Raw genomic sequence first — 229,144 nt, forward strand, 5'->3', positions numbered from 1 at the left:
TCTATATAGTGCATTTGGGTAGTGCAGCATTGGTTTGCGGTTTTGCTGCGTCACCTCAGCTAAAATGTCCCCTAATTAAGATACATATTTTTTGTTGGAATTTTTGTCATTGATCCCCCTCTAGTATGTCACTGTCCATGTGGTGGGACTATTTGTACACTTCTACTAAGTATTTGGTGGCTGCAAATATGACCTGAAGGTTTTTCAGGTTCGCCTGCCATTAAAGTGAATGGGGCCCGCCGCGAACTTGCGGTTCACGAACATTTGATCGCGTTCACGAACCGTCCTTGCCAATGTTCGTCCATCACTAATGGGCACCACGTTTGCCTTGCGCCAGTTCAGCAATGACTGAGACGAGCTCTTTAAGCACTGTTGGGTGTAATCCATCTGGACCCGGAGCCTTGTTCACATTTACCCTATTTAACTTCTCTTGGACCATATCTACAGTTAGCCAATTGAGTATATCACTGCATGTACTAACAGCCCCGGCACCACAGATATCAGCTCCTTTCTCTTCTTTTGTATATACAGAGCTAAAAAAAACATTTAATAACTCTGCCTTTTCCTTATCTTCAGTGACTAACACCCTTTACCATCATTTAGTGGACCTACCTGCTCAGACCTAGGTTTTTTAGCATTTATATAGTTAAAATAATTTTTGGGATTTGTTTTGCTCTCTTTTGCTACCTGCTGTTTGTTTTGTATTTTTGCTAATTTTATCTCCTTTTTACAGATTTTATTAACCCTTTTGTAATCTTCAAACGCTACAGTTGACCCCTCAGATTTGTATTTTTTAAATCCCCTTTTTTGTATTTTTTTTTTTACAGTAGCTGTAAGCCATGGGGGGGGGGGGGGGGGGTTAATTTTAGCCGTTTATACTTGTTACCTAAAGGGATACATTTTTTAGTGCAATTACTCAATGTGGATTTAAAGCTCTCCCATTTATCCTCAGTATTATTTTGTGACAGTAGCTGCTCCCAGTCTATGCCCTGGAATGCTGCCCTCAACCCAGGAAATACCTCAAAGCGCAAGGAAATTCTGATTTGCTGCAAATCAACGTTTTCCTAAACTCCGGACCGAATTCCGGATCGAATGCTTCACTTAACACTAGCTTATGGAAATCCAGATAAGAGATGAGGAGAACACAAGTGTGTGTAAATGAAGTGAAAATGGCAGTTTTAATGTACTGCCAGCAGTATGCCTCCCTTTAAGTACACTGGTTGAAATGGGTTTTCCTGGAGTACAATATTGATGACCTATCCTCAGATAGCTTGATAAAGGCTCTAAGCCGAAACGTTGCATCTGGAATAAATCTTCACTAGAGGAAGATCCATTTTTTCTTCTCTTATGCAGATCATTTGATCAATGTGGGGAAGCTTACCACTTCCCTGGAGATGTGCACCCATTACCTTTTAAACCAGGTGTGCTGTCCTCCCTTCTTTTTTCTATCCTCAGATAGATCATAAATATCTGATCGTGGGGATCTTACTCCTGGCACTCCCTCTAGGATTGAGAGAATCGATCTTCGGATCATAGATCCAAAGTCGATTCATACCAAAGCCCACTTCAGATTTCTATTTCAAACTGCTTTAAAATACGCAGATATGAATACTGTAGTAATTCACCAAAGTCTCGTGCGACTTCGGACAATATGAACTTTGCCTACATGGAGCCAATACATTTTAATACTGTACGGAAACAGCGTGAAAAACAAAGGTTTGAATGAATCGACCTTAGATCTATGATCTGAAGCTCGATTTGCTCAAGCCTAACCCCCACCTATCAGCTGTTTGATGAGGCTGCTGCTCCCCGGTGAGCTCTGTGGCCTCTTTCTAGGCCAGTGACATCACTGGACTGCCACTAACCTGAGACTGATGACCTATCTTACAGATAGGTCATAAGTATTCTACTCCTGGAAAACCCCTTTAAATGACCCATAGAATCCCCATATTTTAGGGTAACAGCAGACCTCCCAAGTGTCCATCTTTTGGAGGGACAGTCCCTATTTTTGGACAGTCCCTCTGTCCCTCTTTGCTCCATAAATGTCCCTCTTTTTGATCTGAGGTATAGATTTGTATTATTACATTTACAACATTGACCCAGAAAATGTTGGTCTGGTTCCTCTCTGTATATTCGAGTCCGTCTTGTATATTATTTCATTATTTGATGCAATTGGGATTTTAGAAATGTCTAAATTCTGATTATTTTTGCGCTGTTTCGTAAGAGAGAACTACGGAAGTGTATAGATATGCAGGGAAATCTTGATCTTTCGCACAATGAACCAAAAGTGTCCCTCTTTGACCGTCCAAAAAGTTGGGAGGTATGGTAACAGTGGTGACCAGGTTCTCATTAAGGAATTCTGTCACTTTTGATTGCATAAGTATGGCAGCATGTGGTATCATACTTGCTGTCAAAACAATAGAAACATTGATAGAACCCTATGAATACCATTATAAGTCCAAGAGGTTTGTCAGGCGACAGATCCAGTCGCCATGATACCAGTGTGAACAGAACCTAACCTCAAATTCAGTAAACTAGGGTAGTGAATATTTTTTTTATTATTGTGTTACTTTTGAATATATAAATAACCTGCTTCTCTTCATATGTAGATTGTGTTCAGAGAATTCTGTACAAAATAAGAGAAAATAGAAGAAAAAAAATATAGTTTACGATTCCTTATATAAAATATTTGACAATGAACTGGCCTTGTAGATATTTACAGTACAGTGCCCTCAGCAACAGATGCACTGTTTAACATTCCTTCCCAGACACAGTTAGGGTGCCCTTCTCCTGCCATCTCTCAGAGGGCATAGGAGATTATGGAAAGCTTATTTCCAATGGAATTTAGCCACCAAATGTCATTCTGCTGTCACCTGACAGTCTTGCGTAGATTATTGTAGCATCACAGAGAAAAGAAAATGTTTAGCTTATTGACTATGTGCCTCCTGATAGAACTTCATCCACTCAGTTGAGGATTTGGATCCACACAGTAACAATCTAGCAATAATTTACACATCCCGGAACTGAAATTGTGCCATCTTTTACACAGCGGTGCATTAATCACCTTGTGGAAACGTCCGGTCTAAATTGTAATTAGTTTTCTTTAAGAGGTCTGTTCTGTCCTTGGCTTGTGGTAATCAAGACCCTTTTACAGTGCTACAGAAGTGCAGTAGTGCTTGAGGGTACATGGTAGGATCCCCCTGTTGATCTGGTGAAACTCAACCAACTGGATAAGGTCTACAAACTTGGTTTGTCCATCATCCATTGAGTAGAAAGGCTTGGCATCTTCCTCACACTAAAATAAAATAAAATGTAGTTAAATACATGTGTTTAATATGAATCTACCATATACTATTACGTGCATACACATACATACTTATCCAATATTGATAGCTCTACACATATTCATGTATTGCCTGATATTTACTTTTACCTTCCATCATGCCACATCTTGATCCCCTATGGTACCTAGAGACAGAACTTGCAGTGCTTATGGTAAGCATACATAATTACATTAGACTCATCCTAATTTACACATCATACTATATTGATTTTTCATGTGGCAAATGGAGATGACAATTGGCCTGTGTAAAAGAATTGTCCTACCAGGTCAAACCCTGTCCATATTAAGAAATATAGACATTATGGAGGTGGTGGGTGTCCTTTGGCAACATTTTCTGGTTCTGACAGCTGATCAGCTTGGGTCCAAAATCTTGACCAGCAACAATCATCTTTACATTTCTAATAATTGCAACCATGGAATGCTATTTCACTGCATACTGAAATGCATTATATGGTCTCATGAGGGTATGATCTTAATACACCTGTGACACAAATGATAAAATCCCTGATAGGTCATGTGAGGGACAACGTAAAAAAAAACTAAAGTTGCTGAGGGATAGGGTTGGTAAGACAGAAATTAAAGGGGTCATGGAGGATAATCAAAACATGGCAGCTCCCAGTGTATGTTCACATGTACATCCGAAAAAAAACATTAATTAAAAATGCTAGTCAAGAAATATCTATGGGTGTGAAAGGGAGGGAGAGCCAAGACAGGAAGGTGCAAGGAAAGCAAGACCAGAGTAATGAAATTCTGTGATAGATAAACAGGTCAAAAGGCTTGTAATAAATAAAATATGCTGCAATCATTATAACTGGTTTATCTGACAGAGGGGACAGAATTAATGTCACATTACATAATTCTTATCAATCTGAGGCTGTGGTAGAACGAGCTCATTAACTCCTAATTGCTGGACACATTGCAGAGCTGCAGTCCATTTTCTCCTGCTGCGCTAAGCTCAGTCACATACCGGCAAGATGAGGTAGTGCTTGATCTTCTGTAAGTGACACAATGACAGGACGAATCCTTTGGGATTTCTAGTACTTTCTCGCACTAGGAAAACTCTGCAAAGAGACAAAGCAAGAGTGTTTAGTTATCTGGAAGACTGCTCAGCGGTTCAAAAAGAACTTTTTTTATTGTCATTGCATTGTATATGTTTGTATGTTATACTGTGTGCATATGTTTTGTGCATCTTTAGGTCTTGGTTTGCCAGACTGGCGGGCTGTTGTACTCTGTAGCGCTGCCATGCCCCATTATGGTAGCTGACAGCGAGAATGAGTAGTTTCTCATCTGTCAGCTAACAGGAGGAGGTGTTAACATAATGTTACGGTCACAAGGTCAGGTTTCATGATGCAGTTTTGGAAGCTAAAACCAGAAGTGAATAAAAAAAAAAACAAGAGGAGAAGCTGCATTTGTCCTTTATACTTTCTTTACTTTTATGATCTATTCCTGATTTCAGCTTCCAAATCTCCATGCAGAAACCTGACCGTGTGGCTGTACCCTAAGAGAAAGCCCAGAAAGAGGCCGACATGGGTATGTGCCATGACGAAGCACTGTGGTACAATGATAATAGTAGAAGGGTCACAGAGGAGCTGACAAAGGGAATGTTTGGCACCAAGTACAGATGATACAAATGAGTTGACAAGTAGACCTGCAACTAGCCTGAATGAACAGTTCCCCCTGGGACCTGTCTATTGAAGGAGCATTGTTAAACTGAAGGCTAGAATGGGCTTGTACAATGGTGGAGCATCGTTGGAATGGAGCACAGGAGTGGCTCGTGTATTATAAGAGAGGCAGTGGGCTGGAGGCTGTGATGTAGGGCCTGTGTAGACAATGTGTGGTGGGTGGGTGGTGCTAGCCTACAGATAAAGGTCCCTGATACAGCAGGCGATTGTCGGGAAGGAAGTGTTTCTTCCTGGCAATCACCTGCTCGTCAGCGGAGGAGACCGTTGCGTTTACATGCAGCGATCTCCCCCACAGTATGGTGAGGAGCGATCGCTAAGACAGTCGCTCATCCCCATACAGACTCGTTGTTTGCCAGCAACAGAGTGCTGTTTACACAGCACGATCTGCTGCCGGTAAATAATAATCTTTGTGCCTGCACAAATGATCTATTACCAGATGAATGAGCATTTTCCTCATTCACCGGGTAATCAGTGGCACTTTTACACAGCCAGATAATCACTAACAAGCATTCCTATGAACGCCAGTTAGCGATTATCTGGCGGATTCTCTGTCCACATAAAGGGCCCTTAAGACTTCAACCTGTGAAGGGCTAGTGAACAGTTTGAAGCAGAAGGTTAACTGCTGTGAGGCCTGTAGTGTGACATTTTTTATATGGTTCTGTGGGGCAGTGTGATAGGAGGAGTCGGATGAGGAAGGGTCAGGAGAAGTAGAGACCGTCTAGTTTACTGCAACCACAAAGCTTTGGTGCCTTCTATACCTTTAGTAACCATCAAGCATGTTGTACCACTATTGAATGAAAAACTGGAAAGTAAAAATCTTCTGCTTTAGCAAATAAGGTTTGCAACTATTTCGTTACAAGTGCCATCCTCTTACTAACTTTTTTGTTGATTGCTCAAATAAAAGTAGTGAGAAACCATCACTACCCATGGGAGTATTCCAATAATACACATGTAGGGCTGTGGGAACATCAGACTCCTTACCTTTGTCCTGCAAATATATTAGATGGACAGCTAGATCTGTAATTGTACCCAATTTATAGGACAAAGAGCTCTTGTAATCTGGTCATAGGACTATAAAGGACAAAAAGTAATCTAAGGGTTAATAGTAAAGCGTGCATAGATTAATGACTCAGTCTGAAGTGGTGATATATTTTGTGTGGCTAGGCAAGGCAGAGTAGAATAATTTATGTCCTGATGACAGGTCTACAGCTACATCACTGCAAATAAGAAGCTTCTCGAGAAAGCAATGTTTACAGTAAACAGGATAACAATATGATATGATGATTGATATTTAATGGTCACTACTACCTTACTGAGCAAATACGTCGCAAAACGGGGAGGCTGATGACAACATGATTACATGGATCTTACCCGTCCACCATTCCTTGTTGCGTTATGAGGCGCTGAGTCTCATCTCGGGACAGACGCCCATGATACCACGGCTGGGTCTTGTGTATCACTAACAAGATGGAAATACAATGGGTGTAACTATGGATGAACAGTGTCATAAGAAGGGCAAAACATAGAGGCAAAGTGGAGTAATACACAAACATATATACACTGCTCAAAAAAATAAAGGGAACACTTAAACAACACAATGTAACTCCAAGTCAATCACACTTCTGTGAAATCAAACTGTCCACTTAGGAAGCAACACTGAGTGACAATCAATTTCACATGCTGTTGTGCAAATGGGATAGACAACAGGTGGAAATTATAGGCAATTAGCAAGACACCCCCAATAAAGGAGTGGTTCTGCAGGTGGTAACCACAGACCACTTCTCAGTTCCTATGCTTCCTGGCTGATGTTTTGGTCACTTTTGAATGCTGGCGGTGCTTTCACTCTAGTGGTAGCATGAGACGGAGTCTACAACCCACACAAGTGGCTCAGGTAGTGCAGCTTATCCAGGATGGCACATCAATGCGAGCTGTGGCAAGAAGGTTTGCTGTGTCTGTCAGCGTAGTGTCCAGAGCATGGAGGCGCTACCAGGAGACAGGCCAGTACATCAGGAGACGTGGCGGAGGCCGTAGGAGGGCAACAACCCAGCAGCAGGACCGCTACCTCCGCCTTTGTGCAAGGAGGAACAGGAGGAGCACTGCTAGAGCCCTGCAAAATGACCTCCAGCAGGCCACAAATGTGCATGTGTCTGCTCAAATGGTCAGAAACAGACTCCATAAGGGTGATATGAGGGCCCGACGTCCACAGGTGGGGGTTGTGCTTACAGCCCAACACCGTGCAGGACGTTTGGCATTTGCCAGAGAACACCAAGATTGGCAAATTCGCCACTGGTCCCCTATGCTCTTCACAGATGAAAGCAGGTTCACACTGAGCACATGTGACAGACGTGACAGTCTGGAGACGCCGTGGAGAACGTTCTGCTGCCTGCAACATCCTCCAGCAATGCCAGCATGACCGTTTTGGCATTGGGTCAGTAATGGTGTGGGGTGGCATTTCTTTGGAGGGCCGCACAGCCCTCCATGTGCTCGCCAGAGGTAGCCTGACTGCCATTAGGTACCGAGATGAGATCCTCAGACCCCTTGTGAGACCATATGCTGGTGCGGTTGGCCCTGGGTTCCTCCTAATGCAAGACAATGCTAGACCTCATGTGGCTGGAGTGTGTCAGCAGTTCCTGCAAGACGAAGGCATTGATGCTATGGACTGGCCCGCCCGTTCCCCAGACCTGAATCCAATTGAGCACATCTGGGACATCATGTCTCGCTCTATCCACCAACGTCACGTTGCACCACAGACTGTCCAGGAGTTGGCAGATGCTTTAGTCCAGGTCTGGGAGGAGATCCCTCAGGAGACTGTCCGCCACCTCATCAGGAGCATGCACAGACGTTGTGGGAGGTCATACAGGCACGTGGAGGCCACACACACTACTGAGCCTCATTTTGACTTGTTTTAAGGACATTACATCAAAGTTGGATCAGCCTGTAGTGTGTTTTTCCACTTTAATTTTGAGTGTGACTCCAAATCCAGACCTCCATGGGTTAAAAAATTTGATTTCCATTTTTTTATTTTTGTGTGATTTTGTTGTCAGCACATTCAACTATGTAAAGAACAAAGTATTTCAGAAGAATATTTAATTAACTCAGATCTAGGATGTGTTATTTTTGTGTTCCCTTTATTTTTTTGAGCAGTGTATATATATATATATATATATATATATAAACCAATGACCACAACGTGTGCAGGTTTGAACGTGTTACGCCAGTTGATTTGTGACTGTGGTGTGAGAAACAATGGCTGCCCCACTTGTGATTTGCATGAAAGAAGAGCAGGGTGCAGTGATTAGTTTTTTTGTGGTCTGAGGGTGTGTCTCGTGCCGATATTTAAGTTTGAGCACAATATAGAGAAAGTGTTTTGTCATGAAGTGTGTATAAATGGATAGAGAAGTTCAAGGAAGGTCGCACAAGTGTCAGCCATGAAGAAGGAGCCGGGCCGCTGTCCTCGACTGATGACAACATTGAGTGTGCAGGTGAACAGATTCTGTTGGGTAGATGAATGACAGTGGATTTTGTGGCCCTACGAGGACAAAGATTCACATTGATGAAGAGTTGAAGACAGTGGTACATTTGTAGCTCGCAGCTCAGCCAAAATCATTTTTTTATGAGGAAATGGAGAAAGTGCATTGAAAAGCAGGGAGATGGAAAAATTATGTATCTGTCTTTTCTGAAAGTTGATCCTTATAAATTCTACAGTCAGAGTGCGGATAATTTTTGACTCACCCTGGTATCTGTTTTGAAAGGGGTGTAGCAAGGAGGGCAGTCGGGTCACTTGCCACTACCAGTATTATAGAAAGCACATGGTACGGTAGGTGGGGTCCCTGCTACAGATTTTGCGTTGGGTCCCAAGATTTTCAGTTAGGTCTCACACAGGCATTATTGGGGTCATTTATCAAACTGGTGTAAAGTAGAACTGGAATCTGATTGGTTGCTATAGGCAACTAAGCCAGTTCTACCTTACACCAGTTTGATAAATGACCCCATACATTTTTACACTGCAATTGGCAATGATATTCTTATCCTACTCAACATACCTGCACTACTCGGAGTTGTCTGGCACGGTGTCGGTAGACTATACCGGTGAGTTGTTTTCTTCTGTAGGGAAAAAAAACATCATTTGATATATACGTAGACACTGATGGAGTTAAAAACAGTTGGTCACTCCTGGTAGTGATACGAGGAGCACAACTCAGCAATACCTGCAAGACATCCTGTGCCCACGTATTGCCTCTCATGGCCGGGCTTCTAAGTTGCATTCTTCAGTAGGATAATGCTCACCTACACACAGTAAGGGTTTTGCAGGAATGTCTCCCCAAAAATGCAATATTTCCTTGGCCTGCCCAGTTACCAGATTTATCCCCAGTGGTTCAACCGACAAGTGTGCAAGATCTACAGGCCCATCTGCAACATCTGTTAGCCAATGTGCTGTAGGATGCCATATGGAACCTGTATGCCTCCATGAACAACCACATCTCATTTTATATCCAGGCTAGTGGTGGCTCAGCAGGTACTGGAGCCTCCTTTCAATTGTACAACAACTCCTTCTTAGTGCGTTTTTTTTTTTGTCAATAAGAATTCCAGGTGATAGTACCTATTATTAGGCAGGAATTCGACCGAATATCCATCATTTTGGTTTAAGGAATAATAATAGTAAAGCTATCCATAAGCAACACAAAAAAAAACTAAAAAAAAACATATACAAGGGAACGCATCTAGATTTATGTTGATGACCATTTTTTAGGACCAGTTGTGCACAGTCATTGCCCTACATTAAAGGGGTTTTCCTGGATTTTTGATGGCCTGTTCTCAGGATAGACCATCAATATCTGATTGGTGGGGGTCTGACATTCCGCAGGTCTGCTGATAAGATGTTCCCTATAGTTTCAGTGGCTGAATTGATACACAGCTCCATTTGCTGTGTAGTGGACAGAGCTAGTACTGCAGCGCTGTTTCCACGGATGTTAATAGGAGCAGTATTGCAGTAATCAGCTCCGTCCAGTACACACAATGCTGCAGAACAGCTAATTGGCAGGAGTGTGGGATGTCAGACCCCCGCCGTTCAGATAAAGATGGCCTATTTTGAGGATAGGCCATTAATATTAAAATCCTGGAAAACACCTTTAAGCAGTTCTGGCTCACCTTTTATTCTTACATAATGCATATATTAGCATAAAACAGTGAATGTAATTTTCTAACCTGCAGACAAAGACATTAGTAGACATTTGTATTACAACTTTACCATGGTAGATCATACATACCCTCCAGGTCTGGGCCTCTTCAAGGGCCACTGAAAATGCTTCAAGAGGATTTTCTATTACGCGACCGGTACACCCCGAAAAATCCATGGGAACCAAAGTGCTATCAGATACACTGCGCTATGAAGAACAAAATAGTCCGTGACAGACTTTTATAAACTAAAAGGGACATTGCTTTCTTCCAACCATGTTTTTGGAAACTTCATAATTAATGTGGAATTGCCATAAGAAATGTATATTGTAATAGTGGCAAATCACTGTGCACCTGCTTGTCACGTGTACTCCTGAGCGGTACTCTTTGTCTCCAGCGTGGTCAAACACCTTGGCCATTTGGTGGCAGCACTTTGATGATATGTAGAAAGTGCAAATCTGACAATATTAAAGGAGCCAGTGTACAAAAAAGTATGTTGTAGGGCCCAATAAAGTGTTTGCTTGTTCATCGGGCAATCGGCGGCAGTATTAAACTGCCTGATCATCGTTAACGAGCGTCTCCTGTCTAATACACCCCTACACCTTGGTTTTTGACACTTTTACTTTAATTCATTTATTAGGCTATTATTATTATAGCGCTTGCAAAGTACTATACAGCTATTCCTTATATTCCTATATATTTATTTATGGTTCTCCAGCCTGAAACCACTTAATGTACAGACTCTGTTCAAACTGCATTTCAAAGCGCTCAGTGCTGAGAGGTGTGCTGTATATTTCTGGAGGGGGGCTGAGCAACTGACATATGGGGGGCTGAATAAACAAACAACTGATATTGGGGGGTCCTCCTGAGTAACTGATATGGGGGGGGGTGTCCTGGGCAACTGACATGGGGGGGATGAATAAATAAACAACTGATATTGGGGGGGTTCCTCCTGAGTAACTGATATGGGGGGGGGGGTCCTGGGCAACTGGCATTTGGGAGGGCAGTCTGAGCAACTGATATGGGGGGGGGGTTCCTCCTGAGTAACTGATATGGGCAGGGGGGTCCTGGGCAACTGGCATATGGGAGGGCGGTCTGAGCAACTGATATGGGGGTGTGAATGGGCATCTGATAGGGGGGTACTGAGCAACAGATATGGGGGCCTATCTGAGCAAGTGACATATGGGGGGCTGCCTATTTTATATACTGTAATATGCAAAATAACAGTTTTATATACTGGCAGACATGGGGGCACTATGGGGGGCCCTATATTATATACTGGCAGACATGGGGGACACTATGGAGGGGGAGGAGCTATATGGGGGGCCCTATCTTGTGTACTGGGACACATGGGGGGCACTATGGAGGGGGGAGCAATATGGGGGTCCGATCTTATATACTGAAACACATGGGGGGCACTATAGAGAGGGAGGAGCACTATGGGGACCCTATCTTATGTACTGGCAGACATGGGGGGCACAATGGAGGGGAGGAGCACTTTGAGGGCCCTATCTTATATACTAGCACACATGTGGGGCATTATGGAGAAGAGGGAGCACTATGGGGGCATCTACTGGGGACCCTATCTTATATACTGGCACACATGGGGGGCACTATGGAGAAGAGAGGAGAGGAGCACTATTGGGGTCATTATATAGAGAAATTATACTGGCACATATTATGGGGGCATTTTATTCTAGCACATTGTCAGGCACCATGGGGATAAGGGGAGCCGCACTATTGGGGCACGATATAAAGTATTTTATACTGGCGCAAATTATAGGGCACTATGGGGACCTTGTCTCAACTGGGGGCACTAAAAGGTTTTTTGGGCACACAGTAAGGGGCATTGGCCCACATTATGAGGGTACTATGGGGACATTGGCTCTACAGTGGGCACTAAGAGGTGGTATTTTTTTATACTGCCACACAACAGGACACTTTTATTTTTACTGTAACACATTATAAAGAGAATTATTATTACAGTTGAGGGACTATAAAGAACATGAATACTAGTATGAGCACTATGGGAGCATTATTACTTCTGGGACACAGTGGGATTTTATTACTGTAGGGGCACTATTACTACTACTACAGGTTGTCTGGTAGATAATTATTTCTATAGGTGGGACTTTGGGGGGCAGTATTACTGTAGGGGGCACCCTGGCACGATATCAGCTGAGCACAATTATTTTTGGGGAACATTATGTTTACACTGTTAGTGTCAGGGACTCTATTTCCTGGGCACAGTTATTTTTTAAAACACTGTGTGCCAATAATTATTAAAAGGGAACTATCTGTGTGTAACCTGTATAGGGAGCACAGCGGGCACAGTATTGGGGGTGGCAGAATGGGGTGTTCAGAAGGTGGGAGGATGATGGAAAAGTGGGAAACTAAGATGTCTGTCTTTCAAACTCTGCAGAGAGAAGAGATGGCTGAAAAATCATCATGGGGGGTCTGGTCTGAAAGGAGAAGATGAGGACAGAGAACATCTACATCAAAGGGGAAGTCACTGGATGTACGAGGTATGAGGCGCTGTATTAGGCTACTTTCACATCTGCGTTAGTGATCCTGGCGGGCTGTACCAGCAGAGAACAGCCTGCTGGAATTCACTGGATCTGGCACTGCTGGATGCAGACAGAATGCCCGCCGGTCCCATTGACTATAATGGGGTACGGCAGAGATCCGGCCACAATATGACAAAAATGCAGAGAATCAGCGGGACCGCATGCTGCGGTTTGTGTCCAGCCGATTCCTTGCATTTTCAGTCGGATCAGGTGGCCGGAGCGTAGTGTCGCAAGTGTGAAAGTAGCCTTAGGCCTCTTTCACACGGGCGTTGCGGGAAAATGTGCGGGTGCGTTGTGGGAACACCCGCGATTTTTCCGCGCGAGTGCAAAACATTGTAATGCGTTTTGCACTCGCGTGAGAAAAATCACGCATGTTTGGTACCCAAACCCGGCCCAGGGGGCCCAGGCACATTCTTTGCACAGGGGCCCTCTGCTGTCTGTGTCCGCCCCTGCATGAAATACTTGATATGATGTACTTTTTTAGAGAGACCATTATTCTGTCTGCCTGCATGGAAGCATGTACTTCTGGTAATATGTAGAGGATACTGCTGTAGGTGTGGGATTTAAAGGGAACCTGTCACCTGGATTTTGGGTACAGAGCTGAGGACATGGGTTGCTAGATGGCCGCTAGCACATCCGCAATACCCAGTCCCCATAGCTCTGTGTGCTTTTTTTGTGTAAAAAAACCGATTTGATCCATATGCAAATTAACCTGAGATGAGTCAGAGCTTGAAAATAAGACTCTTCTCTGGTCACACAAGTAAGATATGAATCTTTTATGTCAATTTGCATAAAAGGCGGGAAGTACAAAAATGCATAATACTTATGTAACTTGTCTGCAAATGAAATTAAAAGTGTAATTTATATGTTATTGCATTGTGTGGTAATACTGTGTGGTATTGCATACCAAAAGTGCATAAGTCACTGGTGGACCCACCTGGGCGCCCCGTCATCACAGGAATTGGCTCAGTTACTGAGCCTCTTTCCCAATATATTGATTGGCTTTTATGCCCCTTATTCAAGGGAATTCCCTCATTTTTTAGGGACACACCAATATATATAGAAAACCGACCTCCACGAATTCACTACTGCACTACGATTCCTTCCATCCACCTCATGTAAAGTCATCTGTACCATACGGCCAATTTTTGCGACTCAAAAGAATTGTGTCAGATCAGGATGACTATTTTGAGCAACCAGAAATACTAAAAAAGCGTCTCTTGCAACGTGGCTATCCAGACAAGGTAATTGATAGAGCATATATAAATGCATTCAGCCCCCAAAGAGGTTAACCCTAGGTCTGAAGCTAATAAGGATAGAGCAGTGTTCACATTTGACTACTCCCCTATGGCTGTCCCCATAAGGAGTGCGATGCTTAACAATTGGCACATTTTAACACAGGATAATGTCTTGAAAGAAAAAACACTATGTAATCCTATAGTCAGCTTTAGGAGAAGTAAAACAATTAGGGATGTCATTGTGAGGAGTAATTTCCAAACACCAGAAGGAAATTGGTTAGAAAAATGCCCCCTAAAAGGTAACTTTGTATGCGGTCACTGCTCCATGTGTAAATACATGCATAGAAAGAGAGGTACTGAGTGCGGGGTCAATCAATTTATCTCTTGCAAAACGCAATTTGCAGTTTATGCAATTTTCTGCCGCTGTGGGAGGTTCTACATTGGTGAAACCATTAGATTCAGAGAACATAGGAGATCTATAGTGACAAGAATTGGGGCTACTAGATTGATTGATCACATACATGAAATACATGGAGGTAACAGTAACGTTTTAAAATGTGCAGGGATTGAAGTTGTCCTGCCCCTAATACGGGGTGGTGATAGGTCGTATTTTACTCCAGAAAGAAGCAGCCTGGATTATAAAAAGTGGAGCCATGGGCCCTCTGGGGTTAATGATAAAAACGACCTAGCAGTGTTTTTATAGTATTAGTAGTTTGTGTGTTTTTTTGTTTGCCTTGTCTTCTGATTGGTCTTCATACATGTGTCATTCATTTAATCAGTGACCAAGGTGTGAGAGTATTTATGAACCACGCCGATTCAGTCACTGATGGCTTGAAAAAGCGCAACAAGCGCAAAACGGCTGTTGCTTTCTAGCTGTGTTTTGCCCACATGGCGCTGAGCTTTTTATGTGAATAAAGCCGCAAAGAGTATTTTTGGGTGAGTGCCGCATTCTTTTTTCTTTTCTCTGCTTTGAAGCATGCACTTCTGACTTATGGATCAATGTGGTAGACTTTGACCTGTGTGCTCAGTTGTATTCATCATTTGACCGGTAGTGTAAGTGCTGAGTTAGAAAGTGGCGCAGCTCCATTATTGAACAGATGTGTAACCAGAAGCTGTTACATATTTCGCTTAGGCTTTAAGCACTTCATTATATCAGAATGTAGCCTGCTCGGTAATGTGTGCCATGTGCAGTCAATCATCATGGTAAAGATATCGGCAGAAGAGGAGTGGGCTGGTTTTGTTGAAGGCAGTTAGCTGTCCATTAGTAATCAATTGTGTACAGATAATAGAAGCAGACACTATGGGCCAGATTTATCATGACTGACAGCTCACTCCACTTTCACATATGGCTAAAGTCAGTTTTAGCCAAGTCAGATTTATGATCGGCCCTTTAAGACTATAATAAATGTGGTTTGACGGTAGCAGTTTATCCGTCAGTAAGCAGCTTTACAAAAGTCGCACATCTTTATGAAAAAGTCGCACGTTTTTATGAAAAAGTTGCATGTTCTATTAAAAAGTCTCATAAGATAAGCATGGTCCTCACTGGAGTGAAATTGCGACTTTTTTGCGACTTTTTAAATAGTCCCAATAGTAAATCTGTCTAGAGATTCATTTACATAAGAAAACACGCCCACTCTCAGAAAACTGGCGAGCATAGTGCAGAGCAGAAAAAAGTCGCAAATTTGTGCGCAGTTTTAGCGTTTGGGACTTTTTTGGGACTTTTTCACTCCATTATTCTGACCTGAGCTAATGATAAATCTGGCCCTATGTCTACTTTGGGGCTGGAGAGAAATGGGCTGTCCATCAGAAAAGTCAAAAGCCTGATCTCTATGATGGCAGGAAGCTTAGGTTTGACCCCATTCTTACAGTGGTTATGGGTCTTGTCTTCTCTACGTATGCCTCTGCACATGGGCAATGTTTTATATTGCCGGCAGTAGCTTGATTAGAGGACAAAAAGGCTACATGAAATTACTCATGTTAGATATTATAAATAAGCAGTCTAAAAATCTAAACTGCATAATTTACACACATCTACATCTACAACCACATCAATGACCTAGCGGTTCATGTAAACATCATTGCCATCTTCAAGTAATTCCGAAAATACCTGTTTTTTTAGATCTGCCCAAGAGTGTGCACTGCGCCTGGAGAGCTGGTAGTTTTTATAGAGCTGTGCTCCATACTTCAAAAAAAAGAGAAAAAGTTGGTGAGAATAATCTTTTAACAGTTTAAAGACGCAATACTGTCACAATCAGCATATATTGGTCATATTCTATTTTGGATCTGCACAAAGCTTGTTAAACATCATCGGGAATAGCTTCCTGCACAGCCATGGTATATGTGGCTTCCTGGACAACCACAGGAAATAGCTATCTCTACAGCCACGGAACATGCCGTCCCGGACAGCCACGAGACAAGGCTTCCTGGACAGCCACCGAACATGGCTCCCTGGAGAACTACAAGGCATGGCTTCCTGTAAAACTACAAGACATGGCTTTCTGAAAAACTACAGGATGTGATTTTGTGGACAACCCTAGGACATGGCTTTGTGGGCAACCCCAGCACATCTTTCATGTATACCACAAGACATGGTTTTCAGGCTGACCTTAAATAGACGGATAGCAGTAAGCCAGCAAGTACGAGACTGTTCATCATCACTGCACAAAATCTTCAGCCCTTTAGTGCCGCTCCTCATCTTGTAAGGCTGAAAATACCATAACATTAAAAATGATATGACCAAGAGAGGACAAAACGTTTGGAAAAAAGAAACCTGATAAATTCCATTGCACTTGCCTTCAAACAGAAACCAAACTCTGTGGGGGCGCTATAGAGCTTCTTTCCTTGTGTCAGGCAATAGGTATTAGATTCATTCACATCAGCTAAATACTGTAAGTGGCGAGGGTCCTGAGAAAGAAGATAAACGGAACAACAGTGACAATTAATCTGATGCTTGGATGGAGACCACATGTAATTTAGTCTTAAAGTGCACAGTTTTGTTGCATGTCTATTACTTCTTTGTCTTGGGCCGAGAGCGGTCCGTGGCAACCCGGCCGGGATTCCTGCTGACAGCAGGAGCGCACGGCGTTATTGGTTGCTATGACGCCGTGCGCTTCATGCAGCCGATGCTGTACAGTGATACACTCGTATAGATCATACCAGTGTATTACTGTACAGCAGCGGCTGCATGAAGCGCTCGGGATTAGTAAGCCTGTTTTTTTGCTGATCGAGGTGGTAATGTTGAAAAAAGATCAACATCATTCATCATTCTAAAGCCAATGAACGTAATACATTAGTCATAATTAGGACTATATACATGTATTTATGGATTAATTGTATGTATATTACTATTGCGTAATTTGAGCTGCAGTTGCTTCAGTGCTCCACATTATATACTCTATCTAATAGGCAGTGCTGCTAGTTGCCATATCATCATGCAAATATACCACCCCATCTTGGAAAATGCATATCGCACATGGGTAATGCCATTATGCAGTGTACCAATCCCACTTCTAGAAACATTTGAAAATGCTTGTGATCATACATATGCCTAGCTAAGTATAGAGCAATGTCTCAAATAGTCTGCAATCTAAAATAATGCTTCAAGGCGACCATACATGACAATCACAGTTATGAATTTCATTGGAAAAAATGATTGTTAAAAGAATTGTGTTTTTTTTAATTGTCTTTTTATTGAAGACTTCAGTAATCACTTTCGAGACAAATCAATAGATAATAATAGACAATAATCAATATACAAATAAAAAGTATACAATAGTCAAAAATGGAACGTGGAATAAGTGACATTCGTCAAATGATATCACAAGCGTGGTATTTATAAAAGCTTGTTATTAGGAGTGAAAAAAGTAATGTAGTAGCAGGTTATATAGTCTAGGAACCTGAGGTTGTACATGTAGCTGATGGAAAAAAGACAATAAAGCTATGGAGATATATATTTTCAATAGTTCACACACTTGTTGTGAATGAACAGGATGATAAAGATTGTATGGATGAGGTAAACAAGGTAAAAGATATTTGGGGGGGGTTAGGGGTATAAACCCGAGATCAAAATCCATATAATAGCAGTTGAAAAGTGGTGTAGCATGTAGTCAGTTAGGGTTCGTCTTTCACATAGAAAAAGGCTATCAAGAGCGACTTTCCATTGATCTATAATTAAGGAAGGAGCATGTCGTACTATGTGTACGATTGGCGAATGCAGCCACTTCTTTAATGTGATATCAATTTATCAACTTTAAGTAGCCATTGAGATATAGTGGGACATTTTGTGGTGCTCCATAGAGGCAGGATAAGGATTTTAGCCGCAGCTAACAATTAAAAGAGGAGCGGAACGCTTCAACACACCCCGTTGGCCCTAAGGCAGTGTTCATAGGGACAAATAGTCCTAGAGATCTCCAAAACAGAAGTCCAGTATGATACCAATTTAGGGCAGGACCACCAGGTGTGCAGAAACGTTCCCCTCCCTGAGCCAGACCTCCAACATGTATCCAGGACAGAGGGATACCATTTGTTGGTTTTAACCGGTCTAACGTACCATCTTGATAGTATTTAGTATGAATTTTCCTGGATTTGAATAGGATGGATGGCCCATAAGAACATTTATAAATGTAAGAAACTTCTGCAGGTGATAAGACAAGCCCTAGGTCTCTTTCCCATAGGGAGATATACGCCTGTTTTATTGCCACTGACTTAGTAAGTATAAGGTGATAGACAAGACTAGACAAAACCTTGGAGGGTGGCTAAGTGAGTGCTATTAGTGTCTCAAATTGTGTCAGATGTCGATCCAGCAGGCCCCCTGGAATATAAGAGCTGAAGGCTGCCTTAAGTTTATTGTATTGCAGGAAATTCAACTTTTATAGGCATAAAAGATCATTCAAACAAGATAGGGATTTAGGCTACTTTCACGCTAGCGTTCAAGTTTTCCGGTATTGAGTTCCGTCATAGGAGCTCAATACTGGAAAAAAACGCTTCAGTTTTGTCCTCATTCATTGTCAATGGGTACAAAACTTAACTGAACAGAACGGAATGTTCCAAAATGCATTCCGTTCCGTTTAGTTGCGATCCCAGACCGGAGAGCAAACCGCATGCTGCGGTTTGCTTTCCGTCCTGGGAAGCAGAGCAAGACGGATCCCCAATGCAAGTCAATGGGGACGGATCCGTTTTCTCGGTTACAATCTGACACTATTAACCGGATCCGTCCCCCATTGACTTTCAATGGAGTTAATGACGGATCCGTCTTGGCATTGTTAAAGATAATACAACCGGATCTGTTCACAATGAATGCAGATGGTTGTATTATCAATAACAGAAACGTTTTTGCTGAACCCTGCTGGGGTTTCACACTCGCATTTTGGGTCATGGATCTGCAAAAACGGATCCGTTACAATAATACAACCGCATGCAACCGTCATGAATGGATCCGTTTGTATTATCTGTAACATAGCCAAGACGGATCTGTGATGAACTCCATTGAAACTCAATGGGAGACGGATCAGTTTTCTATTTTGTCAGAGAAAACGGATCCTTCGCCATTGACTTACATTGTGTGCCAGGATGTTTGGTTCAGTTTCGTCAAGCGGACAGCAAAATGCGGCAGGCAGCATTTTGGTGTCCGCCTCCAGAGCGGAATGGAGACTGATCGCCGGCAAACTGATGCATTCTGAACGGATCCTTTTCCATTCAGAATGCATTAGGGCAAAACTGATCCGTTTTGGACCATTTGTGAGAACCCATGACGGATCTCACAAACGGAAAGCCAAAATACGAGTATAAAAGTAGCCTCAGGTGAATGGAGATGTTGTCTGTCAGCATACGGCCCAGGTAAGTCTTTCACCCTTGCCAGTGGTGAGGAGGTGGGGAGAAGATAAGATGCGTGTGATGTCCACATACTGTATGTACCGCAGTATTAGTGAGGTTGTTCCTGAATGTCAAAGTGTTCAAATAATGTTAAAAGAGTTGTCTGAAGAAGACATTTATTATAGCATACAGTATAAACATCATTGAATAACATTCAGTGGTCAAGGACCACTCTATCAGTTAGGGCAGAAGGCTCCCACTTTGGTGGACTCAGTCCAATCATGTAGTTCAAGTTCTCCAATACGTTTAAAAGGCCAGCATGTGATACTAACTTTCCCTGCAGAGGCAGTGTGGCAACTTGCCCTAAAATTATTAGTTGATCATCAGGTGTTTCAGCAGTTGGGCAATCAGCCAGGGGTGGACTGGGAACTTAAAGTGGCCCTGGACCAAAAAAAAACTAAAAGTGGCCCCATGTTGTAGGGGTGTCCTAAATAACATATGGCGGAGCAACACAAATAGGCAGGGCCGACAATACCATAGCGCAAAATCCTGTCCTAGCAGAACCATATACCACAGAGCAGCACAATATACAGTATTGCCCCAAAAGATGCCCTTCTGTTGTGGCCATCAGTAGATGCCCTTTTCTGTCCTCCTCCTCCAGTTGTCTCCTATTAAGATATGGATCAGGGGTCTTAGATTAAATGTGGTCCAGCAGCTGTTGAATTCAGAGGGCATGTGTGATTCTCACAGCGTCAATTACCGCTGAGAGCTCATTATGTACCTGACCAGTGGCAGAGAAGTGGGCTTGGGTGGCCCCATGGGCATCGGCTCACCGGGAAATTTCCCTTTAAGGTCTATGGCCAATCTGCCCCTGCAATCAGCTAATTGCTGTGGTGAATAAAAAAAAAAGATATTTGTTGAGCTGACAGTCACAGGAAGGACTGTGTGTGGTCCAACTTTCTTTGAAGTTAATGATCTGCAGAAACCTATTATGTAGTAAACACACCTAGATTATATACAGTACAGACCAAAGTTTGGACACACCTTCTCATTCAAAGAGTTTTCTTTATTTTCATGACTATGAAGGCATCAAAACTATGAATTAACACATGTGGAATTATATACATAACAAACAAGTGTGAAACAACTGAAAATGTCATATTCTAGGTTCTTCAAAGTAGCCACCTTTTGCTTTGATTACTGCTTTGCACACTCTTGGCATTCTCTTGATGAGCTTCAAGAGGTAGTCACCTGAAATGATCTTCCAACAGTCTTGAAGGAGTTCCCAGAGATGCTTAGCACTTGTTGGCCCTTTTGCCTTCACTCTGCGGTCCAGCTCACGCCAAACCATCTCGATTGGGTTCAGGTCCGGTGACTGTGGAGGCCAGGTCATCTGGCGCAGCACCCCATCACTCTACTTCATGGTCAAATAGCCCTTACTTTCAAAGTTTTCCCAATTTTTCGGCTGACTGACTGACCTTCATCTCTTAAAGTAATGATGGCCATTCATTTTCTTTACTTAGCTGATTTTTCTTGCCATAATACAAATTCTAACAGTCTATTCAGTAGGACTATCAGCTGTGTATCAACCTGACTTCTCCTCAACGCAACTGATGGTCCCAACCCCATTTATAAGGCAAGAAATCCCACTTATTAAACCTGACAGGGCACACCTGTGAAGTGAAAACCATTTCAGGTGACTACCTCTTGAAGCTCATCAAGAGAATGCCAAGAGTGTGCAAAGAAGCAATCAAAGCAAAAGGTGGCTACTTTGAAGAACCTAGAATATGACATTTTCAGTTGTTTCACACTTGTTTGTTATGTATATAATACCACATGTGTTAATTCATAGTTTTGATGCCTTCAGTGTGAATCTACAATTTTCATAGTCATGAAAATAAAGAAAACTCTTTGAATGAGAAGGTGTGTCCAAACTTTTGGTCTGTACTGTATATTATATATACACTGACCAAAAATATGAACGCAACACTTTCAATTTTGCTCCCATTTTGCATGAGCTGAACTCAAAGATCTGAAACATTTTCTACATACACAAAACACCCATTACTCAAATATTGTTCACAAATCTGTCTAAATCTGTGTTAGGCCTCATGCACACGACCGTAATTTTTTTGCGGTCCGCAAAACGGGGTTCCGTTTTTCCGTGATCCGTGACCGTTTTTTCGTCCGTGGGTCTTCCTTGATTTTTGGAGGATCCACGGACATGAAAAAAAAGTCGTTTTGGTGTCCGCCTGGCCGTGCGGAGCCAAACGGATCCGTCCTGAATTACAATGCAAGTCAATGGGGACGGATCCGTTTGACGTTGACACAATATGGTGCAATTTCAAAAGGATCCGTCCCCCATTGACTTTCAATGTAAAGTCAGGAGTTAATGAGTTTTCTCCAATCCGATGGTATATTATAACTTGAAGCGTCCCCATCACCATGGGAACGCCTCTATGTTAGAATATACCGTCGGATTTGAGTTACATTTTGAAACTCAAATCCGACAGTATATTCTAACACAGAGGCGTTCCCATGGTGATGGGGACGCTTCAGGTTAGAATATACTAAAAGAACTGTGTACATGACTGCCCCCTGCTGCCTGGTAGGTGCTTCCAGGCAGCAGGGGGCAGCCCCCCCCCTGTAGTTAACTCATTGGTGGCCAGTGCGGCCGCCCCCCCCCCTCCCCTGTAGTTAACTCATTGGTGGCCAGTGGGCCCCCCTCCCTCCCCTGTAGTTAACTCGTTGGTGGCCAGTGGGCCCCCCCTCCCTCCCCTGTAGTTAACTCGCCAGTGGGCCCTCTCCCTCCTAATTAAAATCTCCCCCCCTATCATTGGTGGCAGCGGAGAGTACCGATCGGAGTCCCAGTTTAATCGCTGGGGCTCCGATCGGTAACCATGGCAGCCAGGACGCTACTGCAGTCCCGGTTGCCATGGTTACTTAGCAATTTGTAGAACAATTATACTTACCTGCGAGCTGCGATGTCTGCGTCCGGCCGGGAGCTCCTCCTACTGGTAAGTGACATGACCTGTCACTTACCAGTAGGAGGAGCTCCCGGCCGGACGCAGACATCGCAGCTCGCAGGCAAGTATAATGGTTCTACAAATTGCTAAGTAACCATGGCAACCAGGACTGCAGTAGCGTCCTGGTTGCCATGGTTACCGATCGAAGCCCCAGCGATTAAACTGGGACTCCGATCGGTACTCTCCGCTGCCACCAATGATAGGGGGGAGATTTTAATTAGGAGGGGGAGGGAGGGGAGAAGGCCCACTGGCCACCATCGAGTTAACTACAGGGGAGGGAGGGGGGGCCCACTGGCCACCAACGAGTTAACTACAGGGGAGGGGGGGGCGGCCGCACTGGCCACCAATGAGTTAACTACAGGGGAGGGAGGGGGGGGCCGGCCACACTGGCCACCAATGTGTTAACTACAGGGGGGAAGGCTGCCCCCTGCTGCCTGGCAGCACCTGCCAGGCAGCAGTCATGTACACAGTTCTTTTAGTATATTCTAACCTGAAGCGTCCCCATCACCATGGGAACGCCTCTGTGTTAGAATATACTGTCGGTTCTGAGTTTTCACGAAGTGAAAACTCAGCTCTGAAAAAGCTTTTATGCAGACGGATCTTCGGATCCGTCTGTATAAAAGTAACCTACGGCCACGGATCACGGACGCCAATCTTGTGTGCATCCGTGTTCTTTCACGGACCCATTGACTTGAATGGGTCCGTGAACCGTTGTCCGTCAAAAAAATAGGACAGGTCATATTTTTTTGACGGACAGGATACACGGATCACTGTCTCGGCTGCAAAACGGTGCATTTTCCGATTTTTCCACGGACCCATTGAAAGTCAATGGGTCCGCGAAAAAAAACGGAAAACGGCACAACGGCCACGGATGCACACAACGGTCGTGTGCATGAGGCCTTAGTGAGCACTTCTCCTTTGCCAAGATAATCCATCCTACCTTACAGGTGTGGCATATCAAGGTGCTGATTAGACAGCATGAATATTGCACAGGTGTGTGTGTGTGGTGGGGGGTCAGAAAACCAGTCAGTATCTGGTGTGGCCACCATTTGCCTCACGCAGTGCCACACATCTCCATCGCATAGAGTTGATCAGGTTGTTGATTGTATCCTGTGGAATATTGATCCACTCTTCTTCAATGTGCGAAGTTGCAGAATATTGGCAGGAACTGGAACACGCTGACGTATACGCCGATCCAGAGCATCCCAAACATGTTCAATGGGTGAGTATGCTGGCCATGCAAGAACTGGGATGTTATCAGCCTCCAGGAATTGTGTACAGATCCTTGCAACATTGGGCCGTGCATTATCATGCTGCAACATGAGGTGATGGTCGTGGATGAATGGCACAACAATGGGCCTCAGGATCTCGTCACGGTATCTCTGTGCATTCAAAATGCCATCATAATATGCACCTGTGTTCGTTGTCCATAACATACGCCTGCCCATACCATAACCCCACCGCCACCATGGGCCACTCGATCCACAACGTTGACGTCAGCAAACCGCTCACCCACACGACGCCACACACACTGTCTGCCATCTGCCCTGAACAGTGAAAACCGGGACTCATCCGTGAACAGAACGCCTCTCCAACGTGCCAGACACCATTGAATGTGAGCATTTGCCCACTCAAATCGGTTACGACGATGAACTGCAGTCAGGTCAAGACCCCAATGAGGACGACGAGCATGCAGATGTGCTTCCCTGAGACGGTTTCTGACAGTTTGTGCAGAAATTCTTTGGTTATGCAAACTGATTGTTACTACAGCTGTCCGGGTGGCTGGTCTCAGACGATCATGGAGGTGTACATGCTGGATGTGGAGGTCCTGGGCTGGTGTGGTTACACGTGGTCTGTGATTGTGAGGCCTGTTGGATGTACTGCCAAATTCTCTGAAACGCCTTTGGAGACAGCTTATGGTAGAGAAATGAACATTCATTGCACGGGCAGCAGCTCTGGTAGGCATTCCTGCAGTCAGCATGCCAATTGCACGCTCCCTCAAATGTTGCGACATCTCTGGCATTGTGCTGTGTGATCAAACTGCACATTTCAGAGTGGTCTTTTATTGTGGGTAGTCTAAGGCACACCTGTGCAATATTCATGCTGTCTAATCAGCACCTTGATATGCCACACCTGTGAGGTGGGATGGATTATCTTGGCATAGTAGAAGTGCTCACTAACACAGATTTAGACAGATTTGTGAACAATATTTGGGAGTAATGGGTCTTTTGTGTATGTAGAAAATGTTTCAGATCTTTGAGTTCAGCTCATGCAAAATGAGAGCAAAATCGAAAATGTTGCGTTTATATTTTTGGTCAGTGTATATATAATATATATAATCTAGGTGTGTTTACTACATAATAGGTTTCTGCAGATCATTAACTTCATGCAAAATGGGAGCAAAACCGAAAGTGTTGCGTTTATATTTTTGTTCAGTATATATACACACACACACACACACATGTGTGCTAATTTTTCCATACAATTTATAATTACCTTAGACGTCCCCTTTGCAGAGTAATACAGGCCAGAGCGGCGCAGGAAACAAAAGAAGCGCTTCCATACTTTTCGGCCGCTCTCCTTCATATGCAAATAGCCTTGGATCTCGGGCCAGCTGCCTGAGTTGAGGAAGTTCTGTCAGGGAGAAAAATCATCAGATTTCAGCCAGGTGATGTGTATAAAGGGCTCTTGGATACCTTTCCATAAGTAGTCCAGACTTGCATTAGTTGTCAAGTCTCTGTAATCCTAATCCTAAACTTGATGCTTGCTTCAACCGTCTCTAAACTGTCCACTCACTGTACATAATGTCCAGGACACTGTCACACTATCAGCTACAACTGAGAACCAAATTTTAAGCATCTTAGATGTCCTGGACATGGCAGGTCAGCTCTTTGTTGGTACTTCTCAGTTACCTACCTGTATAAGCTCTGAGTGAGACAGTCCTTTGTGAGATTCTACATTTCCAGCAATCATGTCCTCCGGGAATAAAGCATACTGTGAGAGAAAATACAGGACTACTTTTAGTCATAATTCAAGAATATGTTCTCCTTCTCCAGGCAAGAGGTGGGTTTGAGAACCCCTATCTTCCTAATACGAAGAGTTCCCTGATGTACCTACAGGTATTTAATATACATGTTTATTCTTTCTATACTTAGGTGTCCAGTGGGTGACTGGCATGCTCCCTAATAAAATGCGAATTCCAGCTCACCAGCAGCAGATATAGCTCTGTGTGCATGGACGGTGCAAGAAATGTCCAAAAAAAAAATCTTCCTTCATTCAGAACATGTTAAAATCAACCTCTTTCGTGTTTTAAATGGTTTATCATCTCAGGGACAGGACTCATCTCAGGTTAATTTGCATATGTATCAAATCGGTTTTTACACAATAACAGCACACAGAGCTATGGGGACTGGATATTGCGGATGTGCTAGAGGCCATCTAGCAACCCATGTCTTCAGCTCTATACACAAAATCCAGGTGACAGGTTCCCTTTAAGCATGTTTTAGTCATAGTAGTGTATTTATCGCAGTATTCTATAGTGGATTTTAACATGTTATTAATAAAAAGATTGGTTTTAACTACTTGACCTTTTTCAGACATTTCTGGCACCCTTCTTAGGGCTCGTTCACACGAACGTTTTTTGCGTTCCATATACGGTCCGTATACGGAACCATTCATTTCAATGGTTCTGAAAAAAAAAACTGAATGTACTCCGTATGCATTCCATTTCCGTATTTCCGTTCAAAGATAGAACATGTCCTATTATTGCCCGCGAATCACGTTCCGTGGCTCCATTCAAGTCAATGATTCTGCAAAAAAAAAAAACTGAACTCATACGGAATGTACTCCGTATGTCTTCCTATCCATTCCGTTTTTGCGGAACCATCTATTTAAAATTTTATGCCCAGCCCAACTTTTTCTATGTAATTACTGTATATTGTATATGCCATACGGAAAAACGGAACGGAACAAGAAACACTACTAAAACAAAAAACAGAAAAACTGATCCGTTAAAAACAGCCTGCAAAACACTGAAAAAGCCATACGGTCGTGTGAATGAGCCCTTAGTCTGAGTATCTAAATGGGGACGGTCGGCAATCACTGATAGAACCACCCACTGGACTCCTAAGCATAGAACAAAGACTTAAATTGGTGAAACACAAGCCCTAGTTCACACAAAACTATATGCCAATCTCCTCAACAACATGCTGCTGGTAGATGAGGCTTTACGTAAAACATGACAGGTTCCCTTTAAGGGCTTCCACAAACTATTCCTCTCCAACCATTCCCACACACTCCCAGGAGGAAGCCATGGGAGTTTGATAATGCTCCTGTAATATTTATCACTAGAGTTTGAAGCTCCATTCTCTCGTCCCTATGCTAACTACATTCTCAGCAGGAAGTGCCACCAAATATCTAATATACATGCCTTACTTAATCTACACAATATAAGATGATAATACTGGTGGGGAAACCTATTTTTTTTTTGTCCTTGAGCCTCCACCAATCTTTGGTTAGTCAATGATGACACTACACTTTAAGGGCTCCTTCACACGGCCGTATGAACGGATCCGCACCCGTTCCGCAATTTTGTGGAAGGTCTGCGGATCCATTCATTTCTATGAGCCCTCAAAAGATGCGGACAGCACACGGTACTACGGCAATCACGGACAAGAATAGGCATTTTCTATTATGGTTGTGGCCATGTGCGGTCCGCAAAATGGGGAACGCACATGGCCGGTATCCGACTTTTGCGGATACGGAAAGCACTACGGCCGTCTGAATGGGCCCTAACTCCAGTTGATGATTTCAGTACATGTATATCCCACAGAATGAATACTTGTGGGAAGTCCAGATGCATGGACACTAATTATATCACCTGCACAATACTAAGGAAATCCTGAAAACATGACCGGCAGGTGGGCCCTGAGGACTGACGTTAGGAACATTGCTTTAAAGAGATCTATAAAGGGTCATGTTAATAAGGTTATAAGAAGGAGCACTTGTAGTGCTTTAGGCCGCATGCACACGACCGTTGTTCTGGTCCACATCCGAGCCGCAGGTTTTGCAGCTCGGGTGCGGACCCATTCACTTCAATGGGGCCGCAAAAGATGCGGACAGCACTCCGTGTGCTGTCCACATCCGTTGCTCCGTTCCTTGGCCCTGCAAAAAAAATATAACATGTCCTATTCTTGTCCATTTTGCGGACAAGAATAGGCATTTCTACAATGGGCCGCCTGTTCCGTTCCACAAATTGCAAAAGGCACACGGGCGGCTTCTGCATTTTACGGATCCGCAATTTGCGGACCGCAAAAAACGGATCGGTCGTGTGCATAAGGCCTTAAAGGGAGCCTGTCACTTCACTTTCACCAATATAACACTGCCCCACAGAAGATTTCAAATGCATTCCAAACATACCTGTGTGTGCATTCTGTCTGTATTGGATGTCCAGGAAAACACTTTTAGGGCTCATGCACACAAACGTATTTCCTTTCCGTGTCTGTTACTTTTTTTTTTTGTGGACCGTATACGGAACCATTCATTTTAATGGGTCCACACAAAAAAAACTGAAGTTACTCTGTGTGCATTCTGTTTCCGTATGTACATGTCCTATTATTGTCCGCATTACGAACAAGCATAGTACGGTTCTATTAGGGGCCAGCTGTTCCGTTCTGTTCCACAAAGTACGGAATGCACACGGAAGTCATCCGTATTTTTTGTGGTTCCTTTTTTTGCAGACCGCAAAATACATATGGTCGTGTGCATGAGCGCTTACTCTGCTGAAAAACGGCTCCCAAGTGCCCAGCTTTAGTTATATTGGTGAAAGTGGTGTGACACACTCCCTTTAAAAGGGTTGTCTGGGTTCAGAGCTGAATCTGGACATTTCCCCTTTTTCACCCAGGCAGTCCCTTACTAGGCTACCTAATAAACCCTGCAGAGAATGCATCCTTAAAGAATAACTTTTGCACTGTAGCTGCCACCATGTCTTGGAGAATGGTTGGAGAATGTTTTGAATGGAAGAAACCCATGTGAACACACAGAGAACATACCACTACAGTGAATGATGATCATGCTACTATGTGTGGTGCTATATTTGCGTAAGTCAATGCAGTTAAGCTGAAATAAGTTAATAATGGTATTTTGCCACTAGGGTTATTTACGGAAGACTCAGCGTGTACTGTTCCCCCTCCTCGTGATCAGTGTTGCTTAAAACATTCAGCAATGTAGAGGAGTCTGACCAGGACTTATTTGAATGACAGGACAGAGAGGAACGTGTAATTATCTGAACAGGCCCTGCCACAACCATTAATCTGTTTTACTGTAGACATATGATCCTTTGTACTCACTGGAGATCCCCGAAACAATTCATACTTGGTAAAATTCTTGCGAAAAATGAACTTGCTGTCTCCTCCAGCAGGCCACATAGCCTGCACCTCCACCACAGACTCGTGATCTTCAAGGCACCTTTCTACAAACCAAGTGAGAACATTTTCATGTAGCCAACTCTGAGATACTTTTCTGTTTTACACAGCTAATAAATGATGGGTGTCAACCACTAATGGAAGCCATTGGTTTGGCCAAAGAGTCGATGGAGTGATTTTCATAGATCAAGAACGTATATATTTATATCATAAAGGCTCATGTCAACAGACAAGGAAAGGATCTGATCCTCTACTGTGGGATCAGGAAATACTTTCCTAAAGCAAGTAATATGCAAAGAGGTATTTCTCAATAAACAAAACCATCCACCAGCACCACCACCTATTGGAAGTGGTCCCCTATGAGTCAAGATCTGTCTTTCCAACTAGCCTTGGTATTTGACAAGGGAATATAACCACCCATCCATAGACAGCTGTTTCTGTCTTATGGGTAACTGGTTTGGTTATATTCCCTTGTCAATCCCAATACCTGAAAAGTCAGGTCTCGACTCGTAGGGAGCCACTTCCAAGAGGTGGCGCTGGCAAGATGGTTCTCTCTCTTGGGAGACAGCTCTTTGCACACTCATTTCCCATGGCGCACTGACAATAAGTCTCCATACCATGCAGTATTTCCATTAAAACTCCATACAGGACTGGTCTCTGGTATTCCCATCACAGACAATGGGAGCATATCGCTACCCACCTCTGGGACCCACACCTACAACGAGAACAGAGCGGGGAGAGCTGTGGCTGGAGGACCCCAGATTTCCCGGGGTCCATCCACCACCAAGCACTTCTCCCCACTGCTCCCATAGAAGTGAATGGGAGCGCCAGGCTATTTTTGGCAGCCCCATAGAAATAAATGGAGGGCGGCTGCGCATGCGCAGTGCGCCCTCCGATTATTTCCCTGCTCCGTTCTCATTGTCTCACCTCTAGGACCCGCACCTATCAGACAATGGGGGTATATCCTAGCGATATGCCCCCATTGTCTGTGATGGGAATACCCCTTTAAGGAGATTCAGCTCCCTGCCAAAAGCAAGCAAAATATATGGCTGCATGCACAGAGTCTTAGTTACTTCATGTAGCCTCTTTTTACTGTCTGCGATAGGCTCTAAATAGGCCTCCAATAGTCCCCATCTTCTGTTAGTTAGCCAGAAAGCTGTGAGGCTTCTGTTATCAATGGAAGCCATGACACAGATGGACATGCAGCCTAAAAGCCATTCTTCATTGTAGTTCTGACATTCTATTCATGAATCAGTTCTCATCTTCTTCTACTGAAGGGCTATTATTATATTGAAAATACTGAATAATACTCAGTATGCTGGTGCCTAGAGAAAGATTCTTCTCTGCATTGTCTTAGGTCTCATGCTCATGGCAAAGCCACAGGTACAAAGCCTGTGAGACGGTAGATAAAGTCCTATGTTTCCTTATTTCTAATCATTGGAGGTTATGTATTCCAATATATGCTGCTTCCATGGAGCACTTAATTCTCTTGTAAAATGAATGATTTTATGCGTGAATGCATCTGTAATACTACCTGCATTGGAATATACAGACTCTGTTCCCTCAGGGTTTCCAGATAAATGTGTGGTATGGCATGGGTGTGTGCATTTGCCCTTAAAGAAAACCTGTCAGGCGGTTTACACTGCCCTGAAAACAGCATAGGATAGAGAATAAAAATCAGAACTCTGTGGTATGTAGTTTTATAGAATTTGGAACAGGATTTTTAGGACAAAAGTAGAGTAAATCCTGACAGGACTCCTAGTACAGACAGTAAGAGTCCTGCTTACTCCACACATGCAGCGATTGACAATCTTCTGTGTACACGTACTGATACTTTAGCTGTCAATCATTCTAAGGGTCCATTCACACGTCCGTGTGTGTTTTGCGGATCCGCAAAACACAGACACCGGCAATGTGCGTTCTGCATTTTGCGGACCGCACATCGCCGGCACTTGATAGAAAATGGCTAATCTTGTCCGCAATTGCGGACAAGAATAGGACATGTTCTATTTTTTTGGGGAACGGAATTGCGTACCCGGAAGTGCGGATCCGCAGACCCAGATCCGGGCAGCACATCGTGCGGCCCCATAGAAATTAGTGGGTCCGCGATTCCGTTCCGCAAAATGCGGAATAGAATTGCGGATGTGTGAATGGACCCCAAGTGGGTGGGGTAATTGGGACTCTGTGTCTCTCCTAGGAGTCTGGTCAAGATTTACCTAGTGTTTTACTCATAAATCCTGCCCCAAATCATATAAGCCTATACATCAGAGTTCAGCTTCTTTCCCTCTATAATATCCTGCCCCCCAGATAGTGCAGCAGAAATCACCCGACAGGTCCGCTTTAATGGTTAACCTTATTTCTATAAGGAGCATATAACAACAATTACATGACAAGTATCGCTGAGAAGCCACGACCCTAGAAAAGACAATTTACTGTAACTCTGTGGGTTGACAGATCACTAAAGATTCTTATATATTATATCTGTTCCACTCACCAAGCCCCAGATGTGGGTGAAGCTCCACTAAGGACCAGCTCTCATCACTTAGGCAATGAGCCCTCTCTACCAGCATATCACACAGATGCCGTGCTGTGGCTCCCGCTGTCACCTCTAGTGATCGGCATGTGCCATCCTCACTGTATACTTTCACCATCTGCTCTTACAGAAAAAAAGAATAATCATTTGCAGTTAGTCCATGTAAAAACAAAGAGATGATAACAGTCAATAGCCATGTATAGACTGAACCAGTATGGTACTCACATGAGGACCCCCTTCCAGCGGAGAACTGCTGTTGGGTGTGGGGCTAAGGATTGGGGAAGAGTTGCAGAGTTCTGGGAATGGGTTTGGGATGTCAGGGAGTGATGATGATCGTGACTCCTCATCTCGTAATCTCCTACAATAAAGAGAATATTCAGAAAGAAGTTTTCTGGGTAGCATAGACTGCATGGCCTCCATGTGACATACATCCTGAAAACTTTCCTCTAGTATGATAATATAGGAATATGGTCGAAAACCATCAGACACCACTCCAACACCTTATAATAACCTACCCCCATCTTGCACTCTGTATTAACAGCGGCTGTGACCGTTTCACATCTAAAGACAGCAGGTCAGCTTTTTCTGGGAGCCCCTTGTGTGGTGTCAGGCCACGGCTTGTGCGTCCCTCCCTTTCATACAGGTTGTCTGGTGCCGGACTGTGACTGCTCTCCAAGGCCTCCAAGTCCATACTGCCCCCTAGAAGGAGAAAAAAAAGAGAGGTTTAATAATCTTCTAATGCCCAGTAGCACTAAACTATCTCAGTTTCTGGTTCTCGATAATTTGCTATGCCATTATTAAATCAATGGTGGTAAAATATATATTTTTTCCTCTGGGTCCGATGACGGTCCACCAAATATTCAGTGTTCTCATGCCCCCAAGTTCTACACAATATTTCATAAACCAATATATATTACCAAATTTGTAGCCGCTACAAGCTAATACTAGAGATATGTTTTGGAGTGGACCATATGGACAGGTAGCAGCTGGCAGAGCAGACCCATGGTCCTACCTGCACCTTTCACATTGGGACAGTTAACAGGGCTTAAATTGATATAGACCTTTAAGAGGAAACTGGATGCAGTGCTGAGTGGCGATGTGACAGACGGACAATTTCCATGTGGGCTGTGTCTTTAAGCCGTAAGGTTGCTGTTTGGCTTTTGTTGTTGGCATGGATTCTGCTTCTTCAGCCAATTTTCTTTCCCGCTCTGACCTGCACCCGACCTTATTTGCTCCTCCTTCTGGGTTTAAAATGTAACTCTGAGGGAGGCAGGCTTTTCTGATACCTGTATTATTAACACATTCAGCACAGCCATCAGCCTCTGCACATGGCATATCTCAGCTTAAGGTGTGGTAGGGAGTAACTGTATCATACTTCAGTACAACACGCAAAGGTGCTTACAATTATTAGGCCTGCAACATGTGTATTGCAAAGTGGGGGAGACTACAATCCCCATCATGTCCTGCTGGGACTTGTGTTTCCACAAGCAGTTAAAGGAAAACTCTTGAGTTCATCTGCAGCTGCTTATGGCACTATGAGCCACCCGTATGAATTACATGGGTGTCTATAGGATCTGTTGACAGTCGATTATCTGTGGTCACATAGGATTCTGATTGACCATAGAAAATAATGCAATTTGTTGAATTCAACCTTCATGGAAATTGAAGACAACCAAATTGATTTCTATCACAACAACAAAAAGAACACATTGGGGCATATTTACTAATAGTGTAAATGGTTAGACTTAGGCTGTTCCAACAAGTTTTGGTCTATGGCTAGGTATTTTTGTCTAACTCTTGGTTGGCATACTTTGAAACGGAATTTTATTGCAGAATTTTGGCATCATTTTAGTGCAAAACGGAGCAGATAATTTTTCTACAACAGTTTACACCAAAATCTAGGTGCCCTCACATTAGAAATGTTGGCCATTTTGGTCTCCCTCAGCAACACGACATGAATGTCTGCAAATAGTCTCTAACCTTACAGCAATGCTTTACTCGACAGTTTTTGTTAGACATTTTCTGACTGAAAATCCGTTCCATTAACTTGAATGAGGTGGGTTTGTACAAGCCCCATTTAGAGGAATGGGACGGATTTTCAGTAGCAGAAAATCCCTGTGACGGCACCCTTAAAGTGAAAGCTTTTACAGCAGTAATTGATATGTCAGGCAAACTGATGCTAATTGGTGCATTTTGCACAACCATACAGGATGCCATATTGTATTAGATTTACATACGGTTGTGAGCAGAAGAGCTTATGGAAATATTTGAGCAATGACTAATGCTTTTACTGACGTACAGGAGATACTAGATGCCAACTAATTTAAGGAATGAAGTCTGCACTCCCATTTAGCATGAGAGAGGGGCATACTGTTAGATTCAGTAACCATTAATAATGCCCTCAATCAGGGGCGGATTGGACATAGACCTTACAGGGAAATTTCCCAGGGGGCCGCCTGAGCCCTCCTCATGGCCAACAGGCGAAAGTTTTTGGGGATGTATTTTGTGCTGCTGGCGGCAGTATTTTGTGATGGACTGTGGTATTTGGCTCTTTGGGGGTGGTATAATGTGCCACAATATGGTGTTGCTGGCCTTGCCTTCCATCAATTTGGACCAGACTACAAAACGGGGCCACTTTTAGTATTTTTTCCAGGGCCACTTTAAGTTCCCAGTCCGCCCCTGCCCCCAATGAGAGACCTTGGGTGGACATCACACATCCGTCAACAAGCAGTCAGTCCCTCTTATGCAACAAGACTGTTTTGTGAGTGTACTGCAGCAATGAGTGGGAAGCAAAATGATATGACTGGCAATATACTGTAAGCCTAGTAAAAAACGTATTATGTGTGTGCAGCTTCACTTTAAGGAGTGGAACCTGGTTTGATTTGGAGAACTCCAGGACTGTCATCTAGAAATAATAGCTTTATTCACACATAAAAAGAACAGGTAGAACAGCCAGTACAAGTAATCCTCAAAACCTTAAGGCATGCTCCATCATTGTTATTATTCCCTTTTATTTAGATAGCACATAGAACAGGATGGATTCTTTCACATCACCGGACATAGCTATTTACCTCCAGCTAAAGCCAATTCCACCAGCCATGGGGTTAAGTATGAAGTTGAGGCTGCATGAGTCAGCTGGGAGGAGTGTGAGAAAGTTCTAACCCTCTTTCTAAATATTGAAGCCCACGATTAATGTAAAAATGAAAATCAGAGATTTTGTATGTGACAATTTCTTAATAACAAAGCTACAACCAACCCTGTACCTCAGATGGATCCAGAGAACTCTCAATTTATTGTTCCAATTGCTCTGCTAAATATGTTTTACAATTGGCTGCGTCTAACAGTGAGGTGGACAAAGAAATAAGGTAAAAAACAAACAGCAGGTGGCACTATACAGATAGATTTTATTAATTTAGTGGCTATATTACACTTTTAATTACATGCAATTAAAAAAGTATTGAGATTTAAGTGCTGCTTTCAAAAATGTAGTATATTTTTCATGGAACAACTTTAAAAGGGAGTCTGTCACCAGGAAATGCATTGTTACACCAGGCATAGTGCCTTGTAGGGCTAGATCAGCTGAAAGTCATGAAACCTTTCACTTAGCAATCTATTGTTTCAATTTGGAGAAAAAGTACTTTAAAGGGAACCTGTCACCGGGATTTTGTGTATAGAGCTGAGACCATGGGTTGCTAGATCGCCGCTACCCAGGGCCGGTGCAAGGATTTTTGCCGCCCTAGGCAAAGATCCATTTTGCCGCCCTCTCATGTCACTCACTGACAGACAGACACACATGCACTCACTGACAGACAGACACACATGCACTCACTGACAGACAGACACACATGCACTCACTGACAGACAGACACACATGCACTCACTGACAGACAGACACACATGCACTCACTGACAGACAGACACACATGCACTCACTGACAGACAGACACACATGCACTCACTGACAGACAGACACACATGCACTCACTGACAGACAGACACACATGCACTCACTGACAGACACACATGCACTCACTGACAGACAGACACGCACTCACTGACAGACAGACACGCACTCACTGACAGACACACATGCACTCACTGACAGACACACATGCACTCACTGACAGACACACATGCACTCACTGACAGACACACATGCACTCACTGACAGACACACACGCACTTACTGACAGACACACACGCACTCAGACACTCACTGAATGACGTACACAGAAACTCACTGACAGACACACATACACTCACTGACAGACATACACCTACCCACTGAAACACACACACACACGGAAACTCACTGACAGACAAACTTACACATACTCACTGACAGACACAGACACTCACTGACCGACAGACATCCACACTCACTGACATACACTCACTCACTGACATACACACACAGACACTCAATGACAGACACACATACATTTACTGACAGAAAGACAGACAGACATACATACACTCACTCACTCACTGACATAAATACACAGGCAGACACTCACTCAGTTAAACACTTAAACACTCACTTCCCTGGGGTCCAGTGTGGTGCAGCTCCTAAGTCCTCCAGCGCACCGTTTAGTATGCCAAGGCCGGAATGACGTCATATTCCGGCATCACAGGGGGCACACGAGGGAGGAGTGGGGAGCTGCTAGAACAGCCTCCCTTGCCGCCCGCCTCCTCTCCTCCGGTAATTTACTGGCAGACCAGGCACCTGCCATCAGGGTAAGCAGATGCCTGCTCTGCCATATTTAGGAAGGACCTCCACCTCCTGGCCCCCCTGTAACGGCGCTGGGGGCGGCTCAAGAGCCGCTCGCCCTGTCGCCCAGGGCTGCAGCCCCAGTCAGGGGGAGCCCACCAGGGCGCCCCCAGCAGGCCGGCGCCCTAGGCGAACGCCTAGTTCGCCTATATGGTTGCGCCGGCCCTGCCGCTAGCACATCCGCAATATCCAGTCCCCATAGCTCTGTGTGCTTTTATTGTGTAAAAAAAAACATATACAAATTAACCTGAGATGAGTTCTGTCCCTGGGATGAGTCCTGTATGTGAGATGAGTCAGGGACAGGACTCATCTCAGGTTAATTTGCATATGTATCAAATCGGTTTTTTTACACAATAAAAGCACACAGAGCTTTGGGGACTGGGTATTGCGGATTTGCTAGAGACCATCTAGTAACCCATGTCCTCAGCTCTATACACAAAATCTTGGTGACAGGTTCCCTTTAAATCCATATGCAAGGGAGCAGTTCAGTGCACCAAGGGATGGCCTGAGCTACTCTATACATCCTTCCTCTTCCTCTTCCAGCCCCTACCTCTCCTTCTTGATTGACAGGGCCAGACAAGATGACTGTGTAGGAACCTGACCCTGTCAGTGATCTCCAGTTGGTTTCTATCCATTTTACCCAAGGCTGCCATGCGAGTTGAAGGAGTCTTGAAATATCTATATCTATCTATCTATCCCCTGTATATACACTAGATATCCTGGCAGTAAAGGATCAGGAAACAGTAGTCCATATAATTGTTTCATTTTCGTATGATACTCTGACAGGGATGTTTTTTTTACCTATATTATCTGGGACACAGGTTGACAAGGTACAAAAAAAAGTCTGGTCTTAAGGAAATGTTGTTTAGTGTCACCAAGGATGTGTCTGGCGTTAAGAGGGTTGATAACTGGCAAAGGGCCACATGACAAAAGATCCAGGCCCCCCTAAGCCTAACAACATCATAGATCTTGGGTCTTATAATGACCCCTCTAACAATCTAGCCAAACATGGCCCATTTCATCTTGAACCTGTAATAATAGTTATGTTAAAAAAGGAGAGATATTATGCATGCAGCTGGAATGTCTTCTCCGACAATACAGAAAACTTTACTGTATGGAGATAACACTATGGCATTTTTTAAAAGTCAAGCTTTTAGAGCAAGTGAGGTTAATACAGGTATGTGACCCAAATGCTCCGATGGTTCCCACACAAAGGAAACGAGACAGTTTACATTTTTTTCTGTCTTGGTCCTCTTGCAGGAACTTTAAGTGTCTGCAGTTGTCAATCCTGTTTAACCTTATCCAAGCCAAACCTGAGAAAGAAGAAACCTCCAAGAAGTCTTTGCATGTCTGTACAATTTCTGGATAAGGATATAGATCTACATCTTTAAAGGAAATGAGTCATAAGAAAATGACCTATTGTTTAAAAAAAATATGTAACGTATTTTTAAAGAATTTTTGATGTTATTTTTAATTTTCCATGTCACTATCTATATTTAAACAAAAACCATAAAATCCTACAGTTTTCCCACTGGCCACTAAGCCTAATAATAGGTGCCACTGCTGCTTATCGATACACAGAGGTGATATCATTACAGGAATGAATAGAATGACAAATAAGACAGGATCCACCATTTATAACAGGCGATTGTCAAAGTTTATCTATTCTTCACTTGTCCAATCACCTCTGCACAGGAAACTTTCCTATTGAAGTCAAAGTGGTCTCCTCCAGACCATTGTGTCTATGGCCCATGTGGCTGTCGTAAAGCAATTGCTTTCTAAATGCTGTTAAGAACAGCTCAGGCAAGATGGCCGCCCCCATAATTATGTTCAGGAGATAGAATACAAAAATCTATAATCAGAAAAGAAAAACAAATTAGAAAAAAAAGGATATGTGTCACTGTCTGGTAACTAGCAGATAAAATGTTTGGTTACACATTTGTTTTTCCTAGTGTCCCCATTGCCGTAAGTTTGTGATAGTCCTCAAGGTAGGATTCTTTTTCACTCTGCCCATTGTGTTGTTTGTCTGGTTAATTAAACCTTGTGTGGTATTCTGGGCTAGGCATGCTCCTCGCTCTCAGTGGAGCAAAGCTTGCCATGCATAACTTCTGTTAAACATGACCTTTTATAAAAAGCTATTGAAATATTTTAAAGCAAATATTTAATTTACAACACGCAAGAATCTCATCTGCCGCTTTATTCCCTGCAAGCATCTGTGATATGTGGAGCAATTAAGAGTGTGTAACTTCCCGCTGAAAGGCTTATTAAACTTGCTAGCATCTCTGATTAAGACCTTTAATCGGATTGCATGGAAAATCATTTGACTGCCATCCCTCCATTTCCAGGGCTTGTTTTTCCTAATACCGTATTTGCATAGTGGCTCAAGTAATTGTATCATTTGCCTTAATGTGCAACTGAGCAGAGCACCATAGCAGTGCTGAATAATGCACTATAGATAGCAAGTGCTATTTGAGCCAGGGCAGTCAATTAAAGGGGTTGTCCGGGTTTAGAACTGAACCTGGACATATCCCCTTCGTCACCAAGGCAGCCCCTCTGAGATGAGCATTTGAGCATTTCATGCTCCGATGCTCTCCCTTGCCCTGCACGATATAGTGCAGGGCAAGTGCTTTTTTGTTAACAAATTTACACTCCTAGTCGGAGGCTTCCGTCTAGCAGTGTTCCCGGTACCGTCAGTAATGGGCGTGCTTTAGCCCTGCCCTAGTCATTTTACAGGGTAAGGCAGCGCTAAAATGCGCCCATTAGTGACGATGACGTCACTGGGAACACTGCTAGTTGGTAGCCTTTGCCTAGCAGAGACCCAGTATGTCACTGGATCTAATGAAAAAGCCCTTGCCCGGTGCGGTTCGACGCAGGGCAAGGGAGAGCATTGGAGCATGAAATGCTCCGATGCTCATCTCAGAGGGGCTGCCTGGGTGAAGAAGGCGATATATCCTGGTTCAGCTCTGAACCTGGACAACCCCTTTAATTAAGCATTTGCTTCATGAGTTTTCTGCCAAACATGTTAAAGGGGTGCCGGACATATGTAAAATATCTATTGAATATGTGATAAAAGTCTAATGTATGGCATAAATGTCAGGCTTGAGGGGGGGGGGGGGTGTGGCCTATGCTTTAGCCACAGCATGCATCAGCCGTTTGGCAGATTCTATGGAGCTTGTTGGAACTGGAACCTTGAACCAAATCAGAGTCCTCAGGAACCACTGTAGTGGCTTAGGGACGGAAGCTTGTTTTGGCACTGAATCAGGCATCTGTGTCTTGGCTAGCTCTGGTGAATTTTCCACTTCCAGGAGCTGTGCTGGAATACGTTCTACTAATCACAACTATAATCTGTTCCAGTGCACAACTTAAGTATCTCAGCCTTCCTGGGTGATCTCACAAACATCTGGATATGAGGCGGCAGTCACAAGATAGGGCTCTGTTTCCCACTGTCTAGCTTACTAGAAGGAAGGTTGTTTTTGAGCCAGATTCAATCTCCCACTTTCAGTGGCTCAACTCTAGCATTTTGGTCGTAGTCCAGTTTTCCTTTCTGATAGACTTTCTCCATTCTGGAATCAACAATTTCTCTTATGCCTTATTGACAATGATGTGTCTTGACCCACTTTATTTGAGGTAGTGGATTCACAGTGTATGGTATGGCTCCATCAAGGGCTACGTCGGCAGATAATGTTGCCTGACATCCAGACATGGAGCAATGAGTGGTGTTATTGTAGAGGTATACTGATTCTGGTAAAAGCATTGGCCAGTCACTTCTCTTTTGAGGTAGTATTGCTTTCAGCATGCTGATCAAGGTTTGGTTCATCTTCTTGCATAGGCCATTACCTTGAGGGTGATAGTCATTAGTCCTTAATTTTTGGCAGCTATACAAGGCACAAAGTTCCTGGAAAAATTGAGATTCAAATGTTGAACCTTGAGCTTTGAGAATCTTGTCTGGACAACTGTAGGCTAACAGGAAATATTCCCATAAGGCTGTGGTTTTGGCTATTAAGCCTGACAGGTACAGCAACCACAAATTTGGTATAGAGGTCAATGATGGTCATTGCATGAATGTACATGGACTGACTTGATTCAAGTTTGACGTGATCTGTAGAAAAGATGTATGATGGCAGCTTCAGTTTTCTGAGTGCCAAAATGTCATAATCTCTTGTGATATATTTCTAGGACCATTTTTGCATCTCTGCAGGGTAACATGACTTAATTTAAATGCTCATTAGTGATAGCATCAAGGGTTCTTCTAAGCAGTAGGCCTTTCTGGATGAAAAGTTTACCACCATAGGAGAATCAGTTCTGGGTCAGCTCTTCCTCTGGCATTCTTCCTCTTGTGAAGTAATCTTGCAATGGCTCTCAGTCTGGAGTTGGATCCAAAGTCCTTTTTCCAAAGACTGTTCAGGATTGAACTGTGGCTGGTAGTTGTCGCTTTTGGAGTTTTGCTTTTGGATTGATTGGTATTTTGCTGGGAGAATCTGGAGTAGAAAGGTGGCATTTATTCTTCTTCTCAGTTGTCATCTGATGGAATAGAGTATTCTTTTATAGGCAATCTGGACAAGGTATAGGTGTTCTCATTGGATTTGCCGTGTGGTACATGATCATGAAGTCAAAGTACATGATCTTGAAGCTTTGCTCTAAGGCTCCTACTCACGCAGTATGGATTGTTGTCCGTGTAAACGGTGAAGGATGTGGAAGCTGGCAGTCCTTGAAATCTTCTGTTACAGCCCAGAATAAGGCAGGAAATTCTAACTTGAAAGAGCTGTAGTTTTTGTCATTCCTTTCTGCTTCTCTCAAGGATCAGCTAGCATAGGCAATGACTCTTATCTAGCTTGAGCTTGCGATAGGAAAGCTCCTAGGCCTTACATGCTTGTGCGTGTATACAGATGGAATGGCTGGTTGCAATCAGGGTAGCTACGTATTGGCAATTCTGTGAGCTTCTTCTTGAAAAGTTGTAAGGTAATCTCAGTTTCTTCACCCCACTCAATAGGGATCTTGGTATTCAGGTAGACCTTAGGATGGCCCTTCAGAAGTTCTTGGAGAGGCTCAGTAATTTGTACTAAGTATGGTATGAATCTTCTGTAGTAGTTTGAAAAGCCAAGGAAACTTCTTACTTCCTTTACACTGGTTGGAGTTGGCCAGATCTGAACTATGGCTACTTTTCATGGATCTGGTTTCACATCTTCGGCACTGAAAATGTGTCCCAGATATTTGAATCTAGGTTTAACCACCTCAGCTCCCCTAGCTTAAACCCCCTTAATGACCAGACAACTTTTTACAATTCTGCACTACACTACTTTCACGGTTTATTGCTCAGTCATACAACTTACCACCCAAATGAATTTTACCTCCTTTTCTTCTCACAAATACAGCTTTCTTTTGGTGGTATTTGATTTCTGCTAAGATTTTTCGTTTTTCCGATATTAATCAAAATAGGCCGCAATTTTCTCAAAAAAAGTGTATTTTTAACTTTCTCTGGCTAAATTGTTCAAATATAATTACATTTCTATACAAGTTTGTGTCAGAATTTATTGTGCTGCATGTCTTTGATAAAAAAAAATCCAATAAGTGTATATTTATTGGTTTGCGCAAAAGTTATAGCATTTACAAACTATGGTACAAAAATGTGAATTTCCACATTTTGAAGCAGCTCTGACTTTCTGAGCACCTGTCATGTTTCTTGAGGTGCTAGAATGCCAGGATAGTATAAATACCCCCCAAATGACCCCATTTTAGAAAGAAGACACCCCAAAGTATTCACGGAGGGGCATGGTGAGTTCATGTAAGATTTAATTTTTTTTCACAAGTTAGCGGAAAATGACACTTTCTGAGAAAAATAAATAAATAATAAAGTTTCCATTTCTGCTAACTTCTGGCAAAAAAAAATTTAATCTCCCACGGACTCACTATGCCCCTCAGTGAATACCTTGGGGTGTCTACTTTCCGAAATGGGGTCATTTGTTGGGTGTGTTTACTGTTCTGGCATTTTGGGCGGGGCTAAATTGTGAGCAACCCTGTAAAGCCTAAAGGTACTCGTTGGACTTTCGGCCCCTTTACGCACCTAGGCTGCAAAAAAGTGTCACACATGTGGTATCGCCGTACTCAGGAAAAGTAGGGCAATGTGTTTTGGGGTGTATTTTTACATATACCCATGCTGGGTGAGAGAAATATCTCTGTAAATTGACAACTTTGTATAAAAAAAATTAAAAAGTTGTCATTTACAGAGATATTTCTCACACACAGTATGGGTATATGTAAAAATACACCCCAAAACACATTGCCCTACTTCTCCTGAGTACGGCGATACCACATTTGTGACACTTTTTTGCAGCCTAGGTGCACAAAGGGGCCCAAATTCCAATGAGTACCTTTAGGGTTTCACAGGGCATTTTTTACGCATTTGGATTCCAAACTACTTCTCATGCTTTAGGGCCCCTAAAATACCAGGGCAGTATAAATACCCCACAAGTGACCCCATTGTGGAAAGAAGACACCCCAAGGTATTCCGTGGCATGGCGAGTTCCTAGAATTTTTTTTTTTTTGGCACAAGTTAGCGGAAAATGATTTATTTATTTTTTTTCCTCACAAAGTCTCCCTTTCCGCTAACTTGTGACAAAAAGTTCAATCTTTCATGGACTCAATATGCCCCTCAGCGAATACCTTGGGGTGTCTTCTTTGCAAAATGGGGTCATTTGTGGGGTGTTTGTACTGCCCTGGCATTTGAGGGTCTCCGCAATCATTACATGTATGGCCAGCATTAGGAGTTTCTGCTATTCTCCTTAGGCCTCATGCACACGACCGTTGTTTGGGTCCGCATCCGAGCCACCGTTTTGGCGGCTCGGATGCAGACCCATTCATTTCAATGGGGCCGCAAAAGATGCGGACAGCACTCCGTGTGCTGTCCACATCCGTGGCTCCGTTTCCCCGGCCCCGCTAAAAAAAATATAACATGTACTATTCTTGTCCGCGATTTCCGTTCCGCAAATTGCGGACGTTCAACACGGGTGCCTTCCGTTTTTTGCGGCACGGTCGTGTGCATGAGGCCTTATATTGAGCATACGGGTAATCAGATTTTTTTTTGCCGTTCAGCCTCTGGGCTGAAAGAAAAAATGAACGGCACAGATTTCTTCATTCGCATCGATCAATGTGGATGAAAAAATCTCTGCTAAAAAATGTGCAAAAAAAAAAGCTGCGATCGCTAATAAAGATCCAAAAAGCTCAAAAGAGATCTTTAGAGCGCCGCAGCGAGTTTACGGTGTTTTTGCAGTGATCAGAAAAAAAACATTTCTGTCACTGCGGTGGGGCGGACTGAACTCAAGTGTGCGCACAAGATCAGGCCTGATAGGGCGAACACTGCGTTTTTTGTAGAGCCTAAGGTGACCCTAATGTACTGATATAGATCTGATTGCGATCAGTCTTGATCACTTACAGATACTATATAGTACTAGTGCTGATTAGCGACAGTGATGACGCTAATCAGCGACTAATCAGTGACTGCGGTGCGGTGGGCGCTAACTACCTAACAAGTGGCTAACTGGCGGTGATAAGGGACCCTTAGGCCCCATCCACACGTCCGCAATTCTGTTCCGCATTTTGCGGAACGGAATTGCGGACCCATTCATTTCTATGGGGACGGACTTTGTCCCGCTCGGATCCGGAATTGCGGATCTGCACTTCCGGGTCCGCACTTCCGGAATATAGAACATGTCCTATTCTTGTCAGCAATTGCGGACAAGAAAAGGCATTTTCTATATAGTTCTGGCAATGTGCGGATCCGCAAAATGCGGAAAGCACATTGCCGGTGTCCGTGTTTTGCGGATCCGCGGATCCGCAAAACACATACGGACGTCTGAATGGAGCCTTACAGGGGGGTGATAAATGACAGGGGGTGATCAGGGAGTCTATATGGGGTGATCAGGGGTTAATAAGGGGTTAACAAGTGACAGGGTGGGGGTGTAGTGTAGTGTGGTGCTTGGTGCTACTTACAGAGCTGCCTGTGTCCTCTGGTGGTCAATCCAAACAAAAGGGACCACCAGAGGACCAGGTAGCAGGTATATCAGACGCTGTTAACAAAACAGCGTCTGATATACCTTTCTGGGGTTAAAAAAATCGCATCTACAGCTTGCCAGCAAATGATCGCCGCTGGCAGACTGTAGATCAACTTGTTTACCTAGCGATCCTGTGAACGCGCGCTCCTGTGTGCACAGCTCAGTGTGTTATTAGGTTGATTCCCAAGGGAAAAGTCATTGGTTGGAATCCAGGAGCAGAAACGAAGAAGATTTCCCAAAAAAAGAGAAATAGCATCATCTAGCTCATCGATAGCACTATCTCAGCCAAGAAAATTTCCAAACTGCATCATATGAGTGCCATGACAGTTGGAAGAATACGAAATGAAGTCCATCCATTCCAAAGACAAGAGGTAGATGTCCAGGCAAAATATCGGAGTCGACAAGTCGGCTTATCAGAAGGTCTATCAGTTCTGTCGTGACAAGGTTGCAGTGGTGGAGGTGGCTCGTATGCTTTGTAATAGTGAGATCACAGACATCCATGCAAGCTCCATGGAATAGTGGCCTGAAAAAAGGTGAAGAAGCCTCGACTTCAATATTGTTATAAGAAACATCAGCTTGAGTTTGCAAAAAAGTACAAACGGTGGACAGTAGAAGATTGGAAACGGGTGATTTGGAGAGATGAGACGATTGGAGTTTGATGAGTGCAAATGGGTCTGGAAGAAACAAGGGAAAAGGGGGCTAACGGATTGAGAAATTGAAGGAATTGTCAAGGTCAATGGAGGAAACCTGATGATATGAGGTTGTTTAATAGCCAAAGGCGTTGGATACTTTACCAGGATCAATGGTGGTCTCAATCCTGAGCTATATTTGAGTATCCTACAAGATGAGTTACTTCATACACTCGAGTACTATGGGTATGAAAAGGATGACATAGTGTTCCAGCAGGACAAAGACCTAAAGCATACGTCGAGATACAGGAAGGATTCAGGCAGGCAATGTTGAAAGCCAAAGGTAGATTTAAAAAATACTAACAAAATAATACAAATTTTAATTTAGAATTTTAGGAGATATAAATGAGGGACATGAACATGTGGAGTCACTGTGGGTAGAAATACATGGAGGCAAAAACAATAATAAATTACTAATAGGAGTTTATTATAAACCACCTAATATACCAGAGTCCACAGAAAATCTGCTACTAAATGAGATAGACGAGACGGCAAATCATAATGAGGTGGTTATCATGGGGGACTTCAACTACCCAGATATAGACTGGGAAACTGAAACTTGTATATCTCATAAAGGAAACAGGTTCTTGCCAATAACCAAAGACAATTACCTCTCCCAACTTGTTCAGGACTCGACTAGAGGGTCGGCCAAACTGGACTTAGTATTAACCAATAGAATTGACAGAACAACAGATGTGCAGGGCGGGGGACACCTGGGAAATAGTGACTATAAAGTAATAACCTTCCAATTATCATTCAAAAGAGTGTTTCTTCAAAGAGGAACAAAAATACCAAACTTCAAAAAAGCTAAATTTAGCCAACTAAGAGAGGCCATAGGCCTAACTAACTGGGACAAAGTCCTCAAAAATAAAAAATACAGCCACAAAATGGGATATTTTTAAAAGCATCCTTAAATCTAATTGTGAGATATGGGAATAAAAGGTTAAGGAACAAGAAAAAAACCTATGTGGATAAATAGAACTGTAAAGAAAGCAATAAATGACAAAAAGAAAGCATTTAAAGTAACTAAAAAGGAAAAAAATAGAATATGTAAAAAACAAATAAAAGCAGCCAAACTAGAGACCGAGAGATTAATTGCCAAAGAAAGCAAAACTAACCCTAAAATGTTTTTCAATTATATAAATGCTAAAAAGTATAAATCTGAAGGTGTAATGAGGGGGGAGTTGCAGAGAGCGATGAGGAGAAAGCACAGCTATTAAATATATATTTTTTCTCCACTGTATTCACTGAAGAAAATAAGCTGTCAGATGAAATGCAGAATGTAAAAGTTAATTCCCCATTAAAAGTGCCCTGTCTGACCCAGGAAGAAGTAAAGCGGGGTCTTAAAAAGATTAAAATAGACAAATCGCCAGGACCAGATGGCATACACCCCCGTATTCTAAGAGAATTAAGTCAATTAATGTCATAGCCGGACCCTTATTTCTGATATTTAAGGACTCTATACTGACAGGGAGTGTTCCAAAGGATTAGCGCATAGCAAATGTAGTGCCAATATATAAAAAGGGTCCAAAAACAGAGCCCGGAAACTATAGGCCAGTAAGTTTAACATCTGTCGTGGGTAAACTGAAGGTTTTCTAAGAGATGCTATCTTGGAATACCTCAAAATAATAAGCAAATAACGCCATATCAGCATGGCTTTATGAGGGATCGGTTATGTCAAACTAATTTAATCAGTTTCTATGAGGAGGTAAGTTCTAGACTTGACAGCGGCGAATCAATGGATGTCATATATCTGGACTTCTCCAAAGCATTTTACACTGTACAGCATAAAAGGTTAGTATATAAAATGAGAATTCTTGGACTGGGAGAAAACATCTGTATGTGGGTAAGTAACTGGCTCAGTGATAGAAAACAGAGGGTGGTTATTAACGATACACACTCAGATTGGGTCATAGTCACTAGTGGAGTACCTCAGGGGTCAGTATTGGGCTCTATTCTCTTCAATATATTTATTAATGATCTTGTAGAAGGCTTGCACAGTAAAATATAAATTTTTGCAGATGACACTAAACTGTATAAAGTAATTAACACTGAAGAGGACAATATACTACTACAGAGGGATCTGGATAGATTGGAGGCTTGAGCAGATGAGGTTTAACACTGACAAATGTAAGGTTATGCACATGGAAAAGAATAATGCAAGTCACCCGTACATACTAAATGGTCAAACACTGGGTAAGGCTACTTTCACACTAGCGTTCGGGGCTCCGCTTGTGAGCTCCGTTTGAAGGGGCTCACAAGCGGCCCCGAACGCATCCGTACTGCCCTAATGCATTCTGAGTGGATGCGGATCCGCTCAGAATGCATCAGTCTGGCAGCGTTCAGCCTCCGCTCCGCTCAGCAAGCGGACACCTGAACGCTGCTTGCAGCGTTCGGGTGCCCGCCTGGCCGTGCGGAGGCAAACGGATCCGTCCAGACTTACAATGTAAGTCAATGGGGACGGATCCGTTTGAATTTGACACTATATGGCTCAATTTTCAAACGGATCTGTCCCCCATTGACTTTCAATGTAAAGTCTGGACGGATCCGTCTGAAGCTAGTTTCACACTTAGATTTTTTTCTACAATATAATGCAGATGGATCCGTTCTGAACGGATCCCAAGTCTGCATTATATGAGCGGATCCGTCTGGGCAGACCCCAGACAGATCCGCTCTGAACGCTAGTGTGAAAGTAGCCTTACACTGACATGGAAACGACCTAGGAATTTTAGTGAACAGCAAACTAAGCTGTAGAAACATGTGTCAGGCAGCTGCTGCCAAGGCCAATAAGATAATGGGTTACATCAAAAGGGGCATAGATGCCCGTGATGAGAACATAGTCCTACCACTTTACAAATCACTAGTCAGACCACACATGGAGTACTGTGTACAGTTCTGGGCTCCTGTAAACAAGGCAGACATAGCAGAGCTGGACGTGGTACAGAAGAGGGCATCTAAAGTAATAACTGGAATGGGGGGACTACAGTACCCTGAAAGATTATCAACATTAGGGTTATTCACTTTAGAAAAAAGACGACTGAGGGGAGATATAATAACTATGTATAAATATATCAGGGGTCAGTACAGAGATCTATCCCATCATCTATTTATCCCCAGGACTGTGACAAGAGGACATCCTCTACGTCTGGAGGAAAGAAGGTTTGTACACAAACATAGAAGAGGATTCTTTACGGTAAGAGCAGTGAGACTATGGAACTCTGAGGAGGTGGCGATTAGTGTTGGGCGCAAATATTCGAATCGTGAATATAGGCACTTCGAGAATTCACAAATATTTAGAACATAGTGATATATATTCGTAATTTCAAATATTCTAGATTTTTTTTTCATCAGTAACCTCCCTTCTTGCTTGTGGGCCAATGAGAAAGCTGCAATGTCTTTGTCTGAGCTTAGCAACATCCCTAGCAACCAATAGGAAAGTTGCCTACCCCTTACTATAAAATAACCTCCCTAGCAGCACTTTTCTACAGTTTTTTAAAGTTCTGAGAGAGACAGCAGGGTCATTGCTGTGCTTTGTGCTTTCCACACTACATTAGATAGATAGTTTGATAGCTTATATATATATATAATACAGATAGTTAGTGGGAGATAGTCAGTGTAGGTTATATCCTGATATAGTCTAGCTGTTGCAGTGTAGTGCAGTGTGTTAGGTAGTGTGATAGGTTCTGCTGTCCATACATACATGCAGACCTGCTAAAATGTGAAGTTTCACGAATAGTGCCGATTAGCGCAATCGCGAATATATTGGAGCACTCTAACTGCATATAAAGCAATTTTTTATGTTCTGCCGTGCCAACCATTTTCTCCAGTCTCAGGAAACCTCTAGCAGCTTGGAAAATGTAGCAAAAGTGACCCACGCCTGTATTTGGCGCGCATTACACGAATATTACATTGCCGATTTTTCGAAATCAAGAAAATAATCTTGAATTCGCAAATATATGACGAATATTCGCGAAATATCGCAAATTCAAATATAGCCCCTGTCGCTCATCACTAGTGGTGATGGGGAGTTCACTAAAAGAGTTCAAGAGGGGCCTGGATGTATTTATGGTGTGTAATAATATTACAGGCTATAGCTACTAGAGATGGGTCGTTGATCCAGGGAGTTATTCTGATTGCCTGGTTGGAGTCGGGAAGGAATTTTTTTCCCCTTAAGTGGGGAAAAATTATACCTCATAGTTTTTTTTTTTGCCTTCCTCTGGATCAACTTGCAGGATAACAGGATGGACAAATGTATTTTTTCGGCCTTATATGCTATGCTACTATGTTACAGTAACAATGCATTTACATAAAAAAATCTGCATAACTAATCATATGCTGAATAATTGCAAGTCCAAGTTATGTATGAGATAGCCAAGATGATTGTCTATAAAATGATGATAGTCTCACGTTCGAAACTGTAGTGGATGGTGAGATATGGGGCCTGAAAGTCAAAAGTTCAAAACATTGTTACCCTTTTGCTTGTCAGTGTATTTCCCACAGGGATGGAGTCAGGATTGTTAACCCTGACTGATCCATACTGGGTTATACACTACATTAGAACAATACACAAGAAACAATTAGCAAGTACCTAATTCTGGTGTACTGCATCCCCATACATCCCTAGTAATTGCTGATGCCGCCATACACCTGCATAATTGGCTCAGGACACCATATACACATTAGAAGATCAGCAGGTCCTACAGAAATTGGGGTCTACGGCCAACATTAATCTAAGATGTATGCATCCTTATAAGTTAGTATCTGGAGATAAAAAAGAATGGTAGAAAAGCCCAGCACAGTTATAGAAACTGGAACTTCCCTCAAGCTGAGAAATGTCCTATAGTTCAAAGTTAGGCCAATAATACTTAAAGAATGTCACCACATTTCTAGTACCCTTTACAGGCATGAGATTAATGCTCCTCAGTCCTACTCAGGTTTTAGTATTTCAGATTATTCAGTGACCATTCCAACATCACAGTTTATGATTTTTTAGATTTTCTCTCCAAATATGCTGTGAAATCTGAATGATGTAGTGAAACTTGTAGTATATACTAAATATTAAGACCATGGGAACTCTGTACTATACAGCTTGTCAATTTTAAAAAGTAAAGTCACTAGGGTCAAGGAGACCTATAAAGCTTCAGATGGCAACTTGAGCTACTTTGATGTTCCAGAACCTTTCAGTTGATGTCTGGTTTCTATTGCATGAGAAAGTGATACTTCAGCTACTTATCTGAAACACTTCATTGTAGCCCATAAGGAAACATATAGATTAAAGTGTAAGATAAGCCATTGTCATGCATTATTATGCAATGCAAACATTCTCAATATATAATAAAGTAACTTGAATCAGAACATGAGTTATATTCCAGATGCTGTAGCTTGTATGATACATTTACTGGTTTATAGTGCCTATGGCTTGAATTTCTCAGAAGTGGAGATATTTGACATAGAGTAGTCATTGTGAGGAGTTACTTTTTATGCACCTTCTATCAGTAATCCTAAGAGGTACCCTGTAGCCAACCTCTCCTGGAGCCTAAAAAGGCTACTTACAGTAGATTACATTTAACTGCACATAGCATGCAGATATGACAGACTTTAGGTTTGCCATCTATAATAATTGTTACCACTGAAGACACTACAGGTAATGGGGAATCTCTTCAATGGGAGTCTTGGGTATGCTTTCGGGATCTATGGTTGATTTATATGACCTAGCTTGGGCTGAGGAACACAGTCCATGTATCGCTACATCACCCAGATCAACTGCAGCTCCCCTGACCCAAGCTGGCTGCATCACAGTGTTTTATGTTGCAGTGCGATCCTATCTGATCACAGGGCCATCATTAAACACTATGATGTAGTCAGTTCGGGTCAGGGGAGTTGTAGCCTGTTAGGGAAATCCGGCCGACACATGGACCATGTTTCCCGGGCCAATAACATTCATGTGAATCATCCCAACAAGGATAGTATAATTTTGATAATATCTGATTTTATGTGCTTGGCACCCCATCTATATTCTGGCATGCCTACTCCCTAGCCTATAATTATAACGTGGCACAGTGGTTCCTCCTTTCCCCCATCAGATTGGTTTTTTGGGGCCTCCACACTTCTCTCCCCTCCGTTTCCCTTTCTCTCTTCTGTCTCTCTTTTCTTATTCTGTATTTTCTTCACTTGCCTCATTTTACATTTTATTTCTGTATTTATCTTCCAAGGTGCGTCAACATCATCCATTTGAGACAGACTCCTTTTACAAGTGGTTACTCTTCTTGAACACTTTTATATTATCTTGTTTTGCTATGTCATTGTTACCTCACTGTAATGTGGACCTATGTTCTTTTGCAGCCCTGGAAGTTTGGTTTGCTTCTACATGATTGTACTAACACCTGGTTTTATACTTATACTTGAAGATTTAATGAAAGCCTTGAATAAACAAAAAGGACAAGCTGCTTTTCCTCACTTCTGCAGGTGGCATCATAGGGTTCCAGGTCAAATTTGAGAAAGGCTTACCCTATAACAGAGAATCAATTATAATGGCTGATCCAAGGAGAACTTCAGGCAGTTCCTGTTATTAAAGGGTAACTGTCATATTTTTATTTATTTACTAGTTTATTAGAGCTAGGCACGTATACCTTAGTTAGTCTGTCAATGATTGTCAAAAGATCTGTAATTAACTTATAATAACAGCTTTCATTAATGTCCTCTGTCCCATTCCACTGTTCCCTTAAAAGACTGTTGTTGTTAGGGCTCGTCTGTCTTCCTTTTAGTATAAACAGAAGAAGACAGAGGGGCGGTCTTCCACATTGCAAGCCTGAATTAGGCTTCAGAGTGAGGAGGCGTGTGTCTCTCAGTAATCCAATCTGATTGGCTGGCAGGGAGCTGCTGGCTACAGCAAGTGTGTATGCAGGGCCGGACTGGGGATAAAAACCAGTCCTGGAAAAAGTTGCATACCAGCCCCACAGCTTTGCGTCATTATTTACTAGTTTATAATAGGAGAAAGCATTCATTTTAAAACACGTGTGTAAACACGAATATGAACTTTGCCCCACGATAGCTCTTTTGTAGAACCCCCATTGTTCATATTATCACAGTGTTTTCCCAACCAGGATGCCTCCAACTGTTGCAAAACTACAACTCTCAGCATGCTCAGACAGTGTTTTACCACGCCCTTTGACCCGCCCCTTTTTTGTTGGCCACCAATTTAATGATTGTTGCATGCAACATTTTACTTGACCAGCTATTCTAGATATTCTACGGCAGTCCTGTTACAATCCCCACTCCCCCTAATGAGCCTTTCGACCAAATATTATAAATATATGCACTGGCATCTGATAGGCTGCCGGCCTAGTGCTGGCAGCCTATCAGAAGAACAGGAGGGGACACACCTCTCCCTCCCCTGCCGCAGCATAGACATCTGTATCGCCGTCCTGAGGACAGCAATACAGATGACTATGGATGTGAGTGCTTCCACAATGGAAGCGCTCATCTCCTGCTGCTGTGCCCTGCCGCCGGCCGCCCCCACTTGCCACCAGGGACGCGGCCTTGCGGGAAATTTCCCGGTATCTCGGCAGGCCAGTCCGGCCCTGTGTGTATGGGAAATGAGGGAAAGCAGTTTTGGCCTCATTGGACTGGCAGAGGTCCTCATATTGCAAATGTTTAAACAGTCGTAACTAAGGGAAAAACTCAAGAAAAACAGCGGTATGTGAAGAAACTAAAGATTGCTTTATGCATAATGCTGCTGCAGCAGTAACATGATAAAATTTATTTTTTGATGAAAACATTACAGTTACCCTTTAATGCTGGATGTAACTAAATTTTGTGAGCAAGTTTCACCAGCATGGATACTGTCACCCCATTATTTCTACAGTTCCAGTTATTATGTAGCTACATTTAAACAAATACACATATCCTGTGTATCAGTGTTCACTTGGATTGATGATTGGCCAAATGAATGTTCCTACAAATGTTCATTCCCAACTCATCAGCCCATGTAAAAGGGCCTTAAGTCACAGGTACTTAAACCTGTTTCCTCTCCTTATGTCTGTTTTGGTAACAAACTTGCAATAGAAATTCGGGAGAATCTGTTCATATGAATCTATCTTGTACAATGTTTCCAATAGAAAGAACCCAAAAAATAATTTACTGGAGACTGAACATTGCAGAGCATGCCGTAATTTGGGTGTCTCAGATACCTGAGTTGTGTTGTAAAACGCCTCCTTGAGTGAGACCTTGACATATAGGTAATCATGAAAAGTTTTCTTCCTTTTTGAGGAGAGCTATTCATACAAAATCTCTCTGTAGTTTCAGTTACAGCCTGCCATAAAGAGTTTAGTATATAGCCTGCCCAGAGATAAAAGCTACTGATAAAATAAAAAAGAGAGTGACCACTGATTATACATAGCTGGTTGCTGCTGATACTGCCCCTAAAGACAACCACTTTAAGTGTGCAGAAGGGGTAACCTGATCTGCTCCTTCTACAGTGGGTCCCAAGTCAAACCCATCTTTGGCCTGACAAGTGTATAACATATTTACCCACAACACCATAGATCCCCCAAGCCCAATGGGACCTGGCATCTGCCCAGGTTTTCCTGGTGCCGATGCTGGCCTTAGCTGTATGCCAAACATCTACTCTCCATAGGAGTCACAGGTCTTCCTCACATTTTCTGACCAATAGTTGTCCAATGAATCTCCATGGTGCAGAATTCAGCAAACGTAGGTAAACATAGATACTGGGCTGTATTTTGACAACTTATTTCCTTTAGATGCCCGAACAGAATATCCACTTAAGTTAGATACTAATCTTGAGCATGCAAGTTTTCTGGCAAAATCCTTAGACACAATTGAAAGGATTCTCCAGGAAGGTTCTCAAGGACTGAGTATATATAGAGCAGTGAGTACATACCGTACATGTACTCATATTGTGTCCTCTCCTCAATAAATCACACCCTTTCACATTAAACCCAGAACTGGAATTCTCCTAGACTGTGTCCATTATACCTGTATAGCCTGGCCAACAAAGGGTTAATAAGGAAGAAAATCTGTTGTATAATACTGTCTGAAAGGAACAATACAGACTTGTCGCCTGAGCCTTCGGAGGGTGTGCCACTGCCCCAGGTATACAAAACACCCCACACAGCCACAAGAACGGGTGTGTCTTCCTCTGCCAGGTGCCAAAACATCCTGATTTATACAAGAATGATTCATTGTTGGCAACTGTAACTGGTCCCATCATATGAACTTCAGAAATCTTTTTTCTTGGTAACTGCTGTTATTCCATTATTATTATAGAACTTTATTAAATACTATAGGAAATATCTATACAATAATGCATATTATGTTGTAGGAGGCACTGTCCACCAGGGGCACAATGAAAGTACCTTATCACCCCTGGTAACTTGTCATCACGTAAAGGGGTTGTTTGGCAGGGATCAGCAAAAACACTTCTGTTACTCATAATGCAACTATCTGCATCCGTTATGAACGGATCCGTTTGTGTTATCTTTAACATAGCCAAGATGGATCCGCATAAACTCCATTAAAAGTCAATGGGGGACGGATCAGTTTTCTATTGTGTCAGATAGTGTCATTGTGTGTCATTGACTTGCATTGTGGGTCATGACGGATCCGTTTTGCTCCGCATCCCATGACGAAAAGCAAATCGCAGCATGCTGCTGTTTGCTCTCCGGTATGAGAATGGAACAGAATGCATTTTGGAGCACTCCGTTCTGTTCAGTTACGTTTTGTCCCCATTGACAATGAATGGGGACAAAATGGACGTGTTTTTTTCCGGTATTGAGACCCTATGACGGATCTCGATACCGGAAAATATTAACGCTAGTGTGAAAGTAGCCTAAGAGTGAATGGAGGGCTCTTTGCGGCCAGGCCCTATACTAGCATTTATGCCTGTAAAGCTAGTAATTTCAACTATCTAAGGCTACTTTCACACTCGCGTTTGGTGCGGATCCGTCATGGATCTGCACAGAAGGATCCGTTCAGATAATACAACTGTCTGCATCTGTTCAGAATGGATCCGTTTGTATTATCTGTAACATAGCCAAGACGGATCCGTCTTGAACACCATTGAAAGTAAATGGAGGACGGATCCGTTTTCTATTGTGCCAGATTGTGTCAGTGAAAACGGATCCGTCCCCATTGACTTACATTGTGTGCCAGGACGGATCCGTTTGGCTCAGTTTCGTCAGAAGGACACCAAAACGCTGCAAGCAACGTTTTGTGTCCACCTCCAAAGCGGAATGGAGACTGAACGGAGGCAAACTGATGCATTCTGAGCGGATCCTTTTCCATTCAGAATGCATTAGGGCAAAACTGATCCGTTTGGCTCAGTTTTGTCAGAAGGCAGTGTTTTGCTGTCCGCCTCCAGAGCGGAATGGAGACTGAACGGAGGCAAACTGATGCATTCTGCGCGGATCCTTTTCCATTCAGAATGCATTAGGGCAAAACTGATCCATTTTGGACCGCTTGTGAGAGCCCTGAACGGATCTCACAAATGGAAACCAAAACGCGAGTGTGAAAGTAATGAGTTACACATTTCCTCAAGGCAGCATCGATGGACAGCTCAAGCTCTGCATGTTTACAGACCCGTGGTATCTCCTCCCATAATAAATGACTTGTATAGACATATATTACTATAGCATGGGTGGCATAATCTTGACTGTAACTTTTTAAGGAAAGCAATAAATCACCTGATTATAGGGTTTTATGGAAGTGTCTATTAGATTGAAGGTAGAGCTGAGGCTGGGAGAAGAGGCTGCATGGTTATTATCTAGGATAAGTAACAATTGGCTTTTTTAAAAATATATATATATCCTTTACAAAGTCTACATGTACAGTATAGAGAAGGCTTCCAGACACTGAACGTCTTCATTGTGACTACCTTTTACAGTATATAACATCTTCTTGAAGGAGTTCCCCAAGCTATATAAAAACTCGGGCTACCCCTGGAAATGGTCTAAAATAACAAATGTTTTCTCCCCTGCTTCTTCTAGCACTGAGCTCCGGTCTTCCTGCTGCTGATGTAATCTTCTTGGCTGCAGCAGTTGCAGCGTCCCACTCAGGACACGTGGGAACTGCAAAATTACTGTAAAACTGTATTACTGTGTTGCATGTCATTTTGCATTACATCACCTGTTGTATCCCTGTTCATAGGCTGGTTAAGTGTAATTTATAGATCCCACCACTAGATGGGGATAGCACTTAGGTCATATAAATACCTTAGTCAGGCCTAGTGTGAAAAAAGTTGTTGAGGAGAATAGAGTTGGTTTGGTCAAGCGAAGACTACACATCACAGAGTAGTGGGTGAAGTCAGAAGCAGCAATGTAGCAGTGCCAAGGTATGAGGAGCAGGAGAGCGTTTTCCTCCTGTGATCCTCTTAGTTCCTTTCATCCTACAACCAGAAGATAGAGTTGCGTCCCTGGAAGAAGTGAACCAAGCAGAGAGTCATCGGTGATAACAGCCACTACCTAAGGCTTAATGGGCACCTTTGCACATGGTGGAGGACAATCTAGCTACAGGCAGCCTGACCATACATTATAGAAGACAGATTAGCTACCTGTTCAAGGGCTTGGAAGATACAGAAATTATAGGACTAAGCATAGCCGAAAAGAGTACTACAGAACCACAGCCTGAGTCAGAACCCAGCCAAACCAGTGGATCAACAGAATTCCTATAAATATCAAGAAACTGTATTCTGTCTGGATGTATATGCCGCAACTAAAACCAGCTACAGTAAAAGTTGTGAGTTGTATCCTACCACTGTCTACCTCATTCTTCAATACTACTACAACTGGTTGTACCACCATAAACGGTATTGGCGTCACGACAAATACCACCAAGGGACCCAGCTGCCACAAGCACCCTAAACACCGCCGTCATCAAGGGCACCTCAACCTCCATCTAGGCTGGTGCTTCCCTACCACAGAGCGTGCCCCAGAGGATTTCGTGCTGTCTTCCTTAACACTGTGCTGCCAGCCTAGGGAGCCTTTCTGCTAACCGTGAGTAAACCGATGAACTATACTGCTATTTCTCTCATTGGCCCACCGTGCACCTCACGTGTCGCCCCTGCGGTTCTGGCTGGCTGCACAGTGCTGTTCCATGCACTCAGGTCACTGCTGCAGCCAATCACTTGCCTGTGACATGTACACAGAACGTCACTGTGGCGGCCAGGAAAACAAAGAGTACAGCATTTAGAGAACTACAGAAGCCACATGGGCCATAGACAGAATAGTCAGGAGGGGACCTCACTGACTTTTATAGGAGAGCTTTCTAGGCATGCTCTGTGACCTGTGCAGAGGTCAGGAGGAAGCAGATAAGTTTGGACAATCACATGTTGTGAATGGTGGATCCTGTGTTATCTATACACAGAGGTGATATCATTACAGGCAGGATTAGAATGACAGATAATCATATAACTGCAATAAAGTGATCAATGCAGTCCAAGAAGTGGCAACTATTATTAGGCTTCATGGCCAGAGCGAAAGCTGCAGGAGTTTATGTTTTTTGTTGCTTACTGACATGAAAAATTAAAAATAACATTACCAAAAATTCTTAAAAAATATGTTTAACATCTGCATATCCCAGAAGTGCATGGCAGTCAGTTCTTTTTAACCCATTCCAGCCCTGCATAGACAATAGTCCCTCAACCACATCCCCAGCAATTCCACAAATAAATAGCACTACAATATATAATTTGCTCCCAATTTCCTCCTTCATTGCGAATTCAGACGTAGGGACAAATAAAATGAATGAATGAACCAATGAATTAATTAAATGAATGAATTAACGAATGAGTGGATGAATGGTGTCTATGCTGCTTCACCTGCTTCTCTATGAGATGACCACTCCGGCACTGAGAGGAGGAAGAGAGTACGGAGAAGGTGCATCAGAAATTCAGCCACAGGAAAAAATAGCAGGGGGCGCTACCAGAGAGAGAGAGAGAGAGAGAGAGAGAATATCGTACACAGGCGTGTGCCTTTCTGCTGTCTGAGGCGAAAACTGAAACGGCGCCCCAACCCCCCCCCCAATGCCAATTTCTTAATCTAACCCCTTCCCTCCAGCCCTATTGTTAAAGACATACTTGGAAAACATTACATACAGACTTACAAAACATACAGGGTAATATAGCGCCACATACTGTGCCCATTGTGCTTCCCAATACTATACTGAAGAAACAGACAATCCCCCTTCCGCTGCCTCCCTCTTGCCCCTTCCTGGTGCTGCCTGAGGCAATCGCCTCACCTCGCCTCATTGGTGGTGCACCCCTGATCGTACATGCCACTAATATAAAATATCATGGATAATTTTCTGCATAAAAGCACCTACATACGGTGCTCTTTTTGATGGGAGGAAATAACACCTCAGGGAGGCCTAGATTTACATTGTGTGTCTCCAGTATACCTCCCCAGAATCCCAAGAAAATATAGTCTCTTAGGTATGTTCTTTACCACCAGACAGGCAATTACAGTCTTCTGGGTATGTTCTGTACTGTGTCTCCTCAGTATGAAGTGCATGCTTAGTAAAAGGTTGGCTGCTAAATTAAGACAGTAGAGTAATATTCTTTACAGGCTGTTGATGAATGCAACGAAGTGATCAGGCACTCAGCCCATTCATCAATATACACTCAAAGTACTAAACAGAGATGCATAAGAGGAATGGCACCTGTCAACAGCGACTTACTGATGGTTTCCAGTAGAGATGAGCAAAGTTATGTAACACTCTATTCGGCTGCTTTGCCAAATTTTTTTTTTAAATCCGCTTTGTGACCAATTACTTTGTCACAAAGCGCATTTCTTTGTAAATAGCGGGTGCGATAACAGGGAATGGCGACTGTGCCGCCCCCCGTCATTGAACCCCTTTAGATGCCTCGTTCATTGCGGATCGCGGCACCTGAGATCCATATTAACGCATTTTACTGTTTGCATATTAAAAAAAAAATAATTAAAAATCATACTTCGCTCACCCATTTGATGGCAAAGAGGCCGCCACGGCCATCTTGCTTGGAGATCCAGTGTGAAATCTCATGCGGCACGTCATGGGTGAGGTAAGTATCATTATTTTTATTTTTACCGCCATTTCAGGGAAAATTTAGTAAATTCGGCATAGTAGCGAATCAAATTTTTCCTGAAATTCGGATCGAAGTCCACTTTGTGAACTTCGATTCGTTCAAAACTAGTTTCTAGGTAGGGATAGTATTCTACAGTGCTCTGCGAAAACTGTCAAAACAGCAATAGCGGTCAATGGATTTGCTGACTATACAGCCAGTGGTGGACCTGGCATTGGGATATCCTGCCAAAACAGAAAGAGTGGAGCCAGATCCCCAATAGATGCAGATCAAGAACAGAAACATTTAATTCAGTGCCACTTCACATGGTGCGTGGTGCACAAGGTAGCAGTTTTTCTCATATGCCATTCCAATGTATGCATTAAACTCTTGCTGAAATATTCCTTACATCATTCATGGGCACAACCTGCACTACTTACTTTTTCCAAATTTATCATGTTTATGTTCTATGGAGTCACAGGTTACAGTAAGGGTCCATTCACACGTCCGCAACTTGGGTCCGGATCCGTTCCGCAATTTTGCGGAACGGGTACGGACCCATTCATTTTCAATGGGGCCGGAACGGATGCGGACAGCACACTATGTGCTGTCCGCATCCGCATTTCCGGATCCTCAACTCCGTTCCCGAAAAAAGTAGAACATGTCCTATTCTTGTCCGCAAAGGCATTTTCTATTATAGCGCCGGCAATCGTGAAATGCGGACTGCACATTGCCGGTGTCCTTGTTTTGCGGATCCGCAATTTGTGGACCACAAAACACCTACGGACGTCTGAATGGACCCTTACACATATCTACAAACTTCTGGGTCTGTCGCAAGGACCTATTTCTCTGCTATGGGCCCCTGGAGAGGGAACCATTCTAGGTTTGACTCGTTCCGATTTGAATGGGTGGTGAGAACCTTCACAGGGATGTGTAACATTATCGAAACAAATATGGAAGTGTCAGATATACTAGACTAGAGTAAGCAGTGCGAGGGTGTCAAGCAGCACCCGAAAGGGGCCTCATTTTAATCGTTGTATGAGGTCTGGTATCGTCTATGTATGGCCACTCATTGGTTGGTAGTAACATTTCGGTCATTGTAGGCCTGTCATAATATATTGGAATCCTGTCTATGTTGTGATGTCAGCGAGACGGATTCATATGCCATTCAGTGAGTTCTGTGTGCAGTCTCCAGGCTGTTTGTTTTAGCCTTTCTATGCCACACATGCACACACACACACACACACACACACACACATACGCACACGCACACAAATCCTAACAGATGTGGACTATGAGACTATCAATGATTAACCAGCTACTAATAGAAAGTAGAGATAAAGGCCACTAGGTGCTTAACCCGTATGTGCTGGCATCACTGCCTTCTAGGGGTTAATTGTTAGGTTTGGCTTCTCTTGTCTATCAACGTGTGTGGCAGGAGTTAATAATTGACTTGATATTCCTCATGCATGAATTGACCTCTTGTTATATTGTAAGCGACAGCAGAGGGAGGTAGGGAAGGCAGCAATCAGTGAAGCGACTGATCCAAAGTCTATCTATAGGGAAGGCAATGGGAGGGTGCTGTGACGCAGTCAGTGCCATTTCAATGCCACCCCTTCACCCAGTAGTTATGTAAATTCCCTTTACTTGTGTTTCTCCTGCAGCACTAGGTCCATTCTTGCAGCAGATTCATCCTGACAGGTGCAGCACTCAATAATGTCTGTTCCACGTCTTTCTGCCATTCTATAATCCTGTGTACACTTTCCCATGGTGAAATGGGATAACAGTCTCCATTAGGGTCTTGTTACGGGGGCATTAAGGAGGGCTAAAGCTTAACACAAAGAAGTAAAGCTGGATTTAATCATAAGCTTAACGCTGCAATACCGTTGGATCGGTTTTGCTTTCTTACAGCAAATTCTGTTATTTTCTTTGCAGCCTTCTAGATATATTCTTGCTTCAACGTCCTGCAGTGGTTTACAGGTCATGATTCCATGAGCCTATATGTCTGATATGCTTTATCATATTCTTACCTTTATCAGTTAGCCCCAGGCCTGAAATAAGTTTGTCACTGTCCCCCAGGCAAAATGATATCAATTAAATTGAGACATGGAAATGCATATGGTTTACTGATAAATATGTTCTTGTACGGCTCCTTAATCTGCCAGGCCCCAGGCCACTGAGTTCTTCTTTGGTGTTCCACACCCATTATGGTCTTTGACTAGGCCTGATATATACTGCTCTATTCTGTAGGCACACACCTTGAGTTCTCCAGGCCTAACCCCATCCTGTAACCTCACCTTGTTACCAAGAAAATGTCACTTCTTTTCTAGGTGTTTTACAATGTAGCATATACCAAGTCTACACAATCGATTCTCAGCAGGCTGTTTTTTCCCAACACAATAGGACACGTAAAGTATGCCAAGAATGTGCCAACTTTTAACTCCTACTATATATAGACATGTACTAAAATTAAATTCAGATTCAATCTGAATAGACTTGGATGAAGTACAATACAAATGCCCATGCCATTACAATCTGGAATGTAGTATGTATCAATTGTATAAGGCCCCTTTCACACGAGCGAGTATTCCGCGCGGATGCGATGCGGGAGGTGAACGCATTGCACCCGCACTGAATACTGACCCATTCATTTCTATGGGGCTGTGCACACGAGCGGTGATTTTCACGCATCACTTTTGCGTTGCGTGAAAATCGCAGCATGCTCCTCTTTGTGCGTTTTTCACGTAACGCAGGCCCCATAGAAATGAATGGGGTTGCGTGAAAATCGCAAGCATCCGCAAGCAAGTGCGGATGCGGTGCGATTTTCACGCACGGTTGCTAGGAGACGATCGGGATGGAGACCCGAACCTTATTATTTTCCCTTATAACATGGTTATAAGGGAAAATAATAGCATTCTGAATACAGAATGCTAAGTAAAACAGGGCTGGAGGGGTTAAAAAAAATAAAAATCATTTAACTCACCTTAATCCACTTGCTCGCGATGCCCGGCATCTCCGTCTGACTCTTTTACTGTATAGGACCTGTGGAGAGCATTAACTATAGTTTAAGGACCTGGGAATACGTCACTCCGGTCATCACATGGTACGTCACATGATCTTTTACCATGGTAGTTAATGCTCTCCACAGGTCCTATACAGTAAAAGAGTCAGACGGAGATGCCGGGCATCGCGAGCAAGTGGATTAAGGTGAGTTAAATGATTTTTATTTTTTTTAACCCCTCCAGCCCTGTTTTACTTAGCATTCTGTATTCAGAATGCTATTATTTTCCCTTATAACCATGTTATAAGGGAAAATAATACTATTTACAGAACACCGATCCCAAGCCCGAACTTCTGTGAAGAAGTTCGGGTTTGGGTACCAAACACGTGCGATTTTTCTCACGCGAGTGAAAAACGCATTACAATGTTTTGCACTCGCGCGGAAAAATCGCGGGTGTTCCCGCAACGCACCCGCACATTTTTCCGCAACGCCCGTGTGAAAGAGGCCTAAGTCACAAGTTTATAAAATTCGCCATAAATTACAGCAGATTTGTTCCATTTAGGAAGATCTACAAAAAATCTGTATGAGCTCAGCATGAAGACCATCCAAGGTGACAATGTGGAAAGAAGGTGACCAGTGCCATGCCTATTCATTGACACTGGATAGGAGAAATTTGCAGTAGGAGAGTACAATCCTTGTTGATTTTAAAAATAGAAAACCAGAAAGCTTCCACTTAGGATAAAGTTTATAAAGAGACTGTGTTCGGAACATGTCTTCTCTTCAAATAATGTTCAGTGAGCACTATTATAAAAAAAAAAAAAAAAACATGCTGGGCTATAACCCCTCTTACCCCACCTTGGTACCGATGAATCATTGGTGGTTTAAGTGGTTTCAACACGCTGAGCCTGCTCCATATCTCACAGCAAACCAAGCCAAAATGGAGGAAAAACTGGCAACCTACACCACTCGGCCTGGCAGTGAGCTGGCTGGGCTTTTCTCCTCGGCGATCGCAAGCCGACTTCCTCCCCTTCTGATCCACAGCCTCAGCTTCCTCCCACCGCCCCAACCCAGAAGTAAGGGAATTTAGCACGCTGGCCGGCGGCCGGACATGCGAACACTGCCACAGAGATTTGCAGGAGCCCAGAAATACCAAAACCTTCCCAGGACCTGGAAAGGAGAACGGAAGTGGTAGGGAGAGAGAAGGGAACCCAGACTTCTGCAGTGGCTCCCAAAGGAGTCTTATGCCGGACAGGGTAACTCTCCTCACACTATAACAATAGCCGGGGCCCCCGCAGCTCCATCTAGTCTTATTTCCAGCGGATCCGATTCCCTCCTGCCACTTAGGACAGGAAACAGAACTGGAGGTAGAGGGGATGATCCCCCTTTTAAAAGGCGGTTCTGGTTCCTGTTTCCTGTCCTGAGGAGGTGGAGACAGTCTCTCCAGGGGTGCTGTCATAGGCAAAATAGAAAATTGGCCAGAGCATCACATTGCCTCCATTGTCTTTCCTTCTTTCCATGGTGCTTCCTGGTGTCATCTCTTCCCCAATTTCCCAGCCACCTACATTATGTAAAAGGTAAGTGTGATTCATCAAATTTTCATTACTCAATAATCCAGTTTTGATGCTCATGTGTCCATTGTAAGCACTTTTGGTGGTGGTCTTGGGTCAACATGCTACATTATCTCTTCTGTGGGATTGGACCAGACAGGTTAGTGTCTGTTTCCCACATGCATCAGTGGGACTGGGGCACCCATGACTCTTTCCTTCCTTGGACCACTGCATATCAAGAACACCCCACAAGACCTGCCATTCTGGACATGCTTAGACCCAGTCGCCTAGCCATCACAATTTAACCAAAGTCACGCACATCCTTAGGCTTGCCCATTTTTTGTAGCATTAGTAATGAAAGTCTGTGAGCTGCTGTTATTGAAGCATATACTTAACACCCTTGATACACAATAGTTACCACTATAACTTATTTGCTCAGAAATATTTTATAGCTACTATTGCCATATGTCAATAGACGTGCAACAATATGTTCATTTACTGAAAGGGTGCTTTGTCTTCTCTTCGGCTTTTATTCCATAAACCACCAGAACTCCTGCTTCCCTATCCACTCTTAGAGACAGCCTGTGAGTCATAGAAAAATCCCACACACTTAGAGAAAGCCTGTGAGTCCTGCTTCCCCTGCACACACAGTGATTGAAAGCTTTTCCTGCTTACAAACTGATAGAAGAGACACTGTCAATCACTGTATATGGGTGGAGTGGTGCAGGACCCTGAGAATTCCTAGTCCTAGCAGCTTTTAAACAGCTGTATATCCCCAAGCTTAGCATCTCCTTCTGTACCCAGTGCTGCCCTCAAATAGGAGATGCAGAACTGCTTTTAAACAGGCTCTTTTAAGATGAGGGTGTCATTTCTGGGCCCAATGCAAAATATGCATGTGCCATGTACTGTTGTCCTTATGTGGCATAAGGACTTTTGGGCACCCTCAGGCACCAGGCCTGGGTGCATCTCCTACTTCTGCATCCCCTATAGATATGCCCCTGTCCAAGAGTTGGAGATTCTTGGAGAATATTGCTGCACCACTTTGCAGTACACATAAGTCTGCTATTGTAGATAACAAGTATTATTGTCCCCATAAAAATGCCATCCTTGTCTTTTCTAATCTTAAAGGGGTTCTGCACTTTGTTTAAACTGATGATCTATCCTCTGGATAGATCATCAGCATCTGATCGGCGGGGGTCCGACACCCGGGACCCCCGCCGATCAGCTGTTTGAGAATGCAGCGGCGCTCCAGCAGCACCGCGGCCTTCTCACTGTTTACCGCTGGCCGAGTGACATCACGACTTCTATCAACTGGCCTGGGCAGGGCTAAACTCCATTCAAGTGAACAGAGCTTAGCCGCGCCCAGGCCAATGATACTAGTCGTGATGTCACTGGGCCTGCGGTAAACAGTGAGAAGGCCGCGGCGCTGCTGGAGCGCCGCTGCCTTCTCAAACAACTGATCGGCGGAGGTCAACCCCCGCCGATCAGATGCTGATGATTTATCCAGAGGATAGATCATCAGTTTAAACAAAGTGCAGAAACCCTTTAAGGACTAGATTTTTTTTAAAAATTACTATGAAAGCAAATATTAGACATTCTGTAATCTGATCTACTGTATAAACTCTTTTTTTATGACAGACCAAGAAAAATACCTTCTATGAGCCTTGTATCTCCAGAAAAGGCAGATTCCTCTTGGTGAAAGACTCAGTGCTTCAGAGGTACATTTCTTAGAGAAGCTGCTGCACTTTGCTGTTACCTTGAGAGCAGTCTTCATACATTCTTACACCTACATTCTCTGCATTCATGCACTTCTAACTTTTGGGCCTATATCCTGTTCACCATTCAGACTGTTGAATCACACTCACAGATTGCAATATACTCACTGCTCATTTCCCTCCTACACTTCCTTTTATTGCATATCATTCCCTCCATGATCCTTTGTCTAACATATCTTTGATTGCTTCCGCTTATCGTCTTTTTCACATGCCCCCTACTTACACTGAATATTTTCCTTCACATTGTCCCACTCCATCGGCTAGGTTCACATCTACAGGTGGAGTTTCCAGTTGGAGCCTTTGTTACACATTACACACAGCGGAATTTGGCATGGCAAAATGTCGCTAATCATGCTGGACACTCAGTGGGCCCCATTATATTATTATATTATTCTTTGCTTTTCTTCTATAATCATCTTACACTCCCTACTGTTCTTCAAATACCATGCTCTTTCTTCTTCTCCTCCATATGCATCTTAAACTTAAACTGGCCATTTGCTTAGAATGTTGGGTCAAACGTAAACTCTGAGTATTGCCAAGGGTGTAATGCGCTTTCACTCTGGAAATCATTGAGGATCGTGGACTTTACCAGTTGAATCTTTTCACATGTATCTATGTCATATCAGAATATGATTTTGACTACATTGCTCATTAAATGTATTCCATTGTTTTGCATAAATCCATAAATTGACCTGCTAGAGCTGTATATGAATACCACACTGGGTAGGACTGTCCCACTACAGCAACAGAAACTCTCTTGGTAGGCTCAGGCTCTGACACACTAATAGGCCCCAATGCTCCAGCAGAAGACAATTCCTTTGGAAGCTGACACTGGGGCCAAGAACCTGCAACTAGAACAACTTTTGCTTTTCACGTACTGCACTCAAAGCGCAAAAAGAATTTTAAAAAATTAACAATTCCCCAGCCTGCTTGGTAAGAATGTAGTTCTTCTAGAGAGGGAAGTCATGCACAGGTTCTTGACACCCAATAGTAAAGGTAATAGGAACAGCGAGAGTTGGAACCCTCTTTCCATGGGCCCAAGAGCTAGTGCCCCTTTAAACAGGTTTTCCTGGAGTTAAATATCGATAACCTATTCTCAGGATAGGTCATCAATATTAGGTTAGTGGAGGTCCAATTCCCGCAACCTCCACCAATCAGTTGTTTGCACAGGCCACAACACTATACAAGTGCTGAGACTTCTTCATAGTATACCAAGCACAGCACCATACATTATATGGTGGGTATGTTTGGTATTGCAGCTCAGTCCTATTCTCTTGTATGGGACTGAGCTGCATGAAGCACATGTGACTGTTATGTCACAGGCAGTGGAAGAAGCAATAATGCTCCCTCAAGTGCAGCAGCTCCTTCCAAGAAATGGAGTACCAGGAGTCTGACCTCCAATGATCAGATATTGATGGCCTATATTCAGTATAACACCCAGAAAACCTCTTTAAGTTCAGTAAAACAGTCTTCAACTGAATGCAGATACAGTTGAACACTATTGTGGAGCAGGAAACCACTGGCTCTTTGCTATGACATACTGTACACTGTCAGCACTTCAGTCCTTTGGCCCATGATGTTCCGTGGTTCTATGCAGGTGGTGAATGATGCAATGACTTCACTGTGCCCACTTGCGCAATGCCCCTAAATGAGCAGTCCACGGGCTTAAAGAGGCCTGCAGCCTCAGCTGCACCATTTATTGTGAGAATGGAGACAATTTTATCTGTGTGTGTGGCACCATTATTGTAACAGCAGTAAGAGGTCACTATAACTTTGAAGAGGGCACTAAAGGGATACTATTTCTAAGAGGCTATTATTACTGTGTATGGCCAGTAAGGTGCACTAATACTGTGAAGAGACCAGTAAGGGGCCCTAATACTGTAAAAGAAAAGTCACAATGGGGCATTATTACTGTATGGGGGCACTACTACTGGTTTTGGGGCACTATTACTGTGTGCGGACAAAAAGTAGAGCATTGTTACTGTGTGAAGGCTGTAATAAGGCACTATTACTGTGTAGGGAGAACAATTATTTGTTGATTCAACTCAGGGAGCACCATTAAGCTGGTCACTATTACAGTGTGTGGTACGAAGGGAGGCACTATTACTATGTCAGGCACAAAGTGTGTGGGGTAATATTACCACTGTTTGGGGCACAGTTATTAAGATGGGCGTTTTAGACGTCGGTCTTAATAACCCCTATACCTGGCGGTGGATCCGCTGGAGTTATGAAGAGGCGCGGGCCTCTACATAACTTCGGTGGATCCTCCGCCACTTCTAAATCTAAAACAGCTTCCTAGCAGGCGTAGAAAATGATAAATGAGTCGGCCCGTCCCCTTCCACGCCACGGCCACTTTTTTTAGACGTGAGTGGGGAGTAGTCGCAGATTGCGGCACAAAGGACCTTTACACTGCAATCTACGCCAGAAAAATGCCTAATTTAGGCGTATTTCTGTTTGATAAATTATCCCCTAAATTTTTAGTGGTAACTATAGTTTTAAGGCCACTGGAGCAGCAGCGGGCATAGTATTTGGGGAAGCAGTAGGATGGTACTGTTAAAGGGGAAGGAGGATGGGAAGTTTATGTATATGGTGGGCATTAAGTTAAAATGTGCTGAAAGAGTGAGGTACCAAAGACATCTAGGCAGCAAACGCTGAAGAGACAATTCGTGGCTGAAAGAAGTAATCATGGTGGTCTGATTTGGAAGGAGAATAAAAATGAACAGAGACTCCGGTTGGAGAATATGTGACCTGGGAGTCAAAAACTTTCTTATTAATGATCATGGGCCTAAATTTATAGACTTTTTTTTTTGAATATTTGACTGTAAAATAAAGAACACTCATGACACCTGCCACCAATGCGGCAGCAGTTAGTGATTCCAATGAATCTTGCAGCTTTGTAAATATCTTTATATGTATCTCTATCTATTATAAATATCTACCATTTTGTATATACAGCTCCTGTGCAGAATCGTGTCTCCATGGTTACAGACTACAAACAAACCCTGTATAGTCTGATCCTGCAATTATTCTCTCTTCTATTTGTCTCATACCTTTTGCCAACTCACCAAATGCACCACATCTCAGTCACAGCAGTGCTAGATAGGATCACTGATGTGAGAGCGCACTATGTGAGCGCTTCTCTCTCCTCTTTCTAGCGATCAGTGAGGGTCTCAGCACTCAGACTCTCACTGATCAAAACCTTTGATACGTTTCTTTGACATATTAAAAGTTTTGTGAAAGCTCAATGACCCTTAAAAACCATCAAGAACATTGTAACATAGTAAGGCTGAAAAAACACACACATCTGAAAAAAAGATCATCAAGTTCCACCTATTATTCAACAATGCTGATAGTAGTCAATTACCTCATATTAGGAAAAAAAAAAAAACTAAAACCTTCCTGACTACAAATATGCCATCAGCATAAATCCTTTAATCAACAACCCAGCTTGTTGACAGTTTCCATGTGACAACAGGAATTGTTTACCAAGTTGATCACAGTAAAAACAAACAAAAAAATAAGTGAAAACCGCAAAAGTATTTCTATATATTCTGTGTGTATATATATATATATATATACATATATATATATATATATATATATATATAATTACACACACACACACACACACACACACACTAAACATAAAGCCAATATGAATACTACATGGAGCTTCACTTTAAGTGTATGTGAAATATATCTGAAGCAATGTGATATAAAGAACTACTGGTCTTGGTATGTCTGACCATAAGACATCTGCTTTGCAGGAGACAGGCAACTCGCTGCCCCCATGCCCTCTTTCTTGGGCTATATATTTAGCTGTTGGCATGACGCTGCAACAGCTTTGATTTCACAACATACATTCCAAATAGAGGTAGACGCTCATGTCAGAGTTGGGTTACAGATTGTAAGAGAGCCAATTCTAGAGGGCACGTACACTGCCCTTCCCAGTCAGCATCCTGCAGGGCCAGCAATCGCCACATCAGACAACATTATTGTAGACTGTATATGTTGCCTAATAATGGCTGAATAGTGAAGACTTGCAGGTCATAAGCCTTTTCAGGACAATCTAATGTTGCAATCCAGATGGTATGCAGGGGGGGTTAGTGACTAATTCAATAACTAAGAACTTGAATTTCTATGAGATATTGCAACATATTTATAGAATGGTTAAATGAAGCATACGCATATTATATGTGAAGCTGTATTCTTTTTTTTGTCTTTATTATATGTACAGTATCTACAAGCTTAACATCAATATTTTAGTAACATAATATCTGTAGACGTGACCAGAAGTCATGTCACATTGTGAAACCTACAGTAAAATACTTGATTACATTCAACGGTGGCTGTTCTATTCCTAGTGGAAATTCCATAAAATGGTCTTTTAAAGGGAAAAGAGAAACCACAGTGGAAGTAAAACTTTTATCACGCTCGTGTGTGGGAGGAAAACACCACACCGAGCATAGGAGGGAAAGGGGATACCGGAATAAGGCCTGGAAACTAGGGAAGGAGAATGGACGCCTCCTAGAGAAAACCCTAACTCCAGTCCTGACTGACTACCAGTATGAACAGGCCCCAAAGGTAGACAAGTTCATACACCGGATACCTAGAATCCTATCTCGCCCTATAGAACCCTGTCAGTACTGAGTCAACCTGTTCCTCCAAAGGGAAGGACGAACAGGAGTCTCTCTCAGGCCTAATGACAATCAGGGAAAGACAATACACAGCATACAAAAGGGAACGTAAACACTTATCTTCAATGAAGCTTTGGTAGCACCAGGAACTCAGCCGAGAACCGAACACAAGCTAACCACAACTCCAACAGAAGCTATAAACCGCACAGCATTGTGGGAGAAACAATAAATAGGGAAGGTTAAATGACCACAATAGCATCACCTGGGGATAGAAGGTGTGGCAAGCACCAGAAACACAGACGTCATTTGATCCAAAAGGAAAACATGTCAGATCAAACCACGTGTTGCCAGCCTCACAGATCTCCTGCCACCTGTCGTGGGAACGTCCATTCCATATGTCTCGGTACGTCCCTGACAACTTTACATGGTGTCCATTCAAATGCAAGGACATGCACCCACTCTTTGGAACTCCCACCTTTCCAGAGAATGAGGGCGACTTGACTGCTGTGCCGTTCATAAAGCCAATGTAGCCAGGGACAGCCACATATACGGTGTGTGTAGCTATTTCCATAGCTCCTACAGATCTCAATACTGCCGCCACATATGGCTTGCTGAACAGGCAAGAGTGCTTGGTCCCATAGCAAAAGTGAAAAGTGAATGGACACCCCATGGCATTCACAAGATCCATTTAAAATTTAGGGTGAAGTCATACTAGGCAAGTCCCAATGAAAATAACTTGTGTGAAAGTAGAACTCTCAGCATGGCCTGACAAAAGATCAGAGCATGCTGGGACCATGGTTCCCAGTGGAGTAGCTATAAGGGAAGCATGGGAAGCGGCTACTTGGGGGGCCCCAACTCAGAAGGGGCCCAGGAGCAGTACTAAATGATTTTGTCATGGCAGGCCCCCAGGAGCACACCTTCAATGAGACAATGTCCTAACAGTAACAGAGTGTTTGCAGGACCTTTGAGAGAACAAGTGGATCGTGGTGACCTCATATGAGCATGTTGGGAGAATCAGGTCAGTAAAAGGATGTGTCTATCAGACAGCCTGTAGGCGCACCGCATGTCAAGAAACAAGTGCAGGCCCTGAGCAGAGGCCCTTCCCACCAGCTATGGCCGTTCTACAGAGCTCCAGGCATGCTATACCACCATTCTGCTTTCCCCTCACTTTCCTGAAGAACCTTCTTGCAGACTGGAAGATTCTCTTTGTCAGAACCAACAGGAAGGGAAGGGGAGGTTTTCTGGTCTGCCTTCCTACTTGTGTAAGTGTAAATATGGCTGTAAATGTTTGTATATATGTGATTGTGTGTATAGGCCTTAATGGCTGACAGGCGCTGTTGCCATATGCACAAGCTGGAAGCCCGACTGGACACGGCACAGTATCCAAAAGTGGAAGGCTATTCCTATGGGGGAAAGTGAATGGTGAAACAGACTGAACCCCTACACGATGGAATGAAGATTTCAGATCTACTTAGAAGCTAAGTCCTCTTTTGTGCTAACATGTTTTCTGCGAATCCCCTGATGAGTTGGCCCAGGCCAACGAAACGCGTTGAGGGAGTTACTTGGGAAAGTCAATTGATTAGCATTAGGGTACCTCTCTTGCCACCCACTCCTGACGAAGATGGGTAGTCAATCGGCGCTATGTAGGGTCTAAGAGGGACATCTAGGTAGACAGGAGTGACACAGTGGGGTCGTCCTCTTTAGCGTGAGCATTTTGCCCCCTGGGTTTTGAAATTTAGACCAAGCTGAGTAGGGTTTTATATGGGAAGAGACCCAGCACTTGGATCCCCACCTCCCCCTATGTATATCCTGACTATGAATTACTCACTGGCTATATCGCTCCTTTTTTAAAGTTTGAAGTCATATGTGTCTACGTAATGTTGTGCGTCACTGTTTGTCAATTTTTTTTATTAAAATGGGCTACTATTTTAATAGACTAATAAAAGTTAAGTATTATTTAAGGTCACCTATCATTTTCTGTTTATACTTGTCTGAGGACCTGGGTACCCATTTGCGTGAAACAGTACTAACCATTTAACCCATGGTGGTATGATTAGTTGTGTTTAGGAGGATGTGCCTAATTTATGACAAGCTGTGCACTTCGTCATGAACTAGGCGCATTCTCTGGAAGCACAGGGGATATCAATTCTGGCATAGAGAGCGCTGGTCCTGATAAACCCCAAAGATGTGCGATTTGTCTGGGGCTGGTCTACGAAAGAGATCTTGACTAGACACCGGAGTGGGGGTTACACGAGAGGAGAGGGTTGCAAAAAAGTTGTTGTTGTTGGTGGTGGTATAAATATTTGCTGTGGGACCCAGTCAGTTCTAGCTACACCCCTGATGGTACCACATGCACTATCAGCATCCTAAGCCTAGACCACTTCCCAAGATAACTACATACCCATGCCTGGGAGAGATGTACAGTATATGCAGCTACGTACACTGTCCTGATACTGGCAGCAGGAATTTATGTTCAAGGCGGCCTTTAAGTCTGTGGGTCCTGTATCAACCATAGCAGTTGTAGTCACAGGGCTTCATGTGGCAGGAGACATCCAGATCTCCTAGGATTTGCCCAACTGTGACCTCTGTGAACAGGGGATCGCCATTTTATCAATATATGGTGGCTCTATAAAAGAGAACCCCATGGTACATGCAGCTGAGGGTTTTTGCTGCGCAGTTTTCAAGACTGGGCTAAGAATATACAGGGTGATTCTTGGCGTGGTTACAACATCGAGAGGAGCTTAGTTGTAGACACCTGACAATTGTGCAGGCAGAGACAATTATCATACCACAGACTCAGTTCTTGGCCTAGAAAATTTGTGTCATGGAAATAACTTCTTCTTGATGCCACATTGTAGAAAATATGCAGCAGCAAATAACAGGAGGTACACACACAAACAACTGGGGCTATGCGACTGCTGGAGTCAATGTCGTCTAAGCATCAGGAGTACTGCAGGAGCACCATAGAAAATGGCGCAGGAGTAACAGGTGACTATATGCTGGTTTTATGGATTTTAATTTTAAGACATTGAAGAGGTTGAGGTTTTTAATTATAGAGATTTTTTTTATTATATTGGACATCCCCTTTAAGAAAACACTAACTTTAGTGGATGTCAATGGGGAATGTTACAAATGAGACATTCCACATCTCTTGTAACACCCAGTCAGTACATGGGGGTGTATATTAACAGTGCTGGAAGTGCAATACTGCTGCAGGCTATTAGCTGAAAAGGTTACACAAAGCATCTAAAGTGACTGCTATCAGGCTGGCAGAACATTCTTCTTCACACAGCTGTGCTTTTATGTAAGAATTCCCATTCCAAAACGCAAGAAAACAGCGTACATACTCACGTGGCTGCGAAACTAGCAATACAAAGTGCACGCACAACTAGTATAAACATGGTGATAAAAAAAAAAAAAGAGTATATTCATATTCTAACCTAGTTTTACAATGCACGTATTTGTCGCCCTATAAGACGCACCTGCCCATAAGACCCTAGGTTTTTTGAGGAGGGAAATAAGAAAAAAAAATTTTTTAATCAGACCCCCAATGTTAATCAGATCTTAGATCAGATCCCCAATGTTAATCAGACCTTAACCCAGACCCCCAATGTTAATTAGACCACCAAGCAGACCTCAGATTTTGGAAGCATTAGTATTCCCACATAAGACGCACTGATATTTTTCCCTCACTTTGGGTGGAAAAACTTGCATTTTATAGGGAAAAAAATATGGTAATTTACATTTGGCACATGATCCGCTGGCATTCACCAAACTTAAATCTACATCAGCTCCCTTGGTGTAGATTTAATAGATTTTTTTACACCAAAAACACATAGAAAATGATAAGAGACGGGCCTGCTGGTCCACCCACACAACCGTTTTTGGCACTGGCGTGAGCGGTGTAGACGGGTCATAAGACGCAGATTTTTCCATAAAAAACCTATCTGCAACAGATATACGCCAAAAAGTGGCGTATATCTAATCATAAAGGATTCCCTATATACTTATATATCCAATATACTTATGGGTTCATTTATCAAACTGGTGTAAAGTAGAACTGGCTTAGTTGCCCATAGCAGCCAATCAGATACCAGATTGGAACCGTAACCAGAGTTTGGTAAAATGTTTTTTTTACAGTAGAAATTCATTTCTGAAGTTATTACCCCAAGTCCCGTGAGACTTAGCGAAGTAATAACTTCGGCTCATAGGAGCCAATACATTCTAATACTAAACGGAGTGCTCGCTCCGTACAGTATTCTAATAAAGGTTTATGTGAATCGACTTCGGATGTTTAATCTGAAGTCGATTCGCTCATCCCTATCCTCAACCTGTGTAAAACACATGAAACTGTCATTTTCTTGGGTCTGCGCCAAAACTCAAAAAATTTACTTAAAAAAATGGCACATTGTGCTATTGATGTGTATGCTCAGGTGAACATGGAGCTCTCCTACAGACTTAAAGGGGTTGTCCAAGTTATTTTTATTGATGACCTGTCTTCAGGATCATCAATATCAGATCGGTGGGTTTCCGAAACCTCCACCGATCAGCCGTTGAAGAGAAGGTGCGGGCCATGCCAACGCTGCCTCCTCTTCATAGGATCGAGGCATCTTGTATAGATATGAGCTGTTGCACTGAAATGAATGGGACGGGTTAGGTGTAATTACACCTGCTTACCACTGCGGACATCGGTAACCTATCTTGAGGATAGGTCATCAATAAAAATAACTTGGACAACCCCTTTAACTAGATGCTCTAGTCTAGATCCTATAATGTTCCAGAACAATAAATCATTCCACATAAACTACTTACTAAATGCCACATTCAGCATAAGGATTTCTTACACTGGGTTCAGACCTGAGCGTATTTGATATGCGCGTTTAACGCGTGTTTTTGTCGCACGTTTTTGTGAGCGTTTTTGTCCATAGTCAACACGCGCGTTTGTGTGATTGACAGCAGTGTCCTATGGCCGCAAACGCGCGACAAAACGCCCCAAAGAAGCTCAAGAACTTGTTTATGCGTCGGGCGTTTTTCAGCGCGTTCAAACGCGCTGTAAAACGCGAAAATGTGAACCAGTCCCATAGGGAAGCATTGGTTTGCATCGGTTATGTGTTTTACAGCGCGTTCGAACGCGCTGTAAAACGCACAAGTGTGAACTTAGGGTTAGGGTATGTCCTAAAAACTACAGAGGATTGCTGACTTGTAATATGAACTTGTCTTCTGACACATTCATCAAATGTCAGGTTCCCACACCTCTTCTTTTGATTTGACGAAGATATTTTTCATATTTTTGGAAAGTTGCTTATGTGACAAGTGTGAGAACACCGATTATGTATAATGCTAACAATGACCTGTCATGGAGTCTATGTGAGTTCTACGCCTATTTTCATGCACGCTTTTTCTAAATGTTCTCCTGTACTTTTTTCACTTTTAATCATTAGCCTCAAAGTGGTATTCCGGTTGTGAGACATTATCCCCTATCCACAGGATATGGGATAACTATTAGATCAGGATCATGAAAACGGGCGCACTGTACCCCTTGCGGCCCCCCCAAAGTTAACTGAACAACAGATTGGGCATGAGTATTGCCGTTCCATTCATCTCTATGGGAGTTTCGGAAATGGCGGAGCACTGTACTCGGTTGTCTCCAGAACTCCTGTACTCTAACATGCCTGATCCTCCACCACCACCTAACTGTTGTGTGAAGGCCTCCATACAGGGCTAGAGTCCTGCGGGAACGGCGTTCCTGCACTTTTTTCATAGCAGGAACGCTGTTCCCTTTCAGGGCCGCCCGTCTTTAACACCGGGCAAAAGGACCAGGAAGCAGTAAAGGCTTTGTACTCACCGCTTCCTGGTCCTCGGCTGTCAGCTGTGCAGGGCTGCGCACAGGCATGAGGCGCTCTGTGACATCATGCTATGCGCAGCCTTCACAGCACAGCTGACAGCAGGATCATCGCGTAGGAGGAGAGGAGCGGCGGCGTCCAGGAGCAGGAGAGGGTAAGTGTTTTTTATATTTATTTTTCTGGTGAGAGGCACTGGGGGGCCTCTGGTGAGAGGCACTGGGGGGCCTCTGGTGAGAGGCACTGGGGGGCCTCTGGTGAGAGGCACTGGGGGCTGCTATGAGGCATAGGGCTCTTATCTGAGGTCTGATTGGGGGTCATTCATATTGGGGTCTGAGCTGAGGTGTGATCTGAGGTCTTATTGGGGTCGTATTAACATTGGGGATCTTATTGGGGCTGTTAGCTGAGGTCTGATTAACATTGGGGGTCTGATTGGTGGTCTGACCTGAGGTGTAATGAAAAATATTTTTTTTCTACAGCAGCTTGGAGAAAAAAGGCCTCACAGTCTCCCACACTCCTTCTGCCCGGCCAAGCCAGCCAGCACCCCTGAGGCTAAGCCTGCCAGCACTCTGAAGCCAAGCCACCCAGCACCCCTGAGGCTAAGCCACCCAGCACCCCTGAGGCCAAGCCTGCCAGCACCCCTGAGGCCAAGCCAGCCAGCAACCCTGAGTCTTCAGAACTTTAAGTAAATTATATATAAGGGGAGCTTATAATATGAAAGAGACGAATTAGGCCTGAACAGACATATAGCGCAAATCCAAATCAGTTCTTTTTAGTTTATTTATTTTTTATTTATTTATTTTTGGGGGGGGGGGGAATCGGGGTGGCAGTGGATCTTGGGTGAGTTCCCACACTTTTTTTTCCCAGGACTTGACCCCTGCCTCCATACATATTAGATATTTGTCTGATCCCACAGGATTATTCGGATTTAGTCTCTTCTACTATCTGTAGACTAGCAAGAACAGGGGGAAAATTCATGAAGTAAGACAAGAGGTCCAGGAGTGGAGAATATCCATGCTGTTTTATAGCACATTTATACCCGGTTGATGGCACAAGTAATGAAAACACTGTCACAATTTCATACATACATGGAAAAGAAAGCGTTAAAAACCACCCAGTATGCACCACTAATTTAGAGATATGAACACAATAAGGCCTCATGCACATGACCGTTGTGTGTTTTGCGGTCCGCAAACCGTGGATCCGCAAAACACGGATGGCGTCCGTGTGCGTTCCGCAATTTACGGAACGGCACGGACAGCCATTAATATACAGTAACTGCCTATTCTTGTCTGCAAAACGCAGACAAGAATAGGACAGGTTATATTTTTTTTGCGGACCACGGAACGGAGAAACGGATGCGGACAGCACACGGAGTGCTGTCCGCATCTTATGCGGCCCCATTGAAGTGAATGGGTCCGCATCCGAGCCGCCAAAACTGGGATGTGGATCAAAACAACGGCCGTGTGCATGAGGCCTAACCTACAGTTGCAAGAAAAAGTATGTGAACCCTTTGGAATGATATGGATTTCTGCACAAATTGGTCATAAAATGTGATCTGATCTTCATCTAAGTCTCAACAATAGACAATCACAGTCTGCTTAAACTAATAGCAAACAAAGAATTAAATGTCACCATGTTTTTATTGAACACACCATGTAAACATTCACAGTGCAGGTGGAAAAAGTATTTGAACCCTTGGATTTAATAACTGGTTGAACCTCCTTTGGCAGCAATACCTTCAAACGTTTCCTGTAGTTGCAGATCAGACGTGCACAATGGTCAGGAGTAATTCTTGACCATTCCTCTTTACAGAACTGTTTCCGTTCAGCAATATTCTTGGGATGTCTGGTGTGAATCGCTTTCGAGGTCATGCCACAGCATCTCAATCGGGTTGGGGTCAGGACTCTGACTGGGCCACTCCAGAAGGCGTATTTTCTTCTGTTTAAGCCATTCTGTTGTTGATTTACTTCTATGCTTTGGGTCGTTGTCCTGTTGCAACACCCATCTTCTGTTGAGCTTCAGCTGGTGGACAGATGGCCTTAAGTTCTCCTGCAAAATGTCTTGATAAACTTGGGAATTCATTTTTCCTTAGATGATAGCAATCCGTCCAGGCCCTGACGCTGCAAAGCAGCCCCAAACCAGGATGCCCCCACCACCATACTTCACAGTTGGGATGAGGTTTTGATGTTGGTGTGCTGTGGCTCTTTTTCTCCACACATAGTGTTGTGTGTTTCTTCCAAACAACTCAACTTTGGTTTCATCTGTCCACAGAATATTTTGCCAGTACTGCTGTGGAACATCCAGGTGCTCTTGTGCAAACTGTAAACGTGCAGCAATGATTTTTTTGGACAGCAGTGGCTTCCTCTGTGGTATCCTCCCATGAAATCCATTCTTGTTTAGTGTTTTATGTATCGTAGATTCGCTAACAGGGATGTTAGCATATGCCAGAGACTTTTGTAAGTCTTTAGCTGACACTTTAGGATTCTTCTTCACCCCATTGAGCAGTCTGCACTGTGCTCTTGCAGTTATCTTTACCGGACGGCCACTCCTAGGGAGAGTAGCAGCAGTGCTGAACTTTCTCCATTTATAGACAGTTTGTCTTACCGTGGACTGATGAACAGCAAGGCTTTTGGAGATACTTTTAGAACCCTTTCCAGCTTTATGCAAGTCAACAATTCTTAATCGTAGCTCTTCTGAGAGCTCTTTTGTGTGAGGCATCATTCACATCAGGCAATGTTTCTTGTGAAAAGCAAACCCAGAACTGGTGTGTGTTTCTTATAGGGCAGGGCAGCTGTAACCAACACCTCCAATATCATCTCATTGATTGGACTCCAGTTGGCTGACACCTCACTCCAAATTAGCTCTTGGAGATGTCATTAGTCTAGGGGTTCACATACTTTTTCCACCTGCACTGTGAATATTTACATGGTGTGTTCAATAAAAACATGGTAACATTTAATTCTTTGTGTGTTATTAGTTTAAGCAGACTGTGATTGTCTATTGTTGTGACTTAGATGAAGATCAGATCACATTTTATGACCAATTTGTGCAGAAATCCACATCACTCCAAAGGGTTCACATACTTTTTCTTGCAACTGTATATATGCCTGCACTTTTATCACCAGCCTATTCTACAATCCCCTTCGTTGTTAGCTTTCTTTATTTTATAACTACTGTCTGCCCCCGATTCCGAGCCGAAGAGATGTTGGCAGACAACACTGACATTGTTCCAGCTATTTTTGGGAACACAATATAGACAATGTATTCTTACACTGGAGCAGAACCCAACCAGAAGCTCAATAAGACCAAGTAACATATCACTGAGGTGATAACTGTATTAGTTTGCCTGGCATTATGTCAGCCCAGAGTTGACTCCAGACATATCTAGGCCCTTGAACGACATCACAGTGGACCTCCACTTGAAAAGCATAAGTCATGCTTGCTGAGATAATTAATTCCACATATGCCCAGTGGGCCATGGCATCTGCCCACGTTTCCTTGGTGCTGACACTGGACCCTGACCAGCCACCTAGATATGTGTGCGCATGTTGCTTCCATCTGAAAGACTTACTGCCACCCAAGCCTATTCTTCATCTACAAAAGCAAATCCCAGATGTGCGGCTGCTATTGTTTTTTGCTGCAGATAAGAGTCTTACATCATGTCTAGGTTTTTGATTAGCATAAAATATGTGACTTCCGTTCTAACACTCAGAGCCAATGATTAGCTTTTTGTGCCACAGTTCGGGTACACCAGCTTCTGAGTTAATCATTATGTGTCATGCTTTGGCAACATACCTTGCATCATGTGGTTGTGGAACTACATGTAGTAGAATGTCCTGCCAACTAAAAGCGAATTTAAGAATAGGCCAGAAAACTGCTGTAGCTCTAAAAGTTGTGAAACTGTAATTTACTGGATGTCTCGTCAGCTCCAGTTAATAGAATACATTTAGGACTTTTTTTTTTTTGTATTGCAGCTTTGTGCTACACAACACAATGGGAGCATAACCCTAACAGATCTGTGCTTCTCCAGCTGGTGTAGGACTATAAGTCCCGTCAACCCATTACATACAGCAGGTTTAATCAACTAATGGATTAATATCTCAGGTAAGTCATTAAATGGGTTGTCGCAGTAGGAGGATGAAGCCACACTCATGATTCGCATTGATCAGTTCCGTACCATGTAAGCAGGAGGTGCTCTTTCTAGCGATGCTCTCCTCTGGCCCAAAGGAAGGAGAGAGAGTAGTGTCTAGAGAGGAAGCCTTGTAACCTGTTTTTATTTGCTGATTGCAGATTTTCCTGAACACAATTATGGGGGTTTCTATCTTGCTTGAGCTGTTAACAGCATCTAGAGATACGCTTTACAGCAGCCATATGGCTCTTATCTTAGGCTTAGTGGCCAGTGCAAAAACTGCAGGATTTAATGTTTTTTATATATAGGATTGTCATGGAAAATTAAATATAACATTATCAAAAGTTCTTTAAAAAGGTTTAACTTAAAAGGGTTCACCACTTTTTCTATATTGATGGTGAGTATTGGACACAATACCCACCGTCACAGGGCTCGGGTCATGTGCACTATCTACAGTGAGTCCATGCCCACAGCAGTCCTTGCGCTTGGGTGACATTTGGCCGAGGCAAGCGCTAACAATGAATGCAATGTTCAAAAGAATTATGTGGCATAGCAAAAGAGGGGGTGAACTAGAAGGAGAGGTACTGGGAACAAGTGAATGGGCCGTCTTTGGCTCTGGGAACAAGTGAAGAGGTGCTTGTGGGATCGATAGCAGAAGCGCTCTTGGGCACTGGGAAGAGGTGTGCTTGGGCTCCTTGAACTGTTGGTGACGCCCTGCTGGGCACTTTGGACCTTATTTGCATACCACACAAAGTTCTTTTTCTGGCGTTTTGAAAGATCACTAACTAGACAAAGGTATAGTTTTAATCATGTTACACAGCACTACATAACATTGCCATCACTTTCATACAGTAAAAGGCTGTGAGGGAAGGACGCTCGCTGGATGCCAGCTTCCTCACCGTGCCTGCGCCGAATACTGAACGGCGCAAGATTTCCTCAGCGCACAGGGGCGGCAGGAGAATGCGAACACTGCCTGGCCCTGTCAATCAAGCCTTGGAGGGCGTGTAATGAGGTGGGAGAACGGAGCCTCTAGGAGCAGGAGCAACGCCCCCCTGCTCCTAGAGGCTAATTTGCATATTATTAAAGTAGGAATTCTGCAGTAAACAGGGGCATGAATAATCACAAGAATAGCATAGTTAGGTGCAGCTGACATTAGCACATCGCTAATGTCAGCCAGTTTAGTAGTGAAAATTCTAGTGACAGAAACCCTTTAAACCCATAATGCTGTACGTGCGATTGTACCGAACCACGTAATTTAACCACTCAAATGCTGCGATCAACAGCGATCGTGGTAGTTGTGAGGTAAGGCAGAGGGATGTGGCTCCCTATGAATTCCAATTGGCTCTCCTGCTGTGAAATTCTGGGGCTCCGATAAGTTACTATGACAGTCTGAGGCCTGCTGAGACTTCCCAGGGCATAGCATAGTAACCTCCCCTGCTAAGCTGTACAGGAGACACACCTCAGCAGGGAGTGCGTCAAAATCCTATTCACCCTCATAGATCTCTATTAGAATGAATAGGACAAGGGATCAAAAGAGCCCAGGTTCTAACCCCCTAAGGGCGCTAATAGTTATGAAATAAAAAGAGTTAAAAATAAAAGTAAAAAAACTCACCAAAATATTAAAAGTTTAAATCACCCCCCTTTCCCAATTTTACATATAAAAATATATAAACAATAAAAAACATTACGTATCGATGCGTTTTTAAAATGTCTGAACTATTGCCACCTTTAGTCCCCCTAAGGCTACTTTCACACTAGCGTTCGGAGCGGATCCGTCTGATGTTTCATCAGACGGATCCGCTCCTATAATGCAGACGTTTGCATCCGTTCAGAACGGATCCGTCTGCATTATAACTTAGAAAAATTTCTAAGTCTGAAAGTAGCCTGAGCGGATCCGTTCAGACTTTACATTGAAAGTCAATGGTGGACGGATCCGCTTGAAGATTGAGCCATATGGTGTCATCTTCAAGCGGATCCGTCCCCATTGACTTCCATTGTAAGTCTGGACGGATCTGCTCGCCTCCGCACGGCCAGGCGGACACCCGAACGCTGCAAGCAGCGTTCAGGTGTCCGCTCACTGAGCGGAGCGGAGGCTGAACGCTGGCAGGCGGATGCATTCTCAGTGGATCCGCCTCCACTGAGAATGCATTAGGGCCAGACGGATGCGTTCGGGGCCGCTCGTGAGCCCCTTCAAACGGAGCTCACGAGCGGACACCCGAACGCTAGTGTGAAAGTAGCCTAAACTGTCCCTCTATATTGAATAAAAGTGTTCAGAAAGCCATACATGCCACAAAAACTGCAGTTCGTTCTGCAAAAAACAAGTCCTCATACAGCTCTGTAGACCAAAATATATAAAAGTTATGGTTGTCAAAAAATGGCAATGCAAAGAAAATAAAAATAAAAATTTCCAAAGGTTTTTACTTTTAATTGTATTGAGCTGCAAAATAAGGGCGTCATGTCATTTTTCAAAGCTTTTTTAGTTTTTTTCTATTTTACCCTACAAATAATGTTTTCCCGTTTTCCAATACAAGACATAGTAAATTAAATGGTGCCGTTAAAAGATGCATCTTGTCCCGCAAAAACATAAACCCTCATATGGCTATGTGAACAGAAAAATAAAAAAAGTTATGGCTATTGGTAAATGGGGAGGGGGAAAAAAAAGCAAAAATAAAAATAGGCCCAGTCGTTAAGAGGTTAATAAAGTCTTTTTGATATTTTTATGATTAATATTTCGGTTTTGCCTCTTCTTTCCCATTTGGGATAGGCTGTAGAAATTTTTCTGGGTAGTTTAGTTATGCCTTGAGAGCCTACATTTTTAACCTGTTGGGGACACATGACGTACCGGTACGTCATGATGCCCTGGTACTTAAGGACACATGACGTACCGGTACGTCATGTGCATTTACGAAATCATTCAGCAGGATTCTGCGACAATGCCGAGGACCCCCCATATCGGCGATCGCCACAAACCGCAGGTCAATTCAGACCTGCGGTTTGCGGTGTTTCCAGGTGGTTCGGGGGGAGAGTGCAGTGGCAATCGGGTCCCCGTGCTGCTGTAATGGGGATCCGATGGCATAAAAAGGCAGCCCGATGGACATATTAGGTATCGCCGCATCCGTATCGACTCTATAAAAATATCACATGACCTAACCCCTCAGATGAATACCATAAAAAATAAAAAATAAAAACTGTGCTAAATAAACCATTTTTTTGTCACCTTACATCACTAAAAGTACAACAGCAAGCGATCAAAAAGGCGTTTGCCCACCAAAATAGTACCAATCTAACCATCACCTCATCCCGCAAAAAATGAGCCTCTACCTAAGACAATCGCCCAAAAAAAAAAAAAAAAAACTATGGCTCAGAATATGGAGACACTAAAACATCTTTTTTTTGTTTTAAAAAAGCTGTTATTGTGCAAAACTTACATAAATAAAAAAAGTATACATATTAGGTATCGCCGCATCCGTAATAACCTGCTCTATAAAAATATCACATGACCTAACCCCTCAGGTGAATACCGTAAAAAAATTAAAATGGTGTAAAAAAGGCACCTTACATCACAAAAAGTGTAAAAGCAAGCAATCAAAAAGTCATACGCACCCCAAAATAGTACCAATCAAATCGTCATCTCATCCCGCAAAAATCATACCTTACCCAAGAAAATCGCTGAAAAAACTATGGCTCTCAGACTATGGAGACACTAACATGATTTTTTTTGTTTCAAAAATGAAATCATTGTGTAAAACTGGCTTAAATAAAAAAAAATAAGTATACATATTAGGTATCGCCGCGTACGTAATATCCTGCTCTATACAAATATCACATGACCTAACCCCTCAGATGAATACCGTAAAAAATAAAAACGGTGTAAAAAGCCTTTTTTTTTGGTCACCTTACATCACAAAAAGTGTTATAGCAAGCGATCAAAAAGTCATACGCACCCTAAAATAGTTCCAATGAAACCATCATCTCATCCCGAAAAAAATGAGCCCCTACACAAGACAGTCGCCCAAAAAATTAATAAAACTATGGCTTTCATAATGTGTTTGGTATTGTCGCGTCCGTGACAACCTGCTCTATAAAAATACCACATGATCTAACCTGTCAGATGAATGTTGTAAATAACAAAAAATAAAAACTGTACCAAAACATCTATTTCTTGTTACCTTGCCTCACAAAAAGTGTAATATAGAGCAACCAAAAATAATATGTACCCTAAAATAGTACCAAAAAAACTGCCACCCTATCCCTTAGTTTCTAAAATGGGGTCACTTTTTTGGAGTTTCTACTCTAGGGGTGAGTCAGGGGGGCTTCTTTCAAATCTTTGTTTATTTAAAGATATCGCATGGTACGTTTGACAATATAAACAAGGGCAACAAGCCCGCGGGTCATAAAATTGTATGAATAACAGATGATCGAGCAAAGCCACATGACAATACAGCCTATGATGAAGTAATTACTGAAGCAGACAGGTAAAGTGAGAGTGCAGGAAGCATAGGCATGGGCGGGAGTTTGAAGGAGCGCCAAGAGACAAGCCCCTCAGAAATACTTATTTGAGCGTTACTGTGTGAGGCGTGTAATATTAGTGTGACCATTGGACCAAGTAAACCATGGCGACCAGATGTCGAGGAATCTGTCGTGGGAGAGGCTCTCACAACTAGTCAGTTCCTCCATCCTGCAGATTTCTTGAACCCCCTGGATCCAGCCCACTAATGTAGGTGCGCTTACCGACAGCCAGTTCAGTGGAAGGAGCAATTTGGCGGCAGCCAAAAGGTGCGAGATCAGGGATCCAGTATGCAGGGGATAGTGGGTGTTGTTAAAATTGAGGAGAGCCATGGGAGGAGTAATGGGAGTGTCTACGGAACAAATTTGTTGTATGGCCGTGGAGACAGACTTCCAGAAGGGGCTAATATTTTTACAGGACCTCCATATGTGGAAGGCCGTGCCAATTTCGGTATGGCATCTCCAACAAGTAGGTGATGTTAAAGGGTCTATTTTATGCAATTTGTCAGGGGTGCGGTACCAGCGTGTAAGTAGCTTGTATCCTGATACATCTCGAGGACCCATGAGAATGCCTAAGGATCCTCGAGAGTTCATCAGCTGAAAAAGTGAGACCCAATTCCTCCTCCCACGCTTGTATAAAATGGGGCTTACCCTCTGCATCAGCATCAAGTATTTTGTTGTACAGAAGTGAGATCAATCGTCTCCGAGGGGCCTGAGATTCCCGAATGGCATCATACTAGGAAGGTTTGTAGTCCCTCTGTGCAGTAATTATATACTGCTGGCAGACACTAGAAAAGTGAGTGTAATGAAGGTAAGACCAGTTTGAGGCTCGATACGATGTCTGGAGGTCCAACAACGATGGAACCACCCAACCCCTAAGTACATCCCCAACACTAGCATTTTTAAAGGAGGACCAAATGCTCCCTGCGTCCATGTAATCAGGTTGGAAATAATACGGGAGAAGTTTTATAGGCATAAAAGGGGAGGGGCTTCTGCGGAGATTAAGCTACAGAGCCAACTTGGCCCAAGAGTTAAGGACACCTGAAATGGGGGCGAGTAATGGGGGGGGGTCAGGACCCCTCGTGGCCTGCACCTTCCATAAGGATGCCAGGCAAGAGGGGGAGAGCAGTTTCTTGGCGATGCAACAACCTGGTTTTAGGGAGGGCCCCACGAGTTCTGAATGAAGTCTCAATTGAATGACCAGGTAGTATTTTTTAACATCTGGCATCCCAAAACCCCCTTGGTGTCTTGGTCTGGTTAGGATAGAGTAGGCCAGGCGTGGTTTATCTGATTTCCAGATGAAGGAGGAAAAAACTCTTCGCACTGATAGCAGGAAATGTTCCGGTTTGCATTAAATAGAGTAGCTTGGGCATGACATAAGTTTTAACCAAATTTTTCCTGCCCATCCAGGAGAGATAGGGGATCTGAAGGTCTTTTAGTTGTTTTTGTATTTTGGAAAGGAGGGGAGGGTAATTTATTTGGAAGGCTTGGTTCAGACTCCTCGGGACATTTATCCCTAAGTAATTTCTATGTGAGTCTGCCCATGTAAACTGATATGTTTCAGCTAATTTTGAAACAGTACTGGGATGTATTTTAATGCTCATAGCCGTACATTTAGATAAATTGATTTTAAAGTTGGAAATCTGCCCAAACATCTCAAAAAGGTCTAGAATTACGGGGAAAGCCTCCGACGGGTTCCGACAGCAGGAGTAGCATATCGTCCGCGAACGCAGCAATTTTGTGTGTCTGTGATCCTACTTCTAAACCACTGATTTGGGTGTTTTGTCTAATTGCCTGCAATAAGGCCTCGAGCCCTAAGATAAAAGGCGTGGGTGAATGGGGGCAACCCTGCCGGGTACCGTTTGAGATAGAGAAGGGCTGAGAGAGCACACCAACTCTGATCCTGGTGTGGGGGGAGGTGTACAGGGACAGCACTGCCTTGATGAACTGGGGCGGAAATCCGAATCTATGAAGAATGGTTTCCATATAGCACCAGTCCACTCTATCGAACGCCTTCTCAGCATCAATGCTGAGTAGTGTTAGTTGAGATTTGCGTGCTTAAGCGAATTCGATGGCTTGGCATACTCTAAATGTGCTATCCCTGCACTCCCTACCCCCACAAATCCAGACTGGTCAGGGTGTATCAAGCCCGGAAGGAGGGGAGCAATTCTAAAAGCTAGCAATTTCACCCATACTTTAATGTCCGCATTCAGAAGTGAATATGGGCCTGTAACTAGATGGGCTCTCGGGATATTTGCCTGGTTTAGGCAATACAACAATATGTGCCTCTAATGCCTGGTGCGCTGGGGGAGTACCTTCAAGTAATGAGTTAAAATAAGTTGCTGCATGAGGACCTAGTACCGCTAGAAATTTCTTATAGTAAGAGGCAGGTAACCCGTCTGGACCTGGGCTCTTCCCATTTGGCACAGTACGGAGAACTTTCTGAAGTTCTTCTATGGTCACCTGGACAGTTAGTGGATCTGTGTCCGCACTACCTAGTACCGGTAAATTTAGAGTAGAAAGGAAGTTTTCTATGAATATTTTACTTTCAGGGAGAGCATTGCCCGATTCTTGCGAGCGAATATTATATAAGGATTGGTAATAAGAAGTGAAGATGTCCGCAATGCCAGAGGTGGAAGAAACTAAATCGCCCTTTGGGGACTTCATCTCTTTAATATGTGATTGCTCTATCCTCTTTTTGACCATGGCTGACATAATCTTACTACCCTTATCGCCGTGGGCGTATTGTTTATGTCTGAGTCTAGCATATGCATTGGCTGCTTTAACATTTAGCAAGGTTTTAAGCTCATTTCTCAAGTTCACGAGATTATTGAGGTTCAACTGAGCTAAAGACTTCTTATGAGAACTTTCTAACGCCGCGATCTGTTTCAACAGGGAATCAACCTGCGCTAATCATTTTTTCTTCAGGTGCGAACCCAAAGCAATAAATTTCCCCCGGACAGCCTTATGAGCTTCACATATGGAGGCAGGAGAGGCGGATGTGGAAGCGTTCAAGTCGAAAAATGTCTGAATTTCTTCTGAGATGGAGCGGACCTGGGAGGCTGTATCTAATAGAGTAGGGTTTAGTTGCCAGGTCCACTCCCTGCTCTGCAACTCAGGTATCCGTAATGACATAAGGACTGGTGCATGGTCTGAGACATTGATACTACGAATATTAGAATCAATGACTTGGGGCTATTTATCATGTAAAAAGAGATAGTCGAGCCTCTGATTTGATTTATGGGGATAAGAGTAAAAGGTGTAGTCCCTTTCATCGGCATGTTTGGACCATCAGGGGGGCTTCAAATGGGACATAGTGTCATAAAACCAGTCCAGCATAAGCTGCCTTCCAAAAACCATATGGCATTCCTTTCCTTCTGCGCCCTGCCGTGTGCCCGTACAGCAGTTTACGACCACATATGGGGTGTTTCTGTAGACTACAGAATCAGAGCCATAAATATTGAGTTTTGTTTGGTTGTTAACCCTTGCTTTGTAACTGAAAAAAAATTATTAAAATGGAAAATCTACCAAAAAAGTGAAATTTTATCTCTATTTTCCATTAATTCTTGTGGAACACCTAAACGGTTAACAAAGTTTGTAAAATCAGTTTTGAATACCTTGAGGGGTGTAGTTTGTAAAATGTGGTCATTTTTGGGTGGTTTCTATTATGTAAGCCTCACAAAGTGACTTCAGACCTGAACTGGTCCTGAAAAAGTGGGTTTTAGAAATTTTCTGAAAAATTTCAAGATTTGATTCTAAACTTCTCAGCATTCTAACGTCCCCAAAAAATAAAATGGCATTCACAAAATTATCCAAACATGAAGTAGACATATGGGGAATGTAAATTAATTATTTTTGGAGGTATTACTATGTATTATAGAAGTAGAGAAATTGAAACTTGGAAATTTTTCAAAATTTGGGGTAAATTTGGTATTTTTTTTATAAATAAAAATGAATTTTTTTGACTCCATTTTACCAGTGTCATGAAGTACAATATGTGACGAAAAAAACAATCTCAGAATGGCCTGGATAAGTAAAAGCGTTTAAAAGTGACACTGGGCAGATTTGCAAAAAAATGGCCTGGTCCTTAAGGTAAAAATGAGCCCGGTTCTTAAGGGGTTAAGTCATTATTTATTGTTTTTAGCTCCAAAGGGAAGGGGGCACTAGTGCACTCGGCATAAACATAACATAACTATATGCGTATTCTGGTGAGCAGCCTATCGTTATATATTATTTTCTGTTTTGTTTTTTTCTGATTCACATTTCTTTTCCCATAAACTTCTCTACTGGCCTTGAAAAGCAACAGGCAAAATATATTTACCAATTGACACTAAATAAAAGCAACACAAAGCCATAGGTTTTACCCAGACTCACTTTACCCAGAAATCACATGATGCTAGTATTTTTATTATTTGCATAATGCTGGTTTGCTTCACAATAACAAAGGATTGTATTTGTCCATTTTCACACTCCAGTATGCAATGATAGTAGTCTCTACCAGGGCTTTTTGTTTGGCGGAACGCACCGGAACGGCGTTCCGCCACCTTTTGACATCGCAAGCTGCGATGTATCAGCGGGGAGGGACTGGGAGGAGGAGCTGGGGGCCGGTGCGTTCACTGTGCTCCGGCCCCGCAGCTCCAGTAGAGACTTATAAAATGTTTAATTAAATGAATAATGATTCCTGCTGCCCCTCAGTAGTATAACATTCAATGTATTGTACTCACAGCCGGCTACTGACATCGTAATGCAGGCGGCCGGGCAGACGAGCGGCAGCGTCACTGACTGACGTCACCTGCCTGGGCCGCCTGCTTCATTCATAAAGTAGGCGGCGTACTCACGTGACGTCAGTCAGTGACGCTGCCGCTCGTCTGCCCGGCGCCTGCATTACGATGTCAGTAGCCGGCTGTGAGTACAATACATTGAATGTTATACTACTGAGGGGCAGCAGGAATCATTATTCATTTAATTACACATTGTATAACTGTACTGGAGCGGCAATGGGGGGGTCTGTGGATGACACTGTTATGGGGTGGGGGGGGGGGGGTATATGGATGGCACTGTTATGGGGTGGGGGGTCTGTGAATGGCACTGTTATGGGGTGGGGTGGGGGGGGGTCTGTGGATGGCACTGTTATGGGGTGGGGGGGGTCTATGGATGGCACTGTTATGGGGTGGGGGGGGGTCTATGGATGGCACTGTTATGGGGTGGGGGGGTCTGTGAATGGCACTGTTATGGGGTGGGGGGGTCTATGGATGGCACTGTTATGGGGTGGGGGTGTCTGTGGATGGCACTGTTATGGGGTGGGGGGGTTTGTGGATGGCACTGTTATGGGGTGGGGGGGTCTCTGGATGGCACTGTTATGGGGTGGGGGGTCTGTGGATGGCACTGTTATGGGGTGGGGGGGTTTGTGGATGGCACTGTTATGGGGTGGGGGGGTGTGTGGATGGCACTGTTATGGGGTGGGGGGGTCTGTGGATGGCACTGTTATGGGGTGGGGGGGGGGTCTGTGGATGGCACTGTTATGGGGTGGGGGGGGGGTCTGTGGATGGCACTGTTATGGGGTGGGGGGGGGGTCTGTGGATGGCACTGTTATGGGGTGGGGGGGTCTGTGGATGGCACTGTTATAGGATGAGGAGGGGGGTCTGTGGATGGCACTGTTATAGGATGGGGGATCTGTGGATGCCATCCCCAGATCCTCCACCCCATAACAGTGCCATCCTCAGATCCCCCCATTAACAGTGCCATCCCCAGATCCAGTGCCATCCCCATCTGGGGGGTTTCTTTGCTGGGCTGGACTTTTATAGCCCCCCCCCCCCCAAATTTTACTTGCGGTCCTAGGGTTGGGTAGAGGGGGCGGTCCTAGGGGTGGGTAGGGGGGCGGTCTTAGGGGCGGGTAGGGGCGGTCCTAGGGTTGGGGAGGGGCGTGGCCAGGGGAGGGGGGGTGAGTTCCACCACCTTTTCTCTGAGAAAAAAAGCCTTGGTCTCTACACACCCTGCACTCGTTTTCTGCCACATCTCCTGCCTCCACTCAGCATTGTAAGGGGGGAGGGGGGAAACTCTATTTGTTTATTTCTGTTGCTTATACACTCACCTAAAGAATTATTAGGAACACCATCCTAATACGATGTTGGACCCCCTTTTGCCTTCAGAACTGCCTTAATTCTACGTGGCATTGATTCAACAAGGTGCTGATAGCATTCTTTAGAAATGTTGGCCCAAATTGATAGGATAGCATCTTGCAGTTGATGGAGATTTGAGGGATGCAAATCCAGGGCACGAAGCTCCCTTTCCACCACATCCCAAAGATGCTCTATTGGGTTGAGATCTGGTGACTGTGGGGGCCATTTTAGTACAGTGAACTCATTGTCATGTTCAAGAAACCAATTTGAAATAATTCGAGCTTTGTGACATGGTGCATTATCCTGCTGGAAGTAGCCATCAGAGGATGGATACATGTTCTCATTCTGTTTACGCCAAATTCGGACTCTACCATTTTAATGTCTCAACGGAAATCGAGACTCATCAGACCCGGCAACATTTTTCCAGTCTTCAACAGTCCAATTTTGGTGAGCTCGTGCAAATTGTAGCCTCTTTTTCCTATTTGTAGTGGAGATGAGTGGTACCCGGTGGGGTCTTCTGCTGTTGTAGCCCATCCGCCTCAAGGTTGTGCGTCTTGTGGCTTCACAAATGCTTTGCTGCATACCTTGTAACGAGTGGTTATTTCAGTCAACGTTGCTCTTCTATCAGCTTGAATCAGTCGGCCCATTCTCCTCTGACCTCTAGCATCCACAAGGCATTTTTGCCCACAGGACTGCCGCATACTGGATGTTTTTCCCTTTTCACACCATTCTTTGTAAACCCTAGAAATGGTTGGGCGTGAAAATCCCAGTAACTGAGCAGATTGTGAAATACTCAGACCAGCCCGTCTGGCACCAACAACCATGCCACGCTCAAAATTGCTCAAATCACCTTTCTTTCCCATTCTGACATTCAGTTTGGAGTTCAGGAGATTGTCTTGACCAGGACCACACCCCTAAATGCATTGAAGCAACTGCCATGTGATTGGTTGACTAGATAATTGCATTAATGAGAAATAGAACAGGTGTTCCTAATAATTCTTTAGGTTAGTGTATAGCGCTGACATACAGTTCTGATCAAAAGTTTAAGACCACTTGAAAAATGGCAAAAAATCTTATTTTACATTGTTGGATCTTAACAAGGTTCCAAGTAGAGCTTCAACATGCAACAAGAAGAAATGAGAGTGAGACAAAACATTTTTTGAGCATTCAATTAATTGAAAATAACGATTAAACTGAAACATGCTGTTTTTCAGCTGATCCAAATTTTAGGACCACATGCCTTTAAAAGGCCAAATCTGTGCAAAGATGTGGATTCATTGTCATTTTCTGTCAGGTAGTCACACGTTGTGATGGCAAAGGCAAAAAAACTCTACCTTTTTGAACGTGGTCGGGTTGTTGAACGGCATAAGCAGGGTCTCTCACAGCGCGCCATCGCTGCTGAGGTGGGACGCAGTAAGACAGTCATTTGGAATTTCTTAAATGATCCTGAGGGTTATGGAACAAAAAAGTCAAGTGGAAGACCCAAAAAAATGTCATCAGCACTGAGCCGGAGGATCCAATTGGCTGTCCATCAAGACACTGGACGATCCTCGACCCAAATTAAGGCCCATACTGGTGCTGACTGCAGCCCCATAACCATCAGACGGCATCTGAGACTGAAGGGCTTCAAAAACAAAAAACGTCTTCAACGACCTCGTCTCCTTGAACGCCACAGAACTGCTCGTTTGGACTTTGCAAGAGAGCACCAAACATGGGACATTCAAAAGGTAGAAGAAATTTTTATTCTCTGATGGTCCTGATGGTTTCCAACGTTACTGGCATGACAAGCAGATCCCACCTGAGATGTTTTCTACGCGCCACAGTGGAGGGGGCGCCATAATAGTCTATGGTGCTTTTTCCTTCAGTGGAACAATGGAGCTTCAGGAAGTGCAGGGGCGTCAAACGGCCGCTGGCTATGTCCAGATGTTGCAGAGAGCATTCCTCATGACTGAGGGCCCTCGTCTGTGTGGTAACGACTGGGTTTTTCAACAGGACAACGCTACAGTACACAATGCCCGCAGGACAAGGGACTTCTTCCAGGAGAATAACATCACTCTTTTGGCCCATCCTGCGTGTTCCCCTGATCTAAATCCAATTAAGAACCTTTGGGGATGGATGGCAAGGGAAGTTTACAAAAATGGACAACAGTTCCAGACAGTAGATGGCCTTCGTGCGGCCGTCTTCACCACTTGGAGAAATGTTCCCACTCACCTCATGGAAACGCTTGCATCAAGCATGCCGAAACGAATTTTGGAAGTGATAAACAATAACGGCGGAGCTACTCATTACTGAGTTCATGTTTAGAAGTTGGATTTCTGTTTTGGGGGGGGGTTAGTTTTTTTTTGGTGGGGTGGTCCTAAACTTTTGATCAGCTGAAAAACAGCCTGCTTCAGTTTATTCGTTGTTTTCATTAAATTGAATGCTCAAAATTTTTTTTGTCTCACTCCCATTTCTTCTTGTTGCATGTTGAAGCTCTACTTGGAACCTTGTTAAGATCCAGCCATGCTAATATGATTTTTTGCCATTTTTCAAGTGGTCTTAAACTTTTGATCAGGACTGTATTCCTCAGCATTGGACAGAGGTCCTATGCATTGTCTCAAACTCTGGTTTTGTCACAATAGAGCCATTTCTATTCATGGGGTTAATAGCTCTTTTGTAAACTCATGCCCCATGGTGCACATATTGTATGTCGTCTGGCACAGAAATGTCCCAAGCATGGCAACAACTGCACAGCCTAACTATTCTGCAGATATAATACGTGGCTCTCATAAGAAAATAGACTGTCCTTTTTGGTAGTCTGAAAGCTATGGCCGGAGTTATCTGACAAGACAGAGTTTGTAGAATTCCTTTAGCTTGCATGCCGCCAGTGACAGACTGGGGTTTCTTCGGCCCAACTGAGTAAATTATTCTCAGGGCCCAAACACTATATCATTAACTATATCTAACATGTTTAGCATCAAAGAAATAGACCCTTGTGGCAAGCGAGCAAGTGATTGGCTACAAATGGCATTTTTCTCCTTCACCTATGGGGCCCAATATGGCTTCAGGATCCTCTAGTTCTCTGGGGAGTCAGTCCAACCCTGCATGTTGCCATCAGTCTCCGACATTGTGGTGGCCAGGGATCCACTGTCAAACTATCATAACTTTACAATGGGGTTGTCAGTCGGGAAATCAATAGCAACCAGTCTATTTCATAACCCCAATAACAAAAAAGTAGGGACACTGTCTAAAATGTAAATAAAACCAGGATGCACTGATTTGCAAATTTCATAGACCCATATTTATTCACAATAGATCATAGAACACGTATCAGAAGTTGAAAGTGAGACATTTTACAAAAAAAATAATTTAGAACTTGATGGCAGCAACACATCTCAAAAAAGTTGCGACAGGTCCATGTCTACCATTGTGTAGCATCCCCTATTCTTTTACAGTGTGTAAACATCTAGAAGGTGAGGAGACCAATTGCTGGAGTTTTGGGAGAGGAATGTTGTCCAATTCTTATCTGTGTGATTCTAGTTGATCCTGGATCTCCTTTGCCTTTTCATTTCATGCTGCGCCAAATGTCTTCTATAGGTGAAAGGTCTGGACTGCAGGCAGTCTAGTTCAGCACCCGGACTCTTCTTCTGTGAAGCTATGCTGTTGTGATGAATGTGGTATGTGGTTTAGCATTGTCTTGCTGAAATATGCAAGGCCTTTCCTGAAAGGGACGTTGTCTGGATGGAGCATATGTTGTTGTAAAACCTCTATATACTGTTCAGCATTGATAGTGCCTTTCCAGATGTATAAGATGACCATGCCATAGTCACTATTGCAACCTCACACAAGAGTTGCAGGCATCTGTACTGTGCACTGATAACAAGCTGGATGGTCCTTCTCCTCTTGAGTCCGCAGAACACAGCATCAATGGTTTCACATAAGAATTTAAAATTTTGATCCATTTGTCCACCCACCTTTTTCCATTTTTCATCAGTCCATTTTCAATTAGCTTTGGCCTAGGGATGACAGCTGAGTTTTTGGATCGTGTTGACATATGGCTTCTTCTTTATACAGCTTTCACTTGCAACTGTATTCACAGACAATGATTTCTGGAAGGGTTCCTGCCAGGGGCGGATTAAGTTAAAGATAGGCCCTGGGCTGTCTACCCAACTTGGGCCCCTCCCTCCATTTTAGTTTAGTTTTTTTTTGTATGAAGAGGCTGCGGTGCTTCATGAGCGCCACAGTCTCTTCCTAGGCCATATGACATCTTCTGACAAAAAAAAAATACCCCAAATTGGGTCCTAAACTGAAAAATTGGGTTGCCAAATTTAAAATACATATAATTATAATAAAAAAAAAAAGACATGGAGGAGAATACAGCACCACATACCTCTTACATCCAGTGACATCTCCTATCATGTAGACCTTCTCTTTCCTCTTCTCCTCCATTTGACCCAGACCACCATGGCAAATTCTTTCAGCCACATCTCGTCTCTACAGTTTGTAACACAGACACGTTAGATTTCAAAATTTTTCCATCAACCTCCCCATCCTGGTGTCCCTACAGTGTCATCCTGCTGCCACCCGCAATACTGTGCCCGTTGTGTTCCCCAATGCCCCAGGTACTATACTGCTGAAAAAATAGTGACCATAATAGACATAATTGGAGTCATTTATCAAACTGGTGGAAAGTAGAACTGGATTTCTAAAAGAGCTGTCAAAAATGAAAGGTGGAATCTGATTGGCTGCTATGGGCAACTAATCCAGTTCTGCATTACACCAGTTTGATAAATTACCCCAAATGTCCCTATAGTGTCCACAACAGCTATAATGTCCTCTAGAGTGCCCCCAGGAATAATAACACCCTATATTGTGCTCCAGGCAATAATCCCTGTATAGTGTCCCCAAAAATAATAGAATTGCCCCTAAAGTGCCTCCGCAATAGCAACACCCCCATATAGTAATTTCCACTACACTGCCCCACATAGTAATCCACCCATAGTAATTTCCCCTCACACAGTAATTTTCCCCAAACTGCCCCCATATAGTAGTTTGCCCCCACACAGTAATTTCCCCTACATAGTAATTTGCCCCCACACTGCCCCATATAGCAATTTGCCCCCACATAGTAGTCCCTCCCATAATAATTTACCCCCACACTGCCCCCACATAGTAATTTGCCCCCACACTGCCCCATATAGTAATTTGCCCCCACATAGTATTCCCTCCCATAATTTGGCCCCACACAGCCCCCACATGTACTCGATGTCTCTTAATATGTCCTACTGTTTGTCCCCCACCCCCCACATGTCCCCCATAGTAGGCACATGAAATAAAAAATGATAATAATAATTTAAAGCTAAATACTCACCTATGTCCAGGGCCAGTCAGTTGCTCGCAGAGGAAGGCGGGATTAGGCAGGCGTGCACACGTCACAGTGCTGTGTCCCGGCACAGGCGCATGATGACGTCATCACGCCCGTCTGCGCCGGGATTTCACTACCGCATAGGCCTCAGGCCCGCGGCAGTATGTGGGCGTTCGGGTCGGCGTTGGGCCCCCTAGCGGTGCTGGGCCCGCGGCTGCCGACCCGAACGTCCCTATTGTAATCCGCCACTGGTTCCTGGGCCCATGCAGTGATTTCCAGTACAGAATTATAACAGTTTTTAATGCAGTACCGCCTGAGGGCCCCTAGATAATAAGCATCCAGTATTGACTGTTGGCCTTGTCCCTTGTGCACATGGATTTCTTTAGATTCTCTGAATCTTTTGATATTATATACTGTAGATGGTGAGATATTCAAAGTCTGCACAATTTTACGTTGAGGATAATTTTTCTGAAACTGTTCCACAATTTTTAGATGCAGTTTGTTGCACATTGGTGAACTGCTGTCCATCTTTGCTTCTGAAAGGCCCAACATGCTCTTTTTATACATCGTCATACAAATTGCTTCTCCAGCTGTTTTTTTTTTAGTACCACTTTCTTTTCCAGCCTTTTGTTGCCCCTGTCCCAAATTTTTTGAATTGCGTTGCCACCATCAAGTTCTAAATGAGTAAATTTTTTTTTTCATGAAATGGTAAAATGTCTCACTTTCAAAATTTGATGTGTTCTATGGTCTATTGTGAATAAAATATGGGCCTTTTACAAAGCATTGCGTTCTGTTTTTTACATTAATTTTACACATTATACACAAGAATTGAGGTTGTATTTTAAATCAGTTGTGCGTTGGTGAACTTAGAGCCAAATTCATCAGATGTCGCATTTTGTTTGTTAAATTATGCGCATCTTTAAGGAGTCATGCACACGACCGTTGTTTGGGTCCGCATCCGAGCCGCCGTTTTGGCGGCTCGGATGCGGACCCATTCACTTCAATGGGGCCACAAAAGACACGGCCAGCACTCCGTGTGCTGTCCGCATCCATGGCTCCGTTCCGCGGCCCCGCAAAAAAAATATAACATGTGCTATTCTTGTCCGCGCTTTGCAGACAAGAATAGGCATTTATATTGCCGGTGCCGGTTCCGTTCCACAAATTGCGGGAGGCAACACGGGCGGCTTCTGTTTTTTGCGGATCCGCGGTTTGCGGACCGCAAAAACGGCACGGCCGTGTGCATGAGGCCTAAACCTAACACTTTTGTCTAGAACTAAGTTAATACAAGTAAACCAGCAAATACTGGCATCCCCCATGTAATAACAATTCTGGAGCATCTATGCTTATGACTCTATGTTATGCCAGCACATTACTTTGATTCTATATTATGCCATCCCTTTATTATTCCTGCTAGAAGTTCTGAATAAGGTCTAGATGGGTGTTATCAGTTGGGGGTGGGGGGCCTGAACAGTCTGACACTGGCAGCACTAATTGGATAAAGTCAGACTGTGCAGGGACACCCTGCCAAGTGCACATGTAACAGGTCAGCCAGTTTTATAGGTACAAATCTGTTGACAGATGCCTTTTAAGAAAACACATTCAAAAACTATGTGTATGAGGCCTTACAACTCTGACACATTCGCTATATGCCAAGGACAAGCATTACAGCGTATATTTAATACATTTATTGAAGGTTTAGAAAAACATGGCTGCTTCCATCCAAAAGCACAGTGCCTCACCTGTTTACAGGTTGTCTGTGGTATTGCAGCTCAGCTGTGTTCACCTCAATGGAGCTAAGCTGCAATGTTGGTCACATTTCATGGATAGGTGTTGCACCTTTTCTAAAGTAGTCATGTTTCTCTAACCCTGTAACTTCTCGTGGCATGTCTGTTTTAGCAACTACTTGCATTCCCTATGTAATAACAAGTTATGAATTACTAGCAGTCTGCAGTGAAAGTCCGGATCTATGTTATCAGTTTGGGAGAGGGGGTGTCCCTGCACAGTTTGACACTATCCAATCAGTCCAGCCAGTGTCAGACTGCGCAAGGGCACGCCCTCACCTGGTAGCACCCACCTGGATCTTTACTGTAAACTGCTAGCAATTCAATCATAACTTCTAGCAGGAATAATAAAGGAATGGCACAACAATAAGAAGAGATGCTACAGAATTGTTATTACAAGAGGGGTGCAGGTAGTTACTAAAACAGGCATGTCAGGTTACATGTCCTGTTTAATCACTTCTGGAACAACAAGTTTCAATGAGATAATAGTATCCTGACTGACCTACTGAATCACGGCCTGTTTACTTATATATCCCATCATTTGTGTGTGTACATAGATCATCCCTAAGCCATAACTAGCTCTACAGTTAGGTCATCAGTGTGGGATGCTGCAAAACATCCATATAGGGTATCTACCAGGCATATGGAAAGCAGAAATGCTTATTATTGGAGATATTTGCAGGTCCCGACTACCAGGTGGCTGGGAAACAGCGTAGCGGCCTGGCACTCGCTCTTTTCAGTTGCTCCCACTACGGCACATGAGAGCTACCGAAACAGCACAGTTCTTTATGGCGTTTCCCTAACTGCCCGATCCTAATCTTCCCCCACATTTGGCACTGGTAAGCTGGTCCTGCTGAAACAGGCAAGTTTGGTTGGCATAAAAAAAGTCAGCTCCATATGTTACTGGGGCAAACAAGCATTTTTTTTTTGTACCGGTGTTTTTGTTAATTAAATGGCATTTTTTGAGGTCTCTAGCATTTTTCTTGTGAAAAACACAGCATGATAGATCTTGGCATTTTTTCTGGCATTTAAACATCTCCTTTTCTGTTGGGAAACAACAGCAGAAAAAAATGTGGATCACACGGCTATTTAGAGAAAAAAAATGAATATTGAATATTGCACCAGGACCATTTAAAGGGGTTATCCAAAACTATTAAATGTCTTGGATAACCCCTTTAACATATATGTGGGGCCAATGAAAAGATGTCCCCTCCCATCTAGAGAAAAGTGACATGCAAAATACCCAATAAAACTTTTCTTATTACCCGTACAATTCCTGAAAAGTATGGGTTATCTGCAGGCTGTAAAGGGGTTGGTGGCATATTGTCATCTCTGAACAGGGTCCCCAAAGCAAATAAATGCACACCGCGCAAGCACAGCCACCATCCATTCACTTCTATGGGAGTGCTGAAAATAGCGAGTGCACTCACTCGGATCTTTTCGGAAATCCCATAGAAGTGAATGAAGAGCACACTGCGCAGTTTAGCCCCATTGAATGGAGCAACAAACGGTGGCCACATGAAGGGAGCAGCATGGAGGGAGCAGCATGGCTTCCCACTGAAAACAATGGGAGGCAGGTCCAGCGCAGGTGGCAGCAGCTTTTTGGTGCGAATGTGCGCCAAATCTTACTAGTAATAAATTCTGTCTGAACAGGGTCAAAAATAGTGACAGCCACAGATACCCCCTGTCAGATCTAGGAGCACAACATTGCAGGGGTACATTTAGGTGGTCACACACTTATCTGCCCAGGTTCCCAATACCCAAGCGGGGCCCAAAAGAACAGGCCGCTCCAGATTCAACCGGAATATACAATAGACCCTTTTACTTCCCCATCACCAAGGAATGTAAAGTGAACAAAATAAATTATTTAAAAACTGGCAAGTTGCACGTTTCTCTCCATTTTCCTTGCAGCAATAAGTTCTGATTATTCAGACCTGAGAGGGGTACACGTCATAATGAACAATCTAAAAAAAGCAAGGGGAACACTGTGAACCCATTACTTTGCTCCTCTATCACCCATGACTATGCAAGGCTGCTGAACCCCACTCATGATGTCAGCAGCTCACCGGCAACTTAAGATTGCTTCTTGTCGGGCAGCAGATGCAATGTCAAGTATGCCAAGTCTGCTCCGGGAATTTACAGGCTTGGAAGTGTTTCTGTGGAGGTCCAGCACAATCTCCAATGTACCGGGGCTTTCCTGCTGTGGACACTATCAATGACTCCAGGAAATATAGGAACAGCCTTCTCTGCAGCTAAAGCGGTGGCAGCTTTAAGGAAGCAAAGCCAGCAAGAAGGCAGGCGACACTAACCTCGGGAGATTAACAGAATCAGAGCAAAGAGGTAAAAATCACCTGACATTAAATCAGAAACACAAAATGCCCCCGACGCTAAATAAAAGATGCCAGCCGGACCACCCGCACCTATATCATTCAACTTGCTCGTTACCTACATCACACACTGGCCCATAAACAGACTACACCGATACATTGTCCATTACGTACATGACCCATAAGATATACTCCAACACCATTATCGTGTACACTCAACCGTTACCTACTGTATATCGCACACTTACATCCAGCTGTTAACCCATACCTGTCTGCACTAGACTTGCAGCCTATCCTCCAGGCTACGCTTCGTATCGCTCAGTAAAGCTGTATGCTCAGCCACCTGCGACTCACTGGTTGACTTAAAAGCTCAGCTTGACGGAGTTGCTGGGGCTTGCAGTTCCCTGGCAGCAGGACAGATACAAGTTGTCAAGCTGTAGCATGTTCCAATCCTAACCAGTATATCCAGCCCCCCAATGAATACAGACTATATACACAGCACCTCTACCGCAGCCTGTACACATACAGCTCTACTTCTACTACAGCGCCAGGCTAACACCCAGTTCCACACAAAACACATATTAAATCACACGGACCCTGCTCCATTTTTAGAAGGGTCTTCTAAGAATATGATAAATGACAGTTTCCTACCTGTACCAATGACCAGTACAGAGATCCAGGGGGGGCGGTGAGGGGGGCCCTCTTCACCGAGTAGAGAACTGGCAATTCCTGTTTATCCTCCTCTCTTTATCTACCTGTCTTGATTTACATGGGCACGCCCACCAGGTGACATCACCTGGAAACACTTTTCCCGCCCTCTTGAAATATGAATCAGAGGCATCTTATGGAGTGGCCAGACCAGGAGCCTATGTGGAAACTGTCTAGCTGTCAGGCTCAGTATAGAGCGCAGATCTGCTGTCTCAGCCCGGTGTCTGGGCGTGCACATGTTGCCGGGTACTTAAATGCTATCTTTTCTGCTGTATGTGTAATAATCATGGAAATAAATCTGCAGCACACAAATGCAGCCATTAGGGAGGTAGATGTCATATGTGTACATACTGTGCATTCTCTGCTTAGCAGCTCTGGGAACTCTTGGACTGGCTCCAATGCCCATGTATAAGCCTCTCCTCCTCTGTCTGTTGCTTAGGAGGGAATTAGTAGCTGAGCTGCACGTTTCCTTAAGAGATGGGAGGGTACGGGTTAAATGAGGGAGGGCACAGGCTGTTAAAAATACCAAACGAGATGTCCAGCATATCCTATAGTGGCCAGAATGACTTGTCCATCATAATATCAACCAAGATGCTGTCCATCATTGCTATCCCAAGTACCAAACAGAATCTCCATCAGAGGTGCATGTATATGAAGCAGATGTAGCAGTGCTAAATGTGTCACACTTGGCGCACTGTGATATGACAGTGAATTACTCCAAATGACAAATTCTGCGTTGCTGCAACTTACAACTTTGCCTCTGCTGCATTTATATCTAGCACAGACTCTAGGGCCACAAGCACACAGCACTGTATTTTATGTGGGTTTCAGAATTGCTCTACCAATTATGTCGCGATTTTGCACCGCAAAAGGAGAAATTTGCACTGAAAATCCGCACAACATGGCGTCAATTTCATAATCCGCACCTCAGTTCAATTTTAGGCACGGACAAGTTTCTGCGCAAATATCCATGTGTAACACGCACCCTGTGCAGGTAGCCAACGGGTATGGCCTCATAGGGCGGATTTATTGGGGCGGATTTATCATGGATTGCATTGTAAGGTAAAAATCTGTGCTGAAAATCTGCTGTATAAATTGACATGATGTGGATTAAAAATTACTGTACCGATTACAAAGCAGATGTGCAAAACGTGCGCTTCTATAAACGCTGTGGATTTTCTGCACGTAATTCCGTTAAACAAGATTGTTAGAAAAGGTTAACCAAGATAGGCCGGGAATATCTAAAAGGCCACTGAAAGTTATCAGTACAATAGGTTAATTGCTCTAAAGGTCCCTTTAGACGGGACAATTTAGCAGGCGATTGTCGAGAAGGAAGCGTTCCTTCCCGGCAATCGCTTGCTCATCAGTGGAGGAGAAAGTTGCATTTACATGCAGAAATCCCCTCCACAGTATGAGGAGGAGTGATCGCTAACGCCATCACTCTTCCCCATATAGACTTGTTTGCTGGCAGCAGAGAGTGTTTACACGGCACAATCTGCTGCTGGCAAACAATGATTTAGGTGCTACACAAACAATTCAATTACCCGACCAACTAGCGTTTCTCTCGTTCATCGGGTAATCTGCGGCACCTTTCCACCAGCAGATCATCTCTAACAAGCATTCCTATGAAAGCTCATTAGCGATTACCTGGTGGATTCTCGCCATCTTCTGATATAGCTTCAAGTCATGTCCAAAAACTGGACAGTGATGAACCCGTATAACTTACTTCAGATTCATTTTCTCCTGGAAATGGTTTTGAAATTATAGGAGAACACTGCGTAAACACTTGAGTCTATTGGCATAAGATGCGCCAAATTTATTAAGAGAAACTTCAATAATCCGCAGCACTCGCCAGTAGTTGGTGAAAAATGGTGATTTATTCACTCAGACAGCTAGATTACAGCGACGTTCAGTGGCAGATCCAGGGAGGGGGGGCAACGGGGCAATTGCCCTCCCCCGAGCTGGTGGCGGCGGGGCACAGGGAGATGAGCGCTTCCATTGTGGAAGCGCTCATCTCCATAGTCATCTGTATCACCGTCCTCAGGACAGCGATACAGATGGCTGTGCTGAGGCAGGGGAGGGAGAGGCGTGTTCCTTTCCCTTCCTCTGATAGGCTGCAGGCACTAGTGCCTGCAGCCTATCAGAGGCTGACGCAGGCGGCGCGATGACGTCATCGCGCCGCCTGAGCCGTACAGTGAGGGACACAGGTCGGAAGAGACCTGCATCGCACCGCTGACATGGAGGTAAGTATGTTATATATATATATATATATATATATATATATTTTTTTTTTTTTTATATATATACAATACTATTGCTGGCACATGGGGGGGGCTGTTATTGCTGGCACATGGGGGGGGCTGTTATTGCTGGCACATGGGGGGGCTGTTATTGCTGGCACATTGGGGGGCTGTTATTGCTGGCACATGGGGGGCTGTTATTGCTGGCACATGGGGGGGCTGTTATTAATACTGGCACATGGGGGGGCTGTTATTAATACTGGCACATGAGTGGGCTGTTATTAATACTGGCACATGGGGGGGCTGTTATTAATACTGGCACATGGGGGGGCTGTTATTAATACTGGCACATGGGGGGGCTGTTATTAATACTGGCACATGGGGGGCTGTTATTAATACTGGCACATGGGGGCTGTTATTAATACTGGCACATGGGGGGCTGTTATTAATACTGGCACATGGGGGGCTGTTATCATTGGCACATGGGGGCTGTTATTACTGGCACATGGGGGGCTGTTATCATTGGCACATGGGGGCTGTTATTACTGGCACATGGGGGGGGGCTGTTATTACTGGCACATGATTGGGGGGGTTGCTCTTGTTACTGGAACATCATTGGGGGCACTATAGGGGCATCTACTGAGGCCACAAAGAAGGGGTATTTTATATGGGTGGCTCTGTACAGTACAATTTTATACTGGAACACATTATGGTGGGTACTATGGGGAAGGGGGGATAGGAGTACTATGGGGTCATCTACGGGGGGCACTAAGAATGGGTATTTTATACTTGCAAATTATGGGGGACACTGAGGGCATCTACTGGAGCATTTTATACTGGTACATTATGGGGGGCACTAGGAGGAAGGAGGGTGTGGAGCACTATGGGGGCATTTACTGGGAGCACTATATAAGGGTATTTTATACTGGCACATTATGGGGGCACTATGGGGACATTAGCTCACCTGGGGCATTACAAGGGGGTATTTTTTGCACATTATAAGGAGAATTATTTCTACTGGGGGGGCATTATGGTGGGCTTTATTACTCCCCCATGGTATGACCTCCTAGTAGCAGCACCAGCCTCTCCCTGCTCTGCTATCCCTCTGCCCCTTCTCCAAATCCTTATTATGAAATCTTTCTCATTAGGATAACACAACATCAGCTCCGCCGAGCCCCCCTAGCCAAGTGTTGAAGTGGTGTCCGAGATCCCCAAGGGCCAAGCCAAGTAATTGTAAGTTTTCATGTGGAATATGTTTGTTATACACATATAGCCTACACTGTGCCACACAATATACAGTATATCTCTACACTGTGTAGTCTGTTCTATAAGCACCATTGTTTTGTGGTGGCGGACAAAAAATAATCTGGAAGTGCCCCTCCCGAGACCAGGCTCTGGATCCGCCACTGGCGACGTTTCGACCTTGGTTGGTCTTTATCAAGATAAAGACCAACCAAGGTCGAAACGTCGCTGTAATCTGGCTGTCTGAGTGAATAAATCACTATTTTTCACCAACTACTGGCGAGTGCTGCGGATTATTGAAGTTTCTGGAAGAGTCGGGACCCCCAGCCAGGATCCCTATCTGCGTGCACCATCCGGCTTGAAGCCTGTTTACCGGTCTGTACCCAAGTATGTGGGATAAGTAGTGCTGCCAATCCCTGAGGTTTTCCAAATTTATTAAGAGGTGATAACTCTTAACGTTTGGTGCATCTTCTGTTATCTGTGCGCCAGAAAATAAAATCTATGCCACAGATGGGCTGGTTTTCTGGTGTAAATTATGTCAAATGTGTCATCTCTGTGGTAATGTGAACATGAAAGTATTATGGTAAAGTCCTGGAAGGGGTGTATATCTCACCCAGGTTCCTCAACTTGGTGAGGTAAGTAAGATCCAGAATGGTGCTGAATATAGTTGCTGAAGCTATTTTCTTTAGTAGTTTATGGGCTGGATTTTATTGGACTGGGGAAGGTAGGCTTGGTAGAGGGACCTCCCCAGTCCACCCCATTCCAGGGCATGCTTTCCCCTAGCCTGAGGGATCTCCAGGTGTAGCCATCTGCGACCATTAAAGAGGACCTTTCATCAGTTATGACATAGGCTAATTATGGTATTAGCTTGTAGGGCGGCCCCATGGGTGTATTTTTTTTTCAACCCCCCCCCCCCCCGCTATGCCCCCCTTCCCCCCGATATGCCCCCTTCCCCCCGATGATTTGGCAGCAGTATTATAATGAGCAGCAAACTTGCTACGGGGAGGAAACACAGTCTTCTGGTGTGGGCGTCACCTTCTCCCTGGCTGTGAGCGCGATCCAATCAGAGCGGACCGCTCACAGCCAGGGAGAAAAAAAAATACACCCATGGCATCAGTGGGGGCCGCCCTACAAGGTAATACCATAATTAGCCTATGTCAAAACTGATGAAAGGTCCTCTTTAAGAGGAAATTAAAAAAAACTGTCCCAGGCTGTCAGTCTGGGGGAAGTGATGTCTGGAGATAAGTCCAGGAGGCTGGCTGCTGTCCTGACTAAAAAAAAAACCTGATGCCCTGTGATTTATAGCTGAGGCAGATACTATCTGTATTAGTTAGTGCTCAGACGAGCAGGATTTGTTTTACGTTTTTTTTGTTGCCGAAAGTGTAAAGGCTATCTATTTCTGCTGTTTGTGCCACAATAAAGTGGAACCTGATTTGAACTTTTATCCTGTTCCTGCAATCCCAGTGTAGTTGGGCCCTATGTGTCGCGTAGCCCTAGCCTAATGTAAGTGCACCTAAAAAATCTGGTGCATTGAGGTTTAAATTATCTGCGCCTAGGAGTGTGGTTTATCGGAAATGGGTGGAATTTCACCGAAAGGGGCCTGGCTTAGCATGCAACATTTAGCGACAAAATTACTCCACAGTTCTAGCATAAAATTCTTTCTCAAGATAAGCCAACCAATCACTGGTACAGAGTTAGACAATAATGTCAATAGCAAATGTAACAGATCTGATTTGAAATGGATCCCAAGGAACTCTAATGGATCCCACAGAATCATATTGGGATCTATTAGTTTCCATCAGGGTTTCTCTGTTTTAATGGCAAGAGTAGTTCTGCAGACTATGTTATCCTTATCGTCAAAAACACTGGGACCACAATGGACTGGAAAAAATTGTCAATGTAAGGGCGGGTTCACATCAGCGTTTGCAATTCCGTTATTGCTTTGCGTTATAACATGGAATAATGGAATTTGTAAGACGGAATTCAAAACGGAAACCTTTAGAGGCATTTCTGTTTTGATCTGTCATAATAGAAGTCTATGGGCAAACATAACGGATCCGTCTGGTTTCCGTCATCCAGGACGGAAAAGAAAGTCCTGTCCATTATTTTCTGTTATAACGGAAAACAATAAAGGAATTTGTAATGCTGATGTGAACCCGCCCTAAGCAGAGCCTTAAGGTGGCCATACACATTAGTCTAAAGTTGATCGAAACAGGAGGTTTCAAACCAAAATGAATGTTCATCGGGTGAAATTTAACAATAATCAATCACACAATATCGTGTGAAATAAAAATAAGTTAGCCAAGTTTAATATATTCATCCGACAGTTGGACGAAAGATCTTTCTTTGAAAGTTCGTTCCCTGAAAGATCTTTCGTCCATCACCCGATTTTATTGAACATGTATGACCTATCTGAACAACTGTAACGGCCAATATGGACTATAATGTGAATGGTCGTGTCTGCGAACAGAACTTTCACCATATGATCGTCTGTTCAACTGCTGTCCAACCATCAGCCAACCTCTATCTAATGTGTATGGCCAGCTTTAGATACAGGGGCATAGTTATAGGTTGTGTAGAGGTGGCAGTCCTGATGCCCCCATTATAAATGACACATGGGCCCAGGAGCTTCAATCTGTGCACCTGCTTAGATACAACTTACCAGCCCCATTATGTCCCTGACATTGTGCGCTCACCATAAGAGATCTACACATGTAGTTATGTTTTTAGTCATTTCAAGGATGATACACAGCTATAACCATAATAAAAGTAATGCTAATAACAGTGATGGAAGGCACCAGTGACTCATCTTATTGAGACGTCTTAATAACCACCTCAGAATGACAAATTCACCTGCCGCTCCCAGCACGGGTAACAGTGAAAAAACAGGACAGACGTGTGGCTCATGGATGATAGAGAGCACAGGAATGCTAAAAGGGTTCTCCAGATTTAAAAAAACATGGCCTCTTTCTTCTAGAAACATCGCCACATCTATCCACAGGATGTCTGGTATTGCGACACAGTTTAATTAACATGCAATGGGTTAAGCTGTAATAGCACACGCAGCCTGTGGGCACGAGAAGACCTGTGTTGGGACAGTAGCCACCATGAACACCCAGGACTTTTGTCAAAACCTGTACAAGGGAAGTGGAGCAGTGACCTATTGCAACCAATCAGATTACTGCTTTTATTTACAAAAGGTCCTCTCAAAAATGAGAACTGGAATCTGATTAGTTGCCATGGGCAACCCTCCATGTCTCCCTTGCCCCAGTTTTAATAAATGTGCCCAATAATGTTTTTCCTCTTATATAGTGTCAAAGATTGAGAAAATGAAAGAAAAGTGCTGCTCAGTGAAGAAATTAGCTTCAAAGTAGGGTTATTTGGCGTGCTCACGGTAGGAAGATCGTACCAGTCTCTTCCTGAGAACATTACACCAGAACGGGGCGGATTGGCCATAGACCCTACAGGGAGATTTGCCAGCGGACAGATGCCCAGGGGGCCGCCTGCCAGGTACATAAAGAACCTATCTTCTCAGCATTAATTAATGCTAGAAGCATCAGGTACCTCTATGCACTTGGCCGACGGCCTCAGGGGCTCTCTTGAATTAAACTGTATTGCCGGATGGTGATGCTGTTAAATACTGGGGCAGGGGTGGCAGTATTTTGTGCTGCACTGTGGTATTTGGTTCTGCTGGGAGTATTTTGTGCTGCACTAAGTTATTGCTGACCACACCTACTTATGTTGTTTCTGCCTACATGTGCTGCCCTCTCTTCTGTCAATCGGAACATGGGGCCACTTTTAGTTTTTTCCACGGCCAATTTAAGTTCCCAGTCCGCCCCTGCATCAGAAACTCTTAGGCTGGTTTCACACTGGCGTTGCGGGAAAAGATGCGGGTGCGTTGCGGGAACATGCGCGATTTTTCTGCGCGAGTGCAAAACATTGTAATCCGTTTTGCACGCGCGTGAGAAGAATTGGCATGTTTGGTACCCAGACCCGAACCCGGACTTCTTCACAGAAGTTCAGGTTTCGGTTAGGTGTTGTGTAGATTTTATTTTCCCTTATGACATGGTTATAAGGGAAAATAATAGCATTCTTAATACAGAATGCTTAGTACAATAGGGCTGGAGGGGTTAAAAAAATGATAATAATAATTGAACTGACCTTAAGCCACTTGTTCGTGCAGCCTGGCTTCTCTTCTGTCTTCTTCTTTGAGGAATAGGACCTTTGATGACGTCACTGCGCTCATCACATGGTCCATCACATGATCTTTTTCCCCATGGTGATATATCATGTGACGGACCATGTGATGAGCGTAGTGACGTCACCACAAGTCCTTTTCCTACTGCACAGCAAAGATGAAGACAGAAGAGAAGCCGGGCTGCGCGAACAAGTGGATTAAGGTGAGTTAAAAAATGTTTTATTTTTTTTTAACCCCTCAAGCACTATTGTACTATGCATTCTGTATTAAGAATGCTATTATTTTCCCTTATAACCATGTTATAATAATAATGATTGGGTCCCCATCCCGATCATCTCCTAGCAACCGTGCGTGAAGATTGCACCGCATTTGGACTTGCTTGCGGATGCTTGCGATTTTCACGCAGCCCCATTCACTTCTATGGGGCCTGCGTTGCATGAAAAACGCACAAAATAAAGCATGCTGCGATTTTCACCCAACGCACAAGTGATGCGTGAAAATCACTGCTCATGTACACAGCCTCATAGAAATGAATGGGTCAGGATTCAGTGCGGGTGCAATGCGCTCACCTCACGCATTGCACCCGCGCGGAAAACGCGCCCGCGTGAAAGGGGCCATAGGCCTCTTTCACACGGGCGTCATGTTTTTGGCCCGGATAAGATGCGGGTGCGTCGCGGGAAAATGCGCGATTTTTCTGCACGAGTGCAAAATATTGTAATGCGTTTTGCACGCGAGTGAAAAAAATCAGCATTTTTGGTACCCAAACCCGGACTTCTTCACAGAAGTTCGGGTTTGGGTTAGGTGTTATGTAGATTGTATTATTTTCCCTTATAACATGGTTATAAGAAAAAATTATAGCAATCTTAATACAGAATGCATAGTACAATAGGGCTGGAGGGGTTAAAAGAAATAAAAAATAATTTAACTCACCTTAATCCACTTGTTCGCGCAGCCCGGCTTCTCTTCTGTCTTCTTCTTTAAAGAATAGGACCTTTGATGACATCACTGCGCCCATCACATGGTCTATCACATGATCTTTTACCATGGTGATGGACCATGTGATGGACCGTGTGATGAGCGTAGTGACGTCACCACAGGTCCTTTTCCTACTGCACAGCAAAGATGAAGACAGAAGAGAAGCCGGGCTGCGCGAACAAGTGGATTAAGGTGAGTTAAATTATATATATTTATTTTTTAACCCATCCAGCCCTATTGTACTATGCATTTTGTATTAAGAATGCTATTATTTTCCCTTATAACCATGTTATAAGGGAAAATAATAATGATCGGGTCCCCATCCCAATCGTCTCCTAGCAACCGTGCGTGAAAATCGATGACGTTCAGTGCATCGCACCCACGCGGAAATCTATGCCTAACAAGGGGACATGGCTTCTGAAATATAGCAAACGGCACTGTCACGGTCCCGCCCGTGACAGGGACTAGAAGATCGAGAAGACTGGCTGCACGTGATTGACAGCCTCTTTAGTTTCACTTTCCGTGTTGTTGCTGGGGATGACCACAACTCTGGTCTCAGGTGTAGCTTAAGTGGTCATTCCTCCTCCTCTATTTAGTCTGGTCTCACCCAGCATGCTATGCGGGTGATAGCTCCTTTTGGATGTTGGAAGTGCTGGTGTTGGTTCCCCTCTGAGTTCCTGCTCGTCTGCATACTTCAGAGTTAAGTGTCTTTCCTTTATTTCTTGTTTGTTGTATTTCCCCTTCCTTTTAGTATTAGGCCTGAGGGGATCTCCTGTTTCTTCAGCTTGGAAGGAACAGGCCATCCGTTGTCTTGACACTATCTCCAGGGCCCTGTTAGGGTGAGATAGGGCTTAGGTTCCTGTGTATGAACATTCCTACCATCAAGGTCTCTTCATACCGTCAGTAGTCGGGGCTCAGATTAGGGACTCACTAAGTGTGACCATCCCCCTATCCAGTCCTAATACGTTTCCCCTCCTCCCTCTGTGTTCGTTCAACAAAGGCTATATTAGCAAGATCAATATTGCCATCTTACCTACACATTGGTCAACAGTAGCCAGAAAGTGGTCAGCCCCTTTAATACTCCCGTTCCTTACCAGGCCAATTTTACAGTTTTCGAAATGCCACAGTATTGCACTGCCTTTTGCAACTTTGTGCGGACCCTGTTTTGCAACCCTAAATCCCGCCAACATCAAGAGCACCCAGAACCGCCAGCCAGGACAACCTCCAAAACCAGGTTGTGCTTCGAGGGAACCAGGGTACACCCTCCTGCAGTGTCCCACTCAGTGATTGTCGTGGGCACTTCAAACTTTTGTATAAGCTTACCAAATGTATTTCTGTATGTAGCTGTAATTCCTATTAACAGGCTGTTAGAGTGTCATTATATCTATTCTCCCCTAGGTGGTGCTGGCACCAATCCTATATATAGTCTGGGGCATGTTAATAAAGAGGAGGTAGAGTAGAGAGTTGGTTGTGGATAGATTAGTAGAAGGAAGTAGGTTAATGGAGGAGCAGAACAGCCCTAGTCCACCATGTAGCTACTTTTTTAGCCCCTTGGCCCTGATCAAGCTAAGGGAGCATAGAGAACAGTATTACTGCAGCACAGACCAGTGAGTCTACGTTTGATATAGAGAAAGTCTAGTGGAGGTTAGAGCTAAATTTGCCAATGGACTTCACAAGCACCAGTGACCAGGAGGAACCTAAAAGTACCTGGACACAGCCGGATGATTAATGCGCAAAATTATCCTTTACCACATGCCTCTATGGACATAGTGGACCGTAATTCTTCAGTGAACATCCATTCCAAAGAATGGAGCAGAAGACTGATGCCTGCCATTAGGGAGCCGCCCTGTGGATTGCTACTAACCAGTAAGAGTTATTATATTCAGTACCTGAGTGCTAAAGTGTGGACAAAGTATAGACAGAATGAAAACTCCTCAAGTTACATTTAATAATAATAATAATAATAATAATAATAAAATGTATTTATATAGCGCCACCATACTCCGCAGCGCTTTACAAATTCATAGGGTTCATGTACGAAAAAAAACTAACTGGCTAATATGCAACTGAAACACTAGGGCCCTGCTCGCAATAGCTTACAATCTATGAGGAATTGGGGGTGACACATAAGGTACAATAGTTGATTGTGATAAGTAGGATTTGAGCCATTATTGAACTGACAGGAGTGGTGCCGGCCGATCTGCTTCGGGTTTGGGACTGCTAAAGTATTGAGTTTAGGCCAGAGGAGTTGGTGGGGGGAGTAGTCAGTTTAGGTAGCTTGATAAGCCTGCCTGAAAAGATGTGTTTTTAAGGCACGTTTGAAGGTAGAGAAGTTGTGAATTGACCTAGTATTCCGGGGTAAGAGTATTCAAGAGAGTAGGTGCAGCTCGAGAAAAGTCTTGAAGACGGGAGTGAGAGGTACGAATTATGGAGGTTATTAGTCTTAGGTCGCTAACAGAACGGAGAGCACGAGTAGGGTGGTAGATGTAGATGAGGGAGGAGATGTATGGAGGTGCAGCACTGTGGAGAGCTTTGTGGGTGAGAAGTTTGAACTGTATTCTGTGGTGGATGGGCAATCAGTGAAGTGACTGACACAGACTAGTAGCATCAGTGTACCGGTTGGATGGATAGATGAGCCTGGCTGCAGACTGAAGGGGGGAGAGTTTAGTGAGAGGGAGACCGATTAGTAGTGCATTGTAGTAGTCAAGACGAGAATGAATCAAGGCAACAACAAGAGTTTTTGCCGTTTCCACCGTAAGAAAAGGGCGGATTCTGGCGATATTCTTGAGGTGCAGACGACAAGAGCGTGCAAGTGATTGAATATGGGGAACAAAGGAAAGATCAGACTCAAATGTGGCCCCAAGACAGCGGGCATGTTGCACAGGAGTTATGATAGTGCTACAGACCGAAATTGAAATATCAAGTTTAGGTGAGTTAGTAGATGGGGAAAAGACAAGAAGTTCAGTTTTTGACAGGTTCAGTTTTAGATACAGAGAGGACATGATATTAGAGACAGCTTCCAGACAATTACTGGTGTTTTGGAGTAAAGCAGGGGTGATGTCAGGGGATGAAGTGTATAGTTGGGTGTTGTCAGCATAGAGATGGTATCGAAAGCCAAATTTACTGATAGTCTGTCCGATGGGGGCTGTATAGAGGGAGAAGAGTAGAGGACCTAGTACTGAGCCCTGAGGAACACCGACATCAAGAGGAAGAGGAGAAGAAGAAGAGCCAGTGAATGATATACTAAAGGAGCGGCCAGAGAGATAGGAAGAGAACCAAGAGAGCACTGTCCTTAAGGCCAATTGAGTGGAGCATGGTGAGGAGGAGTTTATGGTCAACGGTATCAAACGCTGCAGAGAGATCCAGCAGAATCCAGCAGAATTGCCAAGCCTGTTACAAGGATTACAGCTAAACCAATATCTGAGTCATATCTTTATGCCATTTAAATGAAAAGTGATTTAAGTAAAGGTTCAACTGTTTTACTAAAAGCGACTCCTCATCTTTTCCACCACTAACTTTTGCACCTAACGGTGCTGGCGTCACGAACACCAGGGTCCCAGACTCCAAAGCACTCGAAACACCTATACCATCAAGCAGTGGCATACATAGAGAAGTGAGGGCCCCAGAGCAATGATCTAATCAGACCCCCACACAGGACAGAAGGGTTTCTGCCTAAACCCCTTTCAATGACCCTTGGGCCATTTTTTCCTCTGTCTCGTTTACTAAAAGTTATTCCTTTAGAGGGATGAGTCCTGATCAAGTTTTCACCTCCAGCAGAAGAGGGGACAATCCCAACTGGGCCCCATAGCATGGTCTGCCGCTATGGTAGTTACGCCCCTGCCATCAAGGGCACCTCGACTACCATCTGGCTGGTGATATCTGTAATAGAGAGTGCCCCGGAGGATTTAGTGCTGTCTTCCCCATCACTGCACTCCGACCCAGGTGCTAACCGTGATTAAAACAACTACTACTACCCCCCTCGGCCCACCGTATCTCACGTGTTGCCTCTGTGGACGCGGTCGCTGCACTCCCATCACTACTAGGCCCAGAGAGCATTGTGGAGGACTTCTACCGCCATCATTGCCACTAGCACCACTCTCGTCCTCTACTCTACTTCCTTCCAGGGCTTGGTGCACCTGCACTAGGTATAGTACAGAGTATCAGTTTTATGTCCGGTTACATGACAGATCCCACGCTGTTGCTTAGGTTCTCCTGAACAGGATCTGTTTACCAGGAGAACAGAAGCGGCAGAGCAGGATTTGTCAGGTAAATACTTACCAGTTCTTTATTGCAGACAGATTCCAAGGGTTGTCCGGTATCCTCCTGAAACCGGACAACCTCTTTAAGACATGCTTCAAGACAGGTCACAACAGACAGGCTAGTTAGTTGTTTTAGCTTTCTTTTTTTGCAGCAGCTACATTGATGGGTTAGGTAGGTACAATCACAGGTAAAGCATGGTCCATCTAATGTAATTATCCTTAAAGGTGTGGAAATAAGAAGAACTTTGAGGTACTTACCATCTTCCAAGCTGTCTTCATTCACATCACACTCTATGGCCTCACAGCTTACCCGTCCATCACCATTCTCCTTTAAAGGAAAATTCTACATTGTGATTACTGCCTTACCACACACCGCCATCTCAGAATATTGATCATATTTACCTCAGATACAATAGGGTAGTGACCTTAGGTCCAATGGAAACATTAATGTAGTGCCTGATGATAATTTAAAGTGAATATTCTCCTTTTAAGATCATGTCTCTTTTTATGTTCAAGATTCTGTACTGATCAATTTTTTTTACATATCTTTATAGCATGCAGTGCTCAGTTTCCCTGATAGAGAGCTTCAAATTATCTGTATGGCGACTAAATGATAAAATTCTGGCCATTTTCAGTCACCACTAGGGGGAGCATACTGTAAACAATATATAGTAAGCTCTTAAGCTCACTCTAGTGGTGGCTGAAGGCAGCCAGAATTTTAGTATTTAACCTTAAAGGGGTTGTCTCGCTTCAGCAAATGGAATTTATCATGTAGAGAAAGTTAATACAAGGCACTTAATACAAGGTATTGTGATTGTCCATATTGCCTCATCTGCTGGCTTGATTCATTTTTCCGTCACATTATACACTGCTCATATCCAAGAATTACAATCACCCTGCAATGCAGCAGCAGCTGTGCTTGCACACTACAAGGAAAAGCGTTGGCCTGTCTGGTGGCCAGGACAGCAGGATTTTACATAGACCAGCACTTTTCCCTATAGCATGCAAGCACGGACACTACTGCTGAATTGCAGGGTGGTGGTAACTCCTGGAAATGAGCAGTGTATAATGTGATGGAAAAATGAATCCAGCCAGCAAAGGAGGCAATATGGACAATCACAGTACATTAGTGACTGCCTTGTATTAACTTTCTCTACATGATAAATGCCGTTTGCTGAAGTGAGACAACCCCTTTAAGGTGCACATAAACTTTGAATTAAACTTTATTAAATCCTATTCTAAATAGGCGTTTGACAGGATGGAGTGGCCTTTTCTGTGGGCTACGATGTCTTATTTTGGCCTTGGGAAGCTGTTTTTGGAAATGACTCAAATGCTATATGAACAGCCGGTTGCATATATCAATATCAATGGCATTAGTTCTTCTCCTGTTATGATGCGGAGAGGGATGAGACAGGGTTGTCCCCTGTCTCCCCTCCTCTTCGCTCTTTTTATTGAACCGTTGGCTTGTCGGATCCGTTTAGAGAACTGTATAGATGGCTTCGGGGTGGCGGGAGTGAGCGATAAAATAAGCCTATATGCAGACGATGTGATTCTGTTTCTGGACCAGGGTTGGAAAATCCTCCCCTATGTTATAGAGGTAATAGAATATTATGGTAAATTATCAGGCTATATGATCAACTGGACAAAGTCATCGCTCCTCCCGCTGAAATGGAAAGCTGTAGATGTAGGGAGCCGAGTCCGTGTCCTGGCTCATAACGATACCTTGGATTACTTGGGGATTAAGATCGGGGTTCCTATAAGTAGGTTTTATAAGCTTAATCTGGCCCCAGTTTTGAATAAAGTTAGGACCAAAGTTGGCGCTTGGCGGAAATTGATACTGGCACAGACAGATCGAATTGCACTGATCAGGATGATTATTTTGCCTATAGTTTTGTTCCCGATGTGTGCTTCCCCTATTTGGATTGATGATATCTTCTTTCATAGATTGGAGACCTTGATCAATTACTTAATTTGGGGCAGGAAGAGGGTGCGTATAAAGCAAAGATATCTATGGTTGTCGGAGGCAGACGGTGGGCTGTCACTACCCTTTTTTCAAGGTTATTATTTTTGTGCACAGATTCAGCGGTGTTGTAATTGGAAAGAGAGTTTACTTTCACGGTATTTGAATAAAGTCATCGACAAGCCAATAGAGAATATTTTTGCATGTTTGGAAACTGGGTCTATGGGAATGAGGAAGTCCTTGCTGATCCCTTGCTCAATACAGAGGGTGTGGAACAGGCTGAAGGAGATCCTTAAAGTCCCCGGTCCGTTTGTTTTCACCCCTCTGTGGGGGAACGGCGGGCTGGAGGAATTCTTCAAAATTACAGACTTTGGGTATTGGTCACGAAATGGCATCAATAGGGTGTCTCACCTTTTTCATTTAGGTCGTTTTAAATCACTTTCGGAATTTGGTTTTACTGATAGTTCACCATTAGATTTATTTATGTATGCACAATTGAAACATATATTTGAAGCCTCTAGGAACAGGGGTCGTATTTTTCCACGAGAGAATATATTCTTTGATTACTGTGACGCTCAGAAGGATGAGAAGGTGAAAATATCTAGATTATATGCTAAACTCCGAATGGCACTGGCAACTGTAACACCTTTTAAAAGCCCAAGTAAATGGGAGCAAGAGCTGAATTGCCCTCCTTTACAGTGGCCCACTATCTATAGGAACGTGAGGAAGGCGACAGTTTCCAGTGCTCATAGATTAATTTAATTTAAGATCCTCCATAGACTGTACTATATGCCCAAAACCCAAGGAAAGTTCCCCCAAAATAGGGACCGGGACTGTTGTTGCCCTAAATGTGGATATGTTAATGCGAACTTTGTCCATTTGCTTTGGAGTTGCAGCAAAATAAGAAAATATTGGGATGAGGTTTTTTCTGCCCTACAAAAGGAATCCTCAATGAACTATAACCCGGGGATCTTGATAGTGATCTTTGGAGATTATGGTTCAGAAACGGAAGCCCCCCTTCCCAGGTTAGACGGATCTGGATGAGAGAATTGATGGTAGCGAAAGCTATATTGGTCAAGTACTGGGGTTCTGTCTCCCAGCCCTCGTCAAGGGAGTGGGGTCTATACCTTCAACAAATTAAAATATATATGAGGATATTGAAAGGAATCGGAGAGTTGCACGCAGAGCAACGTAGAAATAACTAATGTATTTATTGTATGTTGTACTTGATTGATCTGAGGGGAAAGACAGCCAATGGGGGGGGGGGGGGGGGGAGGGTTATAAGGATGTTTATCACTGCTATATTATATATACTGGTGTGATTGATATATTATATACTGCTATATTATATACACTGATGTGATTGATATTGGTCTATGTACTAATTTTATGATTTTCTAAAATAAAAATAAAGATAAATAAATAAAAAAAATCCTATTCTAAATATGTTAAAATCATTTTTGTAACACACATTAAATATTTTTTTTAAATTATCATTGTGAAAAAATTAACAAGTCCAGATGCCTATTGTGCTTTAGAGTTCATACTCCCTGTAGATTGGAGTACAGATTACCCTGTGGCCGCACTCAGCACTGTACAGGCCGCTCTCCTAATAGCCTGAATACAACACTGGTGCAGGCTATTAGCTGAGTGGAGCGAGCTTAGGGCAGGAACTCACATAAGACATCGTTCTCCTGCTTGTCTCCGCTCTGCTAATGCCTGACATAGCCCACGTATGCCAGGCTTTAGAGGAGGATTGATGCTACAGCCTATACAGTGCTCATTGTTACCCAAGGGGAATCCATACTCCAGTGAAAACACAGATGCCGGCGGATTAACTCCCTGTATGTCGCTGTCACGCTGACCACGGCATACAGGGGGTTTGCAATAGCTTGTACATCCCCATCGGGTCCCTGTGCTGCGGTGACAGGGACCCGATGGTTGCTATGGCAGCCCAGATGCCTTGAACAGGCATCAGGACTGCCAGCTACGGAAACCCAGGAGATCCAGCCCCCAGGCTGCGCCTCCTAGGCAACTGTTAGCGTCTTACAGTGTATGACACTGACAGTTCAATACAGCACAATACAAATGTATTGTGCTGTATTGAAACAGGGATCAGACCCTGAAATGTTAAAATCCCATAGTGGGACAAAAAATTGAGAGAAAACAAAGTAAAAAAAAAAAAAAGTAAAAGTAAAATAAAGTTAAAAAAAATGTAAAGAAATAGGAAAAAAAAAAAAAAAGTAGACATATTAGGTATCACCGCGTCCGTATCGACAGGCACTATAAAAAATATCACATGACCTAACCCCTCAGGTGAACACCGTAAAAAAAATAAAAAAATAAAACTGTGCTAAAAAAAACATTTTTTTGTCACCTTACATCATTAAAAGTGCAACACCAAGCGATCAAAAAGGTGTATGTCCCCCAAAATAGTACCAATCTAACTGTCACCTCATCCCACAAAAAATGAGCCACTACCTAAGACAATCGCCAAAAAAAAACAAAAAAAAAAAACACTTTCTCCCACATCTGCTCGGTCAAGTCTGCAATGTCTAGCTTCCATTTCTCATATATGTAGCTGCATGGGATGTTTCTTATATTGCATTTCCATAAGACTACTATAATGGAGTGAGATTACACCACTAGTGTCTCCATGTGTGGCAGTGAGGTCTATGATGGTGTGTTTCGCCACAGGTGTTAAAGCAGCCAGTTTCTGTTGGAAATGTATGGCATGTCTTACTTGCAGGTATAAATAAAATAATGTCTTAGGTGGGCAAAATTCCTGTTGTAGCTGAGTAAATGCCTTGAGAGTACCATTAGCAAATAGTTGGGTGATACGTCTGAGCCCGTATACCTCCCATGCCTGCACATTTGACACTTTATCTAGTTCCCGATACATATGATTAGGCCATATTGAGGTATGTCCTGTATACCCTGTAATTCCAGCCAGTTCTTTAGCCTTCCACCATACTAGATGTATGGTGCGCAAACTACCCCGTGTATAGAAAGTTCCATCCTCCAGGGCTGACATTAGGCATCTGCCATTGAGGAGATGCCGTACAATCCGTCCAGTCGTGTTGACCTTATCCCCATCTCGCCATCCCCAAAGGTGTTGTAGTTGGGCTGCCAAATAATATATCCATGGATCGGGTAACGTGAGTCCCCCCTGCGTTTTCAGCCTATGCGGCATTGTGAGTTTTATACACAGGATTCCCCCTTCCAAATAAGACCCCTGAAGATCGCATGTATGTTATAGAAAAATAGGAGTGGTATCCAAATCAGGGCATTATGCAATACATACAGAAGCTGGGGCATGAAAATCAATAGATTTGTGCGGCCGACTATAGTGAGGGGCAATCTGGTCCAGGTCTGTACCTTGCGTTTAAATTTATCCAGCAAAGGGACAAGATTCAACTCCCCTGGGTTCTGGCCGACACCTGAATTTCCCGGTATTTAATAGATGTGACTACCTGTAGCCCTGCAGCGGGGTTAATGTCACTGTTTGTACTATTAGACAATAGCATCAATACCGACTTTGTCCAGTTAATGACCAAGCCAGACAGCTTACCAAAGTGGTTTAGTATCGACATGGCCTCTGGAAGAGAAGAAGCCCATTAATCCAAAAACAGTAGTACATCACCTATGTATAAAGCAACCTTTTCGGATAAGGACCCATATTGGAAGCCTCTTACTGCTGCTGTTCTAAGCACCACCGCCAGAGGTTCCACCGGCACCGCAAATAGTAGCGGCGATAGAGGACATCCCTGTCTAGTCTCCCTGTGCAAGGGAAAGGAGTTTGAGAGTCTTCCATTCACCCGTATTCGGGCCGTGGGACAGGCATAGAGTAGTTGTATCCATTTAATAAACTCAGGTCCAAAACCCATCTTTCCCATCACTGTCCACAAGTATCGCCATTCCACGCTGTCAAATGCTTTTGCCGCATCAAGGGATGCAACCGCCGTATTCAAGGAGTGGACCTGGTTAGCCTAAATATTTAAATATAATCACCAGATATTTACTGCTGTGGACATGTTCGGCATAAAGCCAGCCTGATCAGTGTGAATAAGTGACGTTACTACTGAGTTAAAGTGATTTGCCAGTACTTTCGCTAATATTTTAACATCTACCTGGAGTAGGGATATGGGTCTATAGAACTCCGCTGCTAGGACATCTTTACCCGGTTTAGCGAGCACCACCACTATGGCTTCATTCATGGAGGTTGGTAATATACCCTGCTTTTTGGCCTCATTATAAACCTCTAGTAAATGGGGTAAAAGGATTGAGAAATAGGTTTTATATATCTCCGTCTCCCCCCGGGGCATTATTAGACATACTACCACCGCCTCCTCCATTTCTTTTAGAATAATAGGGGCATCTAGTATATTTCTCTGTTCCGTAGTAAGGGTATGAAGTCTCAGCGGGTCAAGAAACGCCTGGGTCTCCACTTCAGATGCAGAAGTTTTAGACTAAAGGAATAAAACAAGTTCATAATCTCAAGTATGCGTATGAGTACACAGTTCTCCTTCAGGGTTGCAGACAGCAGCTATATAGGCTGATTGTTGCTGAGCCTTAGAAACCATAGCCAGTAATCTACCGGCCCTTTCTCTTTCTGAAAGAAACGTTTATTTCTTGCGTTCAGTAGCAAGTGTTCATTCAGCCTCTCTTGTGCTCCTCGCCATTTTTCCTCTTGTTCAATAGATGGGTTTACAATATACCTGGCTTCAGCCCTCTCTACATCTAGTAGGAGGCCTTTTACTTTTGCCCTAGTCTCATTTCCTTTTTTATTTTCCTCTGCAATTAGTACCCCCCGTAGGAAAGCCTGAAGGTGCTGAAAAGCCTGAAAACCTGAAAACTACAAGCTGGGGTGCTGAGGGGAGATTATGCGTAAAGAACTCCTTCAGTTTGTCTCCTATATCTGCCACATCCGCCAGCACATTAAGGCTACTTTCACATCTGCATTTTCAATTCCGCTATTGAGATCCGCTTCAGTTTTGTCCCCATTCATTGTCAAACTTAAATGAACGAAATGGAGTGCACCAAAATGCCTTCCGTTCCGTTTGTGTCACGGTACCTTCTGTGAAGTTAGAAGATCAGAGAGACTGACTGCACGTAAGGTTAACTGACAGTCTCTTGATTCTCAGTAATGTTGTTTGGTAATGACCACACCTTGTCAGGTGCAGCTGGCGGTCATTACTGCTTCCCTATTTAGTTTGGTTTCACACTTCATACCATGTGGTTGATATTCTCTGCTTTGATTTGGAAGAGCTGGTGTGTGGACCTTACCTGTGTTCCTGCTCATCCATTTTCTATAAGATAAGTTGTACTGCTCTTTGTATTTGGTTGTTCCCTTGTGCTTGTTGTTACTAGGTCTCAGGGAGACGCTGGTTCATTCACCTGGGAAGAACCCAGTAGTCTCATTCCCTTTCACTACCTCTAGGGCATCTCAGGGGTCCTAGGGTTTAGGTTCTGACATATGTATTTTCCCACCTTCAGGGTCTATACATACTGACAGGAGTCAGGGCCAGATCTAGGGGTTTTCTAGGAGGTGACCTTTTCCTTCTCCCTAGCCTTGAGGCCTAGTTATTTGTCTTCTCCCTTTTGTTGTCTTTCTGGTGTCCCTCCCCTCCCCATTATTCGTGACAGTTTGGTTGCGTCCCCATCACAGACAGAAAACGCTCCCGATGTGGTGCGGAGCAAGACGGATCCGTCCTGACACACAATGTAAGTCAATGGGGACGGATCTGTTTTCTCTGACATAATATAAAACAGGTCCGTCCCCCATTGACTTTCAATGGTGTTCATGACGGATCCGTCATGGCTATAGAAGACATATTACAACCGGATCCGTTCATGACGGATGCATGTGGTTGTATTATTGTAACGGAAGTGTTTTTGCATATCCATGACGGATCCACAAAAAACACTAATGTGAAAGTAGCCTAATTTCCACACCATGCATCCGCGCAATATAGGAGGAAGGAAGTTGGCCGTGACAAGCACAGGGGAATGGTCTGATATTCTACAGGGAAGATATTGTATGTCCTGAATTAGTTGTCAAATCGCAGTGTTGCCTAGTATTAAGTCTATCCTGCATAGTGTCCCATAAGTACTAGAATAGCAGGAGTATTGTTTTATCTGCGGGTACTTAAACCTCCAATTATCCAGCAGGAGGGCCTCCTGCAATAATCTCCCAAATGGGGTAATTTCCCCAGGTGTTGGTTGGATATTAGGGCAGAATTTATCTAAAGCCCCACGTAATATTACCGGGATGACTGGTGACTCAGCCAGAAAAGAAAAAACCTTCCTAATCACCAGTGGTGAATATGGCGGCGGGATATAGATGCCTACGTTAATACAGGGGATCGTAAATATTTTGCCTTGCAGACATATATATCGCCCCTCCTCATCTATCTTTTTAGATATACAGGTGAAACTCGAAAAATTTGAATATTGTACAAACGTTCATTTATTTCAGTAATGCAACTTAAAAGGAATTGCATTAATGCAACTTTAAAATTAGAATTTTGTGAAAAGGTTCCATATTCTAGGCTCAAAGTGTCACACTCTAGTCAGCTAATTAATCCATACCCCCTGAGCAAGGGAGACCTCAAAATTGTGACTTTGGTGTTTTCATAAACTGTAAGCCATAATCATCCAAATTATAGCAAATAAAGGCTTGGAATATCTCGCTTTGTATGTAATGAGTCTATCTCGTATGTTAGTTTCACCTTTTAAGTTGCATCACTGAAATAAATGAACTTTGCACGATATTCTAATTTTTCAAGTTTCACCTGTACATTCAAATGCTATGTTCCTATGGATAAGGACACTTACTCCTCTTGCATAGGCAGAGTAGGTGGCATGATAGCAGTGCCCTGCTCACTTGGGAGCGAGTAAGTGGGTCTGGTCCTCCATTAAGTGTGTTTCTTGAAGGCAACACATCAGAGGTTGGTATTGTTTCATACTATCCATAATAGCCCTCCTTTTATTGGCTTCCTTTAAAGGGGTATTCCCATCATAAAGATCACTGTTAAATCTGTTAATGATTTGACAGTGATCATTTTTGTAAATATACTTGATTAACAAATTCCCAGCGTTTAGGATAAAATTCACCCCCACTTACCTCATTGTTGTGATTCGGTCTCCCCTGGTTACGGCCACCGCTCTTCTCCAGAATCCCGGTGGCTGCGCTTGCGCAGAAGACTCCTCCTTTTCTCCCGGCCGGGCCGCTCGCTGTCCTGAACGCGCACGATGCCGCGCATGCGCGATGGTGACTTCTTCCCGGCCAGAATAGTACAGAGCTGCAAACGCGCACGCCTTTTCTGTACTATACTGGCCAGAAATAAGTAATCATGGCGCATGCGCGGCGGCGTGCGCGTTCAGTCCAGCACGCGGCCCGGCCGGGAGAAGACTTCAGTCAAGATGAAGCCCGCCCCCAGCCAGAATCCAGGAAGTGAACGGCGAGCTGGCAGCAGGTAAGTATAAAAAGGCGAAGTGGGAATACCCCTTTAACCCCCTGAGATTCAAGCTCAAAAGCCTCAGTGAACTAGCCATATTCATCCCATAGTAACATAAATAAACCCCTTGTGTAACTCCACAGAGTCAGTGGCAGGTATACGTCATGCTCTCGGGTTATAGCACAAACTATTATTCTACTTCTCAAAACCTCATATCTCATAGTTGAAGTCCCCCAGGTTGTAAACCAATAATGTCCCTAAACCGTGCATCTAGAAAGGCAATTTAAAGTGCTGATCTTCCCAGCAGGCCCCCACTAAGGCACCTAGTTGTACGTCTGTGGGACCAAATAGCGCCCACCAGTAAGAGGGTGGCGCTCCTTATACAGATGTCAACAAAACAGTATTAAAAACAGAACAATGCTTATATATAACCACGATTAATGAAGCCGTCTACGCCTCGGCTCCCTGCATGTCTCTTGGCAAGCCTTTGAACAAGGCCATCCATTCCTATATACTCCCCGCTGCAGTCTGTTATATCCATACTCTCCCTTTACATAACCCTGTAAGCATGCCATGTTAATCCTACACAACGACCCTCCTGTGCAATCATGCCCACATACACTCAGTCTCATTGTGTGTTATCATGGTACTTGTGCTTGGATGTGAGTGTTTATTTAATCCTCCCAGTTCCTGTCTTCTCTCAACTGGCGTTCATGCCGATCCAGCCATCTCATTGCCTCATTCGATTCTTCAAAAAAGTTGGTGGAACCTAGGGTAACCACCCTAAGTTTTGCTGGGTACAGCATGGAATATGGGATGTTGAGCGCCCTCAAGCGGCGCTTTACGCCCAGAAATATCGCTCTTCTTTTCTGTACCTCTAGGGAATAATCGGGAAAGAGCGATACCTTGTGACCATTGATGGAGAATTCAGGCAAGTCTCTGGCTTTTCTAAGAATAATGTCTAGATCTCTATAGTGTAATATCTTCATTAGCACAGGCCGTAGTGGGGCGCCCGGTGGTAATGAGCGAGTTGGGACTCTGTGGGCTCTTTCAACAGCAAATAGTGGGGTCAAAGTCTTCACTCCAAACTTTTCCTTCAGCCATGCTTCAAAGAATTCCGTGGGGTTCGCCCCTCTACCTTCTCGGGCACCCCTACCATCCGCACATTGTTCTGGCGTAGCCGGTTTTCTAAGTCATCTTGCTTGGCTGCCATAGAGTCCAACCTTCGTGCATGTTCCACTACATCTCTTTTGAGTGGTTGTATGGCGTCCTCCACATCCCCCATGCGATCTTCCAGGGCTGTTGTGCATTCAGCGAGTTTCTTTAAGTCGTGTCTAACAATGGTAATGTACTCTTTTATTGCTCCCACCTGTACTGTAAGAGTGTTCAGTGATTTGCCACATTTGGTGACAGCATTACATCTTTAAGGGTTGGCTTCTCTGAGTTTGATTCCTGGGCCCCCGAATCCACTTCTGCACCACGTGTCTGCAAGACGCTGTATCTATTGGGGCTTCATATGGCCTCTGTTCAGGCCGGACTCATCTTGTGGAGGCAGCTGCTTCTTGTGAGCTCCTTTTGCAGCTAGTGTTGAAGTCGAGCAGGCATATTTTTCTAACTTTGCTGCGGCCTACTGTTGCCCAGGCGCCCAGGAGTTGCCGCTCCGGCGCCATCTTGGATGTCCTTATCAGCACCTTTCGTCTGATTTTTCTTAGTCGTGGCGAGGAGGTATTGTTCCTGCCCGGTACCAGATCCTTAAGAGGTCAGGAGCAGGGTAAGTACTTTTCCAGCGAGGGGATTCAGAAATTTCAGGATAAACATCCGAGAGTGCACAGGAGCACAGCAGACAAGAGGCCGCTCCCATCCCAGGCTAGCCACGCCCCCCTGTTATTCCTCCTTGAAATATATGAATAAATTGACCACAGTGGCTCTATACAGTCTGACACTATCAGCACTCATTGTACAGATTGTGTAGGAACAATGGGAATGGCAACATCCAGTTGTAAATGTAGTCCTACATTTCTAGAAGGAATGGGAGAGAAATAGCACAATACAGAATGTTAAGATGCTCCAGTAATGTTATTTCATGGGGAACACAAATATTTCAAATTTTCAGTCAACTCTTTAGGACTCCACCATTTGTACACTGCAAGGGGCATCCAAACGCAAAAAAAAAGTTTTCTCCTGGCCTGCACATACTGTAAAAAAAAGTTAACAAAACTTACTGACCTCGTCCATTCCCTGCCGCTGCCATTTGGATGGTGCCGAGGTCCACGCTGTCCTCCATTTCCTGTTTCTGGCTCAACATGGCAGGAAATGGCTGTCAATGTAAGTCAACCAATCACTGGCTGCAGAGATGACCCACCACAGCCAGAGATTGGATGAGCAGCAATCCCAGCCACTTCCTGCCGTGTCGAGACAGGAGAAGGAAGTGTAGTGAAGTGTGGACCCCGGCACCATCTAAAATGGTAGCAGCGGGGGGTGGTTGGCGAGATGAGTATAAGTCCTGTTATTTTTTTTTACAGCATGTGCAGCTGGAATACCTCTTTAAAAATAATAAGTCAGATCTATTTAAACATTTATTAACATCCCCCCCTTAAGAATTGTAAGTCTGCCATGTGATACCTCATGGCCAATCAGTCGAGAGGGTAGAACGCATGCCTTTGAAAAGGCCCATTAATGGGAGTCTGGAGGGCTGTTGAGTGGGTGCAGTAGCATCTAACAGATTTCTTAGTTTACAGGGAGTATGTCACCTACCTGACCGGTTTTCACTGCAGTAACTGGCGCATGCGCACTGCATATCTCTGTGCCTCTGCCCACAGTGGCCTAAAAGGAAATATGATGTCACAGAGCCACAGGGCTGGCCTAAGCTTACTGAGGGGCGCAGTTAAGCAAGAGTGAGGCGGGGTACCTTGGGCACTTTCAGAAAATTCTCTGCCCCATGGCACTTGCGACGGCTCATTAGCATATGATAAAAACAACTTTTTGGGCGATTTGAAGCATCTGAAAAACTGAACACAGGTAATATCTGTGTCATGTCTTTGTGCCCCACTGAACAATGTGATCTGTTTAAAACCGATCAGGTAGGTGACAGACTCCCTTTAAAGAGAACTGTCCTGCGACAGAAACACTTTAGAATAATGCAGTCCTATGTAAAACAACCGATAACAGATTATAATATAATTATGAGTTGTGCTGAATGGGAAATGGTATATTTGACAAACTCAGCTCTGCTACAGTTGTATGCTACAAAGCTCTGCAAACTCAGAGCTGCCTTGTTTGCTCAGCTACAATGTGGCTGCTTTGTGAAATGCACTGCAGGAGTGGAAAGTTTTGGGAAGTTGTGGCAGGCAGAGCGCCCCTTCCCCACGTGTCATGTAAGCCGCATGCCCATGTCATTTCTTACCTTATTCTCAATGAGTAACTCACACACTCTCTTCTCATTCGAAACTCTTTTTTTTCCATTCCTCTTCTGAAAACAACACAATAATTGTTCCAGGACATTCCTCCAACAAAGCCTTCTGTTCCTCTGCCACCCAACTGGGTGAGAAGTTCTCCTCTCCTCGCCCAAAACCATGGGGCACTCTGCACCACTCTGACTGGCAGCCAAATAAATTAAAAGAAGATTAGGCTTGTGTACGTTCGCTTTCCATGTCTTTGTCAACTCGTGACGACAGGAAGCAATAAGTTGCTGTGTCAGTAGTCCTAGAGGTTCCAGACACTGTATCCAAGCATCACCAAGACTTTGAGCTTGTCCAGGTGCTGTACCCAGAAATCTGACAGCGTCCTATCTCCGTCTCTCCAGCCTGTATACGCCTGGGACTCTGCAGTGACGAGGAGGCTCAGTTGTTGACACAAATCACACACATAGTGATAGCAGACAGAGTCCAGACAGTCCAAAATATTCTGCTCTCCACGTGGAGACTAAGTCGCCCTTCACAATATTTGGCCTTAACAACTAAAGCAGATATAGGATTAGAATGCAAGCTCTTGGGCACACTGCTTGCCCTGTAGCACTGATCTTAACATTAACCCCTGCAAAGTTGTGAGCCATCTGAGCTGCGATTGTTCAGTACAGTACAGTACAAAGTGCTCGTGTCCTTATCTTCAGACTTTATAGATCCATGTCTTATCTACTGCAGTTTTATGAAAGGGAGCGTAGGTTACCTGCAGAATGCCTATGGTGCCAGGCAGCTTAGCAGGGCCTTCAGTACCAATACCAACCCATTGGAGCCATGGCTCTGGAAGATGTTCTGGTAATCTACAATAGACAGTAAGTTAGAATGAATGGCATGCACATGCAGGGGTGTAGCTAGGGATGATTGTGGGACATGTAGTCTGGAGTGTTGGGTGCCAGTGATGGCACCTGACAATTTGCCTTGGTCAGGGTATTAGATCCAAGGATAAGGAAAATCTAGATATGCTTCATTGCAGTATCGGAGGTTTAACAGGAAACCCATGGGCATCAAAACAAAATCTTTAATCAGGCCCTCTACCTAAAACTAGTATCTTCTTATGTGGCAGAGGGACTTTGGGTTCCCTCAGGCAATGGGGTCTGGTTTCAACTGGTATCTCTGTGCCCTATTAGTACAACTCTGTGCAACAGTACCGTGCCCTTGAACTTTTTCAAAGTTTCTCCATGGTCCTTGTGGCCTAATTTTGGAAGTTTTCTTTAAAGGGCATCTGTCAGCAGATTTGTACCTATGAAACTGGCGTACCTGCTGCATTTGCACTTGGCAGCTGAAGACATCTGTGTTGGTCAATCAAAGTGGAGAGCCAGCGGCCGTTTCAAAGAGAGCAGAGCCTCTAGGTGTAACAGCCATGCCCTCATTGTTCCTAGCAGCTAATTAGCATTTTTTAAAACATAATTTTTCTCAGAAATGCGGGCACATATGAACATGGGACCAGCACAGATGCCTTCAGCTGCCAAGTGCACATGCAACAGGTCAGCCAGTGTCATAGGTAGAAATCTGCTGACAGATGCCCTTTAAAGGAGTTTTTCAGGAGTTCAATATTTATGGCCTGTACTCAGAAAAGGTCATGAATATCAGATCGGTGGTGGCCTGACTCCTTGTACCCCCCACTGATCAGCTGTTTGAAGAGGCCACGGTGCTCCACTGATCGCTGCGGCCTCCTCGCAGCATATCAAGCACAGCGCCATACATTGTTTAGTGGCTGTACTGTGTATTGCAGCCCAGGTCCTGAATGGGACTGAGCTGAAAGTTGAATGGGACTGAGCTGCATACATGCCATGTGACCAATGAATGTGGCATCAAAGACCTAGGAAGCCTTTTGAAACAGCCGATCAGTGGGTGGGTCGGGAGTCAGACCCCCACCGATCAGATATTGATGATCAATTCGGAAAACCACTTTAAGGTCAGAAGGGGTCCATATCATAAACTTCAGTCTGCAGTACTGAGCTGTCTGAAGCTAATGCAGAGTAAGGCCTCATGCACATGACCGTTGTGTGCATCCGTGGCCGTTGTTCCGTTTTCCGTGATTTTCTGCGGACCCATTGAAAACTCGGAAAATGCATCGTTGTTCATCCGCGGCCGTGATCCGTGTTTCCTGGCCATCAAAAAAATAGGACCTGTCCTATTTTTTTGACGGACAACGGTTCACGGACCCATTCAAGTCAATGGGTCCGTGAAAAAACACGGATGCGCACAAGATTGGCATCCGCGTCCGTGATCCGTGGCCGTTGGCAACTTTCACACAGACGGATCACAGATCCGTCTGCATAAAAGCTTTTTCAGATATGAGTTTTCACTTCATGAAAACTCATATCCAACAGTATATTCTAACACAGAGGCGTTCCCATAGTGATGGGGACGCTTCAAGTTAGAATATACTAAGAACTTTGTACATGACTGCCCCCTGCTGCCTGGCAGCACCCGATCTTTTACAGGGGGCTGTGATCCGTACAATTAACCCCTCAGGTGCCGCACCTAAAGGGTTAATTGTGCGTATCATAGCCCCCTGTAAGAGATCAGGTGCTGCCAAGCAGGAGAGGGCATACCCGCTCCCTCCCCAATATTATATTCATTGGTGGCTAGTGCGGCCTCACATCTCCCCCCCCCCCTAGTTAAAATCACGTTCCGAATCCCCCATCATTGGTGGCCAGTGCGGCCTCACATCTCCCCCCCCAGTTAAAATCACGTTCCCCCATCATTGGTGGCCAGTGCGGCCTCACATCTCCCCCCCCCCAGTTAAAATCACATTCCCCCATCATTAGTGGCCAGTGCGGCCTCACATCTCCCCCCCCCTAGTTAAAATCACGTTCCGAATCCCCCATCATTGGTGGCCAGTGCGGCCTCACATCTCCCCCCCCCTAGTTAAAATCACGTTCCGAATCCCCCATCATTGGTGGCCAGTGCGGCCTCACCTCTCCCCCCCCCCCCTAGTTAAAATCACGTTCCCCCATCATTGGTGGCAGTGGAGAGTTCCGATCGGAGTCCCAGTTTAATCGCTGGGGCTCTGATCGGTAACCATGGCAACCAGGACGCTACTGCAGTCCTGGTTGCCATGGTAACTTAGCAATTTTTAGAAGCATTATACTTACCTGCGAGCTGCGATGTCTGTGACCGGCCGGGCGCTCCTCCTACTGGTAAGTGACAGGTCTGTGCTATAGGCAATGCGCCGCATGTCCGTGGATCCTCCAAAAATCAAGGAAGACCCACGGACGAAAAAACGGTCACGGATCATGGACCAACGGAACCCCGTTTTGCGGACCGTGAAAAAATACTGTCGTGTGCATGAGGCCTAATTCACATGGAGGGAAGGTCTGGTTTCTGTATGAGGAGGTTAATATAAAGTCTATGAGAACAGGCTATGTATGCAGTGAGGGTTCTGGCATATAAGGATGATCTCCTAGGCCTCTTTATTTGGGTCACCCTTGTCCCTCCCAGTTGGAAGCCTTACTGGAGTTCATGCTTTCTTCCAATTTCCTGCGATCTTGTGTTTCTATTCAATTTTAATAAAAGAACGTAATAAACTGACCCGGTCTGGGCAGTTGTCAGCAATGTAATATTTCATCCTTACAATGGTGTACATTCAGGCCGGGGATTTCTGGCAGGGCCTCCAGTCTAGGGCCTCTCTTATTTCCTACCTGTGTAACAATAGACCTTGCATTCAACAAAAGAGCAAAACTAAATGTAATTGTGTCCTACCGCCAGGAAAAGTGATACGCATTGTTTGCACAGCTGCCGGTGAATTGTGGTATAGAATTAATGGAGTATTGCACACTTACACACATTGGTGTCAGCCATTACTCCAGGCGGCACAAGGCGATACAGGTATCTGATACTTTCTTTAAGTGAAAGGACTAGGTAAAAAAGATAAGTTCAATTGTAAACCTGTCACAGAGTGTAAATTATCCCTGCGGTGGTGATAAACCTTGCACGGCTGAGCTTTATACCATATCTATATGCATTAACAAACGGTCTGATATCATACAGTACAGTATTGTGCCGCCTGATCTGCCCAGCAGCAGCCACCCCTGTGACTCGATATAGCAAACTACACTGAGGAGCTGCAAACCTGCACTTTTCATGCTATTAACAGCACCAGACATGGAAACCTGTTTAACCCTTTCAACCCTGAGTTTTTTTTGGTTTTTTTTGCGTTTTCGTTTTGCGCTCCCTGCCTTCCAAGAGCCATAACTTTTTTATTTTTTGGGTTCACATAGCCATATGAGGGCTTGATTTCTGTGGGACAAGTTGTACTTTCCAACGCCACCATTTAATTTTGCATATGATGTAGTGGGAAGCGGATTTTTTTTTCCAAATGGGGTGAAATTGCAAAAGAAAAAGCAATTCCACCACAGTTTTATGGGTTTTGTATTTACGAACGTTCGATGTATGATAAAACTGACTGGTTACTTTTATTCTACAGGTCAGTACGAATCTGGCGATACCTTATATATATAGTTTTTCTTGCGTTTTGATAGTGATAAAAAAATTAAGTGGGAAAAAATCTGTTTTATTTTTTTGTCGCCATATTTTGACCCCTATAACTTTTTTGTAATTATGTGTACAGAGCTGTATGGGCGCAAATTTTTTGCGGGGTGATCTGAACTTTTCATTGATACCATTGTGGGGTGTGTATGACTTTTTTTTTATCACTTTTTATTAAAAAAATTTGTAGAAAATGAAGTGACCAAAAACTGAGAATCGGCCATTTGGACGCTTTTTTCCGTTTTGCTGTTTGCCGTATAGGGAATATATTTAAATATTTTTATACTATGGGCGTTTTCGCACATTGCGACACCCATGATGTGTATTTAAATTATTTTTTTAGCTCTTTTATTTTGGGAAAAGGGGGGTGATTTTTTGAACTTGCATTGGATCTATGATGATTTTACTAGTTTCCTATGGAGCCCTATTACAGGCAAGGGCTCCATAGGAAATACTATGCAGCAGCCTCGTGTCATTTATAAAGACACGAGCTGCTGCATACACGCTCCGGCTCCTCCGATTGCCGCACGGGGGAGCCGGAGCACCAGCGGAAGCGCGTGCTTTCGATATTCAGCGCGCGCAGATGCTGTGGTCAGGAGTTAAATGTCTGCGATTGGCATTACTGCCGGTTGCAGACATTAGCCGCGGGTGTCTGCTATAAGAAGCAGGTGGCCACCCACGGCTATGGCGCCCGCAGCGGGCAGGAGCGGGCGCCATCTTTAAAGACCTGGTCGGGAAGGGGTTAAAGACACCTATTTTGATATTCATATTAGTAGAAGTTTAAAAGGGACCCTCCAGATAAAAGCTCAAAAATAATATGCAGGTCAGTACCTAGAGAAGTGCTAGCTGCCCGGCTGCATTTAGCTCCGCTCCATTAGTTGTGATCAGTGACTATAGTGTAGCTACAGTACTTACAGGGAGTCAGAGGTAGTCTGAGACACACCTCCTATCTCATGATTGGTTTAGTCTCCTCTGATTAGCTGCTGTGTATAAACACAAGTCTATTATAGCTTCTCCAGGAACTCAGTGTATAGAAAAAAACCACCAATGAGAAAAAGAGGATCAGGCCAGTTATTGGGAACAAACACTCTTACGAAAGCTCGTTCCCGATAACTGGCTACGCTACTTGTCGGGTGATTGCATTTTTTATGCAGCACCCCAAAACCAGCTTTTGTTGGAAGGACATTGCCTTGTGCAAAGGGGGACAAAAGATTGTCCACCCCCCTTCACTTTGCATCAAGCCGTACAATAAGGTCCTTGAAATGAGCACCAATGAACATGTATAAGAGGACCTTTAGTAATGGGGAACCTCTGACCATGAGTGACAACTGTGGTGGTCCCCTGGATAGAACATCGTATGAATCCAAAGACCACTCTCAACTATCACTCAACAAAAGATGAGAGGGATATGGGAGGGTCTACTGCTGAAAACGCAGGACACTTTGACTTGTTAAGATAAGTAACACCTAGTGGACTCGTATCAGATAGGGTCAGTTTCAGGTAAACTTGTGCGGTCTGTGTGTCGGCCACATTTCATTGACCGACTGCATGTTGTCTGATTCAAACTCACTGCATCATAGTGATCTAAGATACTGTAAATTTCAGCCCGACCGTGGGTCGTCTTGACTGTGGTCACATGAGGCCCTGTGTACAGGGCAGTAGACAAGTGGTTGGGCTGGAACTCACAAATCATAGATCACTATAATGCAGTGAGTTCTTGTCTGCTGAACTGCAATCCATACAGAAATTGCTGCATTTTTCTTGGTTGTGCTACCATTATGAACAACAATATAGCTGTATTTAAACTGGTTATCACATCATCTATCTAGGGCTATTGTATAGGAAGGTGGGGGGGGGGGGTAAAAGGTGCAGATTACCCTTGTGTAAGCGCAATGATTTATGCTGTAGATATGTGCAATAACCCAGTAAGGGGGATATTTTTAATTGTTTGGTAATGTACTGTGATTCAACACTAATTAATGTGTACTCAGAATATCTGTGCATGGTGTAGGCACAGGTAGGGTTAATTATCCCTACCCAACCCTCTTAGGGAGCATACGGTGTGGGCTGGCTTCACCCCAAGTTGCAGAGAGTTCTAGTTAGTTAGAGGGAGAGCATGAAGGGGGTAGAGAGGAGAAGTTATGTGCTCCACTCCTCAGGCCTCGAGCTTCAAGAATCTGAAGACTAATGGATCTCCGTCGAATCCTCTGCTGTTGCTACAGCAAGAGAGAAGGAGAGACAAGATTGGGGAATCTGCATGTGTAACACCCCAGAGTGTCATTACCACCTTTGCACTTTGCTACTATCTCTAATGGTCCAATATCATGTCATCTGTGTATTTATTTCAGATCCAAACACTGTGCATTTCCTATGTTGCAACTGTTTATGTTCAAATGTGATGTGCCTGGTTCACCAGTAGGTGGTAGCAAGCATGGCAGAGCTACAGTTACAGAGAATGGAACCCTTCTTTCCATTCTAACTCTACCTCTAAGGAGGGGAGGGGACTAGTTATTTAGAGGTCAGTCTAGCTTACCCCCTGCTAGGGGAAGGAAGCAAGGGCTGGGCACGTCGCCGTTGGACGTGCCCCAGCTAAGCCCAACAACCCAGCTAGAGCACCTTCAGCTCTGCTGGATATAGAGGCCACAGCTTAAAGCCTCAGAAGCCAGGAGGAGTTTTCCCTGGACAAACCTAGAGACAGACCAGACTACAAAGTGAGGTACAGCATAAAGAAGAAGCTGAGTCATCCAGCCAGCCTGTTAGTACAGCAGAGTCAGAAGAGCAACATACACTGCTCAAAAAAATAAAGGGAACACAAAAATAACACATCCTAGATCTGAGTTAATTAAATATCCTTCTGAAATATTTTGTTCTTTACATAGTTGAATGTGCTGACAACAAAATCACACAAAAATAAAAAAAAATGGAAATCTAATTTTTCATCCCATGGAGGTCTGGATTTGGAGTCACACTCAAAATTAAAGTGGAAAAACACACTACAGGCTGATCCAACTTTGATGTAATGTCCTTAAAACAAATCAAAATGAGGCTCAGTAGTGTGTGTGTGGCCTCCACGTGCCTGTATGACCTCCCTACAACGCCTGTGCATGCTCCTGATGAGGTGGCAGACGGTCTCCTGAGGGATCTCCTCCCAGACCTGGACTAAAGCATCTGCCAACTCCTGGACAGTCTGTGGTGCAACGTGACATTGGTGGATAGAGCGAGACATGATGTCCCAGATGTGCTCAATTGGATTCAGGTCTGGGGAACGGGCGGGCCAGTCCATAGCATCAATGCCTTCGTCTTGCAGGAACTGCTGACACACTCCAGCCACATGAGGTCTAGCATTGTCTTGCATTAGGAGGAACCCATGGCCAACCGCACCAGCATATGGTCTCACAAGGGGTCTGAGGATCTCATCTCAGTACCTAATGGCAGTCAGGCTACCTCTGGCGAGCACATGGTGGGCTGTGCGGCCCTCAAAAGAAATGCCACCCCACACCATTACTGACCCAATGCCAAACCGGTCATGCTGGAGGATGTTGCAGGCAGCAGAACGTTCTCCACGGCGTCTCCAGACTCTGTCACGTCTGTCACATGTGCTCAGTGTGAACCTGCTTTCATCTGTGAAGAGCACAGGGCGCCAGTGGGGAATTTGCCAATCTTGGTGTTCTCTGGCAAATGCCAAACATCCTACACGGTGTGGACGTCGGGCCCTCATATCACCCTCATGGAGTCTGTTTCTGACCGTTTGAGCAGACACATGCACATTTGTGGCCTGCTGGAGGTCATTTTGCAGGGCTCTGGCAGTGCTCCTCCTGTTCCTCCTTGCACAAAGGCGGAGGTAGCGGTCCTGCTGCTAGGTTGTTGCCCTCCTACGGCCTCCTCCACGTCTCCTGATGTACTGGCCTGTCTCCTGGTAGCGCCTCCATGCTCTGGACACTACACTGACAGACACAGCAAACCTTCTTGCCACAGCTCGCATTGATGTGCCATCAATGCTGCACTACCTGAGCCACTTGTGTGGGTTGTAGACTCCGTCTCATGCTACCACTAGAGTGAAAGCACCGCCAGCATTCAAAAGTGACCAAAACATCAGCCAGGAAGCATAGGAACTGAGAAATGGTCTGTGGTCACCACCTGCAGAACCACTTCTTTATTGGGGGTGTCTTGCTAATTGCCTATAATTTCCACCTGTTTTCTATCCCATTTGCACAACAGCATGTGAAATTGATTGTCACTCAGTGGTGCTTCCTAAGTGGACAGTTTGATTTCACAGAAGTGTGATTGACTTGGAGTTACATTGTGTTGTTTAAGTGTTCCCTTTATTTTTTTGAGCAGTGTATGTAGCAGAGACGAGTTTGCCTGCCACAGTTAATGCTAAAGCCTGCTGGAACCAAGACAAAGTCTGTAACCCGTTTGGAGAAACTTTTATGCCAAGTAAAGCTGTTATTGAACTTCATCAAGAGGTCTGGACTCAAGTTATTTCTTTTATTTCCCCAATTCAACTACCCCTTATTTGCTGCTGCAGAAGACACATACAAAACAGTAAAGGACATTGAAGGCCACCTTATACCACTCGACCATTCCTACACCTGGGTACCACCACCAACACCATTTCTTAAAGGGACTCTGTCCCGTTGTTGCTTCACTGCAACTGGCGTCACGAATATTTCTTAAAGGGACCCTTTGCCGCTGTCGGACGTTGCACATGGCTAATCGAGGAGTCAGTCAGCAAGGTAAACTGCGTAAATCTTTACAGACCCTGCTGCTGTGGAGGGGTAACAAGTTTAGTCTATATATCTCGGGAACGACTTGGCCATATCATTGGACCTGCATGTCATCATGCGAATTGCAAGCCGTATTAATAAAATACGGAGAAAGAGAGATACTTTAGCAACAGAGTGTAACCAGAGGGCCATTGCTTTTAACAGGCATGCACAGACATCTGAGAAAAGGATTTGCACTGTGTACAGACTTTTGTTGGATGTATTGCATTAAAGAAGGACAGTTGTTTTAATGAACCTGGCTCAGTAACTGACTCCTACTACACCACACGCTGGCCATTGCATTGCTCTACTACACTTCCTGACAGGCACCCATGCATTGACTAACCTCAAGGGCACATCAAGCTACCATCAGGCAGGAGCAACTACAGGGAGTGTCCTGAGGGACCCACTGCACTGACCCAAGGGAGCGACGGCCTGAGGGAACCATTGTGACAGATCCTCTAGTCGGGGCACTACCACTACCTACTGGCTCCTCAGGGACTCGCTGCACATACTGGTGGGAATTTATCATTCCTCCTTTGCCAGTTTTCTGGCATAAATAGTTGCACACCCAACTTTTACGCCATTGTGCCTAAATATAGGTGCAAGTGGTGTTTCGACCCGCTCTTGCCACTTTCTGAAAAGGGGTCGTGACAAAGGTAGGGAGTGATGTGGCAAGGGCTGGGCCAGTGTAAATAAATCTTGGTGTAAATGAAGAATTAAATCTATGGCAACTCAGAGCTGCAGTAGATTTCTTATTCAATCTAGGAACAAGGACTGCTGAAGGCTGCTCCCAGATGTACCCCTTCACAGTAGTTATGCCCCCATATGTGACCCCTCACAATAGTTATGCCTATATATGTGCCCGCTCACAGTAGTTATACCAAGAAATGTGCCCCCTTCACAGTAGATATGCCAAGATGTGTCCCCTTCACAGGAAGTAAAAACTCATCTGGTTCCTCTGATGATCACAGCTCAGCTGCCAACGCTCCCCAGTGGCAGGAGGTTGGATACTGTTACACAACACGCTGCTGTGTAGGAGGAGCAGAGGTTGATTCCCGGCCGGCACTGCTCCTTCTACACAGACCAGCAGCACCGTGTGTGACAGTATATTGTGCTGCTGCTGGGGAGCGCCAGCAGCTGAGGTGAATGGTGAAGCGGGGAGTGGACGGCTCCCTGCTCCAACATTACAATCAGCTGAGAGTAGGACATCCCTCAGCCGTTCCTGGACCGCGGAACAGCCACTGAAATCCTGGACTGTTCAACCAAATCTGGGATGGATGGGAGGTTTGCTTAAGGTATGATACACCTCACTTCACTGTGAGTGTACTGCACATAAGGCACATATGCGTAACGCCATTAGAGAAGAGTCCTGGACCCTTTCTCTAGTAAGTTTGAGTTTCATTTACTACTCTCTGCAGGGTGGATTTGCTATGGGATGGGTTTGCTATGGTCAGGTTTGGGACCCTAAACACGTTCCCTTTCAAATGGTTTCCCTACGAACAACACTATCCACAAATCACAATGGAGCAGTGGTCATACATGCACACCATTCAATCTGTCAATTTGTGGGAAAACCCATTTTAAAGGGAATCTGTCACAAGAATCATCACCATTAAACTAAAACTATTGCCTTGCAGCACTTACTACCTCCTTTCCAGATGTGCTTTTCTTCCCTTGCTGCTCGGTTTCTATCTTGAAAAAATCCACTTTATTATTTATGCAAATGAGCCAGTAAGGTGCCCAGAGGGGCGTTATTTTTGTTCAAAGGTGCCCAGGAAGGCCCCCATCAAGTGCCCAGGCCCACCTCTCCTCGGCTCATACTCTACCCCCCCCAACAGTGCCGTTGCCCCCCCCACACTATATCACTAACAGCAGAGAACCCCACCCACCCTTGCCTTCAGTGTCACTGACAAATCTCGCCGCGCTCTTCCAGCAGAGGATGAAACCGTCACTGGGCTCATGCCCAGTGAAACATTTGAGGCTGATGCCGTCAGTTCCGAACACTGCCTGCGCCTCCACTCTTCTGGTTCAACTGAGGGAATTAGCCTCCAATGTTTTATTGGGCATGCGCCGAGCCCAATAACGGTTTCATCCTCTGCTGGAAGAGAAAAAGCGCTGCGAGATTTGTCAGTGACACTGAAGGCAAGGGGGGGCGGGTTATCTGCTGTTAGTGATGTAGTGGGGAGAGGGGGGGACGACGACAACGGAGCTGCTGGGGGGCGTAGAGTATGAGCCGAGGAGAGGCGTGCTTGGGCTCTGCTGGAGGGCGGGCCTGGGCACTCAATTGGTGTGTTCCTGGGCACCTTTGAACAAAAATAACGCCCCTCCAGGCACCTTACTGGCTCATTTGCATAAGGAATAAAGTGGATTTTTTCAAGAAAGAAACCAAGCAGGAAAGAAATGCACATCTGGAAAGGAGTTAGTAAGTGCTACAAGACAATAGTTTTAGTTTAATGGTGATGATTCTGGTGACAGATTCCCTTTAATGTTTCTGAGTAGAGGTGAAATTACAGGCAATGCAGAGGTAGCCATTTCCTGGTGCCTGAAGTGGACCAAAAATCAGTGCTACATAAGAAGACATCAGTATTTTAATGGCCCTGTTACAGATCTCACATTGTCGCAAAAGAAGCCTCTGTTCACTTTTCTTTGTATACAGATATACTGTATGTTAAACCAGGATATATCATGATGTCATCAGAGCATACCACCAAATTACCCCAAGATGGCGCTATTGTGCTGTATAAAAACTTCCAACATGCCCACATTTGTGGCAGACTATACAAGAGGCCCTTTAAGTCACAATAGCCTCAGGTTACAATATTTTTAACATACAAACCGGATTCCAAAAAAGTTGGGACCCTAAACAAATTGTGAATAAAAAATGAATGCAATGATGTGGAGATGGCAAATGTCAATATTTTATTTGTAATAGAACGTAGATGACAGATCAAACGTTTAATCCGAGTAAATGTATCATTTTAAAGGAAAAATACGTTGATTCCAATTTTCACGGTGTCGACAAATCCCCAAAAAGTTGGGACAAGTAGCAATAAGAGGCTGGAAAAAGTAAATTTGAGCATAACGAAGAGCTGGAAGACCAATTAACACTAATTAGGTAAATTGGCAACATGATTGGGTATAAAAAGAGCTTCTCAGAGTGGCAGTGTCTCTCAGAAGCCAAGATGGGTAGAGGATCACCAATTCCCACAATGTTGCGCAGAAAGATAGTGGAGCAATATCAGAAAGGTGTTACCCAGCGAAAAATTGCAAAGACTTTGCATTTATCATCATCAACTGTGCATAACATCATCCGAAGATTCAGAGAATCTGGAACAATCTCTGTGCGTAAGGGTGGCAAAATGAAAGACTGTTCTGTGGTCAGACGAGTCATGATTCGAAGTTCTTTTTGGAAATCTGGGACGCCATGTCATCCGGACCAAAGAGGACAAGGACAACCCAAGTTGTTATCAACACTCAGTTCAGAAGCCTGCATCTCTGATGGTATGGGGTTGCATGAGTGCGTGTGGCATGGGCAGCTTGCATGTCTGGAAAGGCACCATCAATGCAGAAAAATATATTCAGGTTCTAGAACAACATATGCTCCCATCCAGACGTCATCTCTTTCAGGGAAGACCCTGCATTTTTCAACAAGATAATGCCAGACCACATTCTGCATCAATCACAACATCATGGCTGCGTAGGAGAAGGATCCGGGTACTGAAATGGCCAGTCTGCAGTCCAGATCTTTCACCTATAGAGAACATTTGGCGCATCATAAAGAGGAAGGTGCAACAAAGAAGGCCCAAGACGATTGAACAGTTAGAGGCCTGTATTAGACAAGAATGGGAGAGCATTCCTATTTCTAAACTTGAGAAACTGGTCTCCTCGGTCCCCAGACATCTGTTGAGTGTTGTAAGAAGAAGGGGAGATGCCACACAGTGGTGAAAATGGCCTTGTCCCAACTTTTTGGGGATTTGTTGACACCATGAAATTCTGATTCAACATATTTTCCCCTTAAAATGGTACATTTTCTCAGTTTAAACTTTTGTTCCGTTATTTATGTTCTATTCTGAATAAAATATTAGAAGTTGGCACCTCCACATCATTGCATTCAGTTTTTATTCACGATTTCTATAGTGTCCCAACTTTTTTGGAATCCAGTTTGTACAATGGTCTTTCCTGCGACATGTAAGAGGGGTAAACATGGCTGTAGTATACATTGCAGCCTGTTCTAGTATTTGCATAACTTATTTTTATCTTTTATGCTGCAAAGTGCCAAACCTAACTGAAAATACTGAAACCAGGATATATTAAGTAAATTTTCCCTTTGTATTAAATCCGAAAAATAAAAAATGTACCCATTACCAACAACCTGTGCAAGATAACAGATATTATTCCTTTTCCAATATTGATCCCCAGCCAACTCATCTAAGGCCTGTAGATAGTAATTGTGCCAGAGGGGAGTACAACAGAGTGATCCCTTTATTCCAAACCAATTTCTAATAGTATTCCAAGACTTGGTAAATAACCTCGCAGCAACTCTATATTCCTGTTGGGGCCTAATTAGTTGACAGAATTCCAGTAAAGCAAAAATATTATCATGTACAGAATTCTTCACCAGAGTTCTACAAAGTGGGCTCTTCTCCCATTCATAATACAGCCATAGCTGTGATGCTATAAAGTAACCCTTGAAATAGGGAAGATTTAATCCCCCCTGTTCCATCGGTTTAAAAAAAGTACTTCAATTTAAGCCTTACTCGCTTTCCCCCCCAGAGTAAATCATTAAAGGGGTTCTGCACTTTCATTTAACTGATGATCTATCCTCTGGATAGATCATCAGCTTCTGATCGGCAGGGGTCCGACACCCGGGACCCCCGCCAATGAGCTGTTTGAGAAGGCAGCGGCGCTCCTATAGCGCCGCGGCCTTCTCACTGTTTACCGCCGGGCTGCCGGCCCACTGACGTCACGACTAGTATCAACTAGCGTGGGTGGGGCTAAGCTCTGTTCACTGAATGGAGCTTAGCCCCGCCCACGCTAGTTGATACTAGTCGTGATGTCAGTGGGCCGGCAGCAAACAGTGAGAAGGCCGCGGCGCTGCTGGAGCGCCGCTGCCTTCTCAAACAGCTGATCGGCGGGGGTCCCAGGTGTCGGATCCCCGCCGATCAGAAGCTGATGATCTATCCATAGGATAGATCATCAGTTAAATGAAAGTGCAGAACCCCTTTAATGATTCTCTCAATCAGCTTAAAGAATCTATCCTCGATCCAGACTGGGGAGTTTCTGAGAATATAAAGTATTTGAGGCAAAATCACCATCTTCACCAAATAAATTCTATCTGCTCTAGATAACGGAAGTTGGAGCCATGTCTTTATTTTCGATCTCAATCTAGTTATTGCTGGGGTCAAATTAAGCTGTAAAAAGTCTTCGACTTTAGAAGAGATAGTAATCCCCAAATATTCTAGAGACTCGGCGATCCTCAAATTGCTAAACAATTCCTCAGTCGGAGGTTCTAATCTATCTATAAGGAGAAGAGTAGTTTTAGACCAATTGATATCAAGCCCGGAAACTTCAACAACTCGAATAACCCTGGTTAGTGTAGTATTGGTCTGTTGTATATAAAACAAAATATCGGCATGTAAAGAAATAGGGTCTTCTGTTCCCAGCGTCCCAAACCCTTCAATCCCAGGGTCCTGCCTAATCCTAATAGCAAGGGGCTCGATATAGATATCAAATAGCAATGGGGAGAGTGGGCACCCTTGATGCGTGCCTCTCTCCAAAAAAAAAAAGCTTTTTGATATTGATATTCAATCTGGCCTTTGGGGATTTATACAATAGCTTCACCATATTAATGAACCTAGTGCCAAATCCCATCTTCTCTAGCACCCTCCAGAGGAATCTCCACTCCACCCTGTCAAAGGCCTTAGAGGCATCTAATCACAGGATGGAGCGAGAGACCCCCCGGGAGGACTGCATGTTGGCATACAGACGATGCAAGTTATAATGAGTACCTTTATTAGGAATAAGGCCTCTTTCACACGGGCGAGTTTTCCACGCGGGTGCAATGCGTGAGGTGAACGCATTGCACCCGCACTGAATCCGGACCCATTCATTTCTATGGGGCTGTGCACATGAGCAGTGATTTTCACGCATCACTGGTGCATTGCGTGAAAATCGCAGCATGCTCTATATTGTGCGTTTTTCACGCAACGCAGGCCCCATAGAAGTGAATGGGGCTGCGTGAAAGTCGCAAGCATCCGCAAGCAAGGTTTGCCTTCTGATTAGCGATTATTCTAGCCAACATTTTCCCTGGGCGACCTGATTCAGAGAAATATTTTTGTCCCCTAAAAAAAAGCCTTTGCTGGGCCTTATGCAGGAGGAAATCAGTCAAAGCCTGGTTTGCCTTCTGCAAAGATTCCCTAGTTTGTTCTGTATAACTTATTTTTCACGTTACTATGTTTAATATGTATCTGAGGTTGGACCTCACAGTTATCTGTCTGAAGGAAAGCGCTCACTTATGAATAAGGAGCAGGATGGAAGGGAAGGAAATGTCGTCACTAATTGTCGTCTATTAAACTGCAGGGGCTATCATTCGCAAAGCTCTTGTTATGTACATAGAATGAATATATTACAACGTTCAGGAGGAGTTATGAGAGGAGAGTCTTCAGAGATTGTGGAGAGACCTGAGAGAAGAGTTGTCAAGGACAGTAACATCAAGAGAGAGAGATGAGAACACGGAGACCAGAGTTGAGGCAAATACTGGAGAGTGGCTTAGAACTAGGGTTGCCACCTTTCCCAACAAAAAATACCGGTCAAGTTAAGCCACACCCCAAAGGTGGTGTGGTTGTCGGGCGTGGCTTAACACAGAGTGTTAAAGGGGTATTCCCATGACATACAATGGGGGCATAGCGCTAGGATATGCCACCATTGTCTGATAGGTGCGGGTCCCACCAGGGCCTGACTGGGACAAAAAATAGGCCCGGGCATTTTTGACTCAGCAGCCCAATCACATGACCCCCAACAGGCCTCCACCCCCTTGCAGTCTAGGGGCGGAGCCAAAACCGGAAGAACAATTGAGGGGCAGGGCCAGCCACCACATAGGAAGGCTTCAGCCAACACACAAGCTTTGCAACAACCAACATACAGACCTTGCAACAATATAGGAAGCTACAGAAAAGTCTTATAATATCCTCAGTGGATCTCAACCTCCCCATCCTCCACACCCTGTACAGGTCAGTGCCCCCGAAATAGCACTCACAGTTCTCCAGCAACTCTGGCAAATACCACCAATTCCGTACACAGGCGAACCACAACACCACCTCACTGACAGCTTTTTCCTGGTCTGTCAAAGACAATACTCTATTGGCTGGGAAGTCTGCTGTGATACGCAATTTCCTTTCCAAATTGAAAGCTTTGTTGGTAGCAGAGAATGCTGACACTCAGGTGGATGCTTGCAGAATGTGGAGCTAGCATACAGGTAATAAAATGTTATCAGAGGCAGAGCAGACAGATATAAACGAGTGCCGATCTGTCAGGTACTAGTGCAGTATGCATCAGCCTGCTCAGATGACCAACGCTCGTTTACATCTGCCTGCTCGGCCTCTGAGCAGGGCAATGAGAGGGAGGAGCTAACTCAACATGTGCATCGGGCATAACGGCCGTGCCCGGGAAATGGAATAGCGGCCGTGCCCGGGTATAGCGACCGTGCCCGGCCGAACACAATCAGGCTAACCAGGGGTCAAGTCCTGGGAAAAAAAGTGTGGGAACTCACCCAAGTGCCTCCGCGTGATGTCACAGCGCGCGGTGTTCGCAAAGGGCAGGGGAGGTCGGCTGGAGCAAGCAAGTACTGTATTTTTTGCCTTATTAGACACACTGGCCCATAAGACGCACCTAGGTTTTAGAGGGGGACAATAAGAAAAAAAAAATTTTCATTACACCTCAGGTCAGACCACCAATCAGACCCCCAATGTTAATCAGACCTCAGCTAACAGCCCCAATAAGATCCCCAATGTTAATAAGACCTCAGATCACACCTCAGCTCAGACCCCAATATGAATGACCCCCAATCAGACCTCAGATAAGAGCCCCATGCCTCATAGCAGCCCCCAGTGCCTCTCATCAGCCCCCCAGTGCCTCTCATCAGCCCCCCCAGCGCCTCTCATCAGCCCCCCCAGCGCCTCTCATCAGCCAGTAATAACAGCCCCCCAATCACGTGCCAGTAATAACAGCCCCCCCAATCATGTGCCAGTAATCACAGCCCCCCCAATCATGTGCCAGTAATAACAGCCCCCCCAATCATGTGCCAGTAATAACAGCCCCCCCCAATCATGTGCCAGTAATAACAGCCCCCCCCCCCAATCATGTGCCAGTAATACCAGGGCCCCCCCAATCATGTGCCAGTAATACCAGGGCCCCCCCAATCATGTGCCAGTAATACCAGGGCCCCCCCAATCATGTGCCAGTAATACCAGGGCCCCCCAATCATGTGCCAGTAATACCAGGGCCCCCCCCCCAATCATGTGCCAGTAATACCAGGGCGGCCCTCATTATGTGCCAGTAATACCAGGGCAGCCCCCATTATGTGCCAGTAATAACAGGGCCCCCCCCCCCATTATGTGCCAGTAAAAAAACAAAGTATTGTATACAGTTAAAAAAAAATATAACACTTATACTTACCTCTTTGGAGCGATGCGATGCAGGCCTCTTCCGGCCTGTGTCCCGACTCCAGCGCTGTACGGCTCAGATGGCCTCTGATAGGCTACCGGCCTAGTAGTGCCAGCAGCCTATCAGAGGAACAGGAAAGGGACACACCTCCCTGCCCTGCTCCTCCGCACAGCCTTCTGTTTGTATCGCTGTCCTGAGGACGGCGATACAAACAGATCACTATGGAGATGAGCGCTTCGCTTCCACAATGGAAGCGCTCATCTCAGTGCCTGCCCCGCCGCCGCCGCACACACTTGACCAAACCTGTCCCCCCCGGCCCCCACATTATTTCCTGGGGGGGATCCGTCCCCAGCCCTGAGGCGGCCCGGCCCACCGGGCGAATGCCCGGTCTGCCCTATGGCCAGTCCGGCCCTGGGTCGGCTGGAGGACCACCACCAAGCGTTGCTCCCCGCTGCTCCCATACAAGTGAATGGGAGCACCCCGCGCGGCCCCTGCTCCCATTCATTACTATGGGTCAGACGGAAAAAGCCGAGCCAGCGCTCGACTATTTTCCGCGCCCTCCATTCATTTCCCCACTTCCATACTTGTAGGTGCAGGTCCCAGAGGTGGGACCCGCACCTATCAAACAATGGGGGATAACCTAGCGATATGCCCCCATTGTATGTGATGGCAAAACCCTTTAAGTTGCTATGTCATAATATGGCTCCCAGTATTAATAGTGCCCCCATTATTGCCCTCCAGTAATATTAATGCCTCCATTAGTGCCCCACCCAGAATGGATAATGCTCCCCATTAGTGCCACCAGTATTAGTAATGCCTCCATTAGTGCCCCCCAGAATTAATAGTACCCCCATTATTTCCCCCCAGAATTAATAATGCCTCCATTAGTGCCCCCCAGAATGGATAATATGACCATGACAACGCTCCTGACCTCCTCATAGAAACTGCTTTATAGCTTTACAGTTTCCAGCGGCAATTTCTGACTGTTATGTGTAAGGATCTGCTTATGTTTTTACTGCTCATAGTATAAATGCAGCTGAACTAGAAAAGAAGCGCAACATCCGGTCACCCGGAAGAGCTTGCAGTCTGTCACCAGGACCTGGAAGAACTTACAGCCTGTGCAAGTGCAGAGGGCATGGTGGCATCAGTGGAGCGAGGGACAGCAATGTATTAATGAATTGATCTTTCTTTTAACAAGTCAGAGGAATGCTTGAATTTTTCATAATCCCTCGAGAAGCCCTTTAAAGAATAAGAATTGTTAGGCTACTTTCACACTAGAGTTTTTATTTTCCGTTTGTTAGATCCATTCGGGGCTCTCACAAGCGGTCCAAAACGGATCAGTTTTGCCCTAATGCATTCTGAATGGATAAGGATCCGCTCAGAATGCATCAGTTTGCCTCCGTTCCGTCTCCATTCTGCTCTGGAGGCGGACACCAAAACGCTGCCTGCAGCGTTTTGCTGTCCTCCTGACGAAGCGGAGCCAAACTGGGTTTTCTCTGACCCAATCTGGCACAATAGAAAATGGATCTGTCCCCCACTGACTTTCAATGATGTTCAAGACGGATCCGTCATGGCTATAGAAGACATACTACAACCGGATACGTTCATGACGGATGCATGAGGTTGTATTATTGTAACCGAAGCGTTTTTGCAGATCCATGACGGATCCGCAAAAACAGCTGGTGTGAAAGTAGCCTTACGCTGTTGGCCTGTGTGTGCCACTCCACTTGCTATGTGTCCAGTGGGTATGTGTGAACAGAAGCTTAGTTCAGTGTATCTCACCTCAGGTTCATCACTGCAGAGTTTACACCCTTGCTCTGTGTGTTGCTGTCCAACTGCTGACTAACTAGCTCATCAGCTCCCCTATAAATACCTGCTTGTCTCTCTCACTCCTTGCCTGATCAACACAGGTCCTGCTAGTCTGCTTTACCTTGCTATCTGAGGTATAATCTGTTTACTTGTCGGTATACTGACAGTTGTCTTTGACCACAGTCTGTTCTTGACTATGAGTTAGCCTGGTTCCTTTGCTTTGGTGTCCCTGATCCCCTTGGGTCAGCAGCCTACCACTCCTGTGTGGTTGTCACAGTGGATCCACATTCAGCTTTGTCAGGAGGTGGCTCTACAGCGTGACCACCATGAATGACTGCTGGCTTTCATACACAGCATGTCCACCTGCCTGAACACCTTAAAGGGGTTATCCAACTCCTATAATGACCCCCAAATGCCTGGGCACCTTATATAGGTTATATTTACCTTACTCCTCGACACCCGCGTAGTTCCTGATCCTCACATGTCCTCCGCTGCTTCTCTAATAGAAAGCCGCGATGGGAACGAGTGTCCATAGCGTCACCTGGACGAGCCTCCCTAGTGCCACCTGCGATGCTAGGGAGGCTCGCCCCCATCTAGGCCTGCTATTGGCTGCCATGTCAGGAGATGCAGCGGCAGACGTACGGGGATCAGGAGCTACGTTGGATAACCCCTTTAACCACTGCTATAGCCACAGCTGCCTCTGGATGCAATGCTTTATGTCTGTCACTGCCCCCCAGTGTTGTGGCTTTATGAACGATCCGTTATGGGAGAAAGGCTATCCACTGACAAGTAATCTGCAAGAGATCCTAATCACTTTCCGCCGAGTCTTTGCTGAACCAGGCCATTCCTCTTCTGCCAACTCCACTCCTCTGCAACTTCACCAGGGCAACCTCAAAGTAGACCAGTAAGCCATACATTTTTGCAATCTGTCCTCTGAGTTAGTCTGGAACAATAAGGCTCTTGTGGCAGCGTTCTGGGAGGGCCTCTCAGCCCGTATTAAGGATGAAATGGTGGGCCGTGATATCTACCCTGTAGAGTTCAATCTCTCTCACTACCGTATTGATCTCCAGTTCCAAGAATATGCCAAAGTAGTTCATGAGAGAGAATCTCTTCAGTTGGTGCCAACATTCCAGAGATCTGTGACTCATCCATTTTCTACTTCAGTTTAGGACCCCATGCAAAGGATAGCGTCAAATTATCTGAAGAAGAGTGTGAATGCAGGCGCTCTAGTGACCTCTGTATTGTCCTACTAAGAGACATTATATCTGCACTTATCCTCGCAAGGCAGGACTTCTAAGCCTAGGTACTAAAGGAAGATGGCCTTGGGTGATGACCAGCTCTCATCAAATTTGATCTTGCCAGTATCTCTGTCCTACGGTGGTACGCTGTTTACCATTCCGGCCTTCATAGGCTGGCTCGACAGAAAGATTCCTGCCTCAGGCCTTGGTGAACTAATACTGTATACCCGTTCAGCATCTGAAGAAACGCTTGGTGGTGACCTGCGTCAAGGAAAAGGCTTTTTCTGAAACCATCTAGTACCTCACTGAGATCTTGGAGCTTCATGTGGGTGCGTCCCATTCTGAGAGAATTTTCCTGTATGTTCTGCCTATGTCTACCTGTCCACTTCTGCTGGGACTGTCTTGGCTCTGTCTAAACAATCCAGTTCTCGACTGGAACTCTGGGCAGATTCTTCATTAGGGTTCTTCTTGTCGTTCTCGATGCCTGACTACTATGCAGCCTGTCAGGAATTCACCTGAAGCCCAACATCCGCAAGATCCACCTGTATGTTTGTTGTACACATGTCTTCATCAAGAAGGCTAATGTATCACAAAAAGTGAGCGCCACAAAACAAGTTAAAAAAACAAAAAGGTGTTGCCCATGCACACAAACGCATACATTGATTAAGCCATAACAAGGACCACATGAAAAAAAGTAAGATGGCTCACACCAAAAATCACGATTAAATCACAAATTTTAATTATATCCAAAACATGATCACAAAAAAAAAAATTGTGATCATGTTTTGGATATTAATAAAATTTGTGATTTAATAATTTTTGGTGTGTGCGATCTTGCCTTTTTTTTTTTTATATGATCTTGTTATAGTTTAATGTATTCATCAAGAAGGCAGCTGGAGTCCTGAAGCCACTTCTGAGTCAAGTCCATCCTCCGTCTGTGTCTAAAGCCCAAACTAAAGGGTGTACTAGACATACAGATACTGCTAGCAATTGTCGGGAGGGAAGCGTTCCCTCCTGGCAATCAGCAGGCAGCTAGCAGAGGACACTGCTGCTATTACATGCAGCAATGTCTTCTGTGCCATGGGGAGGAGCGATCCCTATGCCATCGCTCATCCCCATGCAGTACAGTAGAGTGTTGAAAGATCTGGACTGCCCAATGAACAAGCATTTGCTCATTTATCGGGCATTTAGAGGCAGTATGAGACTGCCCGATGATCAGTAACAAGCGTTCATAGGAACATCGGGCATAAAATCTGGCAGTCTAATATACCCTTAAGCCTGAACATGCTTTAGGAGACTTCATAAGGGGTGTTAAGCAAAACAATCTGTCCAAGGTAAAGTGTCTCCCTCTGCTGGAGTATGAGTGGCTGACTCTGCCAGTAATTTTTTTCGATTTGGCCTCTGACTAAGGCTTCAGCTTGTATGAACAGAGATGCTGTATCCGTTTGTTGTAACCAATATTCCGGATGTGTTACTTCTATTATTTCCCCATCTGTTCTTATGGCTTGTACAATGTAAAGGTATGTTTACAAGACTCCAGACCAAAGAAGAGAGGAGGAAGAGGTGGCCTGTGTCTGCCACTCCACTCTCTATGTGTCTTGTGTGTATGTGTGTATAGGAGATTAGTTCAGTAAATCTCTCCTCAGGCTCTTCACTGCAGGGGTTACACCCAACAGTGTTGCTGTCCTGCTGCTGACTAACTAGCTTATTAGCTTACCTATAAATACAGGTACATCTCAATAAATTAGAATATCATTGAACAGTTAATTTAATCAATTCAAAAAGTGAAATTCATATGTTAGATAGATTCATAAAACACAGAGTGATTTATTTCAAGCATTTCTTTCTTTCAATGTTGAGGATTATATTAGAGCTAATGAAAACCCAAAAGTTAGTATCTGAGAAAATTAGGACATAATAGAAGACCAATTAGAAAATGATTTTTAATACAAAAATGTTGGCCTAGTGAAAAGTCTGTTAAGTATATGCACTCAATACTTGGTCGGGACTCCTTTTGCATGAATTACTGAATCAATGTGGTGTGGCATGGAGGCGATCCGCCTGTGGCACTGATGGAGTGTTATGGAAGCCCAGGTTGCTTTGATAGTGGCCTTCAGCTTGTCTGCATTTGTGGGTCTGATGTCTCTCACCTTAATCTTTGCTTTTTGTAAATTCTTTATTCAAGTTTCAGAAAACAATGTAAATAAGTTGAACATTAAGTTCTCATTTGTAAGCATAAGTAAATACACAAGTGTCACTGAATAGGCATATTGGTTACACATCAATACCCATTTCCTGGAATAGGTCAATCAAATGTTGTAAAACCATATAAAATAAAGCCTAATAAAGGCTATGAATGGAGAAGGGGACATAGACTAGAAAAACTATAGAAGACAAGGAAGAAGAGTAAAGGGAGAAGAAGGGGGTGCAGGAGGAGAAGAAAAAAAAAAGGTGGGGAAGGGCTCCAGGTCTATGCTGCTAACAGAGACTTATACTCAGGAGAGCCCTGGAATAAAATCCAATGTTGCCATGTTTTATGAAACTTGGCTTGTCTGCCCCTCATAGATGCAGTAAGTTTCTCCATTCTCATGATCTCCTCGATTTTTTGAAACTAGAGAGCTGTTGTGGGGGCAGATGTCTGTTCCCACAGTCAGGGGATACATATGACATATTAGAGGCTTCCTATAGGTGGATAAAGGGATCTCCTATGATGAAGCAGAAAAAAGGCAGGTGTTTTAGAGAGAACGTGAGAAGTGAATTTAGAGGATATGCGCCATACCTCTGGCAAATAGTTGGCAAGAACAGGACACTCCCAAAAGATATGAAAAATTGTCCCTCGATCCCCTCCGCACCGCCAACATAATAGGGGGGTAGTTGGAAAGAGTGAGTGAAGTTTAGAGGGCACCCTATACCACCTGGAGAGTACCTTAAAGCCCATCCTGAATTCTGCTAGCAATTGTCATATACGTCAGTGTGAAGAGATGGTCTTTCTGTTCTGGTGTGATGGAGATTCCCAATTCTCTTTCCCAATTGAGTATGTAAGAGGGGGATGACCGATTAGTTGGGGAGTTAAAAAGACGATAAATTTGGGAGAGAGCATACCTCAAATCCCTGTTGCATTACATTCGAAGGCAGTTTTATCTCTTATGTACGTTGAGGCTTGGGGAAGTGAAGTTAGAAAAAGTCGTAATTGTTGTGTCTGCTAAGTCGAATGCTAAGTCTGCTAAGTTCTGATATGTGTGAGGGAGTATGTTGTGAGCCCACAGCCTAAAGAGATAAAATGATGGGCTCTAAATTTATTAGCTGCTATCCAACACAGGAACGATCTTTGTTCCAAGCCTGAAGGAAACATAGGGTTACCCAGTAGAGGGAACATTGGAGATGGGAAAGGGGAGACATCAGGTAGAGTAAAAAATGATGCCACCGGGTGAAGTGTTGGGAATATCGTGGGGTGAGTACGAGCCGCTAGACGTATATGATCTCCAAGCCAGGGGATTGCTGATGACGGGGTGGGCAGGGAAGATTGCTCCATTATCACCCACTGCTTATGTGAGTGGTGACAGCACTAGTCTACCACCCTAAGAGATGTGAAGCACAAAGATAAGAAATTAAATTGGGTAGACCAAGGCCTCCTTGATTAGGTTTAAATAAAACTGAGCGGGGATGGGGATTTCCCTGCCCAAATAAACCGTGTAAGGGGGGACAGTAGATTCTGAAAATATAGACATGGGATATGAATGGGCATAGTTTGAACAAAATATAGAATTCTGGGGAGAATATTCATGTTGAAAATAGAAATCTGACCAAACTATGTAAATGTTCCCGTGCCAGGAGATCAGTGAGACTGGCAACACGTGGTTTGATCTGACAGGTTCCTTGTGGATCAATTTGTGGCTGTGTTGTTTCTGGTAATGGCTACACCCCTTGCCTCAGGTGTTGCTCATGTAGTCATTTTACCTTCCCTATTTATTGTGGCTTCTCCAACCATGCTGTGTGGTTTATAGCTTCAGTCTTATTGTGGATTGCTGGTGTTTGGATCTCAGCGGAGTTCCTGTGCTTCCATAGCCATTTGAAGTTAAGTGTCTTCTTCCCCTTTTGTTTATTGTTTGGGTTTTCTTGTGTTGCTCTGTTCCCTGTCATTTGTGTTTAGGCCTGAGGGAGACTCCTGTTCATTCTACCGTTTGGAGAAACAAGTTGTCTCTTGTCCTGACATAAGTACCAGGGTCCTACAGGGTGAGTTAGGACTTTAGGTTCCTGTGTATAGAAACATAGAAACATAGAATGTGTCAGCAAATAAGAACCATTTGGCCCATCTAGTCTGCCCAATATACTGAATACTATGAATAGCCCCTGGCCCTATCTTATATGAAGGATGGCCTTATGCCTATCCCATGCATGCTTAAACTCCTTCATTGTATTTGCAGCTGCCACTTCTGCAGGAAGGCTATTCCATGTATCCACTACTCTCTCAGTAAAGTAATACTTCCTGATATTACTTTTAAACCTTTGCCCCTCTAATTTAAAACGATGTCCTATTGTAGCAGTTTTTCTTCTTTTAAATATTCTCTCCTCTTTTACCTTGTTGATTCCCTTTATGTTTTTAAAAGTTTCTATCATATCCCCTCTGTCTCGTCTTTCTTCCAAGCTATACATGTTAAGGTCCTTTAATATTTCCTGGTAAGTTTTTTCCTGCAATCCATGTACTAGTTTAGTAGTTCTTCTCTGTACTTTCTCCAAAGTATCAATATCCTTCTGGAGATATGGTCTCCAGTACTGCGCACAATACTCCAAATGAGGTCTCACTAGTGCTCTGTAGAGCGGCATAAGCACCTCCCTCTTTCTACTGGTAATGCCTCTCCCTATACACCCAAGCATTCTGCTAGCATTTCCTGCTGCTCTATGACTTTTCCTTTTCCATTCGGTGTATCCCTCCAGGAACATCAACGCTGTTACAAATCTTTGTGTCATCAGCAAAAAGACACACCTTACCATCGAGGCCTTCTGCAATTTCGCTGATAAAGATATTAAACAATATGGGTCCCAGAACAGATCCCTGAGGTACCCCACTGGTAACAAGACCATGGTCTGAATATACTCCATTGACTACAACCCTCTGTTGTCTGTCCCTCAGCCACTGCCTAATCCATTCAACAATATGGGGGTCCAAGCACAAAGACTGCAATTTATTGATAAGCCTTCTATTTGGGACAGTATCAAAAGCCTTACTAAAGTCTAGATAAGCGATGACTACTGCACCTCCGCCATCTATTATTTCTCACCCATATTCATTGGGGGACACAGGAACCGTGGTATAGCTATGTCCTCTAGGAGGCGTTGACACTAGTAAAAGCTGTTAGCTCCTCCCCTGACAGCTATACCCCCTCCAGCCTGGAGAGAGAGCTTCAGTTTTTTCTAGTGTCAATAGGAGGCAAGACCTCCCTGCTCTGCAGGGAATCTCCTGAAGATTTTTTATTTTAGTTTATTTTTTTCCTTCTTTTTCAGATGGGACAACAGTGGATGCCTCGCCTCCCTGTTCTCCCGGGGTCGAGTTGTGCCATTGCCGGTTACCCGCACTGCTGCCTCCCCCACAGAAGACAAGGTGGACCAGGGCAGCCTCGCTCCCCTGCATCCCGCCAGCCAAGGGGTCACCCATCCAAGCCCCCCTTTTCCAGCGTCCTGCCACTACGGTGCCAGTAGCTGAAGGGGTGACCCTGCTGGACCAGAGGAGAGGTGAAGATGGTGGCAAGTCAGAAAATGAGGTGAGTACACGGGACTAGATAAGTATGTCCATTCTGACATGGGTCAACCCTCCTGGGTCGTCTGGTCTTCTCCCTCCCTCCCTCACTCCCTCCCTCCCTCTTGGTGGCAATGGATTCTACAGGCACAGGGTTTTTAGCAAGCCCAGCACCTCACTCCCCCTCTAGTTCTAACCCCTGGCACAGGTGCTCATTGTTGTCCTCCAGGCGGGACAACTGCACATAAGGGGTTAATACGGGCATCGTGCTTCGGCTCTCCAAATTGCAGGAACATGCTGAGAAGGGAGCTCAGAAGGCCCTCGATCTCTTCCTGGGGCCGTCATCTTCCGCCATTATGCACCCCTTTTGGAGCGGACGCCGGGCGCGCCGCTCTGGAGGGGGTTAACCGCCATGCGATTCGGCCGGCACCGCATCGGTGCCTGCCACGATGTTATTTGCCCACCCGCACTGTGTCCGCCTGCCCACGGGATGGAGACGCCGCTTCCAACCCCACAGGAATCTTCCTGAGCGGCACCAAACACATTACCACCCCTTTCGGGAGCGGACGCCGGTGCGCCGCTCTGGAGGGGGTTAACGGCCATGCGTTCGGTGTACCGGCAGCGATGTTGTTTGTCCAGCCCGCACTGGTGTCCGCCCGGCCCGCGGGTGCAGTCCCCGTCCGTTTTTCGTGCTGCTCTGGTCTCTGCGGCCGGCCGATGCAGGGGCTAGCAATGCCCTAATCGGCTGTGCGCAGGGGCTCGGTTCGCCACTTTGCGGCCTGAAAACTTCGTCCCCTGGGGGGGGGGGCACTCTGGCGCGAATTCTTCCCGCCCTGCTCCCCCTCCCCCAGAAGCATGCTGAGCCCGCCCCGGTCCTAAAAATGTCCTTAACCCTTTCATGCCCAGCCACCTTTTTAGGCCGGCATATCTGGGGATGCACGCTGGTAATGCAGAGGATTTTAACCCTTTCCTGCCTCTTGTGCGCTTGAGGCCGGCATCGTATTTAAAATAAATAAATAAATAAATAAATAAATAAATGTGCGCCATACGGGTCCCCCTCCTCAGCCCTCACTACCGCGGGACCAACCTGTCTGTGTGGTACCACACTGGGCCATGTCCTATCTCGGATAGGGAGGATCTCTCATATTCCCAATCCGCCCTCCAGGGCCATTTGGTTGATAATTCTCCACCTTCGTAAATCCTGTGGAGGACAGTTGAAGTATTCCCAATCCATCCTCCAGGTCGTTTGGTTGATATTTCTCCACCTGCGCAATCCAGTGAAGGACCACTGCAGGATCCCAATTCGTCCTCCGGGGCCGTTTGGTTGATGATTCTCCACCTGCGCAATCCAGTGAAGGACCACTGCAGGATCCCAATTCGTCCTCTGGGGCCGTTTGGTTGATAATTCTCTGCAGGACCCCAATCCGTCCTCCGGGTCGTTTTGGTTGATGATTTTCCACCTGCGCAATCCAGTGACGGACCACTGCAGGATCCCAATCCGTCCTCCGGGGCCGTTTTGGTTGATAATTCCACCTGCTCAATATAGCGGAGAACCTCTGGAATTCCCGATCCACCCTCCGGGGTAGTTTGGTTGATAATTCTCCACCTTCGTACATCACGTGGAGGACAGCTGAAGCATTCCAAACCCACCTTCCAGGTTGTTTGGTTGCTAATTCTCCACCTGCGAAATTCAGCGTAGGATCTCTGCAGGATTCCCAATCCGTCCTCCGGGGCCGTTTGGTTGATAATTCTCCACCTGCGCCATACAGTGGAGAACCTCTGGATTCCCAATCCACCCTCCTGGGTCATTTGGTTGATGATTCCCCACCTGCGCAATTCCAGTGGGAGGCAACTGGAACTTCCCAATCCACCCTCTGGGGTCGTTTGGTTCATAATTCTCTGCCGGCGCAATTTTATACAGGACCCCTGTTCCCAATCCACCCTCTCGGGTAGTTTGGTTGATGATTCTCAACCGGCGCAATTTTATACAGGACCTTTGTTCCCATGCCACCCTCTGGGTGGTTTGGTTGCTAAGCCCCCTCCTGCGCAGTCCGCATCTGCCAGGGGCGAGATTCTGAGGGGCAGACCTGCGCGCTAGCGGACCACAGCAGGTCATCTTCTCCTCGAACATCTCCGCACCCCCTCCCTTCCTCCCCGGGTCACGCTCAGGCGCACCCTCTCTCACAGGAGCGGGTCCGTCCGAGGGGGGGGGAGGAGAATCACTGATTCAGACCCTGACATGAATCTGAAGCAATCTCCTAAGATTGCGTCTACGGTGGCCAGCAGCACTTGTCGTAGGCATTACCCTCTTCCTTAGGCGGAGTAATTGCACTACTTTGGGATACTGTACTGACCTTATACATTGTCCCCTGTCATAGGTTGACTAAGTACAATAACACTTGTTCGGTACCGGATGTATACATTCCCCCTTCTGTAGGTGGTGGAATTGCATCTCCACTGGGTTCAGTACCTGCCGTATTCAATAGCTCCTTCCACAGGTGGCAGGATGACATTATCACTGGTTACAAGGCGTGCTGTATGCATTACCCCCTTACTTAGGTGCTAATTGCACTCCCACAGGGTACAGGACTCGCCATATGCACTAGTTCTCGCCGTGGGCATTAACCCTCCTTTATAGGTGGGATATTTTCCCTACCACTGGCTTAAGTACTCCGTACGCATTCCACCTTACATAGGTAGGGTAATTGCACCACCTTTGGATACGGTCCGACTGTCGCGCTATCCTCCCATAGCCGGAGTGTTACACATTACTTTGCTTCCTGCCTGCCTTACTCCCTTTCGCAAGTGATCCACTAGCGGGGGAATAACTGAATATCTTCAGATACGGCAATTCAACAGTCGGTACTCAAGGGTGCCCGGTACTCTTACTCTAGTGCTATATGAGTGCCGCCAGTGGATACTGTGGCTATGCTCATTGTGTTCTTTTTGGTACTGGTTTTGGCTATGATTATAACTTCTCTGTCTTCTCAGGGGGTTTACTAGCATCACTTGTGTCCTAGAGACTCCCATCTCCATGGGTCTTCATTGTTCCAGTCGGTCATGATATTGTCCGCATTAGTGGTAGTGCGTACACCATTGCACATATATGGTGAGTACGTTCCAACGAGTCGAGTGCTTCACTGACCGTATTCTCTATCCACCACTCCTCCTTCTCTGGGAAAGTGGCTATGCTGGCGCTCTGGTAGCAGCTACAGCGTGTTTTCCTCCACAGGTGCAGCCTTTCGCTAATGCTTGAGTTCGTGGTCGCTGCAGTGGGACATCCCCTCAGGTAGGGGCCCTACCCTGGCGCCAGCTTGGCAGTTGCTCCCGTTCAGCGCCTTTCCAGGTAGAGTTCTTAAGGTTGCTCTACTTAAACTGGGGCAGTATGGTACGTGGCTTCTACGGATAGTCTCAGGCCTCCCTCTCAGTTTTTTGCGCTGACGGGGCGAGCACTGGCTATTACTGTGGGAGCTGTATTGCATACCACTACATACTTGGGGTCTGTTTAGTTTTTTCGTCAGGTGATGGACTCTTCTACAACTGAATTCCTTGGCTTTTTCTGTATAGCGCCAGTCTCTACGGGAAATGGGCTTGGACCTAGCCTATTCTTCCCCTGTCCCTTGCCTCCTCTGGATCATGATTCATAGACACCCCACATGCCTTGGTAGTTCCTATGTTACTACCTCCCTCATCTGCATCTGCACGGAGTATTCTTTTAGTGGCCTTCCATTCCAGGCACGCTCCGGTCCCAACTGGTGGGCTGTGGCGCCCTCCACCTCCCTCCTTTCCACCTCCCTCCTTCTTTAGGGACTCCTTCTATTGGTCTGGGTGTGCTAACGGTATACTACACGAAAGCTTCCCATCTTCTCTCCCGAGCAGGAGTTCCGGAAACATATGACATGGATGCCCTGACATCTCATTGGTTGGAGTTTCTCCCTCCTTACGTGTTTCTTCTCTCCTACCCAGGGTTCTACGGAGGATCAGATGGAGGGCATTCCGACAAATCCTAGTCGCTCCGGATTGGCCCCGTCGCACGTGGTATGCCGATCTCATTCTCCTTCTAGGAGATGTCTCTTGTCACTGCCACTCAGAGACGACCTTCCTTTAGGGTCCGGTCTTACATCGGCATTTAGGGTCTTGGTTGACGGCGTGGCCTCCCCTGTTGCCCATGGAAACCTTCTTTCAGGGAGTGGCACATACGGTTCCTCCGTACCGCCTTGGGATCTGAATATAGTTCTCTCAGAGTTCCAGTCTTATCCCTTTGAGCCCTTGGGGAGAGATCTCTCTCCGGCTTCTGTCCTAGAAGGTAGTTTTTTTCTTGTGGCTCTCATCCATCAGACGGGTGTTTCGAGTTAGGGGTGCTCTCTTGCAGAGAACCCTTCCTGGGTCTTCACAAGAATAAGGCGGTTCTCTGGGCCATTCCTTTTTTCTCTCGAAGGTGGTCTCTGTCTTCCACTTCAATGTAGGAATTGTCCTTCCTTCACTGTCCCTCTCCTTCACGCCCTAAGGCAGGGAGCTACGTCATTATTGGCAGCCTCCAGTCCCTTCCGGCCTACGGAACCCCCTTTTTTTGTCATCCAGAGGTTCCACGGAAAGGATTGGCGGCCTCCGAGGGGCAATTGCACGATGAATTCGGTCTGCAAATGCCTTACCGTTCCGTCCTTAAGTGTCACGGCTCGCTCCCCTGAACGGTGGACGCTTCTTGGGCTCTGAGGCATCGCGCCTCGGCTGCGCAGTTGTGTAATGCGGCTTCCGGTCCTCCTTACACACATCCAAAAAAAAATTTTGGTGCATTCTTATGCATTCAGGTGCATTCTTGTTTGGCCTCTCTGCCTAATCTTATAAATTTGCCTGTCATCCTCGTTTTTTTTATATTATTACTAAATGCTATCTTTTTGTTTTTAATGATTTTGGCCACTTCTGCTGAGTACCACAGTGGTCTCTTACTTTTTTTGCTTTTACTGACAAGCCTAATGCAATTATCTGTTGCCTTCAATAGTGCCACTTTTAAGTAGTCCCATTTCTCCTGGACTCCATTGAAACTGTTCCAATCTGATAGGGACTCGTATACCACTAATCTAATTTTAGAAAAGTCAGTTTTTCTAAAATCTAAAACTTTTGTTTTTGTGTGGTGTCACTCAGTATAGTAAACCACACTGACTGGTGATCACTAGATCCCAAGCTTTCCCCTACAGTAATATCAGATACCAAATTCCCATTTGTGAATACTAAATCTAAAATGGCCTCCTTCCAGGTTGGCTCCTCAACTACTTGCTGTAGAGATAATCCCAGTAGGGAATTTAGAATATCTGTACTCCTGGCAGAACTAGCTATTTTGGTTTTCCAGTTTACATCAGGAAGATTAAAGTCTCCCATAATGATAACTTCCCCGTTCAATGTCATTTTAGCTATTTCCTCAACTAGTAGATCATCTAATTCTTTGACTTGGCTAGGTGGTCTATATATCACACCAACATGAGTTATGATTATCAAGCTGCAAGGTAACCCAAACTGACTCTAAATTGGTCTTGCTAACTTGTGTTAAATTAGATTTTATGCTATCTTTCACATACAGGGCCACCCCTCCCCTTTCTTGCCTTCTCTGTCTTTCCTATATAGAGAGAACCCTGGTATTGTTATATCCCAGAGTCATTACTCCCATTGAACCATGTCTCAGTAACAGCCACTAAATCTAGATTCTGAGATGCCATTATAGACTCAAGTTCATTGATCTTATTCCCTAAACTGCGAGCATTTGTAGACAAGACTCTGAGCTTGTCATTTCTTAACCTATGTGCTACTAGCATCTTCTGGCATTGTCCCGGGGGGCAGTCGGACTGCTGAATTATCACTCTTTTGCCCCCCTTTCCTAGTTTAAATGCTCCTTAGCAAATACTTTTTTTTGGAAAATCTTTATTTATAACATTTTTCCGCATAAAGACATACAATGTTCAAATAAGTGCATCAGATATTAAAGACGACAAATTCAACATTATTACCTCAATTTGATCTTCATACGAAGCAGAGAGAGGGTCAACCAGTAGGGTAAGTCCTCTCCAGCCACAAGTAAGAAATGTCATATATTAGCCTATAAGGCCAGAGTCAACTTCCTCTTCCATTCATGCTATTTTATCCTGAGGCCAAAATATAGGATTGGCTGGGGGACACCCCCCCCCCCCCCCCCTAGTCATCGCCTCCACCTACTCCAGGCAGTGTAAAAGAAAATACATAAAAACCATTGAACAAAAGGACAAAGGGGGAAAAAGTCAGTCAGGATGTCAAGTATTAAATCCTCATGCTATCACCACAGTACCTATACCTCTGAAGTATAAGGGACGTGAATGGATGAAACACGTAATATCTACTATACCACAATATTGGGGATGGTGTTAACCTTTGCCCTGAGCATACTTCTCCTCCATATGCACGAGCCAGGGCTGCCAGGTTCTAAGGAACAATTTCCTATTATTATTTTCCCACCCCGCCAACTCCTCCATCCGACATATTAAATTCATTTTCTCATACCACATTGCCAAGGTTGGCGGGTCTACCTCCCTCCATTTAATGGGAATAAGGAGTTTTGCAGCTGTAATCATGTGAGTAGCTAGCGAGGATTTATTTGGTCTAAAGTTTTTCTCTGGACGCCATAATAGGACCAATGGGCCAGTGAGAACAATATTGACATGGCATACCTTATTAATAGTAGTTTCAATTTCATGCCAGAAATGTCTCAGTGACTGGCAAGCCCACCAAATGTGCGAGATGCTACCTACCCCTACCACATTGGAACATCTCCAGCATTCATTTGAAGGAATTAAGTTAATTTTGTGAAGAAATTCCGGCGTACGATACCACCTAGTCAGTATCTTCACCGAGTTCTCTTGGACCCGCACACACCTTGAGAATCCATGGGAATGAGATAGCACAAATGCCTTAGGGCTCTTTCACACTTGCGTTCTTGTCTTCCGGCATAGAGTTCCGTCGTCGGGGCTCTATGCCGGAAGAATCCTGATCAGGATTATCCTAATGCATTCTGAATGGAGAGAAATCCGTTCAGGATGCATCAGGATGTCTTCAGTTCCGGAACGGAACGTTTTTTGGCCGGAGAAAATACCGCAGCATGCTGCGCTTTTTGCTCCGGCCAAAAATCCGGAACACTTGCCGCAAGGCCGGATCCGGAATTAATGCCCATTGAAAGGCATTGATCCGGATCCGGCCTTAAGCTAAATGCCATTTCGGCGCATTGCCGGAGCCGACATTTAGCTTTTTCAGAGTGGTTACCATGGCTGCCGGGACGCTAAAGTCCTGGCAGCCATGGTAAAGTGTAGTGGGGAGCAGGGGAGCAGTGTACTTACCGTCTGTGCGGCTCCCGGGGCGCTCCAGAGTGACATCAGGGCGCCCCAAGCGCATGGATCATGTGATCACATGGATCACGTCATCCATGCGCATGGGGCGCTCTGACGTCACTCTGGAGCGCCCCGGGAGCCGCACGGACTGTAAGTATACTGCTCCCCCGCTCCCCGCTCCTACTATGGCAACCAGGACTTTAATAGCGTCCTGGGTGCCATAGTAACACTGAACGCATTTGGAAGACGGTTCCGTCTTCAAATGCTTTCAGTACACTTGCGTTTTTCCGGATCCGGCGTGTAATTCCGGCAAGTGGAGTACACGCCGGATCCGGACAACGCAAGTGTGAAAGAGGCCTTATCTAGGTCATTCAATGTGATATTCAGTTCTCTCTCCCACTCCCTCAAATAAGCTGGGGTCTGCTTATCTCTACCAGACAGTAATTGTCTATATATCAAAGAGAGGCATTTTGGGGGGGGTGGAAGGGAGAAGGACATCATTTTCCAACCAGGTAGGATCTGCAATAGCGAAGATCTCAAAAACCTGGCACAGGTACTCCCAAAGTCCCATTTCTGAATCATATCTATCTCAACCACAGAGTTACCAGTTAGGGTCGTGTAATATTTCAGAGTTCGGGCCAATTTTCACTAAGTTCCCTAATCTGAGATCATGAACAAATCCCCAAATCTTGGGTCGTTTACTTGATGTGGTTGAGAGCATTTGTGGGAGTAGCTGAAGAGGCACCATGGGTGAAAGGCAGTCTTGACCCATATTAAGAGCTGAGGTAGCATTACAGTGCACAATTGTACACCTCGTGATGTCGCTTAAGACTACCTGTCTATTGGGAATCTTGTTACTATGTCTCCATAGGAGGTGTTCTTGATTCACTCCCAGAAGAGCCTTTTCTAGAGAAATATGTAGGGGAATAGGTTGCGTCCTAGAAAGAGTCAGCCACCTCTCCAAGTGAATAGCCTGAATGTACATAGAGAGATCCGGAAGGGATATACCCCCTTGTTTCCGGCGCCTGGTTAAGAGTGCATTAGACAGTCTGGCTCTCTTGTCGGCCCAGAGAAACCTACCCATGAATGTTCTCAGTTTGTTCAGGAATGACTTTGGGACCGTGATTGGAAGAGACCTAAAAGTGTACATAACCTGAGGTAGGACATATGTCGTCAGTACATTTTTTCTCCCTAACCAAGAAAGATTGGGTAATGAGGGTTTAGAAAGGAAAGCTTTTATTTTATTTAGTAAGGGGGTATAATTAAGCCTGAAAAGGAGAGCTGGATTAGCCAGCACCATGATCCCTAGATATTTTATAGCTTCAGAGGGCCATCTAAAGGGGGTCAAAGCTTCTAACTGCTTCTTTTTGGCAGGATCCAATGAAATACCTAAGGCTTCAGATTTATCCATATTTATCTTGAAATTAGATACATCTCCAAACTGTTCAAAAATTCCCAGGACATGAGGCAAAGCTTCCTCTGGGTTCGTAATCATCAAAAGAAGGTCGTCAGCAAATGCCGCCATCTTATGATGTACACCTTCAATTCTCAATCCTTCAATAATGGGGGATTGTCTAAATTTCAATAGGAGAGTCTCCAAAGTCAAAACAAACAGGGTTGGGGAAAGCAGGCATCCCTGCCTAGTTCCATTTTTTATCTGAAAGGCGTCCGACAGAGTTCCATTAACCAACACTTTGGCCGAAGGGGCTGAGTATAATGAAAATATAGCATCAATGACCTGCAGAGGAAAACCAAACGCAATCAGGCAGGCTTTCATGAAAAGCCAATTAACTCTGTCGAACGCCTTTTCAGCATCCGTCCCTAGGAGCAGTAGCTGGATCTTTTTTTCCTTAGCTACGAATATGGAGTGTAGTACTCTACTGATGTTGTGTCTTCCCTCCCTCCCCGGCACAAAACCCACCTGTTCTTCTCCTATTAGATCAGGAAGCAATTTGGAAATGCGTTGACTCAATAGCTTCGCCCACCACTTCAGATCCGTGTTGAGCAAGGAAATGGGTCGATAACTACCGCATTCCTCTGGGTCTTTCCCTTCTTTATGCAAAATAGTTATATGAGCCAGTTGGGCCTGGGGAGTGAGAGAAGAACCCGACATCAGAGAGTTGCATAAATTAGCAAAGTGAGGCAACAGTATCTCTTTGAACTTTTTATAATAAGCAATTGGGAATCCGTCAGGTCCCGGACTTTTGCCCGACGGGATAGTGTGGAGAGTTGTTTCTATCTCCTGTATAGTAAAGGGCGTTAATAGGCTGGCTTTCCCAGCTTCAGAGAGGGTAGGCATTTTTATAGATTGAAGAAACTTATCAATGTGATCTTGCATGTGATGAGGTGCATTTCTAGGGGCATCCTCTAGGTTGTACAACGAGGTATAGAATTTACAAAATTCCTCTGCAATGGCAGGGGTCGTAGTCGTTCTATTACCCGTTTTAGTCTTTACCGCGCTAATAAAGGTTTTATTTCTCTGGGCCTTCAAAAGAGCAGACACTAGTTTAGAGCCCTTGTCTCCATGTGAATAATATTTAAACCTTAACTTTTGCAAAGCCCTGGCAGATTTAACATTGAGCACATCCTTTAATTGAGAACGTAATAGATTCAAATTATTTTGAGCTTCTTCTGACATATTGGACTGTTTTCTTTCCAGTTCGGAGATTTGTAGTAAGAGTATTTCTACTTTCTTTGCTCTTAATTTTTTTTACCCTAGTTCCCATACTAATCAATTCCCCTCTCACAACTGTTTTATGGGCTTCCCACAATATAGTCTTTGAGATTTCAGGAGTATCATTAACTTTGAAATATTCTAGTATTTTATCTTTAATGAGGTCCCTATTAACCATATCATCTATAAGCGTAGTGTTAAGCCTCCAAGACCAAGCTTTAGGTGGAATGTCCTGAAGCCTAAAACAGAAACTGACAGGGGCATGGTCCGAAACAGTAATATTGCCAATCGAAGCACTAGTTACAGACAGTAAGGCCGTATTAGATATAAACAGATAGTCCAATCGTTGATAGGATCTGTGGACTTGGGAAAAATAAGTATAATCTTTATCACTCGGATGGAGTATCCTCCAAATGTCAGAAATTCCCAAACCCGCTAGGCTAATTTGAATCCTACGAATCTGTTTCTTGGGGACAGAAGCATGACGTGGAATCTTTTGAAAAATCTAAAGCCAGATTGAGATCCCCCCCTGCAATGAGGGTCCCCTCGGCAAATGTCCTAAGAGCTTCTAATGTCTGGACCACCCATGATACCTGTTTAACATTAGGGGCATACAAGGTAGCGAGCGTAACAATGGAATTCAAGACTCTCCCTTTAATGAACAAATATCTGCCCTCAGGATCTATTCTTTTATCTAGCACTACCAAGGGAATATTGCTGTTGATCCCTATAGAAACTCCCCTGGCTGCTGACGTATAGGTAGCATGATGCCAGTTGTTAAAGTGCTTGTTTACCATATTGGGGACATGTAAATGCCTAAAGTGTGTTTCTTGCAGAAACGTGATGTCAGCTTTTTCTTTTCTGAGCATGTGATATATCTGGCTGCGTTTTTGTGGCGTGTTCATCCCATTCACATTCAGTGTCACTACCGTGACTTTAGCCATATGTGAGTCGAATCAGGTACACACGGAGCATTAACATCCATTCCTGGACTGACCACAGGGGGGAACAAATGGTGAACTAATACTAACATCGGCCCCTCATAGAAGATGAGGTAAGCCGCAAACCTACTATCGTAGACAACAGAAATGACATACATGGTGATGTATGTGGGGGAGGTAACTTATTGGTGAGAGCCACGATCTCATCCGGAGCACCACCTCCCTGGCTTGGACAGCATATAACCTGCCCGATGCTAAGAGGGTTCACGAAGGGATCGATACCTGTGTATATATATATCTGCGGGTCTGTTTCTGGGTTCATTATCCCTTGCTAGGGTGATATAGTTATTATCTTGTCCATCTCTATAAACACACTATATGTGGAGCATTAACAATAAACTGTGCGGACAACCTCATCTTATAATGGCACTGTGTCCCCTGACCCAGGATGTCATTGTCATAAACATACATACATAGGCATCAGCAATCAAACAGTAAATAACTAGGATTTCCAGTCCCTTCATATAGCCCTAAAAAGTAAAGGGTTAGGCAAAGTTGTGAATGTCTCACGTGAGGAATCTCAGTCCGCAGGACCAGCTCTCTTCTTAGGGGATTTGAACTTCCCCGCTCGGTTCCATGGAGAGGGAGCAGTTAACTTGGGGAGTTCGTCAGAATCCGCCACCGGCAACCAAGGTGTTATTTCCATCGGTGCGATATCCAAAGCCTCCCAGATCTTTTGCAAATAGTCTGGATGTTTCACCAGAAACTGTCGACCATTTATGGTGGTGGTGAGACCAAATGGAAACAGCCACCTCAAGGGGTGCTTCCTCGCTCTCAATTCCGCCGTCAGCGGTCTCAAAGCCCTGCGTTTAGCAAGGGTGCTTGCGGCTAAGTCCTGAAATAGCAGGATCTTGCTGTTCTCAAGAAGAACTTCCTCCTTTTCTCTCGCCGCTCTTAGAACTTCTGCAGTGTCCAGAAAATTAACCCCTTAAGGACATAGGACGTACCGGTACGCCCTATTTCCCGAGTCCTTAAGGACACAGGACGTACCGGTACGTCCTGACTTAAAATCTGTATTCCGGCGCCCGAGGGGTTAAACGGAACGGGATTTCGGCTGAAATCCTTCAGCCGGCATCCTGTGACAACGCCAGGGGGGGTGATGTGACCCCCCCGTGTCGGCGATCGCAGCAAACCGCAGGTCAATTCAGACCTGCGGTTTGCTGCGCTTTTTGCAGTTTCTGATCCCCGCGGTCCCTGACCGCGGCGATCAGAAACTTTAGAGTGGCTAAAATCTATATTTTTCACCCCCCCCTGCACCCCTGCATGATTTGATGCCGGCGGGTGGTGCGGGGGGGGTGTCGCATGCGGTGGGGGCGTTGCGGGAGGCGGGCGGTGCGGCAGGCGGGATCGCGATCCCCCGCCCGCCTCCCCATGAATGATCGTTGGCTTCTAGTGGGTATACCAGGGTGCCAGCACATTGCTGGCACCCTGGTATAAACGGCTGACATCTGTGCAGATGTCAGCCGTTTAACCCTTTCCATACCGCGGTCCGTACGGACCGCTGTATGGAAAAAGTTAACTGTCATCGGTCAGGGAGCTCCCTCCCTCTCCATCGGGGGGCTGCGGTGCCTTTGCAGCCCCCCGATGGAGAGGGAGAGAGCCCCCAGAGAGCCCCCCTCAGCCCTGTGCTTACCCTTCCCCGTCTGCGAAGTTCTGAGCAGACGGGGAGGGTTCCCATGGCAACAGGACGCCTGCTCAGGCGTCCTGCTGTCCATGGTGCTGAACAGATCTATGCTGAAAGCATAGCTCTGTTCAGTGTAAGTAAAATACAGTACAGAACAATATATATTGTACTGTACTGTATTATACAGACATCAGACCCACTGGATCTTCAAGAACCAAGCGGGTCTGGGTCAAAAAAATGTAAAAAAAAGTGAAAAAAGTTAAGATAAAAAAAAATAACATTTATCACTGAATAAAAATTAAAAAAATAAAATAAACTACACATATTAGGTATCGCCGCGTCCGTAACGACCTGATCTATAAAATGGTCATGTTACTTTCCCCGCACGGTGAACGCCATAAAAATAAAAAAATAAAAACTATGAGAAAATTGAAATTTTGCCCACCTTACTTCCCAAAAAAGGTAATAAAAGTGATCAAAAAAGTCGCATGTACGCCAAAATAGTACCAATCAAACCGTCATCTCATCCCGCAAAAAATGAGACCCTACTCAAGATAATCGCCCAAAAGCTGAAAAAACTATGGCTCTTAGACTATGGAAACACTAAAACATGATTTTTTTGTTTCAAAAATGAAATCATTGTGTAAAACTTACATAAATAAAAAAAAAATATACATATTAGATATCGCCGCGTCCGTATCGACCGGCTCTATAAAAATATCACATGACCTAACCCCTCAGATGACCACCGTAAAAAAATAAAAATAAAAACAGTGTAAAAAAAAGCCATTTTTTGCCATCTTATGTCACAAAAAGTGTAATAGCAAGCGATCAAAAAGTCATATGCACCCCAAAATAGTGCCAATCAAACCGTCATCTCATCCCGCAAAAAATGAGACCCTACTCAAGATAATCGCCCAAAAACTGAAAAAACTATGGCTCTTAGACTATGGAGACACTAAAACATTTTTTTGGTTTTAAAAATGAAGTTATTGTATAAAACTTACATAAATAAAAAAAATGTATACATATTAGGTACCGCCGCATCCGTGACAACCTGCTCTATAAAATTACCACATGATCTAACCTGTCAGATGAATGTTGTAAATAACAAAAAAAAAAAACGTGCCAAAAAAGCTATTTCTTGTTACCTTGCTGCACAAAAAGTGTAATATAGAGCAACCAAAAATCATATGTACCCTAAACTAGTACCAACAAAACTGCCACCCTATCCCGTAGTTTCTAAAATGGAGTCACTTTTTTGGAGTTTCCACTCTAGGGGTGCATCAGGGGGGCTTCAAATGGGACATGGTGTCAAAAAAACAGTCCAGCAAAACCTGCCTTCCAAAAACCGTATGGCATTCCTTTCCTTCTGCGCCCTGCCGTGTGCCCGTACAGCGGTTTATGAACACATATGGGGTGTTTCTGTAAACTACAGAATCAGGGCCATAAATAATGAGTTTTGTTTGGCTGTTAACCCTTGCTTTGTAACTGGAAAAAAAATATTAAAATGGAAAATCTGCCAAAAATTTGAAATTTTGAAATTGTGTCTCTATTTTCCATTAAATCTTGTGCAACACCTAAAGGGTTAACAACGTTTGTAAAATCAGTTTTGAATACCTTGAAGGGTGTAGTTTCTTAGATGGGGTCACTTTTATGGAGTTTCTACTCTAGGGGTGCATCAGGGGGGCTTCAAATGGGACATGGTGTCAAAAAAACAGTCCAGCAAAATCAGCCTTCCAAAAACCAAACGGCGCACCTTTCACTCTGCGCCCCGCTGTGTGGCCGTACAGTAGTTTACGGCCACATATGGGGTGTTTATGTAAACAGCAGAGTCAGGGCAATAAAGATACAGTCTTGTTTGGCTGTTAACCCTTGCTTTGTTAGTGGAAAAAATGGGTTAAAATTGAAAATTAGGCAAAAAAATGAAATTCTCAAATTTCATCCCCATTTGCCAATAACTCTTGTGCAACACCTAAAGGGTTAACGACGTATGTAAAATCAGTTTTGAATACCTTGAGGGGTGTAGTTTCTTAGATGGGGTCACTTTTAGGGAGTTTCTCCTCTAGGGGTGCATCAGGGGGCTTCAAATGGGACATGGTGTCAAAAAACCAGTCCATAAAAATCAGCCCTCCAAAAACAAAACGGCGCACCTTTCACTCTACGCCCTACTGTGTGCCCGTACAGTAGTTTACGGCCACATATGGGGTGTTTCTGTAAACGGCAGAGTCAGGGCAATAAAGATACAATCTTGTTTGGCTGTTAACCCTTGCTTTGTTAGTGGAAAAAATGTGTTAAAATGAAAAATTAGACAAAAAAATTAAATTCTCAAATTTCCTCCCCATTTGCCAATAACTCTTGTGCAACACCTAAAGGGTTAATAATGTATGCAAAATCAGTTTTGAATACCTTGAGGGGTGTAGTTTCTTAGATGGGGTCATTTTTGGGTGGTTTCTATTATGTAAGCCTCGCAAATCGACTTCAGACCTGAACTGGTCCCTAAAAATTGAGTTTTTGTAAATTTCTGAAAAATTTCAAGATTTGCTTCTAAACTTCTAAGCCTTATAACATCCCCAAAAAATAAAATATCATTCCCAAAACAATTCAAACATGAAGTAGACATATGGGGAATGTAAAGTCATCACAATTTTTTGGGGTATTACTATGTATTACAGAAGTAGAGAAACTGAAACTTTGAAATTTGCAAATTTTTCCAAATTTTTGGTAAATTAGGTATTTTTTTGTGCAAAAAAAAATAATTTTTTTGACTTCATTTTACCAGTGTCATGAAGTACAATATGTGACGAAAAAACAATCTCAGAACGGCCTGGATAAGTCAAAGCGTTTTAAAGTTATTAGCACTTAAAGTGACAATGGTCAGATTTCCAAAAAATGGCCTGGTCCTTAAGGTGAAAATGAGCCCGGTCCTTAAGGGGTTAAGTAAGGCGCATATGGTCTCCCGAGGAGGATCGCCCGCTGGAGGCTTTGGACGCAGAGCTCTGTGAGCCCTTTCTATTATAATGGCTGCCGCGCGGTCTGGTCCCAGCAGCGTGGCAAAAACACGGCGGACCGCTTCCATCATATCTTCAGAAGAGACCGTCTCCGGGATCCCTCTCAGTCGCACATTCTTCCGACGACCCCTATTTTCTTGGTCCTCAAGATACAGGTATGCATTATTTACCTGTGTACGTAGCACTTGCATCTGAGATTGCATGCCTTTGCTGTGTTGGATGATCACTGCTTGTGATTCCTCTAAGGCCTCAACTCTTTGCCCCACGTGAGTCACTTCAGCTTTTATATCGGCCAGTTCCTTCATAACTGGTGAAAGGGCTTGCGCCAGAGTATGTTTCAAGAAGGACCTGGTTATAGGCATCGGGTTCTCCCGGTCTTGAGGTTCGGAGTGAGCGCAGGAACTCGCGCCATCAGAGTCTTCCTCTTCATGCGCCGCGTCGCTGTAATCAGCCGGCGCCATTTTGCTGCGCTCGGCCGTGAGGGACAACTTCTTCTGGAAGAATTTATTCATGTCGCCATGCGATTTCTTGACCCTCGGGGTAGCCTCCACTTCCTTCCCTCTCTCCTTGCTGAGCTTGCCCATGATTTGGCAGTAATAAACGCTGTTGTAGCTAAGAAGCCAGGTGGTGTGGTGAGGAGCTCCAGATTCAAGCGTCCTTCACCATGCTCCGTTGGCTCCGCCCCCCCTTAGCAAATACTTTGAACTGTTCACTGAGGACATTCGTTCCCTTGAGAGAAAGATGCAAACCATCTTTCTTGTACAGTTCTTTTCCATTCCAACGAGAGCTAACATGAGACACAAAACCAAACTGTAATGGGGTGTCGAAGGCACACTCGGTCTCCCATCAGCCGCATACCTGCTGCTTAGCTTCGGGAGCGAGGATCTGTGTTTGACCTCGTTCCAAGGGCGGCTTTGCTAGCTGGGAGGCTCCCTGCTCCTAGGTCTGCCTTGAGCGCCGAGCTAATCACTCGGTGCTCGACTGGTCGATCTGTCGGTCATGTGACGCTGGCCACGTCACATGACCCTCACTCTGGACTCTGAAACATATCTGTGCCCACCTACCAAGCGCCAAGGTGGTCTCAGGTCAGGCGGGTCCTACGCTAAACCTACCTAAGCCGTTGGGCTTCTATGTTCAGGAGCGCAGATGCATCGGTTGCTTGATGCACATGGAGGTGACTAGGAGCAGAACACCATATGTGCGGCGTCTGCGCTCCTGAAAATAGAAGCCCAACAGCTTAGGTAGGTTTAGCGTAAGACCCGCCTGACCTGGACCACCTTGGCGCTTGGTAGGTGGGCACAGATGTGTTTTGATCAAAATATACTGGCTAAGTGTCTCAGATTTTATCATACCAGAGTGAGGACTTTGTCCATATATAATACTTGCATCTACTTTACTAAGTGCATTATTATCTTATTTCTGTGATTTTCTTCAATAATATGGCCAGGGACATCCGCACATTTATATATCATACCGTGCAGGATGTTTTTATCTTTGTTTTTTCTGTGATTTTTTTGTCTATGCATTATATGCTTGAGGGAGTGGCACCTTCAAGTGTGAATGCGCTTCTATTTTATCTTGGGAGTAGCATTCCTTTGCACTTTTGCCCTTCCTATCCAATAGAGCGCCTTGATTAGGTGGTACATATAGGTGTGCTTGCTCCTCCTCCCATCGGTTGCTTGATGCACATGGAGGTGACTAGGAGCAGCACACCATATGTGCGGCATCTGCGCTCCTGAACATAGAAGCCCAATGGCTTAGGTAGGTTTAGCGTAGGACCTGCCTGACCTGAGACCACCTTGCAGGATGTTTTTATCTTTGTTTTTTCTGTGATTTTTTTGTCAATGATCCTGAACCACCTGAACCAGCTGGAGAAGTGTGGGTGACCCAAGTTTGGATCCAGACGCTAGCAACTTTCTCGCAACCCACCGATCATTGTGGTGGTTGTGGCTATAGCTCTCATTCCGTCACCCAGCTGAGGAGGACCAAGGCCTCGCATCTCCCCTGCGATAGGCCATGGCTGCAGCCCTGCATCCTCAGAGAAGGAAGGTCTGCAAGATCCCCTGTGGTGCAAGACATAGCTGCTGGATCATCTGCGTGCTGCATCATCTAAGACCCAGGGACTCCATTCTGGAGCAGAGTGTGGGGACCATGAAGTGGTTCTAAGTGGAGAGAGGTTTCGGCCTCCTGCTAGATGACAAGGCAAATGAAGAGATCCTAGTCAATTACCGGTCATCTGCCATCAGCTGAACCAAAGAAATAAAGTAGAATTAACCTCAATGCTGGGACCTCGGGGCTTGTTTGCCTCCAGTATGACGCACTTAGATAAGACACTGGTTTCGGCACGTCTACCTCAAGTTTGGCATCTGACATCTTCACTGCAAGGTCTGTGGGAGTCCACCGATGGGACTCTCATGTTATGGGCTACCGCCAAAACCAAAGCCGTTAATACTGAGATTTCCAGAGCCGCCATCCATGACCACTGTGATCAACATTAACCCAGTGGTTACCATGTGGAGGAGCAACAGCAGTTTCATCAGGAATACCTGGCCTGGTTGGATCCTGAGGCCTGTTTGCCACACCACTGGAGCCAGAGAGACTACAAGTGCAAGCCCCAGCTGTCATTTCTGGAGCTAGAAGACGCTGGTGCCTTACAGCCACCGAGTCTGCATTACTGTTGATGGCAACTGGAGGTCCTCAGTTTTCAAGTCTACTGCCAGCTGTGAGTACAAACATCGGGAACCCTACGAGGATCCCCTTCATTAACCTTGTAGAAGTGGAGGCAGAGTTCCAGTCCCCAAGCTGGAAGACCTAGGAGCATCAGGGGGGTGAGATACATGGTACTGGCCCCTGTTTGTTTTCTCTATTAAGTCCTATATTTTTTTCCACCCTCCTGTGTTCTTGGCAGTATGGGACTCCCATTCAATATCCTTGCTGGGGCCAGAGAAGAACTGCACTAAAGTCTGCTGCTACCGTATGTTCTTCAAGTTCTATGTTGCACTTAGTAAAAAGACTTTGTTATGTCTAACTTCTTCTCATTCTTCAGTACTATGATTCCACTGCACCTATCCCCAGGGAGCAATGGCCTGAGAAAGTTCACTGTGACACAACACTTCATCAGAGCCACTACCACGTCAACCCTGTACAGCAGCTCCTCAGGAATTAGCTGCACAGTGACCATTAATCTGCTTTGGAGCACCATATGCAGTAAGATTAGGTGAACAGTTGTTTTAGACATACATTAGCCTCCTGGTTCATTTTGGTGGTTGCTCCACTGTAGCCTGTTGATCCATCTTCGCTCACCTTCATAGCCGACATTCACCTCTCACATCAGTGCCAAGTGGTGTTCCGCATTTTCCTTCTTGTTTATTCACAATGGTGCCATTTGTCCACTCATAATACACTTTCACTAGAGCAGCAGGCGAACAGTTGACAAACTGAGCAGTTTTAAAGATACTGCCACCCTTTGCCCAAAAGCCAGTAATCATCTCTTTTTCAACTCTGATAAATCACCCCGTTTACCCAAAACAGCAATGAGTGATATGTATGTACACCGCTTATGGCACACCTTAGATACCCACCAAGCCCACTCACGGCACATGACTTCCTTCATGAGCTAAGCACTGCTGAGGTCGAAAGTATGAACAGGCCCCCTAAAATTAATGAGAGTGCAGCGTGCATAAGCATGTACGTTCCATTAATTTCTATGAGAACTCCCATAGAAGTGAATAGAGAGCGCACCATGTGTGTACGGCCGACCTCTCCATTCACCTCTATGGGACTGCCGGAAAAAGCCAAGCCAATGTTTGCCTATTTTTGGTACTCCCATAGAACTGAGAGGGTAGCCGCTCTTGCACGGTGTACTCTCATTTACTTTGGGGGGTCTATTCTGGAGATAGGAGTGGGTTCGAGAGGTGGGACTCCTAGTCATATGCCACCAAATACTGTATATGAGATGACACAACCCCTTTAATACACATGCTACAATTCTAACTACTTTCAGAATTAAACCCCATTTGCTACTACAGTGACTGTGAATACCCACAATGCCCCTGTGTGTGTTGAACTACCGTATTGTGTTTCTACTCTGAGAAAAGCGAGATCGGGGGAATTGATTTCATGTTCTGTGATTTTCAGTATATGCAATACTATGCCTATGTTTTTCAGGGATTGCTGTATGTGCCTGTTTCTGTTGTGTTCATGCACTACTATTAAAACTGTATTTGTAAGTATAAGGCAATTGAAATGTGTTCATACAGGCCAATCGTGCAGTAAGGTACTGTGTCATGCATATTGAGATAAAGACCTTCACAATACTGTATTAATTGCTGATAAATCATCTGATATTGTTGCCCTGTTACATAATTCCCTACAGAGGTAAACACAAGTAAAATATTGGGTGCCTCCTCTCTGTGTAGACCTAAATTCTTCTTTAGTCATTCTGGGTGTCTCTTGCCTCTCTACATCATTGTGTTGGTGGCCCATTTATGAAAACTGTATAAAGTAACTTGGTGTGACAGCTGAGTGCACCTACAAAGTCAGTTAAAAAACACTATCATATGTCCACCACATTATAAAGTAGCCTCTGGGAAAAAGTGGAGAAAAACATCATACCAGACCATGGCATATTTTCAAAAGAAAAACAACACTGACCCAAAAGATACCACAAACCAAAATGCTTTATATGAAACCGTTCCAATAATTTACTATAAACGTTAAATGGGCACAGACATTTTATCAAAGCTTGCATAGATCAGTAGTACAAGCAAAGATAAAAAAACTTTGTAATATACCTTAACATAGAAAATGCCTTTCACCACTTGTCAGCTACTTCTTCTCCAACCCTGCACTGATTATTCACTGTTATGTTGGTGGTCCTTGCTTCAGTGGGCACAGCCGCTGCATCATCTACCTGCTTTGACACTCCCGGTGGAGCAGACCCCAAGGTCTCTCTCCTCCTTCCAGTGGGCCCAACCCCCAGAGTGCCTCTGTACTTCCAAGCAGGCACTTGTACTTGCCTCTTTCCCTCTGCCCATAGGGCGCACACTCCCCCATCTCTTGAAGGGCCAATGTGAACACCCTAACCTGCACCAGCCAATGGTTGTCCACCTTGGGGTACTTAGGGCACCTTCCCCTATGGGAAGGTGCCTGAGCAAAAGGTTATAGTCCACTGATGTCCTCAAAAGGTGTTCTGTTCTATGTTTGTCTACCTGTGTACTGACTTCTGCCTGTTTCTCGGATTTGACCCTTAACTGCCTGACCTTACCTCTGCCTGATCCCCATTCAGACCCTGAGCTGCCCACCCTGACCTCAAACGGTTTATCAGATTGCACATACTCTGCCTACTCTGACCTCGGCCTGTCCCTTACAGTTTTGCCTGACTCCTCCATGTTCCGCACCGATGTCTCTTGCTTCCTGTGGGTCAAAGGTCACTTGAACAGAGGCTACTTAGACTTAGCAGCCTGGAAGTCCAGATCCCTGTATAGGGGTTAAAGAGTGAATACAGCATCAAGCCAAATCTGTTCAAGTGACATAGTGGGTCCACCCCTGCTGCGTAACACTTACCCTCAGTTCAGTGCTGAAATCTGTGTTGAGAGAGACAGAGATGAAACAGCTTTAGTTACAGATGCAGGTACTAAGGGACAGTGTTTGCACATGGGTAAAAAAATTGGTCAATGGACAGAAAACGAAGAGTCGCTGTAAATTGTGTCAGCAGTTTAGTTGTTCTTATGACTTTACAATGGGACATGAATAGAGTGTAGAAGAAAAGTGATTGAGGAATCTATATAGGAAAGGGTTCTGTACAGTTGCCTCATCACTAAGGACATATTCTCCAGCATGGTTGTAGATACTGCTGGCACTGGCACTATCAGCAATTCTGCTGCATCAAGATGAATCTATACACACCATGGGTGTGGTTTTATAAATATCAAAATGTTTTTTTAGATAGCATAGTAGAACTTCCCCTCTGACATTCTTGAGGCTGGTCATAAAATCATGATTGTCTTATTCCCAAAACCAGAACACAAGATCTGTCTAAACAAAACCAGAGAAGCAGAACAACTTCACACAGAGGAGAATACCTGTCATACCCAATACCTAGTCATAAAACCTATCCTGGCATTGGGGTTTCCTCAAAACCCCCTAGATCTGGTGGAGCCGTTCGAAAAGTCAGGCTGAGGACACCTTAACCTGCAGAAGGGGTTCATGTGTAAAAACCCACACTAATAAAAAAAATGTATCAAAGAAATACTGGACATAATCCATAACTTGCCAGTGTGCTACTCATGTTGGACTTTTACTGGCATCACCTGTGTTAACGTTAGCTTAATCATGGGTGTAAGATGTAGTAGTTAAGGAACTCATCAAGTACTGCCTCTAACCCCTCCATGTTTGATATGCACGTGTGTGGAACATTATGATGGGTTGGATGAAGTTGCTATGATGTCCACAAGAAACTATATATTAGGCTATTTTCACACTTGCGTTCTTAATTCCGGTATTAAGATCTGGCAGAGGATCTCAATACCAGACTTAAACGGATCAGTTTTGATTTTGCACATCAGGATGCATCCGTACTGTTAGGATGCAGTTGTATAAAATCAAAATGGGAAAAAACGGACTCCAACACGACATACATTGAAAGTCAATGGGTGATGGATCAGTTTTTTACGCTCCTAAAAAACGGATCCAACACCATTGACTTACATTGTACAGTTTTTTTCAGTTTTTTGACCGGACACAAAACGGAATGCTGACAGAACGGAAGACACCCTGGTGCATCCTAAATTGATCTCTTTCCATTCAGAATGCATGAGGACTAAACGGAAATGTTTTTTTCTGATATTAAGATACTCTGCCGGATCTCAATACCGGAAAACAACAATGTACGTGTGAAACAGGCCTTGGGGGAGAGATTTTGAGCCAAAAATTGTATTAACCTCCTAACAGTCACATTAACATTGGAAAAACCCTCCCAAAAATGTCACTTTTTTATTGTAGATTTTTAATGTGTCTGAAGTAAATCTTGTATGCGTACAACTCAGGGGACACAATTGCATTTTTAACCCCTTAGTGCATAACTAATTTTAGCCTTAAGGACCAGTAACATTTCCCCTCTGTGTGTTTCAACAGCCATAACTTTTTAAATGTTTTATTATAAAAAAAATTATTTTGTGGGATTAGTTGTAGCTTTTTTAGGGACCATTATGGGGTATATATTTCATTAATAACCCCCCTATATCTGGTGCTGGATCTGCCGACGTTATGAAGAGGTGCAATCTGCACCTGAAATATGCCTAATATAGGTGTATATCAGGATAATAAATAACCCTCGTAGTGTATGAAATAACTTGTATTTTATTTTTATGGAGAAAGATTTAAAAAACTGTAATTTTAGCATTATTTTATGGTGTAAATAACATAACTTTATTTTGTGGTTCAGTACAATGATAATTTTTCCCCCCTCCTGCAGGCTGTCAACTCCCCAAATTCCCCTCTCCTCCTCCAGACTGATGTTGTGTTAATGCTGCGAAACTGGTCTTGTGTGAAAAATTGGAATGCCATATCTCTAGCTGCTACCACTCTAGAGATACACTGCGTGCAGAATTATTAGGCAAATGAGTATTTTGACCACATCATCCTCTTTATGCATGTTGTCTTACTCCAAGCTGTATAGGCTCGAAAGCCTACTACCAATTAAGCATATTAGGTGATGCGCATTTCTGTAATGAGAAGGGGTGTGGTCTAATGACATCAACACCCTATATCAGGTGTGCATAATTATTAGGCAACTTCCTTTCCTTTGGCAAAATGGGTCAAAAGAAGGACTTGACAGGCTCAGAAAAGTCTAAAATAGTGAGATATCTTGCAGAGGGATGCAGCACTCTTAAAATTGCAAAGCTTCTGAAGCGTGATCATCGAACAATCAAGCGTTTCATTCAAAATAGTCAACAGGGTCGCAAGAAGCGTGTAGAAAAACCAAGGCGCAAAATAACTGCCCATGAACTGAGAAAAGTCAAGCGTGCAGCTGCCAAGATGCCACTTGCCACCAGTTTGGCCATATTTCAGAGCTGCAACATCACTGGAGTGCCCAAAAGCACAAGGTGTGCAATACTCAGAGACATGGCCAAGGTAAGAAAGGCTGAAAGACGACCACCACTGAACAAGACACACAAGCTGAAACGTCAAGACTGGGCCAAGAAATATCTCAAGACTGATTTTTCTAAGGTTTTATGGACTGATGAAATGAGAGTGAGTCTTGATGGGCCAGATGGATGGGCCCGTGGCTGGATTGGTAAAGGGCAGAGAGCTCCAGTCCGACTCAGACGCCAGCAAGGTGGAGGTGGAGTACTGGTTTGGGCTGGTATCATCAAAGATGAGCTTGTGGGGCCTTTTCGGGTTGAGGATGGAGTCAAGCTCAACTCCCAGTCCTACTGCCAGTTTCTGGAAGACACCTTCTTCAAGCAGTGGTACAGGAAGAAGTCTGCATCCTTCAAGAAAAACATGATTTTCATGCAGGACAATGCTCCATCACACGCGTCCAAGTACTCCACAGCGTGGCTGGCAAGAAAGGGTATAAAAGAAGAAAATCTAATGACATGGCCTCCTTGTTCACCTGATCTGAACCCCATTGAGAACCTGTGGTCCATCATCAAATGTGAGATTTACAAGGAGGGAAAACAGTACACCTCTCTGAACAGTGTCTGGGAGGCTGTGGTTGCTGCTGCACGCAATGTTGATGGTGAACAGATCAAAACACTGACAGAATCCATGGATGGCAGGCTTTTGAGTGTCCTTGCAAAGAAAGGTGGCTATATTGGTCACTGATTTGTTTTTGTTTTGTTTTTGAATGTCAGAAATGTATATTTGTGAATGTTGAGATGTTATATTGGTTTCACTGGTAAAAATAAATAATTGAAATGGGTATATATTTGTTTTTTGTTAAGTTGCCTAATAATTATGCACAGTAAAAGTTACCTGCACACACAGATATCCCTCTAAAATAGCTAAAACTAAAAACAAACTAAAAACTACTTCCAAAAATATTCAGCTTTGATATTAATGAGTTTTTTGGGTTCATTGAGAACATGGTTGTTGTTCAATAATAAAATTAATCCTCAAAAATACAACTTGCCTAATAATTCTGCACTCCCTGTATAAGCAGCTAAAGCAGCCCTCCCCTCTCCCCCCTCTGCCCAAGCTGTGCTTGGGGTGAACAATGTTTTTCCCTAAGCCGTAGCTGAGCTCAGGAAAAACTATTTGGCCTCTATTACATGCTCAGATAATTGTGCAGATCATCACTAACAAGCGTTCGTATAAACGTTCATTAGCGATGATCTGGCAGTGTAATACTGCAGCCATGATAAACCTGCTTGTTTATCGAGTGATTAGAATATTTCAGCAGGTTTAAATATCCTTGTTCGCCAGCGGCAGATCGTGCTGTGTAATCACGATCTGCTGCCAGCAAACAGTGATTTAGTATGGGGACGAGCGATAGCATAAGCAATCACTCCTCCCCATACTGAGGAGGAGATCGCTGCATGTAATAGCAGCGGTCTCCTCCGCTAAACAGCAGGTGATTGTCGGCAATTGCCTGCTTCATCTGCACATCTAATATAAGCCTTATCTGGTTAAACTGACCTCATAAAATGCGGTCGTAAAAAGGCTATTAGCATACACACTAGCCTCTCCATGGCATCAGAGGAAGGGGGGCTAGTGGTGGAATCTGTAGACCTTCTTAAAGGGGTTGTACGGGTTCAGAGCTGAACCTGGACATACCCTTATTTTCACCAAGGCAGCACCCCTGATGTTGGCATCGGAGCATCTCATGCTCCGATGCGCTCCCTTGCCCTGTGCTAAATCGCGCAGGGTACAGGCTCTTTTGTTTACAATAACACACTGCTGGGCGGAAGCTTCCACTCTTATGGCCGTGCTTTAGCGCTGTCCTAGCCGTTTACTGGCTAGGGCAGCGCTAAAGCCCGCCCATTAGCGCCAGTGACATCACCGGGCTTCCTGTCAGCCCCATGGAGAGCTCGGTACGTCACCGGAACTCTTGAAATGCCTTTTCTCTGCGCAATGTAGTGCAGGGCAAAGGAGAGCATCGGAGCATGAACTGCTCCGATGCTCAAGTCAGGGGGGCTGACTGGGTGAAAATGGAGGTATGTCCGGGTTCAGCTCTGAACTCGGACAACCCCTTTAAGGTGTGTGTCCCTTTAGCACATAGTCATTCCTTTGGGGGAAAACTCATTTGATGATGTGGCCGACTTTCATGCTACCCCCTGGACTTCTAATATCTTGTAACGTATTAAGTTCCGTTTCTTTTATCCTTTTTAATTTTAAACTTATTTTTTGCATTGTATTTTTACATTTTGATAACTGTATTTTTGTATGCAGTATACCTGTGGATATTAACATTTCACTTTAATAAGAGCCTTCTTTTGTTGTAAACAATTCCACAACCTTAGAAGAAACGTTACATATATTTGTGTATTAACCCTGTAAATGCAAGAGAGCATAGTGGGTTTGAGTGGGTAATAGTGAGTTCCCTAGTTCAAGATGTCTTGTCCACCTAATACGACAAGTAGTGGCAGCTAATATAATTTAGGCCTGTATTAGGCTACATGAACACGACCGCATGTGTTTTGCGGTCCGCAAAGTGCGGATCTGCAAAAAAAAAAAAAAAAAACGGATGATGTCACTATAGCATCCGTTTTTTTTTTGCGGATCCATTGTATATGCCTATCCTTGTCCACAAAACGGACAAGAATAGGACATGCTCAAATTTTTTTGCGGAATGGAACTAAGGACTACGGACGCGGAAAACAAATGGTTGACTATCCGCATTTTTTAACAGCTCCATAGAAATGAATGGGTCCACATCCTATCTGCAAAAAAAACTAAACGGACACGGAAACAAAATACGTTCGTGTGCATGTAGCCTTACACCAACAGATTATCTGGCAGATTTTCTGACCAATCATTGGTCAGATGGCCAATTACATACACAGATCTTTTGTTATATACACTAACTATTGGTCTGATTGGACAGATATTGGTCAGATAATCTGTTAGTGTAAGGCCTCTTTCACACTTGCGTTGTTGGGATCCGGCATGCACTTCCGTTGCCGGAGGTGCCTGCCGGATCCGTAACAACGCAAGTGTACTGAAAGCATTTGAAGACGGAACCGTCTTCCAAATGCTTTCAGTGTTACTATGGCACCCAGGACGCTATTAAAGTCCTGGTTGCCATAGTAGGAGCGGGGAGCGGGGGAGCGGTATACTTACAGTCCGTGCGGCTCCCCGGGCGCTCCAGAATGACGTCAGAGCGCCCCATGCGCATGGATGACGTGATCCATGTGATCACGTGATCCATGCGCTTGGGGCGCCCTGACGTCACTCTGGAGCGCCCGGGGAGCCGCACGGACGGTAAGTATGCTGCTCCCCTGCTCCCCGCTACACTTACCATGGCTGTCAGGACTTTAGCGTCCCGGTAGCCATGGTAACTATTCAGAAAAAGCTAAACGTCGGGTCCGGCAATGCGCCGAAACGACGTTTAGCTTAAGGCCGGATCCGGATCAATGCCTTTCAATGGGCATTGATCCCGGATCCGGCCTTGCGGCAAGTCTTCAGGATTTTTGGCCGGAGCAAAAAGCGCAGCATGCTGCGGTATTTTCTCCGGCCAAAAAACGTTCCGTACCGGAACTGAAGACATCCTGATGCATCCTGAACGGATTACTCTCCATTCAGAATGCATTAGGATAATCCTGATCAGTATTCTTCCGGCATAGAGTCCCGACGACGGAACTCTATGCCGGAAGACAATAACGCAAGTGTGAAAGAGCCCTAATACAGGCCTTAAATGTGGATGTCACACGAGCGTGACTGATTAGGTCCGAAAGCATTCAGGGTGCGTTGTCAAACTCGCACCATTTTGCAAGCAAGTTCAGTCAGTTTTGTCTGCGATTGCGCTCCGTTGTTCATTTATTTCCGCGCGAGTGCAATGCGTTTTGATGAGTTTTTCATGCACGTGATAAAAAACTGAAGGTTTACAAACAACATCTCCTAGCAACCATCAGTGAAAACGCATCGCACCCGCACTTGCTTCTGGATACAATGCATTTTTCACTGAAGCCCCATTCACTTCTATGGAGCCAGGGCTGCGTGAAAAACGCAGAATATAGAACATGCTGCATTTTTCACGCAACGCAAAACTGATGCTCATATACACAGACCCATTGAAATGAACGGGTCCGGATTCAGTGCGGGTGCTATGCATTCATGTCACGCATTGCACCCACGCTGAAAACTTGCTCGTGTGAAAGGGGCCTTAGTGTAACCCTGTGGCTCAAAATAGGAGAGTGGGAAGTTGATGTTAAAATCTGGGTGACCCTAGAAGCTCCCGTCCTGAATCTAAATTGTGATCCCGACAATGCGCATCTTTGGTGTTTGCTAGGAAGCTACCAAAAGTCAATGAAAAATTCAGGTTTAAAATATTTGATCTGATAAGTAGCCATGGGGCAGCTGTGATATGTGATGTCTTAGGCTTTCACTAGGCTTTTCATTTCTGCAAATTTTTTTTAACAGAGCCGCTGCAGATGGGGAATGTCATGGTCTTACCTGCTTGCTGCTCTCCTTCGTTTGACATGTGCTGGCGGCCATCTTGGTTTCTGGGTTTCTTGTAGCCTTCCACCCTGCGGCTCCTCCTTCCCCTGGGAGGAGCTGGATGCCTAGCTCATATATATAGGAGGTCTGTGGCTTCAGTTCCTTGCTTGGTCCTCTTGTGTTCACATGCTTCTAAGACTGCTGCTGCTTCTGGTTCCTGATCCTGGCTTCGTCTGACTACCCTGCTGGTTCCTGATCCTGGCTTCGTCTGACTACCCTGCTGGTTCCTGATCCTGGCTTCGTCTGACTACCCTGCTGGTTCCTGATCCTGGCTTCGTCTGACTACCCTTCTGGTTCCTGACCTCTGGCTTCGCAAAGACTCTGCTCGGTTTCACCATCCGTTTGGACTTTTGCTTTACAGCTTTATTTTCAATAAAGCCTTCTTATTTTCACTTATCTCTTGTTGTACGTCTGGTTCATGGTTCCGTGACATTAGGACCAAGCCATGAATTCTGACGGTACAGGGCCATCTTCGCTACCCACGCTGGTTGCCAGACTTGATCAGCAGGATCACCTGTTGGGTCGGTTCGCTGTGGCGTTGCAAACCCTGCTTGAACGCACGGCTCATTTCGCTCCCGTTGCCGATGGGTCGGTTGTCGCTCCTGGGCTCGCTCCTACTGCCGCTCCGGTTGTTGCGCCAGAGTCTACCCCGACACCTGTTGTTGCGCCTGCGGTGTTTCGGGGTATGACCGGTTCTGCCCCTCTTCCACAGCGCTTTGGGGGAGAGCCAACTCAGTGCCGAGGTTTCCTTAACCAGGTGGGCATTTATTTCGAGTTGCTGCCACATGCCTTTCCTACTGAGAGATCAAAGGTGGGCTTCTTGATCTCGCTGCTCTCGGACAAGGCCTTGGCCTGGGCCAGCCCTTTATGGGAGAACAACAATCCGGTGGTTGCCGAGTTTTCCGGTTTTGTTGCTTCTCTTCGGAAGGTATTCGATGTGCCGGCTCGTGCTGCCTCTGCTGCGAAGCTCCTTATGTCCATCAGACAGGGTTCACGATCCGTAGCTGAATACGCCATTGAGTTTCGTACCCTGGCAGCAGAGGTGGGCTGGAATAATGAGGCTCTGGTCGCTGCTTTCTCTCATGGTCTCTCGGATGCCTTGAAGGATGAGGTTGCAGCTAAGGACCTACCAGTTGAGCTCGAGTCTCTTATTTCTTTCCTGATTTTGATTGACACCAGACTCAGGGAGAGACCTTCCTTTAAGGAGAACCTGCAGAGGTCTTCTAACAGATTGGTGCCTACGTTTGCTGTCCCACCCGTGCCTCCCTCTCCTCCCACGCCTCCTGGGGATGACTTGTCTGGGGGTGAACCCATGCAGCTGGGGTTTGCTCGCCTGTCCGAGGGGGAGAGGGCACTCCGGAGACGCGAGGGCCGATGCATGTACTGTGGTCTCGGTGGGCATTTTCGGTTGGCATGTCCGAACCGTCCGGGAAACGCTCGTACCCTGAGATCCTGTCGGGGGCAGATCTTGGGTGGAGTCTCCTCGTCCCCGGTTTCCCGTGTTGACAAACCACTGATCACTGTTGTCCTCTCCTGGGTCGGGGGCTCGGTGACGACCCAGGCGTTGGTGGACTCTGGTGCTGGTGGTTTGTTCATTGATAGTGTGTTCGCTGCCGCCAATTCCATTCCTCTGCAGGCTCGAGGTTCCCCACTGGCTCTTGAGGCGATAGACGGCAGACCCCTTCTGCCGCCACACGTGACTCATGAGACCCTTCCAGTGGGGATAGCCATTGGTGCCGTTCACAGAGAGTCGGTCTGCCTCCAGGTTATTTCGTCTCCACACTACTCGGTGGTCTTGGGGTACCCCTGGCTCCAGAAGCATAATCCGACTTTCGATTGGAGATCGGTCGAGATCCTCTCGTGGTCACCGCAGTGTGGGGCTAGTTGCATCCATGGGTCTGTCAAGTTGCTGTGTACTTCCTCGGACTCTCTGTTGCCTCCTGAATACGAGGAGTACCGGGATGTATTCGATAAGGTGCGCGCGGTTGCCCTACCTCCGCACCGCCCATACGATTGTGCCATAGAGTTACAATCTGGTGCCGTTCCTCCTCGTGGCAAAGTCTATCCACTGTCGGTAGCGGAGAATGAGGCCATGGAGGAGTACGTGAGGGAGGCGCTTTCACGCGGACACATTCGCAAATCTTCGTCCCCGGCAGGGGCTGGATTTTTCTTTGTGAAAAAGAAGGGCGGTGAGTTGAGGCCTTGCATCGATTACAGGGGTCTCAATCGCATCACGATCAAGAACGCTTACCCGATACCCTTGATTTCCGAGCTGTTCGATCGCCTTAAAGGGGCCACGGTCTTTACCAAACTCGACCTGAGGGCGGCATATAACCTGGTAAGGATCAAGGCGGGCGATGAGTGGAAGACCGCGTTTAACACCAGGACCGGTCATTACGAATCCTTGGTTATGCCCTTTGGGTTGTGCAATGCGCCCGCAGTCTTTCAGGAATTCCTCAACGATGTTTTCCGTGACCTGTTGCAGCAGTGTGTGGTAGTCTATTTGGATGACATCTTGGTATATTCTGAATCCATGGAGGCCCACATTCTGGATGTCAGACGAGTGTTGCAACGGTTACGAGAGAACAAGCTGTTCGGTAAGCTTGAGAAATGCGAATTTCACCGATCCCAGGTAACCTTCTTAGGTTACATCATTTCCGCTGAGGGGTTCTCCATGGATCCTGAGAAGGTTTCGGCTGTCTTACAGTGGCCCCAGCCCAGTGGTCTTCGTTCCCTGCAGCGCTTTTTGGGCTTCGCCAATTATTATCGGAAGTTCATCAGGGACTTTTCCATGCTGGCCAAGCCTCTCACGGATCTGACCAGGAAGGGCAGTAATTCCCAGGTCTGGCCGCTCGAGGCCATCCGAGCTTTTGAGGCCCTAAAGTCCGCCTTTGTGTCGGCTCCGATTCTGTCGCATCCCAACCCTGGGTTGCCCTTTGTCCTCGAGGTGGACGCGTCTGAGACGGGAGTAGGCGCCCTTCTGTCTCAGCGTAGAACACCAGAGGGTCCTCTGCTTCCTTGTGGGTTTTACTCCCGGAAACTGTCTTCCGCGGAGTGCAACTATCAGATTGGTGACAGGGAGTTATTGGCCATCGTGCAGGCCCTTAAAGAATGGAGGCACTTGCTCGAGGGTTCGGTGGTTCCGGTTCTCATCCTGACGGACCACAAGAATCTGACCTACCTTTCTGAGGCCAAGAGACTGACACCACGTCAGGCCAGATGGGCTCTGTTCTTGTCTCGTTTTAATTACGTGGTCTCCTACCTACCCGGTTCCAAGAACATCAGGGCGGATGCCTTATCACGGCAGTACTCCGAGCTGTCCAGGGAGGAGTCGATTCCGACTTCGGTCATACCTCCGAATCAGATCCTGGCCGCCATTCGCACCAGCCTGACCTCTCCCCTGGGTGAGCAGATTTTGGCGGCTCAATCTGGTGCTCCCTCTGGGAGACCCAACGGCAGATGTTTTGTGCCTGAGGAGTTGCGCACTCGGTTGTTGCGAACCTACCATAACTCCAAGACCGCGGGGCATCCTGGAAAGAATCAGCTGTCCTGGGCTGTTTCACGTCTGTTCTGGTGGCCTTCCCTACGTTCCGACATCGCCGCATATGTAGCGGCATGCTCCGTTTGTGCCCAGAGTAAGTCCCCTCGGCACCTTCCGTTGGGCCTTCTGCAACCCATAGCCACCGGGGAGCGCCCATGGTCACACCTGGGGATGGATTTCATTGTGGACCTCCCTGCATCCCGAGGCCATACGGTCATTCTCATGATTGTGGATCGGTTTTCCAAAATGTGCCACTGTGTTCCTCTCAAGAAGTTACCCTCTGCACAAGAGTTGGCCAAGATTTTTGCCAGGGAGGTCTTCCGGTTGCACGGTTTGCCTAAGGAGATTGTGTCGGATCGGGGGAGTCAGTTTGTGTCCAGGTTCTGGCGCGCCTTTTGCTCCCAGTTGGGGATTCATCTCTCCTTCTCCTCGGCCTACCACCCTCAGTCCAATGGGGCCGCAGAACGATCCAATCAGGCCTTGGAGCAATTCCTTCGTTGCTATGTCTCCGATCACCAAGACAATTGGGTTGACCTCCTGCCTTGGGCTGAGTTTGCCAGGAACACGGCGGTGAACTCTTCCTCTGGGACGTCTCCCTTCATGGCCAATTATGGGTTCCAACCTGCCGTGTTACCGGAGGTATTCTCTCCCCAGGATATTCCGGCTGTGGAGGATCACCTTTCCGTCCTACGTGCTTCTTGGGTACAGATCCAGAAGTCCCTTGAGGTCTCTGCGCAGCGCCAGAGACTCCAGGCTGATCGCAGACGAGCGCCTGCTCCTTCCTACCAGGTCGGAGACCGTGTATGGTTGTCCACCCGCAACCTCAACCTTCGAGTGCCCACTCCCAAGCTGGCGCCTCGCTTTGTTGGTCCCTTCCGAGTGCTTCGCAGGGTAAACCCGGTAGCCTATGCCCTTGCGCTTCCTCCTGGCATGCGGATCTCCAACGTGTTTCATGTCTCCCTGTTGAAGCCACTGGTGTGTAATCGTTTCACTTCCTCGGTTCCTCGGCCTCGTCCGGTCCAAGTGGGCAATCGTGAGGAATATGAGGTGAGCAATATCCTGGACTCACGCCTGGTCCGCGGTCGGTTGCAGTTTTTGGTCCATTGGCGTGGTTATGGTCCAGAGGAGCGTTCCTGGGTTCCCTCCGCAGATGTCCATGCTCCTGCCTTGCTCCGAGCCTTCCACGCACGCTTCCCTCAGAAACCGTTTTGTGCTCCGCGGAGGAGGGGCCCTTGAGGGGGAGGTACTGTCATGGTCTTACCTGCTTGCTGCTCTCCTTTGTTTGACATGTGCTGGCGGCCATCTTGGTTTCTGGGTTTCTTGTAGCCTTCCACCCTGCGGCTCCTCCTTCCCCTGGGAGGAGCTGGATGCCTAGCTCATATATATAGGAGGTCTGTGGCTTCAGTTCCTTGCTTGGTCCTCTTGTGTTCACATGCTTCTAAGACTGCTGCTGCTTCTGGTTCCTGATCCTGGCTTCGTCTGACTACCCTGCTGGTTCCTGATCCTGGCTTCGTCTGACTACCCTGCTGGTTCCTGATCCTGGCTTCGTCTGACTACCCTTCTGGTTCCTGACCTCTGGCTTCGCAAAGACTCTGCTCGGTTTCACCATCCGTTTGGACTTTTGCTTTACAGCTTTATTTTCAATAAAGCCTTCTTATTTTCACTTATCTCTTGTTGTACGTCTGGTTCATGGTTCCGTGACAGGGAAATTGCCATCCTTCACTGCTCACAATGCTCTGGGATTTTGCGAAGACAGGGAGGACCATGTAAGGATCTGCCATTTATAAGCTAAACACACTTTAAATGGTGGGGAAAATTAAATAGTCCTTTAAGTGTGGCCCTGTCTGAAGATACTATGATTAAGATACTATATTCTACATGTAAATTATTGTACAATACAATGCCCACATAACAGTGCCATACAGTGTCAAAATAGCACTGCTACGTAGTACACAAATAATACTTCTGTGAAGCACGTAAAAATACTATAACTTAAAGGGGGCTCTCCGGGCTCAGGATAGCTCATCAATATCAGATTGGCGGGGATCCGACACCAGGCACCCCTGCCGATCAGCTGTATGAAGGGAAGGTGAACGCAGTGTGTACGTGCTGTCTCCCATCTCTGTCTATGGCAAAGCAGCAGTGAGCAGGAAGAGAGAAGGGAGACGGCACGTGCACACTGCGCACCTTCCCTTCAAATAGATGATCAGCGGGGGTGTCGGGTGTCAGACCCCAACTGATCTGATATTGATAACCTATCCTGACGATAGGTCATCAATATTAAAAGCTCAGAGAACCCCTTTAACATTGCTACAATCTTCCAGGGCAAAAAGTTCCTGCTCGGGAAGTTCCATCCCTGTTGGCAAGAGCAGAGCGCCTCTGCAAAGAGCAGCTGCCCATTCTGAAGTACTCAGTGTGACTATGCATTGCATTATATTGGCCATTCAGTTGAAGGGGCACCATTTAATACGATAACTGACTGGAGACCCTTCTTCAGTGGGTAGTTTAAAAAAGATTTCACAATTTCCAAAAATAATTACTGTACAATGTATTCACATACAGATATATTTTTCCCATTAATACTGCCGGCGTCCCAAAAATTTACAATTCTCTTTAACTTATGTATATAATCTGAGCACAAATGAGGTTTGTCCATGTAAAGATGAATGAATGGTCACATAACTGCTTTGTCCACTCCAAGCATGAATACATGACCGTGATAATGAGCCTGGGAGAATGGTCAAGGACTACCAGTATTGTGTACGTTTGAAAGTAACAATATTAGAAGAAAATGTTTGTGGACATAGTCATGCATACATTGTGAATAGGAAAACTCTTTAGAAACTGAAAAACTGAGTCAGATCAGCTGCTTTATACAGTGATCCAGCTTTTCCATTAGATATAAACCCATGTAGCTGGCCAGCTAAGACCTGTCCTAGGTTGCTAATATAGCTTATATGTTTATACAGCTAAACCTGCCAATAACCTTAATACAGTTCCTATGTTTGTGTGTTAAAGACAAAAGTAGAGTTATTTACAGTGACTTCATGTTTGGATGTCATAAAACTGTTATACTGTTCACAGAAGCAGAAAAGATAATATGCCTTTAAGATTCATTATATAATGTAAGGTAAGCTCAATGACACAGCAGAAACAACAGAAAGCATAGAGTTAAACTGTTGTTGCTGGGCAGGATTCTTAACCGATCATAGCCAGCCTCAAACCCAGCAAGAGTTTTGACCAATCACAGTCAGCCTCACACACAGCCTGTGTGGGAAATTCCCCTAGCAGGAGCTGCTAGAATCATTACACCAGAGGAGAGAAGCTGAACAAACATTAACGCCACTAAGAGCTGTGTTTTATGGAAGCAGAGAGGCCAAAATAGGTATTTAAAACAGTTATATAATGTTCCTACTGTTAATATAGCGATTAGAACTGTATACTGAACCAGTTATATGTGTGTTTACTTACAGTTCCACCAATTGTAAGGGCCCACCAGAGCGATTAGCTTGGGGGACACATGGGGGAAATGACCTCCATATTTTATGGCAGAGTTACTAGGCAGTTTGTGTTCTCTACCCCCCCCCCCCCTTCGCTTCTTTCTTTTTCCCGCTCTTATTTTTCAGGTAAATTTACCTCAAGAAGCTGAATCCGGTTGGAGCTGGTTCTGTTTATGTTGGAAATTCTGGATGGCAACTGAAGCGGAGCTTCTAATTGGTTGCTGCGGGAGATTTCCAGCTCTGTGATTTGTTCCTGCCCGCAAGGCGGGAAATTTGTCCCCTTTATATTCCTAGGTTCGCCGCTACCTCAGGGCAGTCGTCGCGGATCTGGACAGCGCCGGACCAGGATGGAGGATTTGCTGCGCCAGCTGATCGTGAGCGCGGAGTCTGCCGGCGGGGAGGAATGGCTGAAGACCTGCCTGTTGATGTCGCCGTCTCTTCTGCCGCCGCCATCACCTCAGAGGACGACGTCGCCGCTGCTCCTGTTGTCGGCTGAGGAAGGAAAGAAGCCAGAAGACAGAGGAGCCATCCCGGAGCTGTGTGCGGAGGAGCCATCAGTTACCGAGTGCCGGGGGGAGGAGTTGTCTGCTCTGCCTCGCAAAAGAGCTCGTAAAGCCAGGAGCGCTTATACTCCTCCCCCTCCGGAGGCTGGGCGCCGGCGCAGCAGCAGGGAAGATAATGTGGCCTCCGGCCGGAGCCGGAGGTCCTCCAAGAGCGGCGAGTCAAGAGGACAAAGCGGAGTTCCGCTCTGTACAGCAGGTTCCAGCACCAGCAGGGGGCAGCATCATCAGCAAGCGACGATTCCAGAGCCACGTCATCAGCAAGCGGCGGTGCCGGAGCGACGTCATCAGCAAGCGGCGGTGCCGGAGGGATGTCATCAGCAAGCTGCCAGTGGAAGATTATCAGCGCAGGCTTGCGCTTCACAGGGTTTTCAGCAAGAAGATTTAGGGCTGCCTGTTGAGAGGCTCCCACCTCCTTTGGTTGAGCTGTCTACAGGCCCCTCAAGAAGATCTCCACAACAGTCAGCTGCAGCCTCTGGTCCAATCCAGGAGGGACACCCTGTTGGTGAGATTCTCAATGTTTTGTCTGTGTCTGATTCAGCGTTGGTTGCTGGTCTGGTTAAGCTGCTAGTGGAAGCTACTGGCAGGCGAAAGGTTAATTCAGCTTCAGATGTCTGGAGCTCTAAGCCTGATCAGGTCAAGCTGCCTAGTGTTGAGTGTGGCAGTGTTTTACCTAATGTTGAAAAAGGTGTTGGTGTGAAGGAGATTTGTTTTAAGGAAGCTTTAGCTTGTGAGGTTTCACCGCTTGGTTTTCATTTGAGTAGTAATATCAAAGTACGTGTTTGGCGAATGGAATATGTGGAGTTAATGTCATTATTGCCGTCTGCCAAAGATCAGGTTGTTAGAAAGGAAGATAGAGTGGATGAAGAGTGGATGAAGAAAGAAAGCATTTTCTCCCCAGGTCTTTTAATAATTGGCTGCAAGCCTTTTGTATTTATTCTGCAGTACTGGGTGAGAAACATCCTGAGCTTTGTTCAGGTCTCTTTCAACATCTGGACATATTTATAGAGGCATACCGGAATTTTGGCGGAATGGCGTGGTTCCAGTATGACGAGACATTCTGTAAAAAGCTGGCGGTGCACCCGTCTCTTAGATGGGGGGTGAAGGATATTGGTCTGTGGGTGAATTTGATGTTGCCCCAGAAATCAGTTCCAGTTAAGTCATCTAATCCTTCACAAACCAGTATGAGAAAAGGGGTGTGTTTTGCCTTTAACGAGGCCACTTGTAAATGGTCATGTTTAAAAAAGTCGTTTTAAACATGAGTGTTCCTTTTGTGGAGGTACCCACCCCATGTCTCGTTGTTTCAAAAGGAACTCCCAGTCTGGCCAGCAGCAACCAAATACCAGGGAGCTTGTTTCTAAAAGCATTGAGTCCTGTGAGGTTAGCAGAAATGCGACCGTGGCTCGTCCATTATCCAGATCGTCAGAAAGCTGAGTTGCTTTTTAAAGGGTTTCAGTATGGTTTTGAAGTGCCACAGTTCTTGGGTGTTGGTTGCTGCTGGGTGGAGAATCTGAAATCAGTATCTTTACATAAAGAGGTAGTTAGGAATAAGTTGCAGAAAGAGCTTGATTTGGATATAATTGCTGGTCCTTTTTTAGAGCCTCCTTTTGGGAACTTTAGGCTTTCTCCTTTGGGCGTTGTGCCAAAGAAAGAGCCTTGTGATTTTAGGATTATCCATCACCTGTCGTATCCTGAAAAAATCTCTTTGAACGACATGGTGGATAAGTCAAAAGTTCAGTGGTTTATGCTTCTTTTGATAATGCGTTGGCGTTGTTACGGTCTTTTGGTAAGGGAGCATTATTAGCAAAGGCGGACATTAAGTCAGCTTTTCGTTTATTGCCAGTTTTGCCATCAGGTTTTAATTCGTTAGGTTTTCATTTTGATGGTTATTTTTAATATTGATAAATGTCTCCCAATGGGTTTTTCTTTGTCTTGTTATTATTTTGAAGCCTTTTCGTCATTTATTCAGTGGGTTTTTGAGTTTGATATTAAAGGGGGGGGGGGGGGGTGTTTTACACTATTTAGATGATTTCTTGTTTATTGGATTTCCTGACTCTAACCTGTGTTCGGATTTGTTAGTTAGATTTTTAGACATTTGTTCTTGTTTTGGCATTCCTGTAGCAGCAGAGAAAACCGTTCTTCCTTGTTTATGTTTGGAATTTTTGGGGATTGTTATTGATGTTGAGAATATGGTATTTAGGCTGCCGGCTGAGAAGATAGTCAAAATCAGGTCATTGTTAATTTCTTTGTTGAGAAAGAAGAAATGTAGTTTAAAGGAAATGCAGTCGTTGTTAGGGTATTTGAATTTTGCTAGTAGAGTTATTCCTATAGGAAGGGTTTTTTGTAGACGTCTTTATTTTTCTACTAGGGGTTTAGTGTCTCCAAGTTCTCATATTAGATTGACGAAATGTTTGAAGGAAGATATGTCCATTTGGCTTGAATTTTTACAGGACTTCAATGGTTCTAGTTGTTGGCAGGAAGAATTTGTGGAATCAGATGCCTTGGGCCTGTTTACGGACGCAGCTGGAAGCTGTGGCTATGGGGCATTTTGGAATGGTAAATGGTCTGCAGAGAAGTGGCCGTCATGATGGGTGCGCAATGGTCTCACAAGAAATATTGTTCTGTTGGAACTTTTTCCAGTGATTGTAGCAATTGTGTTATGGGGATGTGATTATAAGAATAAAAGGATATTATTACATTCAGATAATAAAGGGGTTTGTTTTGCTATCAATACTCTTTCTTCAAAATGTGATGTAGTAGTTAAACTGTTGAGGCATTTAATTCTTTTTTGTATGCAGTATAATATATGCATTAAAGCTAAGTATGTAGTGGGTTCATCAAATGTTTTAGCTGATGCATTATCTCGTTTTCTGTTTTTGGAGTTTCGGGAAGTAGCTCCAGAAGCGGAGTTGGAGGGGAGTCCGTGCCCTCGTCACTTATGGGATTTGATATGGGACTAATATGTGATTCTATTAAGCACTCTTTGGCCCCAAGAACATGGGCGGCGTATGCTGCTGCATGGCATGATTGGTTGAATTTTGTTAATTCGGTTGCGGGTAGTGTTAATGTGAATGATTTAAGTTATGGGTTGCTTTTTGTTGCTAGTTTATTTAAAAGGAACTTGGCCCCTTCGTCGGTCGCTAGGATAGTGTCGGGGGTTTCCTTTTTTCAGAAATTATATGGTAACCAGCCATTGTCATCTCATTTTCAGGTTAAACAGATGCTTAAGGGTTATAGGAGAGGCCTGCCGAACATAGATAGTAGGAGGCCAATTTCTATTCCTTTATTGGGGGCTCTATGTAATACGCTAAAGTTTGTTTTGATAGTTTTGAGTCTTTGCTTTTCCGTACTGCTTTTGTTTTAGCATTTTTTTGCAGCTTTAAGGATCAGCGAGTTAGTTGCGGTCAGCCGTAGAGTTTGTTCTGGTTTGGACTTCTCTGATGTGTCTTTGAAGGGTGATGTAGTGGAAATTTTTCTTAGGAGGTCAAAAACTGATCAATATGGGAGAGGTAGATTAATTAGATTAAATACTTGGGAAGGTTCGGATTTATGTCCAGTTAGGGTGGTAAGGTCTTGGTTGGAGGTTCGTTCGGCTTTGAGCGGCCCATTTTTAGTGCATAAGGCTTGCTCTCCGCTCACTAGATTCCAATTTAGTTCTGTATTAAAGAAATGTTTGTTTTTATTGGATCTTGGTTCTTGTAAGATATCTTCTCATTCTTTCAGGATTGGTGCCGCTACAGAAGTGGCGCGGGTCGGGTTGGATGAGTCAATTGTCAGGAGAATTGGGCGGTGGGACTCTCATCGAGTTAAGTTATATGTTAGGCCAGATTTAAATTTTACCAGTCTGAATAATTTTCTGTTTTCACAGGTAGTCATATTGTGGTCTGGATTGTGGGCCACTCCTTTATTTTTTGGGCTCAGAAGCGAGCTGAGAAGAGAATATATTCTGAGAACTTATCGTTTGATTCGGCTGACCTGCATGTTTTTTGCTGGGGTGTTAGAGGGTTGGGTTGGAAGTGTATATTGTCGGAAATCCGTAAACTTTTATTAAAATGGCCGGTTCCCAATCTTCTTGTGCTTCACCTGGGTGGTAATGACATAGGGAGATTGAAAACTTGTGAATTATTATGGGTTATGAAGAGGGATTTGTCCTTGTTGCAATGTATCCTTCCATATACTACTCTGGTTTTTTCTGAAATAGTCCCTCGTCTCATATGGTCAGGTAAGGAAGGTATTTTTCTTGAGAAAATACGCAGACGGGTGAATAGGGCATTAGAGAAATTTCTTCCTTTGGTGGGTTGGTTCAGTTATAGACATGTAGACCTGGAGGGCTTCGTGCCTGGGCTCTACAGATCGGACAATGTCCATCTTTCTGATGTAGGAATTTATGTTTTCAATTTGGGTCTTCAGAATATAATTGAGAAATGGCTGCGGTGCTTTGGGGGGCCTCGCCTATGCTAGGCGTGGCTTGTGGGGCTGTATCGCTCAGCTGATGCTGAGTGGATCTTGGTCTATATGGATCGTTTTAAATTGGTATTTATTGTTATGGTTTATGGTTTTAATTATTAATTAATTAAATTATTTATTGGTTTTAATTTTGGTTACCCTTAATAAAGCACTTCGGCCATTTCTATTCCATTAAGAAAAAGTTGTCAGTGTTTTTATTTATCTTAATCACATATGGTTGAGGAGGAGTGGTGTCATTTGCCTCCATGTAAGGGCCCACTAGAGCGATTAGCTTGGGGGACACATGGGGGCAATGACCCCCATATTTTATGGCAGAGTTACTAGGCAGTTTGTGTTCTCTACCCCCCCTTCCCTTCTTTCTCTTTCCCGCTCTTATTTTTCTGGTAAATTTACCTCAAGAAGCTGAATCAGGTTGGAGCTGGTTCTGTTTATGTTGGAAATTCTGGATGGCAACTGAAGCGGAGCTTCTAATTGGTTGCTGCCCTGTTGCTGGGGGAGATTTCCAGCTCTGTGATTTGTCCCTGCCCGCAAGGCGGGAAATTTGTCCCCTTTATATTCACAGGTTCGCCGCTACCTCAGGGCAGTCGTCGCGGATCTGGACAGGGCCCGCCCTCCCTCCGTTAATTTTGTGCTATCTGTCGCTGTGCTTTATTAGAGGGGCTGTATCTCTCAGCTGATGCTGAGTGGATCTTGGTCTATATGGATGGTTTTAAATTGGTATTTATTGTTATGGTTTATGGTTTTAATTATTAATTAATTTATTAAATTATTTATTGGTTTTAATTTTGGTTACCCTTAATAAAGCACTTCGGCCATTTCTATTCCATTAAGAAAAAGTTGTCAGTGTTTTTATTTATCTTAATCACATATGGTTGAGGAGGAGTGGTGTCATTTGCCTCCATGCAAACTGCAAAGTTCACAATCCAAATTCCTTATTGCAATCCAAATTGCATACAACCATACCAGATCATACTCAACCAATCTGCAAATAGTTACTGCTAACTGCATACTGCAAATTGCGACCAAATTCAGCAAGTAGAACTATTAGTTAGACTATTAGTGCTTAAATAACTTAAAGTGAGAGTACAGATACTGAAGAGTGAAATATATCCACCATTTTATGTTGAATGACAAGATTGAACAGTTGAACCACAATCTTATGCATACCGCCATTTTGTGATATCTTTTCAACGTGTTATGTACATGGACTATCTGCTGCAGAGGCGGCAGTGTTATATATGAAGAAAAGTTGAAGTTAATAAAGAAGTTATCTCAAGCATTTGGTGTGCTCTTTAAACCCACTGTTGCCATACAACGGCAGTAGAGGAATTGCAGAGCAATAGACAGGTTAGACTAAAAAGTCAGAGATATCAGAATTCATCTAATGCCACAGCGCAAAACGCACTTCACAGTGCTGGGCCTGCCACACTCTGCTTCCTCCCAGTGATATAGAAGTTAATGTTCCTCCTACAGGAAGTGATGATGATACTCAGGAATGGAGGACAGTGTGTGGAGAAGGTGGCTTTAGCAGGCTGCTACACTCCTCATCAGACCTTTGAGCAGTAAGGCAGAAACGAAACTCAGCAAACAACCATTTCATGAAAGTGAAACTAATCTGTATTGGACGGCAGTGTTGGAGATTTGCATATATAAGTCATCTGGAGGCGGCCAGGAACTGCTTTCTAGGTGCAGCTGCCACGGTGGCTTTATATGCTGGAGGAATGGAAACCTAAAGCAACTGGACATGAAATGGTATGTTTAATATCAGTTATGAAATCTTACTTATGGTAAATCCACACCTGCGGCAAGAATTCCAGTATTCTGTTTAACAAATAGACATGGTCAGACACTGCCAGGGCCTTACTAAATACAGAAATGACTGCAGGTATGGGCTTCCCCTAAGAAATGCAAATGCCTTCTTCTATTCATGCATGTATTAAGAGTACAAATGTCAAGATATACTTTAAATCAGATCTCCAGGATCTCTCCTTATTGAGGCTCATTTTCCTCAATATATATCACATTAACCTGATGATCACATTTTTATATTTCCATGAACTGACATCAATGCTGAGTGATTAGACACAGCAGCCAATCTGAACAAGAAGATCTGCAGTATAAAACATAGAATACAGACAGAGCAGCAGCAGAAGACTGGGCACTGATTATAGTTGTGCCTTAACAGAGTTGTCAGGATATGCTGAAAGTTTCTGTTTTGCAGCAACTGGAGAGCTACAGGTTGCAGATGACTAGATTAGGCTACTTTCACATCTGCGCTTTCCCTTTTCACTATTGAGATCCATCAAAACGGAACTGAACTGAACAGAATGCACCAGAATGCATTCCGTTCTGTTTGGTTGTATTCCCATCGCGGACAGAATAACACTGCAAGCAGTGTTTTTCTGTCCACGATGTGGTGCGGAGCAAGACGGATCTGACACAATAGAAAACGGATCCGTCCCCCATTGACTTTTAATGGCATCCATAAAGGATTGTCATTGCTATGTTAAAGATAATACAAGCCGATCCATTCATAACATATGCAGACAGTTGTATTATTACGACGGAAGCGTTTTTGCTGATCCATGATGGATCCAGCAAAAACGCTGGTGTAAAAGTAGCCTTGGAAGAATTTGACAGTTTACAGATATGTGCTTGTTTTATTAGCCAAAAGCCAGTTTACCAGAATTTACCATAGTTGAAACTGGACAGTGGCATATATACAAATTATTTTCATTGAATGCAAATAGATACCACTTGTCAATGTACAAGCTGTATTTTATGAGAATCCTTCATCAGGTACCAGTTGTAATGTGTTTGCCATTTTGTGAATTTGCCCAAAGCTTTAATTTCAAGGTGAACGTACCAGTGGTCCAGAATTACAGGCAGTGCTCAGTGCATATATAAAACTGTGTATTTTATATAGCGTGTTCTAAATTTTTTCAGATGTTGAAGAAGGTAAAGCTGTTATGGCGGATAACCAAAAGCTTAGTGCCATGAACTCCACAGGGGACATTCATCCTGAAGTTCGACAGCAAGAGCATGAGGTATCGGTCCTTATGTTACTCATATTTTACTTGGTTTTATAGTGTACATAAAATAATTCTTCTCCTGCTTTATTATGTATATATACAATCAGCCATAGACAGGTGAAGTGAATAACATGGAATAGATTATCACCTGCCCAGGGGATATTTTAGACAGTAAATGAACAGAAAAAAGGGCACATGATCTGAGTCACTATGCCAAAATAGCAATGGCAAGACTAAGGGGTTGGAGCATCCCCAAAACAGCAGATCTTGTGGGGGTGTCATTAGTATGTAGGAGTTAATACCTACTGAAAGTGGTCCAAGTAAGGACAAAAGCGTCATGGGCACTTTAAGACTTTAAAGGGTTTCTGTCAGCAGGAAAATGGTTATTAACCTGGCTGACATTAGTGATGAACTAATGTCAGCTGAACATAACTATATTAGTGCCATCTCACTACGTGCCGCCGTTATTTAGAAAAAATTACTTTTATAATATGCAAATGAGCCTCTAGGAGCAGGGGGGCGTTGCTCCTGCTCCTAGAGGCTCGTTCTCCCACCTCTGGCCACGCCCTGCTACACTTGATTGACAGGGCGAGGCAGCGCTGGTCTCCTCTTGCCGGCCCTGTCTGCCGTGGAAATCTCGCGCCTGCGTCGTCCCGTTCAGTATTCGGGAAAGGTACCAGAACACACTGTGCATCACAGCTTGCTGTGTATTAGGCTGTGTAGCCACAGACTGGCCAGTGCCCATGCTGACCCCTGTCCACTGCCAAAAGCACCTACATACTGGTATGTGTGCATCAGAAGTGGACCATGGATAAATGGACGAAGGTGGGTTGGTCTAATGAATTACATTTTACATCATGTGGTTAGTCAGTTGTGTATGCACTGAGATGGCACTAGGATGCACTAGGGAAAGAAAGTCGGTGGTGACAGTGTGATGCTCTAAGTAGTGTTCTGTTGAGAAACCTTGTGTCCTGGCCTTCATGTGGCTGTTACTTCGACATACAAACAACCTAAACAATGTTGCAGACCAAGTACACCTCTTCAGGGCAAAGGTATTGGCAGTGGATGCTTTCAGCAGGATACTGCCCCCTGTGATACCGCAAAAATTGTTTAAAAAAAATGGCTTGTAGAACATGACAGAATTCAAGAAAGTGAGGATTTTCTATGTGACTGGGTAACAGAAATTGTAGTCCAAAGCAAAACAAGGATTCAGGAAAACAGTCACATTTTAATTTTTGGGTGAAGTTACACTTTAAGTTAATAAACTATACTGTCCAAAACACATTTTTTTTCAACATGAATAGTGAATCTGATCAAATGGCATATGGATACGTGGATCTAGGTTCAAGGAGTTTGGATTTACTGGAAATAACTGTAAGGTTCTTGAAGTACAGCCCCATGGCATTAACAAGGTAGTATCAAATTGATCCTATATACATTGAATTTGTTTGAAAAGGCATAAAATGTATTATTAAAAATGACCTGCATGGTCATAGGGCCTTGCTAAAAAGCTTAGATGACACCTCAAGTTTCTAAAGGTAAAATCAAGGTTCCTAACAGGATATTGTGTCCTTCTCTGTGTAGACCAAGAGTGATGCGCTTACTAATTCAACAAGATTCAAGGTTGACATCATGCAGTCAAAATCAGAGGTACCCAAACCATCGAAAAGTGATATCAGACTCCAACTTATCCATATGCAGATGGTGTCATGGCAAAAAATCAGTGATATTCACAACAACATTAACGTTGTGCAAAAGAACCATGCACTATACCGGTCAAATCTCAATAAAAATTACCGTGACTGCCATAGATTACTGGATACAGAGGAAGAGATGAAGTTGGTCGAGAGTAAGAAACAAGAAGACCAAGACATGAAAAATTTGGAGAAGAAAACCTTACAACTGGTGCACCTTTTGGAGCAAATCACAATCACCAAAACAAAGGACCAACTAAAAGACATTGAAGAGAAGTTGAAGACACTGGAAACACCTGAGGAGACACTGGATATAAGTGAGTCTCCTGTGCAGCTCAGAATTTCAAGACAGATGATGCATATGCTAAAACCAGTACCAGAATTGATACAGTTTGATCCGCAAAGTGCTCATCCAAATCTTGCCTTATCCCCAGACTTCAAACAAGTGAGATTTGAGCCAGTTCTCCAAACAAAAAAAGCAACCTCACAATGTTTTGAGCCAGGGTTATATGTTTTGGGGACACCAGGATTTAGGTCTGGTCGGCACTACTGGGAAGTAAATGTGGGCAATAAAAGTAGTTGGATCATAGGCATTGTGAAGGAGTCTGTGGAGCGCAAGGGAACATGGGAGTTGAATTCATCAAATGGCTATTGGGTTCTACGTAAACAAGGAGACAATGTATATTATGGAATTGCAAACACTTGTGAAAGGCTAAGATCTAACTTGTCTCCAGTGAGGATTGGAGTGTGCTTGGATTTATTTAGAAGTCACCTGGTCTTTTATGATGCCAACACCACAGACATTATTTATCAAATGTCTCTCTGTTTTGTTAAGGAGACATTGCTTCCTTTTTTTAGTCCTGGAGTGCCTATGAGAGAGGACGATTGGTGCCCACTAACTATATGTGTCTAGCTAAATAAACTTCATGTGTGGGTTCTTTAGACAGTTTTAGTGAGATATAATGATCATTGACTAAGGTTGGTCACAGGTAGATTCTGGCCTTCTTATTGATTACTGAGATTAGAAGATAACTACATTCTTGTTACTATAATTTCTAACTGGGCAATAAAATTTTTTTTTATGGTTCTTGATTCTTCTTTATTCTATTTCTCTAAATTGGGGGGGATTTAAGGATCCTTAATTGACATGTTTTAGAGGAAATCACATGATCTGAATGCTGTGTTTACCAGATCTGCGGTCTATACAAGGCCAGGTTTAAGCCTCATGCACACAAACTTATTTTCTTTCCATGTCCGTTCTGTCTTTTTTTGTGGACCGTATGCAGAACTATTAATTTCAACGGGTCCGCAAAATAAAATGGAAGTTACTCCGTGAGCATTCCGTTTCTGTATGTCCCTATGTCCGTTTTGCAAAAAAATAGAACATGTCCTATTATTGTCCTCATTATGGACAAGGACAGGACTGTTCTGTTAGGGGCCAGCTGTTCAGTTCCGCAAAATACAGAATGCACACGGACATCCTACGTATCGTTTGTAGATCAGTGTTTTGTGGACCGCAAAATACATACAGTCGTGTGCATGAGGCCTTAAAATGAGTGTTCAGCTTCCAGATTTTAGGTCTAAACTCCGTTCCTGCTATACAGTATCTTAATGAAAGTTGGATCTCCATTTTTATGATAAGAAGGATGACATCATCAATGACATCATATTGGCATCCTGCTGCTACAACTAGAACTTGCTGCATACTACTGAATGCAAAAATCCAGTATGCAGTAAGATCCAAATGTAATAGTAAATTCTATTTCATGTCATGTTACTGCATGGCTGACTAGGTTTTACCTGTGTTACGAAAGCCACTATATTTGTAAAAATTCAGTGATAATATATTTAAATTGCTACATAAGTTGTAGTGAAAACATTATTTTCGTAAAGGAACAGAACAGAATTTTTGCACATAATAGATCAAGATAGGTGAAAATGGTTCAGCTCTTTCTTTCCCTACAGCATGTTAATGGACAGAGACATGGAAACATTCCAGATAAGCATCCTTAGTAAAATACATTATCATATATGGTCAATAAATAATTTGCCAACTTGAACAGCTGTAGGGAGATCCATCAGGGGAAAGAAATGAGCTATCTTGGAGAAAAGATCTATGACCAACCAGATCACAGTACAACCGGAGGATGGAGGCATCTGTTATGAAGTCTATACCAATATGTTGCCTTGGGTAATCTAGTACGAGCAGAGGAAGAAGAAGACCTGCAGGTCTTTGCCGGGGTGGGGGGGGGGATTTATTTTGTGTGCATTTGGTACAAGAGGCAATATATTCTAAGGCTCCATTCACACGTCCGTGGTGTGTTGCGGACCCGCAAATTGCGGATCCGCAACACACCCGCCCGGCACCCCTATAGGAATGTCTATTCTTGTCCGCAAGCTGCGGACAAGAATAGGACATGTTCTATCTTTTGCGGAGCTGCGGACCTGAAGATCGGGGCCGCGCTCCGCAAATTGCGGAACTGATGCGGACCCATTTGCGGATGTGTGAATGGAGCCTTAAAGTGTAGGCCATCATTACTGATGGCAAATTAATTCTTACCGACTTTAGGATGCCCAGCCAATTTAGATTTATATTAGGTAAGACTTCATCTCTGCTTGACCATAGGGACAAAAGTTTTTCCTGAAGAGATGACCTTAACCAGAATCGAAGCAACGGACACAATCTGAGCAGGGTCAATAATATGTTGAGGCACAGTAACTTGGTCTGTCGGATCAAAAGATTGACAGACAGCATCCAATTTGATGTTTTTAGTTTCACAAGTTTTATGGAATATGAAAACCCCTTGCAGGGGTTCAACAATGAAAACAGCAATACCAAGTTAACAGAACCATATATAAGCCCCATAATAAACACCAGATTATCCAGGACTCCAATACTCTATGTACTGCCCCCCCCCCCCCCCACCCCATTGAAGGGGTTGTGCCACCTTTAAATGTTATTATAATTCTGCATAAAAAACTAATGAATATTGTAATTTACTTTCTGTTACAAAAATGCTCCAGTTGTGAAATATAATGGAACTCTCTAGTAATTAATCTGTATATGAATGTGCATGTCCACCTACTGATGTGGTTACACATGATCATCTCCATACTTCAACTGCCACATATACTGTTAGAAGCTGTGACAATTACAGGGAAAGAGATAAAGCAGAAAGGACATGCCCCTGAGGAAGGTCATGCCGCTTGAGCTGTGATAGGGAGAAAGCTGAAGCAGAAAGGACATTCCCCGAGCTGTGACATGGAGAGATTTAAAGCACACAGGACACATCCCCTGACTTTCCTGCCTAAAGAAAATCTAGCAGAGCAATTTGAGCAATGAGTGAGGAGATCTTGGAATCCATGGGAGATACAGGTCTTTTTCAAGATTTGTTAGAAAGTGACTGAAATGTACTACCGTATATGTCTGTAAGACATTAATATTCAAATATGATATTCAAGGCTGACAGGTTTCCAAGTCCTCCATCTGTCTAGATAGCATGAATTTTCCCAGAGGTCATGAATTATATCCACTGATAAAGAGGAAGATTTTTATTTAGCCATGACATGGATGCAAGCAGCCATACAAATATACTGGGAGAATGAATTTGGTTAGAACAAACAGATGTGTTACCTGCCAACAGAGGCTTTCTAGGAAACGAGACAGCGATGACCCTCCAGATAAGGAAGGCAATATGAGACCAGAATTAGGCTAGTTTAAGACAAGTTCAACGTATATGTAATGTGGAGCCCAGTTCACAACACCCCGTAAAGCAAAGAGGGGAGGATGTTGGGAAGAAGTTATTAATCATGTTTGGAACCAAGTAAGTTCTAGAAAAAATTGTAATAGAAGACTCAGCAAGGGTCACCTAATGATTACCTTTCAAGATTATGGTATAGCATTGTCATTTTTGTAGAGAATGCTGAATCCCTAGATCCTGCTATTGAGTCTTTAGAAGGCTAAGTGGATAAGTGCCCTGGAATATTAGGAGAAGCCTAGCACAATAACTCAAATGTAGTAGGGGAAGGAACATATTGTGTGGCTTGATGTTTTTATCTGTGGGAAAAAAGTGGAGAAGGAAGATGAAATAGGCAGAAAAGAAAGACCACATGGCTTGGCAAGAATTCAGATGTTCGGTAGTCTGTAGGTAAGTCAATTTATTTTCCAGCAGAATGAAAGCACTTTTTTCTGGACTAAAAATACAAAGTGCACACAGGTATGTTTGCAATGCATTTGCAATCTTCTGTGGGGCAATGCTGTTAGTTATATAGATGAAAATGACGTGACAGATTCCCTTTCACATGACCAAACTTTGGGTTTACCCCTTTTCTAGGGAGAGCAGAGAGAGGTGCAGCGAGTATGGAGAAATGTGGAATGAACCGCTGGTAATCGTTGACAAAACCTAGAAACCTATGGATGTCTCTCAGGCCCTGTGGACGATGCCAGTCTAGAACTATAGATTGTTTTTCAGGATCCATCTGTCACGGATGATGTTGCAGATAGCTGGAAGTTATGGATAAACATCCGACTGGCTTGATCCCAAACTAAGGAGCATAAAGGTGACCCCTATAAAACCCTAAGAGCTCACCCTGACTGCTAAGCACATACAAGGTTCTCAGAGGTAGACGATTGCATGCCCTCATACCTAGACTGTGTGACACCTGAAAATCCTATAATAGTGAGGGGACACGACCACCGGCTCCCTGCACTAAATACGGGGGGAGTCAGGGTCACCTAAAATCAAGCCAGCAATGAAACACAATACATGAAAGGACTTATCTGAACAAGCAGTAACAGAAGTCTCCAGCAGTGAACACTTCAATCCAGGAAGTAGTATAAACCGCAAAGTGAGGCAGTATGGGAGGGAATATAAAGGGAGGCAATTAGTTTAAATACATGACAGCTGGGAGAAGGAAAGGAGATGACAAAGTGAAACCAAAACAAAGAACATCATGCAAGAGGTACAGAAGAACGTCTGCCAGACCTTCTCAGAGAGCTGGTGGTGACACCATCTGTATGCTTTGGTCTGTGATCACATATCCATAAGTGAAAAGTGAAAACGTTTCAAATGTAGCATAGAGTCTGTTCTCACATTACCATTGTAAGACAGTGTGGACATGTTTCTGGTGAGACATCAAGTCAGGCAAGTATATCATGATGTTATCTAGATATACCATCATGCAGACATAGAGCAGATCTCATTGTTGAAAATCTCCTGGAACACTGCTGTAGCAATACTAAGACCGAAGGGCATGACAAGGCACTTGCAATGGCCCTCTCAAGTGTTAGAGGTCATCTTCCACTTATCACCCTGCACCTCAGGGATCCAGTTTGGTGAACAGCTTTGCCCTGTGGATCCTGTTAGAAAGTACCAGCATTGGAGGAAGATTTATGGATAAATACTCCATCCAGATTCTCCTTAATGTACTCTGACATGGTGTCACTCTCTCAAAGGGACAGAGAATACACAAGACCATGTAGAAGAGTAGTGCCAGGCAAAAGGTAAAGTAATGTGGTCTATAAGGAGGCAGAGTTTCCTTCTTGTCAAAAACCTAGACATAACTGGCATAGGCTTGAGGAAGTCCATGGAGGGTATGAAGCATTTGAAGCATCAGGATGAACTATAGCCACACAGCGAGAGTGGCATTGAGACCCCCTCAATGCAGAACTTGCCTGGTGGCTCAATCAATACCAGGGTCATGGCAGAGACATAGCCAAGATGATGCTGTGGCAGTTGTCCAACCAGGTAGACAGGAATTTGAGCAGATTAGTAGTCAGGGAATCTCCACATTCCCAGTGGCCAGATCCAAAGCTTTTCTGGACAGGAGGAACACCATGAAAGCCACTTTGGCATCATCATTTATAGGGAACTTGTGGACCTGCAGTTTGAATTGCATAGTGAACTGGTTCAGGAAGCCATGGCATGTCTTGGGCATGTGGTAGGGGAAATCTATTACTCCCAGACTGGTGGTGGCTGCAGTGCAGGAGTTGCGGCTTGAGGATACTGAGCTGAAGCAGAGACAGTCACTGACTCCAGACGTGCAAAGATGATATTCATGTACTGTAGTAGTTGCTCTTGGCCACTCTACTGAGTAGTCAGCTCTTTGAATAGATTCTGTATTCTGAACTTGGTGGCGCCGGCCTTAGCAAGCTGTAACAGAGAGGGTGTGGTCGGATTTGACTTAGGGCTACTCCTAAGAGTGTTAGTTAAGTGGTTCCTTGGTTTTCACCTTTTCACTCATATACAGGTATATGGTCTTTACTGCCGGGAAACCACAATGACACTATTTTTTGGAGAAATCTCTGTTCAATGACCGTTGACCCAGGTGGGTCAAGAGACACTGGTGTGTGGTACAAAGGAAACAGGAAAAATCGTGCTCAGTGGACAAGCCGAGGTCAGAGGTTCAATATGGTAAACAAGCAATAGGACAGGGCAGGTAGCCCAGGTCAATACGATGAACAGAAAGAGGTCAGGGATGGACTGAACAGGATCAACACAGTAAACAGGAAGAGGTCAGAGATGGACAGAACAGGATCAACACCGTAAACAGGCAGAGGTCAGGTGTAGAAATTTTTAGGACACAAAACACCTTTGCAAGAACTAGGGAAGCTAAGAATCTCAAATACACCATGGGAAGCAGCCATTGGCTAGGCCATGTGCACGCTGGCCTGTTAAGAGCCGGGGAGAACGTACACCATGCCTTGTAATAGACCAGGCACTAGAAGGCAGGAGGCGGGAATGGCCAGAAGAGGCATGAAGCATGGAGCTGGCAAGATAACGAAGACTCTGGTGGCTGTTCCTGCCAGGGAGATGAGATGGCGACAGGCAAGGACCGTCAGCATTATACAATGGATACTGCTTAGTCTCTTATGAATATAGTCCTAAGAGTTCAAAATGTATTCATATTAATATAATTTTGTAGAAGCTCTTTAACTCCTAGGCTCCCAGCTGGCAGGTCTCTGCTGTTTCAAACAGCAGAGGCCCACGGGTAGTGTCAGCGACTGGCAATATGGCAATAATGCCGATTGCAGTCATTTTAGCCTTTAGATGCCGTGGTAAAGTGCGGCCATGGCATCTAAATAGCGAAAAGCCTGGAAGCGCACACTTCCAGGTTAAGACCGGCATCCCCATGTGATGATAGGGATGCCAGTCATTCAGTCTAATATGCTGAGTCTCTCTGAAGAGACCCAGTGTATTAGAATTGCAGTTCCTATGTTGGCCAGCAGGTCAACATAGGATATCGGCAAAATAAACTTATACTGTCATTAAATGGGAATACAGTACAAGTTGTCATCAATCTGAGTACTGTATTTTGTAGCCTCCTAGATGGGCTATAAAAAGTTTAAAAAAATGTTTAAAAAAACATTTTTTTTTTAAAACATAAAAAAATAAACATTTAAACCCCCTTCTCTAGACTAAAAAAAAAATACTTTGCTGCGTCTGAAAATGCCATACTATTAAAATATATTATATATATTTATTCCATACGGTGGTATTAAAACAAAAAAAAACTACACATGGTATTGTTGTAATCGTACTGACCCAGAGAATGAAGCGCACATAATGGAGAGGACTAAAAGAGGAGTCCTGTCAATGCATTTTACTGCTGGTTTGTGGGAGCACAGAAGATAAAAAATACATAATTGGACTCAGCATTACTTACTCTATACACTTCTTACTCTAGTTCAGGGGGTGTTTTAGAGCTGACAGATTCCCTTTAAACTCCCTGACATATGACAAATAATAAGAATCTACTTGGTTTTACCTCTCTGTGCATAAAAAGTATATCTATAGATGGCATGAGGCACTCCTGGTTGCTTAGACCTTTGAACAGCAACTCAGCTATGACAACAATGAGGGATGGGCAGTGTCCTATTTCAGTTTGTGGTTACTTAGATAATCTTATAGAATACGCCCTGAATTTGATATTAAACCCTTCCAGCAGAAGCCAGTTCGGACCAAATGTCGAAGCCCCATTTTTCAAAACTGACATGTGCCACTTTATACGGTAATAACTTTGGAGTGCTTTTACTTATCCAAATGATTCTGAGAATGTTTTTTCATTACATATTATACTTTATGTTAGTGTAATTTGGGTTGATATGTTATATCTATTTTAAAAAAATCCATAATTTACCGAAATTTTTAAAAAATGTGCAATTATAAATCTGAATTTATCTGCTTTTAAGACAGATTGTGATATCTCACAAAAGCTATTAACATTCACTATATGTTAAGTTTATGTTGGCATCATTTTATAAATGTCATTATAATTTTAGGATGTTAGAAAGCTTAGACTTTTAGAAACAATTTTTCACATTTTCAAGAAAATTTTCAAAACCAACTTTTTTAATGACCAATTAAGTTATGAAGTGACTTTGAGGGGCTTACATAATAGAAATTACCCATAAATTACCTCATTTTAGAAACTACACCCCTCAAATTATTCAAAACAGATTTTTAGAAACTTTATTAACCCTTTATGTGTTTCACAGGAATTAAAGCAAAATGGAGGTGAAATTTAAAACTTTCATTTTTTGTAAAGATTTTCCATTTTAATCCATTTTTTCCTGTAACGCAGCAAGGGTTAACAGCAATCAAAACAAATCTCAATATTGATTACCCTGATTCTGCAGTTTACAGAAACACCCCAGATACGGTCGTAAACCTCTTTATGGGCACACGGCAGGGCTCAGAAGGGAAAGAGCTTCATATCCTTTTTGAAGGGCAGATTTTGATGGAATGTTTTTCGAGTTCATTGTCGCATTTGAAGAGACTATGAAGTACCCCTAGAAAGAAAACCCCATAAAAGTGACTCCATTTAGAAAACCTCCACTCAATGAAATTTTCTAGGGGTGTAGTGATCATTTTGAATGCGCAGCTGATGGTGAAAAATGAATATTGCAATTTTTCCACAGATATGCCATTGCAGTACCCAATATGTTGTGCGCAGTTGATGCTACTATGAAAGTCAGCACTCTGACTTTTTTTGCGTGCCATTTTTTGCGGTCCGCAAATTGTGGATCTGCAAAACACGGATTGAGCCCGTCTGCCTTCCGCAATTTGCGGAACGGAACAGGAGGCCTATTATAGAAATGCTTATTCTTATCCGCAAAACAGACAAGAATAGGACAAGACTCAAACTTTTTGCTGGGCCACGGAATGGAGCAACAGATGTGGACAGCACACAGAATGCTGTCCGCATCTTTTGCGGACCCATTGAAATGAATTGTTCGTATACGGACCGTATACGCAAAATACGTTCGTGTGAATGAGCAATAACCATTATGCTGTGTCCTGATTTTAGAAACACCCTATATGTGGCCCTAATCTATTGCCTGGAACCATCACAAGACTCAGGTGTGAAAGAGCACCATACAAAATTGAGGCATAACTTGGTCATTTACACAGCACTGGCTCTCAGGTGAAATTTAAAAAAAGACCCTCCAAGAAATGACTCCATTTTGGAAACTGTATCCTTAAGGAATTCATCTACGCGTATAGCGAGATCTTTTAGTTTGTGAAGAGCAACTAAAAAATATTTTTTATGGCCAGTATGTGTGACAGAAGGGGAGGATATAGAGTAAAAAAGTGTAAAAAATTCAAGGATATGTGATACATTTTAAAACTGTTTTTAATGCACAGGCCAGGTTTGTGGGGAATGTTTCGCACTGGTGGATTTTGCAAACACGCTGCATTTTTTTCATTTGTTAGATTCCTGAACACACACAGGTTTGGTGGATTGGGTTGTGGACCCGCCATCAGATATTGTGGTTAAGATCAGCATGCCTCTCTTATCCCTATATCTTACAAGCATCAGATGTTAGCTGCAGACAGCCCTGCTCTTTCGCAATCCTATTGTTTGTGACAGCAAAGTTTTGGGGAGGTCCCTCTGATTCTTCAAAATCATGCTACAGGCTACAGCAGCTCTAGACGGAAGGACTTTAAGCAAAAAAGCACTATTATAGAAGTTGTCTATAAATAAGTGATAACCCTTGCCCAGTAGAATTGTATAAGATCCCATCTAATCTTGCCACTAACGACTAGGAATGAGGGGTATTCTGGGGGTTACATTTTAGCATCCTTCCCGTCATAGATTCAGAGACGGTATACCTGGCTGCACTTTCACAGATCTTATAGCGTTTAACCCTTTCCCAACATACGTCGTACATGTACAGCAGATGTCAGGTCTTTAAAGAAATTTGTCCTGATTATTGCAAGTAAAAAAAAGTTTAGAAAAATATGAATAAATTCAAATCACACCCCTTTCCTCAAGATCAAAATAAAAATAAATGAACAACAACAACAAAAAAAATAACATCAAGGGTATCGCTGCATGTAAAAACGTCTGTACCATTAAAATATTTAAAAAATCCCATACAGTGAATGGCGTAACGGATTTTTTTTTTTTTTATCACATTACTTCCCAATTGCATTTTTTTTAAATCCACCCTATTTGGAATTGCAACCTGTCCTGCAAAAAACAAGCCCTCATACAGAAAAATTAAAAAATTTATGGCTCTGGGAGGGCAGGGAACGAAAAAAGAAATAGCAAAAACAGAAAATAGCTGCATCAGGAAAGGGTTAATACCGTTCCGGGCACTTTTAATTGGGAGATAATGTCTACATTTGAGCCTCCCCTTAAAACTAACTAGAGATTCATCCAACACAATATTTTTCTGGGGTGTATAAAATTGGGAAAAGGTACTACAATAATGATCGAAATTTAGGTCTTCTGGATGTGGGCAGCAGCTGTTATCCAAGAAGTGGAGAAATTGAAGGATAGCTTCAAAACATGTTGGGCTCATAAGAGTGTGGTAGAGTAGGGGGCTATATAATATATCCGGTTACCAATCATTGTGAATATTTGGCTTTTTTATGATGCCAAAACGCAAAAATATGCTCAAAAATTTGCACAGCTCTGCTGCATTTGTGTAGGTTCAATTTTGGCCTTTGGCATAGAAAGAACCAGGATTCTAATAGATGAACTGAACAGCATAAATGTTGGTCTGCCCCCCCCAAAAAAAGGGAAAATAATCGATGGCCTCAAACCCTATGGTGTTAAATTTAAGGCCTGGGGAGAATGTAAAATCAAGCACTTGGCGGCCATAATTGTCCACAGCTATCCATGTCAGCTTGGGCAGAGCAGGACCTGCAACTGAGCAGTGCTGATGGGGGGAGACACAGTCTCTTTACTCCACCTTCACTGGCAGTGTCAGAGCATAGCATTTCATATAAACAACACTGGAGAGTGTCACGCTCATCCACAGGAAGCCAGGAGCTCGGACCTCGCCCTGAACCTTGGCGCACAACAAATCCCAAATGAAAAAAGAAAAACGGTCCAGCTTCACTGAAAATACTTGAGGCTTTATTGAATCCCGTGCAGATAAAAACCAACATACAGCAATGCAAGAAATCGACCGGTTTCGGATCACTATAGGTGCGGATCCTTAGTCATGATGTGCACATCATGACTAAGGATCCGCACCTATAGTGATACGAAACCGGTCGATTTCTTGCATTGCTGTATGTTGGTTTTTATCTGCACGGGATTCAATAAAGCCTCAAGTATTTTCAGTGAAGCTGGACTGTTTTTCTTTTCAATATAGCATTTCATATGCATCATCAGCTGTGAAATGCCTGCGGGCCATATTAACTAACAGAAATGGTGTCAGGCGATGGCATACTGGACCTGTGATCCTGAACCATCACCAAGAAGCCAGGAACCCAAGAGACTTTCTGCTAGTCACAATTGTGCTTCATCCAGGCTCTCTAATACCTGAAGGAGAGGTATACCATTTATCCTTAAGGCCCCTTTACATTGGCAGAGAATTTGCCAGATAATCGCTAACGAGCTCTGGCAGTAAAAAGGTGCCGCCAATTAACCGATGAACTAGTGAAAAGCTCATTCATTGGGTAATAGGCTTGCTTGTGAAGGCACCTAAATCATCGTTTGCCGGTAGCAGATTGTGATGTCTAAACAGCCACTGCTGCCAGAAAACAACGAGTCTGTATGAGTATGAGCGATGGCTTTAGAGATCGCTCCTCCTCATACTGTAAAGGAGATCGTCCCATATAAATGCAGCGGTCTCCTTCACTGATGAGCAGATGATTGCCAGGAAGGAACACTTCTTTCCCGACAATCGCCTGCTGAATTGTTCAAATAAAGGGACCTTTATCAACTAGGGTCAAGGCCTGCAAATAAGGGGTGTGTGGCATTGGTGATTACGATTCGTTAAATGTATATTCTCCTATTTTGTGTTCTTCGTTGTGATTGTAAAGGAGAGGTGGACTACTCAACGTGTACTGTATACCAAGTAACCTTCATTTTAGATAAATTATTTATTAGACCATAATTTGTGGTTTGTCATTTCTTTGCCATGTCATGCCAGAATTTCTACCAGTAATCCTAAAAATATTCTTACAGGGGTTAAAAGAAAAAATATACAGGTCATATCACAACAATTATTTAAAGGGAACCTGTCACCGGGATTTTGTGTATAGAGCTGAGGACATGGGTTGCTAGATGGCCGCTAGCACATCTGCAATACCCAGTCCCCATAGCTCTGTGTGCTTTAATTGTGTAAAAAAAACGATTTGATACATATGCAAATTTCCTGAAATGAGTCCTGTACTTGACTCATCTCAGGGACAGGACTCATCTCAGGGTAATTTGCATATGTATCAAATCATTTTTTACACAATAAAAGCACACAGAGCTATGGGGACTGGGTATTGTGGATGTGCTAGTGGCCATCTAGCAGCCCATGTCCTCAGCTCTATACACAAAATCCCGGTGACAGGTTCCCTTTAAAAAAAAAACTGAAAATGATCAAGCTTATAATATGAGGTTTGTTCTATATTGTGGCTGGTATAACAGATTTTATCACCTGCCTCATCACTACTGCACCAGTTCTCACTGCTGCTGCTACCGCTGGCCTCATCACTATACATTACGAGATACATATGGCTACGTCACTGCTGCAGCCATGTAAACACATCCCTAAGGCACTTTACCTGTTGTGGCCTCCATCATCCTTTCCCCCATCAGGACCTAAGCTTAAAGGGGTATTCTTGTTTCATGAAACTGATGATGTATCCTTTTTAGATGGGTGAAGATCCAACTCTCGGCACCCCCACCGATAAGCTGTTTGAAGGGGCTGTGGCGCCAGTGCAGCTGGTTCCTCTTCTATGTTCATCTGCACATCGTCTACATTGCGGTGGTAATGCAGTATAATTACAGTATCTGAGGATAGGTCATCAATATTATGAAACTGGAATACCCCTTTAAAAGGATTCTGTCAACTATATATTTTTTTTCTTCCATTTAAAACCAGATCGTGGCATACACCCTTTTTGCTAATCTGTTTTTATATTATGATTATACATATTTTTTATTTCCTGAGCATGATTATGTGGGCAGCCATCTTGCCTGGGCTGTTAACAACATTTAGAGAATTGCTTTACAGCAGCCACCACAGGCCATAGACACAGTGGACTGGAGGAGACTCGTTGACTTCTAGGGGAGAGTTTTCTAGGCATGATCTGTGACCTGTGCAGAGGTCAGGAGGGAGAAGATAAGCTGTGATATCACCTATTGTGACTTGTGGATCCTGTGTTAGGATACTTTCACACTAGCGGCAAGAGACTCTGGCAGGCTGTTCCGGTGGGTGAACAGCCTGTCATATCCGTCCTGCCGCTAGTTCACGTGTGCCCCTGGACAGGCGCTCCGTCCCCATTGACTATAATGGGGGCGGGGGGCTGAGTTCTGGCAGCAGCACGACAGCGCATGCCGAGAGGCAGCCAGACTAAAAGTACTGCCCCAGGACGGAGCGGCAGTCCCGGGGCACACGTGAACTAGTGGCAGGACGGATCCGACAGGCTGTTCACCTGCCGGAGTCCCCTGCCACTGGTGTGAAACTAGCCTTACCGATATATAGAGGTGCCACCTGTCATTCTAATCCTGCCAACAAGTGGCGCCTATTATTAGGTTTAGTGGCCAGTGCAAAAATTTCAGGATTTTAGGATGTTTTTTTAAAAAAGAGTGATATGTGAAATTAAAAAGAACCACCAAAAATTATTTAAAAAAATGTTTATCATACAAAAAAATGATTTAAACAATAAGGTGTGATCTAATGCCACATTCCATTTAAGTAATTGTACCAACTATGATGTTATTTAGGAACTGTATTAGCAGTATCATGTAGTATGAGCACTGTATGGTTCTGTTACTTATCTTCTACTGCTATGAATATTCCACTGAAACAGTTTATTCTATACCCCCTTATATTGCCCCGTTCTGCTCAAACATTCTCATGAGCAGCTAGGTTTCTGCCTATAACAAAATCAGCACATTGATCTCCTGCTGTTGTCATCATTCTTTTGATTTTATCAGATCTACTCCTACTATTACTACTACTGTTACTACTACGGTTACTACTACGGTTACAATGTAACAGAATAGGTAAAACCTGGCAGCCTGGAGTCCAAACCAGAAACAAGATTAATGCTGCTCATGTGTTAAACTCAGAGGACTGCCTAGACTGGATACACTGGGGCCGATTTGCTAATAATGGTTGAAGGGCATCTGTCAGCAGATTTGTACCTATGACACTGGCTGATCTGTTACATGTGCGCTTGGCAGCTGTAGGCTTCTGTGTTGGTCCCATGTTCATATGAGCCTGCAATGCTGAAAAAAATGTTTTAATATATGCAGATGAGTTTCTAGGAGCAATGGGGGCATTGCTGTTACACTTAGAGGCTCTGCTCTCTCTGCAGCTGCTGCGCCCTCTGATTGACAGGGCCAGGAAGTGAAAAGGTAATCATGCCTGGCCCTGTCAATCAAAGTAGAAAGGGTGCTGCAGTTACAGAGAAAGCGAAGCCTCTAGGTGTAACGACAATGCCCCCGTTGCATCTAGAGGCTCATTTACATCCAGTGCCTTCAGAAAGTATTTATACGCCTTGAATGTTTCCACATTTACCACAAACTATTGGGATTTTATGTGACAGACCAACACTAAGTAGCAAGTATGTGTGAAGTGAATAGAAAATAACCGTTTTTTAACATTTTTAATATATAAAAATCTGAAAAGTGTGGTGTGCCTTTGTATTCAGCCCGCCTGAGTCAATACCTTGTAGGACCACCTTTCACTGTAATTACAGATGCAAGTCTTTTGGGGTACATCTCTACCAGCTTTTCACATCTAGAGGCTGAAATTTCTGCCCATTCTTCTTTGCAAAATAGCTCAAGCTCAGTCAGACTGGATGGAGAGCGTCTGTGAACAGCCATTTTCAAGTCTTGCCACAGATTCTCAATGGGATTTAGGCCTGAATTTGATTCTAACATATGAATATACTTTGATCTAAACCATTCCATTGTAGCTCTGGCTGTATGTTTAGGGTCGTTGTCCTGCTAGAAGGTGAACCTCTGCCCCAGTCTCAAGTCTTTTGCAGCCTCTACCAGGTTTTCCTCCAGGATTGCCCTGTATTTAGCTGTATCTATCTTCCTATCAACTCTGACCAGCTTCCCAGTCTTTGCTGAAGAAAAGCATCCCCACAGCTGATGGTGCCACCACCATGTTTCATGGTGGGGTTAGTGTGTTCAGGTTGATATGCACGGTTCCCGCCCCACATAGCATTTTGCATTTAGGCCAAAAAGTTAAACATTGGTCTTATCTGACCAGAGCACCTTCTTCCACGTTTGCTGTGTCCCCTACATGGCTTGTGGCAAACTGCAAATGGAACTTCTTATAGCTTTCTTTCAAAAAAGGCCTTCTTGCCACTGTTCCATAAAGGCCAGATTTGTGGAGTAAACGACTAATAGTTGTCCTGTGGACAGATTCTCCCACCTGAGCTGTGGAACTCTGCAGCTCCTCCAGAGTGACCATAGGCCTCTCGGCAGCTTCTCTAATTAGTGCTCTCCTTGCCTGGGCTGTCATTTTAGGTGGACAGCCATGTCTTGGTAGGTTTGCAGTAGTGCCATACTCCTCCCATTTTCGGATGATGGATTGATCAGTGCTACGTAAGACGTTCAGAGCTTTTTTTTTTTTTATTACCTAACCCTGCTTTACACACCTCCACAACTTGGTGTGTTCTTTGGTTTTCATGATGCTGTTTGACTACTAATATTCTCTAACAAACCTCTGAGGCCTTAACAAAACAGATGTAGTTATACTGAGAATAAATTACATACAGATGGACTCTATTTATTAATTAGGTGTCTTCTGAAGGCAATTGGTCACAATGGATTTTAGTTAGGTAGGGTTATCAGAGAACAGGAGGCTGAATACAAATGCACCCTACACTTTTCAGATTTTTATTTATTAAAACTTTTGAAAACCATGTATCATTTTCCTTTCACTTCACACATACTTACTACTTTGTGTTGGTCTATCACCTAAAATCCCAATAAAATAAATTTAAGTTTGTGGGTGTAACGTGAAAAAATGTGGAAAAGTTCAAGGGGTATGAATACTTTTTTAAGGCACCGTATATTAAACCATAATTTTTCTCAGCAATGCGGGCACATAATGAACATGGAACCAACACAGACGCCTTCAGCTGCCAAGCGCACATGGAACAGGTCAGCCAGTGTCATAGGTACAAATCTGCTGACAGATGCCCTTTAAGATTTAGACAGTGTAAACCACTCCAGTGGCTGATGCTGGATGATAAATCTTAGAAAACTAACTGATGGTCACTAGGGACCTAAATAGGTCTTTGGATCATGTACTGTTTTTTAATTAAAACTTCACTTTTATTATTTTATTTAATACACATTGTCATTTCTTATCTCTATATATACATTAACACTCCATAGACAATTTAAAACTATCAGTGGTGCGGGCTGGCTCTATCTTATTGTTTATATTTTCTACTGTTTATTGCCACAGTTATTTCTGGCCTACCTGTATAGCTGTTTGTACGCTCCTATTAATGAGGTTCACTACCTTCATGTAGGGGTCAGTGGTGTAGTCTTTACTATAAGACTCGAGTCTTTAAGAGATGGTCTCCGACCCCAACACTCACACCTGCACTATCCCCTGAAGATGCTTGTTACCCAGCAGAACATGTCGGGATGCAGGGTGCCTGAGTGTGAAGTTTTAAACAGTGGTAGTGGGGGAGCTCTAAAAACATACGAGCGGATGTATAGCTACATAGGTGGCAGCAAACACAATACAGGCTAGTAATACCAGTTGAAAAGAATTAATAGGTGTATAGCAGCAGCAGTAGTAGTGATAACAGCGAAATATGGTAAAGACTACACCACTGACCCCTACATAAAGGTAGTGAACCTCATTAATAGGAGCGTACAAACAGCTATACAGGCGACAATAAAAGTAATGCCAGAAAAAATAGGCCAGAAATAACTGTGGCAATAAAAAGTAGAAAATATAAACAATAAGATAGAGCCAGCCCGCACCACTGATAGTTTTAAATTGTCTATGGAGTGTCAATGTATATATATATATATATAGAGATAAGAAATGACAATGTGTATTAAATAAAATAATAAAAGTGAAGTTTTAATTAAAAAACAGTACATGATCCAAAGACGTATTTAGGTCCCTAGTGACCATCAGTTAGTTTTCTAAAATAGTAAACGTTGACATGTACTGTGAGGTCAGTTGATACGTAGTTGTAAAGGATGATAAATCTGGAGCACCTTTAGACTTTCTAGTTTAAGTTTATAACGCCTATCAGTCGGCTTACTTTGCACCACAATTGGGGTAAAAATTTTCAGCACAGGGTTACATATTAAGCCACGCCCATTCCCTGCTAAGCCACACCTACCAACATTCCTGGTCATCTCAGGGTCTAAAATCCTTAATAAATGTGGTGTAAGACATAAGCACCAGAATTCTGCCTAATTTACAATAGTATATATGCCCCATTGTAACAAACACTTATGTAAACACAAATTTTTCATTTCAATGCCACCAGATCTTGAAAATAATAAGAAACTGAAATCCAATGTATATTAGAAAGTTGTGTAACTTTTTATTAAAACACAATTCAGTTTCAGACATCCCCCATGAACAGTGTGTCTGTGTGAACCCGTCTGGCACAGAATATCAGACTGTAGTATCTTGTGACTTGGCAGGTCACCATAACTGGTTTTAAATAGCTCACCAGGCAATGTTCCAAACTAAGCTAAATCCAGGCAGCATTATGCTAGTTTTAACACATTAATCATGGACAAACAGGGCTCTAAGGTTGTCGATGGACATCCATCTAGGATTATTGTTTACGGGTTTACCCATTAGAGTGGAGAGCAGCTACAATGAGGACCTCTCGCTCTGGAGGATCAAGTAGGTCCATGCATTACACAGACAAGCCATTCGTTTCAATAGAAATTGTGCAATGCTTCATTTCCCCTGGAAGGTGCTGCAGGGAAACTGAATGTGGGTTCACTCACAGATTACAGCTGATCACTGGGGTCCCAGCATTAGTTTATTATCAAGAGAGACCCTCCTTTAATGATATGAGCCGTGTATTAATTATGAATCCACACAGTTTAAATGGTGAGATGTTATCAAATATGAATTTCTAAGTGTAATACTAAATGTTATGTATATTTCAGGCCGAAAGCAAATTCCACACAGTATGCAGTGTGACAAATGAAGATGAAGATGCAAGCATTGCACCATTTCAGACAGGTGCACAAGATAATTCACAGCAGGAGGAAGATGCTAAGGTATTGCCTGTTACTAGATGCTTGCTGAGTATTGGGGTGCAGCTTTAGGAAATGTAGAGTTAGCAGTCTTACTCGTGCACTGATGCCTGAGGTGACCCAAAGAACCCTCTTTCACAGAAGAAGAAGAAGAGGACAAGAGTATTTGCAGTAGCACATAGGAGGTGTCGCCCTAGTTACAGATTTTGCATTGGACTCAGTAGCTTCAAGTTACACTTGGGTCTTAAAGGGATTCTGTCACCAGGTTTCACCCCTGTCAGCTAAACATATGCTGATAGTCAGGGCCTCATCAGGATTCCTAATGTGGGCTTCTAAATGTGATCCGTAGCCTTATTTTGCTAAAAAACTGGTTTTACTAACCTGTCACTCAATGAAATAAGGTGCCCAAGGGGATGTCAAGGGATGCAAGGTGCCAGCCGCACCCACCGCCGTTCGTGCCCAGCGCCGCCTTTCCAGACTTCTGCACCGCCTCCTAATCCTCTGTGCCGCCTCTCGCTCTCCCACTCTCCCTCCCCCTCTGCTGTAAGATCTCGCGCGTGCGCACAGGGCTCTGCCTGATGTGCCAGTGCGGACTTCTCGATTTGGCTTCTTAAAGCGAAGTGTGCATGAGCCGGCACTTGGCTCAACCCATGTATGACCTGCACTCTGGCGCCAGCCTCTCAGAGCCCTGTGCGCACGCGCGATATCTTACAGCAGGAGGAGGGGGGAGAAGGGAGAGCGAGAGGCGGCACAGAGGATTAGGAGGCGGTGCAGAAGTCTGGAAAGGCGGCGCTGGGCACGAACGGCGGTGGGTGCGGCCGGCACCTTGCATCCCTTGACATCCCCTTGGGCACCTTATTTCTTTGAGTGACAGGTTAGTAAAACCTGTTTTTTAGCAAAATAAGGCTACGGATCACATTTAGAAGCCCACATTAGGAATCCTGATGAGGCCATGAACATCAGCATATGTTTAGCTGACAGGGGTGAAACCTGGTGACAGAATCCCTTTAAAGGGGTTGTCTCATTTCAGCAAATGGCATTTAGCACGTAGAGGAAGTTAAAGGGGTTGTCCGAGTTATGAAAAAAAAAAATATAGCACTGTAAGTCTGATGGGCAGCAATATATAACTGAGCTAAGCAAGATTTAGATAAAAAAAATATATATAATATTATTTTCTCATTTCCCTGGTTCTCTTCTTGGATCTATGTTTACCTGCAATAACAACAATCTCTGCCCCTCCCCCTGCTCTGCAGAGGGAGTGAATATACACTCACTTAAAGAATTATTAAGAACACCATACTAATACGGTGATGGACCCCCTTTTGCCTTCAGAACTGCCTTAATTCTACGTGGCATTGATTCAACAAGGTGCTGATAGCATTCTTTAGAAATGTTGGCCCATATTGATAGGATAGCATCTTGCAGTTGATGGAGATTTGAGGGATGCACATCCAGGGCACGAAGCTCCCGTTCCACCACATCCCAAAGATGCTCTATTGGGTTGAGATCTGGTGACTGTGGGGGCCATTTTAGTACAGTGAACTCATTGTCATGTTCAAGAAACCAATTTGAAATGATTCGAGCTTTGTGACATGGTGCATTATCCTGCTGGAAGTAGCCATCAGAGGATGGATACATGTTCTCATTCTGTTTACGCCAAATTCGGACTCTACCATTTGAATGTCTCAACAGAAATCGAGACTCATCAGACCAGACAACATTTTTCCAGTCTTCAACAGTCCAATTTTGGTGAGCTCGTGCAAATTGTAGCCTCTTTTTCCTATTTGTAGTGGAGATGAGTGGTACCCGGTGGGGTCTTCTGCTGTTGTAGCCCATCCGCCTCAAGGTTGTGCGTGTTGTGGCTTCACAAATGCTTTGCTGCATACCTCGGTTGTAACGAGTGGTTATTTCAGTCAACGTTGCTCTTCTATCAGCTTGAATCAGTCGGCCCATTCTCCTCTGACCTCTAGCATCCACAAGGCATTTTTGCCCACAGGACTGCCGCATACTGGATGTTTTTCCCTTTTCACACCATTCTTTGTAAACCCTAGAAATGGTTGTGCGTGAAAATCCCAGTAACTGAGCAGATTGTGAAATACTCAGACCGGCCCGTCTGGCACCAACAACCATGCCACGCTCAAAATTGCTTAAATCACCTTTCTTTCCCATTCTGACATTCAGTTTGGAGTTCAGGAGATTGTCTTGACCAGGACCACACCCCTAAATGCATTGAAGCAACTGCCATGTAATTGGTTGACTAGATAATTGCATTAATGAGAAATAGAACAGGTGTTCCTAATAATTCTTTAGGTGAGTGTAAGTGCTGCCCTAAGTGACATGTCTGCCTGCTGGGAAACTCTGCAGCATGTTGTAGGTGTAGGACTACAAGTCCCAGCTGTACAATGACACTGCTGGTACACACATGATCTTCTCCCTACCTGTTCTTGTGCAGAACTCCTCTAGTATGTGAGCTCATGTGCTCAGCATTTGTCTCCTCACTGCCTGCAGCTACTCAGTAAAGCCTTCAGCCCTGAGTCTGTGCTCCTGAAGGGGTTAATCTTTCCTGAAGTATGCAGTGGGAGGGAGACACAGGGCAGACAGCAGCAGCAGACGGCAGAGCGGAGAGGTGTGGCCAGAACAGTGACGTCTCGTGTACAGATACATATCTGCTCTCTCAGGCTTGTGCACGAAACATCAGAGCAGGGAGAGAAGCTGACATCACAGGTCATGTGACCCTCAGTGAAATCTGAGAAAGGAGCAACTACAGATGCAGTAAGTGCATGGTAAAGCTGTTACATTTGATTAGTTAGAAACATACAAAGAACAAAAAAATAACTCTGACAACCTCTTTAATACAAGCCACTTACTAATGTATTGTGATTATCCATATTGCCTCCTTTGATGCCTGGATTCATTTTTCCATCACATTATACACTGCTCGTTTCCATGGTTACGACCACCCTACATTTCATCAGTGGTGGTCGTGCTTGCAGAAAAAAGCACCAGCCTATGTGCAATCGCACGGTCTCGGTCACCAGAGAGGCTGGCACATTTTTCTATAGCGTGCAAACACGACCACCACTGATGGATGGCATGGGGGTCGTAAACATGGAAATGAGCTGTGTATAATGAGACAACCCCTTTAATACTGTTGAATATCTGCATATAGGTTTACCTTTCCTACTACTGAATCTGTTTGATAGATCAGCCACCTTCCGTGCAAATAGTGGTCAAGGCTGGGTCAAGGAGGTGGAACTATGTTTACTGAGGGTGTTAAAAGGCATCTGTCAGCAGATTTGTATCTATGACGCTGATATACATTTTGCAGGCGCACTTGGCAGCTGAAGGCATCTGTGTTGGTTACATGTTCATATGTGTCCGCATTGCTGGAAAAAAATATATATATATGCAAATGAGCCACTAGGAGCAACAGGGGCATTGCCATTACTCTTACAGGCTCTGCTCTCTCTGCAACTGGTGCAGTGAAATCATCATCACACCTGGCCCTGTCAATCAAAGTGCTTAGAATGCGGCAGAGAGAACAGAGCCTCTAGGAGGCTCTTTGCATATATGAAGCAATGCAGGCACATATGAACATGGGACCAACAAAAATGCCTTCAGCTGTCAAGCGCACATGTAACAGGTCAGCCAGTTTCATAGCTACAAATATTCTAACAGATGCCCTTTAAGTCACAGATAATAAGATGATCCCATTTTGCTAGATGTCCCATGAAGACTACCAATTTTCATAAGCCCTATTAGGGCATATGTATGTTATGGGAGTGGAAGGTCCTGTCCAGGACCTCCCTCTATGAGCTAGCAATGAGAGCCACCAGGATTTAAAAACACAACCCACTGACTAAGCCAACTTCAACATATAAAGATAATTTTTTAGATGATTTGAGATGGAAATTCTGACTGATGGCGTCCCCTGATATCTCATCTTTAATTTAACATCTTCAGTGTATAATGCCACACACTTGATTCATCTTTTAATAGTACGGTACTTCACATCAAGGTCTTTATAGTGTCTTGACTATAATGTCTGTGAACAAGCTAAAAACTTGTCTTATTTCCTCTCCATAGAGTTCATCAAGCCTTGTACTTCAAGAAGATGAAGAGACCCAACTTTATAACAAACGAACATACTTGCAGCAGGTAGCATGGAAACTGTTTCAAGACTATGAGAAAAAATTGCAGACAAGGCGCTTCATTGGAGATCTCCACAGGGAAAGGCTTAAAGAATCCTTTCATCACCTCCACCAGTATCTTGTAAAGGAGGAAGGAACATGTATTGCCAAACAGGAAAATACATTAGAAACATCTATTAAGGATTTGGAGGCTAGGGTCCAGACATTGCTAGGGTTGTCCTCCACCATCACTGATTTTCTAGTGAAACTAGAAAAAGGACCAACAGTAATTCAGACCATGGAACATTTGAAGATAGTCAGAGATCAGTTAGAGGAGATGTCCAAATTTGATGTACCTCTAAAGAGTTACTTATCACCTTTCCAGGTCCAGGAATGGCGAGGAATACGGCATATTCTAAAACCAATGGCAAAATCACTATGCTTCGACCCCAACAGTGCTAACCCTAATCTATTCCTATCACAAAATCTTAAACAGGTGAGATACACGTCCTTCCCTCAACATAGAAGCACCACAACCTTCTTCTACCCAGGGCTTTATGTACTAGGATTGCCTGGGTTTCAGAGTGGTCAACATTACTGGGAAGTGGATGTTAGCCATAAGAGCAACTGGATACTTGGCATAGTGAAAGATACAGTGCCACGAAAGGGACCTCATAATCTGAGCATCAACAATGGTTTTTTTGTGGTGCGTAAACAAGAAGACAATGTATACTATGGATGTGACCTATCAACTCTTAAACTTATGGACTCACCTATGAGAATCGGGGTGTTTGTGGATGTTTCTAGTGGTCACATAGCTTTTTCTAATGCAGATAACACAGAGTTGATTTTTGTCATGTCCGGATGTTCCTTTGTTGGGACACTTTTTCCATTCTTTTGTCCAGGGGTTCCTGTTAGAGAAGAAGACTTGGGCCCATTATCCCTATGCTATTAACTATATAAAAATACATGTAGGACAGTGGTGTACCTCTGATAGAGGCAGACCACGCAGCTGCTATTGGGCCTGTGTGCGAAACGGGGCCCATAGTGAGAAAAAAGCACCACCGCTTAATTACACTTATTAATGTCCAGCTCTGTCATTCCCTTTCTCTTCATTTTCACCCCATTCTCTATTGTTTACTCATATCTCACACATATATATATATATATATATATATATATATAGTACTGTAGAAACAACCACTATTACCTCATGTACCTTACACATCAGTACACTGCTATATATATCAGTAAATCTTATGGGGCGAATACTAATGAGTGCTTCTATTATGAAAGCACAGCTGACCAAGTCCAGAGCACGAGAGGTAAGTGTTTTTTTTTTATTGTATTTGCTCTGAGGCATGGGGGGTCTCATCTGTGGCATGGGGGGCTGATCATCTGTGACATGGGCACCTGATCATCTGAGGCATGGGGGCTGATCATCTGTGGCATGGGGGTCATTCACATTGGGGTCTGAGCTGACGTCTTATTGTGGGTCTGATCTGAAGTCTTATTGGGGTCTTATTAACATGGGGGGCTGATCATCTGTGGCATGGGGGCTGATCATCTGTTGCATGGGCAGATTGGACTTTGCTGAAAAACATCTTAAAAAATCAGCACGCTTCTGGAAGAACATTCTTTGGACAAATGAAACCAAGATCAACCTCTACCAGAATGATGGAAAGAAAAAAGTATGGCGAAGACATGGTACAGCTCATGATCCAAAGCATACCACATCATCTGTAAAACACGGCGGAGGCAGTGTGATGGCTTGGGCATGCATGGCTGCCAGTGGCACTGGGTCCCTAGTGTTTATTGATGAAGTGACCTAGGACAGAAGCAGCCGGATGAATTCTGGGGTTTTCAGAGACATACTGTGTGCTCAAATCCAGCCAAACTGATTGGTCGGCGTTACATTATACAGATGGACAATGACCCAAAACATAAAGCCAAAGCAACCCAGGAGTTTATTAAAGCAAAGAAGTGGAATATTCTTGAATGGCCAAGTCAGTCCCCTGCTCTGAACCCAATAGAGCATTTCACTTGTTAAAGACTAAACTCCAGACAGAAAGGCCCACAAACAAACAGCAACTGAAAACCGCTGCAGTAAAGTCCTGGCAGAGCATTAAAAAGGAGGAAACACAGCGTCTGGTGATGTCCATGAGTTCAAGACTTCAGGCAGTCATTGCCAACAAAGGGTTTTCATCCAAGTATTAGAAATTAACATTTTATTAACAACTATTTAATTTGTCCAATAACTTTTGAGCCCCTGAAATAAAGGGATTGAGTTTAAAAAATGCTTTAGTTCCTAACATTTTTATGCAATCATTTTGTTCAGCCCACTGAATATAAGCTGAAAGTGTGAACTTCAAATGCATCTGAATTGTTTTGTTCAAAATCCATTGTGGTAATGTACAGTACAAAAATTAGAAAAATTTTGTCTCTGTCCAAATATATATGGACCTAACTGTAGTATATACAGCAGTGTACTGACATGTGAGGTACCAGGTATAATAGATGCAGTGTGTTAAGATATATACTATATATACAGCAGTGTACTGATATGTAAGGTATGAACTGTAATTTAAACCTCATACCAGTACACTGCTGTATATACTGGCCAGGAACTGGTAGTAGGAGGGGCTATGAATGGGGCATGGAGGCCCAATTTACATTCTTGCTATAGGGCCCAGTGATTTCTATGTACGCACCTGATGTAGGAAGTGTGAATTGTTAAAGGGAACCTGTCACCTCAAAAACGCATATAAGGTTATATTTACACTTGCAGCAGAGAATTCCGGCAGGCAGTTCCGTCGCCGGACATATCTGGATGCAAAGGGATGCATTTGTGAGACGGATCCGGATGTGAATCTGTCTCACAAATGCATTGCAATACCGGATCCATCTTTACGGTTGTCATCTGGAAAAACGGATCCGGAATTTACTTTTTTCACAGATTTAATGGTCTGCGCATGCGCGGACGGAAAGAACTGATCAGTTTTGCTGGAACACTTAGGGCCGGATCCGGCATTAATGCATTTCAAAAGAAATTAACGCTGGATTTGGCAATCTGGCAAGTGTTCAGGATTTTGGGCCGGAGAGAAAACTGCAGCATGCTGCGGTATTTTCTCCAGCCAAAAAACGTAAGAGGGACTGAACTGATGCATCCTGATCGGAATGCTCTGCATTTAGAGTGTATTAGGATAAAACTGATCAGTTCTTTTCCGCTATTGAGCCCCTAGGACGGAACTCTATGCTGGAAAAGAAAAACGTTAGTGTGAAAGTACCCTAAAACCGGCAGTTTTACCTCATTGTAGCCCCCAGTCTGTTAATAATCATATGTTTGATCCGGTAGTCTGATGCTCCATAGATTCAAAAAACTATGTTTTAAGCGCTATCAGCGCTATCTTGCCGGTCAGATTGAAGTCAAGGGGGCAGCAGCTTCCTTGCTTCAAGTCAAGGTAAGCTTGCCCCTTAAAGGGGTTCTGCACTTTCATTTAACTGATGATCTATCCTCTGGATAGATCATCAGCTTCTGATCGGCGGGGGTCCAACACCCGGGACCCCCGCCGATCAGCTGTTTGAGAAGGCAGCGGCGCTCCAGCAGCTCCGCGGCCTTCTCACTGTTTACTGCCGGCCCACTGACGTCACGACTAGTATCAACTAGCGTGGGCGGGGCTAAGCTCTGTTCACTTGAATGGAGCTTTGCCCCGCCCACGCTAGTTGATACTAGTCGTGACGTCAGTGGGCCGGCAGTAAACAGTGAGAAGGCCGCGGCGCTACTCTTTTGTTAAATTGACAGCCTGCAGTGCGGCCGGGATCGCATAAGTCTCGCGCATGTGCGCTTCTTGGTAAGGCGCGATCCTGTCTTCGGCTGCCGCTGTTAGCTAGGTTTCAGCAGCGTACTGCGCATGCGCGAGACTTATGCGAGTAATCTAACAGCATTATGTCAGTGTTATCTAATACATTCCAGAACTGTAAGGGCTGTTTCACATGAACGGATGCCGTGCGTGGCATCCGCTCCGTGAAAGAGTGCCAAGACCCGATGCAGACTGCAGAAGCACGGAGCATTAACATGATTGATAATGCTCCGTGCCTCTCTGTGATCTCTTTACTACGAAATCACAGAGACAACTTTATCTCACTGTGATTTCGTAGTAAAGAGATCACAGAGAGGCACAGAGAATTATCAGTCATGTTAATGCTCCGTGCTTCTGCAGTCTGCATCGGGTCTTGGCTGTCATTCACGGAGTGGATGTCACGCACGGCATCCGCTCGTGTGAAACAGCCCTAAGGGTTACATAGCATCATAAATCAATATAACGCTATGTGACCCCCTTGGAGGTCAGGGCTGGGAGGTCAGGCTGGGAGCTGCGCTGCGCACTCACAGCGTGACACACGCTCGTCTGCAAGGGGCCTTAGACAAGCCAAGGTGGTCGGGTGTGCCTGCCTATAGGAAGAGAAGTGTGTGACTCTCCCTATTACAGTCTATAGGACTTATGGAAAGGGCTGAGCAAGACGTGGATATGCCATAAGCGTCAGAAGTGGGGACACCCTTTTAAGTCTCAGGGACACTTAGGTGAGATCTTATTATTGAGCATAAGTGGCTCAACAAAATACTTGAGTTTGACATGTGCAATAGCGATCTGCCATGTGAATCAGTACACAGAAAAGAGAAATGTGCTAAATTACCAGATTATATATGAAGGTTCTGCATTTTTAACAAGTTATCACAAATATTCTGCAGATAATATAATAACTTGTACTATGATTTAAATCTGATATAATGATAACTAATAAAAATTCTTCAACACCTTCTACAGTGATAGAGATGTTTCCTATGTGTATATGGCAGTAGACACTATGGTGTGTGCTACACCGGTCTTGATGGGGCCTGCACCGCTGGAAGAGGCATTTATGACAAGGCGCATCAGTCAGCAGATTTGTATGCCCTCAGTCTCCAGCAAATCGCACTGGCGCAGCCCTCAGTGGGTACTGCGTCTGCGCGAGACTTCGCTCGGCCATCAGGGAGGGGGGGGGAGGGATGAGACGCTGTGGGCGGTTAGGGATTCTGGAGGAAGGCGTTTTGGGCACTGTAAGAGGGGCGGTACTGGGCACACAAAGGGGAACATAACGCCCCTCTGGGCACCTTCAGGGTTAATTTGCATAATTATAAAAGTTGTTTTTCTTTAAAACTACTGGACGGATTACAATATAGAACAGCACAGCCGATTCAAGGTAAGCTGTGGAGCATGACTGGTTTAAAATCCGAATTTGGGTTATGAGAGGTGACAGAATCCCTTTAACAGTGAAGATCACTTGCAGTGAAAACACTATTGATACTTGTGGTGCCGTAAACCGCAAATGAAAGTGTCCCAGAGATACCTGTATTAGGTGACTCCAAGTGATGGTTTATTTCCTAGTGCATACAGATAATAAATAGTTCCAGCACTGTAGCACAATGCGTCCCCCCAAAGATTGTCCTCTTCCAGCTATTTAATATAACCGCCCAGAACGGTGAATTATAAGCCGCTGCTGCTAGGATTAACAATTCAGGTTCCTACCTGGTTCCTGATACTGCGTTCCCGCTATCGTGTATCACAGTCCAGGAAGGAACCTGAACTGTTAATCCTAGCAGCAGCGGCTTATAATAGTGTTCTCACTGCAAGTGATCTTCACTGTTAAGAATCAGGTGCTCTAAAGAGACATTCTTGTACACGGATTGTTTAAGGATTGTGGCATTAGAGTTCCCACCCCGTTATCAGTATACTTTTATACATTGGTACCAATTATTTTTTATTGTATTTTAGTGTATGTTATGTGCGATTGTTATTCATTTATTGGACGCAGCAGGTCCTATTATAATAAACATATCCTTATACCCTATGGTCCAAGTGTTGTGAGTGCTCACTCCCCTCTTTTTCCACTATTTATATCACTTTGGGGTCGGGCACCCGATTTGTGAGCTAGTAGCACCCGTCATAGCCACTAGGTGAGAGCCAACCACCCATTGATCTTTAATCAATATATAGACACACTGGATTTTTTGGGACTATAAAAGGCACTTTGCAGCAAGAAAAAAATCTTGCTTAAAAGTGCTTGCCTTATAGTTCGTGGCCAGGGTGGTCCAGCAGTACCAGACACTAAGGTCATCAGGCCTGACCACATTAAGGTAAGCCTATTAGGAGTGCCTGCACCAACAACACCAAGGTATACCCACCACCAGTGCCCAACAGCACCAAGGTATGCCCACTACCAGTCCCCAACAGCACTAAGGTATGCCCACCACCAGTGTTCGATCACACCAAGTTATGCCCACAACCAGTCTCCAACAGCACTAAGGTATGTCCGCCACCAGCCTCTAACAGCACTAAGGTATGCCAGCCACCAGTCCCCGACCGCACTAAGGTATGCCCGCCACCAGTCCCCGGCCACACTAAGGTATGCCCGCCACCAGTCCCCGACCGCACTAAGGTATGCCCACCACCAGTCCCTGACCGTACTAATCTACGCCTGCCACCAGTCCCCAACAGCACCAATGTATGCCCACCAGCAGTCCCTGACAGCACTAAGGTATGCCCGCCATCAGTCCCTAACAACACTAATGTATGTCCGCCACCAGTCCCCAAGAGCACTGAGGTATCCCCACCACCAGTCCCCAACAGCACCAAGGTATGCCCACCACCAGTCCCCAACAGCACTAAGGTATGCCCACCACCAGTCCCCGACAGCACTAAGGTATGCCCACTACCAGTCCCCGACAGCACTAAAGTATGCCAACTACCAGTCCCCGACAGCACTAAAGTATGCCAACTACCAGTCCCCGACAGCACTAAGGTATGCCCACTACCAGTCCTTGATAGCACTAAGGTATGCCGACTACCAGTTCCAGACAGCACTAAGGTATGCCGGCCACCAGTCCTCAACAGCACTAAAGTACGCCCACTACCAGTTTTCACGACAGCACTAAGGTATGCCGACTACCAGTCCCAGACAGCACTAAGGTATGCCCACCACGAGTCCCTGACAGCACTAAGGTATGCCCACCACCAGTCCCTGACAGCACTAAGGTATGCCCACCAACAATCCCCAACAGCACCAAGGTATGCCCACCACCAGTCCCCGACAGCACTAAGGTATGCCCACTACCAGTCCCCGACAGCACTAAGGTATGCCCACCACCAGTCCCCGACAGCACTAAGGTATGCACACCACCAGTCCCCGACAGCACTAATGTATGCCCACCACCAGTCCCCGACAGCACTAAGGTATGCCCACTACCAGTCCCTGACAGCACTAAGGTATGCACACCACCAGTCCCCGACAGCACTAAGGTATGCCCACCACCAGTCCCCGACAGCACTAAGGTATGCCCACCACCAGTCCCCGACAGCACTAAGGTATGCCCACTACCAGTCCCCGACAGCACTAAGGTATGCACACCACCAGTCCCCGACAGCACTAAGGTATGCCCACTACCAGTCCCTGACAGCACTAAGGTATGCCCGCCACCAGTCCTGAATGACACTAAGGTATGCCCATAACCAGCAGCTCCCATCCTCACTAATGGCTGATTGCAGCAGTAGCAACTAGAAGCATCTGTATGTCATGGTTCTGGAACTAGGTGTTCAGCATACAAATGGATGTGATGTTC

General features: G+C 44.3%; 2 protein-coding genes across 5 annotated transcripts; one reads left to right on the plus strand and one right to left on the minus strand.

Annotated features, from left to right (window-relative positions):
• Positions 1-2,368: 2,368 nt before the first annotated feature.
• On the minus strand, positions 2,369-127,227 carry GRB7 (growth factor receptor bound protein 7). Of its 2 annotated transcripts, XM_040435835.1 has the most exons (16): positions 126,813-127,227; positions 114,248-114,317; positions 32,313-32,496; positions 32,023-32,155; positions 31,759-31,915; positions 29,190-29,311; positions 25,759-25,836; positions 25,339-25,476; positions 16,799-16,909; positions 16,611-16,709; positions 16,113-16,187; positions 10,293-10,409; positions 9,069-9,129; positions 6,397-6,484; positions 4,311-4,404; positions 2,369-3,295 (listed from the first exon to the last, which is right to left on the minus strand). In XM_040435835.1, exons 1-16 carry the CDS (start codon positions 126,981-126,983, stop codon positions 3,149-3,151), a joined length of 1,845 nt encoding a protein of 614 aa, XP_040291769.1. In that variant the 5' UTR covers positions 126,984-127,227; the 3' UTR covers positions 2,369-3,148. The 2 variants fall into 2 exon arrangements, with proteins under 2 accessions (XP_040291769.1, XP_040291770.1); XM_040435836.1 differs by lacking the exons at positions 114,248-114,317; positions 126,813-127,227 and adding an exon at positions 101,019-101,117 and having other exon boundaries at positions 2,430-3,295.
• Positions 127,228-195,465: 68,238 nt separating this feature from the next.
• LOC121003657 (E3 ubiquitin-protein ligase TRIM39-like) lies at positions 195,466-222,986 on the plus strand. Of its 3 annotated transcripts, XM_040435517.1 has the most exons (4): positions 195,466-195,711; positions 196,906-197,006; positions 217,271-217,384; positions 221,447-222,986. In XM_040435517.1, exons 2-4 carry the CDS (start codon positions 196,929-196,931, stop codon positions 222,443-222,445), a joined length of 1,191 nt encoding a protein of 396 aa, XP_040291451.1. In that variant the 5' UTR covers positions 195,466-195,711; positions 196,906-196,928; the 3' UTR covers positions 222,446-222,986. The 3 variants fall into 3 exon arrangements, with proteins under 3 accessions (XP_040291451.1, XP_040291452.1, XP_040291453.1); XM_040435518.1 differs by lacking the exons at positions 217,271-217,384; positions 221,447-222,986 and adding an exon at positions 198,576-199,766; XM_040435519.1 differs by lacking the exons at positions 196,906-197,006; positions 217,271-217,384; positions 221,447-222,986 and adding an exon at positions 198,576-199,766.
• Positions 222,987-229,144: the final 6,158 nt, after the last annotated feature.

This window comes from Bufo bufo, chromosome 6 (assembly GCF_905171765.1).
Source record: "Bufo bufo chromosome 6, aBufBuf1.1, whole genome shotgun sequence".
Taxonomy (NCBI): Eukaryota; Metazoa; Chordata; class Amphibia; order Anura; family Bufonidae; genus Bufo; species Bufo bufo.

Coding starts and splice junctions, on each gene's coding strand:
- GRB7 (XM_040435835.1), bottom strand. CDS start 126,983: ATGGTTTTGGGCGAGGAGAGGAGAACTTCTCACCCAGTTGGGTGGCAG. Junction 114,318..126,812: donor AGTTACTCATTGAGAATAAG/GTAAGAAATGAC, acceptor TTTCCTTTAAAG/GAGAATGGTGATGGACGGGT. Junction 16,910..25,338: donor CTGCAAAGGGGACGTCTAAG/GTAATTATAAAT, acceptor CTTCTTTCTCAG/GACCCTCGCCACTTACAGTA.
- LOC121003657 (XM_040435517.1), top strand. CDS start 196,929: ATGGCGGATAACCAAAAGCTTAGTGCCATGAACTCCACAGGGGACATT. Junction 197,007..217,270: donor TTCGACAGCAAGAGCATGAG/GTATCGGTCCTT, acceptor TGTATATTTCAG/GCCGAAAGCAAATTCCACAC. Junction 217,385..221,446: donor AGCAGGAGGAAGATGCTAAG/GTATTGCCTGTT, acceptor TCCTCTCCATAG/AGTTCATCAAGCCTTGTACT.